The 288,358-nt window shown below is 48.1% G+C and overlaps 3 protein-coding genes and 1 long non-coding RNA gene across 7 annotated transcripts; 2 read left to right on the forward strand and 2 right to left on the reverse strand.

Annotated features, from left to right (window-relative positions):
• Positions 1 to 10,166: 10,166 nt before the first annotated feature.
• On the reverse strand, positions 10,167 to 14,021 carry LOC147917267 (uncharacterized). Its single transcript, XM_087430325.1, has 3 exons — positions 14,010 to 14,021; positions 11,226 to 11,681; positions 10,167 to 10,453 (listed from the first exon to the last, which is right to left on the reverse strand). Exons 1-3 carry the CDS (start codon positions 14,019 to 14,021, stop codon positions 10,172 to 10,174), a joined length of 750 nt encoding a protein of 249 aa, XP_087286451.1. The 3' UTR covers positions 10,167 to 10,171.
• Positions 14,022 to 59,020: 44,999 nt separating this feature from the next.
• LOC106803349 (uncharacterized) lies at positions 59,021 to 220,518 on the reverse strand. Of its 3 annotated transcripts, XR_015551962.1 has the most exons (9): positions 220,265 to 220,518; positions 173,529 to 173,629; positions 96,276 to 96,373; positions 79,165 to 79,221; positions 78,832 to 78,917; positions 77,800 to 77,980; positions 75,579 to 75,801; positions 68,859 to 70,264; positions 61,815 to 63,882 (listed from the first exon to the last, which is right to left on the reverse strand). It is a non-coding gene; the product is annotated as an uncharacterized LOC106803349 (long non-coding RNA). The 3 variants fall into 3 exon arrangements; XR_015551963.1 differs by lacking the exons at positions 61,815 to 63,882; positions 96,276 to 96,373 and adding an exon at positions 59,021 to 59,198; XR_015551964.1 differs by lacking the exons at positions 61,815 to 63,882; positions 75,579 to 75,801 and adding an exon at positions 59,021 to 59,198 and having other exon boundaries at positions 68,859 to 69,011; positions 220,265 to 220,514.
• CXCL14 (C-X-C motif chemokine ligand 14) lies at positions 156,117 to 164,164 on the forward strand. Of its 2 annotated transcripts, none has more exons than XM_087429769.1 (4): positions 156,117 to 156,381; positions 156,550 to 156,655; positions 160,393 to 160,506; positions 162,764 to 162,997. In XM_087429769.1, exons 1-4 carry the CDS (start codon positions 156,318 to 156,320, stop codon positions 162,780 to 162,782), a joined length of 303 nt encoding a protein of 100 aa, XP_087285895.1. In that variant the 5' UTR covers positions 156,117 to 156,317; the 3' UTR covers positions 162,783 to 162,997. The 2 variants fall into 2 exon arrangements, with proteins under 2 accessions (XP_087285895.1, XP_004420231.2); XM_004420174.3 differs by lacking the exon at positions 162,764 to 162,997 and adding an exon at positions 163,004 to 164,164 and having other exon boundaries at positions 156,184 to 156,381.
• NEUROG1 (neurogenin 1) lies at positions 196,919 to 198,704 on the forward strand. The gene has a single exon (XM_004420175.3). It carries the CDS (start codon positions 197,269 to 197,271, stop codon positions 198,001 to 198,003), a length of 735 nt encoding a protein of 244 aa, XP_004420232.1. The 5' UTR covers positions 196,919 to 197,268; the 3' UTR covers positions 198,004 to 198,704.
• Positions 220,519 to 288,358: the final 67,840 nt, after the last annotated feature.

A 288,358-nucleotide genomic window follows, 5' to 3' on the forward strand; every position in this document is an offset into this window, starting at 1 on the left:
GGGCTCCATCCAATCAGTTGAAAGACTGTAAGAGCAAAATGGAGGTGTTCCTGAGGAAGAAGAAATTCCTCCTGTGGACTGCGTTGTCACCTCCCGCCTAAGCATTTCCAGCCTGCCAGCCTGCCCTCCAGATTTCAGACTTGCCCAGCCAGACCCACAATTATGAAGAATATATATATCTCCTACTCATTCTGTTTCTCTGGTGGGACCCTGTGTGTGCTCACCTGTGAAACAGAGATGAGGAGACCGAGGTTCTCAGAGGGTAGATGAGATCCTATCCGCTCAGGGATTACCATCCCCACAGCCATGAGGGGTAGAGTGCTTCTAGGGCCAACCTCAAGCTTGCTCTTGTCCTCTCTGACCTCTCCCCACACACCTCTCATCCCTCCCTGCCCCCCGTGCTTTCCCATCCAGTCCCTGTCCTGAAATGGTGCTCACGTCTCCCTGGGCCTGTGCTGATGGTGCTGATCCCAATTAGCCGTGGGCTCTCTCTTCTGCATCCCAACCCTGGGCAGTGATGCTTATCGCCATTCCAGCCATGTCCCCCTCAGCATTCTGGGCCCAGAGCAAGCACCTGGTGGTCTGGGGTCATGTTTAACTTTCAGGTACAGCTCTCCAGGGCCCTGGCTCCCTCTAGGCCCTGGCCCAGCCTACACTGTCCACCCTGGGCCAGCCTGGAAGGCAGAGGGGTGGTTCTCTCTCCATCAAACTCTCTCTCTGTAGGCAGCCACTGCACCCAGCCAGGCCCATCTAGAGGTCCATGCTCACTGGGCAATGTGGCCTGGCATGTGGAGGTGCTGTTGTTCCAGTGGGAGCTCCCTGGCCCCCCTCTGGGAAGGAAGACAACTTGATATACTCTGGTGTACTGCTAGTTTCCAGCAGGGACCTGGCCACGGAAGCCAGGATTGAAGAGAATCGATGGTCTGGAGGAAGGGCCTCTGCTGGGCCTGCTCTTCTCCGGCTGGCACGTCCATGTTGCATCACCCAGGCCAATGTGCAGTGGCAGCCAGCCAGGCCTCCTTCTTCCAAGCAAGACAGAGTCTGACCACTGAGGCTTGATCCTAAAAGGGCCGAGAGGTCCCCTGAGGACCCGGGGGTCTGAGATGGGAGGGACCCTCCTCAGAGAGCGGACCTGTGTCTGGGCGTGAGAGCCAGCACCAGCCCTCTGAGGAAAATGCGGGGGATGGAGCCACAGGCCTGACTGGGGTGGAGTCTTGCAGAGTCCCGAGGAAGGATGGAAATGTCACACACCATCCCTGAGCCTTGGCTTCCTGCCACACATGTGACTCACTCAGTCTTGACGTTTCAGGGTCACCATCAGCACCAACCCCTGAGCTGTGCCCTGCCATGCCCAGGATTTGTGCTGGGACAGTTATGAGAAATGAAAGGACTCTGAAGATGGCCCTTTTATGAGTTCTTCGTGGGAGCAAGTCCACAGGTGGAAGGCCCACCAGTTCCCCAAAGCCCACCCTTTGGAGGACCACCCAAGGGGTGCCAGGCAGATTGTCATTCCCTCAGTCCTGTGTCAGCACCAATTGGGAAGGTCCTGAGTTGGCAGGCAGTGTCCCTGGCAGCCGCAGATGGCCTCCTGAGCCCAGAAATCTGCTGCTTGAACTACTAATGAACAGGAGCAGAGCAAAAGGAGTGGGCTTCTTTCCAGAGTGAACCACTGTTCTCCCTTCCCAAATGTGTGCCAAGAATCTGCCCACGAGGCGCATCACCCGAGGGAGGCAGGGGGCAGACCCAGGTCTAGTGGCAGCCAAGGGCCAGCCTCAAGAATCCCAGACCACCGGGCCGTGGGGCCCAGCGAATGCTGACTCCGGGGAGGCAGTCAGGCCCTTCCTTATTCCTGGCTTCCCCACTTAGGAGCAGACATTTGTAGTACTGCCATGCACATTTGTATTCTACCCTCGGGAGAGCAGGTAAAAACACTGAGGCACTGAGAGATCAACTCCCTGCGTTGCTAGGGCCAGAGAGAAACCCCATTTCCTTTCTCCCTCAGCTCCTGCCCAGAAGGTAACCTCCCAGAGCATTTTCTACTGCAGATGGATATGCTGGTATCATTTGACAAGAGTGGCCTGCTTCCCAGTTCTCATCTGCCCTGTCAGGTAACGAGTTTTCTGAGCACCTTGTATTTGCCAATATCTGCTCTTGGGAAGGTATCTGTCAGAGAGGAGACCGTTTGTCTGAGATGCCGTGTGGAGATAGCTGTGAGAGCACTGGAGAGGGAGTCGTTGTGCCAGGAGTGGTCAGGGAGGTCTCCCGGCTGCACCCTGAGTCTGTCCAGCCCCCTGGCTCCACCTCCTCAACACTGTCTTGGCCAAGCCCACGGTCCCCTACTTGTGCCAACTGCTACACCTGAGCAGCAAAGCCCCGGCCCTGATGTCCGGTGGCAAAGACCCCACCTGCCTCCTGCTCTCCTCTTGTCTCCTGGAGGCCTGCCCTCACCCAGCCTTCCTCCCTTCTCTGCTGCTCTGGTCTCGCTCCTCAGAGCCTCGTCTCCTGCCCCTCCTTCCATATGGGGTCCCTCAGGGCCCTCATCTCGACCATCTCCCATCCACACCCACAATCTCTCAGCTCACAACCCCCACACTTCATCTCCTACTCAGACCTCACTTCTGAGCCCAGAATCCTTTCTCTACTCAACACCTCCACCTGGAGGCCTCACAACATCTCTAACTCGACATCCCTTGATGAGCTCTCTGTCTAACTCCCCAAGGTATTCCTCCGTCAGGGCCCCTCAACTCAGAGAATGGTGCCTCCACCCAGCCGGCCACCCAAACCAGATCCTGGATGTCATTCTCGATTCCTCTCTCCCCACAAGGCCTCATCCCATCTGCCACGAAGTCCTGAGGGTCCATCTCCTCAATGGCCCTGATATCCAGCCCTCTTTGACATCTCCTGGATGTGGTTCAGCCCAGGCCTGTGCTACCACCTGCCTGGATCATGGTGGACAGAGGCCCGTGGGTCCCTCTGCTCGGTCCCCTGTCCACCCTCCAGCTGCTGCCACAGTGAGCTTCTGAAACCTTGCATCTGCTCCAGCCCTCCTCTGCTGAGGGGCCTCCAATGACTCCCCATGGCCTTGAGTGGCATTCCAATTCCTCAGCTTGGCATGCAAGGGTCTGTGGGCCTGGGTCTGGCTGCCTTTCCCCTTCTCACCTCCTACCACCCCAGCCCTCCCCTCAGGTGGGGCACCAACAGGGCAGTGTGTGCTCCACGCCCCACGTGCTTTCCATGCATGTGACCGTGTACTCGTGTTCCCTGGGAATGCCCTCTCCCCCTTCTCTCCTGGCTAACCCCTACACCTTACCGCTTTGAGACTCAGCTCAGCTGTCACCTTCTCCTGACAGGCCTTCTTTGAAGCACTTACCACGCCTCTCCACACTAGATCTGCTATCTCACAACTGGGTTTCCAGAATATTCCAGGCGTATCCATATTGCTGCTGCTGCACCCTATAGGTTATATCCTGTCTTCCCATCAGGACTGTGGGCTCACTAAGAACAGGGCAATGCCTTATTCCCCCTTGGACCTGCAGAGCCTGGCACAGGCCTGGTGGACAGTCACTGCTCAGCAGGCCTTAAACGAGGGAGGCTATGGAGCAGAAGCCTGAAGGGCCTGCTGACTGCTGGCAGCCAAAGAGAGAGTCCACACACAAGGCAGAAAAAAAGAGGCCCTGGTCTCAGAGCTGGCTTCTTTCAGGCCCTCAAAGGTACCAGACACTTTTCCACCTCAGAGCTTTTGCATAATCACTCCCTCTGCTGGCAACTCCCTCCTCCTGCCCTCCTCAAGGCTAACTTCTACCTCCTTTAGGTCTAAGCTGAAACATCCTCTGCATCTCCAGACCCCTTGGTCCAGGTCAAGACCTCATTGTGCCTCTCGAGGCGTCCTGCTTCTCCTTCCTGCCCTCACCATGTTGGTCAGTCCTTGTGCCATGCACAGGAGGTCCAGGGGGGCAGGACCTGTCTGCCTGTCCACCACCGCTGCGTTCTTAGGCTCTGCCACAGAGCAGGTGGATGGTGATTACTGATGACTGAGTGGGACTGAATGAATGGAGTGGGACACGTGCGTGTGCTGTCTTTCTTCTTTGGGCATCTGTACCCGGGGTATCACTCCTGCGCTGGCCTCAGATGGTGGGAGCTATGAGGTCCCTTCCCTGACTCTGATGGGAAGGAAAGGAGCATACGGTGATTTTCAACGTGGTATTTGAGCTTCTCATTTGGGGCAGGATCCTTCCTTTATTGACAGTTCCCTGAGAACGTCTATTCAGAGCGTGTTCAGACCATATTTGGTCCCGCACCTACTCAATTTGACATTCCAAGTCAAGAAACAGAAAGAGGCCAGTGGCTGTGAAATGAGGGAGAAAAGCCACCTGGGCTCAGCTTCTGGTGCGGCTGCTGACTCACTGGGCACCTTGGGTAGGTCCAGGCCTCAATTTCCCCCTCTGTTTTTTGGAGGATTGGGATGGGTCCCCTCTAATGCAGTGTCAGAAGCAGCTTGAAATTCTGGGTGGTGGAGAAAGGAGCTGTGGGTGTCTTGTCAAGATGTGCCAGCAGAGGGCGCTGCTGCACAGCACTTGGGGCTCTCAGAGGGAAAGACCAGCTTGGCTGCCCCAGGCGGAGAGTTTCCTGGCCCAGTTTCCCGACACTGGGCTGGCAGAGTCAGATCCAGTATATACTGGGGCAGTGCAAGAGGCTAACCTGGGGGCTGAGGAGGGGTCTGAGGGTACCAGAGTGGACCTCTGAGGGCTTAATGAGGACCCGTCTGTGGCTTCTTGGGAGCTGTATACTAGGACTGTGTGCTTGGACTGTGTGCTCGCACCCCAGTAAAGAGAGGTAACACCCCCCATCTCTTCACCTGTCTTGATTCATCAAGGCCTCAATTGTACCAGGCTCTTTCCATCTCAGGGCTCTAAGCTGGCCCAGTGCTGTATGCTCCACCTACACCATCTCATTGAATCCTATGAGGCACTTCCCCATTTTATAGATACAAAGAATGAGGCACAGGGAGGTTAAACAATTTCTCCAAAGCCACACAGCCAGTAAGTGGAGGACTACAGACTTGCACATGATGTTGACTCCAGGGCCCAGCTCTTAACCAAGATGCTGCTTCCTGGCCAAGACTCGGAAAGTAGAAGTGACTTTCCCAAAAGCTCTTGCCCCCACCCCCACCTCTCTGCATAAATGTCCTGACTTCTCTGTCTCAGTTTCTCTACCATCAGCGAGATGGTATTAACGTTTGCCACCTACACTCATATTCTTACGGCTCCTGGAGCAGATGGCTCAGTAATCAAAGGGAGTGCCCTGGGATGCACGCTGACCTTACCCCTGACGGGCTCCTGTGGGCAGAGCTGGCTCTGTGCACATCTGAGAACAAGGAAAGCCTGGCCTCCTTGGCCTCTCCTTCCCAGCTGACGGGCATAAGTGGGCTGGTGCTGAGGACAAGTGGAGGCTGGGCAGCAGGGGACCAGGGAGATCTGGAATGGAGGGGTTTCTGTAGAAGAGGGGCGTGGGGGGTGGGCGGTGGAAGTGGCCATTGCAGCTGTTGAGGGCACATCCAGAAGCCCCTGCTGAGCACCTGCTGTATGCTGAACTGCCTGGGCTGCGGAGAGCTTGAGCTGCTGATAGCTAGAGAGGAGTTCGTGCTGGGAACATCCGCCCCAGCTCTGCCATGTGGCGGGTCTCCAGCATCATGCGCTCATCAGGCATCAGCTGCAGGGCTCTGGGGGCGACCAGGAAACCTCATACCACTCCCGACCTGAAAAGAATAGAGGCCAGAAGGGACAGTAGAGAGAAAGTCTCGAGGGCAGACTCAGAAGCCTTGGGAAGGAGGTGGCATGTGGGCCGGTCCTAAAAAAACAAGCTGGATTTTGACCTGCGGAGGTAGTGGAGAAGGGCCTGCCGGGCAAGGGAACAGCGTGAGCAACGCCAGGCGGAGAAAGCAAGGGAGCCTGAGGAGTTGCACTTGTCCAGAGCCCGCTGCTGTGGGAGAGGGGGCTGAGGCTTGGAGTCTGATCGAGGAGGACCTTGGCTGGCAAGGTCAGGGCTAGGATGTGACTCCGTGGGCAGTGGCATCTGCTGATTATCAGTGGTCCTCAGTCCTCCTGCTGCTCCTCGAGGGTGGATAAAGGACCCGTCTCGGGGCCAGCTGCATCCCACCTGGACATATCTCCCTGGCCCATGATGAGGCGGGCCCCGGCTCCTTGCAAACCAGCCTTTGCTCCCTGTGGGGACCTCAGGGGAAGCTGAGGCCTGTGCTGGTCCCACCTCTCAGAAGGGCTGTGGTCTCCCTCCCCACACCTGCCCAAGGATGGGCAGTCTACCTTCACCCTAGCACCTGCACACTCAGTGGTCTCCAAATGCCCTCTGGGTGAGGGTGGGGGATGGGACTGGGGACCTGCGGGTGGGAGGCGGGAACTAGAATTATCGGTCCATTCTGTTCCAAGGGAAAGCCCAGGTCTTCCCACTTGCTGTGAGTCTTTGGGTAAACTGTTCCTTCCTTCTGGGCCCCAGTTTCTCCATCTATTAAAAGAAAGGCCAGCCTTAAGACCTCACACCTTGAGGAAAGAGACAGGGTGTGACAAAACCCTCAGCTCTGAACCCGCTCAAACCTGCTGCTCTCTGCTACAGGGTCAGTGTGAGCACAGCAAAGAGCAAGCTTCCTGTTTTCAAGAGAGACGAGATTTTCAAGGATATCAAAGACATCTTATTTTTGATGTAAGTACAAAGAAAAAAATTTAAAAGAACGAAATCCCCAAGCCATATGGATTAGATTTTCTCCAAAATAGACAGAGATTTCCTAAATGACAAAAGCTGTGCTTGGGGAGAAGGGTCAGGGGAACTAGCCTTAAATCAAGCACAAGTCCGGCTAGGGCGGGGGGCAGAAGGGAAGTCGCCCATGGCCCCACGCCTTGCATGGTTCTGCTGCAGCCAGAGTTCCTGGCAAAGCAGCCGGGCTTCGGCTCTGCGCCTGCCTGTCGATCCAGGCCCTCTCCATCGCAGGGCTGCTGCCGGAGACAGCCCCACCTTCTCCCTCCTGCCTGCCAGCCTTGCCCCTTCCATTCAGGCTCCCCACAATGACCAAGGTGGCCTCACTGTCCTGCCATCCCCCTTCTCCACTCCTCCCCTAACTTCAGTCTCCGTAGAACCAGAATGTGCCCCCTTCTCTGCCTTTAATGATGCCTCATCCATTTATCTAATTAACGCTTGAGGACCTACTGTGGACTAGGCACAGTGCTGGGTGCTGGGGACACAGCCCTTCCTCTTAGCACATCCTTCCCTAGTATAGTGTTAACACTGCTCCCCTAGACTCCCACCCCAACTCCAGAGCCTGCCTCGGTGAATGAGCTCCCTCTCCCCGTGAATCAGCAGAATTGGGCTCTATATCTTGTATTAGATCATGTGGTAGCCAGTCTCCATGGTGGCCCCCAATGCTTCTCATCATTCATGCCCTGTGAGGTGTCTTTCCACATTGAATTGGAGCTAATCTGTGTGACCAACAGAGCATGGCAGAGGTGACAATATGTGACTTTTGAGGCTCAGTTGTAATAGGCATGACAGCTTCTGTCTTGGCCTCTGGGATCACTTGCTCTGGGGGAAGCCAGTCACCATGTTGTGAGGCTGCTCAAACAGCCTTGTGGAGAAGCCCACAGGTGAGGATCTGAGGCTCTTTACCGACAACCAGCACCAATTTGCCAGCCATGTGAGTGAGGAAGCAGACCCTCCAGCCCCATTCGAGCCTTCAGATGACTGCAGCCCTGTCCAATACCTTGACCACAACCTCACGAGAGACCCCAAGCCAGAACCACCCAGCTAAGCTGCTCCTGGATTCCTGACTCTTGATGCTGTGAGAAAATAAGTGTATATTGTTATTTTAAGCCACTAAGTTTTGAGATAATTTATTACACAGAAATAGAGATCTAATATAAGCATAAGTTAAGAGCATGGACTCTAGAGCTAGATAGTGTTCAAATCCTGGCTCCACTGCTTTCCAGCTCTGTATCCTTGATGCAGCCACTTAAGCTGTGCCTGGGCCTTCTCATTTGTAAAGTGGGCTGCTAACTGTACCTAACTGAAGTCGTACTTAACTCAAAATCAGTGCGTTAATGCATGTCAAGTGCTCAGCCCCGTGGCTGGCATGCAGTAAACACTCAACAAAAGTCTCTTACCATTGCTGTGGCCTCTGCGTCCACACCTGTGTTCACGTCTGTGTCAGCACAGAGCAGCTCCCAGCCAGTGCCGCCTGGGTGGAGAGAAGCAATCTGCTCTTCCAGATCAGACCAGCCCCTCACCCAGGATCTCTCCTGCTCCACATCCTTCCTGCCAACTGCTCCCTCAGAAGAGCTCTCAGTCTTGAGAACCTCGAGGGTCTCTCCAGCCCCACGAGCAAGTGCGGTTCCTCCAGCTCCCTCAGGCACTGCGGGCAGGTGGCTGCAGTGCTCCCAGCCCTGCGTAGGCTCTGGAAGCCACGCACATGGGAAGAGGGAGCGGTACCTCTGACCCAGCTTGGACTGCACAAGGACAGAGCGGCCTCTGTATCTAACACACCCAGACACCCCCCAACCGTAGTCTGTTTTTTTGAGGGCAGGGAGGGCCCAAGGACGGCAGCTCCCACACCAGCTCAGACCCAGCCCTGTGGAACAGAAGAGGGACCAGGCCAACCCCCACCCCCCTAAGAACAAAGCCAAGGAGTCTTCCGGCTAAGTCACCTCTATTTCTTCCACCACACGTGAGACCAGCTGCTCTCTCTCCCCTCCTCCTCAACTTCCCCATCCTCAGGAAGGGTAGGGAGCAGGTGAGGGTGTTCCCCTAGGTGGAGGAACAGGAATCCAGCCATCAGGAGTGTGTGGGCCAGAGGAAGTGGGGGGACGTGGACCCAGTGCCACAGGCGAGAGTGGCTGTGAACGTGGGATGCACGCGTGTGACTGGGCACTAAACGACTACTTCAAACAAGAGCCCACATTCACGTGCTCCGTCCCAGGAGTGGGTGGGATGGGTGAGCCCACACTGTCATCATCCCATGTGCTTCAGCCTCAGGGCCGTCTGTGTGGTGTGGGGTGAGCCTGGAGCTGGGAGTCGGGCTGGGGCACCAGAAAACATGTCCACAGAGCCTGAGAAGGCAGGGCCTTGGCAGATGTGTGCTGTGTCACCCGCCTGCTGCTCCAAAGGGCAAGGAGCTGGGGAAGGAAAGACAGAGGGGCACTGAGGTGGGCTGGGGCCAGGGGAGGCTGGTGGGCAGCAGCTGGCTCTTTCCTTCTGTGTGAAGACTCACTGAGGAGGGGTGTATGGGGAAGTGTACGCAGGCCCTGAGGTCAGGCAGACCTGGGTGTGAATCCCAGCTCCACTGTTTGTGAGCTGTGTGAGCTCGGGCATGCTACTTAACCTCTCTGAGCCTGTTTCTTCACCTGTAGAATGGAGATGACACCAGTGTCTACCCCTAAAGATTATGGAGATGGTCTCTGTAAGGTGCCTAGTACATAGTAAACGCTCAGTAAATGGCAGCTGCAAGTATTACTCCAAGCATCAAATTAGTGCACCAACTCCAACCCTTGCAGTGAAGTGATTTATTTACACAACCAGTCTCTGCTCTCTGCATCCCTCAGTCATTCAGTGGACGTGCTCCCTCTCTCTGAGCTTGGGACAGGCTACAGCAGGACCGGTGGGAAGGTCTGAGGGCTGGATCAGGCAGACATCCCCTTGGTGGAACCACTTTGGGCTGCTGCCCTCCATGTCTCATCGGGCAGGTTTTCAAGCTAGGGGAGCCAAGTGGGAGCAGCCCGGGGCAGTGGGGTCACTTCTTGGGAGGGTGTGACTGAATACAGGGCACAGGCTGAGTTGCTCTCCTCTATTTTTCGCCAGGCCTGCTGAGCTGGACGCCGGGATGGAGCCTCAAGCTAGCAGGGCACAGGGTCTTGCCTGCTTGGCTCAGTGGACTGAGAGAGGACGGGAGAGTCTGCCAGGGGTGGGGCCCCCTGCCAGCTCCACTGGGCAGGGAGGGGGGATGGTCCTCAGCAGTGGTGGTGGGCACTGAGGCAGGGGCAATAAAGGCCTGAGGACTGTGGTCAGGGCAAGCCGAGCTCTGGGAACCTCCCCCAACCACCTTCACCCCTCGCTGATCAGCGGGTACTGGGTGCCCGTGCTCTGGTGGCCCCTGCTGCCGCCAGCTCCTGCTCCCTCACAGCGTGGCTGCACCAGGCCTGGGCGGCTCCCCTGTGAGCTCCTGGCCCCCAGCCAGAGCGGCAGGTGGCCCAGGGCTAGTGTGCAGCCCCTCCTCGGGGGTCCTGTAGTAAGGCACGAATCCTGAGGCACAAAAGGCATGGCCCCTGAAGGCGGCATCGCTGGAGAGAGGGGTGTCCAGGCCGCTGTCACGGGCAGGCCCTGCCGAGACCAGCAAGAGGGAGCAGCAGGGCGCCGAGTGTGAGGACCCAGGGATGAGGTCTGGGCCTGCCGAGGCAGCCTGGGTTGGAAGGGGACAAGACGGTGAGTCAGGCTCTCAGCTTTGTGCCCAGACACCCAGGAGTGGCCTGTGCCTCAACACCACAGTGGCAGTAGGGGCGTGTCTGGGACTAGAACCCACTCATCCCGCCACCTCCATCTTTACAGTCGCGGGGCACGTGCCCAGCTTCGTGCGCTGGAGGGGCCTTTTAGTAACTCTGCAGGGCACGGGCTTTGGGTCAGACCCAGGTTTCCTCTTGCTAGTGAAGTGTCCTTGGCCAAGTCACTTAATTTCTCTGAGACTCATTTTTCTCATCCATTAAATGGGAATAATAATTAGACCCATCTCATAGGACTATCATTAGGATACATGAGAGATGCACATGAAGCATTTGCCTGGGTGCTCAGCAAGTCAGAAGGATAAAGTTGCACCCCAACCTCCCCGGCCCCTCCTTTCTGTAGGGGAGCACTAGGCTAAGCCTGGTGGAATAGTCACATTATTGTATGTAATTCTCACAGCAGCTCTAAGAGTAGCTACTATTATTATCTCTCTTTATAAGGAAACTGAGGCTCACGGAGGCTTAACCACGTTCCCCAGGCCACTCTCCCAGCAAGTGGCTGAGCTGGGACTGAGGCCTCTGGGCTTTTAACCAACAACACACCATTCTGGGAGCCCCACTGGACCTCCCAGGGACTGGCCAGTCCTACTAGGGTCTGGGGCCCTGGGACAGAGGTCTGAAGGATACCAGGGGCCTGGGGCTGCTCCCGGCACCCTTCCTTGGTGCCCCCACTCACAGAGCATCCTCACTCACTGTCATCCTGCAGAAGCAGCCCGCCTGCGCCTCCCTCCTGGAGGGTGGGTCTTGGGAGCCCCCACACGACCTGCCAGGAAGGGCCAGGCTGGGAAAGTGCTCCTCCTCGGAGCGGTAGTGAGGAAAGAACCCTCCAGGCAGTTCTGAGTCCTCCGGGAATGGCGCTTCTCTGATACTCCAGTCTGCTCCTTGGTCCCTGCAAACCTCGGGCTGTGGAGCCAGCTCTTCCTCTGCCAGGAGCTGCCCGTAGGTGCGGTAGAAGGGCAGGTACTCCAGGGCCTCCAGGGACGCATGGGAGAGGCCGAGGTTGTTGAGGGGCACCCCGCCCTTTGAACAGGTGGCCTGTAGTTCCTGGGACAGGGGCCCTGGGTCTTCCTCCTCCAGGAGGCCCTGACAGGACAAGACTCTGGGCTTAGCCTCGCAGCTCTTTTGGGGCGTCTGGGAAGAGAAGGGTGTTCCGTTGGTTACTGCACCCCAACCTCCCCGGCCCCTCCAGCTCCCTCCCCAGTTCCTGCCTACACTGGAGGCCAGAGGGGTCCTTCCAAAGCACAAACCTGAGGTGGCTCTCCTCTGATAAACCCCACAGTGGCTCCCAACTGTGGCTAGGTCACTCTGGGGGGACCCAGCCCTGCCAGCACCTGCAACCTCAGCGTGCATACTTCTCCCCCTGCTCGCTCCGCTCCATACATGCTGGCTGCTTGCCGTCCCTCAGTCACGCCAAGCTGGTCCTGCCTAGAGCCTGTGCCTGGATCTTCTCGTCCACTCTCAGCTCAGAGGAGCCTTCCCAGCCCCTGTATCCCCCCGGGGTGACTCCGGATCACTTCGCCCTTCACTCCTCCCTCACTGCCATGTTCTCCGTGGTCGGTGGTCTGCCTGCTCTGCATGGGCAGTGGTCTTGTCTGTCTGGTGCTCCTGGCTCATTGTACAGGCACTCAATTGATACTTTTTCACCAAATGATCAGTCTAATCTGCTGACTCTCAGCCCATCTCATATTCCCTTCACTGTCCAGTCTGGCCACACAGACCTTTTCTCAGCCTTCTCGCCCACCAAGCATCCTCCTACCACAGGACCTTTGCACATGCTAATTCTCCTGCATGGAATCTCTTCCCCCTCCTGTTTCCTAGTTGACAACTTCTTCAGCTCTTTGGCTCAAGCTCACTTCCCTCACTTCCCTGGTTTAGTTGCATCACTCTGTTATTGATTCCTACCACCCTGATACCTCTCATCCAGAGCACTCATTCCTCTGCTGTGAAACATTCATATGCATGGTTACTTGATTAACGTCTCTCACCCCACTAGTTATAAATTCCAACAAGCCCAACTGTCTCCTGTATCTTCAGGGCCTAGAACAGCCCTGGCATACAGTAGATATCAAATACTGGAAGAAATGAAAGGAAAGTGGAAGGTAGGAAAAGAGGAAGATAGAAAGAGAATATCAAAGTGGGTTTGGCCAGGAACAAAGTCCTTGCCAGACTCAAGGTCGACAGGAGGCAGAAGCCATGCCTTGGGGGAAGGGTGGGGGAGGGGAATAAGCAATTACTTCCCAGGCCCAGAGGAGACATAGAGGCCCAGAGCACCTCTTAGTGAAAAGCCAGCCCATTCTCCACCTTTGCCTGCCTCCACTTTGCCTGCCTCTGGGTCACCTCTGGGACCCAGAGCCCATGGGTACATGGTGGGGCACATGGGGTACACTGTGGACTCTGGGTTCCACGGGAAGGACCTATTGCGGTCTGGCCCCTGGCCTTCTCCATCCTCCCTGGGGCCTCTGGGCCTTGAGTGCTCCTCCCCCTCCCACAGGCCCGTGTGGTCGGTGCTCATCATAACTCCTCAAGTGCAGATTGATCACTGCAGTCCCCATCGTAAGTCCTAACCCTCGGTGTGCCTGCTGTCCCACAGACTACGAGATCCTGGAGAACAGGGACCTGGCCCCCTCCTCTGAGTCTTGTGTCCAGCTCAGGGCCATCTTTGCTGAGTTTCTGCCACTCCCTGGATCCTCCATGGGCTCTTCCTCTCCCTCAGGTAACCCTCATGGAGCCCCATGAGAACAGGATCACCTTTCCCACTTTGCTGTGTGGAGGAAATAGAACAGGCTAGTGGCTATGCCAGGGTTTGAGCCCAAGTCTTCTTGGCTCAAAGCCTGTGCTCTTTTCACCGTGACTTGTATGGAATTGCGGGTTGAATTGTGTCCTCCATAAAATGTGTTGAGGTTCTAACCCCTGGCATCTGTGAATGTGACCTTATTTGGAAATAGGGTCTTTGTAGATGTAATCAAGTTAAGATGAGCTCATACTGGATTAGGGTGGACCCTAATTCAATGACTTGTCATAAGACCAGGGAAATTGGACACAGACACAGTGAGAACGTCATGTGACAGTGGAGGCAGAGACTGGAGTGATGTGGCCACAAGCCAAGAAATGTCAAGGATTGTTGGCAACCACCAGAAGTTGGGAGAGCGGCAAGGAACAGATTCTCCCTCTGAGCCCCCAAGAAGGAACCCTGCCCATGCCTTGATTTTGGACTTCTGGCCTCCAGAACTGTGAGAGAATAAATTTGTGTTGTGTTAAGCCACCGGTTTGTAATGATTTGTTCCTGCAGCCCTAGGACACTAACTCTCACAGGTTGGTTGCGTGGCTGGTTGTGTGGATGAAGGGACTCGGCACAAGGCTTTTGGGCTCTCCAGTGCCCCCTGGTAAGCAGCTTGTGGAGAGAGGCCCCTCGCCATGACCACAGTGCCCCTCCATGGGCTGGGCTCACCTAGGCCTTACCCTTCCTGCCATCCGCTGGTGCTGATCCAGGGCGGATCTCCCTGTGGTGGGCCAGCAGCTCTCCCACACCTCAGCCTTTCATGCCTGGACCCTGGCTCCACTTCACCAAGGAGTCCCAGATTGAAGGAGGCTGGGTGTGCCTCCACCAACTCCCCACAGGGGCTCAGCAAAATGGCAGGTGCACAATCCCGCTCACGCTCTCCCACTAACTCTGCCGCCAGCATCCATCCTCAAGTCAGCAGGAGCCCCGCATCATGACATGATTAAGCCTAATCTTCAAACTCTGGCTGAAGACAAAGCCTCCCTGGCAGGTTGCTTCCTCCTGGCCTCCTCTTCCCCCTGGCAAATCCCCCGTTGCCTGTCAGAGAAGATTCCATCATGAAGTCATAAGGCCTGGTGCCAGGCAAGAAAGCCAGATGGCTCCGTTTCCATGGAGACTCCTGCCCAAGCACCAAACACCTGTGATCATCACCTGCCTCTTAACTGAGCTTAATCCAGATCGCTCCACGAGACTCGGGGGAAACAAAGCGAAGGCAGACATCTTCTGGAGTCAGATCAGCTCTCCACGGCAGGGCCAGTGAGCTGCCCTGGGGACTTCTGCCCGGAGACTCTTAGAGCGCCCCAACATCTCCCATGGAAGGTGAGGAGGGGTCCCGGGGATCCGCTTTGCTGCCCAGGGCTGTTTCTCCTTACCTGGGTGCCTCAGCCCCCAGGATGCACCAATTTCAGCCGTCTCTCCTTCGTGGTTTTTCCCATGACTCATGAGCACGAAATGAGGTAGTCATGGAAGGACCGGCTGTGCCGCATGCCTGCTTTCTCCTGCAGAGCCACTAGCCCCAGCTTCTCCCAGGTCTGATGCTCCTGCTCAGAAGGAAGAGACCAGCATTTGTTGTTATCTCCCAAGTGTCAACTACCGCACTGGCAATTCCCACGTGGCATCCCATGCAGCCCTCACCACAGACTTTCAAGGCAGGAAGTCTACCATTGTTAGACCATTTGTACAGGTTGGAGAGTTGAGCCTCAGCTCTACCAAGGCCTGGAGAAGAGGGCTTCAGGGTTAGTCTTTAGCCTTAGGGCTTGAGATGGGAGAGGTCCAGCACACGGCCCAGGGCCACAAGGCCTGGGCATCTCCAGGACCCAGAGCCAGATTCCAAGCAAAATGTGACCCAGTAGGGTTCCTTGGGCCCAGGCAGGGCTCCCCATCTCTCCACCCTGGAGCCTATCTACTGCTGGGCCACTTAAGCTTGCTTTTCTTTTTTATAGACTTAACTCTAATCAGTGTGGGTTTTATTTTTTGTAAGTGGTAATAGGCAAGGCTCTAATTTTATTTTATATTTTGAATGGTTACTCAGTTGACTCAACATCATTTATGAATAATTCATTTCTCCCCCAATCTGATTTGAAATACCAAAGTAACCACATTCTAAATTCTTAGCTATTTCAAACTCAAGTCAGTTTCTTGAATTTATTTTTTGTTCTGTCCCTCCCTTTGTCTCTCTTGGTACCAATACCATCGTTTTGATCTCTTTAGTTTTATCATAATTTTAATTCATGTTTATAGTCATTTTTTTAAAAAATCAAATTTGTCAAGGTCTAATTTACATATACCATAACGTGTACGTTCACCAATGTACACACCCATGTAACAACCCAAAAATTAATACCTAGAAATACCTCTTTTCAGGTGGTCCCCCTCCCCTGCTTCGCAACCTCAAGCAACCACTGATTCACTTTTTGACACTATAAATTCGTTTTGCCTGTTCTAGAATAAATAGAACCACATAAGTATTTTTTTGTGGGTAGCTTCTTTTATGCAGCATTATGTTTCAAGATTCATCCTTGTTGTGGCATACTGTTTGCTCCTTTTTATTGATGAGTAGTATTCCATGTGTGTTTATCCATTCATCTGTGTATTTCAGTGGTTTTCATTATAAACAAAGCTGCTATGAACAGTTATGTACAAGACATTGTGAGGGCATCGTTTCCATCTCTCTTAGGTAAATACCTAGGATGTGAATAGCTTGATCATATGGTAAGTGTATGTTTAAATAAAAAACTGCAGAAGTGTTTCCAAAGAGGTTGTACTATTTTTACACTCCCAACAGCAATGTATGAAAGTTGTAGTTGCTTCACATTCTTGCCATCATTTTTTAATTTTTGCTGTTCTAGTGGGTATGTGGTGGTATATCATTATGATTTTATTTTGCATTAACGAGTAATGATGTTGAGCATCTGAGCATCTTTTCATGTGTATATTGTCAGTTTATATATCTTCATTTGTTAAGTGTCCAAATCTTTTGCCAATTTTAACTACATTGTTAAAGTACAATAAACTGCATATATTCAAAGTATAAAATTTGATAAGTTTTCAGATATGTCCACACCTGACAAACTATCACCACAATCCGGATAACAAATATTTCTATCAACCCCCAAATTTCCTCCTGTACTTTGTTATCTGTCCCTCCCGCCAGTCCCAACCCCAGGCAACCACTGATCAGCTCTCTGTCACTATAGATTTTATATTTTCTAGAATTTTATATGAATGGACTCATACAGGATGTACTTTTGTTTGCTTCTGTTATGCAGTGTAATGCCTTTGAGATTCCTCCACGATGTTGTACATATCAATAGTTCATTCCTTTTCATTGCCGAGTAGTGTTCCGTTGCATGGACGTACAATCATTATTCCACCATGCGTAGTACCATGTAGTGTACGCATGGTACGTTTTTCTCTAGCTGTTTTGAAGATCTTTTCCTTTATCTTCGGTTTTCAGCCGTTTATGACATGTCCAGGCGTGGTTTTCATTGACCTTATCCTTTTGGGGTTTTCTAGAGCCTCTTGAATATGTCAATTTATGTTTTTCTCCAAATTTGGGAAGCTTTAGGCCTTTATTTCTTCAAATATTTTTTCCCAGTCTATTTCCCCCTCCATCTGAGACTTCAGTGACACATATGTTAATCTTTTTAAATATATTTTCCCACAGGTCCCTGGTGCTCTGCTCATTTTTTTCTCATTTTCCTTTCTCTCTGTTCTTCAGATTGTGTCATTTCTATCAATCTGTCTTCAGGTTTACAGGTTTTTTTCCTCTCATCAGCCCCAATCTGCTATTGAAATCATCCAGCGAATTTTTAAATTTCAGATTTTGTATTTTTCAGTCCTGACATTTCCATCTGGCTCTTTTTTATAGTTTCTATTTCTCTGCTGAGAACATCTAACTTTTTATTCATTCCAAATGTGCTTTTCTTGACCTGATGGAGCATAGTTCCTTAACTATGGAACTTCTTTGAAGTCTTTGATAATTCCAACACATGCATCACCTTGGGGTTGGCATCTAGTGTCTTTTCCCTGGAGAATTGTCCACGTTTTTGTGGTTCTTCATATGTTGGGTAATTTTGAACTGTCCCGGACATTGTGAATGTTATGTTATGTAGATTTGGGTCCTGAATATAATCCTCTGGAGAAAGCTAATGTTTTTATTTTAGCAGGCAATCAACTCAGCTTCAAGCTATAAGTTCTGTCTTGCCTTCTGCATGCAGTGGTTCAAATCTAAGTTCAGTTCTCTAGGCCTTTGCTGTATTGCTTTGGGTCTGTCCTGAGCACGCATTATTTAGTGATTAGGCTAAAAAGATGTGTTCCTGAAACCATAAAACTCCTTAAAAAAAAAAAAAAGATGTGTGCACATGGTTTAAATCTCTCATTCTCAAAGCTTTGCTGTGCTGGTTTGGGCCTGTCCCACTTGTGTGTGGCTCAGGGGTTACGCTGAGATGTGTGTGCACTGATTCAAAGAATTTAGGGGACCGCTTTTCTGGCTGTCTCTCCTCCTGCATTTGCCCCACACTCTGTCCTCCCAGGATCCCCCTTCTGCCACTGCAGCCTTGCTCCTGTGCAAGTGGAGCCTGCCTTCTGGGCAAAGCCGAGAGAGAGACGGAGAGAACAACTGGCAAGACGCCCCCTAGATAGATCACTTGTTCAAGTTTTGACTCTCCTCCACAATCTGTTTTGTTTACTTTTTAGAGTTCTCAGGCAGTTGGTTTTTGTATTTTGTTCAGAGTTTCATGCGGGCACCGGAACCTCCTTTTTAAATATTTTCTGTAGGGTTGTTTGTCTTCTTCTTGTTGTGTTGTAAGAGCTTTTATATATGCTGGATACAAGTCCTTTTGTCAGAAATATGTCTTGTAAATATTTTCTACCAAGCTGTGCCTTGCCTTTTCATTTTCTTAACAATGTCTTTTTAGGGAACAGAAGTTTTTAATTTTGATGAAATCCAATTTGTTTTTTTCATTTGTGCTTTTGTATCCTGTCTGAGAAATATTTGCCTATCCCAAGATTGTGAAGATTTATTCCTATGTTTTCTTCTAGAAGTTCTGTAGCTTTAGCTTTTATATTTAAGTCTATGATTTTTTTGAGTTAATTGATATGATTTGAGATGAGGATCAAGATTTATTCTTCTGCTTGGATATCCGCTATGCCAACACCATTGGTTGAAAAGACTTTCCTTTCCCCCATTGAAATACCTTGGCACCTTTGTCAAAGATCAATCATATGTGTAGGTCCGTACAACCTGGACTCTGTTTTGTCTGATTGATGTAGACCACACTGCCTTGATTACCATCATCAGAGTTTCTCAATCTTGGCACTATTGACATTTTGAGCCAGATAATTCTTAGTTGTGGGGGGCTGTTCTGGGCATTGTACGATATTTAACAGCATCCCTGGCCTCTACCAACTAGATGCCAGTAGCACCCCTTCCCCACAGTGGTGACAACCAAAAACGTCTCCAGGCATTGCCAAATGTCCCCTGGGGAAAAAGTTGTCTCCATTGAGAACCATTGCTGTAAATTTACTATATGCCTTGAAATTAGCTAGGTTAGTCTACCAATTTTTTTCTTTTTAAAAAAATACTTTTACATTTTTTAAATAAAAATATAAACTATAGCCTAGATGCTTTGCATTTTCACATAAATTTATCTCTAAATATTTCAAGCTTTTTATACATCTCTCTTTTGTAGTTAGTAAAATTCACCCTTTTAAGTAAAGATCTATGAATTTTGATAAATGCATACCATCATGTAACCACCACCTTAATCAAGCTATAGAACAGTTCGATTATCCCCAAAAATTCCCTCTTGCCCAGTGGTGTGCTATAAACTAGCTCTCAAAAACAAACAAACCACACAACTAAGCCCTGACGGTAGGCTTTGCTAATTTCCCTGGTGTAAATACTCCTACCCTGGCCAATTTCAAGCTGCTAACATGGCAGCTAAACATGGAACTGGGAAGAGATGTGCAGACTGGGCTCTTGTGAGCTGGTATGAGCTGCCTCCAGGACACCACACGTTGTGCCCCTGGGTAGAAAACCCTCCTCACCCCCGCTTAACCACTGATCTGTTTTCTGTCCCTGTGATTTTTGCCTTTCCCCAAAAAATCACATAATGGAATAATTTGCAAGTTCTAGTTACCTTGTCCTCCTTGAATATCGATCTCTGCACCAGTGTCCCCTCCCTGCTGCGTTCTAAAAAGTGTCTTCAGCCGCAAAAGCGAGTGATCGTAGGGCTCCCCTCATTTGTTCCCTTCCTCTCCTGGATCATTGTCCTATTTTCTATTTTCCATTGTCTTAAAATAGTAGTTTCCTATTTTATCCGGTTTTCTAGTTGTTCACAGTGGGAGGGCAAATCTAGTCCTAGTTACTTCAACATGACTAGAAGCAAAAGTCCCTGTAACCAATTTTTAATAATCACATTTATCTGAGTGGTTACTCTATGCCAGGAACCGTTCTCATCACTTCTCATTGACTATTTCCTCTTAATAATCCTACCAGGGAGGAACAGTTATTATCCCTACGTAACATAAAGAGAAGGAAATGAGGTTTAAAGAAGAGAAGAACTTATTGAGTAATAAGTGGTCAGTAGTAAATGGCAGAGCAGGAATTCAAATTTACACAGTTAGACTCTGAAGCTGAAGTATTTAATCACTTTGCCATTGAAAAATGATCTTAGTTGACATACAGGTGAACAGTTTTTATTTTAACAGCACATATATTTAATCTAATGTATATTAGAAAAAATTATCACATCAAAGCCCTGATTTTACAGACAGTTTTTGCTTGGGACAAGAGTAGAATAGATTTTTTTCAACAAAAAGCTGAGTCTACCTGAGCATCGATCACAAGCTGTCATCAGATATGGTGGAAACTGTGGGTGATGTGGGATCACCTGCACTCCAGGACGCATGCCCCACACCTGGTCCCTCTGGTTGGCGAGTGTGGTTCCAGGCTGGCCCGTGTCCGTGTGCATCCACAGATGTGCAAGATGATGACTAATTTTACGTAAAAGGAATCACACATCACAACTTGCTCTCTTCCTTCCACAACATGTGCCAGACTTTGCTCTTCCCCTTAAATACAGACAGTTTAAAGCCAGCCCCTCAGGCCCTTCTGTAGGGTTGATGCTCTTCTTTACCTGCTAGAAGTTTCAGGTGACTTTTGAGAGCCACTTCCTCATGGCTGCTGTGCAAGTCCAGGGTTCCAGGGTTCCCACAGCAAGCCTTGAGTGACCCCAGCCAGCAAGAGCCCTGGGGAAGATGCACCTGATTCATTGTGTAAGCTGGAGTTGACTGAAGCTGGAGCTCAAGCGTTTGGTCCAGGAGAACCCCTACCCTGGAGGCTGCTGCCAGTTCATTAGGCATTGGCTTTCCATGGCCTCATTGAATCCTCACAGGATCCTCATACTCATGGACCAGCCAGGTCTGATCAGGCCCAGAGATGGGGACTGACTTGTCCAGGGTCGTAGAATGTGGACCCAGGACTTGGCACCAAGGAAGCACTTTTAATGTATCCTCGCATGTAACCCTCACGGTCCCAGGGACGGGGATTCAGATTGCCTTTCTGAAGATGTGGCACTTCGAGGTCAGTGTGGCTAAGTGTCTTGTCTCAGGTCCCTCTGACCCTCGAGCCTGTGCTTTTAGCTCCTGCTCTGCCAGAGGAGCGTGGTCTCTGCCCTGACAGACCACAGTCTTAAATGGGGAGGGACGCCAGCCCTGACTATGCCTCACACCTTATCTGCCTAACAGGGACCATCTGTCTGTCCGGGCAGGAGCAGGTGGGGACAGCGCAGGCAGGATATTTGAAATTTGCACTGTCCGGGACTTCCAGCGGTGCACCCCGCGCTGCTGAGTACAGTTGGCATCTGGAGAAAGCAGAGATTCGTGACGGCCGGAGTGGTCGGTGAAGGCTGTCTGCAGGAGGCAGAAGGGCCCAGACTGCAGCCAGAGTGACTCTGCACCTCCAGGGAATGTATCTGAGGGACAGATGCCCTCGCAAAGGCAGCGGAGGAAACAGCACGGACAAGGCCCATGGCGCAGAGGCCTACACGGGGACCCACACTCAGTGAGAATTCAGACTAAAGCCTGAAGCTTCAACTGCAGCCCAGGTGCCGTGTCAGCTGCCAACTTGGTTTTCTTTGTTGGAAAAAAACCCTCCACTACATTTGTGCTTCTGGTGTCAAAGTGGCCCTTTGTGTTTCCTCCTTCTGCCAGGAGTAACAACACATTTATCACCTGGAAGGAGCTGCTCTTGGGGTTTGCTCTCAGGAGAAACGGATACCTTTGGTCACATGTCGCTCACTCAGGGTCCATCCAGAGGCAGAACCTTCCTCTTACCTTCGGGGAAGTTCTCCACTCTCCCCCATGCTCCTGGTGCCTCCTTCCCTCCTTTCCTCAGGATATTCTCATTTCCTATTGTTTTCTAGGGAAAAGTTCAATCAAGTTCCTATTCTAAACCATCTCAGAGCAGGAGCATGCCAAGGTTCCTGCAGCTTTGTGAGGATGTAAAAATCGCCCAGTCCTTTTTATGTCTTTTATTTCCTCCTGAAAGGACTGATGATGTGTTTCATTTTCCCTTTCTGCCTGGGCCCCAGGTGAGCTGCTCTCCTGCCCCCCCCCCCCAATTCAGATAAGAAGTTTGCAGTGTCAGAAGGATGCTTTTTCACTCAAAAGGACAGTCCGCTTTTCAACACTGGCAAATCAAAGACGTCGTTTTAGATTCCAGTCACAGAAAAGGATGGGTGCCACTTGAGGGTTTTACAGCTCTTACTGGAGTCCTCCCCGCCTACTCTGGTCCTGACGTCTTGTGCCTATCAGACGGTGTCATCTGGATCCCTATGTGGGGCCTCTATGTCACCTGTTTCCTCTTCCTTCTCAGGGATCTACTTTCTGACCCTGTCCCCCACCCATGCTCATTCCGACCTTTAGGACTCTGATCCTGGACAACCGTAGCCTCTTTCAGCTGGTGCTGACCTTCAGACACTCCACCCCAACCCGACCTGCTGCCAGACCTCCCCTTCTGACATTCTAATTTTCTCCTATCACTTCCTTGTTCAAAAACCTTTGGTGGCTCCCTCTTGCTAAGGAAGCCAAATCCAAACTCTTTGGTCTGGCATTCCAGGCCTTTCACAATCTAGCTGCCTCTCTACTATGGAAAGCAAGTGCCTCCCTTGGGCACCCTGGACTTGCCATGCCCCAACAGACCTGGCACATTCCCCTCTGTGCCTTCTCTCACATGGTGGCCCCACTTCCACCCAAGCAAGCCAGCAGCCTTCCTCCAAGAAACCTCCCAGGGGGCCACAGGTGCTGTATTAGTCTGCTAGGGCTGCCATGATACAATACTACAGACCAGGTGGCTTAAACACTTAAATTTCTTTTCTTGCAGTCCTGGAGGCTGAAAGTCTGAGATCAGGGTGTTGGCAGGGCTGGTTTCTTTTGAGGTCTCTCTCCTTGGCTTGTAGATGGCCACTGCCCCCCTGTGTTTTCATACGGTCTTCTCTCCATGTGTGTCTGTGTCCTAACCTTCTTATAAGGACAACAGTTAGATTAGGGCCCATCCTAACGACCTCATTTTGTGTTAATGACCACTTTAAAGACCTTATCTCCAAATCGGGTTACATTCTGAGGTACTAGGGGTTAGGCCTCCAACAGACGAATTTTGGGGGACACAATTCAGCTCATGACATGTGCTCAAGACTTCCTCTGCCCGTCTTTCTCAGACTCTGTACTAGAGAGAATGCTGTGATCTCCCGGGGGCAGGAACAAGGCCTCCCACTTACCCGAGTGCCCAGCGCTTCGCTGGGCCTCCCCTGACCCCCTCACAGGGGGTGTGCCTCTAGCCCTCTGGGTGCATCGAGGCGCAGGGCTTTTATATCCCAGCTCTACCACTTACCAGCTGTGTGACTTTGAGGAAGATACTTGGCCTCTCTGAGTCTCTGATTCCTCAGTGTAAAATGAGGATAACAGCATGAGCTTGTTATGAGGGCTAATGCTGAGAACAGTCATAAAGGGTAAGAATAGCACCTGGAATATAGTAGCCTTCCCCAAATGACATGATCATCATTGTTACCTCTCCACAGTTCCCCAGGCTCCTTGCCCACGACCTCCCAGTGTACCCCAAACCTCTCAGTTTATAAGATCTAGACAGGGACATGAAGATGGACTTATACAACAAGGTTGCCATTGCTCTGGGGACATGGGACAGGAAACCCTAAAATTTTATTTATATATATATAAAAATATATATCTAAAAACATTTTATTATATATACAAATGTATGTATCTCACATTACCCCTTGTACTTATTTTTTCTGTTTTATTTTAAAATACCAGTCATAAAGCCAATGAGCTATTTCAGAGATATTTTGTTACTTTAACACAGATTTTACATAAAATGTACTTACTATTACTTTTAAATGAGAAGGAAAAAATCATACACTGTACAGTTCCCTCAGAACTCTTACATGTAACTCTTAGTGAGGAAATAGGTACTTTCCTAGTTATCCACAAGGGGGAAGACTGATTCCATCTCTTCTGGAAGGTACCCAGTGGGTCATCATTAAAGATCATTTAAAACTGATATTTCTTTTTTGTGTGTGTGTGACTATTTCCTCCAAAGAAATGAAATATCTTTTTGCAAGGAAGATACTCTTTTTTTTAAGCTGACAACTTACAGATGGCTGTTGGTTTGAAAACATATTTCAAAATCATTTGCACGCACATTCTCCCTGAAGTCAATCATGGAGGATTCTAACAAATGCCACGTCCAGAACATAAGAACACTGTGATCTTTCCACTAGAAAGTCAAGCGAATTATTTAAATTCACAGGAAGGAAAAAAAATTGTTTTTTCAACATCAAACAGAAAACATTCTCTCTTTGAAAATGTAAATCCCTTAAACGTATTCAAGAATTTTAACAAGCATCCTAGAAAACGATCCTGTTACTCTTTGAAGCCCTTAAAGAGTTTTCTTAAAATAGTCACACGCTACTTGGGGTGGGGGAGAGGTTCTTTTAAGTGACAATGGGAGTGGAAGCCCTGTAGCAGGGCCCCATGATTCCCCACATATCTTCTTCCAGAAAGGAAAACAGCCTTCAGAGAATCACCAGGCAAATGTGGGGGTGCAGGGAAATCTAAGAGTAAAGCACAGGATCCGTTTTCCATCTGTTTTACATCTGGGGTTAGAAATAGGACACAGAGCTCTGAACTACAGGGAGAGCCTCAAAGACATGTAAGAGCCGAGTTGTGGAGAGCTTGAATCTCTCATCTGCTGTCTCTTCCATCCAAGCTTTGGTCAAGGTCGGGTAGGGGGCATTCCAAGAGGATGGAACCGAGGTGGTAGGAAAGCCAGGGATAGAAAGCGGTTTGATGCTTAATCCTTTTTTGAGCTAATAAGCAAACATTAGCTTCAGTTCAGGGAAGGGAATCTCCATCTGAGGTCAGAAAAACAGAAGAATCTAGAAAATAGCAGCTATTTTACTCAAAGAAGTTTTTCCTAAAGAAATAATTGAAGATATTTTCAGAGACGTGGCTTTAAGATATTTATCACAGTGTTGTCTATAACAGGAAAAAGTAAAAAAACTAAAAAAAAGTTTTAAAAAGGAAAACCCCTAAATATCCAACAATGAGAGATTGCTCAGATAAATCATGCTGTATTCACACAAGTAAACATTATGAAACAATTTAAAATTATAAAAGAGAAATGTGTTTATTACCAGAGGAAAATCAGTCTTAATATATTAAGTGAAAGACAGCTTGTTATGAAACAGTCTATACGGGATGTATATATTATGTCAGACTTTCAGATGCTTTCGGTTCTTTTTTTGCTAACTTTCAATCTATTAAAAATAATATACAAAATATATGCTAGCTATAGAAAGTTATATTTTTAAAAAGTCAGAACCCAAAATTCCTATCAAAATCCCAGCAAGATAGTTTGTAGATATAGGTAAGATTATTCTAAAATTTATATGGAAAGGCAAAGGAATGAGAATAGCAAAAATAATTTTTGAAGAAGAGTAAAATGGGAAGAATCATGTTGCCTGATTTCGAGATTTACTATGCAGCTATAGCAACCAAGCTTGTGAAGCATTGGCGGAGGCTCACACAGATCAATGAAACAGAAGAGAAAACCCAGAAACAGACCCGCACAAATAAGCCCAACTGATTTTTGACAAAAGTGCAAAAGCAAACCCATAGAGGGAAGATGGTCTTTTCAACAAATGATGCCTGGAGCAATTGGACATCTGTGGGCAAAAACAGTGAACCTGGACCTAAGTCTCACACCTTATATGAGAACTAACTCAAAATGGATCACAAACTTAAATGGAAAATGGAAAACTATAAAACTATTGGGGAACAAATAGGAGAAAATCTTCAGGGCCAGGCAAGAGTCCTTAGCCATAACATCGAAAGCACAATCCATCAAGGGAAAAATTGGTGAATTGGACTTCGTTAAAAACAAAAACTTTTGCTCTGAAAAAACGCTGCTTAGAGAATGAAAAACAAGCTACAGAGTGGGAGAAAATATTGCAAACCACAGATCTGACAAAGGACTAGTATCTAGACTATGTAAATAACTTGCAAAACCACACAGTGAAAAACCAAACAGTCCAAGTAGAAAATGGACAAAAGACCTGAACAGACATTTTACCAAACAGGATATAAGATGACCCATAAGCACATGAAATGATGTTCAACATCATAGCCATTAGGGAAATGTAAATTAAAATCATAATGAGTTATCACTACATACTTACCAGAATGGCTGAAATAAAAAATAGTGACAACACCAAATTCTAGGGAAGATGTACAGAAACTAGATCATTCATACATTGCTGGTGAGGATATAAAACAGTACAGCCACTCTGGAAGACAGTTTCTTAAAAAACTGAACATGCAACTACCATAAAACCCAGCAATGGCACTCTTGGGCATTTATCCCAGAGAAATGAAGACTTATGTTCACACTAAAATCTGTACATGAATGTCCATAGCAGCCAAAAGCTGGAAACAACCCAGACGTCCTTCAGTGGGTGAAAGGTTTAGCAGACTGTGGAACATCCGTTCCATGGAATACTACTCAAAAGTAAAAAAGAATGAAGTATTGATACACGCAACAACTTGGGTCAATCTCCAGAGAATTATGCTGCGTGGAAAAAGCCAATCACAAAAAGTTACATTCTGTGTGATTTCATTTATATAACATTCTTGAAATGACAAAATTATAGAACTGGAGAACAGATCTATGGTTGCGAATGGTTAGGAGGGGTGGAGGTGAGAGGGAGGTGGGTGTGGCTGTAGAGGGGCAACGTGAGGGATCCTTATGGTGACGGAAATGTCTATATTTTGACCATCAAGGTCAGTATCCTGGTTGTGATATGATACTATAGTTTTTCAAGACGTTACCATCAGGGGAAGCTGGGTAAAGTGTATGTGGGGACCTCTCTGTATTATTTCTTACAACTGTATGTGAATCTATAATCTCAAAATAAAAAGTTTAACTGGACTAAAAAGGACAGAGTGTGAGACTGTCCCCAGAAAACTGGCAGACATGGGCCTGTGTACTGTGCTGCTCGGGGCTTCGTCAAAGGCCTCACATCTCGCAGGGGACCTAGATGGGGCACATTGTGTATGCCTGGGGGTGCCTCACCATCAAGGTGGCACCTGGGTGGCAACAGCCAGGGCCATGGTAGGGTCCCCAACAGCCTGTGAGTCCCCTGTGAGCCCCTGCAGCCCTCAGTGCAGTGCACACCTGGATCCACCCTGCCCACAGGCAGGAGGAAACAGTGACACTGTCTCATCCCAGGTGAGATCTGGGAGTCAGTCAGTGTCCATCAGCAACCAGCACATGAGTAGGCGCGGCCTGTTCAGGGCAGTCTCTCCCAGAGCTAATGGTGTGTTTAGCTAAGTGTCCTTAACAAGAGCAGCTTTCCCCAATTAACTAACCACAGGCAGGATTTTTTGCAAACCCTAGCACTCCACCTAGTAACCAAAAGGTAAACATAACATGATTTACTACTTTACAAGGTCCAGGAAATCCTATTTGGATCTGTTAACGGCCTCTAATGAGGACATAGCTATCAGAGATGTACACAAGCCATCAGATTGAGGGTTCTGAGAGAGCACTGCATTCAGAAGAGCTACTGTTTGCACTAGAGCACCAGCCACACGCTGCTCCCTGTGGCATAAATGCACAAGTGTCGACGAGAGGAAAATGGTAACGGCTTACAGAGACACAGGAGGAATACAGCTCAAGTGGGTGACTCGAGGAAGGGGAGGCAGGCTATCTGAGTGATGCAGGCCAGGAATCCAAGTGGGCTCTCTCTTTGCTAGAAACAGCACTAATGCTGAACCTGAAATAAAATATGTTCCCACTGGTCTTCTTTCTGTTCCTGCAAGTCACCCAGCTGTTTCCCATCTCAGGACCTTTGCACTTGCTCTTTCCCCTGAGTGCTCTGCCCCAGATCTGGGCAGGTTCCTAGGTATCCGCTGGCTCTTAGCATATACCTGCCTTTTCGTCCGAAGAACGTCCCTGGCAACTCCCTCCAAGCTGGTTTCCTGCTCCCACCTCTACCCACAGTCCCTACCGCGTCTCCCATTGTCTCCTTCATAGCTCTTATGTTCAGGAAGTATCTTGTTCGCTAGTTTATTATCCCCATGGAAGCGGAAGTTCCGTAAAGACAGGAATCTTGTCTGTCTTATTCCCCCAGTTATGTGCTTCATCTGACATAGAAAGTTTCAATAAATACCTGTGGACAGCATCAGTGAATGAAGCTGTCTCTCTTCCTGCAGAGCTTTAATTCTGCCCAGGGAAGGCTGTGCTCACAACGTGGTCCCTCTCAGGGGTTGCTGCCTATGGGAGACTCGGTAGGACAAAGAGCCCCCACCTTTTTGGAAGCCCCTTTGGTAGGAGCTCTTGTGATAAGTCTGACAAGTCAAGCTGGCAGGCTGAGGCCGGGCCCAGGGCCCCTGGACTGTGTTTCTTACATCTCTGAGTTGAGGCTGTTTGCTCCCATCTCTACCCACCAGGCTGGGCTGTCACTGTCTCCTCCCCTGTTCCTTCTCTCTTGTCTGACTATGTGACAGCACTAGCATTTTCTAAGAACACAGCAGTTGGATAATTCTAAAGTCTCCCCTTTAATCTCAGATGCATCCGTTGAAATCACTTCCTAGTGAGGAGGACAGAGTGATGGTCACAAGTCAGGAGACCCAGATTCTAGCCTGACTGTATCAATGACTCACCCATGACCTTGGGGGAGGCCCATCCTGTCTCTGGGCCCCAGTCTCTATAAAGGACACATCGCCTCTCGGCTCCCATCTTAGCCAGGCATGCTCCATCCTGCCGAGTGTTCCTGTGTGTGGGGAGTGAGGGGTGGAAGGCCTCCTTTCCCCACTAGAGAGAGATCTATTGTGGTAAGTCCTACGGACTGAATGTGTGTCCCCCACATGTTGAAACCTAACCCCCAATGTGATGGTGTTAGGAGGTGGGGCATTTGGGAGGTGATTAGCTCGTGAGGGTGGAGCCCTCATGAATGGGATTAGTGCTCTTATAAAAGAGACACCAGAGAGCTCCCTTGCCCTTACACTATGTGAGGTTACAGCAAAGCAGGCCCTCACCAGACACCAAATCTGCCAGCACCTTGGTCTTGGACTTCCAGCTTTGAGAACTCTGAGCATAAATTTCTGTTGTTATAAGCCGCCTGGTCTATGGTATTTTATTGTAGCAGCCTGAATGGACTAAGACAGTAAGGTTCCCTGGGCCCAGCAGCCCACCTTAGGAGCACTAGACCAAACTCTGTCCTGGAGGAGAGGCCCTCGGGTGAGGAGCAGATGGTACAAAGGTCACCCACTCTGGACAGGTGGCTCCCAGGGGGTATGGGACCAGATGAAGCAGGCAGCCTCTGACACTTGAGACTAGAGACTTCAGACAAGCCACTTCAGCATCCTGAGCCTCAGTTTCCTGATCTGTAACTGAGGATAACAATAGTAGCAACTGATGGGGTTAAACAAAATAATGATGTAAAAATACAGTGCCTGGCACAGGGTAAATGCTCAATAAATGGCAGCTGTTAGTAAGATGATGATGATGGCGATGGTGATGGTGGAGGAGGAGGAGAAGTCGAAGAAAAGTCACATCAAAAAAAGACACAAAAGGAATGATCTCTGGTTGTGCTGTTGATAAGACAAAAATGTGTGCGCCAGGGGTCTGGGCTTGAGCCTCTTTCGAAAATGCAGGCATTTATTGACACGTGAAGCGTGGACAAGAGCCCCAGTCTGGAACAGTGTACCCGTCCCAAGGAAGCATTTTAAGGCCAGATATTTCTAGAGTTCAATAACATTGAGAAATTATAGAAATAACCTAAATGCTTGTCTCCTAGCCAATTTGGGCTCTTATAAGTAATGATGTGATGGCCATTTAGGGGTTGGTAAGTAAATCCAGAAGCCACAATTGAGTGCGCCATTAAAAATGATACCCATGAAGACTGTGCAGCCATGTGAGGCAGGCTCAGGAAATAAGGGGGAAGCACAGGAGGCAAAATTGTGTTCCAATTACAGCTGTTTAGAAAAATGTCCACTTACAGACAGGCTCTAGAAGGAAAGATTAAAAACGGCTGATTTGCTTGAGTGATGGGATTAGGAGTAATTAAAGCAACATTTCTGTTATGGTTGTTACACTGTGGTTTGTGCCTTTTTTAAGTAAAAACAGAGAGAGAGGATTGCAAGGGAGTGTGTGTTCCTCAGGGGGCCCTGGTGCGGCCCCCTCCCATTCTGTCTCTGTCTCCCTCTCATACTCAGTCTCTTCCACTTGCTGCCATTCAAGTGGCAGGGATCGCAGGGAGCCTAGAGATCAGGAAACCTTGAGCCCTCAGGCAGAGGCCCACAGGGGCCGGCCACATCATCAGCCAGAAGACAGCTAGCCATGCAGTCCTCTCTGAGAGGAGCCGATGTTGTGTAGTGAGCTAAGCAGTCACTTAGGGACATCATGTCCCTGTGCTCTGGCCCTGTCTGGGGGTGACCCCCTTGTGGGCAGCAGGCTGGAGAGATGCATAACCTGTAATAATCACTCATGTTTGAAACAACAGCAATGACCCCCATCACTGTCCCCACAGTCAGGAGTCTTAGAGGCTGCCCTGGAATGCCAGCCTTGTCCTCCCGCCCGGGACCCACCAGGCCTCTCTCAGCTTAGCCGTGATGGGGCTCAGGCTCCCCACTCCTCTGGCCTCTCCCAGCAGAGTCCATAAATAGTAGTGCTTCTCTCCAGGGGGGAAACTGAGTCTCCGAAGAAACAAGTAACTTGCCCGAGGTCCAAGGGCACGCGTGCCTGTAAATGATGGAGTGTGAGTCAAACCTCCACCATGTTCCTGCCTGTTTGCCATAGTGAAAAATGTGGAGGAGCGGCCAAGTGCCTGCAAAGAGGAAGGAAATAAAAACTGTGTGCTTACACATCCGCCCCGGGTCCCTCAGGCTGCCAATTTACATGTTTACAAACTGCCCAGAAGGTCCCAGCCACTGCTAATAGTGTGAGAAGCTCTAGCACAGGTCGCATGGAACTTCAGGTGGACAGACCAACAGACAGACAGACCCGACAGCCTGACAGAGGGCTGTTTTCAAGTAGAGCAGACACAAATGAGAAATGTTAGAGATTTAGAAGAGAAAACAGATTCCTGATTTCTGGCTGCACAATTAGCATGCTTGCACACAGATTCAAAAGGAGAAGATACTCGGTTTTAAACTTTTGTGCTTCTCTGGGCCTTCTGAAATTGTTGACAACAAAGGCAAACCCACACGACACCATTTCACTCCAGGGAGATGTCTAGAGCCCTGGGGACCACATTCTGCTCAGGGCTGCTTGGAGAAGCCCCACATACCTGGGCCGAAGGCCCTCTCTGCTAGTCATTTCTGGTTTTCAGCAACACAGTGTCACCAGAGCACATCTTAGAATAATCGAAGAGGAATTGCAGGGCACCACAACGGCAGCTTCCTTGGGCTGTGTCCAGGTTCATCTTCCCAGAGCTTTGCCGCCATCCCAGTCCGTGAGTCAGGCTGTCAGTGGCCTGTGGTGGACACACGGGTCTTCTTTACGGCCTTCTCTCCCTTTCCCTGGCCCACACCCCCTTTAGCAGTCTCTTCCTCCTGCAGGAACTGACCCCTTCTTATCCCATCCCTCCCAGCTCTCACACTCGGTGCTGGAGAGCAGAGATCTGCTCTGATTGGGCAGTGCTCACGCCATCTAGCTGGTAGCTTTCAACCAGCTTCAGCTGTGGAATCCTTTTGATGAACAATCTTAGGTGGGCCTCAATGAATAATCAGATGGAAGTGGAACAGCGCTGGTTAAAATGGGGAGGGGAGCTCAGAGCCCTCTAGCCAGGTGCCCCTCTGCTACCTGCCCCTAAGAACACCCCTTCCTCAGAGCAGCATTTGCACCCTGCCATGCCCAAGAATGCGAAGATAACACGCAGGTCAGTGTCAGAGGTAGGGACAGAACTCTGGCTTCCTGACTCCATCCAGAGACTTCCACCACATCCACTCCTTCCACCACCAGGAGAACCCCAAAAAGTAGTCCTCTCCCTCACCTTCACCACGCTTCTCCACTCCCCATTTTTGTTGGTGAGCCCAATGGTTTCTAGGCCTGGATTGTTTTCCTCTTTCTCTTTCTTGTCCCACCCTGGCAGCTCTGTGCAATGGATTGTGGGGACAATCACGTGAGCAGGTTCCCCCAGGATTGTGCCCAGGCTGGGCTGTGTAGGGGGCAGACACCTGTTGATGCAGGGGTTATGGAACTTTCTCTGGCATCAAACCATTCTGAGGAACCCACTGTCATTGAGTACTAGCAACAGCAAATATTGGGCTCACAAGGACCATTGATCCCTGAAGAGCCACCTTCCTCCTCTGTAAATGTGTCTGTCCTCAGCCACACAAGGCCCCCAGGTCACTGGGGGACACTGAAGTGGGCATCAGGGGAGCAGACTGCTTCTAACTGTGGGTGTCTCTGGACATGTCACCTTCTCTGGGATCTGGGCTCCCATCTATTGAGGGGATCATAATCCCTACCTCCCTCACCTCACTGGGTACAGAGAGGGGTATGAAAAGACCCTGTGGAGTGTGACATGTGAATAGAAAGTAAACGGCCAGGTTGTGTAGAGCTCGGCTCTGGAGTTGGACAGACCTGGGTTTCAGTGTGAACATGGCCAACTGTGGGACCGTAGGCAAGTTCCTTCCTCTCTGTGGGTCTCGTCTGTGTCATGAGACTAGAGGACCCACGTCAGAGTGTGGGGCAGCTGTGTAAGCTCTGTGTGTGTGTGTTCTGTGAAGCACCCAGCGTAGGGCCTGGCACCCACCCCCAAATCCACATCCTCCTTTCACAGAGGGCACAGGCCCAGCCAGCGCTTCTAGGCCACCCGAGCCCTTCAGGCTGCTTAAAAAGCCCCCCAGAGGAACCCTGGCAACAGAAGAGCAGAGAGGCAACATAGATCCCTTCTGTGGGTCCAGGCCGCCGCCGCCTCAGCCCACCGGGACCTCAGAAATGGTGCCTGTCTCTAAGGCCCGAGGGGAGGATCTGGGTCAACTGAATCAACCCCAGGTGGGGGAAGGACCTCTGGGATAGTGCTCACGCCCCACATCAAGGAGTTCAGCTGCTAAAATGAGCAGGGGCTGGAGTGACTTTGGGCTGCTGCATATTTCAACCTTCAGCCAACTAAAAGAACAAAATGGATTACATGCAGTTTTCAAAACAAATGCTTTTGGAGGGGACTGTTGATCCAGCTAATCTATGAGCCCCTTCAGAATCTGGTTCAAAGGAAGCCTTTCTGGATGGACTGCAGCCAAGCTCTGCCACTGGCCAGATAGAGCCTCTGCCCTCCTGGCCTCCAGTTGAGTCGGTGCAGAAGTTGGTGCATGTCTCTGCCATGTGAGAGGGCAGGGGGCGGGTGGGGGCAGTTGGTGCCTCCCTATAGGGCTGGATATGCAGGAGGCACTGGGGCAAGGCAGGTGCAATCCACAGAGACCCTGGCTCTGGCGCTGCCTCCCAAGCGCCGCCCCCGCCCCCCAGGCCCCTGCCCCATTCTTGAGCAGGTCTAGGCATTTCCCTGACTGAAGGTTCTTCTTGCTCTCAGCACTGCCCAGATCCTTCTTCATGTAACAGCATGAGCATCTTCCCTTCCTGCCCCTGCTGCTCCTTTGCAGGCACATCCCCAGGGGGAATGTGGGAGCATCCTCTCCTGTCCCCCATTGCCTCTCCCCATCCCTTCCCTCGGGGCTCCACGGGGAGGGATGGAAGCCAGGTTTCCATTCTTCCTGCTTCTCCGACATGCCTGCTCAGCAACCCCACAGCCCACCCCACTAAGACACTGGGACATGCACACACTTGCTGCCTTTGGTACACAAACGAGTTCATTTACCCATCTCTTAAGTCAATTTGACTGAATTGACAATGAGACAGTGGGCCCTAAGAAAATCCAAAGGGAAAAATAAATCCTAGATTTCTAAAATCTAGGCTCTTTTTTTAACATAAGCTCTGTGTTTCATAGGCTCTTTATTTTGTTTAATTTCTATTTTCAAAGTTAGCTATTTTTTAAATTAAATGTCATATTTTGAGACAATTGTAGATTCACATGCAGTTGTAAGAAATATAGAGAGCCTGTGTGCCCTTCACCCAGTTTCCCTCAATGGTAACATCTCGTAAAATTATTGCGCAATGTCACAGCCAGGATCCTGACATGATACAGTCCATGGATCGTGGATTTCCCTCATTGTGCTCATGCTCGTGTGTGAGCGTTTAGTTCAATGCAGTTTTATCATATGTGTAGATTCGTGTATCCACAACCACAATAGAGAACAGGTCCAAAGGCACAGCATCCCTCTTGTTGCCCGTTTATGACCACTCCCACTCCCTCTGCCCCTCACCCTTGGCCACTACGAATCTGTTCTCCGTTTCTAACGTTTTATCATTCTGTTATATAAATGGAATCATACAGTATGTAACCTTTGAGACTGGCTTTTTTCACGTGGCATAATTCTCTGCAGATTCATTCAAGTTGTTGTGTGTATCAATAGTTTCTTCTCCTTTTTTGCTAAGTAGTATTGCAAGGCCGCCCCGAGAAGGAGACAGGTAGTGAGCTCTGTGATACTTGTGACATCCAAGTAGAAGCTGGATAGCTGCTGCTCAGGGATCTGCCATAGAGCAAGCTTTCTCAACGAGTGATACACACGCAACAGGACAAAAATTGGTTCTTGGGGACAAATGGTCTTAGTTGTTATAATGGCTGTGGCCCCCAAAGGGCCATAGTACATAAACAGATGTATATTATCTGTGGTATTGAGATTTCACTGCAGGAGGCGATTAGGAGAAAAGAATGTCTAACTAACTAGGTTGAGAAACACCACGACTGAGGGGATGCTATGCTGGCAGGAGCTTGGGGTAAATGGTCTCAAAGGCCATCTTTTCTAGTCCAGAGCTTTCACAACCCAAATCCCATGTTTGTAATTTAAGGTTTCAGATCTGTGGACCTGTCCCTTACTAACATTTTACACAGAATCAAGGACTGCCTTTCTATCACAAAATCAAGAAAGACTCCTTGTTGGACGAGATTCCTCTCACAGATGCCTGAAACCTCTTGAAGAGGAAACACAGCCGCTCATCTACCATGAGAGAGGTTTACTATGCAAAAACTCCGGAGGAAGTAGCAAACTCGTTCACATTAAGGTGTAAAGAAATGATAACCAATGAGATCAGAGAATGGTCCCTTTGGGGAATTTCATCTACCCTCAGATCACCACCTACCTGCTGGCCCGTATAACGGTGCTCGTAAAAACCCCAACTGTCTGAGCTGATACACCAACCACGTGCATGATGGATGGGCTGTGGGGCTGAGCAGCTCTCACCCAGTTTTCTTAATGATTGCGCTCAGTCCTGCTTCTCTCTCTGATGAGGATCCTGATGGATGTCCTGGAGCTGGGGACCAGGTAAGATTGAGGGTCACTTTTCCCTGTAGGAAGCAGCCTCCATCTTGAGGAGAGGAGGAATATTCAGCCAAAATTCTTGTCAGTGGTGAGAGTTCTTTTTTAAGGTGGAAACACAACACCAGGTGACAAGGGGTCCAAGCTACACGTACTACAAAGCCTTGGAACTGACTCTTGGAAACAGACACTTAGAAACTGTGTTTCTGGGTAACTGGCACAGTTATTATTGCCAGGAATTAAAGAATAAATCTCGACAGGAATTTACCTGTTCCAGGTAAAAGCCAGGAAATACAAAGTGGGAGCCTCGCAGCCCAGAAATGGGACTGCACCACGGCAAGGGCATGTGAACCTGATTTTAGCCCCAGAAAGCCATGCCCTGGTCCAGCCAGGCCTTCCAGCTTCATAATCCAGGGCCGCGGCTTTAAAGAGACACAGCTTCCTAACTACAGGTACGAGTGGTTCCAAGAGAGAAAAGGCTGCATTATCCAAGTTGAAAGTTTTCTTTCAGGAGGCATTAGCACAAAACGGATGGATTAGTAATTTAAGAAATTTGTTTTTTCCTACAAGTGCACTCTTATGCCAACACACCCGTGTCCAAACCTTTCATCCATTACCTGGGGCTTTGGAGAGAGTCCTGAGAGGTGAAGTCACCTCTGGCCAGTCACAGCCTCCTAACAGTCTCCTGGGCAGCAGCCCACCCAGTAGCTACGAGTGTCTCTAACAGCCCGTGAAAGGACAATGACTCAGGCCATGCTGGGCGGGGGGTGGTATTGAAAAAGCCACTGAAGTCAATGGGAGCCACCCGGATGCACACCCACCAACTTGCTGGGCTCTAGGGCAGAGCTGTGCCACCCTGGCTGGGGTGGGGGCCACTGGGCCAAACTCCAGGAACCTGAACACAACCCCGACCCACTTCATCCCTGCCATAATGACTCACATACTCACACAGAGACCAGACAGTCAGAGAAGTGCCCATTCTGGGCTGGAAACCCCAGTTTGAAAGAGGAACCATTGCAAACATTGGATTAGCAGCCACATTCTAGCAAGTGCACCTCTGCTATTTCTTTCAGGTGTGACCCATCTGCTCAGCCCCACCATCTCTGTCCCATTTCAGCCTTCACCTCCTCGTATCTGCCCTGCTACAATAGCCTCCTCGGAGCCTCCAGGCCTCCTGTCTTGCCACACCAGTGGGGCCCCCAGGATACCACCTCTTCCCTTCCTGAACCATGAGTCCGATCCTCTCTTTAGTGACTCCTTTGTCTACAAGGTGAAGCTCAGACTCTGCCTGCTCCTCAGTGTCATCTCTCCAGGGTCATCGCCCCACACACCCCAGGCCTGAGCCCAGAGCACTGAGCAGAGTGTGGTCTGCATGTCACCTTTGCACAGGTCCTCTCACTGCACTATAAAGGCCCCAGGGACACCTCCTTCCTCCAAGCCATGCTGTCTTCCCCTAATTAACCCCAAGAGGTGGTTAAAAGGGCTCTTCCACTCAGCAGTGTGTGACCTTGAGCAATCGTGTGACCATTTTGTGCTTCTTTTGCTTCATCTGTAAAATGAAGATAATAACAGGGCCTTCCTATCTCCTAGGGTTGGGGTGGGGATCAAATGATTTAACGCAGGTAAAGCATTTAGAAGAGTGCCTGGTATAGGTGTTCAAAGAGTACTAACTACCACTAGTGTTATTACCTTTGCCCGGGTGTTTTTTGCAGCCAGGACACCTAAGCCAAAGAGTGCAGGGAAGATGATACCCCAACCCCATTGGGGTTGGCCTCCATTGCAAGCCAGAGTTGGTGGTGGAGCTTCCAGTCTGTGGAAAAGCTGAAGGGATTGCAGCAAGGCACGAGATGATGGGCCTCCACTGTGGGAAATGGTGGAGAGAGACGACTGCCTCCCTGCTCCTTCCCCACCCATGCATCCGTTTTTTGAGACCCAGACTGGGCCTGGAGGAATGTTGGAGCAGCAAAGGCCTCATCGGCTTCTATCCTTTGCAGTGATCCTCGAGGGAGGCTTGGCACATTCCTGTGGTCCTGGGTTTCAGCACTTAGATCCCCCAGTCCTCCTGATTACTTGCTCTGCCCACTGGTCTCACAGCGAGTCCTGCAGATCTTCTGTGAACATGTGCCTCTCTGCACTCAGCCACACCTAATCTAACCAGCTCCAGGTGGACAGACAGAGCCCAGCGCCCTCAGGGAAGGGGCGCCTGGGGGAAATGAGTCCAACTTAACAAGCTTCACAACTGAAAACTATCTTTCATAAGCCTCACCATCACTCCTGTCTGAGCCTTCATGGCCACTTCCTCTCGCTCAGTCCTGGGGAGGTGGGGGCATGGAGGTGAGCAGCAGGTGTTCCATCTCTGAGAAGAGCTCCTGGCATGGTTTTCCACTGCAGGCCACCGGGGCTCCGAGGGGGGTGCCCTGGGGACAGAGGCCTGTGGGAGCTTGCCAGGATGGAGGCTCCAGTGGGCTGTGCAGAATGTCATGGAGTTCTCTGCCCCCCTCCCCACCCCGAGCAGGCAGGTCCTTGCACAGAGGGCCTCGTTTTAGAATTTGCCATCAGACTCCATAGTTATGATAGAGGGCACCAAACAAATCTCCCTGCAACAGAGCAACAAAAAGCCTGCAGTCATTTGGGGATGGGAGGTTAGGAGCCTGGTGATGGAATTTCAGTTCTGACACTTACGAACCAAACTAGAGCAAGTCTCGACCTATTTGAGCCTTAGTTTCATCATGTGCAGCATGGAAACAATGTCCGCTGTCCTGTCTCCCTCAGGGGCCTCTACACTGATGGATATGTTCAGCTGTTAATTAACCTGCAGTCAAATGCCAGGCCTGAGCTGGGGCTGCCAGGAGAAACCCGCCAGGGCCCTGGGGCCTCCAGGAACTCAATCTAGCTGCTCTGATAACCACACAAGTTCAATTTGTGAGAAAGCTTTGTAAAAGCATGAAATGCCAAACCACTGCCATCATTAACATGAAATGTCTGGCCTTGAAAGTAGTTATCTGCTGAAAAGGGCAAAATGTATATTAGGTTAGTGCCTCTCAGGCTTGCATATGCATTAGAATCACCTGGGGATCTTGTTAAACTGCTATTCCGATGCAGATGGTCTGGAGTGGGCCTGAGATTCTGCATTTCTAATGAGCTCTCGGTGGTGCTGCTGCTACTGGTTTGTGGACCACATTTTGAATAGCAAGGTATTAGGTTAATGCTGAGTGATTACTGTTCATTAAACATAAAATGTAACTCCGTTTATCCAGTCAGATGATTGCAGGATTTGGTAGGAGGGAAACATAGGATGGATAAATTTTGATGGGGCTGCCTGACAGTGGGCAGGTTCTAGAATGTGGGGCCTCCCTGAATGGTGGCCACTGAGGGTGGTCTATGCATCTGCAGGGCAGAGTGAGACGCAGGGCATCTGAGGGAGGTGGCATCTGGAGGAGGTGACAGGTGAATACAGTTCGCGTGCTCCTCAGAGGCGTGCAGAATGCTTTGCAGAAAGGCAGCTTGCCCCAGGTGCAAGGAGACGGCATGGTGTGAGCACAGATCTTGGGCAGCTTCTTCTGGGGTGCCCTCTTCTCCCCACAAGTGTTCAAGGGGAGGAAGCTGGTCTTTTGGTGGGTCTCAGTTGAGACTGTTTGGATTCAGGGAACAACCTGACTCAAGCCAGAAAATATCCTCAGGACACAGCATCAACTCACTGAGCCTGCAGCAGGGAGCACAGTCAGACCTCAGGAGGAGCAGGATGGAGGCTGGCCTCTCCGAAGGCCCTCTCTCTCGTGTCTAGTCTTTGTTCCTCTCCCCGTGCTCCCCAAAGTGTCTACTGGAAGGCTGCAGAAGGGGCCCAAGGAAGTCAACAGAAAGGGGGTGAAAGAAGAAGCCCACTCAGACATATGCTTTACAATAAGAATGGAGTTGGGGCACCCAGAATTCAAGAGTTCATCACTTGAACTCTTTGCTCCAAAAATAAAGCCCCTAAACTCGTTCAACAGCTGGAATTTTCCATCTGAAGAGAGTACCTCGTCTGGCAGTTGACTTAAGCAGTTATTTGCAGCCTATAATTTTCACAAAAACAGTAGGGTGTGCCTGGCGGGAGATGTTTTTTACAATCCCATGGAGAGAAAACAATGAGAAAAGTTTGGAACAAAGGACGCTCTGATTCCATCAGAAAATCATCGACAATTCGGGGTCAAGGCCAACAAAAACGTGGAAAGTTTTCAAGCAGACTTGTGAAGAGTTGGGAGCATTATGCTTCAGGGGGATTATAAAGAACGTGGTCTGCAGGATCCTGGGGTGGGAGGAGACAGGAGGGGGATGCTAGAGGCAGAGGGCCAGTGAGGATGTGGCTGCAGCAGTCCGGGTGAGAAAGCTCAAGGCCTCGGGAGGTGGCAGCAGGGGAAATTGGGAAGAGGGCTCCGGGTGGAAATCTGAGTAGAGAGAACCAACAGAGCTTGGCCCTGAATACTCTGTCAAGAAGGAGCAGCGTCCAGGAGACAACGGCAATCTTGAGGTGCCAACTCCAAGCAACTGAAGAATACGGCCCAGGCACTGAGGAGAGGGCGCACAAGGATGGACAGATTTTAACCTACTGGGAAGAGCTTGTGGGGTTAGGAGCAATTTGAAAACAGGCCTCTGTTTTTCTTGTTTAAGCAGGTCCTATATCGCCCTGGGCCTACAGGAAGGGAGAGAGTGGACATGAAGGAAGAGGATTGGTGAGAGAAATGAGACGGTGGGGACACGGCTTCTTAGCGACACGCTTGCTAGTGGCCCTTAGCCCTGAAGCTTTCCTTCCCCTCAAATAACATGAAATAGCAGAACACAAGGCACTCTGAGGACCCACGAGCACAGTTAGTTCACGCCCACACATGAGGCCAAAAGTAACTTGTGAGGCAGACCCTGGAGAGGTTTTCAGTTCTCCCACAGGCTGGTGGTACTAATTAATGCACATAGAGCTGAATATCATCAACTTTGTGTGAGCCTCATGTCTGCCACCTTAGTTCCCTCGGAGTGAAGAGTGGGAGGGCCACAGGACAATGAACAGGAGTGAAGAGCAGGAGGGCACACAGGATAACGAATAGATCTTTGCTCTTTATCCTAAACTAGCTGACCTGCCTGGTGTGGCTTGGGAGAAACTTTAATCGGATTCAAATAAATACATTTCTGGACGTTGACACGCGGAGTTGTCCATGTGAAAAGCACACGGCAAGCCATCTGCAGTGCAGAACTTGTGCCTTTCAAGGTGAGGTTTGGAATCCACTAGTTCTTTTCTCCGTCCGGGTCTTCTCACTGCTGCAGTACGTCTAGGACAATGGCAGTAACGTGGGAGCTCTTCTGGCACCTCGGTTTACCTGCCCTGGAATATAACTGACCATGTCTTTGAATGGTTCCCTGGGCTTCTCAAAACATGTTTTGCTTATTCAACTATGTTAGTCAGGGTTAGCTAACGCTAGCTGCTGTAATGATCTATTTCAAATCTCAATGGCTTAACACAGAGAACGTTTATTTCTCACTCACAGAAAGTCCACAACGGATATTCCTGGTTGGGCAGCTCTCCTGGAGAGCTCTCCTCAAGCGGGAACTCAGGCATTCAGGGTCCTTCCATTGTGGGGCTCTGCCATCTTTGAGCTTTTCTTATTTTACGGCCAGGTCTCTAAGTGGCATGTAACCTTTTAACTTATATTTTAAATCAAAGCATCCCAAATATATCCTCCAAATTTGGCAAAAGAAATCCATGCAGCTTCTTTCACATGATGGGTTCATAGGAAAGAACTTAATATTTCTTTGTGTAGAAAAGATCACTTTGAGAAGGAAATGAAACGTTTGAAACTTGCCATTATGAAAACTGTCTACCCTTCTCACCTACACGAGTGAAGCTGGGTTCTTGGTGAGCTTCTAAGCTCCTGGATAACAGATAGCTTCAGAAAAGCCACTTGGGCAGCACCTTCCTCCCAGGAAGACTCATAACTTAGCTCCCATTCACTGAGCTTCTTTTCTCCACCAGGCCCTATCTTAGGCACATGACATATGTCACATCTACTTCTCACAACAGTCTGCAATGTATTCATGAATACACCCACTTTACAGAGGAGCAAACTGAGCACCAGAGAGGTTGGCTGACTTGCCTGAGGCCACACAATTGTTACATGGCAGCACGGGGATTTGATCCCAGACAGTCAGGCTCCAAGACTCACACTTGTTTCATGACAAGCCTGTCCTCCTCAGTGATCAAAATAAAACAAACCAGAACCAGCAAAGGAGACAGCAGTGGCTTCAGAGGCCTCATACCCTTTCATGAGGTCCATGGCAAATGGTAAATATTAGTGTGTTGAAGCCATCTCTGCCCTTTGATAATCACTTCTGCTCTGGATTCCCAATGACAGTAATTTGAGGCTACAGCTCTCATTTCCTGCATTAGCTATGAGTACAAACAGATAGCAAAACTGCAAAAACCAGCTGCCCCTTGCAGCAGGAGGTAGCAATTACCTAAGACCCCGCTCGCAGCCCTTTGCGTTTACCAGCTCCAGCTGAGCAACCACAGCATACCCAGATCTCACCATGAAGAGGGGCTCATGGGTGATGCACTGGAACCCGCTTGTACCCGCACATCCCAACCAATTGAACACATCTCTTTCCAACTCCACGTTCAATGTCACCACATTATGAGCTTTAAGTTGGCCATGGTGGGAGTATTCACACCACAGGAATTGGTAAATCCTTCAATCAGCACTTTTTGCCCCCCAGAGATCCAGTGGTACTGTTTTTGGGGAAGGTGTGTGTTGGGGGAGGGAGCAGATGTGCAGTTGAGGAATGGCGGGAAATATTAGTAATAACAATAGCAGTCAACATGAACTAAGCACTTATAATGTGCCTCACACTGTGCTGAGCTCTTAAGGCATGATCTTATAGAACCCATAAGAAGCATATGATGTAGGTGTAATCATTATCTCCCTTTAAAAATGCAGTTCTAAAGTGCAAAATGGTTAAGTTACAGAGTCAGTAAGACAAGATTCAAACTCAGGATTTCCAACTCCAACAACCCTGCCCTTTAACCACCACACTGTACCTCTGAGCATAGTGGTGCCTTTGGAATATGGTCCAGGGCCCCCTGCTTCAAGAGCACCTGGGCTGGCTTATTAAAATGCAGATTCCAGGGCCCTGTCTCTTCTGTAAGGAGTCAACCTTTGGGGTGGGGCCCAGGACTCTGGATTTATTTCAAGCTCTCTGGCAATTCTTCTGCTCACGAAAGGTTGCAAATGAGAACCTACAGGTTCAGAACTGGCCTCCAGCTGGGGTCTTCCCACAGCTTCCAACAAAATTCAGTGGGAAAACTGGCCAGAGAGTTGGTCTCAGACTTGGGTGGGGCTGGAGGAATTGGGCTGAGAGCCCACGGCCAGGGAGTCCAGACTCTGAGTCTAGCTCCTTCCCCAGAAGACGGCGAATTCTCAGGCTCGGCAGGCTCAGCAGGCAGCCTGGCAAGGGCAGTGCTGGCAGCCGGTGTGGCCTGGGGGTTGGGGCACCAAGGAGGTGGCAGGGATCTTTATTCTACTGTTATGAAAAGAGTTCTTGGTTGCGATCTCAAGTTCACAATAATTTTCAGTATGTGGAGCAAAATCTGCTTTGTATTATTTTCTCCAAAATGGAGTTTTCCACGTTTTGTAATAATATCACCTTGGCAGGACAGTCATGCAACCTCAATGAAAACACTACTTAATGAAACGGCATCTTACGAACTTTAAGCAAAGCAAATGTCACATTCTAGAAGGAAAGGGAAGGGGAGGTCGGTGTATGGGCCCATCTAGCCGTGGCTGTTACTAAGGCCAGCCCAGTTCTCAAAAGCAATGCTTGCCCACCCCACCACACTGGGATTCGCAGCCCACTTGCTCTCTTTTTTAAATTTATTTATTTATTTATTTATTTATTTTTCCTCCAATGCCCCAGTAGATAGCTGTATGTCATAGTTGCACATCCTTCTAGTTGCTGTATGTGGGCCGCGGCCTAAGCATGGCCAGAGAGGCGTGCGCACCCGGGATCCGAGCCCAGGCCGCCAGCAGCGGAGCGTGCGCACTTAACTGCTAAGCCATGGGGCCGGCCCCCCACTTGCTCTCTTATTCTCTCACTCCTTCATTCTCTCTCTCTGTCTGAAATGTGTTTTTCCACCAGAAGTCATTAAGAATGATTCTGGAGACACGTGAGCTCTCCCCAGCCCCAGCTCAGGTCTGGACCGGCTCTCAGCAAGCGTCCCTTCCATTGCCCTTAGCCCACTGCCCGCAGGTGACCCACCTGGGAGATTGGAAGCAGCAGTGTTACAGCCTCTAAACCAGCCGTGGTCCGTGGTCGTCCTGGGATGGCTGGGTCATCTCTGCCTGGCTGGGGGTGGGGGTAGGGTGCCGACACCCCACCATTAAAATATAGAATTTGGATGAAAACATCATCCCCGTGACCATGCAAATCTCAGTCGTTCACACCTTCCTGGGAATATATTTAGCAGATCCCTTACCGAGAGCTAGTCTGACTGCAGAGAACACAGCACCAAGGACTCGGGATACTTGGGGGAGGGAGAGACGGAGAACACTGGCCAGGAAGTACTTCTAAGCTCTCCACACAAAAGAAGCACCCACGGATTTACATCAGAATAACCCTTGGGAGTGGGGTGGGGGGTGGAATAGATGAAACAAGGTTGCCAGGTGTTGATCATTGTTGAAGCTGCGTGATGAGTACACGGTATGGATTATACTCTTCTCTCTACTTTTGATATTCGAAAGTTTCTAAAATAAAAAGTTAAAAAACAAAAAGAGGCCCAAACAAAAACAAAAAAAGAGTATAGAATCTATACTCCTACCCCCAGTCCTTGCGCCTGGGAAGCTGGAGGGTCCATGTCCCCGTGGCATGGAAACAACAGGGAAAGGATGTCCCAGACCGAGTCCCAACTGTGCAGTCCTCACCCCTTTCCTCATGCTCAGCCCCAAGCCCTGAGGCCCCAACAGCCTGCACCCATCCATCCCTCACTCAACACATATTTACTGTCCTCCTACCATGAAGCCTGCTGCGCGCCGGGCACCAGAGTCCAGCAATCAACAAGAGAGACATGGTCCCTGCCCTCATAAGCTCACAGGCTAGCTGGGGGAAACAGACAGTAAACACGTGAACAAATACTGGAGATCATTTCAGACTGATCAGAGCTATAAGACAATAAAACAGGATGATAGGAAAGAGAGGCTGCTTTAGCTAAGGAAGTCATGGGAGGCCTCTCCGAAGAGGCAATATTGGAGCAGGGACCTGAGTGAAAGGAAGCAGTGAACCGTGAGGGCATCTCAGGGAAGTGTTCCAGGTGGCGGGAAGAGCAAGTGCAAAGGCCCTGAGGCAGGGGTGTGCATAAGAGTATATGAGAAATAACAAGGAGGCCAAAGTGGCTAACGTGCAGTGAGCAGGAGAGAGGAGTAGGAACTGAGATCAGGGAGGTCAGCCAGGTGGGGAAGATCATGCAGGTCCTTGCATGCCTCATAGGGAGCTTGGATTTTACTCTGAGTAGAGACAGAGGAATGCCACAAACACTCCAGTTTGCAGTGAGAGAAGAGACATTAGGGAGCAAGAGTGGTGGCTGGGGATAAGATCGCAGACCACTGTAGTTTCTGAGCTAGGAGATGAGGACAGCTTGGACGAGCGTGGCAGCAGAGGACAGAAGAGAAGGGGTGAGACTTGGGATGCTTTTGGAGGCAGAGGACTTGCTGACACATTGGATGGAGGGGTAGCAGGGGGAGGAGAATCAAGGACAACTCCTGGGTCGAGGTCTGAGCAATCATGTGAAGAGAGATGCTAAGTGCTGAGAAGGGAAAACCTGGGTAAGAAGCCACCGAGGGAAAGCAGAGACCTGGTGATTGGAGAGTAAGAGCACCCAAAGCGAGCAGCAGGGGTGAGAGATGGCACCAGAGAGACAAGCCAAGCCCACCTCCTCACCTGGGGCCTCCTCTTTGGGCTGCAGAGCTGCCAAGTCAGACAGGGTCAGGCCCCAGGGACCTCCCCTCCTCAAGAGCCCCAAACACAGGGCTGTACCCGACACACCATGAATAAAGGACCCCAGAGCCTCCCTAGCCAGACTCCCCCCCCCCCCCCCACTGCTCCGAGGGCATCTGGGACCCTTGCCTCCCAGCCTTCAGCCCTGGCCCCTGGCTGCCACTGGAAGGACCACACCCATACACCCAGACTCATACCTGCTGCCTTCTCCATATTTTCTTTGGGCTTTCCTCTACCTGGTCTACATGTTCAAAAGTAGCTATTGTAGAATCTATCACACATTTCACTTCTCCCATGAAGTCTTTCCTGATCACTGGGGCCAAAAGGGGCTGCTGCCCTCGCCCACCACTGCCCTGCAGTGTCCCCTCAGCTCTTTCCTGACACTCGTCATGGCCTGCCTGTCGTATATGGGGAGATGAGACATGGCTGCACATCAGCAGCCTGAGGGAAGGGACTGAGCCCCTTACCCCTCTCATCCTCCCGGGGAGCTCCTCCTCCTTCAAGTTGCATCCTGGGCAGCAACTTCCGGGTGTCCAGGCAGCTCCAGGGCCCCTTCTCCAGTGCTCCCACTGCATCCAGCACTTGCTTGCCCTAGAGCACTGGTCTCACTGCCCTGGGATTGTCTGTGCTTGTCCATCTCCTTACAAGCCAGGAGCCTCTCAGCACAGAAGAGCAACGCACTGATGATGGCTGATAAACATTGAGTATGACTATGTCCTAGGCCCTATGCTACATGCGTGTGACACCCCCATCAATCCTTTGAGGTGGGTAATATTGTTAACCCAGCTCACGGATGGGGAACCGAGGCTGGGAGAATGCAAGTGTCTTATCCAACCTCACACACTAGTGTAGCAGATCCAGGACTTGCATCGAGGTTTGTCTGAATACAGAGATCCTGCTCTTGCTCTGTTGTCCTCCCACCCTCAATTCTAGGGAAAGAAGGTCTGAACCACCTTTGGACCCCCAGTACTGAGCAGAAGTCACCAGGGGCCCAGGGGGCCCATGGCGCAAGTCTCCCTCCTGGCTGCCCAGCCCGGAGCCAGGCCCTGTCCTGGGCAAGCAACCAGCAGAAAGGCCATATTTACCCAGGTGCCAGGTGTAGCGGGCAGGGAGATCTGGCCTCAGGGCTGGGCACTCTCTCACAGACAGGAGGTTCTCTTTGAAAAGAAAGGGCTGGACTGGTGGCCGATGAGCAGCTGGGAAGAGATAGCTGAGTTCAAAGAAAGCGGTTACAGGGAGAATGAGTCCTGAGAACAAAGGTGGGGCGGTGGCCACACAAACCCATCTGTGCTCCAGCCAGGCCAGCTCAGCCTTGAGACCAGCCTCTGTCACCCTGTCCATACAGCTGGGATGGGAGACTTTGCCGTGGGGACCAGCCACCCATCAGGAGCTGCTGACATCCCCGTGCCCTGGGAAGCTCCATCTCCAGGGAATGAAGGCCCAGTCCTCGTGCTGCAGAAGAACTTCTTCTGAGTGGTTAGGCTCAGAGAAGCTAAGGAACTTGCTCAAACTCACACAGTTTGTAGGAGCCAGAGCCCAGATACAAACTGTAAGGATGACTGCAGCCCACTTCACATCTAGGCAGTTTTGTCTTGTCTTCTGTTCTTCTGAGCACTAAGTGATGTCTGTGCATGGCCTAGCACAGATTGGGACCTGCTGGGTACACACCCCATGCCTTGCCATCGTTGCCATCATCATTGCCTTCATATCGTTTTCAAAGCTAATAGGTGTGGAATAATTACCATGTGCTAATTGCCTTACATATACTACCTCACTGACACCTCACAATGACTCATGAGATAAATGTCAATATTCCCACTTTATGAATGAAGAAATCAAAGCTCTAAGAAGCTGCAGAACATGCCCAAGGTCCCCACAGCTGGGCGGTAGAGTCAGCTTCTCAGTGAGCAACAGCAGCGGTGACGTCGGGACTGTCACAAAGGCAGCCCCCGGCCCTGCGGGGGCTGCTGCTCTCTGTGTCAGACCTAGAAAATGCAGGCCCCACACTGGATGCAGGAGCTCTGAATGAGGGGGTCTAGGCCCACGGCCTGAGCACAGGCCTGCAGGGAGGGCTGTGGTCATGTGTCAACAGGAAGGGACTCCAGAGCATGGCCAGGGGCAGTCAGGGCCCAAGAGACACTGGCCAATTTCTCCCAGGTCCAGCTCATCTGTACTCGGCCAAGAGTGTTCCCGGCAGCCCCCAGTTCCCCATTATCCATCCCAGCCATGCCCACCTGTATCAGAGGCCACCCTCAGCAGTCCTCCCAGCCCCCAACACCTGATGGCAGTCCTGGACACCGGCGTGTTTCTGTCATCAACCCAGACCACACACTGCAGTCTGCCTGACACCAGGGAACTGTCGAGATATTGGAAAGCTGCCAGAAAACTCAGGTAAGAGCATGGCTTTGCCATCAGCAAGAAGTGGGTTTGAATCCTGGCTCTGCCATTTGTTAGCCTTGTTATCCTGGGCAAGTTATTTAACCTCTCTGTTCCTCAGTTTTCTTGTCTACAAAATGGGGATAATAACAATACCTGAAAGGGTTAACAGAGGGATTAAATGAGATAATGTACATAAAGCTCTTAACATACTTCCTGGAACACAGTAAATACCAAATAAACAAAGAATAAAAAACTAGCTAATTTTGATCCAACTTGACACTTACATGTGTCCCCTCAAATAACTGGCCAAAGAGCACTAGTCTACATGTCAGAAGTCCTGAGTTTGTGAATTTAGCCAAATGACCACACATCTCTGGGCCTCAGTTTTCTTTAAAATGAAGATGTTGCCGCTGTCCTTCTCTATATTCGACAAATGTTGCCACTGTGTGAGGATCTTTGGAAAGCCCAGAGCCTGGGGAAGATTAGTTATAAATTGCCTCGTCCTTTAGATAGCTAATCCAGAACCTACCTGTGCTAGTTAGAGGCATGGGGATCTGATATCACTGAGAAGCTGAGCTGGTTGAGAAAACAGCTTTGTTTTTCCCCCTGATTTGCCACCAATACGCACGTTCAGAGAATGTCTCCACAGCAAGGAGAACTCCCGCTGGACCTCTGTGCCTGCAGCAGAGGCTGCCCTCTCTCCCCGAGCTTCCTCAGCCCAGAGCAGTGCACAAACCCATCCCTGAACCCTTGACCTTCTGCAGGACGTCAAGCCAGGTCAAAAATGGATGTGACAGCGGATCACTAAATGAACGGCGCAAGCTGACACAGATATTTGCCGCATCTCAGGATGGAAATCTGCAAGAGAGTGAGGCTGCTGCGAACACCAGACACTGAGCCTGGCATGGTGTACCCATCACCAGAAGGGCCCTCGCTCATGGTGCAGGTGACTCTGCAGCCATTTCTCTCCACATCTGGGGGCCTGGCACCCAGAGAGAGGATGCTCATGGATGTGGCAGTGGAGATAGAGGAGGCGCCCAGAGAAGAGTGCAGACATTCATTCATCAGCTATGTCCTGGGTGCCCTCTCGGGCCAGACACTGTGCTGGGTGCTAGGGACACAGCGGTGACTATGACCATTCCATCCTTATGGAGCCCATGGTCTGGCAGAGACAGTCACTGAGCTGGTCACAGTGCTGTGTCAGCTCCCCGAAGGAGGATGTTCAGGTGCTTGGGGAGAGTAAAGCAGGGAGACTCAGTAGGCTGGAGAGTCACGGATGGCTTCCTGGAAGAAGGGACATTCTAGCCAGGCAGGGATGGGTGGTGGGGAAGACTGTGGGCAGCAGGATGTCAGCTGTATTACTTGACCTTGTTTCAAAACGCCCCCTGGTTAGAACACAGTGGGATCGGGGGTGGAAACAGCTCCTCGTGGACTAAGCTAGTGTATAGCTCATCCATCCCTCAGCCTTGGTATCTGCAGCCTTAGAGGGTGAGAAACTGCTGCTTCTCACCCTGTGTCTGCTGGGCAGCCCTGTGCGGTTATCTCCGAGGCATTCTTGGCTCAGAGACAGGGGCACGCTGAAGCATCTCTGAGCAGTGATTGACGTTTTCAGGTTTGCCTTTGGGGGAGTTCCTCGGCAGAAGCTAATGCATAGTTCCCACAGAGCTGCTCCAGATTTCAGACTTCTTGTCTTTTCACACTTTAGATGAAACAACACAAGCCTGCACATCTGCCTCTGCTATTTTTGCCTGTGGGTCCCTGTCCAATATGAAATATTACGATCTTGTTCATTGCTCACTGTGAATGGCATTTTCATAGCCATTTCTATAATAATTAAATTTCTCAAAGTCTTTTTTTCTAGTGCTGACGAGAGGGGCCAGAAGTGATGAAAAAGCTCAGGCAGGTTCAATCCAGAAGGCATTTTCCTGAAGACGGCCCCGCATGTGGCTCTGTTTACGGCCCTGAGTTAGCTAGAAAGGCAGCCTGTTTGGCATTTAACAGTGTTTCTCAAAGTGTGCTCCTTGGAGCCCCGGCTTCACAGTATGCTAAAAGGTGTTTTGTGAGAAAGGGGTCCCAAGGTCAAGTTTGTTTGGGAAATACTTGATTAAAAAAAAAACATTGAACAGCTTTCCTGGCTTTGGGACTTCTCAGAGCCTTTCATACGCAGAAGCACATTGAAAATCTCCAGGAGAAGAAGACAGCACCCAGCATGGCCCAGACTCACTCCACTGTAATAATAAGGTGACGTGTTGGTTTCCTAGGGATGCGTAACAAAGTACCACAGACTACAGCTTAAAACAACAGAAATTTGTTCTCTCACGGTTCTGGAGGCCAGAGGTCCAAAATCAAGGTGTTGGCAGGAGCATGCTCCCTCTGAAGATTCTAGGGGAAGAATCCTTTCTTGCCTCCTCCTAGCTTCTGGTGGTTGCCAGTAATCCTTGACATTCCTTGGTTTATAGACATGTCACTCCAATCTCTGCCTCCATCATCACATGGCATTCTCCCTATGTGTCTCTCCGTGCTCATCTGACCTTCTCACGAGGACCCCAGACATGGGACTTAGGACCCACCCTAATCCAGCGTGACCTCATCTTAACTTGGTTACATCTACAAGGACCTTGTTTCCAAATAAGGTCACATTCACAGATGCCAAGGGTTGGGATTTGGGCATATCTTTTAGGGGACACTAATTAACCCACTACAGATGGGATAGAGAGAAAAAAATTTAAAAAGCAGGAAGCAGTGCGCAGGGTGGCTCAGTGCACAGACTTTGTAGCCAGATCTAGAATCAGATTCCAAGCCCTGCAATTGCTGACTGTGAACTGAACCAAGTTAGCAAATGCGGTATCTCCAGGCTCATCTTTCTCATCTGTGTGTAAAAGTCCTGACACCTGTCTCATAGGACAGGTGAGGATTAAAGAGATAAATACTTAAAGCGTGGAGCCCAGTGATTAGTACACAGTAAGGGCTTTAAGCAGGAGGTGACATGGTCTGATTAGTTTTTTGGAAGAAAACAATCACCCTGGTTTCTGTGTGGAGGACACGCTGGCAGGGGCCACACTTCTGTCTTGATCATGCCGAGCCTCATCTTGGGTGCATCCGAGGAAACACCCCATACAGCCTATCTGGCCACAATAAAAAATGTGTATGAGGAATGGCCAGATCTGGACCATGTGAGGCTCTGCCCAAGGAGCATGGAGTCAGTGCTGTCTGTCTGTCCCGCTGTCTATCAGCTCAGACACCACCACACGACATAGACTTACCTACCAAAAGTTTAGGGGCCCGTTTCCTCCTCTAAATGTGAGTGTGATAGTCCCTTGCTGTGTCCCTTACAGGATGACACAGGGATTGAATGACAAAATGCACAGCAAAGAGCTTTGTAATATGCAAGTTAGTGCTCAAGATGTATGTGTGTATGGTGGTGGTGGCAGGGGTTATGCCCCTCGAAATCCTGCTCCCAGCCGGTCACCAAGTATCCCCTCAGGCAGTCTGTCTTGCTTTGGTCCCAAGGTGGGTGAGAACAGGGTGGAGGCAATTATCAGAAAAAAATCCCCTAAGAAGCGAAGTTGTTGAACCTCAGCGTGTGACCCCAGATGAAGCCATTCTCAGCCATGTTGCTGAGGCCTTTGATTGCCAGTGACCAGAGACAGTGCAGGGAAAGCAGGGAAAGCCTGGGCCGAGTGGACCAGGACAGGCAGCAGGGGATCGGTTACTGGAGCATCTTGACAGGGGGCTCCACAGCCCAAACTCTGAGGCAGGTGGGCATGACTCTGCCCACCACTGCTGCAGCTGGTGGCTGGGAATGTGCTGGGAATGGGGAGAGCTGTGGGTCTCCAGGTGACTCTGTGCACATGACAGAGAAGAATGCCCGTTGCCAGAGCTGCAGGCAGGCCAGGGCCCAGCAGAGCTGCCTGTCGATTCCAAGGCAGGAAAGCAAGCTCCCTAAGGCCCAGGTGCCCTGTGATTTATGGGGCCGTGATGTCTCAGCCTGCACCAAACCTGTCTTTAGAAACTGGAAGCGGGGGCAAGCCTGGCCCCGGGCCTCAGTGCACCTGCACAAGCAGCATCCACTGTGTTGCTTCTGGCAGGAGCATTCTCCAGAGCCCCCGAGATGGGCAGGACACGCAGAGGCCCAGGTGTGCACCTGGAGCCCGAGGGGCCTGCAGAACTCTTTCTCTGACAGAGCGCCTGTGCTTTGACCTGCTTCTGGAACCAGCGCCTGGTTAGATAAAAGGCACTTGTCACCTTTATGAAGATATAAGGGCACCTGCACCATCAAAGGAAGCATTTCCCCCTCTGGACTCAGGGTGGAGCCTTTGAGGCAAAGAAAATAAAACCTAAGGCTGGACCCAGAGACTGTCAGGAAGGAGCACTGGGGCAGCAAACACCCAGGGAGACCAGGTCTCCAGGCTGAGGGCTCCTGAGGAGGCACCCCTTTTGTTCACTGCCTCTCCTCAGCCCCAGTACAGTGCCTGACGTTCAGCACGCATTCACTCGATATTTGACAATGTCTGGAATTCACATTTTCAGTCCAACACTATTTTCTAAGTGCCCGCAAGGCCATGTGATAAATGCTATTGGGGACCTAAACAAAATGGGAACCAGAGAGATAATTAGAGTACATAAGGCCTCGGGCCACGAAATTTAGGTTCTGTCTCCACACTTAATGGCACTGCAACCACTTGGATAAAAAGGGTGGTCATAGTGGGTCCTACCCCTCTGGGTGGTTGTGAGGATTGCTGAGACCATTGATAGGCAGTCTGTCACAATGTTGCACAGAGTACGTGTTCAATAAATGCTGGCTTTTGATATTATTTTTTTAGTCTAGACATAAAATAAATAAAATTTTATATAAAATAGAATACATAGATCTTAAGTGTTCCATTTGATGAGTTTGGGAGACCATATATATGGTGTAACCATCATCTAAGACAAGCTATAGATATTAAACATTTCCAACCACCAGGAAAGTTCCCTCATACCCTTTTCCCGTCAATCTCTGCCTCACTGCTCACAGAGGCAACCGTTTTCTGATTTCCATCATTACAGATGAGCTTTGGCCATTCTAGAACTTCATATAAATGGAATCATAAAGTATATCTGCTGGCCTCATTCTCCTATGTCTGGCTTTTAATTTTTCTTTGCTGAGGAAGATTTGCCCTGAGCTAACATCTGCTGCCAATCTTCCTTTTTTTGTATGTGAGCCACCACCACAGCATGGCCACTGACAGACGAGTGGTGTAGGTCTGTGCCTGGGGAACCACACCCTGGCTGCCAAAGCAGAGCATGCCAAACTTAATCACTAGACCACCGGGGCTTTCCCACATATCTGGTATTTTTTGCTCAGTATAATGTTTTTGAGGTTCATCCATGTTGTTGCAGGTGTTAGTAGTTTGTTATTTTTTATTGGTGCATAGTATTCCATGGTATGAATATACCACCTTTTAAAATATCTATTCTCCTGTTGATGAATATTTGATTTGTTTATAGCTTGGGGCTACTGTAAATAAGTCCGTGATAAACATTCCTGTACAAATCTCTGAATAACATAGTTTCCATTTCTCTTGTAAATAATTAAGAATAGAATCACTGGGTCATGGAATAAATGTATGTTTATAAGAAATTGCTAAAGCATTTTCCAAAGTGGTTGACCCATTTTCCATTCTCACCAGTAACGGATGAGAGGTCCAGTTGCTCCATAACCTCACTAGGGCTTTATATTTTATTTTTTTATTTTAGCAATTCTATTGGGTGAGAAATAATATCTCACTGTGGTTTTAATTTACATTTGCTTGATGACTAATGATGTCGAGCATCTTTCATGTGTTTATTGGCTATTTGTATATCTTATTTTGTAAGATCTCTGTTCTCATTTTTTAAATTGGCTTGTTTGTCTTTTTGTTTTGATGTGTAGCAGTTCCTTATATATTCTAAATATAATTACTTGATCAGATATGTGTATTTCACATATTTTCCCTTCTATGGCCTATCCATTCATTTTCTTAGTGGTGTCTTTTGATGACGAAAAGCAGAAGCTTTTACTTTTGACAAACAATTCATTATTCTTTCCTGTTATGGTTAGCACTTTTTGTATCCTGTCTAAGAAATCTTTGCTTACCCCAAGGCTGTGAAGATCTTCTCCTAGGTTTTTGATCCATCTCAAATTATTATTTTTTTGAAGTGTAGTAGTTGATTAGAGCCATAAACACGCAGATTCTTTAGAAGATCAGACTTTACTTAAGCCTCAGGCTGAAGAGATAATATCAGTTCTAAGAAAGGGCCGTTGTTGGAGTCCCGGTTGACTGACACACAGAGTCACCACCTACTGACCACAGGCCACAAAAGGCTGGCTTAAGAACTACCATCCAGAGAAAAAGGTATGTTGACCTTCCCATGCCCAGCTAGGGAATATTGCTAATTACTAATTCTAATTACTCACTCAGACACCCAGAGTGTGACCTTACAGCAGCCCTGGGAACCGTAGCAGGTCCCAGCCCAGGGACTCAGGATGACCACCAGGAGATGGCGCTAAGGTTGCCAGGGGAGCCTCCCCCCTTTGGGGCCCAGTTGGTTCTCAGAGGCCTCCCTGCACTGACACCTTGGAAGATGTCATGATTTAGGCAGCTCCTTGTAGCTGGAGGCAGACAGTCCTAAAGGTGGCAAGGCCTGCTGGCAGCAGACATCAGAGGCCTCCATGTGGCCCAGTTGGGGCAGCAGGTCCAGCGGCACAGTGATACGGGAGCCTGGGTCAGAGGCAGTAGGAGGTCCCGAGGGGATGGGCGCCTCATGCAGCAAGGAGGAGAGGCCCTCAAAGGTTGTGAACTGAGGAACAAATGCCCGCAGCCCAGCCTTTGAGGGCCTGCCCCTGGAAGCTCCCTTGGCAGCTAGGGCCTGTGAGATGTGTTCTTATCACTCTGGGGATACAGCGGGGATGGCCATCTCTTGGGCCCTGGGAGAAGGCTACTGGGGCGTTCTGTCTCTCCTGGAGATGCCTGCCGCAGCCTCAGTGCCCTGCCGGCCCTGCTGGCACACCCGTAGTACATCTTGTCTACCCTCCCATTATGTGGGACCTGGCACTCTTATCATGGTGCTGACACACGGGATGAGAAGGGGCAGCCAGGACTCACAGAAGAGTAGGGTCCAGCCCCCGGCAAAGGAGGTTTCCCAGTTGCCCACAGTCCACTGGTCCAGCCTCTCCAGAGAGAGGAAGAAATGTGCCAAGGTCACACAGCTGGTGAGTGACGGCACAGGGATTTGAGTCTGGCAATCTGACTCGAGTCATGTCTTGTCTCGAGGAAACCAGCGGACCAGTGGTTTCTGATTGCTCCTCGGTCTCCTGAGCAGCCCAGGGCAGGGCAGGTGCCTCAGCAAAACACAGCCAGCAGGGCTCTTGGTGACCACTGTTTGTGGGGACCCCCCACCCATCAAGCCCAACAAGCCTGGACCTTGGTGGCCAAGCTGAGCCAGCACTGCTAAGAGGGTAGCCTGTGTGTCACCTCCTTCCCGAAGAGAGAAGCATTACCTGAGGTGACCTGTGACACTGTGGGTTAATCCAGAACTTAGAGTTTTTAAAAAGCAAAGTTCTTTTCCTCTGGGTCTCTTAAAAGAGACTCATTCCAGCACCACTTCTAACTCAAATAATTTTGGATGTCAATTGTATATCTTTAATGAGCCCAGAAATTTTCATAATTATCCTTTTTTTTTTCAAAGTCATAATTATAGGTTCGAGTATATGCTACAGAAGAGAAATTCAAATAGCGCTTTTTACACGCTTAGGCATTCTGCTTCTTTCTCCTTTCAAAAAAAAAATGTAAAGAAGGCTTCCAATTATCCTTCTGTTACCTTTCTTTTCTTGTTGAGGTAAATGCTGGGAGATGACATTCTAAGTGTCCAGTGCCCTGCCTCCAGGTGGCACGTCCCAGCCCCATCTATCTGCTCCTCCAAGGCATCGTTGCTTCTCCCATGCTGGCTCAGAGGGGACGTCAACTGTGAACTGGGTCCAGCTCCCCATCTCTCGGTGGGAAGGGTTGGCTAGTGCTACTAGCCCTGAGCAAACCTGGAGACCTCCCACAGGTATGCAGGGAGCTGCAGTCCAATAGGAATTGGGACAGAGTAGCAGAATTCTGCTGATCAGTCTCCTTCTGTGTACAAACCTGCTCCCACTGGTATTCCAGGGCCCGCCCCAGTTCCATGGCATGGGTTTGAACTGGCACGAAGGTAGAGGGGCCCAGTGGTGACAGGGGGCCAGGGAGACTATGATTCTCGGTTTAATCATTCATTCATTCAGCATTCATTGAGCGTCCCTGTCCTCCTAGAATTCACTGCCAAGTACTTCTCTCTCTTCGTTCACACCTACTATATGCGTGGCACAGAATTTGGCACAGGGGGATCCAAGAAAAGAGAGACTCTGATCCTCGTCACTCAGAGCTCCTGTACTTCCTGACAGCACCACCACGTTTGGCATGACTCGTGGCCCCACCTTGTACTTGGCTGGAAGTGGAGAGGAGGGCTCTGTACCGTACACCTCTTTGGCTCATCCCCGGTGAGCCAAGTCCATTTGGTCCCTATCTAGGCGCCTTGCTGCTCTGCATTCCCCTAATCCTCTTGGCATTTCCAACTATTTCTGTGCTGAGCTCGTGCCAGGCACTTCCCATGCATGTGTTACATTCTTCACTCTTCAAAATGGCCCTGGGGCATAGATGTTACTGCTACACCCATCTTCTAGTGATGAAACTGAGGCGCAGAGAGAGCATCCTTGCAGCAGGCCTCTGGGCTCTCATCCACACATCTCTTCCCTGGATTTGCTCCATGTCACAGCAGGTTAGAGAGCAAAGACCTGTGTCCTCTTGGGTTAGGATAGGCTGTCTCGGCTAGGAAGGGACAGAGATCCTGCTCTTGGTGAGACTTCAGCATTTTCTCTCTTTCCAAATGTCTAAGGCCAGCCTTGCTCACATCCCAGAGCTGCTGGGAATTTGTTTACTTCTGAACCCAAGAGCCTGTGTCCTGGGAAGAAGGTTGGGGAAGGAGCAAAAACATGTGGCCAGCATCAGAGGAGAGACTCCCAGGAGTGTCTGTCCTGCGGCCGGGGTCCAAGAGGAAACACAGCCGCCTCTAGCACAGGCGGCGGGAGGAAGGTGCCAGCACAGCTGCCCCGAGCTAGGCGGCCAGCCAGAGAGAGGCCCCTGTGGGTGGAAGGCAGCTCTTTGTCAGCATCCAGCAGAGGCCGAAGGGAAAGAGGTCACCCAGGCATACCAGCTTCAAAGGGTCAGGCTGCTTCCATTCCAGCTTACCATCCTGCAAAGCCAGCTGGGAAAATCCAGGAAAAATACGATCCACTGGTCCTAGGAGACCATTCATTGTCAAATACTTATTGAGAACACACTTTGTGCTGAGTGCCAGGTCTTGCTCTCACAGATCCTATATTCTTGGAGGGAGAGCCTGATCATAAGCAAGAAAAAAAGTAAGTAAACTGATAATTTGAGAGAGTGGTGAGTGCTGTGAAGAAGACAGAGCAGGATGATGAGCTGGAGAGTGACTCTGTGGGAAGGGAAGGTTACTACTTTGGACTGGGTGGTCAGGGAAAGCCTCTCTGTGGAGGGGACCATTGAGTTTACCCACAAGTGACATGAAGCAGCCAGCCCTGAAAGTTCGAGGAAGAGAGGTCCATGCAGAGGGACCAGCTATTGTAACCTCCCTGAGGCCCAGACAGGCCTGGTGCTTTTTGAGAAGCAGGAAGATGCAAGTGCAGAAGCTGAAGGGCTGTAAGGAGGAGAGTGGGAGGTGGTGGGGCCCGGGTGGTCAGCTCGTTCCGGCTGCAGGGTGGATAATGAATTTCTGGAGAACAAGAGTCACAGCAGGGAGACAGGAGCTGATAGAGTTCTAATTTTAATATAATTATTCACAGCCATTTCCTGGAGCCATTTCACATTCCTAAATACCTAAGTAGTGTCCTCCTAATAGGGGAGCTGGTTTCATCTTCATATACCTCAAGGTGAAGACTCTTCAGATTGTTTTACCCTCTGCAGCCCTCCCGTAGTGGAGCCTGCAGCCAGGACTGGGCCTCTGGAAGCCTGTGTGGGCGGGACACATCTGTGTTGCTGGTGGTTCAATAAAAATAGTGAATGTAGCACACCGGCCACCCATGGGACTGGTGTGTTTCATCTAGGGGCCAAGAGTCTTCTTCAAAGTCTCCCCCCACCTCCCAGCCGACCCACTGTGGTCCTGCCCACTGCTGTGGCTGCCTGGCTTCCTGTGAGATTCTCTGCCCGGGAACAGACACCCTGGTAGGGCCGCCAAGATGAGCGGGTGGCCTGGAGCTCCGCAGCCACACCCTCGTCATGGCCTTTCAAGTGTGTCTCCTAAAGCATTTGGTGAGGAAATGCTCTTTCTCCGGAACGTTCCATCCTGCCGACCCCAGAAGCCTGCAGGACAAAAGGTCCAGGCAGCTTATCTGGGATCTGGGGACGCTCGTCTCCGCACATGCAGTCCACACGCTGTGTGTTAGAGCAAGGCATGGGGAGAGGGAAGGGGGCATTGCCGGCTTCATTCAGGCTGTGGATGGAGTTGCACGCTGATGGCCTTCCCTCTTTTCCTTTTCTCTCAGATGTCTACTGTCTCACATGCAGGTGCTCAGAGAGGATGCCGCACAGACACGATGGTGGCTGTGTTTCACTTGCGCCTCCATTCCATCCGATTGGCAGTCGCTGCTTTGGGAATGGTGTTAACAGGGCTTCAGATCATGTCTTGGTTCAAGAGGAAAGAGTGAAGTGATAGATTAGTGATGTCTGCCCCGAGCAAAGGAGAAGACGGTGGAGGCACATGTGCCTTTTATTTGTCAATCCTATCACAGGCTGGCAAGTTGGGAAATATCAGAAAGAGACCTAGCATACAACTGCATCTTCCTCTTCTCTAAGGCTGAGTGTCTGAAAGGCTATTGCATCACTCCGCAGAACCAGTCCCAAGATTCCAATCAGCTCACATCAACATGGGGCTCACAGGACAGTCCCTACCAAGGAGAAATGCCCAGCCCTACTCAGGCCTGATCCATTCCTTTCCTTTCCTTGACTCAAAATTCCCTAATTATATGGCAGCTAAAACAGATTTCAAACCCAGAATCCTCTTGGGCAGGCATTCCCCAGAGTAGACTATGCAGCCTTCAGATCCCTGCTAATATATCAAGCTAAATGGTAGGAGTTTTAATTAAATATAAATTTAAAGAAATTTTAATATTAAAAAAAGCTATGAACATTTCAAATTCTTAAAATTCTATTCACAAATCAAATGAGAAAAAAGTACATTGAGTGAAGGAACCAATGAAAACACATCCCAAAGACAAATACTTTTGAAATTTAAGATGATTTATTCAGTTTGAGCTTTTAACTTGATCTTAGCTGGTATTAAGGTCCATTTTCAAAAGAAGAAAATTTACAGGTATTTAGAGGCACTTTCCTCTTTGGGCCTTATGTTCTAATCCAAGTCTTCAGTCTTTAGCTTCAGTTGAAGGCAGGCTGGATCACATCTAGCTACATTTGAAAACAAATACGCATCTCTTAGTTGAGTGGCAGGTTTAATTAGCAGTCACATTCCATTTTAATTGCCAGATTATTAGCAAGGACAGCATCTCTGGGGATGACTGCATTGCATGTAAATTTGGACCAAGATACTCTGCTATGTAACTTTTTCCAAAGAAATTACACCATGCAGACGAGGCTGGCTCCTCTCAGCTCTCAGAGGTGGTGGTGGCGGCGGCAGTCGCTCTTTCCCCACAGTTCCCCTCAGGGGCACTTTTTAATAGCAAAGAACCCTCTGAAAGGACAAAGTAGGATAGAATTCTTTTTTTGTGTGTGTGTGAGGAAGATCAGCCCTGAGCTAACATCTGATGCCAATCCTCCTCTTTTTTTTCTGAGGAAGACTGGCCCTGAGCTAACATCCATGCCCATCTTCCTCTACTTTATATGGGACACCGCCACAGCACGGCTTGACAAGCGGTGCATCAGTGCACGCCCGGGATCCAAACCCGTGAACCCCGGGCCACCGCAGCAGAGCGTGTGCACCCAACCGCTTGCGCCACCAGGCCGGCCCCAAGGATAGAATTCTTGAACACTAAAAAGCCTCCTTAATTAATCCATCCGAGGTTGTCTGTTTCTCCACCTGCATGACACAGACTATTCAAAATAAGTTGAATCAGAAAACTGCTAAAACCATTCTCAGGGCAGCATGTGTGACTCTCCGTGGAGCACTGGCGCTCTGCACTGGCTGCTCTGGAATGGGGCCCACTTTCAGACAAAGAACTAATATGAGCTGCTGTCTGCCTGTTTTCCAAAGATACGTTAGCTTAAATAGCACGATTTGAGTAGATCTTAGGTAGGACTCAGGATTTCTCTGAGCCCTCCGGGCTGCTGCCAGGTGAAATGGAAGAGCCCCCTAAAGCAGCCACATTGAGCAACGGGCCAGATGATAAGTGGGTACCACAGCTGGGCAGCAACCTTGTCCAGGCTCCTGCACTCTGCTCAGCACTCACCTGCCTATTCTCAGCCAATCCTCACAGCACCCCAGTGGTGGGAATATGGTGATTCCCATTTTACAGCTCTGGAGGTGGAGCATGAAGTCTATATCCAACACCTTGGGTGTTATAATTTTGCAAAATGGTTGGGCAGGAAATAAGGACTCTTGCAAAAAGATCAGGGTCATTTACAGGGTGACCAACTTGGTCACCAAGTTTACTTGGGATTTTTCTAGTTTTAGTGCTGACCAAAGTCCTGCATCCCAGGACACCCCTCAGTCCTGGGCAAACCAGGATGGCTGGTCAGCATATTTCTAAATGCCCAAGGAGCCCATACAAGATGCCTCCAGCGGTGCCTTGCACCTGCAGAGAAGCAACTGGAACACCACCAAGCTTCCCTGGAGACCCCAAATCGCTCCCACCTCCCCTCTCCTGCAGCAGCAGGACAGAGCACAGGAGGGCCCCCTGGGCAGGCCGACATCCATTCCGTTTATTGCCCTGCCCTGAGCGAGGAGCTCTCCTCCCCCTACACTGCCCTGCTTGAGAGCCACAGCCTCTGAAGAGCAAGAATATCTGTGAGTAAAATTTATGATTTGTGTTTCCACTGGAGCCAACCTTTTAACCCTGGGAGTGCTTAATTGCCTCTTCCAGGTTTTGCTTTCATAACCAGCTTGACTCTTGCCAACTTTGACTGAATTGAGAAGCACTGCAAGTGTGACTGGAAATGGAAAGCACATTACTTCATACTTGATACAGCTTGTGCCAAATTCTTAATTCATTAAATTCACTCATTGTGGCATCTTTTCCTAAATGATAGTCAGAAATTTCCTTCATGTGTAAAACTTCCAAACTCAGGGGGTATCCTCAAAGCTGAATTTTTATAAAAATGCCTTCTCCTAAGACACTCTTAAGGGGAACTCCTGATCATAAATTACAAGACGGCTTTAGAATTCCTGGTCTCTCCCAGAGGAGCTCAGTCTTTATATATTGGGGCCTCCTGGACCCCACACTCCACCTTCCAAAGTAAGCACGGAGAGAGGTGCAGACATCTGGTTCCTGTTTCTGGATTCAAAATTGATCTGCTGGGTGATTCTTGGCAAGTCACTTAACCTCTCTGAGCTTAAGTTTCCCTAATCCTGGCTCACTGGACACCTCTCATGGGGAGGGGCGGGTGGCCAGTTAATGAGCAGGTGTTTTAAGGAGGGGGCACTCAGCCTATGGCACAGCAGAAGCAAATCCCAAGGAAAAGAGTAGACGGGTAGGGGGCAGGGGATAGAGGGGGTTGAGAATCATAGCAGAGCAGTAGCTAAGTCCTGCAAAACACAAGTGGCTTGAAGCAAAGAAGTTATTTCTAGAAACCCTTGTATTTTATTCCAAGACAATCAAATCTCCTTGTACAATTTCAGACCAAGTCTCACTGGTTCTCTAAGGCCCCTCTGGAGCACACTTGCCTCCATATAGTCTTCCCCAATTCACTTCGGTTCAAGCTGGCTTTGTCCTTTCCCGAATGTTCCATAGCTCCGTGTGATTCTTGTCCCTCCTTCATGTCTTAAAGCATCCACATACTGCTGATCCCACATGCCACATGCTTTATGAATCTTATCACATTCAATTCTCTCTTCTTTTTTTTTTTTTTTGTGAGGAAGATCAGCCCTGAGCTAACATCCCAGCCAATCCTCCTCTTTTTACTGAGGAAGACTGGCCCTGAGCTAACTTCTATTGCCAATCCTCCTCTTTTCTTTCACCCATTTTTCTCCCCAAAGCCCCAGTAGATAGTTGTATGTCACAGTTTCACATCCTTCTAGTTGCTGTATGTGGGATGCGGCCTCAGCATGGCCAGAGAAGTGGTGCATCGGTGCGAGCCCGGGATCCAAACTAGGGCCGCCAGTAGCGGAGCGCGCGCACTTAACCGCTAAGCCACAGGGCCGGCCCCTCAATTCTCTCTTGCATCAACTTTGAGAGTTGGGTGTTATTATCTCCATTTTACAGATAAGGAAACTGAGGCACAAAGAGATTTAACAACTTTTAGGGTGACCAGTTCGTCCTGGTTTTGCCAGGTCTTTCCTGGCTGTAGCACTGAATGTTCCTTATCCTGAGAAACCCCTCAGTCCCAGGCAAACAGAGACAGGTCACTCTCATTTGAATGCAAATGCCTGGCTGGCCCAAATGAGACCTCTTTCTGCAGTGCTCCTTCTTCTCTCCCTCCCCCATTCTCAGCCCCATGTCCCCAAGCAGACACAAACTCCCTAAGGACAGTGGCCAGGTCCTAAACCTTCATTGTTTAAGAGAAACCAGAATAGAGTGGGACTCAGTTAATATATACTGATCTGAATGAAATCATGCCTTCACTTCCATGCAGGAAGATCAATTTTCCTTTACTGGTGCAACTCTTATACACTGCTTTAGGGGAATGCCTTGCACTATTCAGCATTACAGAGAGCAGGTACTTTGGAGCTCATCTCTCCTCTGTTCTATCTACAGGGAGACGAGTCAGCATGACGGAGTCTTAGGACCTTCAGATTTTTAAGTAAGAACCACTTGCTATCCTTGGTCTGCGTAGATGCAAATATGCTAATGCACACAACAGAACTTTGAAAAGGCACCTCTATTACCATAGGACTCCGGGATAGAAGGTGTAAGCTTGCCAACTTAGCTCTCAAGGCCCTTCCTTTTAGTTTAGACAATTGTTCAACAATGTAGGTACGTTATCACCAGGTGCTAGTACTGCCTCTCTTGGGACAATCCATATGAGCACAAACCTTAGTGACAATTTCTCTGATTCCCTCCCATAACCATGGGCAGCAGAGGAGGGTCTATCATATAGGGAGGCACAATGGCTGCCCTAGGTTTCAGGGGTTACAGTTAAGAAGGTGCCTGTAGATTCCCTCCCGAGACTTGAGTGGGGCAAGAGGGGGCTGATGGCAGACCCAGGAGGCTCTGGAGCACCCAGATCCTTGCAGTCTGAGGCCAGAAGACTAGCCTTTGGTTCATCCCATAGACCCAATGCAAACCACTGATGAGAGCCAGCAAAGCATGGTGGGTTAGTGCACAGACTCTGGAGTTGGACGAACTCACTAGTGTGTGACCTTGGTCTTATGTATTAATGCCTCTGAGTCTCTGTTTCCTCATCTGTAAGGTAGAGTTAATAATAGATCTTCAAAGACTGTTGTAAGGATGCATTGAGAAATGTGTGCAAAGTGTTGAAACATAGTAAGCATTCAAAGAATGATAGCTATTATTATTATTTGATCATATGGGTAGCCATGGTCCCATTGGCTCCCGTTGACATTGACCCCCAGTGAGGGCTCAGCCAGGCTAGGGTGGGGGTGGCTGGGGGTGAGAACATCAACCCACAGTCCCACCTACTGCTCGCCTTGCTGCACCGGTGACAGACACGATTGTTTCACGATGGACTCACGCCACCGACAGAGAGACTACTTTCCCAATGAAGCTCGGTGTGTGGGATGAGTGTTTGCTTTCCATGTAGAGCGCTGGCATTTCAGCCTCTGTTTTCAGCATGTTTACAATAAATCTGAATGTTAGAATCAATATTCCCTGGATAACAATCTCCATGTTCCCTCATGGAATCAGTTCTTGAGCAATTTCTTTCCATTGTGTTTTTTTTTTTCTTCAAGCTGCAACAGATTGTTCCACGACAGGCTTCTTTGGTGTTGCTGAACCTCTTCACAGACCTCCCTGCAGCCCTAAGGAAACACAAGAACACTTTGGTCCCCAGTCTCCTACAGGAAGGTCTGTGTTACCTAGAGACCAGACCCCAGTAAGGTCAACCTTTCAACTATATCCACAAAGCTACAAAAAAGGCCTCAGAGAAGCAAGTAGGTATCAGGAGGCCCATGCCCAACAAGAGACACATTCAGAACAAAGGGAGACACAAGAAGGGGCAGGTAATAAAAAGGGAGAGGGGGAGAACTGTTAGTAAAAGCAGAACAGTTAGAGTAATGAAAACATCATTGAATACAAGAACCCAGGAAAATAATGTCTATTCATAATGATAATCCCGAGTCTTCATGAAATTGGTAACTTGTGTCTAAAGTGCTCTGTTTACTAAATAGGGAAGGGAATATATCTTCATAAAAATAGCAACGTAAAAAAAAAAACAAGACTTGTCCTAAAGTGACTTGAAGGCAATTACAAAAGAAAGATTTCAAAAATGCTTTGAAATAAGAGTTGTGTTGGAAAAATAAAATGAGTATTTAAAGACCAAGCCTCAGTTATACAGAAATCTCACTCATCTGGAACACCACGTTCCTCATCTCGGCAATAAATGAAGCATTTTCCATGTATAAATACTGCAGTTCTAAGTGCTACTGTAGAATCTTTGAGGATTAATCTTTGATAGGTAATGACCAGCTTTTACAGAAAAACATACCTAATGATTTTTGAAGCATGCAGGTGGTAAAGTGCTGACCTTCTCACTCAATCTGTAGGTAATTTTTCAGAAGAGTAAATAAGATTCTTTAATGTCAGTCATTCTCCCTAGTTCCCTGAGGGATCTCTACTGACAGAGTAAGGACACTGAAACTCAAAATAGCACACAGCTTCACACGCTTTGGGTATGGAGAGCCTGGGAAAGCCAAGCCAATCAGCCATGCTTTCTTAGTGGATTAAAAAAGGTTCAGGGTCTGGCTTCTGCTGAAAAGAGGTTGTTCTTGTCAGGCTTATACTGCTCTGTGGAAAATCCTTTTTCTTTCTTTGAAATTAGCAAGTTAGAGCCTTCAGAAATAAATGAAGCCCTTACCAGAGTGTCATATGACACCCCTGGCAGCTCATCTATCCATCCACCTATCCATCCATCCATCCAGCTACCCATCATGCATCGATCCATCATCCATCATCCATCCATCCACCACCCATCTATCCATCTACCCATCCATCCACCCACTTACCCACCCACCTACTCACCCATCATTCATCCATCCCTCCACCCAACCACTCATCCACCCATCATCCATCCATCTACCCACCCACCCACTCATCTACCCATCCATCCATCCATCCATCCATCCATCCATCCATCCATCTGTCCTCCCATCCATCCATTCTTCCATTCAACTGTCCATCTAACCATCCACCTGTCCTCCAGGTAACCTTTACTGAGTGCCTGCTGGACATATACGGGCCCAGGGGAGAGATCCAGTGGCCCTACCCTCACGGTGCTTTCAGTCTAACAAGGGAAGACAGGTGGACAGGAAATGAGAAGCATGAGAAGTGCTATAATCCAGCATGCCAGGGTTGAATATGGAAGGGAAAACTATATCATACAGGGGAGCAGGGGAGCCAGAGAAGCCTTCCCTAAAGAGGAGACTGCTATGAAACTTACAGGATAGGTTGGCATTAGCCCAAGCATGGCTATCCAAGGAAGTGAAAGATGCTCAGTGTGGCTGGAGTGCAAGCAGCAAGGAGGGACCGGGCAGAGGGGAGGCTGAAAGGGTAGAGAGGAGCAGCCTGCATGCCAAATAGAGTAGTTTAGACATCATCACATTTAATCTTCTCAGTGACCCATAGAGACACCTATTATTTTCTCCACTGTACAGGTGAGAAATTGTACCTTAGAGAGGCTAATAACAAGAAACATGGTTAAGTGACAAAGGGAAGATTTGAACCCAGGTCTGTACAACTCCAATGCCAATGAAAATAAAGAGTACTCTACACCCAAGTTCAGCTCACTCTGTCCTCATATGGACCAAGTCACAGTATGTGTTACAGCTCCAGGGGCAGTCACCTGAGAGACAGAAAGATGAGACACAGGAGGGACCAATCCCCAACAGGGATTCTGGAGCCCACAGAGCAACTCAGCTTGGTTTCAACCAAACCCAGGTTGAAAATTCTCAGGGAAACTGCAGGACCTACTGTGTTGCCGAAGTAGGGCACACCCCACTGAGGGCCGAAGAGCTGGGACTGGCTTCATCCCCAGGACATAGATTCAGTGGTGGATGGAAAAACATAGGTCAAGCACAGGAACCAGAGATGCAACAGAACCTACTCCTTAAAAAGTCCTTAAACATAGAACAATGTCTTCTGTCTGCCTAAGTTAGTTAAAGGGTGAACTTGTCAATTTATATTACAAAGGTCTAATTTTCATAGAAGATAAAGAGTTTCTACAAATCAACAAGAAAACGGCCAACAACTAAAAATAAATCAGACGAAGGCTACAATCAAAAAAGGATATGCAAATTGCTTTTAAACATAATAAAAAGATACTTGATCTCACTCATAAAAAGAGAAATGCAAACTGAAACTACCAGGAGATACCATTTTTAACCTTTCAGATTAGGAAAAATAAAAAAGTTTACTAACATAGTGTTGGCAAGAGTGGGGAAAACCGACAAGCTCATACTTTGCTGGTGGGAGTGTAAACTCATATAGCCTCACTGAATGGCACTAGATAGCATCTTCCAAAATTAAAAGTGCACATATTCTTGGACCCTGCGATTTGACTAGAGGATATACTTGCAGGTGTGTGAAGAGACAGATCTACACTGCAGAATTGGATGTAATTGCAAAAGACTGCTAACAAACTAAATATCCATCCATAGTGAACTAAGTAAATTAAGCTGTACCCACACAATGGAACCCTCTGCGGTCATTAAAAATTGAATGAGGAAGTTATTTATGTACTGATGTGAAACAATCTTCAAGATCCACTGTAAAGTGAAAAAAAGCAATGTATAGAGCAATGCGCATCAGATGCTGCTGGAGCGGATGCTGTGCTGGGTCCACCCAGATCCCCCAGCTGCCAAGAGTGTTGGAGGGACCCCAAGTCCCTCTCCAGGGGCTGCCCAAGGCTGAAGAGAGCTGCCTCACCAAAGATTATGCCCATATACAGTGACAGATCAGAGGCCTGCTCCCCTTACCCCAAATTGAGGCAACTCTGAAGGGCCATTCCGGCTCCAGAGCTCCCCGTGGGGCTGGCTGAGGCCACGGTTGTGATTGCATCACAGTTTAATCCCTCCCTCTGGTCAGTCCTGCTTCCCTCTCTCCCTCACAGATGTCATCGGCCCCAGTGCACTCCCAGTTAACTTCCTGCCCTGCAAATCTCCATCTCAGAGTCTGTTTCTATAGAACCATCCTGCTACTGCTACCATTTGGGGGGGTGGGAGGGGAAGGATTACCCATTTACATACTTGCTTAATTGTGCAAACAATATCTCTAGAAGGACACGCAAGAATCTGAAATACTAGTTGAAATACTAGTTAACTCTGGGGAGGAGAACTGGGGGGCGGAGGGTGGAAGGGTCAGGAGAAGAAGGAAGACTTTCTATGGTTTTCCCTTTTAGTGTTTTTGAAATTTGTATCATGAGCATATGTTACCTATTGAGAAAATAAATAAAGTAACAACGCCTTTAAAAAGCGAAGGCAGAGGATGTTTAATAAAACCTAACAGGAGGCCTCTTCCAGCCATTAGATAATCGCCAGTATTCAGCATGAAGCCTCTGCCAGGCTGACAACCTAGGTCATGGTACTAAAACCAGAGAGTTCAAGGTCACCCTCTGGCCTGCTGACATTGCAGGAAGGGTGTTACTTCTTGTCCATTTCAAACCCATCGAGATATCCTGGATCCAAGCCGGGCTGTGAAGAAGTGATTCTTGCAGGGCACCCTGCTTGTGTGCTCCATGTTGTTTCCAAAGTGCAGAAATCACTGAGGAACCACGGGCCTTCTGTGCCAACCCAAATTCAGTCCAGAGGCCTGCAAAGTGCAGGGTAGTATTTGTCCTCTGGTCAGGAGCAGTTGATGAGGACAGGGCTGACCTTCCCACCAGGCCATTTCTGGGAAGACATCGGAAAGCCTGGCCTCGCCCTGCCTTGGCGTTGCCGACCACCCAGCGATTCAACACATACTTGGGGGGTGCTGTTCCAGATGCTCCCTCCAAATAGAACTTCTGCCTCCACAATGAGCCAAGCCCTTGCTTTTAGATATTTCTTCCTCGTCCCAATTATGAATATAGAACTGAAACATTCCAAGTGAGATCAGAGGTGAATTTTTCAAGAACTGCTAAGTCAGCAAGAATGCAGTTGGCAAAAGGGGAGATTGGAAGTGGAGGCACTTCCCAGCTCTTGCAGATCCTGGGGGACCAGTAAACACATGATGCCAACAATTCTGGTCCTGGCCACACCATAAAATGCCTTTATGAGGCTTGACTCTTCTCCATATACTAGATCTCTCCCGGCTCCCAGACCTTTCTGCACCCTTGCCCTCCTCCCACCCCATTCCTTGGCTGATACTGATTAAGCACACAATATTTTCTCCATTTTCACTCTGTTGGCAGCCATGTGCATTATCTAGAGGCACAGTCTGGGCAGCAGAGAGTTGAGACTGATGCTGTGAGTGGAGGTAGTGTTAACAGTGGAAAGTCATCTGGTCAACACTTCAGAGGCTTCCCCAGCGGGACTTCAGATCTTAGAAGCAGCCAAAGCCCTCCAGTGACATGAACCCCTTCTACCTCCTCCCATTTTGCCATAGAATGATGTCTAGAAAGCAGAACTGGTAAATGATGATTCGCAATAATCGTAAAAACAATCCAGACATGTTGTACCCCCCCCAATGAAATCCTGGTCATGTAACTTTTTAAAAATTATAAGACTGCACCAGTGTAAAGTATTGTTTTGACTTCCTAGATTGGATTATTTCCTGCTGTTCATTTTTAGAAAGAGACATTTACCTGGTCATCTGGGGAACTTGGGTTATATTTGCAATTGGTCCCACCTCTTGTCTCTCAAGGATTGATAGCTGGAAGCCCGTCTCAGCAGACTTTCCTCCTCTTGATTTTGTTACTCCAAAGGAGTGTGATTGGTGGACATCCCACAAGAATGCCCTGCACACAGACAAAACATCGAATAGATTAGCTGATTCTCTAGTCCTTCAAGTAAAGGCACATATGTATATGCACACGTCTATACACATATACATGTATATATAAAGTGTCCAAGCTGCACACTTTAAATATGTGCAATTTATTGCATATCAATTCTACCTCAATAAAGCTGTAAATAATAATAACTTTTGCAGGAACTACGAAATAAAAATGGTGAGATTAGGTGTCCATTCCCCGAACACCTGGCCGGGCTCTCGCTGCCCAACCTCACTGTCATGTGTACCTCCACTCCAACTTGGCCGTGGCTGGTCTGACTGGTTAGCAGCTGGAGCTGAGGCCTTGACACCCGAGAACCTGACACCTGAGAAGGACCGCAGGTTTGAGCAGCAGCAGTCACAGTCCCACACTCTGATGGGGAGACTCTCTTCCTGCCATTTAACCTGCTCAGTGATGGACTAATCGTAAGAAATAAATACAAGGAAAGTCTCGTGGGGTGTCTCAGGCACCGATGACAGCTGCACGAAAACCTGCTGTGGTTATGAGAAGTTCAACGTGGTCAGCTCCTCGCTCACTCATTTCAGGCCCAAAGCCCACATTACCTCCTTTTATAAGCTTTAATATCCCTCGGAAATGTTCTCCCCTTACATTCTCCATCTCTTCCCTGGAACATCTCCAGAGGGGTCTGTGATTGGGTTGCATACAAGTTTCTGAGCTTGCAACTTCCCTTTGGTCATAAATCACCTCTTACACACTCACTTTTTCCTTCTCATTGTTCTTCGGTATTAATAGCCCCAAATCCCGGGAGCATTTGAGAACTGTTCCAATTTTGGTTTGAAAATCAATTTGGAAGCTAGTGGTTGGCTTTGCTCAGACTTCCAATCCTTCTAAGAAGGTCAGTTCCTACAAATTAGCCAAATCAGGGATGGGGGCCTGGCCTGGTGAACTTTCCCATTTTAAAGTCTCACTGTTTCATCTTGAAATGCTAGATACCTTGGTCTCAGTGTTTTTCTTTAACTGTGTCTCTAAAATTAAAATGTTAACTCTGGGGAGAAAAAACCTAATGCCTTCTGTTGTGTGATCTGGTGGATAATTTAAAAAAATAGTTCATTTCAGGATAGGTCAAATTCTATTACGAAAGCAGAATAAATACGAAATCCATCTGTGTTTGTTAAAAGGCTCCGATATTCTTCTCAATTTTTTGGAAACATCTTTCTTCTAAATAAGTTCTGCTTCCTCCATAGGCTGCTGACCTCCTGCAGGGAAAGTGAGAAAGTGTCAGATCTCATCAAATGCTGACAGGGCAGGGCTCCCCCTGAGATGGGAGCAGGGATCCTCTGCCAGCTAACGGGTCTGCCCCCTACATCAGACAGCTGGAATATGCATTCAGGGATAAAGGAAACAGATCGTTGGTTGGGATTCCTTGGGAAGACAAAAGAGGAGCCCCTCACATATAGCACATTGACTTAAGTGGCCTGCACCCCAAACCAGAGCAGGAAATGGAACTGATGATGCTCAAGCCTAGAGGCTGACACCAAGCCAGGAGGGACTCAGCCAAGGTCACCGAGGTTGGCAAGCAGGCCTTCTACAGAGGGAAGATGAGGGCACAGTGTCCACCAGCTCCTCAGTGACCACCAGCCTCCCAACTCCAGAGGTGGCCTGCCTGGCATCCTCTGGCCTGATCCAAGGCCTGTCTGAGCACACCTGTGAGTGTTAAGCTAGAGCCCAAGTTTGAAAGACATGACTTTTCCTTTCTCTACCTCCTTCAGCCCTATTCCAGCCTCTGATGCTGGAGTCAGGTTTTTCATCTTTCCTCGCACAGTTAGTTAGGGGCCAGCTGGTGGGCACCCACAGCATGTGCCCCCTGACTGACCTCCAAGCCAGCCCTCTGTGCCACGGCCACAGGCTCCCACCCCTCAGCCAAAGGTGGGGCTCAGGTATGGCAGAATGAATGATTTATTTAGGAGTGGCTCCCTAACGCTCTCTCTCTGAGACATCATCAACATTTTAAGAGGCTGATAAAGTCTCCTGCATCTGGGGATGGAGGCTATTAATCTATTCATTAGGGTGAGACAATGTGTCTTTTGAACCCGATACATCCAACTGCGGAAGAGAACAAAGCCTGACAATTACAGACAGAGACAGGCAAAGAGCATCTGCTCCCATGACGTCAGGACTTCTTCCAGGCGGCTCACAAAGCACCGGAGTGCTCCCTCCTGCCCCCACGGAGTGGGAGCCCTGTTGGAGCAAAGTGTTAATAAGAAGCTAATATTTCCTCAGTCCTCGCTTTGTACAGCGCACCATGCAAAGCATTGTGAATGCGCTATCTGACTGACTGCTCACAACAACACTAAGAAGGACTGAGTATTTTTATCTCCATCCTACGAATGGGGGAACTGAGGCTCAGAACGACTAAGTGATCTGCCTAGAGGAATACAGCCAGTAAACAGCAGAGCAGGACTCCATCCCGGCCCTGGCTCCCAAGCCCAAGCTCCTCTGCACCGCTCTGCATCCATCCCTGGAGAGGACTGCAGGGGGACACCTGGGACACAGCTCAGGGAGGCCTCCTGGCAGCAGTTCTATTCACGAACTTCGGAAGAGCTCACACACTGGGTCGTTTGCCCCGTGTCCCCCAGACAGCATCCCAGGTCTGCGCTGGGTGAGATGGGATGCTGCAGGTTAGCCAATCAAGACTCCAGAAAGGCGGGCCCTGTTGATATGACCAAAGCCGACACTCAGATCCAGGCCCACTGCCCTGAAATCCAGCACCGCTTGTAAAGCTTGTCTACAAAGGCTTCTACACTGGTTACTAACAAACTCCCAGATCATTGATCTCTGAATTGCTGGGATATCATGCTGGTCATCAAGGGAAAGTTTGCAGAGTACCCATGCCTATTTACGGATTGGAAGTTCCTCTCTGCTGGACTTGAACTCGCCCCTGTGAAGCCCCAGGACCTCTAATTCTGAAGAGGAGTTAGTGGTGTGGGTCTCCAGGCTCAAGCACAACATGCTGCCTCCCCAGCATAGGTGAGGGTGAGGACTTATGTTGCCCTCCTTCCTCCCTGGGCCTCCAGGGGCCACAGCCAGAGACAGGCCTAGAGCCATGCACGCACCTCCATGCAGGAGGCTGTTCACTGAGAACTCCCAGGCTCCCTGCTGGCTGCCTTTTCTGCTAGCAGCCAGAGTACCTGAGAGTTCAGGCCCCTACAAGCAGCCCTCAACTAATGACAGGCGGTGGCATGGGAATCAATATCCCTACTTCACCACTCAGGGAGGACAACTCTGAGGCGTGGTCTGCATCAGCTCACTGAGTGCCCCAATGGGACTGACATCCAGTTGCCCAAGGGGGAACTTCTCCATTATGTCCCCTTATTTGGTGTCCTTCCCTTCCTTTCTCTGTCTTGCATTCCTACTCTCTGTCAGTGTTCCTAGGATCACCTCCCCACAAACTACTTGTGCTTAAATCCCCGTCTTAGGGTCTGCCCCTAGGAGAACCCAATCCAGCTCCTATCCAGAAGTGTCCTTTCCCCCCTTCAGCCCCCAGAGAATCTGCTTTATGCCCCTCTTCTTAGGATGCACGGCAGCAGTTGAGTGGCCAGGCTGCGGAGAAGGTAGACCTGGATTTGGATCTCAGGAAGGTTCCATACAGGTTGTGTGATCCTGTCACAGCCTCAGTTTTCTCAAAGGTAAAATGACAATGACAGTGCATGGACATCACAGAATGGGTGTGATATGTGTGTATGACAAGAATTTAGCACTGTGCCTGGCCCACAGCGAGCGGTCACCAAAGGGTAGCTGCCATTATTATTACTGTTACTATATTGAATTAGAATTATATTGAATTATTATTATTGTATTAGGATAACCCAAGCACTTGTCTTCCCTCCGTCACCGAGCTGCGACTTCCTTGAGGCCACAGACCACGCGTGTTTCCTCTCTGCCTCCCCTCTCACAGAGCTGATGCTCATTATGTACCTGTTGCATTAAATTGCTTTGTGTAGGAAACAACATGTGTTGGAGAGGATGTGGAGAGAAGGGAACTCTCATACACTGCTGGTGGGAGTGCAAACTGGTGCAGCCACTATGGAAAACAGTATGGAGATTCCTCAAAAAATCAACGATAGAACTACCATATGATCCAGCTGTTCCACCGTTGGGTATTTATCCAAAGAACTTGAAAACACCAATTTGCAAAGGTACATGCACCCCTGTGTTCATTGCAGCATTATTCACAATAGCCAAGACTTGGAAGCAACCTAAGTGCCCATCAAGGGACGAATGGATAAAGAAGCTGTGGTATATATACACAATGGAATACTACTCAGCCATAAGAAACGATGAAATCCAGCCATTTGTGACAACATGGATGGACATTGAGGGTATAATGCAAAGTGAAATAAGTCAGAGGGAGAAGGCCAAATACCGTATGATTTCCTTCATTAAGTAGTAGATAATAACAACAATAAACAAACACATAGGGACAGAGATTGGATTGGTGGTTACCAGAGGGGAAGGGGGGAGGGAGGAGGGTGAAAGGGATAATTCGGTACATGTGTGTGGTGATGGGTTGTAATTAGTATTTTGGTGGTGAACATGATGTAGTCCATGCAGAAATAGAAGTACAATGATGTACACCTGAAATTTTTGCAATGTTATAAACCAATGTTACTGCAATAAACAAATAAGTACATTGTTGGCAATGAAAAAAAAAAAAAAAAAGAAGGAATAAGTGATAAATGGCTGTCAGATAATATAGACAAGTGTTCAAGAATTACCAAGTCTCACATATCTGGGTCATCTGAGACCACTTAATGTAAGGGACATGGCACTATTTTAATATTTCCTATGAGAATGAAAATAGTAAAATAAAGTAAATAATATTAAAAAAAAATAAAAAAAAAAATAAAAATGTATGGAGTAAAAAAACCAAATTACATATGTACAGTATGCTACCATTCATGCAAAATTTAAAAATATGCAAAATGATTCTTTATGTTGTCTAGGAAAATTTACATATGTATAAAAGTATAAAGATATGCTTCAGGGTGATAACCTTTCACTTCAGAATCAGGGTTCCTTCTGGGAGGGGTTGGAGAGAAGTGCATTTGGGAGGGGTACACAAGAAACTACAACTATGCTTGTAATAGTTAATTTTTTAAGCTAGGTGGCAGCCCCAAAGGCATTCTATATTGTTAGTCATACAATTTTGTATATTTAAAAACATTTAATAGTAAATGAATAAAAATTAAGTGTTACAATAAAAAAAAAAAAATTGCTTTGTGTAATCTTCGCATTTCCCATTCCTGGTGAAAGCAAGAGCGGCGTGCCAATCACCCTGTGTTTCCGGTGTAGGGAGCAGAGCCCTAAAGCGCTTCCTGCCTCGTTGACTTCTTCAGCTCTTGTTTGCTGCTCTGTGAGCCCATGGGCTGGACCAGGCAGCTGTGAGTTACCTCCCGGGTCATGATTTCACTCTTCGTACATGAGAAAATGCATTTGTACAGCAAATGCCTCAAGAACAACATCTGTGTTTATCCAAGTCTGTGTTCCTGTATGCCAGGCCCATAGTAGGTGCTCGATAAATGTTTGCCAAGTGACTGACATAATCTGATATGATGGTGCCAAATAGCACCAGGCAGCTGCTCTGGGGACTCCCATCACTGACAACTGGATGTGGCCAGAGTCTGACTAGGCTGATTTTCCAGAGAAGACATTTCAGAAATCAGAAGGTAAAGATCATCACTACTTTGGTAACTTTGCCCTCCTAGATAGATTTTACAGATGTCGGGTTACGTTTAATGTTTCTGGGTGTATAAAAAGCTCATATTCAGTTTCCAAACCATAAGTCTTGAAGCTTCTCTCCCCGAGTTTTGATGATTTGGCCATTATGATAAAATCTCTGGCCCCTTGTTAACATCAATATTGATTAGCTGAGATTTTAAACACCTGACTAGGAATTACCTCCACCCCCATCATGACTGCTCACGAGGTGTTAAGACATCTTGGAGTGTGGACGGGGCCACTTCTTGGCCCTTCTTGGCCACTTCGGGCCGTTCCACCGTTTGACTCTTCCACTGGCTGCTACAACCTGCAGAGGGGCCAGGACTGTGTCTTCACACCCCAGAGATTTAAAAATAGGTTCTGTGCTTAGGAAGGAGCTGTCACCAAGTCCATGCACTCAATTCCACAAGTGAGACTAGGGCCATCCTCAAGCCTTGTCAGAATCTATAGATTTAGATTGCCCATAAAACAGTTCTAAACTCCAGCTGCGTATCAGCATCAGCTGGAAGTCTTGGACCTCCTCTGACTAATTAGTTCAGAATATCGGAGCTTGGGAGGCAGCATGGGGATTAAGTAGATGCCCGGGTGCCTGTAATGCACATCCAGGCAGAGTTGAAACCCACTGCTGTAAAGAAAGGCTGAAAGTTCAACCACTTCCTAGAAAAGAGTAGATTAGAAACAGCAGCTTAGAAGATGGAAGGAGAAATGGTAAGAAGTAGGTGTACCAAGTATATCAAGAAGTGACAGGAAAGAGAGAAGAATGATGGAAATCAAAGAGAATTTTAAAAATACCTTTGTCTTAGGCCATTAAATATAGGGGAGCCACCCTCTTCTCCATGCTCCATGGCATGTCGGACAGGCCTCAGCAGAGCACTTGCCACATTGAATCGTGTCCACTTTCTTTATCTTAATTTTAGATCGTGAGCTCCTGGTGGGAAGGGACAAGGTTTGACTCGTCTTTCCTCTTTCTTCTGCCTGGCATCGCATTAGGACAAAGAAGGAGGTGATGCAATGTCTGTAGAGTGAGGGAAACAATGAACAGGACTTCCCCTCATGGATGCCCCTGAGGACATTACTGTTTCAAAAAAGACAATAAATGTGCTTTGCCAACTGGACAGAACTTTAAAATGACAGGGCTTTTTATGGCCCTCAGTCACTCATTCTAAGATGTTTACTTGGCACTTACTCTGAGTGCTAGACGCCAAACAGTGCTTTTAGGAGGATACAGAGCTGAAGACACATAGGATGCAGACACGTGGAGACAAGGCCACTGAGGCTCCGAGATGGAAAAGCATGGGGCATGTTTCAGAACCAAGGAGACGAACTAAAGGTCAGGGTGCAGGTGATGGGCACAAAGCTGAAATACGGAAGAAGCAAAATGCTGCTCCATGTACTCCTTTGAAGGAGGCAGACAAGGTGCAACAACCAATAGAAAGATTTCCTTCCCTAATGATTACACTTTTTCAAAATCTGCTCTCAGGGCTGATATTCTACATTCTGGGAATTGCATTCATGGTAAATCTTATTCCCATAATTCTGGATAAGCGAGACATTGTTAGAGCTATTCTTCCCACCAAACTCCTTCCTCCCTTCCCCTCAGTCCTCCAAATTCAGCAAGGTGGGGCAAGCGGAAGAGCTTTCCTTTTCCTAATAAGCAGCACCTACAATCCCCAGATCCCTCACCACTCTCAGCTGGGCTCCTGAACCATGAAGGCTCCTGCCCCCAAACTCGCTCTGATTTCCTAAACAACAGGCTTCTACTAGAAATCAAAGCTTTTCCTAAATCTTCCCAGAGCCTTCATGTCCCAAAGTAAGGACCCCAGTTTTCGGCCGTGGCTGTAAGTTGGTCCCCACTTCCAGAAGTTCTCCAAGACTACAGGAAAACATCTGGGGAGCAGAGGGATCTAGGCCAGGAGTGACTGGAATTGGATTTCAATCCTCACTTTCAACCTGCTGAGTTCTTCCTGAACATAAGCTCTTTATGTGAAAGATATCTGAAGACAGGCGATCACTGGGGTATTTTACTGAAAAACCACACCACTATTTCCTGGTCTAAAATGCACAGATTACTGAAAATAGCCCTCTAATAAATGGAGAAGTTTTGCTCTCCATGGTTCAGTGCACTTAAATATAGAGTCTCGCCAGATCCCCAGAGTAGGGGCTGTTTCCCCCATTTTATAGATGGGACACTGAGATGGAGGAGTCATAAGAGCTGGCGAGGGTCCCAATGAAATGATGACAAAGCAAGTCCAAGATCCCAGAGTCAGGGCCGGCCTGGTGGCGTAGCAGTTAAGTTCGCGCCCTCCGCTTCAGCGGCCCGGAGTTCGTCGGCTCTGATCCTGGGCGTGGACCTACTCACAGCCCATTAAGCCATGCTGAGGCGGTGTCCCACATAGAGCAACTAGCAGGACCTACAATTAGGATATACAGCTATGTACTGGGAATTTGGGGAGAAAAAAGAGAAAGGGGAAGATTGGCAACAGATGTTAGCTCAGGGCCAATCTTCCTCAGGGGGAAAAAAAAACAAGATCCCAGTGTCCTAGATGTTCCACGGAAGAACCTTGTGTCACCTACAGTTCACCTCTGTCGCCAGTTCATGGCACATGAGTAACGTTATGTACTTATGGAGTCCAGACACACAGCTGGAGTTTCACTGAGCAGTGACGGCACCCACAGTGGGTTTAAAGCACTCTGTGTCTTCAAAGAATATACACATTAGAGGGGGAGAGAAAAGTACCCAAATAACCATCCTATAGAGCAGAACCTATTAAAGGTTCCATGAGACCTCAAAGTGTAGGCCCCTGAGGAGAGTGAGAGCCCACATTCCATCACATGGAGCAGAGAGGGCTAACGAAAGCTCAGAAGTCTTGGAAGCAGGACTTGAGGATGGATCTGATACTTATTTAAAAAAGAATAACAAGAGTGTTTAAGAAAATTTGATATCGAAAAAAGTCATTCATAATCCCACTTCCCATTGCAGTGGAGTATCCATTCCAGATTGGTCCAAACTCACCACTGGGACTCAGACATATTCGGGCATGTCTGGAGAGATGTAGGCAGGCCACCAGGGGGCTTCTTGCAGAGCATCAGACATGACATGCTGGATCAATAACAAAGCCAGGGTGGTCAGAATGATGAGTCTGCCATGGCACCCTTCCTTTGGATTGAGTCCCAGTCCAGCCTGCCATGGATACCTATTTAAGCAGCAAAGAGCAGTTTCATTAAAATCACATGTCCATAGCTCTGCAGAGAACACAAAGTTTCTAGCAACAGAGATGGAGGACCCAAGGGCTGACTCTTGAGGTCTTTGGCTCAAGTGACTAGTCAACACCACTTACTAAGACCCAGCACTCAGGAGGAGAAGCTCTGGGGAGAAACACATTCAGGTGTGGACATCATGGGAGTTCCTGGGAACAAAGCATCAGGTGGCATTCTGCAAGGGCAGAGGGATGTGAGCTGGGGCCCAGGCAAAAGCTCCTGCCTCTCCTGGGAGCCAACATTGAAGCTGCACAGTGGGTGCTGGTGGAAGGAACTAGAATGTGTAGAGAGGGAACTGGAGGACACCCAGACGAGTTCCCTTCAAGGGCAGAGGAGAAGAGACTTCACAGCGTTTGGGAGAGGAGCTGGTAAGACAGAGACCAAGGGTGCAGTGAGGCCTAAGGACGAGGTGAGGCAGGTTGAAAGCAGCAAGATGGCAAAGAGGAGGAGGGGCAGGAGAGCCAGGGGAAGGTCACCCATGCCCTCCACAGGAAGAGCCAGGATTCGAACTTGGGTCTGCTGGCCCCAGACCCAGGGCTCTCCCACTGGCCTCATCACACTGGACCATGCGGATCCATGAATGGCCCTCTTGTCGGATGCAGGCGGGCTGGCTGGAGCTGCATCATCCCAGACACAGAATGACGATTAACAGTTACCAGAACAGAAAGAGTCTGGTGTCATACGGAAGCTTTCTTCCTTCTTCCAACAGGAGCTGCAGGCCCTCTGGGGGCTTCAGCGACTGCTTCTGCAGCAGAGTCTTTACATTAAACAAATAAATACTGCTTACCTCCTCTGGCGGAGTTCTTGGTGGTGCCTCCTCGGCGGTGAGCTGAGCTGGTGGCCAGGGGGCTGCTGGAAACCTCATTTCATGAGCTGCAGATGGCAAATAAACATTAGAAGGGATGCTCAGCCTTTCTAGTGATTATAGAAATGCAACTTAAAACCAGCACGAGACATTGTGTTTTCCCTAGCAGATTGACAAAAATGAAGAAGCTTGATGAAACCCCACAATAGCAGGGACGTGTCACGTGGACACGTACACACTCTAAGTGGAAGATAACTAGTGGAGGGTACGATCTTTTGGGAGGGCACCATCTATCAGAAATGTAAACGCACTTACCCTTTGCTCTAGCAATTCCACCTTCAGGCATCTGTCCTAGAGAATGTTCATTGCAACCTGTAAAGTTAAAAATTCAGAGAGCAACTACACGTTCATCAGCAGAGCACGGTTTAAACGTACTGTAGTATATCCCTACTGTTGTATGTGGCTGTTGAGGAGAATGAGGCAGGTCTCCATGCTGACATGAAACAAAGTGCCAGGATTTATGTTGAAGTGGAAAGGGCTAGGTGAAGTTGTGAGACAATGTGTGTGATATGACTCATTATTGTTTCTATAACGAAATATATTTGTGTGCCTATAGAAACAGTACCGGGAAGAGACACGCCAATCACCAACCAGTTGATACTGGTTACTCCTTGAGAGGAGCATGAGAGAAGGGAAGGAAAGGAGGGTGACTCTTTAACTTCACGTACTTTCGTGCTGTTGGCATTTTTACAACCAGGCTGTGGGATTTAATGTCTAGAAGACGGCATTCCACTTTCCTTGGACAGAAAAATCCCAGCCTGCTCATCTTCCCCAAGGCTGCCAGCTCAGGACTGGTAACCATGGTCACCTGAGGCCTGGAGACTCCAGGAGGACACATAGTAGGGCCATTCCTAGGCAACAGCTATCATCCCCATTATTATCCCTGATGTATTAAGGGCAAGTCAACCTTTGGCAGTTTAGAGCTGCTCACAGCTACCTGGGCAAAGGTAGTCTTGCTTCTCTCACACCCTGTCCGCCTGCCCAGGTGAAGAAGGGAGGCAGCCTGCAGGAGCTGCATTTCTGGAGGCATGAGATGCTAGTGAGGGAGCAAAGTGACTCCTGGGGTGTGCCTCTTCCTATAGGAAACAGCATGGGGACAGGCATTCGGGACCAGGGGCACATGCACACTCTCTCACACATTTCAGTCAAGGCTGACCATCAGCTTCATTCTTGTGGTCCAGTCCAGCCCTGGGACTGGCAAAGCTAGGGGCATTCCAGGCTCTGAACCTTGAAGCTCAGGCTTCCTGCTCCGGGTTCTATCCAACATAGCTCAGACTCACACTGAAAAAACATGGCCAACAATTCTTGAGTGCTTTTTCTGTATCAAGCACACTTCTGAGTCCTTGCTACAAACCATGGGCAGTGGACCAGCAGCATCAGCATCACCCAGGAGCTTATTAGGGATGTAGCCTCTCAGTTCCCACCAGCTGAATCAGAAGCTGCATTTTAACAGGACACAAGCAATTCATGTGACATTGAAGCACTGTCCTGAGCAGCTGAATCTATTCATTCACTGTCCTGTCCTGACTTGAGAAGCACTGTCCTTAGTAGCTGAATCTATTCATTCAGTTAATTCCTCAACAACTCTCTGAATCCCATCATTATCATCCTCATTTTGCATCTGAAGGTTAAGTAACTTGTCTTAGGTCACACGGCTAGTAATTCCTATAGGTGGGGTTCTGCCTGTAGGACCAGCACTATCAGCCACCGCAGCACAATGCTGACTGCGAAGATCCTGGAGAACAGCTTAACTTTATATCTGTCCAAATGGCAGAGGGCTTAGGACACTAGTGAGGAATAAAGTCAACTTTGCCAAGACTGGACTGATCCCCAAATTACAGAACTGGAGAACAAAGTAGCAGTTGCCAGGGGCTAGGGAGGGAGCTGGGTCAGGGTGGGGTCATTGTGGTGACGGAACTGTTCCCTATCTCGATTGTACCATCATCAATATCCTGGTTATGATAATTTTCTATGGTTTTGCAAGATGTTATCATTGTGGGAAACTGGGTTAACCAGGCAGAGGATCTCTCTGTTTTATTTCTTACAACAGCATTTGAATCTCAAAAAGTTTTTAATTAAAAAAAACCAAACGCCTTCTCCAGAGCTAAAATTTCCCCAGCTTAGGACCTCGCTAAATGAGCCAAAGTTAAATTTTATGCATATGGACCAGAAGTGCTGTTCTGATTAAAATATGCACAATTAAAGGCCTGGGGAGTAGGGGGGAGGTGACCAATACCAAGTGCAGCTATGTAACGAAACCATTTGTGCCTCAATACTTAATTCTCCTTAGTTCCAGAATGCCAGCTTACAACACACACACACACACACACACACACACACACACACACGTGCCTCCCAAAAACACAGCCTGTCTGTGGGTCATTTACAAGGAAATAATCTCATAAGGCAGTATTGATGGAAAAGAACAAAACATGAGGGCTCCAAAGTGGGAAAACATTCTTGGCTTGCAGCAGGACGAGAAGAGCATCCTCTTGGCTGGAGTTGACTTTTAAGAGCAAAGAGCCAAACCAGAATCCTGCTCTTCACAGAATGTCTTAGGAAGGGAATTATCTGGTTGTTAGATGGGTGCAGATATGGTAATGTCAATTAACAGTCTGCAAAAATACGTGGCCAACGATGAACCCCAAAGCTCTGTCTGTGTGTGTGTGTGATTGTGTGTATTACATACTTCTTTTCTTTTTTTTTTGGTGAGGAAGATCAGCCCTGAGCTAACATCCTGCTGAATCCTCCTCTTTTTTGCTGAGGAAGGCGGCTCTGAGCTAACATCTATTATCAATCCTCCTCTTTTTTTTTTTTCCCCCCCAAAGCCCCCAGTAGATAGTTGTATGTCATAGTTGCACATCCTTTTAGTTGCTGTATGTGGGATGCGGCCTCAGCATGGCCGGATAAGCGGTGCGTTGGTGCGCGCCCGGGATCCGAACCCGGGCCGCTAGTAGCAGAGCGCGCGCACTTAACCGCTAAGCCACGGGGCCAGCCCTATCGCATACTTCTGATTGAAGCTAATGGTTGGTTCAGGTAACCTGAATTAGGCGTTTTTGTAAAAGGCTAGAAGGTTCTACAGGGAGGAGAGGGCTTCCCTGGAGATTGGTTCATCAGGCTAACGCATCCAGCTGGCTGTTGCCTACGGCAGCCTGCTTGTGGCTGCAGCCGGCTGGTAGGTGTTGCTAACACTCCTTCCTAGGGAGTCCAGACCAGACACACAGGCAGCAGCTCTTCGTTCAGAGCACAGTAGGGGCTGCTGGGCTGCAGGGAGCTCTGTAAAATGACGATCAAGAGAGCCCACTTGGGGACTCCCTCCTCCCAGTCACTCTGCACGCCAATCTGTGATGGACGCTTCCCATGCTGACCACTGCCAGAAGCCAGCACCTGGAGTGTCACAGACACCCCAACACAGACACCCACATGTGAGGCCCCAGGAAGCCACACGTGGCTCTCATGCCGGGTGGCAACTGAGAGGACAGTCCTTTGTGTGGGTGGTCATTCCCCAGGCACCCAGGGAGAGGCCCTGCTCAGCCACGCCTGGGGACACTGGTCTTTGTGCACTGGTGGCCAGGAGGCCAGTATCAGCCTTTCTTTCCACCTCTTCTCTTTCTATTTATATGTCTCCTTTTTCTTCATATCTCATGGGAAGATGTTGTTTAGGTGAAGATTTTATTAATTCCATCTCCACTGGATTTGCTCAAGATTTTATTAATTCCATCCCCTTCACTGGAAGCATACAGAAGACTGGTTGATATGCTCCCATTGAGATCTTCCATAGCCACCATCTAGTCTTCACAGGGGACTTAAACTCCACCCCAATGGCCTGATGCTGGTCCTCCATGGAAACATGCCCACAGCACGAGGCACTGCTCAGCCTCTGTCTTGAATCATTTGTCCTGTCCCAGAGCAGAGCAGTCCACTTCCCAATTCATTTTTTTTAAATTTAATTTTATTTATTTTTTTTCCCCCAAAGCCCCAGTAGATAGTTGTATATCATAGTTGCACATCCTTCTAGTTGCTGTATGTGGGACGTGGCCTCAGCATGGCCGGAGAAGCCGTGTGTCGGGCGCGCCTGGGATCCGAACCCAAGTCGCCAGTAGCAGAGCGCACGCACTTAACCGCTAAGCCATGGGGCCGGCCCCCAATTCATTTCTAATCCTTCCAGCACAGGACCTCCTGCCTTCCCTTCCTGCTCACTCTCTTGTTGCAGTCCACTTGAACGTAAACCAGAGGGCAGGGATGTCAATCTGGTTTGCTCATCACTCTTCTCAGCACATGGCCCCTGGTACAGAGCATCTACTCAATAAACATTTCTTATAAAACTAACAGTCTAAGACTGAATCTCAGAGCTGAGGCTTGGTCCTGCTTCTCTGGCTTGTAGCTTCTTTGATCATAACTTGTATGACCCACTGGCCATTCTGGAGAAATTCCTCTCTTTCTCCAGAGCCCTAGGACCTCATCTCTTCTCAGCCTATGCCCTCCCACGTTCACCCCAGATCATGGAGCAGGAACAGCCCAGGGCTAAGTACACACAAGCTGAAGCTTGTCTGAAAGCTGTCTGTCTCCAAGGCCTGGGTAAGAACCAAGGCCTTTGATCAAGTTGCTAAAGACCAGGAGGGGCAGACATGGAGCCCTAATGCTGAGGGCGGTTGAGAGATGGTGGGTGAGAAATTCAAGGCTGAGACTTTCTGGAATAAGCACCAAGGAGAGAAAGACCAGAACTCAGAGCTACACCCCCAGTACCCACAGAGCCCAAGGCTAGGTGAAACAATATCCCAACACTATCCTCTGTATACACAAAGGACAAGGAGCTGATGGGTGGTTTTCTTTACCCCATAGCTCATGCTCTGATTTTGGCAGCCATGTGCCATAAAAATGTGAGCGAGTTTGCATTTCACAAACATTTGACTTTCACAAGTCTTACATTTCCCACAGAGAGCCCTGCTCCATCAGCATTCCAAGAAATATCTTTCATCGAATCTGGGTCTCAGCTTGGTCTCCACAGTAGAAGAGCAAACTGAAAGGAAAAGTCACGCGTTTGCATGTTGGCTTCCAAACTTTACCTAGCCCTGGTCACATGCTCATATGACATAGTTTTGCTTAGAACTAAACAGTGAGAGAACTAAATAACAGAATTGGTCAATGGAAGAAAAGTGGCTAGTCTCAGCATCACCTTTGCAACACTCATGCTCTAAAAAGGGCATCCACCACCAAAATTAGTCCAGATGCCCACTGAGGAGGAGTTACACTGGACCCTCCTGGAGGGGGGAGTGCGGACAGATGTTTGAGGGACAGGAAAGTTGCTGGCCCTGAAATGCAGGGTGTATTACTTTCGTAAGGCTGCTGTAACAAAGTGGCACAAACTGGGTGGCTTAAAACAACAGAAATTTATTGTCTCACTATTCTGGAGGCTAGAAGTCTGAAATCAAGGTGTCAGCAGGACCATGCTCCCTCTGAAATCTGTAGGGAAATCCTTCCTTGCCTCTTCCTTGGTGATTTGCTGGTAATGGCAATCTTGGGCATTCTTCAGCTAGCAGCTGCATAACTCCAGTCTCTGTCTTTGTCGTCACATGGTTTTCTCCCTGTGTGTCTCCGTATCTCTTCTTCTCTTCATATAAGGACATCAGGATTAGGGACCCACCCTACTTCAGTATAACTTCACCTTAATTTAACTAATTACATCCGCAATGACCCTATTTCCAAATAAGGTCATATTCTGAGGTACTGGATTTCAATATATCTATTTCGGGGGGGAGACAATACAACCCATAACAGAGAGGGGACAGTCCTCAGAAATAGAAGAAGATGGTGGCCCAGGGGTTCCATGACTGGCAAGGTCCCGAGCATGGCAGGAAGACAGCAGATCTCCGAGCTATGTGGGGAGGAAGGACACAGGACTCAGCGGTCTCAGCCTTAGCAACAATCTAATGCCCAAGTGGGACGCAGAAGTAGCAACACCACCCAAGCCAGACCTCGTGAACTTCGACAAGGAGGCCAGTGTAGGTTGTGGACCAGCACACCTGGCCGGTGTGGTCCTGAGAGCTCTCACAGCCCAGGGGAGGGGGCAGTTAGGGCAGGAGCCCTAGTGTGACCGAGATCAAATCCCACAACACCAGGCTCTGGCCTTGATGTCAAGATTATTTTGATTTAGAAAAAAATTAATGTAAACATAGTTCTTAAACCCAACTAATGTGGTGGTTGCAAATTTATAGTAAATTTGCCAATTTATAGACTATAAACATATTCCTTCGCCTTTGGTCACACTCTTATTTCCATGCACTGCACAAAGAGCAGCCCTCAAGATACAGAAGACATGAGTCAACGTGGCAAAGGGGGTGAAAAATAACAGAAAGAGGCCAAACATGGATGTTAGCGGGGAGGAACAATGGACCTGGAAACCAGTGTTGGTCCAGATCACCCCCCACCTCCAATCCTTACAGAAAAGAATATTAATAAAATAAAACTCCAAAATCCAATCCTGGAGCAATATCCATTGGAACATCCATGCCAAACTTCACAGCCGTGGGAAGGATGTATGGAGCTGAGTGATCTGTGGACGGCATTTCTCAGCTGAAATTCTTGAAAGCTTATAGAGCTCAAGCCAAAATGCTCTGGAAACCAAGCCCTGTGGAAAATGCAAATTTTATGAATTGCACATGTGGCCACAAAGCCAGTTCTGCAGTCTGAATGAAAAGATTTGCTCAGAAATCTGTCCCCACACTGAAGACCACCAGGGCTGATGCAGAGCATATCACCGGTCCCAGAGGGGATAGGAAACTCACTCAGCCTTGTGGGATTTTCTTGGCAAACTTGGGAAAATACAAGTGGAGGTCTGGGCTGGAATTAGATAAAATGGACAGAGGAGCAACTTCCCTTTGCCTGAGGGGACGGCCTGGAGATGGAGCACCCAGGGGATGAAATGAATCCTTTTCCAGCTACTTACTCTCTTTGTTCCTCCCTCCTCCCATCTGTGAGACGGGATCATAACAGCCCTGATCTCACAGGGTAGCTGAAGGTGATCATCTATGTGACACTCTCACAAACCACCTGACCCATCAGGACAGCCAACTCCCATCCTCACCTGCAGCAAGCACTCCAGCAAAGCTGAGCGGCAGAATCTCTCGCATATGTTGCATCTCTTCAGCAGTCCCCCTAAATTTTCATTTTTACTTTATAGATCTCAGATTCCCTTCCCACTTTGTCTCCCAACAACCTAGTCTCAATCTGGAGAGCTGCCCGCTCACTGTCATAGGATCTAAGGACAGGAAGGGCCCTCCTCGGTCCCTCAGCTTCCGCCCCTGCCCCAAAGCAGAGCTCTGTTCACACCAACTCCGACAGATGGTTGTCGTTTCCAGACAGGAAATATTTATCGAGCATCCACTCTGGGCCAAGCCCTGTGCTCAGCGCTGCTAGGAATATATGCAGGAGTGGGGCAGGCTGAGTTCCCACAGCCTGTTGGGAGAACTGGAAACTCAGACAGGATTGGATGCTGCACCTTGAGGCAGAATTTCTTCCTCTCTGGAAAACCTCCGTTTTGGCTCTTATGGCCTTCAACTGATTGGACGTGGCCCACCCACATTATCAAGGGTAATCTCCTTTACTTAAAATCAACTGATTGTAGATGTTAACCACATCTAGATTAGTGACTGATTAAATGACTGGCTACTGTAGCATAGCCAAGTTGACACATAAAATTAACCATCACACGCAGGTTCATTTGTCCTTGCTTTCCCCACTTCATATCCAGCTTTTCTTCCTGACTGCCAGCTCTGTGACCTATAGCAACTTCAGGCCCACCATGAGATGCAGAGAAAATAGCTTTCCATTGACTTCTTCACCAGGTCCCAAATTGCATTAGCTCTTCATCCCGATAATAAATCTTTTATTCCATTTCATTCATAATGGTTCTGTTTCCCTGACTGAACCCCAATTGATACATACCCTATGACTTAGAATTCTCTGGCCTTATAGAATATCAGAACAGCCTGCTGAACCCTCAGTTATAGCCTGTTGAGAGAGCACGCCCTGAGGTTAGGAGCTCTCCTATAGGATGCAGTTTAGGTTATAAACCACAACCAAGACATGATGCTATTTTTCCCATAGCCATAACATATGTGTCCAGAAATCATGGGGTGTGAGTGACTCCCTGCCTTACTACACCTAATAACCCAGCCTCACAACTGTGGGCTCTCCTTGTCCCTGGAGGGTTGTCCATGCTTGTCTTCCCTGCTGACAATGCCACAATTAGGTCCCATCAGTGGCCATGCCCTAACAGGCTATAGCTCTTTGGCTGCCACTGCCATTAAGAAACTAAGGCTCCATGTGGCAGATCCCAGCTTAGCACTACCCCCACCACCACCCCAGGTATCACCAAGCCTCTCAGCTCCAGAGAGAAGAAAGTTCCCTCTGAGAATCTTGAGTACATACTTGCCCTACAGCCACGTATGGCTGCAGAATTCCTGGAACAAACCTAGTCCTGGAGCCTGGACTCTTCTAAGAAAAGACACCTTGGCAATGAGACATTCCTTCTTTAGCACCCACCATGGGCAGCTTGCCTACTGATTTGGGCCTTACTGCCTTCGGCTCCTTTATCTTCTAAGGAAAACTGTGGGGAGTGGAGGCTGCTCAGTCTTATGGGGCAACTCTCCTCCCTCCCTCTGGCTCTTCACACTTTACCCAACATGCAATCTCTGACTTCTCTAGGAAGCCTCCCCTAAGAACTCCTGCTCATACTGACCCTCTCCTTCTCCAGGATTTTTAAAGCTATCATTGTCCACATCATTCATTTGACATTTAACCAGATACTGCTTCATAATGTTATTTAGCTTTATTTTTTCCCAACAACCAAGCAAGATATGGTGTGTATTGAGAGTCCTCCCAAGAGAAAACACTCCTTCCCTCGTGCCGCTTACTGTCTGGTTCCCATTTGCACCTCATCTCCCACCCAGTGCATTCAATTTATTGAATAGTATCTACTGAGTACCTACTATGTACGTGCCAGTCACTGTTCTAGAATCTGGGGATATAGCAATGACCAGGATAGACAAAGCACCAGCCTTCATGGCACCTATATTCCAGTTGGAGGAGACAGATGAAAAGCACATAAACAAATAGAAAGATTCCAAATCATGATAAGTCTATGGAAAAAAACAGGGTAATGGATACTGAGTGATGGTGAGATGAGCTGTTTAAATTGAGTGGTAAGGGAAGATAGCTCTGGATGACCTGGATGGCCGAAACTAGCCAGCTGTGCAAAGATTTGATGGAATAGTACTCCAAGCACAGAAAATAGCAAGTGCAAAGCCCCTAAGGCAGAAATAAGCTTGGTCTGTTGAAGGAATGGAAAGGAAACTAATGTGGATGGATTATAGTGAGTGAGGAGTGAGGAGTGGGTGGTGAATCAGTCAGTGTCCAATCAGATGGAAACCACATAGAACTTTGAATACAGAAAGTTTAATATAGGGCCGGCCCCGTGGCTTAGCGGTTAAGTGTGCGTGCTCCACTACTGGCGGCCCAGGTTCGGATCCCGGGCGCGCACCGTTGCACCGATTCTCCGGCCATGATGAGGCCGCGTCCCACATCCAGCAACTAGAAGGATGTGCAACTAGGACATACAACTATCTACTGGGGCTTTGGGGGGAAAAAAAAAAAGGAGGAGGATTGGCAATAGATGTTAGCTCAGAGCCGGTCTTCCTCAGCAAAAAGAGGAGGATTAGCATGTATGTTAGCTCAGGGCTGATCTTCCTCACACACAAAAAAAGAAAGTTTAATATAAAGAATTATTAACAGGGGAGTGAAGTAACAAGGAATTGGCTATTAAGAGTTAAAGAGAACTCTAAAGAATACAGAAATAGCAGATATAGAGAGCAGCCATTACCCTTGGGGCTGAGATAGAGTGCCTGAGGAAGAGCTGTTTCCCCCCCAACCAAAGGCTGGGATTCAGACCTCAGAGAGAGCACAGTCCTGACTCACTGGATGGCAGAAAAGCCACTGAGCTGCCTCACTGGTGGGACTTGCCAGGAATCTGCTCCCTGGGATGTCAGGAGAAGGTGTCCACAGGGAGGTCCCATAGCTCAGAACTCACCGTAAAGTCACCCAAAGGAGTGTAGGGGAGGCCATTCACAAGGAGCTGCCTTGCTGGTGGCATTCCACTAGGAAACTGCCAGAGAAGCTGCCGGGGGAAGCTGCTAGCCACCAGGCACTGCAGGAGCTCACAAAGCCACCTCTGCAGGAGCCACGCACTAGAGAAAGGCATCTCCTGCAGGAGCCCAGCACAGCAGAAACCACATGCTCTCAGGGCCAGAACACTGGAGAAAGCCCACACAGGCTCTGCGGGAGCCTGGTCAGCAAGGCTCAGGAACCAGGAAGAGAAAAACTCTTCCTTCTCCTGTGTCCCTCCAATGTCCTCTATTGAGAAGGCTCAGCATCATGCCAGCTGGCAACAGAGAAATATTTACAAAGCTCATCTCCACTACCCCAGAGGAGGCAGATAAGAGTGGGTGCTAGGAGATGGGGTCAGAGAGGAAGGCAAGGGGCAGACCAACATATGACAGTTCATTATTCTAGGTATAAACTGAGCCAATGTAGCTCTTCATCAGGAGACAGGGCTAGAGTAATCAGGAAAGGCTGCCTGGGGGAGGCAGAACGTGAGCTTACCCCAACTCGCATAAGATGACAAGCTCAACCCAAGGGTAGGGGCTAGGTGTTCTCAGCTCTTTTCATCTCTAAGCAAACCACCCTTACAAAGCAACTCCTATGGGTCTGACCCTGAACTGAGCACCTTCTCTCATTTCCCCAGAACCTGGCCAGGGCAGGCTAACAGTAGGTGCTTAATAACAATGAGTTTCTTTGAAAGAAAGAGTTTTTCAGCTCCACTCCATCAGCATGTGACTGCGATTTACCCCCAGGGTCATCCTTTGCCCTGGGTCCTCCTTCTCTGAGGCAGCACCCTCCTGATGACCCCCGCTGGTCCCTGAGAACTCTCTGTGCATCTGGAGGCTCTTTCCACCCCGTGTGAAGGAAGCATCACCCTCAATCACTCTCTCCACAGCTCTGACCTCTTGGATGCCGGCGAAGTCCCTCTATCCTCATGACTAAGCGAGCTTGGAGAACTGGTGATGGAAAAGGCGGGGAGCAGTCCTTGACATATCTTGGTGCTGGTTCACAATTTTGGTCTCTCTGACCTTTGCCCTTTGTAAGCCAGGCTTTGAGAAAGAGAATTGGAGAAGCAAACTGATCTCTGGGACTTTGGACAAAGGAAAAGATTGGTCACATCTGGTGACTGCACTCTCAATCTTGCAATATCTCCAAGTTGGGGCCTTGATTTCATAAACATCTCAGTTCAGGGCTCACTAAGTGAAAAATGTCTTGGACAGAGAACATGCCAACAGATCCACAGGCTTCTCCAAGGTTCCTGAGACCCTGGATGAACTGCTCATAAATGCTCTCGCTCTTCTTCCCCCTTGCTTCTCTGTTTGGTTCAGCCCTCACCTCCTCCAAATAAGGCCAATCAAACAGGTACCAAGTCTCCGCCTACATGGCCATTATTCTTCTCAGCTTGGCTTCAAGGAGGGGTGCTGGGGCTCTGCCCCTAGGAGCTCACTGTCCGTCTCGGAGAGCAGAGTCCCACCCCTGGAAGAGTGGACTGGGGCAGCAGCTGATGAAGGTCTATGGCCCTGCTTCTCAAACTCTAATGAGCATAGAAATCACCTTGGGATCTTCTTAAAATGCAGATTCTGATTCAGAAGGTTTAGGGAAGGCCCAGAGACTCTGCATTTCTAACAGTTCCAAGCAATGCTAAAGCTGCCAAACCATGGACCACACTTTGAGTAGCAAGGGGCTACAGTGTGTGGCTTAGACAACCAAGCGGACACAGGAACTCACACGTCCAGAAGACATGGGCCTCAGGAAGGTCTATCAAGCTGGACAAAGCTTCACAGAGTTGTTGGCACTGGAGCTGGGTCTCAAAGACCAGGAGGTTCTGGAGAATGGGAGGTGACCGTGCAGGAGGCCCCCAGCAGTCTGCAGAGGAGAGCAGCATCTCATTTCCTCCTGCCACAGCCACGCTCTCTCAGGCCTGCCTTCTGACCCATCTGCAGGACCTACTTCCAGGAGTTGGATCAAGTACATGCTGTGAGTCATGGTCCAGTTCCTCTTCCCACTCTGGTTCCTTCTCTGACTCCTAAGGGCAGAAGGACACTTCAGGAGGACCTCCTGCCCACTCTCTCCTCAAGCAATTATGGGCCATCTGGAACAATGGGACTCCAGAAAACATAAACAAGCAAATTTGGAGAAAATATGAGTAATTGCAAGAAAGGAACAAAAGATGAGAACGGCCTCTGACAATGACTGGCAGGGGAAGTGGGTGGAGGTGGGAAAGGCTCCATGAATTCACTCCGTCTTTGAATGAGTCCCTGGAGAGCTGTGATTTTCAGCTTCTTAGTCAAGAGTCTGGCATTTAGCTGCATGGATGTCGTGCTTAGTCCAGTGAGCAAGGCTGGTCGACTCCTAGAATGCTGAGGGGTACACACAAACAGTCCTCTTTTCATCCTGCCCACACAACCATCCTACTCCAAAGCCACCCCTACTCAGGGCGCACAGCCAAGCAAACCCTGCACATACATCTTCAATGCCCTCATTCCCCACTCATTCGAACCCCTCTCTCGGCCCAGCCCTTTCTGGCTTTAGAGCCTTAGCCCGACCTGTCATGTCTGCTGGGGATTCCCTCCCCCCACCCTCGGCACAATGGCTCCTCCTAACCCTTCAAGTCTCAGAGCAAAGTCACTTCCACACAGAAGTCTTCCTGGACCACCATGTCTGTCAGCCCTCCATTCTCATCAGGGCCCCCTGTCTGCCACTTGTCACCACTTCTTCATCTGTGGTTAACCTGTTTACGTTCTTTCTCTCCTACCAGGCTCCAGCCACCATCAAGTCAGGCACCAGCACTGCACCTGGTACATACTGAACACTCAACAAACACGCGATGAAGGGAAGAATGAAGCGCTATAAATTCATGTCACCCTCACAAGGGGTTCCCCAGCCAATTGACACCAGGTTGATCATTCACAGCAATTTTTTTTGTAATTTGTGTTGTTCACCACAGAACTCTTTCTCCATCTTAAAGCAATCTTACCATAGAAACCTGAATCTTATCAAAGAGCCCCCACATCCAGTGGCTCCTGGGGATGCTATGGTTGCCAGCCACCCCAGGTGAGGGCCAGTCACAGGCCAGAGTTCGGCCCCCATTGCCTCTGCTCCATCTTCTCATGATTCAGTTAGCAGGGGACCTCATCACCTAGGCATTTGGCTCCAACCAGAATTCAAAGCTGGCAACAGGGAGCCCTCATGACTCTCCCCGAGGGGAGCTAGGAGGTTGGGGCTGCAGGCTTCAGGCCCTTGGTCCTGGGAGAGAGATGAACTGTGACCACAGCAGGCAGAGAAGGAGGGTCCAGGCTGCTGGTTCACGCCCACTCTGGGCAGCCGAGGAGGAGTGCCCGGGCCCCCAGTGAAGCAGTCCCTGCAGACCAGCTTGCGCCTTTGCCTTTTCCCACCTCCCTATGTTCTTACTGCCGTCCCCATCCACAGGCACCAGCAGAAAGAGCCTTTCTAAGCACTGTTTACATTCTTGCCATTTTTGCCTGTGTTTAGACTTACTAAAAAACGCATCTTAAACATTTACAAGCAATCATAGGCCCTCCTGGATCTCAAATAAACTTTCCGATAAACCAGTCAACTTCAGAGTCGCCATCCCCCAAGAATCATAAAACTTCAGAGCTGGTAGGCCCTTAAAGATCCCAATGTCCTCATCCTAGGGCTGGAGAAACTGAGGCCCCAGGAGGGGCAGGGACCTGCCCCAACTCACAGGGCACTTAGTGGCGCAGCCAGGGCTGGAGCAGGACTCCTGCCTCCACAGCCCTGCATTCCATCTCACGTGTGAAAAATCTGAGCCCATCAACACGCTGCCTCCGCGGGCATGTGGTTCTAGTTTTTAAGAGAACAAACTGATTTGAGGTTTCAAAATATTAATGCACTTAGGGTTTGGAGAAGGAATGTGTGTTAAGTGAACATTCTTGGTCGTCAGCCATCCCCCAGCGCCAGGCAGGCTGGCTGCCTGATGTGAGGGCCCTGGGACTCCGTGTTGAGCGTCTGCTGTGCAATTTTAAGTCACAGGCCCCAAACCACTCGGATTGCAGCGTTGCTCAGTGTAAAAGTGCCAGGTCTGAGAGGCAGCCCTGAGAGCAGGTCCTGAAAGAGGATGACAAGAACGTGTCCTCTCCAGCCAGAGCAAGGCTGAGGGTTTCATGTCAAACTCTCCACCAGGGTCTACACTAATGGGGGTGGGGACTACCTACCCTTCATAAGCACTCAATAGACCCAGGAATGGAGAACCCTGCTGAGGCTCCTCATCTCAGGCCCATAACCAGCTCTCACACCCTCAGAAATCTCCACAAGGCCTGAAACCGGGAGAACAAGGGTCTAGCATGAATCCGGAAGACACCATACAGGCCCTAAGCCCTCTGGGCCACCACCTCCCTCTCTCCACCACCACAGGCCCTAACAGGAAATTGAGGAAAGCTTTCTAAACCTCTACAGTGGGATTTCCAAGCAGGGCTCCAAGGGCTGAGGCCTATGCTCCAAGGAGTCAGGTTTCAACAAAAGCTGTGGGCCGGGGGTTTCCGTCGCAGGGCCTGTTCAGCAGAGTACGCTGGACCCTGTGCTGGCTTGGGATGGGAGGGAGGCCGAGGCTGGCTCAGGAGCCTCAGGAAGCCAGAAGGTGACCCCTTCCCAGCCACAGGCTTAATGCAGACTTCATTGCACCTCCCCCTGCCCCTGTGCCCCAAAGCCCAGAAGTCCCCCTCTGCACATGCCCTAGGCTGCATCCTTCATAAGGCTGGGAGACTTAGGCTTGGTGGAGCTCCAAGGACTGCCACCTTGGGCCCTAATGGTCTCCCCAAAGCACAGAGACTTTAGGCAAGATGTTTTTAGAGCAAAGTCATTGATTGCATACCCAAACTCTGGTTGTGCCTGGCCCCATGCAGGACTGTGCTGTGTTGGAGACAAGAGAGGAAGCTGCCGCTGCTGGTCTCAGTGGTCTACAGACCAACAGGAGAAGTCTAATAAAAATAAGTCTAAATGCAATATACGGCCCTGGATTGGATCATGGAACAGGAAAAGGATGCTGGTAGAAAAACTAGTAAAATCCAAATGAAGTCTGAGTTTAGTTCATAGTAATGTATCCAAGTTTGTTTGTTAGTCTTGACAAATGTACCAGTTATGTAAGATGTTAACATTAGGGGAAACTGGGCGAGGAGTATATGAGAACTCTCCTGTACTATCTTTGCAACTTCTCTGTTAATCTAAAACGATTCCAAAATAAAACATTTGTATAAAAAAGTAACCACTGATTGTGCAATCACTACGTGTCAGTCATGGAACTGAGTACTTCCCATGCATTATCTCATTTAATCCTCCCCAAAACTTCATGGAGGCTGCAATCATAATCTCCATATGACAGCCAAGGAAACTGAGACCGGAGGTGCAGACATCCTGAGTCTAAGCAGGCAGCAGGTGGTGGCTCAAAGGTCACCAGCAGTTGGAGGAGCAGAGACCAGGCAGCCACCTATACAACCCCATGTATAGAAGCGCTGCTGGATTAACTCACTAAAACGGAAATCCGAGGCCAAGTAAAAGTGAGTGATTCGCCATAAGGCCCCTGAAACACTTGCTGGGTCTTCTGAACCCCCTCAAGAGCCCGCCTGAGAGGGCTTTTCCTCCCTGTGCAGTGTCAGCGATGAGAGCCACCACCCCTCCCCGCAGTGTGCAAATCCTTCCAGCGGGAAATTAAATTCCTTCCTATTCCCTCCTCAAGGACCTTGGAACATAGTCCTCAGAAGGTTACCAAGGGAAAATTCTTTCCTCCTTCTATTTATAAGATTTTTTTTCAAGACTCAAAACAATTCCCAGGGCTCTTTTTCACACAGACAGAAAACTTGCAACTATTCCCAAGTCTCTGGTTAAGCACAAGGCCTGCTGTCGATCCTGCTGCCTGACCGTGCCCATCATCACACTCGACGGCCCTTGCCCTCCTCATCTCTCCCTCGGCCCTGAACTTCACTGCCAGGAATTGCTGTTCAAGTCTTGAGATGAAGGGGAAAGAAAAGTTCTAGCACTCTCCCCAACCAGCCTGTTAGCCGACATGGGCAGAGAGCAGGTCATAGTCTCAGGGTTTTCTCTTTTTAGTATCTATGCTCTACTAGGTGCTGGAAATATGACTTCTTAGCACCTACTGGTCAAAGAGGAGCTACTGAAGAACAGACGAACCCATGGTAGGATGAAGGGTGCTCAATGGTCTCTGCTGTGCCCTCAATTTCAATCATGAGCAAGGGAGACTGGGCCGGCCTGTCTTTCCTGAAAACACTTCTCTAAGAAAAGGTACAATCACAGACAGACCTGGCAGAACTCAGGGAATATGGGACAACCATGTCATGGCACATGGCTGAGTTGGGGTGAGTTGGAACTCAACGTCTGTGTCAGACTTTGCTCTTAGGGCTGAAGTCAACCTCACTAGGAAAAGTTCCCCTTATTGTCCTCAAGGTTTTTTAGCCACTTCCTAGGGTGACTCCAGTAAGCAAGGCCACAGCTGAGATGCTGATGGTCGCTTGGGGGTATTTCAGGCTCAGTGAATAATTATGTGAACAAAATAACACAAAGTGGTTGCCAACAGCTATTAGACCTGTGAAAAAAAACAATGGAAAACTCAGTTGACTGGCTATCAAAGGGCCCTTACGGAAAGAAGGAAACCAGCTGTGGCTTAACATCTGTAAGCTCAAAACACAATGCAAAACAAGTGAACAACCAAAGGAAAAACTGTCCACAAGTCTTTACCTGCGGAATTCTATCAAGGCTCCCGTACACCATTTAATTGGCCGAGAGTTGGTTTCATTCCAAACTGGTATGCACCTAAGCAGTGCAGAGGAGGCCTTGCAGAGACTTTGGCTGTTTTAGACTGATGATAGACGGAGCAGGAGACAGGAAACTTACCCTCATTGCCTGTGTTTAGACTTACTAAAAAATGCATCTGAAACATTTACAAGCAATCATAGGCCCTCCTGGTGAGCGAGTGCCTCCCCCTGTGTGTATTCCCAGCCCCTTCTGTCAACAGTGATGGCAATGGAAGGCCCTTGTGGAAGGTACTTCCCTGCAGGTGAAATCAGTGCTAGGTGACAGCCTCATCATCAACTCATACCTGGGAAGGTGGCCTCCCAGAAGGGAGGATGGACAGAAAAATGGTCATTTCATCTTCTGATCTACTGGGAAATGGCCCACAGATTGTGCAAAGAGCACAGCTTTGGAATCACACAGACCTGGGTCTGACTTGTAGCTCCATCATGCATTAGCTGGGTGGCCTTGACGATGCATCAGCTTTAGTTTCCTCATCTGCTTTGCAGGGTCACGGTAAAGACTAGAGATAAATGAATATAAAGACACCAGCATGGTAAGACATGCAGAACAAATGCTGACTTTTTCATGCATGTTAGCAGCTGGCACTGCCCCAGGGAGGCTAGCCACCTGTGCACCCGGAGTTCATCAGACATCTCCATCAACCCAAACCTGCTCTTGCATCAGATAGAGCACTGCCTCAAATCCTCATGGCTCTCATCATCTTCTTCATAAAGTCAGACCTCTAGAATCTTAGCTATCCGTGTCATCTTCCAGCATCTTCTCTCACAAATGCCAGGTTCCCACCACATCAGACTTCTCCTGATCACGCCCTGCCTAGCCCTGACACTGTGACACCTTTGCTAAGGCTGGTCCACTGCTTGGGAATTTTTATCCCCATGTGCACTTGTTGAAATTCCATTTGTCTTCCAAAGTCTGTCTCACACGTGATCTCTGAAGAGCCTTCCTTAATCTCTTTATCAGAACAACCATCTTGGCCCTCCATAGCACAGTTTTATGTGCACTATCAACTGTTTATCATAAGAGCCAGATTAGAACATCTGTTTTCTCAGTCCTCTGGCTCTAGTAAAGAGTGCTGACTCGTCTATTGACTGGTGGGTGGCCTGAGACAAGTTTCCTAACTTTCTAAGCCTCATTCTCCTCATCTGTAAAACAGGATGATAATCATTGTGGCAAACACATAGAGCTGTTGGGAGCATTAAATGCAACTACGTGGGTGATGGTGCCTGGCACACGTTAGTCCAGTAAATGTTGGTTGCTGCTCTGAGAACTTGTGTGAGTAAATGGAGTTGCTGGCTCACTAGCCTGGAAGATTCCCAAGGCCAAGAACTAGATCACTTCCACAGAAAGAACATGGTTCCTGGCATGAGAAGATGCTCCATAAATGCTGGCTGAATAGGATTGGACTTTTCCTTTGGGAGAGTTAACTTTTTGAAGGCCGAGACCATGTCTGTCCTGACCTCTCTTAACAGTGCTGAGTTGGGACAGAGGAGAAGTCAGCCTTCATCAGCACTGCAGGAGAGAGGCCCACGGGAGACAGGTCATGATGGGAGGTGACCTTCTCTGCAGTAATGGAGTCACCTCAGCCCCACCACAGCCCTGAAGGGTCTCTCCAGTCTCACTCTCTGCCTTCCTCCGCCAGGAAGAATCCATTCTCATCCCACGCCCACTCCCAACTTGCAGGTTCTTCATGTAGGAGCTGCTGAATGATATTCTGAAGTGGTCACCATAGAAGGGACCAGAAACTCAGCTTGGTCACCTCTTCAAGGGCCTCTGTATTTAGCCCCACAAATGCACAAGGAACTGGGCTTCATTCTCATGGAGGCTGCAGCTGTTCTCAGCTTTTCCCCACCGCCCATCGGGAAACAACGCAGAAACATAATTGAACAGCTGTGGCTGTAAAAAGAACCTGCTTCAGAACAATAATTCGTGTCCAACAAGTATGTGCCGCAGGCTGGGTGATGGGACAGCTATTCACATGATGGGAGATGAGTCTGCTCAGCTCACCCTCAGACTGTTGTCTGTCTGCTTCCCTGCCTGCATGTTGTGGGTTCAGGACTTGCTGTGCTGCCCCCTCTAGCTCCCACTGACCTGGGTCCCCTCCCTTGGAACCTGAATGTGAGACAGTCTCTCAGTACCATTGCAGAGGTCGTAAGTGATGTGCTCAGTTCTGTGGATGCCATCTGGGCCCCCTATTCTTTTCTCTCTGCTCTTGAGAAAGTGCCCATCAGATGCCACATTTGAAACTTTAGGATCTGCCAACAGAGTTTTCATCCCATCCTGAGTCTCCCTCATGTCCGGATCTACTTGCTATGGGTTTCTATGAGATTGTAGCCAGGTTTGGCCAAACTACTCTTGTACACGTGTTGTTTTGAAAGATTAGCACAGAATCCAACACAATATTTCTCTTGGGTTCCTCTTCCAAGCCAACAGAGAAAGAGCTGTTTCCAAAAAAATAACACATTATTAACCAATGAATAAGAGCCAAGAAAACAACGTAGCCAGCATATTTATTCCAAACAGCTTGTTTAGAATGCAAATTGCAAATATATCTAATTCCACCAGGCTCTTTGGGGAAACATACGAAAGACCTCTTACAGCCAGTGGAGCCAAGGGGCTTGTCAGGGGCTGCCTAACACTGGGCACTCTTGGTTTCTCCCAGATCAGAACTTGCTCCACGCCAAAGAGCTCACTCGCAGAGCCCTGCTACCTCTCACACCTCCCACTTGAGAGCAACATTCTTTCATCCCACGCCTTTGCCTTGAGAGTAGCCATCTGACCATAGTCAGTAGCACCATTCAAGAAACTTCCCTCTAAATGAAGGCAACATCCCCACGAGAAGAAAAAACAAAAGCCACTGTAACTGCTTCCATTAACGGATGTCAGAACTGGGCCCCAAGTGTGTGAAGGTTTGAATCAATTTGATTTATGAAAACTAAGGAAACTTTCCAGTAAGTTTGGTACATCCACAGCTCTGGAGAAAGGCCTTAATTATACTGCCTCTGCTCATTAAATAGATAAGATCTTAGCAAAGGCAAGCTATGTTTTGTCTTCAGAAAAAAAATGTAAATCCATCTGGCTCCATATACTATAGTTGTCAATAGCCCGAGGCCATGTGAAATGCCCAAAGTTTTCATCTTCCCAGATCTGGGGTGGAACAGAAGCGAGACATCAACATCAGAGCTCTGAGGCTGGCAGCGAGATGATGTATTGGAGTATTCCTGTCTCTACAGAGCCCCAGAGCCAAACACTGCACGTAGACTAGATGAGACGCCAAAGCATAAAAAGCCAAAGGAAGAAATAGCCCTATAATTTATCACAGAAATGTCTCCTCTTGGGAAATCAATGTAAAGAAGATTCATACTTTTAATGGTTCAGCTGACCCCTCTTCCAGGCCAGAAAGGACCAATGCTCTCTGGTCACCAGCCTTTGAGTGCCCCTTGGCTTCTCAATGAGGTCATCACAAATACCAACTAGAGAGTCAGTTAGTATTAATGAAAACCTACTGTTCCATCAGCCATGGGGAGCCTATCATTGTTCAAATGAATCCCTTGGAGGAAATATTGTTTTCTATTGAATGTCCCCATGGCAGAAGCCCCAGAAGCCCCTCACATCAAAATCAGGACTCAGAGGAAGAGCAACTGTGTGAAACTTAGAAGAGTTTCTTTATGAAAGTACCCTCAGTCCTCAGACCTCTTTTATTCCCTCTCTAGCCTTATTTCTTAGGGTATTTCATTCCTCCAAATGTTTTAAATATCTTATAAAATCTATTTCTACATTTATATCTCTGCAACAGGCCTCTTCCTTGAACCCTAGATTTTAAATCCCACTGCCAACTTGGCATCTCAAACTTAACATGCCCCAAACCAAGCTTTTGTGTAATGACCTTGTACCCTATGATGTTGCTAGATTCATTTATTGATTCTCATATATTTTTCTGTAGGTTCTTCAGGATTTTCTACATACAAGATCATGTTGCCTGCAAATAAAGATAGTTCATTTCTTTCTTTCTAATTTATATGTCTTTAATTTCTTTTTCTTGCCTTATCTCACTGGCTAGGACTTCCACTACAATGTTAAATAGAGGTGGTGAAAATTGACATCTTTGTCTTGTTCCTGATCTTAAGTGAAAAATATTCAGTCTTTAATGATCAAATATGATGTTAGCTGTAGGTTTTTCATAGATGCCCTTTATCAGGTTGAGAAAGTTCCGTTCTATTCTTAATTTTTCAAGAATTTTGATTAAAAATGGGTGTTGAATTTTTGTCAAATGCTTTTGCTACATTTATTGAAAAGATCATTTGGTTTTTCTCCTTTGTTCTTTTAATATAGTGAGTTACAATGATTAATTTTTAAATGTTAGACCAAGCTTGTATTCCTGAAATAAATCTAATTGGTCATAATGTATAATACTTTTTATATATTTCTGGATTCAATATCCTTATATTTTGTTGAGAATTTTTTCTGTTTGTCTATTTTCAGAGGGATATTGGTCTTTAGTTTCCTCTTTTATAATATTTTTGTCAGATTTTAGTATCAAAGGTATGTTGGCCTAATAAAACCAGTTGGGAATGTTTTCTCCTCCATTTTCTGAAAGAGTTAGTGTTAGATTTGTATCATTTCTTTGTTGAATGTTTCATTAAATTCACTTGTGAGGCTATCTGGACCTGGAGTTTTCTTAGTAGAAAGGTTTTTTTATTATGGATTTAATTTCTTTAATGGATAAAAACTATTCAGATTTTCTATTTCTTTTTGAGTTCATTTTAGTAAGTTGGCGTTTTCCAAGGAATTATAACATTATATCTAAGTTGTCAAATTTCATTGGCATAAAGTTGTTCACTATGTTCACCTGTTATCCTTTTAATAGACTTATTAAATAGACAGATAGTGGGACCTCCTCTTTCATTCCTGATAGTGGCAATTTATGTGTTCTCTTTTTTTCTTATTCGATCTTGCTAGGAGTTTATCATATTTAAAAATCTTTTTAGGGGCCGGCCCAGTGGCATAGTGGTTAAGTTTGCGTGCTCCACTTTGGCAGCCCAGGGTTCACGGGTTTGGATCCTGAGCGCAGACCTACACACCACTCATCAAGTCATTCTGTTGTGGCATCCCACATGTAAAACAGAGGAAGATTGGCACAGATGTTAGCTCAGGGACAATATTCCTCAAACAAAAAGAGGAAGATTGTCAGCCCAGGGCCAATCTTCCTCACAAAAAAAAGAATCTTTTTATAGTGCCAACTTTTGGCTTTGTTAATTTTCTATTGTTATGTTAATGTTTTCTGTTTCATTGATTTCTACTCTTATCTTTATTATTTCATTCCTTTTATTTACTTTGTGTTTAAATTGCTCATCTTTTCCCAGCTTCTTGAGGTGGAAATTTAAATCACTGATTTTAAATTTTTCTTTTCTAATATAAACATTTAAAGCTATAATTTCCTCTCTACTGCATCAACTGAATCCCAACAAATTTTAATATGTTGTGTTTTCATTATCATTTAGTTTGAAATATTTCTAATTTTCCATGAGATTTCATTTTTGAACCATGGGTTCAAAAAAGTGTTTTAGAACACACTTCTAAAAGTGTGTTGTTTAGGGTGTCCTAGATATTTTATTACTATTGATTTCTACTTTAATGTTTCTATGGTCAGAGAACATACTCTAAAAATTTCAGTACTTTGAATTTCAACATTTTCAAATTATTATGTGGTTCTGCAAATGGTCTAACCTTGTAAACATTCCACGTGCACTTGAAAAGAATGTGTATTCTGCAACTATTGAGTGTTCTTCTCTATAAGTGTCAATTAGGTTAAGTTGATTGATAGTGTGGTTCAAGTCTTCCATATCCCTACTGACTGTGGATTTGTCTATTTTTTCGTATTAGTTCTGTCAGTTTTGCCTCAAATATTTTGAAATTTGATTATAAGAGGGATATACACTTAGGATTGTGAATTAATACTCCTATTGTTTTGAAATGTCCCTATCATCCCTAGTAACACTCCTTATCAGGAAGCCTATTTTGCCCGAAATTGGTAGAGCTACATCAGCTTTCTTCTGCTTCTGGTTTGCATGGCGTCTGTTTCCATCCTTTACTTTCATTTTATCTGTGCTTTTATATTTAAAATGCATCTCTTATACATAGCATATAGTTTCGTCTTGCCCTTATATCCAATCTGGTAATCTCTGCCGTTTAGTCCACTTTCATTTAGTGCAATTATTTATATGCTTAGGTTTAAATCTACCATTTTCCTATTTGTTTTCAATTTTTCATCTTTTGTCAAGTTTGTCATCATTGTTTTATTGTGCCTCTGTTCTTCCTTTTCTGCCTTCTTTTGGGTTAATCAAATTTTTCTTAGCTTTCAGTTTTATTTACTTTATTAGACTTTTACCTATTTTTTGTTTTATATTTTAATGATTGCTTTAGAGATTACAATATGCATCGTATCTATATGAGATGATGGATATTAACTAAACCTACTATGTAGGTTTATATCTACTATATGTAGATCAAACCATCATGCTGTACACCTTAAACTTATACAGTGATGTATGTCAATTATATCTGAATAAAACTGGAAAAAAATAATGCATCTTTACTCATCACAGTTTACTTATAATTAATATTTTACCACTTTACAAAATATGTAAAAACCCCACAAAATATAATTTCATTTTGTGCTACTTTTGTCATATATTTTACTTCAACATACATTATAAAACCCCACAATGAATGTTATTATTTTTCCTTTAAATAAACAAGTATCATTTAGATTTTAAGAGGAAAAAAAGGAAAGAAAGCCTTTTATACTTCTCCACATATCAACCTTTTTAGTGCTCTTTATTTCTTCCTATGAAATCCAGGTTTTCATCTGACATCATATTCTTTTAGCCTAAAGAACTTTCCCTACCATTGCTTGTAGGGCAGATTTTCTGGTAACAAATTCTCTCGGCTTTTCTTTCTCTGGAAGTTTCTTTATTTCACCCTCATTTTTAAAGGATATCTTTGCTGGATACTGGGTATAGAATTCTGGCTTAAAACTGTTCCATTATCTTCTGGATTTTATTCTTTCTGATAATGTCAGCTGTTATTTATATTACTGTTCTTCTGTTATGTATTGTGGTTTTTCTCCCGGGCTGAAGATGTTTTTTTTCTTTTTCATTTGTTTTCAGCAGTTTGACTATGATGTGCCTTGGTGTGGGGTTTTTAAAAATGAATCCTGTTTGGGGTTTGCTAAGCTTCTTGGATCTAAGGTTGATGTTTTCCAACAAATTTGGGAACATTCTGGTCATTATTTCCTGAAGTATTTTTCTGTCCCATTCTTTATCTCTTACTCTTCTAGGCCCCCAATTACCCATATATTAAAATGCTTCCTATTATCCCATAGGTCAGTGAGTCTCTGTTCAATTTTCATAATCTTTCTTCTCTCTATTCTTCAGATTGAATCATCTTTATTGCTCTCTTTTCCAGTTCATTGACCCTTTCTTCTGAAGTCTCTAATCTCATGTTAATCCAGTTCAGGGAATTTTTCATTTTAGATATTGTACTTTTCAGTTTAAAATTTCCACTTGATTTGTTTTTATAGTTTTCATCTCTTTCCTCACTATGTCCGTCTTTTCCTTTAAGTTCTTGGACATATTTGTAGTGGCAATTTTAAAATCCTTGTCTACTAATTACAACATCTGGGTAATCTTGTGGTCTTAACTTTTTTTCTTGACTAGCAGTCACACTTTACTACTTCTTAGTACATCTAGTAATTTTTTATTGTACTTCTGACACTGTCATTGCTACCATATAGGAGTCTGGATTATAGAAGATAGTTATATCCTTGATCTTAACCCTGTTGAGTTTGGTTTCATTCTTTGTTAGGGCTAGTCTAGTTTTGTTTTTCCCTAATCCCAGGGTATAATCCTTACTGTAGGGCATGGTCCTTATTTTAAGACATGATCTTTGCAGGTTATTATCTGAATGCTTGAAGTGCTTATTGTGTTCTCTCCATTCTGACTTGACCATACTTTGACATCTCCCAGCTCTTAAGACCTCTGGTACTTCCATTCAGCTCTCAGATCTAGAGAAGCCACTCTCTGCTAGGCTTTGTAGAGTAGCACCCTATACTTTAACACCCCAGCCCTCAGTCAAGGATCCACTAGGACTCCCATTTAAATTTCTGCAGTTTCATCTTCTCCATTACCCTTCCCCACAGCATCTCAAATCTCTGATTTTTGCTTCATCTATCAATTTTGATTTGCTATTTTTTATTCAGGAAAAAAAAGCTGGTGATGGGTGTCTGTGTAATATAAAACTTTCTGAACCACACATGAGAGCTGGAAATTCTCATTATCTGGTAGCTCCCTGACTGTACTGTAGCCCTTGCTACACAAAAGTAACTTTCTTCTGATGCTATTAGGACCATTATAAAGACAAAGTTGGTAGTTAACAGCGCTGGCCTTGCCTAATAACTTTTGCCTAAATGAGTATGTTAAATGGGCTTTTCACACCTGTTGGTACCTGAATATCATTTTTTGGCCCCATATTTTCCCTATTCTAGCTAGTTTTTATCAGACAGCTTGGCTATGAGACTGTATGCTACTTAAGATCCTTGACCCTCTGCCTATCCAGTTTAAGTTGCAGTATCTTATCCTTTTTGTTAAAAGAAGAGGGTAATTGAGAAGAGAGTGAGAACAGAAATTTGAAAGAAATTGAAGTTATTTACGTTTGAGATTGTGTTTTTTTTTTTTAGAACATGATACCATGTCATTGGCTCTCTTGACAAGATACAGAGTCCATATAGTGCTTTGAGTTGAAACAAGGTGCTTCATGATTTATATAAGGATAATGCTGTGTGTACATGACTGTATTTCATTAAATCTAAGACCATTTGATTGTAAGACTTTTTATTTTAGGTACCTCAATTACACTATGACATGATACCTCATCAATAGCCTCGTGAGACACATGAAATCAGTCACATGATTATGGCTCTAAAATTTCTTTCATCCTATTCCTGGGGATTTGGTATTTATCCTGCCTGTTGTAGCATGACTTAACAAGTGACACACAATCTGTTGCACACAACTCAGTAACACAATGAGCACAGCTTCACGTACTTGTGGCTAACTTCCTTTGTTGGGTCTGGTAAAGCCTTGTTACTCATTGTGGTCTGGACCTGCAGCAGTGACATCACCTGGGTGGTAATTACATAGGAAGAGGCTTAAGCCCCGCCCCAGAGCTACCAAATAATTTTAACAAGATTCTCAGGTGATTTGTTTGTGCATTCAAGTTGGAGAAGTATTTCCATAAAAACACTTGGTTGTTGTTTTGCAAGAAAGAATAGAATTTTGTCCATTTCTCCAATGACAAATATTTGCTTCACTAATATCAGTTTTACATACCTCTGCTCCTTTTTTGTTTCAATGCCAAAGCATAGTGTAATCTTTTTTAAAACATTCTAAATGTCAATGAAACCTAACATGTGTAGTACCGAAATGCATATAAGTTCATAGCCCATTGAAGTGAAAATACAAACAGCTAAGACCAAGTTTTCACATGCACAGATGATGACATGTCATGACTGCTTCTTGGCTAACAATCAGTACACAATGTCATTAATTTCAGAAATGTTAAAATACGGAAAATCTGCATCCTATAGAGTGAGTGATGAAAAATATACTCATTCTTGATCTAGATTTGGGCTTTTCTGGCACTAGGAATCAAGGTACTTAGTGACAATGAATACAGTCCAAACATCCAGTGCAGTCCCTGTCATTGTGGCCGACCTGTTCAGTAGAGAGTCTCCAACTGATTTCCCTAAAAATGACAGGAGGCTGAGGATGCTGCTTCAACTAAGAACAGGGTCGAGACCTCTAACCCACTTTGTAACCAGTCAAAGTTTCTGTTGCTTGCGAAAAAAATGTGCTTTGCTTTGCTGCACACCAGTTTTCAGCACGCTCACACTTCTCTCCTGTGGAGAAAAAATGTGATGGAAAAACACATTTGCCAAAGAAGACTCCTCCTGGATTACATAAAATTGCTCCACTCCTCACTCTGATCTTTAACATGAAAAAACTAATGAGTTAGGGGCCATGAATAAACAAACCCCTCAACAATTTTTCATCCAATTTTCCCTAACTGATTTCAGAGACTGGAGCTCCTTGACGTTGGTCACATCTTGCTGTCCTTTGTGTCCCTGTGTGCTTGATAAGAGTTAGTTGAACACTCCTTTCCAAGAAGTGACAAGAGAGGGAGAGAAAAAGAGAGAGTTAATGAATGTGGAAATCCTGGGAATCCTGCAGCATCCTCCTCTTTAGATAGCTTTCTTCCCCAGTTCATCTCTAGCAGGAGGACATGATTTAACACGGGCAGAATTAAGCCAAACACCTGGCATGCTGTATTGGTTATTTTACCATTTTCAAAACCAGCATGTGATAGAAAGTTTACTTGTTGGTTATTTGTGTTGACCACATTGATGATAAATTATAGATTCTGAAGGTCAGAGATGGGATCAGTTTAACTCACCCTGTAACAACTCCAAATCCAATAGCTATTAAACAAATGCCAGTCGACATGTGTGCCATGAGTAACTGTGTTGGTTAATAGGAGCAGTCTTTAAAGGTCATCTTTTATATTTTTCACTCTAGTCCTAATGGATGCTCACTCTTCCTCTCCCTCCCTCTGCACTCAGGCAGTGTAGAACTTGGAAAATTCTTCTGAGTCCTGTGGGAAGCAGACCACACTTCAACAGAGATGTACAACATGGTCTGCGTTGGCTAGCGCAGCCCACGTGTTTCCTGGTGTGTGAAGATGGTACTGCTCAACCTCAGGGGTAATGGAAGTTGAAAAGTGGTGCCAAAGTCCAACATCTAAGGACTTTGGCTACTGTGCATGCAGTTGCTGCAGACGATGTTTCTAATATAAGAACTATGGGCTTGTTCCACTCCACATGCTGGGCAACTGATCAGATTAACAATGGTGCTGTTAAATCTCCTGTCTGTCCCTGAAACGTGGGGAGGTTCCTGCACACATGTGTGTGACAGAAGCTGCCCAGAGCTTCATGGGGGAAGTGCTCTCTGCTCTAACAAGTCAGCCATGCTAATTGGTCCCCTTTCACAGCATGGACCCCAGAAACAGAAAACCACCAACATTGCAGCGATTTATAGATGACTGTCATTGAGGATTAAAATTTCATGTCATCTTCTTTGACCATCCAGTCAGAAGTTACCTTTCCGCAATTGGAAACCCCCAGAGTACATTCTCCACCCCCTCTCTCAGAAAACAGAGCACTTGAGAGTATTGACTGACTCGTCACTCTCCCTCACTAAACAGTAAGCCCCTTAAGAGCTGAGACTATGTCTTGGTCATTTCCCCACAGTGCCCAGCACAGGGCCTGGCACCAAGTAGATTTTCTATTGTATTTTTTGAATAAAATTAACTAGAAACATAATGTGCTAGGTGTGAGGTGACTTATAATAAGTGGACAATTAAGAGGTCAATAGAAGGTCATTACCTAAGACCAATAAGTAATAATTTCTCTTTTTTACTAGAATCATTCCCCTCTAATCCTAGCGTCCCTCCTGTTTCTTAAATATCTGTAGACATAGGAACCAGAAATGAGAATTGGGGGAAAAAGTACCAATTAATATGAAAAAATGATAGATTCTGGTTTGATACAATTTTCTAACATTTGCTTAGGGATGAACTTGTTTTTGCCCTCAAAAGGGGATGAAATCTGACAGGACCAAGATAGAAGAAAGTATGAGCGGAATGGGCCACACCAAGAGGTAGTGAGTTTCCTGTCACTAGAGGTATTCCATTAAAGGCAGTGCTATGCAGGATCTGGCTCGTACTTTTTCCTGAGAGCTAGCTGTGAGTATTTCTTCCCAACTCTGCGTTCAGGGATATTGTACTGATGGCTTGAAATTAGCCATGGTGGAAGTATTTACACCATGGAAACTGGCAAACACCAAATCAAGACTTTTTTATTTTCCCCAGAAAGCCAATTGTTAAACATTTACCAGTACATCACTGATTAAAGTTTAAATGACTAGTATTGAGGAAATTTGTACATGAGATTCTGCACTGAAACATTGGTTGGCAAGATGACCTTTCAGGTCTCCTCCCATGTCAAGTTATTAGAAGCATCTTTTGTCCCACCTAGAGAGAGAGGCCCCACGCCTATGGTGGTTGTTGTTGTTGGCTCTACCCCCAAGTTCCCAGGCCTGGTTACCCTACCCACTTAAACTCTTTTATGGACTCAGCTACAAGTCTGAGTCCCAAAACCAACACCACAATTACCACCAGACCCCAGCTCCATACATGCAGCTTCAGCACCTGGCAGGCAGTCCTGCTCATAGCCCAGAGTTAGTGGCCTTCTCCGGATTATTTCCTGCTCTGAGGCATGAGAGTTTTCCCCAAGCTCCATTGCAGATGTAGAGCAGTCCTGGGCTCCACATGCTTGCGCACCAGCAGAGGCCAGAGGGCCGAGTCACAACCACTAGAGTTTTCCTGCAGACAGCGAGTGCTTTCTGAGGTCCGCCCTAGGGATCCTATTCCCATGAGGTGCAGAGGCACAGGGTGCCACAGGGAGGGAAGGATGGGTACTGGAATCAGAGGAGACACAGACGGCGGCAATTAGCAGTTGTCACAAAACAAAGCTGCAACACAGCAGCACTCACTGCTTGGGGGACACTTGGTTTCCCCCCATTAATAAGGAATGCATCTGGCTCCAGTTCCCTTGGTACTCAGAGCCCAACAGGCCTGGAGACATGAATCCCTCCATGCAGCCATGGCTACTTGCTTTTTCCTTTCCAGGGTGCACAGCCCGGCCTGGCATGCAGGAGGTACTCAAAAAGTCTTTGCTGAGTGATCAAACAAACTAGGCAACCATTAGAGCCCTGTCTTGGGCCTCTCAGATTTCATCCCCTTTTGAGGACCCAAACAAACCCACCTCCTCCAGAAAATCTTCCCAAACCCAGGCAGTAAGCATGCCATCAACCAAGGGCATCGCTGAACCCCAAATTGCTCCTTTCCTTTCTCAAAAATCCTCCAATGGAAGTCAGCCTATAATGACCCTCTGCTTGGACTTGTCTCAGCTTCCTGCTTGTGGGTCTTCTGTCTTCAGGGAGATCATGAGCTCCTGAGGGAAGGACCCAAGCTTCCTCTTTCTCTAGTGTCTTTCTATGGTGTCTAGCTCAAGGTTAGGAGCCCCACAGTCCCATGATGATTGGTCATTGGCCAGGTCCTCCATTCACTAAATCACAGCTCAGCTCTAGAAAATATTTTGCCCCTCTCTCCTAAATTGCTTATCCTGGGTGATTTTGGAAGAGGTGTCTGTTCTTTGCCTTTGGCAGGGTACACTGGGTTGCAGAATGGACTCCATGCCAGCACTGTCTCCCCAGAAGGTAAGAGAAACGGCAGCCACATCCCCAATGAGGAAGCAGCACAGCCCACAGGCCAAGCACACAAAGCACCCCCTCATCACCCAGGTGACACAGAATTGGCCCTGCCTTCTTACCTTATTCTTGGAGAGAAAATTGGATTGTATGAAAGACAGAGTCCTAGGCAATATACCCCCACAGAACAGCAATGAAAGTAGTATAAAGCACTTGGCCTTCCCCAATTTTAACTTAGTCTCAGAAAACAGCTCAAACTTGGGGAAGAATGAATGTGCTCTCCCTCACTGAGAAAATTCAGAAGTCACATGAGGAATATGTCAGCCATTTGCCAACTTCAGATTTAAATTAAGTTTTAAATTCCTTTTAGAGCTCATAATGTTTATGCAGATTCTAACACTGAGCAAACAAGACATTTGCTACATCATTGTATAAAAATCTGAATCCAGGGAATTAGTTTTTATTGCTGATTCCAAACTTAGTACCATGAAAGCCGATTTGTTTTGTTCAAATGAACACTATGTTTAGATCATCCTCACATCTACGCTATCTATCTTAGTCTGCTCAGGCTGCCATAACAAAACCCACAGACTGGGGGGCTTAAACAACAGAAATTTATTTTCTCACACTTCTCTAGGCTGGAAGTCCAAGATTAGGGTGCCAGCATGGTTGGGTTCTGGTGAGCGCCCTCTTCCTGCCTTGTAGATGGGCAGCTTCTTGCTGGGTGCTCACGTGGCCTTTCTTCAGTGCATGTGCATGCAAGGAGAATAAGGGATCTCGCGCTATTCCTCTTCTTACAAGGCCACCAATCCTATCAGACTAGGACCCCATCCTTATGCCCTCATGTAACCTTAATTACCTCCTAAAAGCCCTATTTCCAAGTACAGTCACATTGGGGGTTAGGGCTTTGACATATGAATTTGGGGGGCGCACAATTCAGTCCACAGCAATGTCTGTGATGTGTTTCACAATTCCTCAAGTACAAAGTTCTTCCAGACCAGGTATCTCTCTCATGGGAGGCATGTCTGTGATTAATGCAGTCCATTTGCTTACAAGAAACCTATAAAAATAGTCTTTGTCCACGTTCTGTCGTCTTCCCATCCCAGATTAGCTCTCCCTCCCCTTGCAATCACCATTAAACCACAGAGACAATTAGCCGTCTGAGGGCTGCAGTCCTCCCACATAACCTGAAGCCATTGCCATTTGTCACAACAGATCATTTCCAGAACTCTGACAGCCAGCCCTGAAGGCAGGAAGAATGCTCATTTTCCTCACCCTGCCAGAGCTTCAGAAAGAACTCGGCTCAAAATAGACGCTATTGAAGCAGGAGACACATGAGGAGGTACACAGCCTATCAATACCTCAACACAGGCCTCTCTTCACCCTCCATCCTATTGACTACATGAGAGCCACTGCTGGAAGCTTTGTAATCCAAAACCATTCAGTATTCATGGGGCTGGCAACCACAAATAGAAAACGAATTGGATTGCTCTCTTTCAAATTAGTATAATGACATTGTCTGCGAAATTATGATAAAAAATAGTTCAAAATATTGGTTTGAATTCTCTTCCCATTATTCTGCTCAGGATCTTCTCTCTGTTTTTCACAAGATTTTCCTCCTGTAGTTTGGAGACCCCTGTGTTTAGTAACATGTTCCCAAGAATGAGAGGCCAAAGTCAGCCTTGACTTTGTACACCCACTTAATTTCCAGGCCAGAAACTAGACTTTTCCTTCTTCTGCACCTGATAATCAACCCTTGAGTTCTCTGAAGTGTACTTCCTAGATATTTCTTGAATGTTCCTCTCTTCTGCACTCCATTCACCCCTTCTTTAGTCCCAGCCATCATGTCTCCTCTCACCTGGGTACATGCAACTGCCTCCTAGCAAGTCTCGGTGCCCCCAGTTTCTCTTCTATAATCCATTGTCCACATGGAAGCCTGAGTCATCTTCTAAGACACCAAGCTTCCTTGCCACTTTCCTGCATGAAACATTTTAGTGGCTCCCCGCTGCCCTCAGGACAAAGCCTACACATTGCAGTATGGCATACAAGGTCTTCCAGGACCTGGCCACCCTGCAAACTCATGATGTCCACACAGACCAGGCCTCCAGAGGATGCTGGAAAAGGTGATCTAGCCACACTCAGGTGAGTCTTATACACTTTTTTAATCTTAACTTTTGAGAGGTCAAGAATCACACAGGCAGAGGGGATCTTAAGAAACGCAACATGTAGGCCCTTGTTTCTAGGCTGAAGGCATCTACATCATAGCAGGGAGAGGGCTGACATAGTCTCAAAGACCTCCGCCCTCCCTGGGTCTGACTTCAAAGGAGTTCCTCTGCCAAACAGTGTTTTAGATAAAGAGCAAAAATACCCTACAGGAAGTTACACCCATTTAAAATTGACACTAATGATGGGATTAAGGAACTCTTTAAATCATGTGGCTGTTCTTCATATAGGGATAAAGTGCAAAGCAACCTCACAGAACAACATTTTAAATGAATCATCCTCCAAACCGATTCTCCTCTCCAGAGTAGCCCCATTCCATTCATCTGCAATTACAGTTGTCATGTTGCACAACATGAGAATGACTTTGACTGCTATGCTGATCCGTGGAGCGGAGAGGGGATAAGTCGAGCAGGACAGATTAGTTCTGGAAAATTAGGCATTTGCTGGGTCACCCTGGAGTTTTCAGCTTTAAATTTCGTCTTCCAGAGCATTAAGTCGGCCTGAAATCTTTCTAAAACGAGAACCATTAAAGTTCTCTGCCAGTTGCACAGAGCAATTCTTGAGCTGCCAAACAGATGAGCCTTTTATCTCTGTGTGGAGATAAAAGGCTGCGAGCATGACAAAGGCACAAGCAGTGGCTCCATCTCCATATCTTGAACATGAAAGTCACGGCATAACCTGAACCTACTTCCCGGGAAACTCATCAGTCCTTTAAAGGAAACCCTACCATGAGAAAGCTGAGACTCTCCATGCAGACCCAAGAACGCTTTAAATGAGGAGGCTCCACTTCCAGTCTATCTTCCTCCCTCATTTTCCATTTTCCACTCTCCTAACCAAACCATGCCCAAAATTTCACCCCTGGAGAACCCCACACTCAGCACAGAAGGCCTCTGATCATCCAGCCACCAAACTGTCCGTTTCTCCAGATGAAAAATGCACGTGCTTCTAACTGGAGGCTTCATGCTGAAGCTCGGGCTCAGTACAGGAAGGGAAGGGCTCAGACCCTCCCACATGTCATATCTTCTACCCTGGCCTGCCTTTTGTGGGTAGACTGTGCAACAGTGCAGAGATGGTGCTGCCACCTTCAGTCCAGGCCCAGCTCCCAGCATTGTCGCATGAGAACGGGGCTCAGCCTAACAGCAGTCCTTCCCCCACCCCACCCCCCAACCTTCCACTCTCAGCCCCTGAAAGGACAGAGGGGTTTAACTTCTAAAACTCCATCAGTTGGCTCCACCCTGAGGCCCTTAGCCCTGGATACTCAAGACAGGCTCTGCCCAATTTTCCCTAGAGTCTTGGTTTCATCATCCCCATGATAATGAGCATGGCTGCAGTAGTATCCTCCAAGCTTCCCTCATGGGGCTGGATGTCTAGTTCTCAAGGCTGAGGAAGAGTTTTTTCATTAAAAAGAGCCACAGAAGAAACCTTTGTAGGAGACCTCCTGGGACTACAGCAGAGACAAGAGGAAGCCAGCAAGCCTGTGTGTCCAAGTGAGTTGGCTGGGCATAAGAGCACCGTCCAGTCCAGGCAGGCTCCAGACTGGCAGGAAGATCTCCGCAGAAAGGTGACTATAGCCTGCCTGCCCAAAACTCTCAGCAACCTGCCACATCCTACCTAAGTCATTCATTCCTTGGCATAAGCATGATCCTTTCCCAAGTCCCACATAAGAACAAATCCCCCTGGTGGAGAGGGTCACCCACTGGGTTCCCAGTAGGTTCATGTGGATAAGTTGACCAGATCATGAGTCTCTAGGGTCTTGGTACCCATGGCAGTCACTGTTGGTGCCTTGCCCATACCCCCTCGACACTCACCATTCTCCTGTCAACCCCATGGCTTCCAACTGCAAGCTCCTGAAAGTCTTTGTCCTAGGGCTTTCTCTGGCCAGTGGAGCCTGCTCACCCCATGCACAGGGCAGGCCAGAGTGCTGGGGAGTTAGCACTTCCACCACTGGCAGCAGCCCTCAACCCCTGATGGATGGGAGTTGGAGGACCAATACCCCAGCTCCCTCACCCCCTGGCTATGACAACTCTGGGCACATTCTACACTGTCCCCCAAAGCTCTCAAGTATGATGCATCCTCAGTCACCCACAGAACTCGCTGGATAGTGCACCCTCTATTGTCCTCTTTCCTTTCCCTCTCTTACTTCCTCACTCCACACCCCCCACTGCCCAGTGTCTCTTGGGATTAGAGCCAGATCTATGTGACTCCAGAGCCCAAAATCTTTCCACAACACCAAGCTGACAATCATCCCCAGCCCTTCTGCACCTGTCCATCCCTCAGAGGCAGACACTGGAGCGGGACACTGTGGAGTCCTGTCTTCGGAACCCATGCTGGCCTCTGAGTCGCTAGCTTACCCAGAGGTGCTGCATTTTTGGCATTCCATGCCTGTTTTCAGCGCTCAGATTCCAACCCAGGTGTTTGGCTATATCCAAAGTCCAGGAGGGTTTTTTTTCTTTAAGCCAGGCTACTCAAAAGAGGCTGGGATGTTACAGATTCTGGCACTGGATACCCCTTCAGGTTCATTCCAACCTTGAATTTCTGCGAAACAGTCCATAGCAGCCCAAGGCAGAACTGGAAATATCATGAAATTTCCCCCCCTTAAAAAGTCATAGCTTAAATGTTGTTCTAATTCTTGGGGACTTTATGAAAAGAGACCACAGCATAATTCTGGAAATTAACGTAACACCAGCTGCAGCTTCCTGGCCCCAGCGCCATGGACATATATCCTTGTCTTCACACATATGCTCATCTGGACATGGGGTGGCCTCAGGGGGCTGAGGCATGCAAGATGAAATCCCACAAATCTCCATTATTAAATCCATGATATATTTCAAATCCCACCCTCTATCTTGGTAATGATGCCTCTGACATCCCTCCAAAGTAGGAGAGAGGGAGGGCGAGTGAAAGCAAAAGAGAGAGAGAGGTTCTCTTTTTGTCTGTCCGCATCCACCAGCCTTTTCCCTGCCATATTCCTGGGAACAGTGAAAAGATGTCCATCCTCTGAGACTGGTCTCCTCATGCAACCCTCCCAGCCCAGAGAAGGGACTGTCAACCACTGACTGATGTAAATCTGCCCAACATCACCTCCCTTTGGTCCCAGTATCCTCAGGCTGCCTTAAGCTAGTCCAGGCCCACTGGGATGCTCTCTCCAGGCCACCCCTGGGGCCCAAACCTGGTCTTACTCTTCTGCTCTCCTCCCCTCCAACAACTTACCTTTGTTCTCTCCCCAAGCAGATATATAGAAAGCAAACTAAATCCCAGGTAGGCTTCTCCATCAGAAGATAACCCAGCCCCAAACAGGCACCTCAAGAAATTCTGCACTTGCCTAAAACCTCTTAGGGATTATCCCCAGGTTCTTTGAGGTATGAGTTGACCCCTTCTGTGGCTGTAGTACCTCCATGGAAAGGGCTAGGGAGTCTTCACTAAGGCACAGATGGGCAATTGGGGGATTTGTAGTTATTCAGAGGAACTGGAAGCCTTAGACTCCACCTCTAACCTCTGAATGTCTTTCATGAGTAACATCCTTACAATCATCTCCCCACAACCTACCATCCTTCCCAACCCAGCCAAATGCCACCTTCTCTAGAAAGCCCTCCCTGATTCCCTGTGCCAAAGGAGGCCTCTCATCCTTCAACTTCTCTGTGCCTTTCTCCTTGGGTAGTGCCTCATGTCACCCTCACATGTGTGCATGCCCCAGCATTCTTAGTGTGTGGTGGGCTCAGGACAGCCAGTGCCTGTCTCCTCATCTCAAGCCCCAGTCCCCACTCCCAACATGAGTACAGAGTCACCTTGCTGTGAAGAGGTACTCAGTAAATGTTAAAGGAGGAACAAGGGTAAAGGAATAACTTTTCAGATCCCACCACCACAAGAGTGGCAATAGACACTCCTCTACCCCAACATAAACACCAAAGTATACTGTATATACACAATATAGTACTAAAAAAACAAACAGGCCACCACTCTCTGCCTATACCACAACCAGCTCACTTCTCCAGATGTTGACTCCTCAGTAAAAAGGAGGTGGGAGGAGAAAGGAGGGAAGAGCAATGAGACAGAGGGAGGGGAGTCCTCGATCAGCCAGGGCGCCATCTAAAGAACATGCAGTACTCTAATAGAAGGGTTTTAGTACAAGGAACAAGTTACAGAGGTGTTGGAAGAGCAGAAGGGTCAAATAGGGAAAGATGAGGCAACTGAGAGATTAGCAATAGCAGGAATTTTCTGGAAGGCCAAAGGTAAGAGGTGGCATTACCAGAGCCCTGGAGCCAAGGCTGGGGGCCAGAACTAGGACCAGAGGGTGAGGCTGCCTGTGGGAAATGGAACCACAAGGGAAATGCAGCCATTGCCCTAGCTACTGCCCTAAACAGAGAGAGGCAGACATACCCTGGCTTCTTCCAGTCTCCCACTGGTGTCTCCCACTGACCAAACATAGCCAGAAGCCAGAAGGCAAGGGAGCCTGAGGAATGCAGTCTGAGCAGTCAGCCATCCCTGTGACGCCAACCAGAGCAGGCACTGCAAAGGATCTGAGAGCAATAGTCCCAGGACCAACACTCTGATTTTGTTTCTTCCACAACAAGCATCTGCCTTCCCCTGCCCTGGTCCTGGGTTCTCCTTTCTCCCCATGCTCCTCCCATGCCCCATGCCAAACCAGGCCATGAGTGGGGGCTACTTCTGTGAGTCTATTCCAAGAGGACAACTAGCCAAGCCAGGGAGGATGGCTGGTTGGACCTTGGACGATCAGTACCTGATCAAGGAGCCCTGGCAGAGCAGGTCTGGCCTGGCCAGTCTGGGAACGAGGCAGTGCAGGTGAAGGGAATCACCCAAGCTTGGCAACTGGCCCAGGAGAACTCAGAACTGCCCAGGTCCCTCACCCCACCCCCAGGTAGTGCCCACCCCACACATTTCAGTGGGCCACAACGTCAGCTCTCTCAGGGTCACATGGTCAACCTTGACTCTGAGGGCTTGTTAGGATGCCTCTAATGCATAGATCTAGGAACCATCCTCTAGTTCATTCTGATGAGAGCCACCAGAGTGGTTTGGTCCACAAGAGGGAGGTATCAGGAAGCCCACTTGGCAGAAACACACATACACACAAACATGTGCACACACGCACACACACACATGCTGGAATTCTCTGGACATTTTCCCAAAGTTCTCCTTAAAACTGAAACTATTTTTCCCCTTGATAAGCCAAGGCTTTGGCTTGAGGCCCCAATGTTCTAACATTAAAGCCACTGTTCACCAGAAACACACGTCAAAATCTGGAAGCTAGTGACCAGTAATGCTGAGAAAACCAACTCTGACATTTAAGCAGCGCTCACATGCCCATGAATGTTTATAGGAAGACATGGAAGAAATCCCACTTTGCAGAGAAACAGCTGGGTGTTTAAAAGCTTTGTTTATCCTTCAGCATCTGCCTCAAGAATTTGACATGTTAAATAAATTCATTGCCACCCACCTTGTCCAAACTTTGATCAGAGAAATGGAAAAGGATTGATGAGGGCAGGTAGACCCTGGCTCCTGAAGTCTCAGACTCACGACTTTGAGTAGTCTTGTCCCCACCCCACCCTCAACGTTTTTGAAGTTTTCTGCATCAAGGTTCAGCCTTACTTTTAGGGTCTGCCATTGACCCTTGGAGAGTTCAAGGCTGTGTCCAAACCCACAGAAGATCAGGCAGTTGGAAACTCACAGGCCAGTGGTGGCAGCTCAGCTCATATAGAGGAAGTGATTTTGGGGGCCTGGACAGATCCATCCTCCCGGTGACCAGGGGAGTGATTTACTGAACCAGCCACATGCCCAAAGTTTGCCAGCCCTTGCCCCTCACCAGGATGTGAAGGCTGACCCCAGGAGACTCTGAGGGTCCCCTACCAGGCAGTTGTCACTGCCACCATGGGCAGGACAGAGAGTCTGGTTTGTTTCCCACATTCCTGCCTCCCCATCAATGATCGTTTTCCCTCATTCTAGCTGGGGGAACCCCAAAAGGCCTTAAAATGCCCTAAACCATCATATCCCATCAAGCCTGCCACCAAGCGTCTTGGATCAGATGCACATCGACATGGAACTAAACCCTAAACCCGAGAGCAGAAGAGCCCAGTTGAGACTGCAGGGGTGGGCGATACATGTTAGGATCCCCATTCTGCCTGGAGGGGCTCATCGCATCCCTCAGAGTCTGCAGGAGAACAGCCATCTAAGGGTGGGCGAGAAGGGTTCTGACCAATCAGAATCTGGGTAACGCCCTAGAAACAAGTTCACCTCTCAGTCGGGAATCGTGGCCTCCTCAGTCCAGTCCCAACAGCCCTGCCAGCCTCATCTCCTGCTGTCCCCACCACACTCCCCTTGTCTGGCTCTCAGTGTCCCTCAGTCTTCACGACACACAGCTTGGGTTTCTTGCTCTGGCAGCCTCTGCGCCTATGCCCATGCCTCCTCCTCCTATAAGGCTCTTCCTCACCTGGAAAACACTTACCTTCAAGGACCAGTCAACTCTCACTTCTTCTGGTCTCTCTCTCACCTACGCGGACCCCTCCCTTGCCCAAATTGAGGGGACTCCTCCTTCCTCTGATGCCACACGGCTGCTACAGCCCTTGTCTTGAATAAAAGACAGTGAGAATCTTTGAGCACATGGCTCATCTCCCCACAGCAGACAGAGAGCCCCACAGAGACAGGGATCAGGGATGTGTCACCAGCCTGGGGCCAGGCACACTTGGATTCCACAACTCAGTTCACACAAAAAGAAGCCACGTCGCTTAATCATATCAGCAACGCTTCGCCTCCTGATTTGGGTGGACAATTCTCTTCCACATATCTGTCCTGTTGGCCACAGACATAAAAAGGGCAGAAACCTCCATCATCTCATCCAGCCAAGAAAATGCCAAGTCAGCCATACCAGACAAAAATCATTCTGTCTTTTCCATGTATCTACAGACTCAAACAAGCTTCAAACAAGTGCCAGGTTGGAAACTTTGACAAAGCCTCTTCCAGGTTTGGACAAATTTAAAGGATCCTCTACCTTGCCACCAGTTATTTAAGAAAACCCACAGAAATGGACAAATCAGAAGGGCTTATTCACTTTACAAAAGGCGGCATGGAATTCCAGTTCCCCTGGAATAGCATTTCCCAGTCATCCCCACACCATTGTCACGATTTTTGCCATCATCCATTTACCGTCTGTGCTATCATTAATTTTATATTTTTCTTCATATTAACATTAAAATAACTCTCTTTTATTTAAACTTATCTTTACTCTTTCAATGCATTTTATTTTTTCTAATATCCACTAAACCAAACTAAAATGAGTGGCATTTCTAAAAGTCTGTGTACAACCTAAAATCTTTTTGTCTCCCACTCAGGTCGTGCATGGCCTGCTTGGGGTGGCCGCGGTTTGCTCTGCCTGCCTTTCCACGCTGTAGACCGAAATGTGGATTTCGGTCTGCTTCTGCTCCACTTGATCAGGGCCTGGGCACAGTGGGTACAGCGCCTGGCTCCCGGGCTCTCCAGGTGACTCACCGACCCTGCCCAGCAGCTCTCAGGGGCCTAACTAAGGAGGTTACTGTGAGCAGAGTTTGCAAACACTGGAAGGACGAAGACGGAAGGGCAAAGCCAGGCTTTGTGCTCATTTCAGGGAATAACCACACCTACCCCGGGCTCCTGCCAGTGGCTTTCCATCCTTTGAGCCACTCACGCAGACAAGACAACCAGCGCAGGAAGCCTTTTCTCGTAAAGATCCAAGAGCTGCAGGCCCTGTTGAAGGTGGGGCCGGAGAGCCTTGCCATCACCTCATGGGATGCCCAAGGGCAGAGGCCATAGCAACAACAGCAACATCAGTAATAATATTGACAACCTGACGTCTTGCTGCACAGGTGCCAGGCGCATTGTATCAGCACCCAGCACAATACACCACACTCCGCAAGGCTGGAGGAGAATAGCAAGGCTGTAATAATTATAACTGTGCCTCCTCTGTGGCCGGCTGGGATAAACACTTTGCATACCTTTGCTTATTTAAGCTTTACGTGGCCTCTCAAGGTACTTATACCGATAGGGAACTTGTTTACAGAAGAGGAGCCTGAGGCTGACTGCTGAAGTGAAAGGACAAGCCCAAGGTCACATGGCTCCTTAGTGTTCCAATAGCAGGACGAGTCCACACTCAGTCTATAGGGCTCCAACACCCACGAGCCTGCTGCTGCTCCTCCAAACGTAAGATCAACCTTCCGTCAGGCAGACACTATCATCCATTTGGGGTTGGGCAGCAGAGACTGAACTCTCCCAGGACGTGAGTACCATGTCAATGGGGAAACACCCGTCTTCAGAATTCCCCACCTAGGGCCGGCCCCATGGCTTAGTGGTTGAGTGCGCACGCTTCCGCTACTGGCGGCCCGGGTTCCGATCCTGGGCGCCTACCGATGCACAGCTTGTCCGGCCATGCTGAGGTGGCGTCCCACATACAGCAACTAGAAGGATGTGCAACTATGACATGCAACTATCTACTGGGGCTTTGGGGAGAAAAAGGGGAAAAAAGGAGGAGGATTGGCAATAGATGTTAGCTCAAGGCTGGTCTTCCTCAGCAAAAAGAGGAGGATCGGCATGGATATTAGCTCAGGGCTGATCTTCCTCACACAAAAAATAAATAAATAAAAAGAATCACAGAATTCCCCACCTGCTATTCTGGGCCAGCAAGCAGCCGGAATCCTGGGGTTAGGCTAGCTGAGATGGGAGTGAGAGGAGAGAACGTTCAGCCAGGGAATCATATGGGCAATCTCAAGGCTTCCTAAAACCAAACTCCTTATACGCAAGATCTTTTCCTTTCAAAGCAGCAGAGTTAGGGAGTGTTGGCCACGCACCATACGCCTTTGCCCAAGTGGCATTTCGATGCTGCTAATACACCGCAGCAGGTGCCTCGGGGGCTCAGGTCTCATCTGTGCCTGGTCAGGGGAGTCTGCAGTGAGGGTTACATAGAAGGGGGTTCGGCCTCTCTGAGAGGCCCTGGTGTGCTGCAAGGCCCCCACACTCTTCACCCCTGTCTGCCTGTCCATCCTCATGCCCACTGCTCCTCCACACCATTAGGTCCTGATGTATCTATTCTGCTTCATCAATCTTTCTATTAAATGCAGGACCACAGTCTTTTTATTATTACCATTTTTAAATATAACTTATTTTCAAAATCTCTTGGCCAGTCTCATCTGTTTTATTATCTTTCAACTAACATTTTTCTCATTATAAATACAATACAAGCACATTATACAAAATTAGAAAATCTGAAAAGTATAAAGAACACAAAAAATTGCTCAGATCCAACCACCCAGATGTAAGCACCATTAACAAGTCGGCATATTTTCTTTCCTTCTTTCCATTTTTTTTCTCTGTCTGATTATTTTTAATAAAAAAAAGGAATCACGCTATATATAACTTTTATCCTGGTGTTTTCTTTTAATACACTGTGAGCATTTTCTCATGTCATTTAATGACAGGATTCTTCAAAAATATGATTTCTAATGACCACAGAGTATTCATCATATGGATGGGCCATGATTTAGTTAACTGTTACCATATTGTTGGACATTGCGGCTGTTTCCAATTTTTTCTATTAAAATAATGCTACAACAAATACCTGTATACATAAGTCTGTATATGAATCTCTGATTCTTCTCCAGGATAAATTCATAGAAGATGAATAGCTTGACCCCTACGTATGGATATTTTTCTGGCATTCGATACAAAGCATCTCAGAAAGCTGGTTCAGCATCCCCACCCCTCATCTGAATATCAGAGTGCCCATTTCACTGTATCCTCAGTATCACTGGATCTTATCATTTTAAAAGTGCTTTCCCTCTTGAAATATGAGATATCATTTTAATGAGCATTTTTCGAGTGATAGTGACATTTGGCATTTTTCCATATGCTTATTGGCCTTTTTCTTCCTTCTTTGTTGGTTTGGTTATCCATGTCCTCTGCCCTTTTCACTATGCACATTCATTTTTTTGTTAATGAACTGGAAAAGATCTTATATTAAAAATATGGAAGATAAAGTAAATATTCCTTCATATTGTCTTCTGGCTTTAAGATGGCAGTTTTGATGTTTATCTCTTTAATTCCTCTGGAATGTATTTTAATATACAGTGTATGACAGCATTCCTACACTGTAATGTGAATTAGGTACCTGAAGTCCTACCTGGGCTGGAGCTCAGGAACCTGCTTCCTAAGAAGTGCTCCAAGGAGTTCTAATGCCTGTGGCCACACTTTGATAAACACTGACAGAGAGTAAGAAGCTAACTTTCTTTTGAAATGTGTCGATTGCCACAGCATTTTATTAAATAAGCCTTCCTTACCAGTTGCTGTGAGATGCTAAATGGTAAACTACATTCCTAGATCCACTTGGGTCTATTCTTAAGCTTTATTCTATTCTGCTGATTTGTCTTTCTATTCTTATGTCAAAACCATCATTCTATGATTAAAATCTTGGAATACACATAAATATCTGGACATACAAATCCCCCTACAATTCTTATTTTTCAAAATTTCCTTGGCCATTCTTGCCAACTTGTTAACTACCAGATAACCTTTGTAAAGTTTCTCCCAAAATTCCTTTTAGGATTTTGTTTGACATTCCCATAAAATGAAAACTTAATTTAAAGAAATTAGTATAAAAATAATAGCTAGTATTTATTGAGCCATTCCTGTGGCAGGCGCTGCTCTAAGCACTTTCCGCTATCAATTCACAACAGGTTTATGAAGCAATTATTATTATTGTCTCCATTTTATAGATGAGAAAATTGAGGCCCAGAGGTGTTCAGTAACTTGACCAGGATTAGACATTCAGCAGATAGTAAAGCTGGCACTTGTATCCAGGTAATTCAACTATAGCACTCATCCTCTTAATCTTCATGCAGTTCTTTCTCACATACCTTCAAAACATGCAGTCTTTCAGTTCATGAACATGGTACACTTTTCCATTGATTCAAACCATCTTTAATGACTTTCAGGAATGCTTTGTAGTTTGTATAACGTGTCCAGCATATTTCTTATTTAGTTTATTCCTAGGTATTTTATATGTGTAGACAATTAAAATGAGATCTTTTGTATGACTTTTCCAACTGGCTATTGTTAATACATACAAAAGCTATAGCATATAAACCATTTACACAAATGCCTGGCCACTTTACTGAACTCTCCTATTAATGCTAATCATATTTCCTATTGACGCTCTTAAGTTTTCGTGGAAGGTAACTATACAATTTTAAAATCATGATAATGTTGTTTCTTCTTTTCAACAGCTATATCTTTCGTTTTCTGGGTCCATGTCTTATTGCATGGGGTGACATTAAATAGTAGAGGTGGGAGGGAACTTTCTTACCATATTGCTGGTTTAAATAGGAATGTCTCTATTGCTTCTCTGTTTTCCATAATGTTGGCTGTTGGTTTAGACAAATATTCTTTATCATGTTAAAGAAACATTCCTTGTACCACAGCATTTTTAATTTTAACTGTTTCTGATAAAAAATCTTTCTAAAATATATTGACTTTTGTCTTCTGTAAACAGATTTAGAATATAATTTTCCTTGAAAATTCAGCATCATTGATAGCCCATCCATTACTGTAAGTTTTTGAGACCCATGGAAATCTCTAGCCTCCATATTAATACACCCCCCAACACTATGTTTCTTGAAATCCAGTCTCTGCTTTTTATGTTTTTTTTCTGTGCTGTTAGGTTGTCATTTCTTGCTGATGTCAAAGTATCTGTCTAACTATTCCCCTTTCCCTTCTAAATTTTTGTAGACATATAAATTAGAAAATTCTACATCTTCAAGTTATGTATGAAGTGAGAACAATCTCTGAGAAAGCAGTGCCTTTATGAGTTAGAGTGAAAGAGTTATTAGATAATAAACTTCGGGCCATTTTGGCTGTTCATGACACTTCTCTCTGTGTTCAGTGGTTGTCAGCTCTGCTCTGGAGAGGATTCCAGGTAGCTGAAGCATTATTATCTCCATAGGAAGGAAAGTAAGCATAAACAAGCCTTCAGAACTTCAATAACACAACAGGAGTAAAGCAGACAGTAAAACAGAAAATTAAATTAACGTAAACACCTCATTCTACAATCATTCATAGTCTTTCTATAAACTTATTGGAAGTTTTCATCCTAATATACAATGAAAGCTATTGTTATCAATGGCCTCACTACCCTGGAAAGGGCATGGAAAGGGAATGATACATAATTTATTGGTGCAGGTGAATCTTCTTTGTTATATATATTCCATACTTCTTGAAGTACTGATGTAGCATGAGGCTATATGCTAGGAACTCGGGGTATATAATCCTGTAAGAAAATTGAACGTGCACACAAGTAATTATAATAAAAGTCAGTACATGATCCAGGGTTGGGGCTGGGATTTTCAGACCCAAAGAAACACATTCTGTCAGTTTAGGTGGGAATGTCAGAGAGGGGAAAGGGGCTCCCCCATCACACACAGTGACAAAAAAGGCCGTGGAAATATGTCTGGGCCTGTGGGAATGGATACTTGGGGTCACTGCACCCCCCTTTCCTGGGCTCTCCAGGATGGAGCTGGCTGCAGGCCCATCCTCAGTTCCAGACTTGGCTTGTTTTCCCGGCACCTGAAAGATTCCACATATCCCTCCTCGTATACCTGTCTTTTGTTACAAAACGGCCTATAGACGTTTACTTTAAATGAGTGTCCATACTTTTAAATAACTGAGTATTTCATTGAAAAGTAATATATGCACATGGTAAAAAAAAAAAAAAAATCAAATAGTACAAATAGATACTCAGTTAAAAGCGAGTCCCTCTTTTACCCCAGCCACTCACACTCCCTGCTCAGGTACAACTACCAGTTTCTGGTATATTCTTCTAGAGATGTCTGCAAATGTATAAATATATATGAATATATACACATCACTTTTATTCAGATGATATTAAGTTAGACACCTTGTTCTGCACCCTGCTTTTTCCACCTAATAATCTGTCTTGCAGATGGGGTTAATCCTTAACCCAATGGGCTGAGACTACCTCCCATGATCCTTGCAAAGAGGGGTGATCTGTAAACCAGGTGTGGTAAGGAGCCTCACTGTGTGTCCCTCTGCCTGGAACATGTTTCTGCAACTCTGCACAGCTGTCTCCTTATGATCAGGTCTCAGTGTAAAGGCCCCTCCAGAGACAAGTCTTCTTGGACCACCTTCTCTAAGAAATACCTGCTTCCCTCACTCAAGTATGTTCTTCTCTCTCTCAGACCTTGCACGTTTTCTTCATACCACTCAGGGCACCCAACTACTTTATTTGCCCATTTATTTACCGGCTCACTATCAGTCTCTTCCTGTGAAACAGCAGTTCCACAAGAGCCAAGGCTATGACTGTCTCGGTCACTGATGTATTCCTGGCACCCAGCACATGCTGCCACGTGACAGGTGCTCAGTGCACACTCAGTGAGTAGATAAAGTAATGTTATGACTTTGCAAAGCTCCTTTACTTCCTGAGTGAGGGATAGATGAGGCTGTTTGAGATCATCAGGGTAAGAATTAACCCCAATTTACCGATGGAAAAACAGGTTCGAAGAAGAAGCACAACTTGTTCAAAGCCACATAGTGGGTCATTGGTGGAGCCAAAATTACAACTCAGACATTGTGATTCAAGACCCATGCCCCTTCCACCTCCAAAAAACACCAAGTTGTACTGATTGACTCTCAGCTTCCAAAACGCCAGCCCTTGTTTCCAAGTAGGATCCCAACTCTACAGATATCCACAGATAAGAGGCCAAGACCCACTCAAACTCCTTCCTCCAATTAAGAGCTAAGGTCTCAGGCCACCCCAGGAAGCAGCAAGTCCCTCAAGGGACACAAACCGTCCTCTTCGCATTTGACAGATGTCAGGGGCCTTGGGCACCAGGGAGAATCCAGGAATTTCCTCTCACACTTGCTTGGCTAGCCTGGGAGAAGAGTGCAGGGATGGAAGAGGGCACCTTCCACTTCCCAGCCAGCCCACCCACTTCCATCAATGAGTCTGTTAGATGTTGTGGAACAACCTCATCGTGTTACTGTGCCTCCAGCCGTTACGGACCTGCAAGCTTCGGCACATGCCGTGTAACTGCATAGCCATGGTTGCAGCAGTGAGAAGAAGGGTGTGGCCCCAGTGGAAAACGCTCTTCCTCAAATGGGCCAGGTTTTCTGGGAACCACTTCACTAGCTGGCCCATTTGGAGACAGTCCAGGCCAACTGCAGAGGCCTCCCTCTTGGTGATAAAAGGACCACTGTCCTAGACAGTAGCTGCCCACCTCTGACTACAGCCATGCAGAATCAAGCACTGATCCTCATGGCTGGTCCTGGTCCAACTCTGACCACCACCATTGGTCAGATGGTGAACCTAAATGGTCATTGGTCATTGATGAACCTAAAACATAATGACAGAACTCACTCCCTCTTAGGTGTAGGTTAGTGTTCTGCTTAGCTCACATCCCCTACAGATAAGGGGACCATATGATGTAGCTTCCAAACCAAGACAGTCACAAAAATAAAAAGGGGCACTCTTAATACTTATGCCAGGATTTTATGCATCAATCATGACTGTCTTGGGGAAACCCAGCTGTATGTCACCCTAACTAAGGCAACAAGCCTGCTGGTCCTAATGGCCTTACACATATCTCCGAGCTTGGCCCCTCTGCCAAAAGACTCACCCAACTGCACATCCCCCAATGCCTTGCATTTATAGAAGATATTCCCAAGCATTTTCAAACCCATATAATATTCCTGTAAACTACGAAAACACGTATAATCTCCACTTTGTTAAAACAAAGACACAGAGGCAGGGTAAGGTAAGGAGATTGCCCAAGATCCCATAGAAGTTAGTGGCAAAGATGGGACTAGAATTCAAGTCTTCTGACTGCAGTCTAGTAAATAAACCAATTCCACCTCCTTCCTCCACTGTCCATGAGTGCTGATTTACATAACTGTCAAAGTAAAAAACAGGCCCCTTTTGAAGTCACAAAATGAGCTTCTACTAGGAACTAACAAATCACTATTCAGTAAAAAATACTGAGCTAAAGAAATTGCTCTCTCTTTACCTAATACAATTTCCAGTGGGTTTGACTTATTTCATGTAGAAGTGGGAAAACATACACTCAGAGATGCATGCATACTTCTCTTTCAAAGGTAATCACCAACAGAATGCATACTCTATACTTCTCTGATCATAGCGTGTCTCATTCTGCAGTGTGGTTTTGCGGGGGTCTCTCCTCCTAGAGGTGAGAATCGGGGCTGTCTTCATCACTGTTATACTCCACCTCTTAACACAGTGCCTGGCACAAGCAGGTGCTCAAATTCCATGACTGGGTGGATGGTGGACAGATGGGTGCATGGATGGTTGGATGCATGGATGGAAGAGTGCATACATGGATAGGAGCATGAACACATGCATGCATGCATGAAAATGAGTTAGTCTCTTTGGGGATCAGCTATATTTACAGATCTATTCAGAACTTGATAAGTAGGTCACTGTTAAGTTTGACCTTTGATGTCCACTTTTTCCCCATTGATAATTCAAGTACTACAGTGCAAGAAGATAGAGGAAGGAAAGGAGCTGGAGAACATCCTAACCCAAACCAGTGAGTGTGTTGAATGCAGGAACCTGAGCTTCTGAGAAGTAGCACCTTTGAAGGCTGCCAAGGACAGGAGAAGGAGAAGGAGACAAGCTGACACAGTGGACACTTAGAGGTTTTGGGGTCTAGGCCAAGTCCAGAAGTGGTCAAAGCAAGATATAGGGTGAAGGGGGGAAACACGGAGAACAAAAAAGAATTACAGGCTTCACCAGCCAGGAATTCTACTTCACTCTCTCATGAGCCATGGTGGTAATATCATCTGTTTTATTGTTTTTCTGAACTATAAAAGCAAACCAAATACACATTAAAGGCAGCTTCTCCAGGCCTGGAAAACCTCTCCTGTATGGTTGGGGAGGTTTGTTCAGAGGCGACAAAAACAAAGGCACCTCAGGAAGTGATGCTATTTTTCCAAGGCTATCTTTTGTCAAGTACACACCCCAGCAAATTTCACTTGCCCTGGGAGGGAGCATGACCTGTGTACCAGGGAAGACAGTGGAATCCTGGGTGTTTTGGAGTCAGAAGAGCTGGGTTCCAATTCAAGGTCTGCCACTTATTAGACAGGGACCCTCAGCCAAGCCACGTAACTTCTCCAAGCCTTGGTTTCTCACCTGTTACACAAATGTGACGATGCTGCCAGCTCACGGGCAGTGGTGAGGATGAAAAGAACCTGCCAGGAGCACAGATGGCCACCTGGTGACCTTAAACTACTCTGTAGATGTACAGTGGTGTCATTTGTCTATTTAGAGGATTAAAAATTAGATATGGCTTGTCTACAGACAAATGCTTCTCAAATATTTTATATGAAAAGTTGAAAAGCCAGGTCAGATCCTAGCAAATTATCATTTCTGGGGTCTCACATTTTTGAGTTTAACCCAAAATAACATATTCTCCTGATTTGTCAAGAAAGACCTACAACTCAGACCACCTCCCTCAGTCCTGAAAACACGGACATTTTATGTGGAAGAAAAATGTAAGGCTGGTAGATAGGAGCCGGTGCTAACAACTGGGTCTCTGTCCAGACACAGACCCGGGCCTGATTTAATTGCATGTCAATACAATTCCAGTCTAAAGATTTTTGAGCCAGTCCACGCTTGCTAAAAAGCCAGATTGTTTTCTTTCCTGTAGGGCTAAAATTGTTCTCATAGCCTTCTGCGGTGGCATTGCTTAGAAGAGAATCTAGCCCATTCTAGGTACTCAATATACATTTCTTGAACTAAATCTTAAATCTGAAAATAATATGGTGACTTGTAAGGTGCTGGCTTCAATCAGCAAACTTCTCTTTGTCAACATCCTCCCAAGCCAGGTGTTCACCTCCCAAAACTTGCATTTTCTATGGCAACACAGATATTTCTCTACCTGTCTCTGTGCTGTGGTAAAATCAGCATTTTCCCAAAAAGCAGTTATGACAATGCAGAATAGTCTCACCCAGCTCAGGACTTTCCATTGGCCCCAAATGTAGGACAATTATCAAGTTCAAGTCCACTACCACCAGATGTGTGTTTCAGGATGGTGAGATTTCAAGCAAGAAAGTCAGGCAATGGCAGTGAAGATGTTAAATACTCACGTTTCTGGAAAGCAAATATCCAAAGTAAGCTCAACCAAGAGTACCCACTGTTTACATGAACACCATCAGCAGTTCTGCCAGGGATGGGGGCCATCCAAGTGGGATGAGACCCTGGAGAAGGCGGTCCATGACTAGTGCTTCTCTCTGGGCATGCTGACCATGGGCAAGGCCATCAACCAGGCAATTCCCAAACCCTCCCAGCAAGATCCTGACACTCAGAAAGTAAGAAGGCTTTGGATGTTTCCAAACAAGAACTCCCAACGTTTCATAGGCACACACTACTCATGGTTTAGAACCAGTCTTCTCATGGGAGTGGAACTGTGAGGGCTTGAGCCAGGCAGGGAGGATCAGTCTTTGTTTTGTCTTTTTAAATAGCATTTTTTTTTAATTGTAAAGTAATTCTCATTCATTGGAGAAAATATAGAATGTTATAAAGAAGATAATAAAAACCATCCAAATTTCCATAACATAGAGATAATCATTAACATTTATATAAATGCAGACATATAAATGAAATTAGAGGCACAATGTGTAGAATTTTGCATCCCACAGTTCTCATCGAAAATTACTTAAAAGCATTTTCCAATGGCATTCAATGTTTATATTTCATAAACACCCACGTAGCACTTACTCTGTACCAGAGACTGTTCTAAGTGCTTCCCAAGCACTAATTCCTCACAGCAGGCCTTTGAGGTGAGTATTATTATTATCCCTATTTGCGGGTGGGGACACTGAGGGATCACAGAGCAGGCAAGTGGCAGAGCTAGAGCTCACATCCAGCTCTCTGGCTCCAAAGGTCGTGCCCTTGACCAGCGTGCTGGGCTGCCTCTGTGGTCTTTGCAAATCTGACCTTTTATGACTCCATAATATCCTGTTTGGTCTCCTATGATTGGGGCAATGCCCCGTTAAAGACCTCAAAGTCCCTTCCAGCCAAGGTCCCTTCAGCTCTCTGAGTTACTCTCTTATCGATTGTAGGCAAAGGCAGGGATCCTGAAGATCAGTTGCCTCCACTGGTGACTACAAGGTGGGGGTGGGACCCACTGGGACAGGCTATTTCCAGCAAACTGGGGGAAACACCCACTGTAAGAGCATTAGCTGTGTGACCCCTGGCCCCCGTGCCTCGGCGCGCCAGGGGACGCCTGCTTCCCCACTACTTGCTCGGGCAAGTCGCTTGATTTGCCTGAGCTTCATTTCTCACTGCTAAAATGCGGGCACTTATACCTGCCTGACAGGTATAAGAAGACAGATAAATGAACCTGAAGTACCCGGCCCAAGCTGGCCCAGGGCTGGGTAAAGTACAAGGTTGTTTTGTTTTTGTTTTTAATTTACCTGTTGATTCAGCTGAATATTCACCCACGCCTTATCCACTGGGATGGGAAGGTCAGACTCTGGAGTCAGACAGATTGGGATTGACTCCCGGCCCTGCCACTTCTTATCTGTGGGATTTGGGGGCAACTTTTTAACCCTCTCTGAACCTGTTTCCTCATCTGGGTAACGGGCATAATAATGGAACCCAGCACACAGGGCTACTGTGAGGATTAAATGAAATAATGCATGTCAGAGAACTTAGTTTGCATCTAGCAAGGACTTAATAAGTCATGACTGTTTGTATCATTTCATTACTCATTTTCCATATTCTCTGTTTTCCCCTGCACTCATTTCATTTGCCTCTCCATCAAGGTAGAGCCTGGGAAGGGAGCAAGGGAACAGCCGACCAGGCCTGAGTCTGTGACACAAGAACCCTCAAGGAACCAGGAGTCCCCAGGAGAGGTTAGAGACCTCACTGGTCACCCTCCACTTCCCTCTCCCACTTCACAGATGAGGTGACCTGACCAGGTGTGCCCAGCCACCATCATAGAGCACTATTGGGCCCAGAGAGCCATTAGCATCTTATTTCTAAAGGAACCACCTTCTTCTGCTTTCAGTAAGCACTTCTGGGGAGCGCTGTCCTGCCTTGGAGCCTGGACCGCCTGTTTCTGAAGCCTTCCTTGGGTCCTAAGGGAGGTCCGCAAGAAACTGGCTGTCACCACCCAAGCCTACCAGCTTCAAGTGACAAGGCTCCCTGGGACTCTGAGCTGGTGTGTCCCACAAACACACCTCACCACCACCACCCCCTGCTCCAGGGAGGGGCAATCTGAAGTGATGTGTCAGGAGGCAGGGCCAGGCCTGCTGGGAGGCGGGCCTGCCTCATCAGTATTTCCACTCAGCCCTCAGGCTGAAAGGGAGGAATGGGACACTCCCCAAAGCCACCATGGTAATTGAGGAGGCATTAAGCTTAATTAGGCTAGTCATCTGCCTGAAGTCATTCACCTTCAACCTCAAAAAAGCATCTTCAGAAAAAAATTCCATAGCAGCTGTGCGGTTGCAGGGTGCAGGTGGAGGATTAAGGAGCTGGTGTCTGGAATTCCTAAGAGGACTTCAGCATGGTCTCAGGAGTCTTGGGGTGCAGAGCCAACCAACTAAATCTACGCCCAAGGCGGGCCAAAAGGGAAACTTCTCAGCTGTTAGTTCCAAGCCAGGATCTGGGCTTGGCTGAGGCCAGGGGTCTTTTCTGGTTTCCCTCTGAGCCTGTTTGACTTGGTCAGTGGAGGCTTGACCAAGGGAGCCAATGTGCCCATGCATGTTCCCACAGGTTCTCACAGGTTTGCTTTCTCCAGCTGTTTCGCTCCCCATAGCAACGGCCTCCTGACTGCCAGGGCTGAACGACAGACAGCGGTGTTTAATTTTGTGTAACTGACCAACTGACAGACAGAAAGACTTCTCCATCTGGATGGAATGGCTCTTTACTCAGAAAACTGCATACAAGGGTTGACAGCGGCAAAGCCCAGCTGAGAATGAGCGATGCTTTGCAACAAGGAACAAACAAACAAATAATCTATTTAGCAACTAAATGGAATCCCAAACCCCATAACTCCACAGCTCCAGGGAGAAGAGGTGCGAGAAGCCAAACCATGATGCATAAAACCCTTCCCCATGACTGGGGTGTGGGGAAAGAACCTGGAAGCTGGTTCCACTCCAGGTCTGCAGAAGTCCATCCACGTATGGTAAAAATCTCATTGACTCAGAACCCACTCATCCAGAATTCTCAAGAGTTTAGACATGGAATGCCTGGATACTTCCTCTGTAATGGTCTAGAGGAGACACACTGGTGAGCACAATTGTGGGGGAAATGTTGGCCTCACTGACTCTTTCCAATCCCCTTAGCAGCACCTAGTAGCATACAAGAGCTAGACATCAGTAATCATATTTTGTCCATCAGAGCTGATTCTCGCGTTAGAGGCTCACTTCATGGGCTGTGGCCGCGGGCTTTGTATACACCCTTTACAAAAAGTAAGAGACAGGAAGTTGATGGGTTGATGCCTGCCATGCGCTGGAGAGGAGCACTAATCCTCCGCCCTCCTGCTAAGTGGCAGGCATGGGGCAAGGTGATTGACACTGAAGTCACTCCTCACAATAAACCCTGTGGGGTAGACACTGTTAACTCAGATTTACAAAAAGAAGAAACCAAGGCCCAGAAACATTACATAACCACCTGTGGTCACTGAGCAAGTGAGCACGCTGCTGGATTCAAACTCAGGTCAAAGCCTGCACACAGGGCATCCCCAGGAATTCAATAACAGAGCTGCCTTTGGCCCAGCTGGCCTTCGTTCTGGCAGCTGTGAGGGAAATGAGTAGATTGGAAAGGGCAGTGCAGCTGAGCAGCCTGTTGTCCCCACAGTCCAGCAGGAGATGGCAAGGGCCTAACAGAGGCAGCAAGGGGTGGGAGCTTGCCGGAGGGAGCTGTGAGCAGGCTAAAACCTTAGGGAGGGAGGGTGGTTTCTTCAAAGACTGTATAACCCATGGGTTCCAGTCAAGAAGCGGAGAGAGAAGAACCCCACTCGCCCCTAGGAGTGTAGACAAGGTAAAGACCAACAATTCGATCACGCATGACCAGCTCAAGGATAGAGGAATGTTTCCCTGGAAGGTTCCCAGGCATGTCCAGGAAGGCGCAGAATTGAGGAAAAGCCGGACACCCCAGGCACAGCAGCAGGAGGGGCCTGTGGGAGGAGCCAGCCCGCAGCAGTGACAGCCTCTCACCTGTGCATAAAGCATTACACAGAGAGTTTTAAGTGGCCCCCACCAGAGCCCTGCAAGGACAGCAGGCAGCCAGAGGTGATGATTACAGACGAAGACCTCAGTGCCCAAAGCCATTAAATGACTTACTCCTCCCATGGAGTGGGGACGCCAGCCAGTGGTCAGAACTTCCCCAGGTCACTCCCTCCCCCAGTGGTCAGCACTTTGCTCTCCGGTGTTTCTTCTGTGGTTGGTTTTTTGACTTCCCACCTATGTGACCAACTCTGTGAAGCCAGGGAAGGGGTAATATGTTCAATCATCCATTCAGTCAGTCAGTCAACAAACACTTGAGTGCCTACTATGTGCCAGGCACTACGCTTGGTGCTGGGAATACAATCATGAGAAAATAGACACAGTCCTTCCAGGGGAAGGTTCCAGGCAGGGGGAACAAGAAGTACAGAAGTGGGGGGCTACAAAGGGGTAGGGGTGAGTGGAAGGTTAGAAGGGGAGACAGCATGGGTGCATGACTCTGTGCAGCTATCTGGCTGTCAAGAAGAGGTGCTCCTACCTAATCCAGCCTCTCCATCTGGGGGAGTCCAGCCACTCCCACGGCACATCTCCTCAGGGGACTCTAGCTGTCCCTGAGCTGGGGATCCTCAAATTGACAAACCGACATCCTCAGAGCCTGGGCATTGGGCAGCAGGGAACACAAGGATGGGGACCCTGCCCACGTGGAGAAGGAAAGCCACATTATTCATTTAGTCCCCAAGCTGTTCCATTTGGAATGTCCCAGCCATCAGCAACTTGGCATCAGAGCTTAAAGGCCCTGGAAGTGCCTCATCTACCTTATTACTTTAACCTACTTTTAATCAATCAAAAACCACACCTAAAGACACAGTTCCCAGCGTAGAAGCTGTAGTGAGGCCAGCAGAGGTACCCTTGACAACGCCAACACAGCAAGAGTGCTGAGTGGTATACTGAGCCCAGAGGGGGCTGGCCAAGGGAGAGAGGAGTATGTAGAAATACAAATGGATATTTTTTCTTAGATATGTTATGGCAGGGACAGACAGGAAAAGACTCCTCTTCCCAAGGTCATTGCCATGTGACTGACTGACTTCCCCAAAGTTTCTGAAGTTCCACAAGTTTCCTGGAGAGGCAGCCCCATCCTGGGCAAGCTTGTGAGAGCTGGAGGCCAGGACTGAGGCTGCGCCCTCTAATTTCCAGCTCCTTGCCCAGAGTCAGGCCAATAGTGGCACCAAGGAACATTTGCTGGGTGAAGGGAACAAAGGAATGAATGCAGGAAGGAAGGAATGACAAGCAACTTATTGGGCTGGTCTGTGGTCACAAATGGGAAGTGGGCAGGGGAACACGTGGTTGAAGTGGCGAGGGCACCATTAATACTGGCTGTGCTGCCTGTGTCTTGTAACTTCCAGCCTCACTTTCCCCAGCAGCCTATCTGCCTCCAGCTGTTCTGAGCCCCATGAGTGATAAACAGCAAGGGTACCTACAGACCCCAGCATAGCACAACAGCCTCCGCATGTGCATGGTGAGGGAGAAGAAGAAAGGGGAGCAATAGGTGACCTGATTACAGCAAACCCCCAAGTGCTCCCCACCAGAATCTGGCGGGAAGGGGGGACACCCCTAAGAACCATCCAGTCTAGGAAGCCAAACTCGGTCAAACAGCCCAGGAGGGACATGCACAGCCATATAATCAGACAGTGGTTCCCCAGATAAGAAGTAAGCATGATTGCCCAGATGTAAGCCCTTCTGGCCATCCCTGTGCAAGAGCGGCCCTTCCCACACTGTCTGGACTTGGTCTCCACATCCCAATCTTTACACAGGGCCTCTGGAACCATGGTTCTAGGAGCTAATTAATAACAGTTATAGCAACTCCACCATGCCTTCTCCCCCTCTCTGCCCTGGGCCTCATCACTAGCTCTCCCCTGAGAGCACCGCTTCCCTCTGCTCCTTCTTTCTGGGAAGGCAGGTGGTTCTGAGCCATCTTCACTCCCCGGAACTGCTTCCAGCTCAGACTCCTCCATCAGCATCCGAAGCTCCTGTCCATCTGAGGCTTCTGCTATCAATCCCCTCTTTTTACGGAGGTCATCTACCCACTTCCTTCCTACCCCTCACTCACTGGATCCTTGGATGTGGCCCTACTCTCCTCCCCCTATGCCATCCAGGGTGACCTCAGCCTCCGTGGATGCTGTCAGGTCCCTGACCTACTCATTGCCATTGGCCTTCACCCACACCCTACTCCAGCCACCCAGGCCCACGGTCATCCCCTGCACCCTGTCACCACCTAGACTCACTCCATCTTCCAAAACACCCCCTCAGATACCCCACCTGTTGACCACATGCCCCCAGCCCTCTGGCCCTCAGTGTCCCTCACCTTCCTGGGAGAATCCTGACTCTGGAGCCATTCCTGACCTGGACCCTGCCACAGAGCCCCACTGGTGAACTCCATGGCCTCGCAGTGAGGTGCCTGTGGTCCTCCCACGGTCCCCTAAGTCAACGCTCCCACTGTCTACAGAAGCTCTTCCAACCCTCCACTCTCAAACCTCCCCACACCACTGCCTCCTTCCCGCCAGCTACCAACCTACCCCAACTTCACTGAGAAAGTAACCAATTTTTCATTCCACAACTATTGATTCAATATTCAAAATATGTACAAGTCACTGTCGGAGGCACTGAGGATATAGCAGCAAAGACAACAGACAAAAGTCCCTTTCTCTTGGAGCTTACTGCCAAGTGAGAGAATCAAACAGTAAAAAGATAAACAAATAAATAGTACGTTAGATGGTGGCAATTCTCATAGACAGGGATTCCCTTCATGCCTGCCACCTGGGAAGGCACCTGCATGGTGCACATGGTCTCCTCATGGCCTCCTGCCACCAAAACTCTGCAGCCCTCTCCAGCCGAGGCCAGTTCCACCCCTGGGCTCTGGGTCCCCTCTCCCCGCCTCTGGGGGAGTCTCTCTGCCTATCAGCCCCTCTTTCTTGCAACTCTTCCAACTCTCCATCCTTCCTCTGCCTCCTTCCCTTAAACATGCTCAAGTCCTGCTCACTCACCAAGAAACAAAAGATGACCCAACTCTCCATCTACCTCATTTCCCCACCTCCCCCGAACCTGCTGTCCCCCCTCCTCCCATCAAAGCCAAGTTACTTCAGAGAGTTGCTTACAATCCCTCACTGCCTCCCTCCACTCCCTCAATCCACTGCAGTCTGGCTCTGCCCCCTCCACTGCCCTGAAACTGCTCTTTCCAAGGGCAGTGATAGCTCCTTGTGGCCACATCTGACCTCATCCTGCTGACCTCTCAGCAGCATTGGCCCTGGAGTGTCCAGCTGCATCATGGGAGCGCCATCATGAGAAAGCTGTGTGTGCCATAATGAGGAGCCCATGCTCTTGAGTCAGACCATCCAGAGCTGGCAGTCCTGCCCCCACCACTCACTAGCTATTGTTTTAACGTCCTCGCCTGCAGAATGGGGCTAACACCGGCGCTGGCCTCACCGGGTTGCCATTAGGGTAAAAGCTTGTATGGGGCGCCCAGTGCCTCCTGGCACGTAGTGACAGGCTGTCACTCAATGGCTGTCCTAAGACCACCAAAACCTGGGCACCACAAAGGGGAAGCTGAGAAACAAACGGAAAGGAAGACTGTCCGTGAGGTTTGTCAAAGGAGCAACCGTTTCATCAATAATCAGAGAAATTGTTTCATTGCTTACAGAGAGCCATTGGGAAGATGCAGAGGGGGTGGAGCCTGTACTCAGTGCAGGCCATGGGCCAGCAGGAAGAATAGAAAGGAAAGAGCCCCACATTGGGAGGACCAGCTCTGAAGAGGCCCCTCACAGTCACCTTCACTGTGTGCCTTCCCTACTCACCCACCCATCGTGGACCCTGTGGCACCTTCCAGTCCTCGCTTGCAGTACTGAACTCACCCCTTTTTTCTCTTATTGTCACGTGGCTTTGTCTTCCCTCGCAGGCTGTACACCCCCAGGGGAGAGGCCTCAACTTTACCTAAAGGTACACTATCTGCAGCCCCGCCAGAGCCTGGCGCTCAGGGAGAGCAAGTGCTCAAGGGCCATTGCTGAACTGGTCAGGGGACAATTGCAGAAGAAACCCAGATGGAGCAAAGGTCAGGAAAGAGGTTTCTTAACTGGCAGAGTGGCTGAGACAGCAATAGGCCTGGGGAGACAGAGATGGCAGATAAAGATGAGAAAGTTCTCATCTCTCACCCAGGGAACCCCCGTTCATGGTGTGGGAGCCATCATATTTGATGTTAAAGGGCAGAGTTGCAAAGGGGTAGGAGCAGGGAACACACACGGGAGGTCAGGGAGGACTCTGCCATGAGGCAGCCTCCGGGAGTCCTGAGGGAGGGCCCAGAGATCCCAGGGGCAGAGGCAGGAGAGGCAAGGGGAGCACGGAGTACAGAGGCTTGGGCATATGGGAGTGCACACAGTGTTTGGGGAACCACAGGGGCTAGAAGGTTGAACAGAGTGTGGCAGGGGCAGATGAGGCCAGGAGGCCATGAGACTAGAGGTATCAGGCAAAAGGGCCCTGAGCACGGGCCACCTGAATGCCAGGGAGCCACGCAAGAGCTCAAAGAAGGTGAGGGAGTGAGAAGATTTGTGTTTAAGGAAGATTGCAGGCTGTCAGGTGGACAATGGCCTAAGGGCCAAGCTCAGAAGCTAGGAGAAGGCAGTCACACTGTCTAGCTCAGAGACAATGATCAAGACTTGACCTAGGACTGTGTCAGGGGGGTGAAGGGAAGGTATGATACTGTGTCAAACAAGACTTGGTGGTTGGTTAGAGTGAGCACGCTGGTAGTCAGGGAGAAGACTGAGTCAGAGTGAACGAAGTTCCTGGCACGGGCAATATGGCAGAGGGAGACATGACGACACCATTAAATGAGATGGTACATCAGGGAGAACCACTGGGCAAGGGGGTCCCCCAAGAGAAAGGCAAACCTTAATACTGTTGCATAGGGCTCATCAAATCAGTGATCCTGAAGCCAGGCTGCCCAGGAAGACCAGGATAATAACACTAATGATGATAATAACATCAAATACTTTGAGCACTTGCAATATTACTAACGGGTAACGCTTTGTATTGGATTCTGTGGATTGGTTCTCTCAACCTCCATTCCACTCTCCTCGTAGCTGGGGAGGTTGGTAAAGCTAAACCTTTCCCAGATCCGGCAGCTAGGGTTTAGGACACAAACCAGGCTTCACCAGTTGGATGCACTCACACCCGGTTTGGAAAGCAGAAAGCAAGGCGGAGGCCATCCTCCCACCCCTTTTGGCTGTTTCTATCAGCAAGCAAGGTCCTGGAAATGTGATTTCTTTGCAGCTGGTTCCAGCATTCATTCGGCAGCCTCCTGGCTGTTGAGAGCCATTGTGGCCGCGGCAGCAGCAGTGGTTTCTTGATTCCGGCTTCCTGGTACCTGGATCCCAGCTACGAGAATGAGTCCTGAGCTCTTCACTCCACTGTCAGAGGCAGGACAGAAGCAGGTAGCCCCACCCCAGAGAGTCAGTTCTGAGTTCTCCTGGGAATCCTTCCAGAGGCCCACAAGTGACCTGCTCCTTCAGCCCTCCCAACAACGTTGCAGGACCTCGTTCCTTGTATCAAATCTCCTCTTGCTCAAAGTCAGTAACTTGGTTTCTGTTTCCCACACCGAATCCAGACTGGTCTATATGCGCCTGGCAGTACTCTAAGAGCTTTGAACACATTAGCTCATTTAACCCTCAAAACAACCCTATAAGGTTAAGTATGACCTCGGGCAAGTCGCTCACCCTCTGTGTGCTCCAGTTTCCCCAACTACAAACAGGGTTAATAAGAGCCCTGCACCATTGTCTAGGCCCTGTGCTCGGGCTTTTATGTGCATTATCGCCTCACAATAGACCTACAATTAGCTCTGTTTTCAAAAGAGGACTGGGTCATAGAGATGCTCAGTAATTCACCATGGAAAGTCACACAGCTAGAAAGCGGCAGAGCCGGATTTCAGCCCACTGCCAAGTGCACCCCCACCACTACACTGCACTGCACTGACGGGGAGCAGACCGTTGCACTGTCTCCAGAGGCTGTCATGTGGACCCGTCTTTTCAGAGCTTCCAGTGGGCAGGGGGAGGAGTGGGACAGAAGGAGAGGGAAGGGGGAGCCTGCTGGGATGGGCACTCTTTCAGACCGATGGTGCAATAGACATAAGGAGGACACTCAGGTGAAGCAATCCAGCTAAAAGTGGGGCATGGAGCTCTGCTTGCTTAACAGCTGACACAGAAGAGAAAATCCCCCTTGTCCTTCTTAGAGAGTGGTCTGAGTGGTGCACAGAGATTATGGGCAAGAGAAGCTGCTGACCACTCACTCCTCGTCAACTCCACAGACAACTGAGCAGGTTAGGCCATTTCATCCCCACACCCGTGAGCTCTGGTCTGGTGGGCCAGGAAAGAGACAGTTGGATGGCGAAGTGAGGGGAAGAGAGTCAAGGTCCACTTGACTTTGAGGGCTACAGAGGCTAAGCCCCTGGGCCAAACTTAAGGCTCCTCAAAGGTCCTCCCTCCGGATGGGGACAGGGGGACATGGCTTTGCTAATGAGCCCTGGCTATTCTTTTTCCTCCCCCCAGGGATTTTTCCTTGGCTGCTTAGCCCATGAGTGAAGTCATGAGTCTTTGTGTACAAGTTCAACAACTATAATTTGCAGGGAGTTAATTACCTTCATACTTTTATCTGGTGGAGTTTCATCTCTATGGTTACCAGCTGAGTATAAACAGTTATCACTTGTCTCTTTTACACAAAATATTCTTGAAAAATACCCCTAGGGCTCCAATCAGGGAAATCAAATATACAGTGTGTTCACAGAACCTTTTAAAATTTTTTATATGAACTGTCTCTACATACAAAAATAGATAAAATTGGGTATCCATTTGGATATAAATAATAACTCAGAGATTGTTGCAGCTTGCTTTCTCAGCCCTAACCTCTAATGGGTGCATCAGATCTCCTTAGTGCGACAGGTCTCGCGAGGGTAAGGGCTTGGCTGAGTGACAGGTGAGGGGTGCCCCAGAAAGGTGTCCAGCATTTGACAACGTTCACTCTGGGGGCACCAGAGTGGGGGGACTGACGCTCAGAGGGACTATTCAGGTAAAAGATCAATTAGTCCTTGTGTTTACTGATTGTGCCTGCCAGGGGCCTTATGCTGATGCCTGTGTAACAGATGCAACCATGTTGAATGAATGAATCGCTGATGATGAAAGCTGACATTTAGGGAGAGTGGACTGTGTGCCAGTCACTATGTCATGCGTTTTACAAGTATTTCCTCATGTAATCCTCGCAATTCCACTATGAGGTAGATATAATTATTATCATGCCAAATTTACAGATGAGGAAACAGAGGCTCAGGAGGTTACACAGATAAGAAGAGGTATGTATAGCCAGGACTTATGCCCAAGTCCGTCTCAATCCAAAGCCCCTCCTCTGCTGCCACTACACCACACAACAGGTCCACAAACCTGTGTGTCATGACTGCCCAGCAAAACTCTGAAGTTTTCACCATGAGGGACACGACAGCTTTTCTAATTTGCCAGGAGGGAGGGATGGGTGACCCTGATGGGAAAATGCTCCTGGCCACTAGAAGCATTCAACCATTGGAATCCCTGATCAGCAGGGCCCATCCATTGGTATCTCTATGTCCCTGTCAGTAGTGTTCATCCATTGGTAGCTCTATGTCCCTGGTGAGTGGTATCTGTCCCTTGGTGGCTCTATGTCCCTGGTCAGTAGTGTCCCTCCATTGATAGCTCTATGTTCCTGGTCAGAGGGCCCTGTCCATTATGAGCCTTCCCATCTAGTGTGGGACCCTCAGCAGCTCTGATCTCCAGGAACCCCTGAGGTTGAGCAAGGTCACCATGTCACACAACTCCAGAGGGCATTCAATGGGAATGGTGCCCCATAGACTTACGCAACGCCCAGCCCTGCCCATAAAATCTTGTCTCCAAATGAAGCAGGTGACAGGGACTAGAACCAGTGGAGCTGGGTGGGGGAATGACAGGCTTCACCAGAAAGACACTGCCTAACGATGGAGGGCTCCACTTTAGGGATTCCACCAGGGACTGCTTGGAAGTGGGGCCTAAGGCACTGCAGACCCTCGAGGCCACGGCCTGTGCCTCAGACTGGCAGTTGATAGACCAAGGTTCTGACTCCCTCTTAACTGAGGTCCCAACGCCCTTCCCCTTTCTGCACCGCAATTTCCTTATCTATAAAATGGGTATAATAATCCCTGGGCCTCCTGCCTAACAGGAGGGCAAAGAGGCCATCTGAGACCATGCGTGAATGTGCTCCTCACACTGTAGAGTGCTACCCACATGAGGGATGTGGGCACCCTCTGAGCAGCGGTGCCACTAAGAGATTAGCTGAGGTACTGCCAGGCTTGGCATCCACTCACTCTGTTTCACTAATTCTTCCAGCGATGAACCATCTTCACTGCCTACCTGCTCTGCTTTTACCCTTCCCCTTGTGGGCCAGCCTGTGGAAAGAGGGATTGGGTTTAGTTCAACCACGACCTCCCCATACACAGAGTCCAGACCCCTACCACGTGCCCTGCACTGGGGTAAGTGCTAACAACAGTGTCTCATACAATCCTCACAGCCATCCTATGAGGGTTCTGAATGGTCCCCATTTTACAGATTAGGAAACTGAGACCAAAGAGGTTAAGTGACCTGCCCAAAGTCACACAACTAGCCAGTGAGAGAGCAGAATTTGAACCCAGTGCTGTCTGGCTCCAAAGCCCCAGACTTCCTCACTGCATCATGCCACCTCTTGCTGCACTCTGGACTGTAACAGGGTTTAGGGGTCCAGGATGCATCAGGTTTCACAAACCTCTTGTTCTATCCAAGTCTCCCCAGCTGAAGCCACTTTCTCCCAAGGGAAATTTAAATAAAGAGCAATTCTGCAACTAAACAGATGTCTATCCCAGCAAAGCATAAAAAGAGCTGGATTTTTTAAACACAGGTCCTCAGAAACCAGTATGAAGTCATTGCAGCCACCCCACCACTTCCCCGCCCACTGAAGCCACAGTGTTTGAGAGATTCTCTTCTGCTCGAGACTGAGCCTTGTGGTCCTCACTGGGGCCATTCCTCCAGGGAAGTGTTCATTCACGCGATAATTATTTATTAAGCCCCTACTGGATATCAGACACTGTGCCAGAGAAACAACAAGAGGCTGGTCCCTGCAGTCACAAAGCTCGCAGTCTGGTCCAGCCCGAGGGGGAGCTGGTCCCAGAGCTATAAAGTCATGATTCCAGCATTTCTCCCAGGTCCCAATTCCAAAAACAATGCCAAATTCCCCATTAAGTATTCCTCCCATCTTCAGAACAGTTGTCTGTCATTTAGTTTGTTAATTATTATAACCAAAGCTATGATCAGACTTCAAAGGGACATTGATCACATCTCCAAGATCCAAAACCTGGGTACAGTGTCTGACCGATATTTAATGCAGGGGTAGAATATTCGGAGTGAGGACACCCCTCAAAGCCCTGGGTGTCACGTTCCCACAGAAACGGGCCACTGTGATGGTTTTAGCTCATCAGTCAGTGCCTCAAGATGCTGTCCTCCAACTGCCTCTTGGGGGAAACCCTTAGAACTTTGTCCATCGTGCCAGAAATTGGTGCCAGATGCTGCTTCATCAGCTGCAAATGCAGCTAATCAAATAGAATTGCTTCCGCAGATCCATCAAAGCCCCCCTTTTCATTTTCTATTCTGGATGGGATCTGCCAGAGGTTAGAAATAATACATACTGTTGAGTGCTGACCTGAGGTTAGGACTCGTGGGTTATAACTGAGGTTGACACTGGGTCACAGCACAGAGAATCGGCTGATGGTAAGCCTCTCCAGGAACAAAGCAACCAGGCCTACTGGTCAACCAGCATCTTGCTGAGTGCCCGCTGTGCACTTTACCCTATGGATCCCAAGATGGAGAAGCCCTGGCTTCTGCCCCAGGAAAGGAGGACATTGAGGACTACATCAGCTGTAACCAGAAAAGGAGGGAACTAGTCCATCAGAAAAGAGAAGGAGGGAGGAGGGGCCAGCAGACGTGGATGAAGTAGCTCTTCTTGTAGTGCAACCTTGAGAGCCCTTGGCCCTGAGCCCCTGACCATTCACCAGGAGTCCTGCTGGGTTCTCATGGGGCATCCCCCTGGGCTGCTGCTAGAGCTCCAGGACCTTGGATGATGGGCAGGTGGTCATGGCCATTCCTGTCGGTAAGAGAATATTTACACCAGCCTTTTCTCCCTCCCACCTCCCGACCCCGCCATGCTCTCTCAGAGTTCTGCTGAAAGGCACTGGCACTTTGATGGTTTCAGAGTTTCTGGAAGCCCCATATGTCTGTTCTCCACTCTCCAGTCCTGCTGGGAACTGGCCCCTCCGCAATACCCAGTGCCTCCATTCTACCTTCCCACTCCCCAGGGCCATGTCTACACCATGTGGGGCACACGTGTGTTCTCTCTCTCTTTCACACACACACACTCATTCACTCCATCACTCTGGCTTGCCTTCCTCTTCCTCTCACAGTACCTCATACCCTGAAGCTTTCCTTTCCCATGAGACCTGCCCCTCCCATGTCCCATTCCCCCTCTCACTGCCCGCTGAGCCCTTAACACACCCTTTTCCAGGATGGTCTGCATTTAGCAGTGGACACCTGTTACACGTGCATTCTAGAGCTACAATGCCCAGGCACTAATTTGACGAGCACTTACTACATACAAAGGTGTGACCATCTAACAAGGGACAGGACAAAGTCAAAGACACTTAGGAGCAGAAGAGCATTCCTGGAGCTACAGACGACATTTGTTCCTGGTCACCTAGGCTTAGTTACACACCCCTTAATGAGACCACACCAAAGGGGTGCAGGGCTGGGCCTCAGTTTCCCACTCTGACACAAGCAGGACCGGGTGGTTTCCAAGGGTCCTTCATATTGTAAGCCTCTGGTCCCAGGAGTTCACCACTGGCCCTGAAGAGATGGGGAACAAGGTCAGCCAAGGGAGGGTCATAGTGTAGGTTCTCCCCTCACAGAGCCTGAGACCGGGACTTGGGTAGGAGTGGTTTATTTGGAAGGAATCCCAGGAAGCAGGAGTGAGGGAGCAGGGAGAGTGAGACTGGGGGAGAAAAGGTCACTGTAAGGTGTGTTATCAAGGTTGCAGATACTGGCAATGGGGGCCCATTTTGCCAGGGTCTCTGATAGTGTAGAGTGTACCCCCCCCAGAACCAGTCCTTGAAAGGCAGAGCTAAGCATTTATCCACCAACTCCCACTCCCCATTGGCTGGGATTTGCCCCCAAAGGCATAAACTGGTCGCCCACCCACCCTTCCATGCTTCCAGAATGTACTGGTGTAAGGGGAATGGGAACTCCCATAGGCTTGGAGAAGGTTCTGGGGGAGAAAGCAGCAGAATGCATGGAACACTTGAGGTGGAGTGAGGCAGGGAGAGGTGAGTTGGAATGGCCCAACACAGCTGCCGCTGAAATCAGAGGTGGGCCAAGGGAGGCAGCTGTGAGAGCAAGTGTGGGCCTCAGTCACCTCCATCCCACAGAGGGACCATCTCATGAACATCTAAGTGACACCCCAGGTACTATAATGGAATCAAGCAAACATCTAAGAACAAGCTGTCCCCACTCCTGTGACCTGAGCAAGTGCCATCTCTGCTCTGGGCCTCAGTTTCTCCATCCCCTAAAGGGGGATCAGAATGCCTACCCGGCACGGTGGCAGAAAAATGGCTGTAAGGGCGTTGTAGGACTCTCCAACGCTTTGCACTTGCATCATTGCCAGGGGAGGCTAGGCCTTCACCCAGAGAGATGCAGTGGAATAGTGGAATCGCAGGCACCTTGTGGGCAGGGGAGAGCTTTGGAGACAAGGCAGCCCTTGTCACCTGGACACCTGGAAGCTCCCGCCCAAGCGTCAGGTGGTGCTGGGGGGGGCGGGGAGCAGTATACTGCCTGTGGCAGCACATGGGCCTGGGAGCCAAGGAGATGTGAGCTCACAGCCCAGCTCTGCCCAGATGCTGGGTGACTTCAGAAAGGTCATTTACTCTCTCTGCCAATGGGGAGTGTGCTGCACAGTGGGCTTGATTGAGAATTCAAAGAGACGGTGTCTGTGAAGCACCACCACACAAGGCCTGGCACATAGGAGGCCTGCAGCAAACACCCTCTGCGGGCTGCCCCACCGTGGAATGTCTGAATCTGAGGTCCCACAAAGCCAGGCTATTGTCTTTCCTGCAAAGCCTCCCACCCTCCTCCGGGGTGGGGAGCAGCGCAGCCCCAGCCCAGGTGTTGGGGTGGAGGGGGGTGGGCAGCAGCCCTGGAAATGCTCAAGCTTTACAGTCCCCCAGCAGGGCCTGTGTTCTCCTCCACTAGCTCAGGCCCTCAGCCCTCTGAGAAGCCCTGAGCTTAAGGGAACCAGGTGCCTTCATTAAAAGAAAGTCTACAAATAAAGGGCGACTTTGTGAGGGGAGTGTGGTGCATTCTTGGGGGCTCCAAGCAGTTTTATAGACCCAGACATGGAGCAAAGGCATTCAGGGACTAAGGAGCAGCTCCCAGACCCCAGCAGGCTGGCCGGGGCCCAGGGCCATGGGCAGGGGTGGGATGGGAAAGAACCTCCCCTCCCACCCCGCTCCTCACCCCTCTCCAATGGCAGACCACCTGCTGGCCCTGGCTGCCTGTGGATGAGGAGGAAGGAGGGTGAGAGGTCCAGCACAGTGAGAGTCAGGTTCATGGAGCTCCTCCAAGTTAGAGGCCTTATATCCCGAGGACAGCCTTTCCCCTAAAAGCGTTTATCTTGCCGTGGATGTGGGATAGGTACATGCGAGCCCTGGGTGAGAACACCCCAAATCTCTACCCTCCAGGCCCTCCTAGAAACGCAGTCCCTTTCTCTGCCTCTCACAAAGAAAATCTGGGAATTTATAGAGTCAGAACGGCCAACAGACTGGACTGAAAATCCACCTATAAAATCTCCCTTTTTGTAACACACAAGACATCCAAAATTCAAAATACATAAGAATGTGTCAACCACCAAATACACTGAGGACGGGCAGCCTCGGTAAGACCCAAATGCCCATAAATGTCACTAGCAGTGAATGGAAACCAGGTATTGATAAACTGATATTTCAGGGCCTTGGCCCTTCAGTGTATTGACTTTCAGAGAAGTAACCTGGGGCACCCATAGGACTGGGCCCAATGCCTGGTGTGTGGCAGGAGTCATCCCTGAGCCCCATTGTCAATCCCTGTCCTGCCACTCGGCCTTTGTCAGCCCAGCACCTGCGGGGACCTGGGCAGGCAGTGACACAAGCTCACTCCTGACATCAGCTCACTCCTGGCACTACGGGAACATGTAGTTGAATGAAATGGAGGAGTGAGGCCTCAAGGGCTCCCTAACCCACTGCAGATATGAACTAAGAAACTTTTTGAGAACCCTAAACTAAAACTACTAAGCTGGGAATTGTTCATATTTCAGAAAGACTGTATTTTTCCCCAGGGTCCTTTTAAGTCTCCCTAGTCCATTTACAGTGGAGATTAAATAGGGCGGGGGCGGGGGAGAGTGATGAAATAACGTGTACCACAGAAAGACGAATGCACACGATTGTACAGCATGATTGCAATTATGGGAAAGACTCTGTGTGAGCACACCTGGACTGGCTGTTGGTAGGGTGGAAGGTTCCATGGTACCTTTCTTCTCTTCAGTGCTGCTGTACTGTCTTCAGAATAGTATAGCTGTTTCATTTAGGGGTTTTGCTTATGTTTCTTCTTTTTGTCTTTTTTTTTTAAGACATAGGAGTTGAAATGGCCTCCAACAGACCTAAGCACCAAATTCAATTTTCCAAATTAATTACAAGTCCCTGACACTAGCATTCAAGGCTCTCCCCAAAGCCCCCTGTTGCCTACAACCCCATGCTCCATCATTGGATGGAACCAGCTACTCCCTGACTCAGGCCTCCAGGCCTTCACATCTGCTGTTCCGTGCCTGTGGCTCACCCTTCCCTCACCCCTTCTCTACCTGGGTAAATCTCTCTCACTCTTCAAGGTCCATTTCAAGCCTACCAGCTCCATGAAAGCTCCCTGACCCCTACCTGACTGGGATTGCCCCACGCCACCCTTTGAAATCCCAGAACTCGTGTCCAACCCATTTAAAGGATTCTTCCCAGCCGGCCACCTTTGGTCCCCTCCATCGCATACATCCTGGGGAGCTGCCGGCATCCTTGCAGCCCCTGCAGCCCCAGCTCAGAGCAGGTGCTCAGCAAGTGTTTACCTTGATGTTTTCAAAGGACTCTGCACATCAGAATAAAATACATCCCCCACCTCAGCCCAAGGAGGGCCACTTGGGCAAACATACTTTTTACCCCAATCCAAAGGGATTTCCATATGTGCTAGTTACTCTTCTCCTCTATGGGATAAACAAAGTTAGTCTTTTTGTGATATTTCAAATACATTGTTAAAGAACTGCTCCAAATGTTGTGTCTTCAAAGACACAAATTCAGGACAAGCTTGTAAAATCCTTGTGTTGGTCCAGCTGAAGCAGCAACAACAAGCACTGTAAGCCTCAGCCACTGCCTTTTCCCTTTGATGCTGGACCTCCCAGCCACTGCACACAGGGGCAAACCTGCCCTCTTTCCTGGCCAGAGCCTTGACTGGGTCTCTGCCAGCTCACAGTGGGAGGCATCTCCCTGTGCAGAGGGCCCTTTCCTCCGCATCTCCGGCCCCAAGAGCCCCGAGAGAGCCCCATCGCTGCCTCTCTCCCCCGGCCCCCTCTCCCTCCGCATCCACATCTGGTTTCCCTTCAGCACAAGTTTCACAATAGACAGATTTTGCACTTCGAGGATTTATGGTTCCTGCTGCCCCTCCTTGCTTTTGATATGATTCCATTATGTGCTTAAAATCTGGGCCGTGCTCTTGGCTCCGGGGAGCTGTTTATGACAATTCTTTTACTGCCTTAAATCGCTCACCATTAAGAACCTGGTCATGTTCAGAAGCAATGACTAGTTGCTAAGACGGAAAGTTGCAACATATCTCAGACAGTTCCTTGAAAAGTATTCTTCATACAAGATTAATTAAGGCTAATGTTCACCTGGCAGGTAAACCCTCTGAGCAACACCTTTGACCCTGTTCTCTTACATCTGCCTGGGACATTGATTTAGAAGCAAATTAGGAACAACCCGCCCAACCTACCCCAACCCCAATCACTTCCTTCTTTCTACTGTGCTCCTTCCTCCAGGGGCTAGAGACCCCACTGACAGAAGGGTTGGTAGAAATAAAAACACCAACATCACAAACACCTCCCTCTCGGTAACAAACAGGACTGAGAACCATCATTTGTTTTCCATCTCTGCATTATGTTTTTTAGGAGAAGACAAAGAATTCCAGGAATAAGGAGATTGAGTGTTTATCCCCTTCCATTGGGTTGAGGACTTCCCTGACCAAGTTTTCCTTTGCCTCCCAACTCCCTCTCTGTCATCCCTCCTTCACCTGACAGCCAAAGAGATCTTCCTGAGAGGCACAACCTATCCACCTAACCCTCGCGCTTGAGGTTCTTGGGTGGGTCCTTACCATCCGGGTAATGAAGCCTAAGGTCCTGCACAATTTGGCCCTCATCTACATACTCAGCCTTCTGCCCCTCCCCCACCACATGCCTGCCCTGCACTCACTGTGCTCTTGGTCAGCGCGCCCTTGACGGTTCCCTTCCCTGAGCAGTTGCTTAAGCTGTTGTCTCCGCCTGGAATGTGACGCCTGTCGGTTCAGGTCTCCCTCCTCTTCTCTGAGAGAGCCTGAATGCCCACTCTGCCCTCCAAGAGAGTTCCCAAGTGTGCATATCCTTCCCCTCCCCACCCCTGCCCAGGGCAGACTGCCCGGGGGCTGCACAGCACGTGTCTGAGACCACCACTTGAAGGAGGGTGGCCCAAAACCACGTTGCCGCCGCCCTCTGGTGCTGGATGGAGGGTGGCCAGTTAAAATACAGGAACCTCAGTTAAATTTGAATTTCAAGTAAACAATGAAAGGCATTTTGGTATAAGTGTGCCCCCAAATAGTGCGTGTGCATCCCGTATTTGTATTTGCTAAATCTGATGACCCTAGCTGGATGGGATCTCTGGGACACCCTCCAAGGAGCGGAGCTGAGCACTAGACACCAGCAGCACAGACAGAGGAAAGCAGGGGTGAGGCCTGGACAAGAGCTGGGGGCACGTCCCCGTTCCCTCCCAGGAAGCAGCATATGGCTGTTCTCAGCAGGACTCTAGAGCCAGGCTGCCTGGAGCTGAAGATCAGCTCTGCCATCAGTTATCTTAGGCAAGTTACTCACCTTCTCTGTGCCTTGGTTTCCCCATCTTTAAAATGGGGAAACTTCTTCATGTGGTTGCCATGAGGATTAAATAAATTAGTATTTGTATAGCATTTAGAACAGTCCTTGACACAGAGTACGCACTATATAAGCATTTCATAAATATAAAGCAAAAGGAATTAGCCAAGCAAACCCACAGATGAAGGAGTGAGTCTAAGAGATTTAATAATAGTAAAATAAAACAAGAATGGACATTTATGGAGCACTTATGATGTGACAAGACACTGTGCTACATACTTGTCCTGTATTAGTTCATTTAACCCTCACTACGATTCTATTACTATTATTGTTATTACTATCCTCCTTTTACAGATTAGGAAGCAGAGGCACAGAGTGTAGACTAGGATTCTAAGCCAGGAAGTCAGACTCCATAACTCCCTGGACTGTGTAAACTGTGCTCCACATTAATTCACTCATCATTCATTCATTCATTCATCATACCAGGTCCCGTGCTCACGCTGAGGCACTAGAGTAAACAAGAAAGCCTTTGCAGCTCATAGACTGATGGGAAAGACCTTGAATGAGCCTTAGCAGGTTTGAGGAGTGGTACTAAAGAGAAAACGGGGCTATGGACCATGCAGACGCCCCAGACTGGGACGGGGTACGGGAGGCGGAGGGGCCAATGTGCTGGTCAGGGAAGGTTTCCCTCTGAAATGACATCTTTGCAGATTCAGAAGGTAAAGCAGCGACCAGCCTCACCAAGGGTCAGGGGAGGAGCCTGCGGACAGAACAGGCAGCCAGCAAAGGCCAGGAGTTGGAGCTTTCACGGAACTGAAGAATAGAGGCTGTGGCTGGAGGGGCGTGGGGAGTCAGCTGCTGTGCATGCCAGAAGGGGCAGCACCTGGGACCCACATCAGGAGACAGCGCTTGGTGGGGCCTCCACAGAGGCCTCTGGGACAGGCCAGGACCCTGCTATGAACATGAAACAGGTCTGGCAAGAGAGGGAGAAGGCCAGGCAGGACAACACAGGGTGAGGCCTGCTGGGATAGGCCAGTGAGCTGTGCCAAGCAAAGTAGGGATGGCTCTGAAGACGAGGCCTGGGCCCTCACCATGGGGCTCACCTGCACCACCCAGGACTCTACGTGCCTCTTCTGCAGTGCCAGCCAAGAGCAGACGTGCCTATCGCTCATCACAGGGATCCGCCAAGTGGAGTTAAGGCTGCCCCAGGCCTCACTGTCTCCGTTGAATGCCCCTGAATTCCTTTTGTAATAACAGTCAGATAAATAGGTAAGCAAGGACAGATGGTTTTAAAAGATGCCCAAAGTCCTACCACTCAGAGAAAATGGTGTTTGTATCCCTTTCTTCGCCACCCTTTACACAGCGGTTGCTGTTTTCCATGCTTGTAATCACAGTGTTTACTCAACCTCATGTTGTCTGTACTTACTGCATAGGCATTTATGTGGAATTCCACAGATTCTGTAATCATGAGTCTTCATACTAGTATAATATTTCATTCAGAGCTTTCACTGTTTACTTAACCAATCCCCCACGGTGGGGCATTTAGGTTAACTCTTGGTTTTTAACAAGGAATATCTTTGCATGTAGCATTCCCTCCTTATCAACTATTTAAATATATTTTCTGAAGTGGATTAATGGGGTGAAATGGTTTATTTCAAACACTCTGGATACATGTTATAAATAGGATTTCCCAAAATCTTGTACCAATTTCTAGTCCCCCAGTGACGGTTAAGTGGCCCTTCCACACGTTACCATCGTCAGCCTCGGATATAACTATTTAAAATAAATATTCCATTCGTGGGTAGGACCAAAACAAAAATGCCATGAAACCGCAGCATTAAGTGCTTTTCCTTGACTGCTAATGAGGATGCACATTCTTTCACGCAGTCGTTAATAATTGCTTTTCTTTCTTTTTCCCCCTGAATTGTCCTTTGACGTTCTTTGCTCATTTATACCTTAGGGCCTTCTTTGAAAATATCTTTGCTTGCAGTTTTAACATAGTAAAAATGCTTGTTTGTAGTGAGGTGGTGTTGAATGAATAAATGGCAGAATAAATGCTAATTGTTGGTCTGTCATATTTGCTGAAGCATTTTCTCCCATATTGGGGGAATCCCACAGCACCCTCAGTCACCCATCTGAGTGGCAGACCCCTTCTTCTGCCAGGGGGCTGCCTGGAGCCTAATTCAACACTGCCTGGCTACCCCCAGCGCCATTTCCTCTGGGTTTAGTTACTCAGGCCCCCTAAACATTCCAAATGTAAAGAACAAAACCAGGAGTTATTCTCAGGGAACCTTGGCCCTGCTTCCCCCTCCACCTCAGAGCAAAGCCCTGGGAAGGAGTCACTATGCAGGACTGTGCTAAAGGAGAACCAGCTAAGAGGAGGCAGCTGACTGCCCAGGGCTCCCCAGGTTGGGGGTGACAATCAGAGAGAAGCACACAGACCTCCAGCCGAGGGAGGGGCTGGAGAGGGAGGGGCGCCCACCAGGCTTGGACTCAGAGCTAGTGGCTGCACCACCCAATGGAAGCAGGTATCTGGGGGCAGCCCACATATCATGTGGTGACAGGGCCAGACAGGTCTCTGGAGCCCAGGATCTCACCGTGGTCTAAGTAGTTGCGTAGAGGACCAGGCTGACATTCATGCACCGGGTGGGCTTGTATGAAGACCACCCCATTTCTGGGCCTCAGCTTCCTCATCTGTACAATGAGGGCTAGATGTGGCCTCAGTCCCTTCCAGTTCTGGATTCTAGGATGGCCTTGTCCCATCAGGTAAGTAAAAAGGGACTCCCCTTCTGAGATGGTCAGACCTGGGAAAACAGGGCAGGTGGGAAGAGGAACAGGCATGTCTCCCAGCTCCCAAGGCAGGAAACCAGTCAAGATCCACCTTCTCAGCAGACCTAGGAGGTGGTACCTGGGGTATCTGGGGTTTCCTGGAAAGTCACACTCTGGCTCATTCACCTCCTCTTCCTCCGCTTCTTCCCAGCGACCTCTTTTCTAAAGCCAATGCCCTGGGTGGGGAACTGGCTTTCCTGGGAACATGACCTCACCAATGGCCACTCTTACCCACCCCACACACACATTCTCCCACACAACCTCGTAGTCTACACAGCCTGAATTTGGCAGTGCTCTCTCACACCCCTAGGCTTTTGCCTGAAACACACTTTTATTTACTCAAAAGAGATGGAATGGGGGCCGGCCCCGTGGCTTAGCGGTTAAGTGCACGAGCTCCACTACTGGCGGCCCGGGTTCGGATCCCGGGCGCGCACCAATGCACCGCTTGTCCCGCCATGCTGAGGCGGCGTCCCACATACAGCAACTAGAAGGATGTGCAACTATGACATACAACTATCTACTGGGGCTTTGGGGAGGAAAAAAAAAAGGGAAAAAATAAAGGGGGGGAGGATTGGCAATAGATGTTAGCTCAGGGCCAGTCTTCCTCAGCACAAAGAGGAGGATTGGCGTGGATGTTAGCTCAGGGCTGATCTTCCTCACACACACACAAAAAAAGATATGGAATGAGCCCTACTATGTGCCAAGCACTGCTGTGGACACTGGAGATGAGCAAGACAGACACAGACCCGACTTTCATAGGACTAGCTCAGCAGAGGATGACCCACAATACACTCCAAAATAAATATGAAAACAGTACAACGTGAGGTTGTTGTACGTACAATATAGAAAGTAAAGCACAGAGAGTGACTGCTGGCAAGGGGAGGAGGGGGTGCCAGTGTGATTGGGTCTGAAGAGTGAATATTCGAGCTGAGGCTTCAGTAAGAAGAGGGCCACCTGCCAACATGTGGGGAAGATCAGATTGGGCAGAGGGGCCAGTAAGCACAAGACCCTGAGATGGGGACATGTTCTGCACATCTGAGGGAGAAGACAAGGCAGTGTCGTGGAGCACAGCCATAGGGAGAGCAGGAGATGCTGGTCACAAGGGGGCAGGGCCCTACGGGCACTGCTGGGGACTTGATCTGGGTGAGATCAGGAGCCAGCTGGGCTCTAAGCATGGGGGTTATCCCCAAGAAATCATTGTGTGAGGAGCAAGGACTGTAAATGGGCAAGAGTCGCCTCCCTCCATTGTCACCTCGTTAACTCCTTCTCATCCTTCAGATTACAACCCAGTGGGCACTTCCTCTGGGAAGCCATCCCCACCTCCCTGCCCAGTCAGATCCCCTGGTCAGTCTCAGAGCATCAGTTTCCCTGCATCACACCCAGCTCCAGGGTCATTTCATGTGTATCTCTAGTTATTTGATTAATGCCTGTCTTCCCCACTAGACTCTGCGCTCCCTGCAGACAAGCGCACATCGGCCTCTGTTCACCTTATATCCCCAGCACCTTGCACAGACCCTGGCATACAGTGGGTGCTCAATCAATTCTTTCAGGACGAACTACTTTTTCCTATAAAAGGTCAGTGCCCATGACCCCCAGTGCTGTTAGAGCCCACTTAACTAATCAGCATATTCTTGAAACAAATATGATAGAAATAGAATTTTGTTAACAAAAAATCATATTCCACATGGTCTGCAAAAACTTGGTAGTTATGATATTTCTTTTGCAGGATAAAAATGTGTTATATTTTTTGGAAGCAACTTGTATTAAAAGCCTTAATGATTCTATTTCTGAGACGTGATCCAATTTTTGAAGGGGTACCCCAAAATTGAGCAATGAGAATATTTGTCACACAGCACTGCTTGTAAGAGCATATGGTTGAAAACAACTCAAATGTCCATCAGGGAGTAATGAGTTAAAGTAATTGTGGTACATTTGTACAACGGAATACACTGCATCCAAAATAACAATAACAATAGTCAGTACCTATCGAGCACTTACTCTGTGCTAGGGATGATATTACACGCTTTACATGCACCACCTCATTTAATTCTCCCTATGCTACAGGAACCATTACCATCCCCACTTCATAGATAAGAAAATCAATACCTAAAAGAATGAAGTCATTTGCCCAAGGTCACACAGCTAGTAGCTAGGATTCACACCCAGGCAATCTGACTCCAAACACCAAGCTCTTAGCCATTATATTACATGGCCTCAAATGACGCCATTAAAAGAGATACTGTAGAAGCAAGACCAATCACATGGGAAGATGTTGATGATATAGTGACAGGTAAAACAAGCAGGTCATTAAACAGGACACGCACGATGATCCCATTTGTGCACATGCGTGTGAGCAAAGACAGAAGGGTTTGGGAAAATAACACTGTTAGCATCTTGGTGTAGATCTCTGAGTGGGTGGAATTGTGTGTGTGTGTGTGTTTTATGTTTTCTTCTGCTTGTGTTTTCTGATTTTTCTGTAACAAACTGTGCTGTTTCTGTATTAAGAAAAAATAATTTTAAATTTAAAAAATTTAACATAAATCCCAAACATCACTCCCTTGCACTCATCTTCTGCATAAACCCAAATGTCTAACTGTTGGCCTTGCAGTAACTATAGATATAAATACAAGTGTGTGCATAGGACTCAGTACGTGGCCTGAAGCCAGCTCACGGGCTCTGCTGGCTCTTCATGGCTCTGCTTCCCCTCAAGGCAGCCAAGGCTCTCCAACTGGGAAGAGACAGCACACATTCTTCCCACTCTGCCCCTCAGCAGCCTGCCCGCCCCATCCCCCAGGATCCACTCTGGGCACTTGCACCCCCAGGGAGCTGCTGGCTGATGGCACAGAGCTGTGAGCTGGAAAAGCCTGGCAGCTTCTGCCCTGGCTCCAGCTCTGGCCTGGGAGCCAAGCCCAGGGACCCTCGGAGCCATCCCCTGTTGCCAGGTCTACCAGGGAAGCACCCTACCAAGAAGTGAAGGTCAGACAGGCCGGAGCGAGGCCGGGTGGCTCAGGGACAGGAGCCCCAGTTCTGTAGCCACACATACCAGGACACCTCCTGGCCTAGTCACCTGCTTCCCGGCTATGTGATCTTGGGCAAGTTATTTCTTCTCTCTGAGCCTGTTTCCATGCCTGTCAAATAAAGAAATTAAAATACCAACTTGGAAGGAGACTTGTATGAATCAAAGTAATATATATAAAATATAAATATATATCATAATGATGCCAATAAGTAACATTTCCTGGGCACCGACTATGGGCCAGGCACACTGTTAAACACTTGACGTGCAGGATCCTATGTAGTTCTCACAGCCGCCCTATGACAGGCACTGTGATACTCCCATTTTACAGATGAGGAAATGAAGCCTTAGAGTGGTACAGTCACTTGCACTGGTAAGTAATGGAGCAGGAATTTCTGTTACCAAGCCTGGGCCCACACCACTATACCACACAGCCTGGCACAGTGCCTGGAACATGGACTTCATCCAGATGGTTATCACTGTCATGTCTCCCTACTGGGCCCCTGCCTAGCTCTGGAGAATGGTGTGGCAGTGAGGACCCCCCATCTGGTTCTCCCTGCCCCCATAGACAGCTCCAACAGCCATGGAGCCCCATACACACTTTAGGAAGCCTTCCTCTTGGAGTGATCAAACCTCCCCCTAGACATAATCTTCCAGTTAGCTCCAGTGACCACAGGCCATGGCTTTCCTGCTGTACAACCTACGGCAACCTCCCTCCAGACCTGACTTGTGCTCTGGGCGCCAGAACTGCTGGCCCAACAGGGAGTGCTCACGCCCTAGGAGTCAGGCCTGCTGGCACTCACACCTGGCACCTGCCCCAAAACCCTTTCAGGTCTTCTCAGAGGATCTGGGCCGCAGGCTTGGGTCTCCCAGCAGCTCAGAACTCCAGCTGTCTGGAGGCCTGTCTGGCCAGAAGGAATCATGCGAATCAGAAAAGCAGTGCCCTTAAGCAGCTTCTGTACTGTCCAGTGGAGCTGGGGCACTGGACGTGGGCGAGTGCTGGAGTCTGGGTGTGCAAGTGCGTGAAGGAGAGCGTGTGCGGGAGCGAGAAGGTAGCGGATGTGAGTGTGTGTGCGTGTGCGCGCGTGGCTCCGAGTGCGCCGCTGCGATCTCTGTCCCGGGGCAGGCGGCAGGCGGGCGGGGAAGGTCTCCTCCTCCCATCGCGTTGAGAAATCTCAGTGAGTCACCGAGTGGTTCTGCATATTAATGAGCTCGCTTGCGGCTAGGGCAGGAGCGGATTTAAAAGAGGCCCGGGCGGGCGGAGGGAGGCTGTGGAGAGAGCTCGGAGCCGAACGCAGAGCGCAGCGCAGCGACAGCCCCGAGGCACCCACCGACGGGCGCAGCGAGAGCCAGTCGGGCCGGCAGGCGCGCTCCGGGCAGAGAGAGGCGAGCCGGGCGGCGTCTCCGGGCCGCCGCACGGACTGGCGGGCGCCCTCCCCGAGTCCCTGTTCCCGCGCCGCGCCCCGCCGGCCAGCATGAGGCTCCTGACGGCCGCGCTGCTCCTGCTGCTCCTGGCGCTGTGCGCCGCGCGCGTGGACGGTGAGTGCCCCGGAAGGTCCCTTGTCGCCGTCCTGCCCCGTCCTGGAGAACCCAAGCGCCAACTGCTAGGCTTCCTGGGCCCCCGGGGATTCTGGGTGGGCACCGAGGGCGGTCGCGGAGCAGGAGACCCCGCGTGCAACTGAGCGGCCCCCGCGCGCTCTCTCGCAGGGTCCAAATGCAAGTGCTCCCGGAAGGGGCCCAAGATCCGCTACAGCGACGTGAAGAAGCTGGAAATGAAGCCAAAGTACCCGCACTGCGAGGAGAAGATGGTTATGTGAGTTCTCGCTCCTCACCGCGAGCGTGTGCGCGCTGCTCTTAACCTGGTGCTGGGGCACAGCATGGGGCTGGGTCGCGCTAACAAACGTTTCTCTCTGCCTTTGGCAAGGCCTTGGCGAAGCCTTTGTAATTGCCCAGCGAGTCCTTGGGACGCTGGCACGACAGTCTGGAAGAGAGTTTGGAAAGAGGGTCACTGTCCCATGCTGCGGAAACAGCCTCTAGGAGGATCACCCTTGCTGGGATTCAAATGGGTAGCCTCGGTGTTTGCACTGCCCACCTTTCTAGGGCGATCAAGGGTTAATGGCTCCTGTGTGCCAATTTACAACACTCAGATTGAAATCACTCAAAACACACCCAGAACTGCTGAACTCGCATCCAAACTGTGAGGCGTGCTGCCTTCCTGTTACTGGAGAGAGGACTAAAGCAAATATTGTCTTAAGTCCTCAGACTCTCCGTTCAGATCCTTTTTCCATTCAGGGGACCATGGATGGCCAGTTTTTGGCTTCTAGAGATTTCATTTTGGGAATGATCCTGGCTCTTCCGTCACCAGCTGGACTCCTGTGGGTCCCGGAGCCTGAACAGTGCTGTGGAAAGTGCTCTGCTGGGGTTAATGAGCCACAGGGCTGGAGGGGATGAGGGGAATATTTTTAAAACTGGGGCAAAGCAAGAGAACACTGAGTTTCCTTGCTCCTCTGTCTTCCCAATTAACCACTTGAGGCCAGCACCACTGTTTCCCCATCAATACGCTCTTGGCCAGGCAGGGAGCCCTTGGCAAAGTAGCTACCAAATATCTGCCACGGACCATTGCCCCTCTTCCCCTCCCCCCAAAACAGAACACACTTTATTCACAGTCTGGGCAAGTGCCTTCCACCCCCTGGACCCGCTGGCCCAAAGGCCTCCACACAGTCTGCAAAGGCAGCCCCCACGCCCCACTGCCACCTGGGGGCTGCACAGTCGGGCTGAAGTTAGGATTAGGAAAGCCAGCGGCCTGAGCTGAACCCCACTGCCTCCCTTCCCCGGGCACCTAAATTAACCTCCTGTCCCTGCCCCTTTGCCTTGCAGACCAAGTCCAGAAAAAGTGCCAGAAAATCCTTTTTGATGGGGGCCAGGGGTCACATGAGCTGGGAGAGGAGCTACAAGCCCCTCCTGGCTCCCAGCCTGGGGGCCAAAAATGATAAGGACTTGCAAGTCAAGTCCTGCACTCCTCTAAGTGCTGAAAAATGCTCCACACACCCAGCTGGTTGCTGAGACCTTGCAGGAGAGAAGTCGGGTATGCAGTGCAGGCACATCTCCGAAGGACAGAATCCTCAGTAAACAGGCTTGCTCTTTTTCCTGGCTAAACTTTTCAGAATAGAGAGGAAACTGACAGCCGGGCAAGTATGTCAGAAGGCGTTATGTAGCCATGTGAAAACTTGCAGGGGCCTCATGAGATCCGCACACCCTCTCCAAAACCTCCACCCCATTCCGGGAGTCCCCACCCCATCCCTGAAGGGCTGGAGGGCGTCTCCCCTCTCGAGCTCCTGAGAGACTCTCGGGATCAGATGAGGGGCCAGCACTTTTTGCCAAAGCAGGTTTTCAGCCACAAAGGCTGAACAAAAGCAAGTTTTACAGCTCACCCTGAATCGCCCCAAAAATCTCTTGATGAGGCTGAGTGAGGCAGTCTGCTTTGCAAGTGGGAGTCCTTGCACCCAAGGGTCCAGGGGAGTCCAGCTTCTAAAAAGGGCAATTTGTGTCATATGTCTGCTGAGCTCTTGCCAGAACCCTCGGCACCCCAGAACTGCTGAGGAGAAGGGCACAGGACCCAGAATTTCTGCGTAATTGCTGGGGGCAGAAATCCTCATGTCTTCACCCCACAACCAATTTTCACAGTCCGAGTGTTGTGCCAGAGCACATGAGCACTGTGGTGCGAGGGCTGAGCATCCTCTCCTGCTGCCCCCACCTTCAGGATTTGAGATCCTCAGCCTGTACACTGACCTAACTGGGGAGGGGGGTTTTATCAGCCTTTGCACATCCTTTCATTGCAAGTGCAAAAGCAGCATTTCTGTAGACAGAAAGAGCAATGCATGCGCTGACTGCCTGCAGAGGAACTAGGTATTATGTGGAGGAGAACAACTAGACACCACTCTGAAGCCTGGCCCCATGCTCAAGACCTAGAGGGAGGTACAGGACATGGGGAGAACCAGGCCTCACACACAGGGCCAGTGAAGTCAGGGCCCAGTCACTTGGCATTAGCAGAAGACCTGTCCTTGCCCCGAGAAGCTGAGGCCATGCTGGGGGCCCTGGAAATTGAGAGCACAGGGAAGGGACGAGAACAGGTTGCCCTGAAACATTCTGCACCCGCTCTGGTGGCAAGAGTCGGTTTTCTCTCCTTGTCAGTCAGCTGGGAGACCCCGAGTTCATGGTGACCCTGCTCCCTTCTAGAATTTGGCCCATGCAACCTGACACTTTACCTTGGGAACCTGTGGGGGCTAGCTGACCTCTCTCTCTCCCTTCCTGCTCTTCCCGCTCCAACCTCCAACTGCCCCTCTTTGCCCTCCCCCATTCCCCAGCACCCCAGTCCTCCTCCATACCTTGCTCTTGCTGGGACCTCTCAGGAACTGACATCCTCACCTCTCACCTTCACTTTCCTTGTCTCCCAGATGGTCCTTTATTCTTGAACACCATCCTTCCTCCCCTATCCAGAAGCTTCCTCCTAAGTCTTGCCACCCTGGCGCAGCCCTGGCTGAGAAGGACATAGCAGTTCTGGACAGCAGTCCTGCCTCCCCCTCCAGGCTGGAGCTCACATTAAGGCTTCTCTTTCTCCTTGGCCATCCCATCTTCCATGACAACTACTAATAACAGTAACTATTCATTGTGCATCTACCAGGCGCTAGGCACTTTGCATAGATTATATCCTTTAATCATCCCAGAACTTTAAGAGGTAGGTCCTATTATTATACCCATTTTGCAGATGGGCAAACTAGATTCAGAGAGGTTACCCAAGGTCCCACAGACACACCTGGGATTCAAACCCAGGCCCTACACTCTGTACAATGCCACCTGCTTCTCTACTGCGTGGCAAGGCCTCCACTGGGTGTTGGAACATTGGCTGATAGAGGCCTGAAGGGAGATCTCATTTTCCTGCCCTTCATGCCCAGGAATCAAAATGGGCTTCAAGGCCACCAAGACTTAGCTTCAGGATCACAAATGCACAGCCCCCGGACAATCTGCAGAGGATCTGCGGGAACTGGGGTTTGAAGGGTCAGAGACCATAGCATGTGCAGAGTGTGTCCAAGCCCTGCCGTGGAGCTCCTCAAATCCAAGGAGAGAGGTCTTGGCATGTGCACCTTGCTGGTATTAGCTCTCTCCACCTCTCGAGCCCAGGTTCAGAGGAGCTGGAAGCATCCTCTGACCTTTGTTCCCCAAGGGAGGCATAGCCCTTAGACAACATTCTGCATGGGGGTGAGATGGGGGTGGGGAACTAGCCCAGACTCTGAGGGCTCCAGGGGGAAAAGTGAGACCTGATCACTCCATACAGGGTTATACCCTAATGGGGAGTCAGAGATTAAAGGGACACCCAGAACCTTCCAAAGAGCCAGCCAGGGAGTGAGCACCTGGGTAGGCTCCCTTGAAAGGAGGGAGGAGGCCACAGTCTCTCACTGCCCTGATTGGGACAGACCAGGGCCACCCACAGGCCACACTGAGGGGCTGCCATTCAGGGTCCTCAATCCTCCTCCCCATCTCGTTCCATTTCAGCATCACCACCAAGAGCGTGTCCCGGTACCGGGGTCAGGAGCACTGCCTGCACCCCAAGCTGCAGAGCACCAAGCGGTTCATCAAGTGGTACAACGCCTGGAACGAGAAGCGCAGGTATGCCCCACCTCCTCTCTCCTTCTTTCCTACCTTCTCACCAGATCCAGATCCCAGACCCCTTCTAGGCCATCTAGCCCTGTCCAATGCGTGAACACCCACCATAGTAGCCGCAGCAAGCAAATACCGAGACACTGCTTATATAACCCCAGGGACGAGGAACTCACCACTTAACAAAGCAGGCTATTGCTCTGTTGGACAGCTGTAAGCATTGAAAATTTATCCTCTTGTGAACTAAAGTTTGTCTCATTCTAACTTTTATGTTATGGTCTTAATTCCTCTTCTTATTTAAGTAACTTAAGTTCTTTGACCCTCAGTTTCCCTCTGTCAAATGGCTGGGCAAGCACCTGGCATGGCTCTCTCTCTGATTCTTGTGGGGTGAAACATGACCACTTAAGTGACTGGGTTTATTAACTATAAAACTGTAGGTACAACCACAAGGTGAACAACATATTCTCCCCTCGAGGTGCCCCATGCCCCCTGCTGCCCAGAAACCTGATAAACTCCTTCCCATGCAGATGCAGGGAGGGACCTTCGATTTGAGAGAAATTTAAAATCAGAGCCACTCTTAACCACAGGGAGCAGCAGTAGCCAGATGACGAGAGCCCGGAACCAGATCCTTGCCCTCTCTGGGCTCTGTTTCCCCATTATCAGAAGATGGCTTCCCAGCTCTGATCTCCTGGGGTCCGTGTCTGGCCTCAGAGGGGAGGCAACTCCCTGGCTCCCCCATACCACATCAAGGTGAGCCTGTCCTGGAACAGGCCCAGTCCTGGCACACTCAGAGCCTGTTTACATCTGTACCTGCTTAGCACGGCCAGGGAAACGTATACATATACAAGCACACACACGCGGGTGACCTCCTGCAGAGGGAGAACCCAAGGCTAAGGGTGTGGGGGGGAGTGACTTGCCTGGGAGCCTCTCAGTGTCACCTTCCCCTCCCTACAGCGGGTGCCTGCACCACCCCTCCCATCGCCCCGCCCAGCAGGCCCTTCCACCGTAAGCTCAGCTGGGACCAGCTCTCCCACAGCTGACACTTGGGCCCAACCCCGCTACCTGAGCTTTTTGTGCTGTCTCCAGAACTGCCTTGTCTGCAGTTGCTTGAAATAGAAAGTGATGAGAGCGTGAGATTATTTTCTGTAAATGTGATAGGAATGAAGCCCTCTCTCTGGTCTGGTCAGGCAGCTTACACGGCAAAAGCAGGACCTGTCCCGTCCACTGTCCGTCACCCTCCAGGCCCTGTGTCATCAAAAGTGGGACGAGGCTAACCCTGGGGCAGTTCATGGGGGTGGTGAGAACACCTTCATCCAACTGCTGGGAGAGACTCAGGCCTTTGGCGCACGTTGCCCCTCCCCCTCCACCCGGAGCGCAGCTTCCATGAAGAGGAGGCAGGCGTGGGCCCACGCAGCCACTCTTTTTACTTCTGCAAATGCCAATGATGAGGGCAGTGGGGGCACCTCCTGTACCTCCCGTCGTCACTTCATTACAAAATGAGCATATCCCTCTTTCTTGGAATGCTGAGGTGTCCCCGGGAGAGAAGGGAGCAGTCCCTTGCCCTCCCCACCTCTCCTCTCCCTGTAAAAGGTTGCAAGTGTCTTCGTGAATGTGGAAGGGAGACAAAGGATCTATCTTGAAGTCCTCTTTGCAGAGAGGGAGAGAATGCTGAACCTCGGGTAGAGGAAGGAGAAGGCAGTGGGCCAGCCCATGGGGGCAGACTGGAGACTCCGAGCATCTCAGAGCCCAGAGCTTCCAGCTGCCACTGGAAGCAGCAGCATCAGGCATTTGATTTCAATGCATAATTAGGTGTCTTACTCAGAAATCAGGAAGGAGGCAGAGGGAGCAATGGGGAGTCTCAGTGTGATGTGTGGCCCTGGGGCAGCCATAGGGCAGGAGAAAAGGGACTGCAGTACCTAAATCGAGATGGTTTGGGAGGTGAGGGGACCGGTAAGCTTGTGAATGCATACAGGCCTGACAATGACCAGAGGAAGTAACCCCGGGCACAGCCTCTGTGACAGCCCCAGCCCCACTAACCACCCTTTAGTCTTCAAGCAGCGGCTTCTAGACTGGTGTTTTTCTGGAGGACATGCATTCTTTAGGCAAAATACATAGACAGAGTCAAGCCGAAGTTGAGGGAAGGGACGCTCTCCTGCCCCGCCCCCTCCCTGCCCATGCTGAAGACAGGACATTCACTGTTCATTGGGCAAATCTTAAGTCTCTTGTGCCTCAGTTTCCACACCTACAAAGAGGGTTTGTTTCATAGGACTTCGAGGATAAAATGAGATGGCAGAGATGGAAGCTGTTTAGAAAGTACAAATCCAGATTCGGGTGGGCTTTTGTGGTCCATGTGACGGCATCCTCTGAGATATCCCCCTACTTCTCTGGGCTCCTGCAGTCCTGGGAGGGGGCACTCCTGCAGACAAGCATGAAGCAGCTCAGCCACCAGCCTGCGCACCACCTGAGTCATGTGCTGACCACTTACACGAGTGTTTCCTCTTCCCAGAGTCTACGAAGAGTAGGGTGAAAAGTTCCCGCTGGGAAGACTTTGCACCCGTTGGGAGACAAGCAAAGGACTCTGCAGATAAAAAAAACCAACCCTTTCTTTCTCACAGTATGCATAAGACACAAATTATATATTGTTACAAAGCACTTTTTACCAAGGGTCAGTTTTTACATTTTATAGCTGTGTGCAAAAGGCTTCCAGATGTGAGACCCGTCTCTCTTGCGCTCCAGACTTCATCACAGGCTGCTTTGTACCGAAAAGGGGGAAACTCATGCCTTTTCTTTGTTAAAAAAATGCTTTTTGTATTCGTCCAGACATCACTGCACATCTGAGCTTTATAAGCGCCTGGGAGGAACAGCAGCTTGGTTGAGACATTTCATAGCAGCGTTGCTCCGTTCCTAGCGCGGGAAGCTTCCGCCCTGAGGTCTTGGCGCCTCGGCACAGCTGCCACAGGCTTTCCTGGGCCCAGGGTCGCCACAGGCTCGGGGGAACTCTGCAGCCGCCCCGGTCATTGGGCAAGGAGGAACAGATCTCTCTGCATCTGTTCAAGGACCTGGAGTTTGGCTGCTAGAGAAAAGTGCTTCATCCCCCCCGGTTAATTTTTACACACTCTAGGAAACATTTCCAAGGTCCTGGGATGGCAAAGCACACAGTCTTTTTAAGGAAGGGGCTAGGTCTTCTCTCCAACCTGAGGGTTTGTGAACGGTTCACGGCTTCAATCTTGAACGCTTCGGAAGCACGTGAAGTTCCCGACACTGTTAGCAAAAACCTTAGAAGAAAACTTAAAAATGTATGAATCCATGCACAATATACAGCTACGGACACACATCCTGTTGACGAGGGAGAACTGTCACCTATGTTTCTCTCCCTCATCGCAGCAGAAGAAGCAGTACTAAAGCGATCTGTCTGTGGTTCCCACGTCCTTCTTCAGTGATAAACAGTGCAGTCCCCCTCTGAAAGCTGAGATGACCACGAGCCCCCTCCTTTGTAAATATACTCTTACGACGCCCCCTCCACACGCTGCCCCTTCAGTATACGCCGCCCTGCACTGCTGTGTCATATGCTATGTAAATGTCAGACACCATTAGCGCTGCATGCAGGTTTCATATTCTTTCTAAGACAAAAAGAAAAGTAATAAAATATATTTGAAATGTACCAAAATTCTAGACTACTGACCTTTTCTTCTATTTAATTAAGCTAAGGTGACAAGTGAATGTTTACCAAGTCCTGGATAAACGGCGACAAATGTACTGGGAAGGAAAACTGGTGTTTCCCAAATACCTGTCAACGCTGTTACCTCTATAGAATGTTGTTACAGTCCCGAAGACAGGAAGCCAGGCCTCCAGGCTAATGCCTCTTCCCCAACTCCCACACCTGGGGCAGGTTCACCAGAATAGCCAGGTTGATGCACACTTCCGTCCCCATTTAGAGAAGTTAGTAGATGGGGGACCAGTCAAAATACCCTGCAGTGCAGGGCCCCAGGATTCCAGTGGGACTCAGAGAGGGGCGGGAAGTGCCCACGGAGAGGCTGTGAGGCTCTGGAGCCAGGCTGTCTGGGAGCCACAGCCGGGGAGATGCTGAGGCTCCGTTTCTGCTTCTGCAAGATGGCAATGATGAGTGAATACCTCCGGGCACTTCTGGGGACTGAAGGAGGCAAGCCACATAAAGCACTCAGGATACCAGGGCGTGGGAAGCACTTGGTAAACGTGAGCGCCTTTCATAGTAACAAAAGCAGGCCACTTTGCACAAACTGAACCCCGCATCTCACTGGATCCAAGTCAGCCAGGCCCTGAAACAGGCCGCCCTGTGCCCGCCTGGATCCCCCACACTCTGCAGGTCTACCCAAGGAGACATGTCTCCACATGGTTTCCTGACGTCACAGCTGGCTCTGCCAACGCTTATGGGGCCACCGAGCAAGTACCCTGCCCTAGCATGTCCTCAGCAGGGTGCTGCTGCAGACCCTTTCCAGCACAGCCTCATCTCCTGGCAGTGCCGAGTTACACCAAATGTATTCCCGAGGAGACTGAGAACCAGAGAGGTCGAGAAAGTTGCCTGAGGTCACTCATCACACCGCTCCAGTGGCTGAGCCTGACAGCCTTTCTGCTGAGGGAAGCAGGGGGTGGCGGGCTGAGGCCACACTGGGCCGGGGCGACCGTGAATGCCCAGAACGCCCAGAGTTGGTCCCGCCTTCCCCTTTATTATGGAGGAAGAAGGGAGTCTGGACAGGACAGCCCAGACACCAACAGACAGAACAGAGCAGGAGGAGAGCTTCAGGAGGAGGGTGCAAACCAGGGCAGGGGAGAGCAGAGGCCAGGCCCCTCCGCCAGGAGCCCTGAACCTGCTTGGCCCCAGATCAGCACCAGTGGGAGGGGCCGCTGTAAGGAAGTTAGCTGAAAGAGCCTCACCATGACCACTCCAGTCCCCAAACCCTCCACCCCCTCCACACCCCCAGTCCCGCCCACGCAAGACAGCTCCATCGGCTCGCTTCACCTTCACCTTCCACTCACTCTAAACTCACCACACCGGGGCCGGCCCGGTGGCCTAGTGGCTAAGTGCTCATGCTCCGCTGCTGGCGGCCAGGGTTCGGATCCCCGTGCGCACTGATGCACTGCTTGTCAGGCCATGCTGTGGCAGCGTCCCACATAAAAAAAAAAGTGGAGGAAGATAGGCACAGATGTTAGCCCCAGGGCCAGTCTTCCTCAGCAAAAAAAAAAAAAAAAAAAAAAAAAAGAGGAAGATTGGCATGGATGTTAGCTCAGGGCTGATCTTCCTCACAAAAAAACACATAAATAAAAAAAAAAAACACACCCCTCCTCACCCTGGCTTGGGGCTCTGCTCGAGCACTGCTGGCCCACGTATCCCCTCCATTTTCTGACCTCCCAAACCACAGACTGGATTCTTAATAACAGAAACAACGTCCCCGTACAGCACTGACCTGGGCACTTGCCCTGCATGCTCCCTCTCCACCCTCCCAACACTGCTTTGCTGTAGGTGCCCAGACAAGCTAAGCAACGCATTGAGGAGGCACAGACGGAAAGTGGAGGGAGAGCTGGACGTCACATCCCTGTCCGTCAGAGAGCCGGAGGAGTGGAGATTTTGTGTGTAAATGTCTCGACTCTACAGAAACCGTGTGTCCCTGGAGAACAAAGCCTGGGCTATGCTTCTGTGGATGACTTGGACTCTGTCCTCCACCAGACAGGTATTAGCTGGACCACTAAGAATGGGCTCTCAGCCCCAACACGTCACCAGACACCAAATGAGGGCCCTCCAGTGCCAGGAACTGTGCTCAGCGCCCGGGAAGAACGCCCTCTTTCCCGCCTACAGAGCTGTTTCCTGTCCTTTTTCTCCTCTGGGCTTCCCAGCAGCCCTATGAGACGTCCACCCACCACATTCCAGAAAGGACAGTAACTCGTGCAGCAAACCAAGGCCAGGCCGCCTTTCCGAGTGGCTCTCCGGCCTCTCCAGGGGGTGAGCACACTCCTCTGCACAAGGGGGAGACCATGCCATGCAGTCCCCACCTCTGGAACCACCACTTCCTCACAGACAGGCATGCCTCAGGATCCAAATGCCACACCCCTGACCTCCCGCTCTTCACAAGCACGTCCTGAGCAGGTATGCACTGCTGCACCAGGCCTGACACCAGGACAGCCCCAGCCTGGGGAGCTCCAGCTCAGCTCTGCAGCTATCATTTCCACCCAGCCAAACCCTCCTCAGATCCCCCCTCTACCAAGGAGCTTTTCCTGGTCTCCTCAGACCTGGGGTCAGGACCAGCTACATAGTTGCAAGGCCTGGTGCAAAACAGATGCAAAGCCCCCACCCAAAATTATTAAGAATTTCAAGATGGCAACAGCAGAGTATTAAACCCCAGCATAGAGCCCTTCCTGGCACACGGTTCTGTGCAACTCATATGTCACAAGCCCATGGAGCCTGCCCTGTACCTCGGGTACCAACTCTAACACCCATCTGGACGGCTCATTTTGGCCCTGAGTCATTACATGACTTGTACTACAACTTAATAGCTTTATTTTAACTTGAACTTCTAACAAGATATGTTCTTAGAAGACAGGGACTTTGTTTTATGCTTCTTTGTAAAAACCTCCCAGAACCTATGCTAGCATTTACAACATACTCAAACACTATGAATTAATCTTCGTCTTAAGGAGCTCCCTGAGAACATCCTTTCTGCACTCATTCACTCAGCTACTATGACATGCAAAGCCCTATGCTGAGCACCATGGGGAACGGTGCTTGAGGTGCTGGCCTTATCCTCAAGGGCAGAGTTCAGTCGCTCATCCACCAGCCACTGTTTCATTATGAAGCATATGCTACGTGTCACACACCGCGCTGGATGCTGGGGACGGCCCCTCCATAAACTCAGGCTACAAGGGAGACAAAGACACTGCCTGAAATTGCCTGGTGCTCTAAGCACCATGCTAGAGGGCCACACGCAGGCTCTAGAAGCACCCTGAACGGGCGCCTCACCCGGTCTTGGAGCAGGTGACCCCTGACCAAGACCTCTGCCGGAACTGGGAGGACTCACGGCAAATCGCACGTTGTTCTCAGGCAACAATAGGAAGTGCTGATTCCATGCTGGCTCTGAAGTGGCCCATGGCTCCAGTGTCCATGTGCCACGAGACAGGCCAACAAGGACAGAGAGCGCTGAGGGCGGAAAAGTGAAGGGTGCTGAGGGAATTCAGAGGGGCCTCAGGAACACCAGCCACGCCCCAGCAGAACGTCCAGCCAAATCAGCCACAGCTCCAGCCTGCACTCCCATTTCATCCCTCTCTCTTGCTCTCCTTCATCATCACCTCCCGTCTGTCCTGCCAGGGAACCGTGGCTGGGGCCTCCCCAGCCTCACGGGCAAGGAAGCCCACTACAGCTTTTCTGCTTACTCTCCCACACAAGGAAGATGTACTGCTTGTAGAGCCCTTAGGATATTTTCCTGTCCTTCCTTTTTTGAACAATTGAATAGATATTCTTGGAGGTTATCAAGAAAGCAATAAAACCCAAAGCAATTTTCTTACTTTTAAGGTAACACCTCCCAGCTTCCCCCACGCCAGACCGCTCTAATCTGCGCCACCAGAGGGCGGCAAAGAGCCTGGTGCGCCTCAGCCAAGCGCTCTCCAAGTTCCCTGAGGCCGTGTGAGAACAGTGACAACAGTGACTGGTACAGTGACTGCTTACTGTGGGCCAGCCCGGTGCTGAGGACCTTACATGCCTCATCCCATTGAATCCTGGTAACAGGTGGGTACTATTATCAGCTCCACTTTACAGATGAGGAAACCGAGGCTCAGGGAGGTGAATACACTGCCGATATTTACAAAGCTAGTAGGTGGTAGACACAGGATTCAAACCCACATGAGTCTGGCCCCAGAGCAGGGCTTCTGCTCCCTGAAGAACACATTGTCTTACAGTTCCTGTTGACCCCGGGCCACAGGAGATTGTGCTGTGCCCTCACCTGGGGCTGACCTCCTGTTACTGAAAGAGATTCATCATCCATTTACCTTGGGCTGCAGGACCACCAGCCTTAGCCAGGTTTGTTTTGTGTGGGCCTCGTTTTGTCTCTCAGATGCAGAAGAATGCAACAACCACATGCCCTAGAGCTTCTCCCACTGACCCAACAAAGTGAGCCCTACCACTGTGAAATCGCGGCTCTGGCCCACCTTTGGCAGACAAATTCTGCTTGAGTAGAAGCAGCCAGAGATTTTTTCCCCCAACTCCAAATAAGTTGAATAAGCAAAATGACTATGCTATCATCAAATTCAACTCAACATTTTAGTTAGAAACAAGTTGAAACCATCAAGACGTTGGTTAAAAAAAAATTAATTCAAAACCAGAGTTAAAATAATCAGCCCTGTCTCACAGTGAGGAGAGTTGATATTCCAGGATGAGTGGTGGGATGTGTAATCAGATGCAGATGAGACTCTCATTAAATATTCAAAGTTATTCTCCAGAGCAAGCAGGAAGGTGAGGCAATGGACTCTTTCTTTCCACCCAGTGCTTCCTTAAAGACAGCCCTCACACAGGAATCACTCCTAAATTTCAAAGGCTTTTGTCCCCCTGAAATAATGGCCTGCAAAGACAGACTGGAGTTAAGAATTTGCATTGGTACAGCCAAAAAAATATTATAAACCAAGAAAATTATGAGAGAAAGAATATACTTCAATTTCTTTAAAGCCGCTAAGATACCGACCCTGCTGATTCCCTGTACTTGGAGGGGCAGCAAAGTTTAATAGAAACAATAGCAAGAACCACAACCAATACATATTGAGTACTTTCTCACCAAACTCTATTATTAGTCCTGTTTTACAGATGAAGAACTTACAGCTTAGAGAAGCTAAGTAACTTGTCCAAGGTCACACAGTGGCCAAGCGGTCTTGGGCAGTGTTAAAATCTTCATTTGGACACTAGTAGGGTGACCATATGTCCTGGTTTGCCTGGGACAGTCTTGGTCTATGACAGTTGTCCCACTATAATTATGAAGAGTTTTCCCTTTCACTCTCAAAAGAGTTCTAGTGTGGTTGATAAATTATATGATCACCCCACTCCCAGAGCCTAGCAGGAGAGAACATAGGGTGTGGGATTGTGTGGTGTTTAAGAAATGATTAATCGACTTCTCCCTTGGACAATCTACTCCTGAGTGAGTGCGGGCCCTTTGGAAGTAATGGTAACTCTTGAACCCCACAGAGCACCCTAGAGCATCTTCCCAGGCAACCTCCTGGTTTTCCCTGTCCCACCCCGCCTGCCTCCCCTGCTGGACACAGACTGGAGCTGACGCCCATGGCTGTTCACTGGGGGCACGTGGCACTTTGGAGACCCACCTGCTGAACGAAGACCCAAAAGAATCCACGGCCCTCTCTCTGTGTGTCTGTCCATATGAGATTCCCCCAACAATTAAAGTATCAGATTCTGGTTTCAGGAGAACAAAAGTCAGCCAAGCAGCTGCAGGTCCCAGAGGACTGAGGCCTTGACAGTTTGGTTGGCAAGTGCTGTATACATAGAGGAGGAGTGGTAATGGGATATGGGCCTTTGACATCCTATTCTGATTCAGGGAGGCTGGGGAGGGCTGGTGCACATCAGGAAGCTTGGGGAAATCCATGGAGATCCAAAGGTGCAACTCCCTCGGGACCGACAGCTTTTGTCAAAGTTGGAGCGTTTTCCTACAACAAGGATGCCGACTTGCTCCCTTCCCTGAGCCTAGAAGGAACTAGGGTGAGAGAGAGGGCAGGGACCCAAGATGCAGGCCATGCTGGAGCCTCCACCTTGCTGAGCCGCCTGGAGCTGGGGCAGCTCTGGGGGCTCACTGACTCTGCTGTCCTCTCCGTCCTTAGCCCTCAGGCTGGCACCTTATTCCTGAGGCTTCAGGATATGCCCAGCTGCCGCTCTGTCTGACCTGACCCACCACAGATGCCAAGAAGTTTTCTGCACTTTCCCCAAGTCTATTCAAACAGCTCCTCGTGGGACAGATCCACAGAAGGGGCCCGGGCCCACAGCTCAATGTCCCAGCCCCACGTGTCTGCAGAGCTGAGAATGCAGGCTGTGAGCCAGATGGACACATTCAAATCCTGGTTCCTCTCTCCAAAAGCCGAGTGACCAAGGGCAAGTTACTTAATTTCTCCCAGCCCCAATTTCATAGGGCTATAGTGAGTATTAAATGAGAGAAATATCTCAACACAGAAAGTAAGCAGTCAATATGTAGTAGTTGCTTATTATTATTATCATCCTACCTTTAAAAATTTCCAAGAGAAAACTGTAGTTTTTCCTGTGTTGACCTACCTGGATTAACATCACATTTATTAGGCATAAAAAGGCCAAACATGGGACACATATATATCAAGAGAAGAAGTCGGAACTTTCTGTGAACTTGGGCAAACTTCCGTGCCTCAGTTTCATCGTTTGTAAAATAGGAATAAAAATAGTGCTCAATCTCAAAGAATTTTTTAAAAAAATACTAAATGAAAAAACTCAAGTAGAATATGTAAAACTTTGTGTGGCACACAATAATCACACGGTAAATGATAGCTAATAATAGTAACAATAATTTCACGTTACTCACAAGGACATATTTAACAATCCAAAGACTTTTAAATCTGGGGGAAAAAACACCTTAGAATCTAATCCCACCTTGTATGCAAGAGCTAAATTTCTCTGAAGTTATGAGTTTTTAGCTGCTTTTGGACACTGGGCCCCCTTGAAAAGCTGATGAATGCTATGTTTCCTTTTCCCTGAAAAAAATTCACTGACTATTTTGCAAACAATTTCAGGAGATTCTTGGATTCCCCTGAAGTCATCCTTATGGTTCCTCGGACCCTGTGTGAGTAATTCCTGCCTTAGACCATCCCAGATAGGGCAACCAGATGAAGCTGCTTGAATGTTTCCAGTAACAGGAGCCTCGCAATTCAGAGAGCAGCTCACTCTGTGGTTGGAAAAGTTCAAGTGCTAAAAAGCTTTAAAATTCTTCCTTAAAACTGGACACTGAAAGACGCTTCCCGAGGTCCATCTCTGGAGCAACAGAAGTAGCAGAATACCTTCTTCCCGTGCCAGCCCTTGACGTTTTGGGAAGGCAGGGAGCACACTGTAACAGGTCTGATCCTCTCCAGGCTAAACGTGCCTGTCCACTCAGCATTCCAGGTGATGACTCCCAGGCCCTTTGTCACCCAGGTCACCCTCCCCAAACCACCCCCTGGTGGCTGTGGCACATTTCCTTTGTCCAGGACACTGTACTTTTATTAACTCCCCCTAAGTCTGTGCTGCAGTTCTTAGCCACCTCATCACATCCTTGAAGCAGGCATTTACCGGATCCCCAAGGCCTCATCACACAAGAGCAGAGTTTCACACCTCACACCCCCCACTCCAACCTTGTGTTTGGGCAATTGATCTTTTGAATCTAAGCCCACCACTCTACATTTGTCTCAATTAAATTTAGTCTCGCCAATTTCTTCCCTAACACTCCAAACCTTTGGGGAGTGTTTGGAATTCACGTTCTATCACCCAGGATTAATTCTGCCTCTCAGCTTTGAGACATCTGCAAATCCCATAAAAGATAAGGAAATCAATGAGACGTGAGCATCTCCCTGTGTTAAGCTCGGGGCAAAGTGCCTTATACACATTCTCATTCAATCTTCACACCAACTCTGTGAAATAGGTATTGACATCTACACTCTTATCCCCATTTCATAACCAAGGAAACTGAGTCTGACAGAGATTCAGTCACTTATATAAGGTCACCCAGGTACCAAATAGCCAAGCCAGCATTTCAACTCAGGCCTGTCTGAGACACACTATGTCACCAGACCCTCAGCATTTCCACATTGAATGGCCTTTTTCTAGATATGTCTGTCTCTCCAACAAGGCTGTGGGGTCTCTGACAATCGTGAATAGGTTTTGCCTCTGAATTCCCAGCCCCTGGCAAGTGCTTGGCACAGAGTAGGTGTTTCATGACTAGTGGAGGAGGGACAGTAAGGAAAGGAGTCACTGCGGGCTAGTGTGCGAGAGAATGCTTCTTGAGCTGAGCCCTGATGTTCAAATTCTTCTTTTAGAGCATTTATTATACCCTATAGAACATTAGGATATACTGTCATCCACATATGACCAGAAGGTTCTGTGTCCCCAGCACCCAGGACCATGCTGGCCCTATGATTATGATATTCATTCATTCGAGTCATTGGAAGCTGACCCAGAAGAGTGACCCTGCATCCTCCCACACCCCTGTCCACCCCTGAGCCCAGCAGTGGGTCTCCCAGTGTGCCTCCCACCCCAAGCTGGCCTCCTCAGCACAGGGGGCTGCATGTTGGGAGGAAGAGGGTTCAGTGAGCCTCTGGCTGAGATTTCTCAAATGCTCTTGAGAGGATACCCAAATTTCTGACTAACTCAAACGCTCTGTCTCATAAAACAGATTCTTGAGCGAACTCACAGAACTTTTACACTGAGGAATCAGGGTAAGAAGAACATGCTTAATATAAAATGACCAAACACCACCACTGGTATCAAACTACCCTCTGAGTGTCCACCCAGTTCTGTCCACACAGCATCACTTTTCCATGCACACCCCCCTCATGGCATACAAAGCCTACTATGGCTTGTCCCTTCTCTACAGGCTGCAGGACTTAATTCTTCTGAAAACCATCAAGTAGGAGTTCCACTAAACATATCCCGAGGGGTTAATAAACTGAAAGACAGACCAAGGGAAGGCAGGCTAGGGCCAGCGCTCACATGAAAGCGAAAGATCGACAGCGCCATCCTGTGGTGATTTCACAATTTGCATGCTGCTTGACTTAACCGCTCCTCAGTAACAGCATCCCAGCATCCCACGCTTTCCTTTGGAAGCCTTCCCCAGCCTGGAAAGCCTGAGAGGGCTGTGTATCATGATGCCCACCGTCCCCTCTCCCACCCCCGACCCCAATAGTAGGGAATGGGAATATATGACCCAGGATGGCCAATCAGAGCCCAGCATCCTCCCCCCATGATTGGCTGAGACATGGGCACATTACCCAAGAAAGCCAATCAGGGACTTCACAAGATTTACCAGGTGGAAGCGAGAGAAAGAGGCTCCTCTTCTCTTTGATCACAAGCCATAGGATGTGGACTCCACACCAAAGGTCATCTTTGGGATCCTTTGAAGAAAACCTGCCCAAGAACAAAGCCAACACACAGAAGGAATCAGAGCAGAGAAATGGAGCGACGGGACTAAGACCACATGGGTTAGCCCCTGGATCTAGCTTTGCCTGAGGTTGTACCAGCTCTCTCTTCCCAGTTATACGAGCCAACTCATTCTGGTTTTGCTTGAGCTAGTTAGAATCAAGTATCTGTCACTTGTAATCAAAAGAAACTTAACACATCAATAAAGGAAAAGAAAAAGTAAGGTCCAGTTGCAGACAATAAATTATGCTTACATTAACTTTATAATTCATAAGGCTTTTTAAAAAACAACTGTGAATAACAGCTTTAGTGAATTAAAAACCGAAATAATTACATAATATAATAAATTTTAAAGCCGTGGATTTCAACCTAATAGATTAAAATAAAAAGCTAGCATGGAAGAAAGATCTCCATCAAAACGGTCAAAAAGAAGTGATTGTGGGGTATAATAGAACCCTTTCTGAGTATTTTATATTGTCAAATATCTCTTTGCAGCCTCTGTGGCAATATGGAGATATCCTCAGGACCTGCTGAATAAACCCTTTAAGCCAATAATCCCATTTCTAGAAGACTCTCTAATCCCTAAGAGAAGAACACCAATCAAGGAAATTAATAATTACATGGAGATGTTCACTGCAGCATTATTTACTACAGGTAAAAATAAATAAACAAAAATGAAAGCAACCTCAAAACATTGTATATGACATACTCATACAATTGAGTATGTTACGGTATGTCAATTTCATTAAATATACATAGCTAGGCAAACTATTCATATGCTGACTATAGAAATATTTAATCAAAAATTTGTTGAACACCAACAATAATTTACTGAGTTCTTATTATGGGCTATGTTTTTACATGCTTCGTGTCATTTAATCCTGAAACAATTTAAATGTTAGGTACTTTTTTACAAACTCTATTATAGGTGTAATCTAAGGCTTGGAGGAATTTAGAACTTTTCAGTGAAAATGACAGACGAAGAATTTGAACCTTGTAGTCCGAGTCCAAAGTCCACACACATGCCTGCTGTGCTGCACTCCAGGAACCAGGGGAGGCACAGAGAAAGTCACCTGAGTTACATGAATAGGCCTTTGTGGGAGCTGCTTTGCACGTTTAGCTGTCCTTTTCACGTTCCAGGAGGAGGTAAAGGAAAGAGCCTTTATTCAGCCTCTACCAGGGGTCAGGCACTGTGCTGGGTACTTTGTTTCCATTGTCTACCTTAACCCTTGCAATGATCCCTAGGGGAGATATCACAATCCTTTATGTCTCCAGAAGCTGCGTTCAGAGAGACTAAGAGGTTTGCTCCTGGTCAGGGGCAGAGCCCCTTAACCACGTGTGTAACAAGAAGATGAACAGAGAAATCAATGGAGACCTGCTTAGTCAAGCAGAGGATATGGATCTGGGAATGGTCTGGGGGCTTTGAAAGTCGGGCAGGATATCTGTGCTCTAAATCAGGGGGTGGGATATCTGTGCCATAGAGCCTGTAATAGGGAGAACAACATTATGATATAAATGGTTACCATTATTGCACTCTTACTACATGCCAACACTATCTATGATCATCTCACCTCATCCTAATAGTGGGCCTTCAACCCAGGCATTAATATCCCATTTTGCAGATTAGGACATCCAGCAAGTAAGTGGCACAACCAAGCTACAAAACTAAATAAAGATCCATTCTACACCGCAGCACACGGCCTCTCTGGGGCCCAGCACTCTCCACATCTGGATGGTTGAGTCTGTGGCACATTTCCAAACACCGGAGACAGAGAGGGGCTGGGGTGATGTACCCCACGTGGCTCCGGGGGAGGGCCGAGGTTCCGAATGGCAGCAGCACAGCTGGTGGGAGACAGCGGCCCAGCTCCCCACTAATTGTCCCCCTTTGTGGTGTTCGGTTAAGGACTCGGAAGAAACCAATCTTTGTGTCTTTTCATGGTTAAAATTCTACATGGAACAGAAACCTCAAAGCAGTCACCAAGCCAGTCTTTGTCGGGTTTCTAGGCAGTAAGGAGGCTGCATCTCAACACTCAGCGCTCAGAGAGAAGGGCTCGGTGATTCAAAGGGGAGCTCAACAAGAGCCTTTTCTCCTAAGTCCCTGCAATTTTGGACTCACTTTTAATCCCCGGAAGAAAAGTTGGATCCCTTTTCTCCTGCACATCGCAAGGCTGTTCCTGCAAGTTCAGAAACTGTCAGTGGAAGATTTCCACGAGTCGGGCGGTCCCCATTTTCTACCCCATTCTGGTAGAATCAGCTTGGTTTTCAGAACTTTGAAACCTTCATTTTTGAAAAAGCTCAATACACTCAGCAATATATATATATATTTTTTTTAACTCAAGTTCCTAAATACAAAGAAATAAATGCATTATAGTTTCACAAACAAGCTTCAACTGCATTCCTCCAGAATAAAGTACCAGGCAGGTTTCTGAAGAAGCCCCTTGGTGGAAGCTTTGGCTTAATGTGCTTGTCCTAAAAGAGCGTGTTTATCCTGAAAGAAAAACCAAAGGCAGATTTAGGTACCTGGGGTCTCCGAATCCCCTCTCCCAGGTAGGAAAGGAGCTGTTCCCAGCTTCGAGAAGAATAAACAGCTTCTAAAGGCAAAGACCTCTTGCCTTCTCTGGGCCAATCGTCACCATCATCATCAAACCTATCACTTATAGAGCAGCTAAAATGTGCAGGGCCCTGCCTGAGGCATGCGACATACTTTATTCCATCAAATCCTCAAACACTCTAGAGAAGAGGCCTGCTTATCCCCACTCTACAGGTGGGAAAGCTTGAAGACTCTGAAGAACATACAGCTAGCAAGGGGCAGAGCCAAGGTCAAGCGAAGCTGTCAGACTCCAGTCTGAGTTCTTTCTGCCCCAACCTCCTGCACCACTGCCCTTCTCCAAACCCTGTGCTGAACTGATCAGGACCCACAAACCTGGAGATGAGACTGTGATGCTGAGGCGGGAAATTTTCCTCCTTCTCTTCAAGAGGCTTTCCGTTGACCCACCCAACCAGGCTGTTCCCAAACAAATGTCCTCTGACCTGTCTCCCCAGACAAAGTGGTACTCCAGCCTCTGTCTTCTTTATTACTCTGGTCAGCCAACCAACTGCACACAAAAACCCTGCTCAAGGACCCTGGGATCCAAAGGCAGCAATGGTTCAGCCATTTTGGAGAGCACTTTGACAGAATATTATCATCAAAAATGCCCATTTCTGGCATCCTACAAAATACCTGACGAGTACTCCATAAATGGATGGCACACTCAAATGGGACAATTAAAGATAATTTAATAAAGGAAAGTCAGTAATGTGCTGAGGCCAGCTCTACCAGTCCATGAGAGACGATTGCTACATTTTCAGACTTTTTGTGAGTCAGTTATTAAATTGTTGATATCTTGAAATTAGCCATGGTGGGAGAATTTACACCACAGAAATCAGGAAATGCTACAAATCAGGGTTTGGTTTGGTTTTTCCCAGAGAGCCAGTTATTAAACATTTACCAGCATACCCCTGGAAGAATTTATAAAAATATGGGCAAAGTTAAGGGAAATTGAATGGGATAATGCAGTCCCCTGGGGTTAGCAACAGTGGGGAGCTGTTGGCAATCAAACCCTGAAGGAGCAAGAGTGAGGAATGGTTACCAAACCTAGAAAGTGTAGCTGGAGGGGAGGGCCCTCCCACAGCACCTTTGAGAGAGGCGACCCTGGAGGGCAGGAGACAGGGAAAGAAATACCCCAACTCACCCCCTTCCCACCTTACCATCTCCGCCTTGTGCCTGCCATTGACCGAGCCCACCTGAAAGCAGAGGGTGAGGGAGCCCCCTGGTGAAGTCCATAATGACCAGCCTCCGGGGGCACCATGCAGATGAATGAAAGGTAGAAAATGGATCTGGGGGCACCCTGTATCCGGAACAATATGCCACCAATTGTTTTAAAAAAAAAAAAAAGCCACATCTGGAAGAGCCACCAAGTACCTGGTAACAAAAGTTACCTCCAGGGAAGGAGGCTGGGCAACTGGGGTCATCAGAGAGAGACTTTTATCAGACTCCTTTCACATTGTTTGACTTTTATTCCTGTGCATATATTACCTTTTTAAAAAGCAGCGAGATTTTCTAAGCAGCAATGCTTTTCTCTCTTTACACATTTGAGGTGTCTACTAAGCGCAGAGCTCGCCATTTGGTGGGACAGTAACTGGCTGCTAGAGTGCAAGGTTTCAGGGAGCATCACTTGCTAAGGAGAGATGCCTCCTGGAATAATTCCATGCAGCAACCCACTGGGGAAAACATGGAAGTCCCCAGGATACAAGGTAGTATCCGCACTGGAGGAAAACGTGCGCTTGGGAGCTGGCCTCTGCCCCGGATTGGCTCTGGGAACTGGGCAACTGAGCTCCAGTTTCTCGGCTGATGGTAGAAGAAAACTGCTGCTAACGTGGTGGGGCAGGCGGGGGCTGGTTTAGATGCCAAGGAGAGGAGATTTCCTTCAAGGCCGAAACTCCGTGATCCCCATCAAGGGACTGAGGGGGCTGCCCTCTGAGCACTTCTCTTTCCAAGTCCTCTGCACCCACCGCCCAGCCTTGCCATCTGGAAAAGGCTTCCTGGAATCAGCAGTTGCCTTTGGGAGGTGGGGACGGAGCTCCACCTTGTGGCTGCTCAGATAGCTCCCTGGAGGTGGCAAAGGATTCCGGAAGTGAAGTCAGGGCTTGGAAATGCTCCAAATAAAGACTCCACCCACAAGTTCACCCAACACGTCTGCCTCCTCCTCCCTCACTCCCTGTCAACACTGTGCCTATGGAGGAAGATCACCCCTGCGAAGGTTAGCCCAGGTCCCCCTGGGACCATGGCTGCCTGTCAACTCCATGGAGGAGGGAGCCCCTCAGAGGCCCTTCAGACAATGGCCACATTCATCCGCTGAGGCCCCCAACAGCACAAAATACCCAAACAGAATGTGATAGCATTTCTGGTCTACATTTAATGAATGCTTTGAACCCCTGCCAAAATACTTAATGAAATTTTGTCACAGGACCCATAAGATTTTGGCAGACTCAAAAATATTAATTCGTAGTGTAATATGCTGTGATCTAGAAACAGAGGCAAAGTTGTACAATACAGGTCTTCTCTCCAGCCTGTCATTTTTAATTATAAACTCATTGGTGATAATGTTCAAATTTAAATGGCAGCCCCTCCCTGAATGGGAGGCAGGGCCAAGTGACTCTCCTGCCTAGTGGCTCTGTAGCCAGCCCACACACCCCCACACCCCCACCCCTGCTCACCTTACGGAGCACTTTCTAAGTGAGAGGCTTGCACAGGGTGCTTGCACACATACACAGCTCCAATTCACTCCCATGAGATGTTTCAGAAAGCACATTCGGGAGGCCGAGGGGAAGAGCTAGTCTAGAGGACCCGGTCCCCACACCTGCCACTGAGGGAACAGGGATGCTTCTGGTAAGGTTGGAAAGGGCCTTGTCCTTCGGCCTCTGGGTAACCCAGATGAAGGGATGAGGCCCAGAAAGGGGAAAGGTCTCAGCCTAGACTCAGCTCTGTCCCCAACTCCCTCTCGAATGTTCTTTCATGGAGCCACGCTGTCTCTGGTTGAGGCTCAGAGAAAGAGCATCTTTACTGTGGCAGAAAGGTGGAGGGAGGCTATGCCTGCCTGAATATACTGGACCCCTGGGAAACATTGTGAGCGTCCCCATGTGTTCAGCTTCCTGGTTGTGGGGGCTGAGTTCTGGAAGGCCTCCAGCTGGCCAGCAGGTCACCTTGTCCAATCCTTTTATTTCATAAATGGGTAAACTGAGGTCACAAAGGGAACACAGCCTAGTTATGAGACCTCGGCAGGGGGAACAATACCTAGGAGGGTCCCCCACCACAGGCCTGGGACATGGGTAGGGGCTGGAGGGCAGGTCCCGGGCAGGGAAGTCAGGGCTTTGCCAGCCGCATTGTGACCTCTCTCCCTATAAAACCAGAAGGAACAGCGGCCTCTTCGTGACCAGGGTGTAGAGAAAATGGTTTCTTACAATAATTTGAATGGAAACTAAGAGAAAGAAACAGAAGGCATGTCTTTCTTATTTGAAATGAACGTAGAGCACTTGAAAAATAAAACATATTTATTCTGAACAGTAAAAAACAAACTCAGCCATTTCTCCATGAGCCTTTGTGTTGCAGGAGCATTTGCTTACCACTCACGCTTTCAGTCTCCACTTACACGCTCCCTCCTCCCTCCCTGAAGCCTTCCTAGTTCTGCCAGGCGGACTTGAGTGATTCCCTCAAGTGGGGGACACCCACTGCCCATGCTCTCCTCCAGCGTGGTGCTGGTCACTTCCCATCTCCTCACTAGACAGCGAGACCCCCAAGGGCTGAACCTGGGGCCAAGGCCTCTCTGGGACACTCCCAGGGCTCAGCCTGGCACGCAAACCTAGCAGGTGCTCAGTAAATGCTTGAGACCAACTAAATGAAGAGCTACCTGGACTCATCATTAATTAAAGTACAAAAAGCATATGAATGCAACTTTGTGGATCCTGATATCGAGGAATCACAAAATACGGATGAACAAAGTCTAATGCAATCCTTTGAGAAACAAGTTGCCTTACACATAGGGTTTACCGGGTTTCCAATTCGGCGGGTGATCTTCCCATAAAAGGTCTCTTCTAGCTCTCAGGTTCTAGAACTCTGGGCGGCACATGGCCCACAAGGGTTTAATCAGCTCTAGATCCAAGAAAGCAAAGGCCCAGGGGAGGAGAAGCAGGGCCACACTGCAAGGGGGTCAGAATTCCATTTTATTTCTTGTTAGTTTATAATTTTCCATTTTTAAAACCACTAACTTGAATATAGAATATATACACTCAATTTAAAAAAATTTTAAATAATAAAAAGATATAAGCCAAACGGTCTCTCTCCCATTCCTGTGCCCCACCCACTCATTCAGGCAACAACCCCAGTGTTAACGGTGTCCTGCGCAGGTCCCAGAGTTTCTTCACACTTACACCAGCAAGAGGAGTATCTATTTTATATCCCCTCTTGTTTGTACATAAAGCACGGATACTATACTCACTGTTCTACACCTTAGTCTTTGCTGTCGCTTTGTTTCGCTCTCTTAATATACCTTGGAGACCTTTCCATAGCAGTACATAAAGAGCCTGCTCGTTATTTTCTTATAGCTACATAGCATTCTTCTATATGGATGTGACATACTGCATCTACCACTCCTCTCTGGATGGACACATGGGTGGTTTCCACCTTTTATATTTCAAACCATACTGCAGTGAATAGCTTACCTCATTTCAGTTATGTAAAAAAACTTGCTTGCTCAGATTTTGCCTCTTTTCTGGAGCCTCTCTGAGCCCTTCAAGCCAACCCAGTTCCCTCACTTCTTCCACATCCCCTTCGGTTTATTTTCTGAGATCTTCTGGCACCCGTGAGGAAGGACGGGAGTGGGCAGCCCAACCTCCCAACTCAGCCCTCTTCATTCTGGAGGCAGAGCTGTGCCTCCGAGTTCTCCAGCCCTCAGCCCACTCCTCTCCCCACACCTTAACTGCCAACCCCCCCCACCTGCCCAGGGCAGGCCTGCACACCTAGGGAGGACCAAGAAACACTTCATGGGTGACGGATCCACATGTCCGCCTGAGTTGTCGTACAACCATTACCCTCTCTCACCAACAGGTGGCAGTGCTTTCCACCTTTAGACAACTAAGATGCTCGACAGGCGGCCCTGCTCCTCAAAGACAACTAAGATGCTCGACAGGCGGCCCTGCTCCTCAAAGAACAAGACTCCTGAGGATGGGTGTAGCTTTAATGACTTCAGTCCTATGATCGTCCACACAGCTCTCTACATGATCCTCCCAACAGCCTAAGGCCATGCCTACAATTTTCTCCTGTTCCTTCCTCCTCTGTCCTTTTCCATGTAGCAGGTGTATGCAGCTTGTATTGTTTTCTTCTACACTAGGAGACAGAATCACCTAGTGGTTATGAACTTGGGCTCTTGAATCAGACTTATGTCCAAAACCCAATTCCTCCACTGACTTGCTGTGCAACCTCTGGCAACTGACTTCACCTGTCTGAGCTTCCACTGCCCTCTCTGCATGACAGGAGTGTAACAGAGCACACCTCATGGAGTTGGTGTCAGGATTAAATCAGGAGTAACACTAGCACGGTGCTGGGCACATGGTAAGTGCTCAGTGGATATTTGTTCTTATTTGTGTTCCGTTGATATGCATTGTCTGTCCGAAGTTTGCACCTCGATCCTGGAGGCTTTCTCAATATACTCTGGTCTTCCATCAGTTCTCCACACACTACAGGCTTGTTCCTGCCCCAGAGTCTGCACTTGCTGGGGCCTCTGCCTGGAACGCTCTCCCTCTAGCTCTCCCCATGGCTGGCTCCTTCTCATCTTTCAAGTCGCAGCTTCCATGTCATCTCCTCAGAGATCTTCCCTGCCACCTCACCAGAGTAGGTTTCTCCTACTCTGGTAGTTTTCCCCACAGTGGCACTCTGTTTATTTAGCACTCATTACCACCTGCTGTTATCTTACGTGTTCATTCATTTTTGTGGCTGTGATTTATTTACCTATTGGAATGTAAATTCCAGGAGGGCAGCTCCACGGGTTTCCTGAGGTTTCCAGCACTGCACACAGTGACCCCCGCACCCAAAAGGCACTTCATAAATAACTGGCAGGGGATTGGCTAAGTGAATGAGAGCATGTAGGCAGAGTTGTATTTGCATTCTGTCCACTGGCTGCTTTGTACGCTTGTGTTCGGATTCCCAGGCAGACTACCAACTCTTTGAGGCAGGAATGGAGTTTTCTCCCACACCCAGCCATCAACTGGACCCACTGCAGTGCTCAGTGGGTGGAGCCAGGACTTAGCGGAGGGTGGGGAGCAACTGAGAGGGCTGCTGAGGGCTTGATAGGAGGACAGGGCCCCTCACATTCCCCCCCTAAACATACCACCACGGGGCGATTCCTGGGAATGATGGAGATGCGCTTCTGGCCCCTGCTACTCCAAGTGGCTTTCCTTAGAACCAGTCCCAGGTCTCTTCCTGCTGATGGTCACCCACCCAGCTGTGCCTTGCCCTCAGCAACTACTCATCCTCCACTCAGCTCTGAGAAGTCCCTCCACTTCCCTGCCCCTCATGAGCATTCCAGGGATGTCCGTTCTCCGGAATGGACTGGAAAGCCTGCCCATGTCCATTCCTACACCGCTTAGAGAAACAAGGTTGCACGACTCTCTTTGATAAAGAGAAGGGACATCTCCTACTCCAGCAGGTGCAGAGGTCTCCTCGGGGCACAGTGTGATTCAGAGAGGCCCATGGGTTTGAGTGTGACACAAAATTGTCCTATGGGAGTCAGGCCCAAGTAAGAAAAGTGCTCTGTCCAGCCAAGTCAGAAAATGTCCACATGGCTAGAGAGAGACCCATCTTGGACACACTCCACTCAGAAGCACACAGCTTCCCACTGTGTAGAACTAAACCTCTCACACATGATCCATTCTCTCTCCAGCCCAGATTTTCCTGGAGCTGGGAAGTTGGAAATACACACAATAGTGGGGCACAAACACGTCACCATTTAACATACATTCAAATCAATGTCCACATTCAACCACAAAACATACTGAACACCTCTTATGTGGCGAACGCTGTTCTCGACACTGGGAAGACAGAGGTTAATAAGCTAGACAGGGTACTACCAGCACATGAAACTTTCAGTTTAGTGAGAGAGATGGACAAGGAACAGCAAACAAATAAATAGTATGTAAACCACCCACAGATTTATGTGCTGGTGGAGATAGAGTGATGTGATGAAGAGTGACCGCTGGGCCTGGGGAGGGTGGCTTTGGCCAGGACCATCAGGAGGGCCTCCTCTGAGAAGGAGCTGGCATGGCTAGAGTGCTCCAGGTAGAGGGCACAGCAAGTGCAAAGGCACTAGGTGGAGACCAGTGTTGCGGGAACACAGAGGGGAACGGAGGGAGGAACTGGAGATGAGGCTGAGAGACCCCCAGGTCAGTAGGGGCAGATGAGGTAGAACCTTGTTAACTAGGGTTAAAATGAAAAGAAGGGGCATTTTAACCTAAGTGCAATGCGAAACCTCTGCAGGGTTTTAGGCAGGGAAGTTAAGTGATCTTTTACTCAGGGAAAGTTGACTTAACATCATGGCGATGATGAACGAATGAATTGAATGAACAACTACTGAACGAATGAACATAAGTAACCTAAGGTTTCTCGGTGCCAAGTTCATGCTGAGTTCTTCAGGGACATGGGGACAAGAAGCTCAGGACAGTCCACAAACTCTGGGACTATGAACTGTAGCCCAAACAGAACGCGGAGAATAGCCCCTTCGCCACTCACAGAGGCTGCTGGCTTCAACTCTGCAGCACAGCTCAGCTCTCAGCCCCTCATAAGCTCTGCTCACAGTGCACATAGGGAGACCAGGGAGGAAAGAAGATCATTTAACGTCACACAGCCAGGTGACTCCCCAAGAAGTCAAGTGAGGGCAGCACTCATCAGTGAGCCTGGAGACTTCCTGCTCGTCTGCAAGCCCCTGAGGACACCTTATACACCTCCACTCCCACCCCATTATCCCTTTTTGAGATGCAGAAGGTGAGGCCTGAGAGGAGAAGGATTTTCTCAAGGTAGCAGAGGGAACCCAGACCTCTCGATTCTCACTAAGAAAACAACAACAGAGATCAACTTCATTATTTTTTTGTGGGTGTGAGGAAGATCAGCCCCGAGTTAACATCCATGCTAATCCTCCTCTTTTTGCTGAGGAAGACCGGCTCTGAGCTAACATCTGTTGCCAATCCTCCTCCTTTTTTTTTTACCTCCCAAAGCCCCAGTAGATAGTTGTACGTCATAGTTGCACATCCTTCTAGTTGCTGTATGTGGGACGCAGCCTCAGCATGGCCGGAAAAGCGGTGCCTCGCTGCGCGCCGGGGATCCGAACCCGGGCCGCCAGTAGTGGAGTGCGCACACTTAACTGCTAAGCCACGGGGCCAGCCCCAGAGATCAACTTCAAACACAACAAGGTCCCCTGCATGCCATGGTCACAGCCCTTCCCTACAAGAGCAAGCAACCAGCAGACACGCACGGACCTTCTCCCACAGGGCTTCACCCACCTCCACACCTGCGACAGCTGCCCTCCCCCACAGAGCTGGGCTGTGGTTTCCACCCCATGTTCCCAGCCCCTAGCTGGAGCTGACCAGAGTGGGTATTCACATAAAGGGCGAAAGGGACAGAAGGAGGCTGAGTGGTCAACATCACAGGGACTAAAGCCATATAGCCCTGCGTTCCAATTCTGGCTCTACTGCCTGCTGGCTCCATGACCCTGGACATGTATCTTAACCTCCTTGAGCCTCAGTCTTCTCATACTTAAAAGGCAGATAAAAATATACAACTCACAGGCTTGTGAGTTTAATAAAATCATGCATATTGAGGGTGTAGCTCAATGTCCCTCTCACAAAAATTGCTCACGAATAGTATTTATATCAATATGAATAACAATAATGATGATGGAGTCAAGTAAAGAGGGACCAGTACTGAGCATCTTGACCCTGGGCATTCCCAGTGCGCATGCAAACGGGCATATTTGTTAAAGCAAAAAAGAAGACTGGGATGTTTTAGAAAGATTCCCATTTTTCTAAATAAAGTTTTCTGCATAGCCCTCAAATGAGCAGAAAATCCAGTCCTGCTGCGTTCCCAGCACCCCCACCCCAGCCCATCCTGGACTCCAAGAGAGCCACCTCCCGGTTCCCACTCCAGGACACACCTCTCAGTGGTAACAGGTGCTGCGGTGAGCAGCCTGTGGCTCGGGCTTTGAGAGCTGGTGTTGTCACCGCGGTAACTCCCCCTCCTCTCTCCCTCAGTGCCCAGAGAGGAGGTGTCTGAGGGAGCAGAAAGAGTATCATGTGGCCAAGGTTTTGGCAGAGATTGCCTACGACTTACCTGTGGCCATGGGAGTGACTGGTAGCGAAGGCGTGACCAGGGTTTCTATCAGCCCTTGCCTGACCCCCACAGCCAGCAGGGTAATTAGGGACCTCTCCTCCTCGGATTATGACATCTCCATTTCCCACTCCACCCCATCTGATCTCCTAAAGTTACACCACCACAGAATGAGGGAACAGATACCCACCCAGCAAGCCCTCTGCCCACCAAGGGCTGAGCACCCAGCAGAGCCTGGTGCTGCGGTGCCAACTTGTGGGCCAATTCTCAGGTTACAGGAGATGGAGTAATCCCAGAGAAGTGGTACAACCCAGCTCCCTGCTCCTTTCTCCCCTAAAGGTGAGGAAGGGTGGTGTATGTGCACGCATGTATACATGCATGTGAGCCACACACGGGCAGACACACACATACGTGAACACCCGGTGCCCATGCACAAATCCATTCTCTCCACGAATATCCTTTGAGCATCAACTGTGCTGGGCCAGGCACTACGCCGGGTGCTGAGGGCACAGAAGAGGGAAGGGCATAAAAGAAAGGCCTCGCCTGTGGGCAGATGTGAATGTGTCATCTTTGCTTCTCCTGTTCCCTTTCTAGGGCAGACTCCATCCCACAGACCCTTCTCCTGGCACCTCCATTGTCATTGCTATCATTAGGGTCACGATGGGCCACTGGTGCTTCTCTATTGCGTTCAGCAAAAAAGGGCTCCTAGATCAATGCATTCCACGGCAGTCTGCTTTCCTTAGACTGACAGTGAGTAATACGTTTCTGTGCCCAGACTTGGGGGGACCCACAGTGCCGGAGCTGGGGTGCAATTAGGAGGCGTCTCCCTCCCTGTAAGGAGCAGCCACTACCTTCTCCCTCACATGCACACGGGGGGCTGCTTTTCACACTTTCCTGTTTGTCTTTCTCACTCTGCTTTGTGTCTTCCCCACCGGCCCCAGGCCCAGGATGCCTGTCGCCTAGTCCCTGCTTCTCTTTCACTATTTCTGCTTCAGAAATACTCCCTGAAAAATGTCCATCTTGGCCCCAATTAGCATCAGCTGGGGCACTCAGCACAGCGAAATCTAAACATTGCCATTAAGTGAGCATTCCGTCCAGAACAGCCCCTTCTCTATCCTCATGACGCAGCACGGGAAAAAAAGAATGAGGGGAGCCATGATCACCCCTCTTGGAATATCCAGATCCTCCACATCTTTTCCCAGCACACACTGCTACTCTCTCATTAGATACTGCTGCACCCACTTATAAGCCCCCTGGGATCAGGCAGCAGTGGACTCATGGCGATGGTGTCCTCCCGGCTGTCAGAACGCTGTCCTTCTGGGAAGTCGGTGTGGGCGGTGTCCTCCCTCCCGCTGCCCCCACCCCCACTTCAGATGCAAAGTGCACATATGGCTCATCTCCATCTTTGGGGGAGGTTCTGTCTAAAGTCCTCCCAAAGATTCAGATTGTATGACAAATCACGTTCTAGACTATCGTGGCGAGAAAGGCCGGGGACATCTGCATCATTACCCCCAGACAACAGCTTCATTAGGCTGAAAGAGAGGTTTGCAGCCGCATGAGCTCCGCCACTGACCTGGGCCTCTCACTTCCCCATTGTCTGTGGGCTCCAAGGCTCTCGCTCCAAACCATATGGTCTGTTTGGGCATCTCACACTGCCTTCCACGAAAAGCAGGCGTGTTGGGAAGCTCTTCGGGAAAGCCAGAAGCCTGCCCGTAGGATCCCAGGTGCAATCCTGCCCCAAAGTGGGGTCAAACTGGGCCAGGAGAGAGAAACCACCAGAGATCAGAGGAGGCTGAGCTCTAAAAAGCAGTGTGTGGGCCCGAGGGGAGGAGATGAGCTCCTTAGCCAGAGGGCAAAGGAGATGAGCACCCTGGCATTCATCCCCTCGGAGAGCAGGCAGCCTGCTGTCCCCATACTGTCTGACAGCACCTTGGTATGAACAGCGCCGGGGGAAGCAGTGCTCGAGCTAGGTCCACTCTTTCTTCTCCGTGGCCCCTTCTCAGTCCCCCAAGTATCTGGAGACCCCTTAAGGGCCCAATACTCCAGGCATTTCTCCCACAAAGACAATAAGCAGACCCACAATCTGGCAGACTGGAGTCTGAGGCAGCCAGTGCCCAGGCCCCAAGGCCCCAAAAACCTGAAAACCAGGCTGTCCCTTTCAAGAGGACACCCTTGGGTCTGGCTTAGAGAGGGCTGAGTGAGCCGCTCCAATCCCTAACTCTTCAAAACCCCATCTCTTTGAAACTCCACTTTGCTCCAAGCCTTTGCAAGATTCCAGATAGATGGAAAGAACCCCTGAGGGCGGCAGAGCCACCTGAGCCTGGTGTCCTGGGGGAGAGGGAAGTTGAGCACCCCTGCCCAGAGGATGCCCTGGCTGGTGCCTGGTGGCCCAGAGCCGGTGTGCCCTTATTGTCATCAAGAAACCGGCCAATGTGGGCGTCGCCTGATGTTTCTTTGCAGGTAGGAGAAGAAAACATAAACTCTCGTGCCCAGCACTTCCATTCTGCCAATGGGGCGGATTAGGGTCAGGATTAACATTTTAAACTCGACCAGACTTTCTGACTCAAAGATCTTGGCATGCTAATCGTATTACTATCCCTAGGATTATTGCTTTACTCGCTACAGAACAGCTTCTAAAATCAAACTGCGTCAAGTTCCCCCCTGTTTTCTCTTGGGTCCTTTTGGGGGGTTCGTAGCTTGTTAAGAGGAGTTTTCAAGTCGAACTTCACTTAATATCGCTCTCCTTCCTCGCAACAGGCGGCGGTAAGAAAACGGGCAACAGGGTCCCTTTATTCCCGCCCACGCCTGCTCCTAATTCCTGGTAATTTATCCCACATTAAAACTTCTTTAAGTAAGAATGGACAAGCATCAGCACCTGCTATGCAAATACGGCCAAATCCAGCCGGGCCGCGGGGCGTGTGCCCGCCCGACCGCGCGCGGCCATTCAGGCTCCCGAGGCGCCGGCGGCGCTTCATATGGAAACGGCGAGGGGCTGACAGATTGCGACGTGCTCCTCGGGCCAGGCGGGGCTGGGGGAGGGGACCGAGTGACAGCACGCCCTCAGCCTCGGAAAATGCCCCAGAGGCGAATATCTGGACCTCTCCCGAGGATTTTCTTCACCCGCATTTTTTCTTCCACCCATCTTTTATTGTGTTTCTTCATGAGACGCCTTATATTAAGGCCAACACCTATATTCCCCGATTTCCCCCGATTTCATCCCTATTCTCTAGGAGAGCGTCTGAAGTTTCCTAAGTGTTTGTAACAACGCCCCCCGTCTTCTGCAGGCGCGTGGTCACCGGGAATGACCCCACCTTGCCCGTGTCCCCAGGAGCAGGCTGGGCGGCCTGGGCCATTGTCTTGCGCCCGCGGAGCCAGCCCAGGACGCAAGCCCCATCCTGGCGTGGCGCAGTGTCCTGCCTTGTTGGATAACAAGGATTAGTTTGGTGGGGACCTTTGAAGCCATTGCCCTCCTCACGTGGCTGGAGGTGGCGGCGCGGTCGCCTCTCGTGCCGCCCTAATCGGCTCACGCGGCTGGGCGGCGCGCGGGCCTGGCGGGGAACTGCGGCCAGCGCCCCCGCGCGCTCCCGGGGCCGCGCAGGGGGAAGAGCCGCGGCGCGAGGGTCGTCTTGGCAGTGCTCGGAAGGCCCCCTTCTTCCAGCCAAGGAGGCTTTACTTGTGGCTCCGTAAAGACATGGAGAAACGCCGGCTCTCCAGGGCCGGAGCAAACCCGCGGCGGCGGCGAGGTGGGGGCGCGGGCGGCCGGCGGCCCAAAGAGATGCAAAGTGATAAATACATTGTTTAGCGGCCGCCCGCTCGCTCGGGCCCTGGGGGGCATAGAAAATGAGGCACTTTCTTCCCCCTTTAACTCGAGGGGAGTACCCATAATTCATGTATGTTATAATTCTTCATTGCCCCTAGGTAGTCTGGGAAAACTGGAAGAAAAGAAAATGCCAGAAAGTTACCGTAAAACTTAGGATGCGGCCGAAGTCACTTTCTTTGCCCCTGCTGCGAGTGTTTGAATAAGAAGAATGCTCCTGGACTGTAACAAGCAAAAAGAATGAAGACAAAAGATTTCCAGAAAAAGGTTTAGCTAGAAGACAAGGCAAGTGAAACTGAAAGGAGAAAAAAAGCACTTACAATGGAACAATAAGTGTACTAATCGCTTTGATATATTATACAAGCCCAAAGACCCCAAACATTGTGTAATTATTTATAAATGACTTCTCCACTCCTGTGTATAATGCAGAGGAAAGAATAAAACTGCAGGCTACTCTCTAAACTATTTCTAAATAGACCTGGTTCAAAAGAAGGCAGAAGTGTTTGAAATAAAATAATTAATGGTGGATTTTATGGTTGTCTCATTAAAACATTTTAATTACTACAAACAAAATGCATTTGTGTTCGAACCCTACGTGAATTTATGTCGCTGAGTGTTAAGGTAGAGAAAAGCAAAAGGAAAACTCTTCAGCTAGTTCTCCACTCTCTGTGTTTATTTCTGAATTCTCTTCATAAACCAATAGTTAAACTCCATTAGGATAAATTTCATGGCGACTTCTTTTGCCCACGAAGAAGAAAACACGCTGACGCAGCTTCCCCACACCTGATCCACAAGCATCTTGAGGCGGAAATGTTTTTCATCTCAACTGAAGACGTTCTTAAGAATTGAAAAACGCAGCAGACAAAATGAAACTCCTCAGCAAAATTAACTCTGGCTTTAGCACTATCCTGGGGCAGGTGCAGCCTGGATTTGAGGAGCTAAATCTAGAGACAGCAACAGCAGGGGCTGTATTTTGTTTTGTTTTGTTTTGTTTAATCTGAGCCCAGATTTAACTTGGAGAAATCTACAAAAGCAAAACTCAGAGGCTTTAAAGGAGGGTCTGGATTGCTTGGTAGCCTCAAGCAGCTGACATGAAAATGATTCCAGGCCTCACTGCTGGGGAGGGGCTGGGGGGAGCACCTTCTGCCTGCTCTCTCTTCATTTCAGGGCCTGCACCCTTGTAGGCCCTCCCTGCACAAGCATGCACACCCCCTTCGCCTCCCCCACTCTACTTGGGGTACAAAAAGGACATTGTTTCACTCTAGACTGGCCCATACCGCAAATGCACTTCAAACCTTGGGCCAGCTCAAGCACATACTGTCCCCCCACCACCACCAGGCTTGAGAACTCCAATCAAATCTGAAAAACTCTTGGGGAAATAATTCATTTGGCTGTAGAATTGCCCAGTGTGTTTTTGGAAAACATTCCTCACACAGCCCTAGAATAAAGTAGATTTGCACCAGGACTTCCCCTGGAGGCCAAGATTCATCCCACACGTATGCAGATTGTACACAACCAAACACATCGGTACACAATGCCACAGAATATTCAAGCAGACATCTCTGAGGTGGGAGATGTATACAGCCGTCACTGTATTTAGCAGGGCAGGGGCCGAGGGGGCCTCCACGGATTTCTGGAAACCATGGATAATTTGCCATTTTCCTTGCTCTGTCACTGAAAGACCCCTCTGTTTCCCCCCTCCTGCCTCGTCTCCCTCCTCCCTTTTCCCCCCCCTTCCACAACTGTCATGGGTCATCAGTAAAGAAAATAGGGAATTGTTTCTCCTTTCCATTCCCCCAACCCCACCCTGCTTCTCTTAGATGGAAACGCATATCTGCGGGTGTATTTAATGGACTGAAAGGAACACTGCCCGCCTCTGAGTCCGACATCATCCTTCATCCCTTCCTCTTGAGTAACTGCACCTTTTTCTTCCTTTTTTCTAAAAAGATTACAACTTTTTCTTTCCAAAATGCCACCCACAAAATCAATGCCATCTCTCCCCCCACCCAGGTAGCTGAAGAAAGAAAATGATGATGGAAGTTGAGCAGTCTTGTTTAGAAAGCGTGGCCCTCTCCACAGCTTTACCTTCTGCAAAACTGCCCATCAAGGCTGCCCCTGTGGATGTTGCCCAACAGCCTTATAAACTCAGTGCAGTGCGCTGCCCTGTGCCCAGTACCTGGATGGATGAGGGACTGAGTAAAGGGCCAGCACCATTCACCTCTCCTATCATAAGCTGCATACTTTGCCTGTAACCACACAAAACTCAGATCTATATGTAGCTGCCACAGCACTCTTGAACTTAATATTCTGTCTAACCAACTGGAGTGGATGGGGAATCACAAATGTCAGCAAAAACAATTTGGGGGGGAAAGTATGAAACGTGATGGTGTCCTCCCCACTCCAACACATTCAGATTATCATCCGAGCACTTGTAATTAGAGGACACTAACCCCTCAGCCTCACTCCTGTTACAGCATCTCTAAAAGATAGTTTACTCAATCTCAGGCTTCCCTGTTTCTGATAACTGAAAGAGAAGATGGCAAGGAGGTCGTTCGGCTCAGCCTCATGTCCACAAACAGGCTTGAAGGCTGTGGGTACCAATTCCAAATGAAGTCATACACATGGTCACTGAGACACCGACAGGGCTGGAGGAAGAAGATATGCACCACAAATTTAAATCTGGATCTATCCCTGGGTCTCCATGCCTACAGGCACTATAAGTTGATGTTCATTTTAAAATCCTGAAATTTTCTTGTGAACAGCACAGACTGCTTTGTATTTTTATGTGTACATCACATCAATTTATTACATGTAAACATTTATAATTTGCCACTATTTTCTCCTATATTGGCCTTTCTTTATTAAGAAAAATACATATACCAAGAATCTCAAAAGACCCTGAAAGCATCGGATGCCTTGCTCAACCCTGAGAGCTTCTCCCTCCCATCTCCCCAGAAAACTGCTTCCTTCATCAGTCTGTTGATGTCAGAAATGTCCTCTCAATAAAGAAATGAAATCACCTCCCCGCTAGTTCCACAGTGGTCTTGAGCCAGACCTCCAGAGCTGCCCGGAACAGGTGTGCACCCTCTGGCCCCTGCGTGCCTTTCAAGGATCCTCCCCTCACCTCACTCTCCCTATCATCAGACAGGCAGGCCAAGCCACAGGAGGAGCTCCAGTCTTGGCATCACTTGGAGCATCTCTGAGCTGTCACAGGACCATCCAAGATCTGCCTCAAGGGCTTAGGCAAGCACAGGATAGGAGGGTGGATGCTAAAGCAAGATATTTATCCCCGTATGAGGGGCAAACAGAGGATCTAGGTATCAGTCAATAGCGGCTTCAGCATGTGGTCCAGATTTCCAGAGATGCTGATTCTGGGTGTCTGGGGTGGGGACCTCCATCATCACTACCACCTCAGGTGACCACACTATGAGAAATTGGCTTAATCCAGTCCCTTGGAACATCTGCCCCACCCACCCACCTCCACCCCCCAGCAGATTGGCAGCTGGATGGCTCCCACATCAGGCAGCCAGAACACCTGGTGCAGCCCTCACCACCTTGGCGCCTGCTGTGGTTGGATTTATTACACACCCACATCGCATCCTATTGTGCTCTGGGAATGAGGGCTTCCACAGATGTGCTCTGTACTAGGCTTCAAGGGATTTGGGGGGGTGGAAATTTCATCTTCCCCAGCAAGGATACTTTCCCTCCTAGAAGGGGCCCAGCCTTTTTCCCTCGAGGAGAAATCTCTGAGTCGCAAAAGGAACAGGTCTGAGCCTAAGCTACCATCTCATCCTCATCCTCCCAGGGGTCAGCTCCATCCACAGTGGGTCACTTGTAGGAGGAACCCCCAAGCCTCAGATGCACTTATGAAAAGCACAGGGGCAGGCACTAACATCCAGGGAAGAGTAGCCACATGCACTGCCCAAGAGCCACAAGCAGGCAGGGCAAGGCTAAGATGCCTGCCTGGTCAGGCCACTAAGGCTCCAGCAGAGGAGGGGGACAAAGGCAGGAGAGAGCACAGAGCCACTACTAGCTCATAAGGTGCCTTTGTACACATTTGAAAAGCACACTTCTCTGGGCAGATGCAGTCCCACATCAGGGTGCGTGTCTTGGCGGGGGGTGGAGAGGCTATATTTTGGTTCCCATGTGCCCTGGATAGTCTTGTGCAGTAAACCACTGGAATAACTGTGACGGCCCTGCTCAGAGAGAGCAGCAAGAGGAGGAGACAGAAAGGAAGAAGAAAGGCCACCATGATCATTCAAGGCCCATCACAACTGCCCCCTACCCTCTTCCCACTGGCTCCACATTGCCGCCACAGTCATCCCCACCTCTCCCTTCTGTCTAGATTGTCTAGTCACATCCCAACCATCCTTCAAGGGCTTCTCGACTCCCCCTCTGCCAGGAAGCCTTCCCTTTGGGGGATGCACAATGCTCTTCAGATCTGCTCCCCTTAATGGGCCCTCAGTACTTCTCTTAGCCAGGAGCAGGTCACCTGTCTGTGGCCACGTGTCCCCTGCCCCAGGACTACAGGTCTGCCTGCTTCTCCACAGAGCACCTGGCACAGGGCAGCAGGTACTCACTGTGTCTTTATTGATTAATGGTGATGGGAAAACATGGAATGGGAGCTGAAAGGACTCCTGATCCTGGCCCTAATCTGACCACCAGTGATCCCTGGGGTAACCTGGAGAAAAGACGTCCCCATCTCCCGCCTCAGTTTCCCATGTATGAGGTGCAGTGGATGGATGAATAATCTCCAAGGGTTCTGCCGGCATTGAACCCTAGGCTTATGAGACTCAGAGCCCATGGCCCCCATCAGCCAGGTTTTCACCCTGTTCCCCACTCTCTAGCACAATGCTTGGTCCAAAACAGGCAAGCAATATGGTATATAGGTTGCCTCAGTCTCTACGCATTGGCAACCTGAGCATTTAACTTGGTGTCGTATTTAACAAACCACAGATGTCAAACCTGGCCAATTCAAGCAAAAAAGCCCTACTAGGAAAAGGCCTACTATGGGGTTTCTCCTGCAATCAGTGGGAAGGCTAGAGAACCAGGCTTGGAAAACAGGCCAGGGTGGGGGGTGGGCGGTGCAGAACCACAGCTGAAGGCAGGCCCAGAGAAGAGCTAGGTCAGGGCACCCACTGGCTCTAGGCCACCTCTTCCACCACTGGCCCTTCCAGGTTGCTGCCACGACACAGTGTACTCTGAACTGCCACTGGCTTAGAGTGTAAGTTCCAAGTGGGACATGCATTCGACCCCACTTAAGTCACTTGGCCATGCCCTAATTGCCAGGAATGGGGAGGAAGGTGCTCCTGTATTCAAATTCCTCAATAGGAAGGCTCTTCAGGTGCAAGGCAGCCAAGAAATGACAAATGGCCACTCCAATGACCCTGTTCCCCTGACCAAACAGATTCTCTCCTCCAGGAATTTGGAAAAGGAGCTGTAGTATACTAAATAGTGGCTCCCCAAAAGATATCTCCACCCAGAACCTCAGAATGTGAACTTATTTGGAATAAGGGTCTTGGCAGCTGCAATTAAGGTAAGGATTTCGAGATGAAAGCATCCTGGATTACGGTGAGCTCTAAATCCAATGACCAGTGTCCTTATAAGAGACAAAAAAGAAGACACAGGAAACACAGAGGAGAAAGAGGCAGAGATGGAAGTGGTGCAGCAACAAGCCAAGTAATGCCAAGGTTGCCAGGAGCCACCAGAAGCTAGGAGAAGCATGGAATGGATTCTCCCTGAGAGCCTCCAAAAACAGCCAACCCTTCTGATGCCTTGATTTCAGACTTCTAGCCTCCTGAACTAAGAATTGAGAGAATAAATTTCTGTTGTTTTAAGGCCCCTAGTTTGTGGTAATTTATTATGGCAGTCGCAGGAAAATAATCCAGGGGCCAAGCTCTGTCATCAAGTGGAGGCTGGTGGCAGTGTACTGGGACCGTGGGAAGCCAAAGCAGGAGGAGAAACAGAGGCAAGAAGCGGTGTGAGGACCCCGGGCTCCTGCAGACTCATATCAATGCCAGCAGCCCTTGGGCTCCTCGAGATGCCCAGGATCACCCAACAATTTCCCTTTCTTGCTTAGGCTGATTAAAGACACTTTTTGTGACTTCTAACAAACCTAGAGCCCTTATACATGGCCGAGTCCAGCCTTCCCTCTAGGTTGGGAGTACATGTGGGGTGCAGTGGGGGGAAGGGAGGGCTGGGTAGAGTCTACTGACCAGAAGACAAGCACTGGTCAGCCAGCCACAGAGGGCTCTGCCTCCAGACAGCACCCCTCCAGAAAGTGGACAGTGTCCCAGGCAGAGTCGGCACCGAGGACAGCAGGCCAGGCACCAGGCCTGAGGCCACCACCCAGATATCATGGGGAGGAGGCTGAAACTTTGCTGAAAGGTGTTCATTTTGATTTTTACCCCCCACCCCCATGATCTGGGGTTCCTTGGGGACTATTTTCCCCTAAGGACTAAGTTGGGGGGATCTGGGCTTCTATTGCTCCAGAGTGATCATTGGTGACCAGAGAAAAGTGACTCCTGACCGGCAGTGAAAACCTTCTGCTAGAATGGGCACCTTTACATCACTGAGGGGAAGAAGGGGACAGGTGCAGAGGGGCTCCGCTGAGTACCAGGAAAGCCCGGGCCCTCGCTGGCTCGCACTCGGAAGAAGCCTCAGAGGCTGCAAGCCCCGCTCCAAGGGATGCAGCGCAAAAGGCTCCTGAGTGGAGCGGATTCGCAGGCTTCTGTGACTTTTCAGAGTCTTCGGACAGGGTTGGGGGGGTTGGGAGGATTAGGAGGGTTCAGTGGAGACTCCATCCAATTGGGGAAATCATCCATTCGTTTACTTTCCGCACTGCCTCCCACACCCCCGCCCCCGGGTGAAGGTCCGCAGAGCCATTCTCCTATTTCTTCACCCACCCGGGCGAAGCAGGGGCGTTTATCTCTGCCCTCTGCTCTATGACCCTCACCTGGCCACTCTCTGGTCTATCTAGATAGGGTTTTCCCCGGGTTCTGAGGGCGCTGCATCTCGCAACCATTCATCGGGCACTGGGTTACAAAAGCGCCCTGCCCAGTGTCCCACGAACATGACCTCACATCATCCTCAACAGGGTAGACTTGTGCCCCATTTACGGATGGAGAAAGTGAAGTCAAATCACTTGCCCAAAGTCACCAGACAGCTCAGCAGCCGGAGAGAGGAAGAAAACCCAGGCTCGCAGCCGGCTCCAGGTTTCCGCAACTCGCTGAACCGCTCTCACTTTCCTGCCGGCGCCCCGCCTCCCCATCCCACCCCAGCGAGGGGCGCCCCGCCCGCCCCCGGAGGAGCGTGCCTCGGCAGCTAATCGCGGGACGCCCCCGCCTGGGTTTCACTGCTTGGAGACGCCCTGGCCGGCTGGGCCCAGAGACGGCTCCCGCGGCCGCGCGACGCCGCCGATTGGCCCGCGGTAATTACGGGCACGCTCCGGGAGGGGGAGGGGCGGGGGCGGCCCCCCGCGAGCATAAATTATGCAAATACCCGGGCGCTGCACGGGGCTGACCTGCCGCCTCGCTCCATTCACGGGAGCTGCCACGGGGGCGGCGGTGGCAAGAGAGGGGGGGCGCCCATTGTTGCGCCGGGTACTTAAGGGGTCCTGAGGCCGGTCGTGTGCCACACTCGGTACTCACACGAGCTGATCTGATAGCCGGCAAGATCACTCGGGAGACCAGCCGGGAGCGTGGCCTCTACAAGCGAGGCGAGAAAGCGAGGCTAAGTTCCCGGTGCGTCCCTGCGCCCTTCCAGGCCTTCGCGCCCGAAGCGGGCACAGAGTAGGCCCGGGCCGTTCGGAACGTAAGTGCGCCCCGGCGGCCCTACCCTCAGCCCAGGCTTCTGCCCTCTAAGCTCCATCTTATCCGTCCGTCGGTCCTGAACAAAGCAACGATGCCAGCCTCTCTGGACACACGCCTCTCGGACCTTGACTGCGCCAGCAGCAGCAGCAGCAGCGACCTCTCCGGCTTCCTCACCGACGAGGAAGACTGTGCCAGGCTCCAACCTCCAGGTTCCGCCTCGGGGCCGCCCGTGCCAGCCTGCAGGGGCGCTCCTGGGATTCCCGGGGCGTCTGATACTTCCCGGGCGCAGGACGACGAGCAGGAGAGGCGGCGGCGCAGGGGCCGCGCGCGGGTGCGTTCAGAGGCGCTGCTGCACTCGCTGCGCAGGAGCCGGCGCGTCAAGGCCAACGACCGCGAGCGCAACCGCATGCACAACTTGAACGCGGCGCTGGACGCGCTGCGCAGCGTGCTGCCCTCCTTCCCCGACGACACCAAGCTCACCAAGATCGAGACGCTGCGCTTTGCCTACAACTACATCTGGGCTCTGGCGGAGACCCTGCGCCTGGCAGACCAGGGACTGCCCGGGGGCGGTGCCCGGGAGCGCCTCCTGCCGCCGCAGTGTGCCCCCTGCCTGCCCGGGCCCCCAAGCCCCGCCAGCGACTCCGAGTCCTGGGGCTCCGGTGCTGCCTCCTCTCCCTGCACCGCCGCCGCCTCGCCACTCTCTGACCCCAGTAGCCCCGCAGCCTCCGAAGATTTCGCCTACGGCCCCGGCGACCCCCTTTTCTCCTTCCCTGGCCTGCCCAAGGATTTGCTCCACACGACACCCTGTTTCATCCCTTACCAGTAGGCCCTTTTTAGACACCGTTACCTTCTCCCGCCTCCAGGCAACAGGCAGTAGATGGGGCCCCAGCTGCGGCCTCCGGACCCCCAGTCCAGGCGGAGAGAGGAAGCAGGAGCATTCAAGGGGCGGGGGATACCTGAGCCGCTTACTACGTCGGTGCACCCTCGCCGTAGCTGCCCCTTGGTCTATTCCTCCAGCCCTCAGCCCCGGGCCCCTCCTGCCCGCCCCTAGACGGCCTTCCCTTTTGCACTATCTGAACTCCACAAAACCTCCTTTGTGGCTGGCTCAGAGCTGACCCCAGCCACCATTTCAGTGTGATTTAGAAAAGGGACAGATCAGCCCCTGAAGACGAGGTGAAAAGTCAATTTTACAATTTGTAGAACTCTAATGAAGAAAAACGAGCATGAAAATTCGGTTTGAGCCGGCTGACAATACAATGAAAAGGCTTAAAAAGGAGAGACAAGGAGTGGGCTTCATGCATTATGGATCCCGACCCCCACCACTGCAGGGTTGCTCGAGGAAGAACCCGAGACTCTTGCGTAGCTATTCAGGCACTGGGCTGGAGAGTACTTTAATTTATTCAAGATGCTTCATTCATATGAAAATGTATTTTTGTACATAAAGAGTTTATTCTATTATTATGAGCTATCAAAGTTTACATTTTTGTACTGCAGATGTTTCATGTAAATAAACTAAAAACAATGTCACCAAGTTTCTTGCCTAATGTTGATGACTCTCTGGGGCTTTTCTTCCCTCCTGCTGGCGGCTCAACCACGAAAGTGAAACGCTATCCCCAACCACCTCTGAACACTCCAGCCCCATTTCAAAAACAATTAACAAATAAAATGCACCTGATTTCCACCAAGAAACAGATAAAGACAGACAAGGGTGTTGGGGATCCATCATTTCCTTTCACCTTGTAAACACAAGGGAGATCTTTCAGGCTCCCCATAAGCCAATTAAGACTTTTTAGTGGGGAATTAGCCCCGGATATGCAGCTACCTGTAGAGGTGGTGGCAGTGGGCGAGTCTTTCTTTTGAGGAACTCCACATCAGCTGGCTCTGTGTTTCAAAGAGAGGGGATTAAAAAGATCAATACAGTGTGACCACTGGCTAGGAAGTCCCAGTGACAGGTGGTCCCAGGCTGGGCAAGCAGAAAGGTCCACTCTTATAACAGCCTATTTAAAGGGGGAAATTGATTTGTAAACAATGCCTCCAAATTGTTGTCCATTGAGCCTGAGATCACCCTGGCTGTGAGGTGTGGGATGAATTACTCTGGTGAGGTGTCCCTGGGCGGGGTGTGCAGCTGCTAAAATTGCGAGTTAGGATGTGCCTGCACCTCACGCTCACACCACACACACACACACACACAAACACACGCTGTGCCCACAGTGAAGGGAGAGAGGGACATGAGGTGAGCTCCGTCCTGGCTCGCTCAGCCAGTCCTCAGGGGCAACACTGAAAGCTTTCATTTGCTGCCAGGGAAACCAGCCGCCCAAACACAGTGGGGATTTTTCTGGCTGCAGCATGTTTGTTGTCTGACAATTAGCTAACAGCTCCGCCAGTGGTGGCTTTTGTTTTAAATTTCAGAATGCGGATCATTACAAGAGATAGTTCCTAAAATGCTCTTGCTGCCTCTTTTCCTAACTCACAAGTTACCCCACATTAAGACCAGTTTTTTTCTCACTCGCTTGCCCCTTTTCATGAATATAATTATTTAGCAGGAGGAAGTGGAAATGAGTTCAGGAAAACAGTATTCTGTAGTGTTAGAGAAACCGTATCCATTTAGGAGGTGATTAAAAGCAGAGGGCCAGAAGTACGACCACTCATAGCATGTTCCTCTTGTGGAAGTGTATTCCCTCCCCACACATGTGTCCTGACAAGCTGGATCCACAGTTTCATAAGCTGGGTCCCCAGCAGGCATCGCTAAGCCCAGCCATGGGCAAGGAGCCTCTTTCAGATAAAAAGGCTCCTTTTCTGAAGTTTCTGGAGCGTTGTATGCCTTATCTAACTGCCTTCAGAGCACAGAGTCCTCCAAGAAAAGCTTCAGAAGTTGCCAGGGCTCAGAAGGGAGTTGCTTCTGCTAAAAGCTCCAGGGAAAAAGTTGTGTCTCTTGAATGACCCTGCCCGGGCCCCGCTCCATTGTCTGTCTCAGAATTAATTCACTCTACTGGCTTTGCATTTTCCTACAGCAAAAGACGCAAATGGTCTGCATCAGATTTTCTGCTCTCTCGTACATAGGATGCTTGAAGTGACTCCCTCCAGCTTTCTGAGGGGCTCAGGCTGAGTCTGCAAGAAGGGCAGGTCCCCTGTGGAGACTCTGCTCAGACATGGTATGGGTGCACTTGTCTCACCCAGAGGAAGAGAGCAGCCAATTATGGTTATCATTGTCCAAAATCCTTGGGAAAACTACCAGCAAACAAACCCCCCCAATGCCCCAGCGCTCGTGGAGCTTCCGGAGCTCCTGGCTGCGGTAGGAGCTTTGCCTGGAGCAACTGCATGCAGCCGGCGCTGAAAACGAGAAACATCACCACCCCCAAGACGGAGGAAAAGCAAACCATATTCCCAACTCTGCTGCCAAAATAGGCTCACAACTCAAGGTGCAGGGCCCAGGGCATCTTCTGTCTAAAGAAACATCTTTAACAATGATTGCCAGGCGGCATCTCCACCCCTGCCAGTTAATACTGTTCTTCCAAAGAAGTAAGCATATATGTGATATGTGTGGCCTTGGAGCTCTCAAATGGGAGAAAAGAAGGAAGGTGATTGAAAATGCTTATCCCCAGAAAGAGGCTTCTTCCTCCCTGCAACACACTCTGGTTCATCCACTGGCGTCTGTGAAGGCAGGCTGAGGGTTACTAGAGTATTCTAATCAATTATAGGGCGTGGAACGTCCCACTGACAGCCATGTTCCACCGCCACAGAATCTGCCACTGAGGAATCGTCAGGCACTTAGGAAGCCTTGTTTATTCTCTCCCTTGATCTCTCCATTTGCTTCTGTCCTGGTGTAACATGTCTACTTTTACACACTGCCTCCAAGCCTTTGAGAAACCAGGCCAGGGAAGACTGAGATGGTGTAGTAAAAGGAAGCATTTCACTCGTTCTCTCATTTCTGTAATGACTCTTTATTCTGCTCCTGCTGTGTGCCGAGCACCTTCTAGGCACTGGGGTGACCAAGACAAAGTCCTTGTTCAAAAGGACCTTACATGCTAGTGAGAAAAGACAAAATAAACTTATGACAGATGGTGGTCAATGCTGAGGAGAAAAAAATAAAGTAAAATAAGGACTATGGAATGCCTGGGTGGGAGAGAGGGTGCTCTTTTAGAAAAGGTGGTCAGGGAAGGACAGTTAATGAGAGGATATTTGAGCAGAGGCTCAGAGGCGGAGAGGGATGGAGCAGCCATGGTAGTATCCGTGGGGAAGCAGCCCAGGGAGAAGGCACTGTGAGGGGACAGCCCTGGCCACGTACCGTGTATTAGAGGGACAGGGATGAGGCTGGTATGACTGGAGCATGGGGCATAAGGGGGGCAGGATGGAGACAGATGGGGGCAGTACAAATCATGATTTTTTTTTTCTGCAGGTAATTGAAGGGTTGAAAGCAGAGGAGTGATGTGAACTGACTTATATTTGTAAATCCACACTGGTTGTTATAGAGATGGCAGGCTTTATGGGCCAGGGCAGAAGCAGAGACCCAGCTAAGCATCTGCACGTTGGTCCTGAAGAAAGGCTTACATTGGTAGAAGGGGTGAAGAGTGGCCAGAACCAGGACAATTTTGAAGAAGGAAACAATAAGATTTGTTTTGGGTGTGAAACAGAGACATCAAGGAAGACTTCAGGGATTTGGGTCAGGAGCAGTGAGCACACAGAACCCATCCCCAAAACCCCTCTACAAATGGCTAATTTTGCCTGAAACTGCTCATTTTAGCACCCAAAGCAAAGACGGAAACATAAGTTGGAGTGTACAAAAGATAAAGACAGATTGCTACTCAAGAGAACTGTAACTTTTTCTGGGCATGGGGCCTACAAGAAATGCCTCAGAGAAAATTCCTAATGGGGGTAGAGAGAACGGGCTCATGATGTCACGGGCAACGTCCTCAATAACATCATCATCTTAACATCATCATCCTAGCTAACACTTATACAGCTCTTACTCTGTGTTCTATGCCCTGTTCTAAACACACTACACATATTAATTCATTTAATTCTCACAACCCATGAGGTTGATAATATCATTATCTCCATTGTATAGATGAGAGAACTGATGCATAGAGAAGTCAAATTACTTTCCTAAGACCACACAGCTAGTAAGTCATGAAGCTGGGATTTGAACCCAGACAATCTGGCTCCAGTGTTCCTGCTGCTTCTCAGATTGTCTCTCAAGGAATGAAAATGAAGTACAGCCAAGCAAAAAACATCATGGGCCACAAGCTTAGCTTTCTGAGGCCCAGCCTGACCCAGGAGTAAGCTTAATCGTAGCTACAGGCAGGGCCGCAGCTGCCATGTGGGGCTTTTGGCTGAATGAAGAAAAGACCTCCTTCCCCCAACTCCTCCTGGTGCACCAGCCCTGTGACCGGGTGCACAGAGGGTGCATGGAGTTTCCCCTCCGCACCCCGCCCCCACTCCTGTGGGAGCCATGGACGGGGCACAATCTGTACAAACTTATCTAGTCCTGCCTAGAGGCAAGGCTGAGTCACTCAATTGTGCCTGTTCCTCACTGAGGTGGACATAGCCTGCAGAGGGTTGGGGGTGAGTTTTCTGGCAAGGACTGGGGTGTCACTACTTCAGTTTGCAAGACCAGCAGGGCTAAGAGCCTGGTGGCATCCTCTTGTGAAAAATCAGTCTCTTCACCATTCATATCTGGCTACAAACGCCCCCACATCTTACCAAGGCCTAGACTCCCTTTAGAAAATATTTCCGGGGTTGCTCCAACCTCTACCAATCAGGGAATCGAGGCTCCAAAGTTCCATACCAAAGAGCCTAATGGTGAAGACTGGAGCCTAGAAGTGCTCCTGCCAACTTTCACCAATCGCCTGCATCCCCCACAAACCGAGAATAAGCCCAGGGTACCTCTAACTGTAGGAGCTGTCACTTCCTGAGATGGCTCAGGACAAACACTCGTCCCCAGCACTGACTGACCTTACCTTCTCCCCACTGGTCTGGTGGCCAGGAGCCAGGCAACCCTGGAGGCAAGATGCCAAAACTGGACGTTGGGGTTTCAGATGGCTGAGCTTACACCATCCTTTCTGACAGTGATTAGATGCCAGTACTGGTTGCCTGCCAAGGTCACTCTCTTGTTCAGGTGAAGCCCACTGTGCCATTGACCAATACGTCTTCTCCAGCCTTGAGAATTAGGGACAACGTGCGCCTGGCTTATGCCAAGTTGGTCTCAAGACATTGAGATACAAGCAAAAGATGGGAGTCAGAGGACACCATTGCTTTGTCAACTCAAATTTGATCTTTGCTCTATCTAAAGAACTATACTTGACCCCTAATAATATGCTGCTTGGTCTACTAGGTTAAACTCACCCTAACACAACCTGGGTACCAACTTTGTACCCAGAATGTGAGCTTGGTAGATTGTACTGTTTGTTCACAATTGTTGGTTCCCTCCCCATCTTCATCATGCTCTCCTGTAAGTCAATGGTTCTTCCATCCTATTGACTTTGGGCTTGGTCATGCAACAGGCTTTGGCCAACGGGATGTGAATAGACATAGGCTAAAGCACATCTAAGCAGAAGCTTTCATTGCACAAGCTTTTCATTGTCTCTGCTTTCTGCATGAGGACAGCATGACTGAGAAGGTGGCCACCTCTTCAGCTTGAGTCCCCAAATGAGAACTACCTGCACTCAAATCCTTATTTCAGGGTTTACTTCTGGGAAAACTCAAAACAAGACAGGCCAGATCTTGGATTCCTTCACAGCTTTCTATTCAAAGAAAACTGAAAAACACATTCTGTACCAAAAAACTGCAGCTGGCTCTTCCTAGAACTAAATCGAGATGCCTTGGCTTGTACACCACCCAACCCCTCCATATCACCTAGGCTCAGACCATAAGAACTTTCTCATCATTCCCCAAACACAGCAGGGCCCTTCATGGCTCTGTGTCTTTCTACCCACTTGTCTTCTATCTGGCTACCACCAACCTCACTCATCCTTCAAACTGCAGCTCCAACGTGACCTCCTCTGTGAGTCCTTCTCAGACATCCTAGGCCAACTTAGTCACTCCATCCTCCTCTGGGCTCCCACACACTAAAGTCACTATGCTGATCATTGTACACACTGTGAACATGTCAGTTGCTGAAGGACTTCGGACTACTTAAGCCCAAGATACATGCCTGAGTCTTCTACATGCCCCCAGAGCCTGCATCTCATCCTTTATCTGTGAGGTTCCTTTGGGGCAGTTTACAACTTCACTGGAAAATCACCAAAGTGGCCCTCAGCCTTCTTTCTAGGAGGGTTTGAAGGTGGTCCAGGCCAAAGAGGCATAAGTTGGTTTTGTTCAGTCTTTCACTTGATCATAGTCCATTTCCCTTAAGGAAGAAGGCCATAACCTGGAAGGCGTCCAAGAGAATCTGTCATCCTGCTTTCATTTCCACCGCAGACCGGCCCAGAGGTGCCCAAAGCTACGTACGAAAGAATCATCCAGGAAGCCTTTCCTTAAAGAATGTAGATGCCTGGGTCTCACCTCCAAAGATTTTCCTTCAGAACATCTAGAGTGAAGCCCTGGCATTTGTATTCTTTTAAAAACTGCACAGATGATTAATATGCATAGCCAGGATTAAGAAACCGTGGGCTTGCAAGTCCTTGTGCCTCCCACAAGAGCCAGTCTATTCCGCAGGGGACTGCAATGGAGTTGAAGCCCAGATGTGCATGGATCTGGAGAGACCCCTCTGCACACGTCCCTTATATGCTCACAGAACACACACAAGGGGATGGGCTTGAGCTTCTCTGCCTTCAGATTTCTTACTATCTTAATAAGACTAACACCAAGGATGGGGCCAGTAAACCTCACTGTTTTACAGTGTTACCCAATTGCTCCAAGCCCAGAATTATTTAAGATTTCACTTGTATGAAGCCTGGTGACAGAAACTGCTAGTTATTCACTAAAATCCATTCTCCTCTTCTTCCTGGGAACGTGACTAACTACATTTCCCAGGATTCTTTGCAGTTAAGCATGATGTTGTGACTGGGTTCTTTTTACTGGATTGTGAGTGGAAATGTTGCTAGCCGCCTCTGGGACTACACCTTTATGATAATGCTGGGAATTTGCACTTTTGTGTAAAATGTAGAAAGCTGCAAAGAACATCATTCCCAGTCTAAAAATGAGAAAAGGCCATATAACCTACAAAATCATAACTTTTCTTCAGCTAATCAAAGATGTGAGGTCATAAGGCAATTAAATAAAGTGAATTATAAGAAGAGAAAGCCCCTCCAAGGAGAGGCAGAGTATGTGAACTGTTTCATCTTGGGCAGAACATGGGGGAGAGAAGTGGCTTCTTCAAGTAAGAAGAAATTGGCTAAAACTGTAATAAAATGTAAAAGCTAAATGTGGGCTGGAGTGTCCATTTGGAATAGGAGAGCTCACACCCACTTGCAAGCTCTTATTCATGGGCCCCACTAGATGCTCACAAGAAAGATTAAGCCAGGGCAGAAGACCTGTTTGGGAATAGACACAAGTCCCACTCACTTTCCCAGACATGCTATCTTTAAAGCAAAAGCAGCAAACCACTGAAAAGGGGGCATTATCTTTCCTAGGATTCAGGCAAAGATCTATTGCTTCTGGGGAGATGCACGAGCAAAACCTACCTGTTTCTGTTAGAGCGGTAGGAAACTGCCTCAACCTAGGACAGCGGCAAAGATAATTGCTGGTGGAGGAGGAATAGAGAAAACACCCTCTCTCCTTGGGGAAAGGCCAGGATCCTACACTAATACTAAGCAAGAGTCTGTTACTGCAGGGTGAGGAACAGGAAACTCTGTCCTAAGAACAACCACAGATACAAGGCAGAGTTTGGCTTCCAGGGAGATGAAGAGCTGGAAATCCCCACCCATGAAGCCAAGATGTATAGGGCTTGCCAAAGACTGAGGCTGGACACCCTCCCCTGACCCCTTTTATGAACCCAGCATAGAGTAACGAGCAATATCAATCTAATGCTGGACAAGAGACAAGAGCATGGAGAGAGATGTGCCTCTGGGGCACAGGCAGGCAAGAATGGCTGACAGCTGGGCCACTGAGAAAAATCCTCTGGCACCCCCCTCCCCCAATAAAAGTACACGGTAACAACAACCCACTGCCAAAGAAATTGGAAGCCTATTGTGCACTGAAGGTAACAGTAACAATAAGAAAACACAAACCAAGCTCAACTCCTGACCAGATCGACTGAACACTCTCTCTCCATATTAACTGCATGACAAAAGAGGCAGGTCCAGTCAGAAAATTATTTACCTTCCTCTCTATTTCTGTGCACATGATGTCCAACATTAATAAGAAATTACAAGACACACAAAAAAAGAGTAAGAAAAACAACTCACTCCCAAGAGATAAAACAATCAATAGATCCAGACTGAAATATAACCCAGATACTGGAATTTTCAAATAGAAAATTTTAAATAACTATGATTAATATGTTAAAGAATCTAGTGGAAATTGTGGACAGCAGGCTTATGTTAGTCAGGATTCTCCAGAGAAACAAAATCAATAGAAGATATATATATATATACATATACATATATATATAAAGAGATTTATCATAGAAATTGGCTCACATGGTTGTGGAGGCCAAGAAGTCCCAGGATCTGCTATCTGCAAGCTGGAGAAGCAGGAAAGCCAGTGGTATAACTCAGTCCAAGTCTGAAAGCCTGAGAATTGGGGGCCAGTGATGTAAGTCCCAATCTGAGTCCAAAAGCCCAAGAACCAAGAGGGCTGATTCCTAGAGAAGGAGAAGATGGATGTCTCAGCTTAAGCAGAGAGACAAATTCCCCCTTCCTTCCCCTTTTGTTCTACTCAGGCCCTCAGTGGAGTAGATGCCACCCACCCAGATTGGTGAGGGTGATCTTCTTTATTCAATCTACTGATTCAAATGCTAATCTCTTCCAGAGACACCCTCACAGACACACCCAGAAATAATCTGTTACCAGCTATCTGGGCATCCCTTAGCCCAGTCAAGTTGATGCATAAAATTAAGCGTCACAATGCTTAAACAAATTGGGAATTTCAGCAGATAAATGACAACTATAAGAAGGAGTCAAATTGAAATGGTAGGAAATAAAACATGATATCAGAGATGAAGAATTCTTTTCATAGGCTCATCAATAGCCTGGACATAGCTAAGGGAAGACTCCATGACCTTGAAGATAGGTCAACGGGCCTTATCCAAACTGAAACACAAAGCAAAAAAGAATGGGAAAAACCACCACAGAACAGAGCATCCGAGAACTGATATCAAAAAAAGAAAACTTGAATTTATACAAAGAAATGAAAAAAGAAGGAAATGGTAAAAATAAAGGTAAAAGACGCTTTTCTTTTTCCCCTTATTTTAAAGAGGTTTAAAAGATAATTGTGTAGGACCGGCCCCATGGCTTAGCGGTTAAGTGTGTGCGCTCCGCTACTGGCGGCCCGGGGTTCGGATCCCGGGCGCGCACCAAGGCACTGCTTCTCCAGCCATGCTGAGGCCGCGTCCCATGTACAACAACTAGAAGGATGTGCAACTATGACATACAACTATCTACTGGGGCTTTGGGGAAAAAAAAAGAGGAGGATTGGCAAAAGATGTTAGCTCAGAGCCAGTCTTCCCCAACAAAAAGAGGAGGATTAGCATGGATGTTAGCTCAGGGCTGATCTTCCTCACACACACACAAAAAAAACAGATAATTGTGTAAAAACAAAATACTGTATTGTGGGGCTTATAACATATTGTAAAAGTAAAATGTACAGCAAAAATAGCCCAAAGAATGGAAGGGATGAATGGGAATTTACTCTCGTAAGATTCTTCCACTTTACGTGAAGTAGCATAATGTTCTTTAAATGTAGATTCAGAGAAGTTAACAATAAATATTGTAAATCCCAGGAGAAAAACTGCAAAAATTTAAAAAGAAGGATAACAGGGCAGCCCGCTTAACATGGTGTAGCAGTTAAGTGCACGCACTCCGCTGGCGGCCTGGGTTCGGATCCCGGGTGCACACCGATGCACCGCTTGCCAGGCCACACTGTGGCGGCGTCCCGTATAAAGTGGGGGAAGACGGGCACGGATGTTAGCCCAGGGCCAGTCTTCCTCAGCAAAAAGAGGAGGACTGGCATGGATGTTAGCTCAGGGCTGATCTTCCTCACAAAAATATAAAAATAAAAATAAATAAAAAGAGGGATAACTAATAAGCTAATAATGGAAATAAGATAAACTAACAAAAAATTTAATTAATCTAAAAGAAGTGGGAAAAAAGAACAAAGACCTGACAAGACAAATAGAAAACAATTAGGAATACAGTAAATTTAAATCTAGTCACATCAATAATTATATTAAATGCAAATTACATTAAAAGGCAAAGATTGTCACATGGGATAAAAAAGCAAGACCCAACTATACGTTATCCACAAGAAACTCCCTTCAAATATAAAGATAGATAGCTTAAAAGGAAGAAGGTATATCATACAAATACAGTGAAAAAGGAAGCTACAGTGACTGTATTACTATCAGACTAAATAGACTGCAGAACAAAAAATATCTCTAAGGATAAAGAGGGACATTGCATAATGATAAAGGGGTCAATTCACCAAGCAGATATAACAATCCTAAATGTGTAAGCACTCAACAATGAACCGTCAAAATACATGAAACAGTGATATAATTAAAAGAAGAAATAGACAAATTCGTAATTATAAAGACTTTAACAATCACCACTTAGCAATCTATAGAGAAAGTAGACAGAAAAATAGGAAGGATATAGAAGGTCTGAACAACACTATTAACCAGCTTGGTCTAATTTACATTTACAGAACACTCCATCCACACTGAAACAATATCAGAGTACATGTTCTTGTCAAGTACACATATAATATTCACCAAGATAGACATATTCTGGGCCAAAAACTCCCTCCATGATTTAAACAAATTCAAGTCATATAAAATATGTTCTGTAAAGCAGGAAATTCCCAAATAATTGGAAATTAAACAACACTCTCCTAAAAACCCATTGCTCAAAGAGGAAGTAAAAAAAAAACAAATTTGAAAATACTTTGAATTGAATGAGAATGAAGACACAACATATCAGATTCTGTGGGATGCTGCTAAAACAATACTTAGGGGGAAATTTATAGTATTAATTGCTTATACTAGAAAACAAGAAAGATTTTGAATCAATAATCTTAAGAAAATAGAAAAAGAAGAGAATGTTTGACTCAAAGTCAGCGTAAGGAAGGACATACAAAGGAAAAGAGCAAACTTCAATGAAATTGGAAACAGAAATCAATAGAGAAAATTCACAGAGCCAAAAGCTGGTTTTTAAAAAATAACCTACAAAATTTATAAACTTCTAACCAAACTGATCAATAAAACAGAAGACATAAATTACCAATCAAGAATAAAAGAAGGGGGGCCAGCCCAGTGGCATAGTGGTTAAGTTCGCGTGCTCTGCTTCGGTGGCCTGGGGTTCATAGGTTCAGATCCCAGGTGCAAGACCTACACACCACTTATCAAGCCATGCTGTGGCAGTGTCCACCATATAAAGTAGAGGAAGATGGGCACAGATGTTAGCCCAGGGCCAATCTTCCTCAGCAAAAAGAGGAGGATTGGCAACAGATGTTAGCACAGGGCTAACCTTCCTCACCAAAAAAGAAAAAAAAAAGAATGAAAGAAGGAACATTCTTATAGATCATAAGACCTTACAAAGATAAGGGAATATTATAAACTTTGTGCCAATATATTTGATTAATTAGAGGAAAAGAATAAATTCCTTAAAATACACAAACTATAAAAGCTTAATCAAAAGGAACCAGGTAACCTGAATAATCCTATATTTATTTTAAAAGTTGAATTTGTGCCTTCCTGCAAAGAACTCTCCAGACCCAGATGGCTTCACTAAAGTATTCTGTCAAATACTTAAGGGAGAAATAATATTAATTCTACAGAAATTCTTCCAGAAAAAGAAGAGGAGGGAACACTTCCCAATTCATTTTTTGAAGCCAGCACTACCCTGCTATAAAAACTATACAGGAGCTGGCCTGGTGGCGTAGCAGCTGAGTTCACGCGCTCCGCTTCCGCGCCCCAGGATTCACAGGTTCAGATCCCGGTGTGGACCGACATACCACTTGTCAAGCCATGCTGTGGCAGCGTCCCATATAAAGTAGAGGAACATGGGCATGGATATTAGCCCAGGGCCAATCTTCCTCAGCAAAAAGAGAAGGATTGGCAACAGATGTTAGCTCAGGGCTAATCTTCCTCACACACACACGATAAAACAGACATTACAAGTAAAGCAAGTTATAGACAATATTCCTCATGAACAAATATGTAAAAGTCCTATCAAAACATTAGTAAGTTGAATCTAACAGTATATAAGAATGGTAAGAGCCAGCCCTGATGGCCTAGGGTTCAAGTTTGGCACGCTCCACTTCTGTGGTCCAGGTTCCATTCCCAGGCGCAGAACCACACCACTAATCTGTCAGTAGCCATGCTGTGGTGGCAGCTGACACAGAAGAACTAGAAGGACCTACAACTAGAATATACAACTAGGTACTGGGGCTTTGGGGAGGGGGGAAAAAAAGAGGAAGATTGTCAATAGATGTTAGCTCAGGGAGGATCTTTAAAAAAAAAAAAAAGAATAGTCACTGTATCACTAAGTGGGTTTTATCCCAAGAATGCAAATTTGGTCCAACATTTGAAATTAATCAATGTAATTCATACCATATCAATAGACTAAAAGAGAAACAAACATATAGTCATTACAATAGATGCAGAAAATTCATATGAAAAAATTCGATATCCATTTCATGATAAAATATCTCAGCAAACTGGAAATAGTTATTAACCTGATAAAAGGCACCTATGAAAAAACTTCAGCTCATGTTATGTTTAAAGTAGAAAGATTGAATGTGTTCCCCCTATGATCAAGAACAAGACAATGAAGTCAGCTTTTACCACTCCTAGTCTACATTGTGCTTAAGGTCTAGCCAGTGGAGTACATCAAGAAAAACAAATAAAAGGCATATAGATTTGAAAAGAAGAAGTAAATCTGTCTTTATTTACAGACAACATAATCATCTACAATTTGAAAAACAAGAATAAAGTTGGAGGATGCACATCACCTGATTTCAAGACAGTATGGTATTTGTAAAGGTTAGACTCAGAGATTAATGAAACCAAATAAATAATCCCAAAATAAACCCACATGTATATGGTCAATTGATTTCAGACAAAGGTGCCAAGGTCCTTCAATGAAGAAAGGGTAGTGTTTTCAACAAATGGTACTGGAAATATTAGATATCCATATGCAATAAAAACGAAACTTGACCCATATCTCACACCATATACAAAAATTAGCTCAAACTGTAAGACTTAAAATTATAAAACTTTTAGAATAAAACGTAGGAAAAAATCATTGTGACTTTGGATCAGGCAGAAATTTCTTAAATAAAACTCAAAAAGTATTAACCATACAAGAAAAAAACTGATAAATTAGATTTTATCAGCAATTAAAAACTTCTGCTCTTCAAAAGACACTATAAAGAAATGAAAAAATAAGCCGTAGACTGGAAGAAAATACTTGCAAACACATTCTGATAAAGGAGTGGTATCCAGAATATATAAAGAACTCTCACAACTCAATCATCAGAAAACAATCAACCCAATTTAAAAACTGGCAAAAAAAAATTAGACACTCCACCAAAGAAAAGATAACGTTGACAAAGGAGCTCCTGAAAAGATGTTCAATACAATTAGTCGTTAGGGAAAAGCAAGTTAAAGCCATAATGAGATGCTGTGACACCACAATTCTTAGAATGGCTGATATAAAACAGCTGACAGTACCAAGTGCTGCTTGGGACACAGAGCAACTCAGATGTACATTCCTGGTGGGAGTACAAAATAATACAACCACTTGGAACAGTTTGGTAGTTCCTTATAGTTCATTATAAAGCTAAACATAGGGGCCAGCCTGGTGGCACAAGCAGTTAAGTGCTTGTGCTCTGCTGCGGTGGCCCGGGGTTCGCTGGTTTGGATCCCGGGCACACATCAATGAACCGCTTGTCAAGCCATGCTGTGGCGGCGTCCCATATAAAGTGGAGGACGAGGGGCAAGGATGTTAGCCCAGGGCCAGTCTTCCTCAGCAAAAAGAGGAGGATTGGCAGATGTTAGCTCAGGGCTGATCTTCCTCACAAAAAAAAAAAAAAAATTAAACATACATTTACTGTATGACTCAGCAATCCCACTCCTATGTATTGATCTAAGAGACATGAAACCACATGTTTACACAAAGACCTCTATGCAAATGTTTATGTTAACTTTATTCATACTCTCCAAAAACTAGAAAGAGCCTAGGTGCCCATCAACAGGAAAATGATAAAGAAACCATTGTATATCCAACTAAAAGCAGTTCTTCGATACGTGCAAAAAACATAAATGATTAATCTCAAAAGCATCATGCTAGGTGAAAAAAAGCCAGACTCAAAAGGCTAAATATTGTATGATTCCATTTATATGGCATTTGGAAAAAGCAAAACTATAGGGATAGAAATTAGATTATGATTTCCAGGAGTGAGTGGGGGAGAAGATTAATTAGAAGTGGAGCAAGAGCGATCTTTTGGGGATGATGGAAAAATATGGAAAAATTCTATATCTTGACTGTGATAGTGGTTATACAGTTTTTCAATATGCATACAACTGTACATCTTCAAAGAGTGAATTTCATTTTATGTAAATTATACTTCAATAAACTTGACTTAAAATATAAAAAATGATCATGGAATGTAGTGGGGTCCCTTCCCATGACTGTCACGTGGACATGATGCAACACAGCTTCAGCCATGAGGACGATGACAGTACCCAGGCCAGTGCCACTCAAAGAGTTTTCCAGCCCCAATCCCAGATGAGACAAGTATAGAAATTGAGTGTGTTTAATAACTTTTATACCAATTTAAGTGTGTTGTATCTAATCATAAAATACTTTAGGCCTGTATTTTGTATGTCTTTGGGGTGTTTTTTCCCTTCATTTTTCTAGTAATTCATTTTTATTATTTTTTTACAGAAGTTTTGTTCTGAAATGGATTGAAAATGTTTAAAAAAAAAAAAAACAGTCCTTCCCCACTACAATTTGAGAAGCACTGCCCCAGGGAATGGTGGAGCAACTTAGAGGAAACTGCATCCCTGAATGAGTGCATGAAGCAGAGCCACCTGGCTGTCCAGAATGCTCCTTTTGGACTGTTCTGTGAATGAGAAATAGACTTTGTTCTTTAAGCCACAGTATCATTGTATGTCTCTGTTATAGAAGCCAAACCTTACCCTAACCGTCTGGGATCGCCGCAAGGCTGTGCTATCTGCTGACTCTGAGCCAATGCTTTAGTCCCACAAAGAGCTAGGAGCAAGCTCCTTCCATTGGAGAGCACAGGCTCAAAATATATGGAAAAGCAAACAAAGTGAGCATTACTTTTCTCACCACAGAAAGTCCCCACAAAAGAGGAGGTCAGAGCCAAGTTTTCACTTCTTCAGCAGGTGCAGGCAGGCTGACAGCAAAGATGGAGTGTGGAGCCATTACAACAGCCTGCACGTCCCCAGCAGCACTTGGCTTTCCCTGGCTCATTGTGGGAGGAGAGGACTTCCATCAGCATGTATAGCAGCAGCAGTTTGACCAACTAAAGCTGCCCCAGAAAGATGGCTCTTGGGCCTCCCTCCTACAGGGCCAACTGGGAATGGACCGACTATTATCATGGGTCTGACTATTATTGAGAGTGCTCAGGCAATGTAACTCACCAGTCCAGCTCTGCCGGTTCCTAACTGTTAGCCTCTTTTTGCCTCAGTCTCCTCATCTGTAAATTGGAGAGTAATGATAGTACCTATCTATATCACAGAATTTTTCACAGTTTCAATGAGACATAATTCATGTAAAGAGCTAAAATTATGCCTTGCTCATGAAAAGAGCTTGATAAATGTTAGCTATCAACTGATTTAACTGCAAGCCAATTATCCTTTGTAATGAGATAGTCTTTCTTTGGTCACCAGATGGTCCCTACCGTGCTTGAAGGCTTTAGGCCTTGGATATAAACCTGACTATCACAACTTGATCTAATGCAGCAATTCGAGTTTAGGGGCCAATGCTGTAATTCAAATGTAAAACTGTGATTAGAAGACTTAGGAGGGATAATTAATTATACCTAGTGATGGTCTGGTTGAAGCCCAGACTCAAATCTCACTGCCTTTAAGAACTCTTCATATTAAGCATGAGTACAGGTGTACAGTGCCTTCCAGTTTACAAAGCAATTTCACATCCATCATCTGATATTAGCCTCACAATGTCCAGTGAAGTAGAAGAGATTATTGTATCTATAGCACAGATGAGGCAAGGGCCTCAGAGGTTAAGTGGTTCACCCAAGGTCACGGGGTTAATGAGAGGAGAAGGTGGGGCTCAGAGCCACATCTGGTTCCAGGCCCATTTCTCTTTCCCAGATACTTTTCTGCCTCTCCAGGCTTGCCTCACCTGACCCAGAGCACACCTCCACTGCACAGTCATTTATACACTATGATTTGTAACCAAGCCAAAGATTCATAATCATGAATATACAGTTAGGTTGAACCATATAAAATTGCTGATATTTGAATTATGGAAATGGTGATTTCATATAGTTCAACATAATAACACTTGTTTGGATACTTACCATGGGTTAGGCACTGAGACAAGCACTGTACAATTGCATCGTCTTATCTAATCACAATAATCCTATTATCCCCATTTGAGTGAGGAGAAATCTGAGGCCAGGGCTGCAAAACCAATAAGTGACGGGAGCAGGATTTAAATCCAGGCATCTGAGCTTAGAGCACAAGCACTTAACCACTGTACTGCCCTACCATTTATTACCCCAGAAGGAAGACATGAGCTCCTAATGACAGAAACCGTGTCTGATTCGGCTGTATGGTGCTGCATGCAATACCTAGTATTCACTCATTCATTCATTCATTCATTCATTCAACAAATTTGAGGGCCTACTAGGCTTCTTGTTGTGAGACAATTCTCCATAAGTCTCACACATTTCTACACATCTTGTGAGCAGAGGCATTGACTGTTCTTTGTTTCGGACTATCTTTTCAAAGGTATTTGTATATTGAACAGCCTTGGAAGATAGAGATAGTGTCTCTCTCAAGAGCAAAGGGCAGACAGACTGTCTGGTATAAAACAATCAGGTTCTCTAAACTCAGGGGTCGTGTCCTATAACTCATTAAGTCTGTAGGTGTCATCTGGCCCTCTTCATTTCACCCTATGGAAATCAGGGCTTGGAGAACCATCACAAAGATGCTAATACTCTGGTTACTGCTCTTGCTGTGAGTAATAAACTATCCTATGCCTCTGATCCCAGAGTCGCATATCCTTTACCAGCATGACACTTTGGCAGCCTAATTTGTTAACTTGCAAGTAGGATACAATCTCAGACTCAGAATTCTTGATGGTACTATGCAAGTGCTGGCCAAAGAATGAATACATATAATGAGTGCTCCTTGTGTACGGACATTGTCTCTCAGACATTCTTTTTTTTTTTTTTTTAATTTTATTTATTTATTTTTTCCCCCAAAGCCCCAGTAGATAGTTGTATGTCATAGTTGCACATCCTTCTAGTTGCTGTACGTGGGACACGGCCTCAGCATGGCTGGAGAAGCGGTGCGTCGGTGCGCGCCCAGGATCCAAACCCAGGCCGCCAGTAGCGGAGCGCGCGCACCTAACCACTAAGCCATGGGGCCGGCCCTCTCAGACATTCTAATGGCGTTTCTTGGGAGCCATGGCTGCCGCTCCCAGAGAGATAATGCAAAGAAATAGCCAAGAGAGTGGGTCTGGTCTCCCTAGGCTGACCACTGATCCACAATTAGCCATGCCAACACCAGCATTTATTAAGAACTCTGTGTCTGGCTCCAATTTTCTGAATTCCACAGTGTCTACCTAGGAGCACATTGTTAAGTGCTTGTTGAGCAAAGGACCCATTCAGCTATTCAACAAATATTTATTGAGTGCCTACAATGTGCCTGGCTCTGTTCTAGGATTTGGGAGAATGAGACAAACAGGATCTCGGCTGTCATGGGATTTGTCGACTAGTGGGAGAGACAATCAACACAAAAAATACCAGAAAGTGATAAAGAGCTCTGCAAAGATTTAGAGAGGAAAATGCACTAAAGAGTGAGTGGAAACCACTTTAGAAGCAGTGGTCAGGGGAGGCTTCTTTGAAGAGAGGACCTCTAGGCTCACACCACACGTGAGTGTGGCGAGTCAGCCTTGCTCAGATCAGGGGGATGAGCACTCCAAGCAGAGGGAATCAGATCAGTGTGTTCGAAGGACGAGGAGGCCGGCATGGATGGAGCCCAGCGAAGCGGGGAGGTGGTGGAGGCAACAACAGAAAGAGAGACAGGAGCCAGGTCATGTGGGGCTTAATGAAGTTCCAAAGACTTTTCCTGTCAGAAAGACAGTGGGCACAATCAAGCACTTTCAATCAGGACCCATCTGTAGAAGGTGCTCGATCCTGCGCCATGAAGTACATTTACCTCGGCAACTCTGTCATCTGTAAGGTTACTACTTGCTGGAAAAAAACAAATAACTTAGGTAGGCATGACTCTCCAGAGAATGAGTGTTTAACAAATTAAACATGTCATGGGATTTTATTTTTAAGAGTAGAGTTTCTGTGACACCAGCTGAATTCAGTCGACCTGGGCTTTTACAGAAAACCCCTTCCTGGAGATTGCTTGAAGACAAAGGTAGGAGTCTCCTCCTGATTACGGGCTGCACAAGGCCACTGACATGTGAGGGGCACTGCCAGACAGCAGAGCAGGGGCGAGGAAGACCTTGCAGCTGCGCCCGGAGCCTGAAGTTTTTAAAGGAAGGGTAAGGGGTAGGGGTACAAGCCTGGGGGCCCTTGCAAATATCAGTGTGCCTCCCAGAACCACCTGCTCTAATGTAACTAAAGGAATAGTTTTTAAAAGAAAAACTCAATGGCCAAAGATGTAAATAATCCATTTATAACAACTACCACCATCTTGAGTATTTAGAGGTTTAAAACAAACCCAGGAGAACAACTCAGTAAAGTAGAGCAGAATAGGATCACAGAAAATGTATTCTCTACTAAGAACAGTTATTAAGACTATGGAAGCACACAAACCTTGAATAAAATGTTAGGGGGAAATAAATTGCAAACTTTACAGACACTGATCAAAATGGTGCAAATACTAGCTATGCGTAAAAATCAAGGCTGGAGGAGTTAGAGAGAGAAGTCAACAGTAGCTCAGAAATGGCGAGAAGGCAAAGTTACAGATCTTATAAAATTGCTGACTCAAAAATTATAAGTGAAAACATTTCAAAATTGAAATACACCTGAAATTTATCTAATGTTATAAATCAATGTTACCTCAATTAAAAAAACTACCAGATTTCTTGCAATTTTTTCTTTTTTTAAATTATGACAGCCATAGAATGAGATGAAAATGTGCCATATCACCACTTACTATAATTTTCCCAGGATATTTACATACAATTCCTCAAATTAGATTTAGATATTGAAATAAAATGTTATTAAAGACAAAAAAATGGAATGCAAGTATTGAGGAAAACAGGTTTTCCAGAATCAGCAAGACCTAAACTAAGAGAGACATCATCTAGAAGCCTGTTACTCTGGCCAAGTGATTCGCTCACGAAGATACTACAAGAGTTAATAGAAATAAAAATGCACGCCATTAGCCCTTGAATGTCCTTAGGCATTTACAGCTCTCTCTCTGCTACAGGCAGCAGTTTTAATAAGTCGCCCTGTCCAGATTCCCCTAATGATATGCTTTCTACATAAAAAAGGGCTTGTGAAACCTAATTCCTCTGACAGAAGCAAGCTCGGGTCTCTGAAGCAGCGAAGATTTCAGATTTCCGCCGGGTTTCCTTGCACCTGCCCTTGCGAGGCATGAGGTTTTGTGTGCAGAAGCCTCCAGGGGTTGAAATTTAGCCCTGTCCATGTAGCAGGAAGGTCAGCCGAAGTCACTGGGTCCCAAGACACTGGACTTCAATCTCCGACAAAAAACAAAACATCAAAACACTTCTATTCACTGGGACGTGCTTAGCAGCGCGCTGGCATTTACAAATGTAACGCAGCACCGCGCAGCTCGGAGAAGGGGCTCTGCTTAGAAAGTCAATTGTTCTTCAGAGATCTGACAACCTCTATCAGATCTGTGTCAGCCCAGCTCCAGCAAACACTCTAGAGAAAGCCAGCCTCCTCCAGGCTGAGCCCCGGCTGCCACCTGATACCTGAATAAAGAGCAGAGCCAGCAAAATCCCAACTCCTTTCAGGACGTCTACTTCTGTGGGAAATGGTTTTGATTTTCTCAAAAACCATGAATGTGGAAGAAAATTAATTTTACATTGGCTTTTGAAGACTGATGTAACACATCCACTAATAGGAACAGCAGTCTTTTAACCAGGAAGAAAACCTTTGCTCCATTCACCCGTGTATTTCTTTAAGTATTTTCCCATCTGGGCAGTCCCCTTACTTTATATTATTATTATTTGTTGTAATGATGATAATTATAATAGCAGCCTGCTAACTGGACATTTACTGTGTACCAAGCACTGTACTGCTTAGGCTTCACCACAAACAGGGGGATATTACCCCCACTTTGCAGAAAGGGCAGGGAAGCTCAGAAGTTCAAGGGGTATGCCCAAGGAGGTTTCCTGACCAGTAATTGGCAGATCTTGGACTTGAAGCCAAGCTCTCAACTGCTCTGGGTTCTGCTTCAGTTTCCCCCACTTCATTGTGGATGCACATATACATGATAACAGCCCTTGAACTACATAAGGAACTTCCCACTAGTCTGACAAACCCCAATTTAATTTGGCAAACGTCGAACAGCTGCCCACCATGTTTGGGCTCCACTCTAGCACAACTCTCCTACCGCTGGGTGCCCAGAGGGCAAGGAACAAACACACAAATAGTAACATGAGCCCAGGGCAGAACGCAAATGGCTTAGCAGTGGCACCAACAAGGGCGATGAGGTTCTAGAAGAGGGGAAAATTAATTCCAACTGAGGCATCGGGTAAGGATTCCAAAAAGGAGAGCATCTGAGCTGAGGCTGCAAAGATGGAAAGAACATTTTTACAGTGACAGTGATTTTTTGAAAAGGAAAGTGATGAAATTACTGTAGAGAATTTAGAAACACAGAGAAGCATAAAGAATAAAATAAAAATTATCTTTAATTCCAGCACTTAAAAGTGACCACATTTCTCTTTTAATCAAAATACATTTATTGAGGTGTAATTTACAGGCAATACAATGTACAAGTGTACAATTTGTTGGGTATTGACAAAGGAATAATACATGTTTAACCACTATCTCAATCAAAATATAGAGCATTTCTATTGCCCCATAAAATTCCCTGATGTCCCCTTCCATTTAATTACCTTCCTTCTCTGGCCCCAGATAATCACTGATTCGCTTTCTGCCACTTTAGATCAGTTTTACTGGTTCTAGAACTCCATATAAATGGAATCATACAATATGTACTCTTGTGTTTCTTTCACTCAAAATAATGTCTTTAAGATTCAGTCATGTGGATAAGGGAGTCAAGATGGCGGCGTAGGCAGACTCTGAACTCACCTCCTCCCGTGGACACAGCCAATTTACAACTACTCGTGGAAAAATTACCCCTGAGACAGAACTGAAAACTGGATAAGAGGAACTCCTGCAACAACGGACAATCCTCTCTGAGGTGGAAGAGGCAGAGACTCCCTTCTGGAGAGAAAAAACGCCGCCTCCACAAGCCGCCAGCGTCACGGCCGCCGGGAGCAGCTCACAGGTACGCACCCTCCCTGGAGGCGCGGGGCCCTGAGCCGGGGAGCGCCCCCGCTGGGGGCATTTTGTGGACCCAGCACAATCGACACCAGCGGCATAATATCTGACTTTGCCTGCTACTAAAGCATTGGGTAGCACCCCCAGAAAACCCGGTTCACAAAGAAACTAAAACTGGCTCTTAAAGGGCCCGTGCACAAACTCACCCGTTCCAGAAAGCATCCTAAAATCACCAGAAAGAAAGGTACACAGTGCTTCGGTGACAAGAGACTCACCTAATAGGCCCTGAGTGCATCACGGTGAGGGGTGAGACCTCTCCAGGGACTGGGACATTGGCGGCGGCCATTGTTGTGGCCTGGTGTGAGCGTGCTGACACAGACGCCATTGGAGTTCTCCCTGAGACCTGCTAGCCCAGGGTCTGCTCCACCCACTAGAGCACCAATTTAATCCAGCTCAGCCAGGGCAGGCAGCCCACCCTAGAGACTGGCCCCACCCAACAACAAGCCCTCAGGCAACGTGTGGGCCTGCATAGATTGGTGACTGGATTCTCTGCAGCCTGGCAACTGAGCTGACTTGAGCGGGGCAGGGTGTGCACAAGGAGCGGGTGGAGAGTGTGGGGCAGTGGTGGAGTGTGTGGGGCTCCCGCTGTGGAGAGACTGGGTCCACTTGCAGAGGTTGGGGCACTCACACAGGGCAGGACTGTGTTGACTGTGTGTGTGGACCTGTGGGCAACAGGGCTTGTCAGCTGCAGAAGACTTGTGCTTCTCAAAGACCCACATGGGAGGTTTGCCCCACCTTCCAAAGCCTGAAACAATTGGGTGCTCCTGTGCCTGAGGGCAGCCCCACCCAGCTGCAATCCCCAGAGAGCTGACAAGAGACCTAATAGGCTAGAGGTTTACAGCAATTGTAAGGCCCTGAGCCTAACAACCTGCCACACTGGGGGCCTACTCACTTAAAAGAAATACTGCAACACAAATGTGGTATTAGAACTTACAGCCAACTGTACTGGGGCTCCCCACACCTGATAAAGAGACTGAAGGGCCCACAACAACTACAAGCAGCTGAGCATTACAACAGCTGGCCAGGAGCATAACTCAGCCTCCCTGGGCGCCTATAGGGAGAGCTAATAGGCCACAATAGAAGGACACACGTAGCCCACATAGGGGCCACCCCTGGAACATTGAGAACTGAGGGAAGCACACTGGAAGCATCCTAAGGCATCACTTACATAAGGTCACCTATCCAAGAGCAGGAGACGTAGGCTGACCTACCTAATACGTAGACACAAGCACAGGGAAAGAGGCAAAATGAGGAGGCAAAAGAATACATTCCAAGTAAGGGAACAGGACAAAACCCCAGAAAAGGAACTAAGTGAAACAGAAATGAGCAACCTACCTGACAGAGAGTTCAAACTAAGAGTGTTAAGGATGCTCACTGATCTGGGGAGAAGAATAGATGAACTCAGTGAGAATGTCAACAAAGAAATGGAAGATATAAAAAGAACCAATCAGAAATGAAGAATACAATACTGGAAATGAAAAATTCATTAGAGGGACTCAAAAGCAGAGTAGAGGATACAGAAGAACGGATCTGTGAGCTGGAAGAAAGACTAGAAGAAATTACCCAAGGTGAACAGGTAAAAGAGAAAAGAATTAAAAAGAGTGAGGACAGTCTAAGGGACCTCTGGGACAACATCAAAGCGCACTAACATCCGTGTTATAGGTGTCCCGGAAGGAGAAGAGCGAGACAAGGGGGCAGAGAATCTATTTCAAGAAATAATAGATGAAAACTTCCCTAACCTAAGGAAGGAAACAGACATCCAGGTACAGGAGGCACAGAGAGCCCCAAACAAGATAAACCCAAAGAGGCCCACACCAAGACACATCATCATCAAAATGTCCAGAATTAAAGATAAAGAGAGAATCCTAAAAGCCGCAAGAGAATGTCAAGTTACATACAAGGAAACCCCATAAGGCTATCAGCTGACTTCTCAGCAGAAACCTTACAGGCTAGAAGAGAATGGCACGATATATTTAAAGTGCTAAAAGGAAAAAACTTACAGCCAAGAATACTCTACCCAGCAAGGATATCGTTCAAAATGGAAGGAGAGATCAAAATTTTCCCAGATAAGCAAAAATTAAAGGAGTTTGTCACCAAGAAACCAGTGTTACAAGAAATGTTAAAGGGACTGATTTAAGAGGAAAAGAGAAGACCACAAATAGGAAAAATTATCTATTTCCACGATTAGAACGTAATGGATACAAATGCACAAAAAAGAGGTTAGATATGATATCAAAAACATAAAAGGAGGGAGGAGGGTAGTTAAAGAGTACAGCTTTCAGACAGAGGTCAAACTAAAGTGACCATCAATTCTGTATAGAAGAAGTAAGGAACAGAGAAGGACTACTTAAACATTGAGGAAAAAAAAAAAAAAAAGTTAAAAAATGGCAGTAAGTACATACTTATCAATAGCTACTTTAAATGTCAATGGACTAAATGCCCCAATTAAAAGGCATAGGGTGGCTGACTGGATAAAATTACAAGACCCATATATATGCTGCATACAAGAGACACACTTCAGACCTAAAGACACTCACAAACTGAAAGTGAAGGGATGGAAAAAGATACTCCACGCAAATGGCAATGAAAAGAAAGCTGGGGTAGCAATACTCATATCAGACAAAATAGACTTTAAAACAAAAACTGTAAAAAGAGACAAAGAAGGGCATTACATAATGATCAAGGGAACAATCCAACAAGAGGATATAACACTTGTAAATATCTACGCACTCCAATGTAGGTGCACCTAAATATATAAAGCAATTATTAACAGACATAAAAACAGAAATAGACAGTAACACAATAATAGTAGGGGACTTTAACACTCCACTTACACCAACAGATAGATCATCCAAACAGAAGATCAATAAGGAAACATTGGCCTTAAACGACACCTTAGAACAGATGGACCTAGTAGATATATACAGAGCATTCCATCCAAAAACCGAAGAATACACGTTCTTTTCAAATGCACATGGAACATTCTCCAAGATTGATCACATATTAGGCCACAAAACAAGTCTCCATAAATTTAAGAAGATTGAAATAATACCAAGCATCTTTTCTGACCACAACGGTATGAAACTAGAAATCAACTATAGGAAGAAAATCAGAAAAGCCACAAATACGTGGAGATTAAACAAAATGCTACTGAACAACGACTGGGTTAACGAAGAAATCAAAGAAGAAATCAAAAAATACCTGGAGACAAATGAAAATGAAAATACGACATGCCAGAATTTATGGGATACAGCAAAAGCAGTTCTAAGAGGGAAGTTTATAGTGATACAGGCCTATCTCAACAAACAAGAAAAATCTCAAATAAACAATCTAAAAATGCACCTAAAGGAACTGGAAAAAGAAGAACAAACAAAGCCCAAAATCAGTAGAAGAAGGGAAATAATAAAAATCAGAGCAGAAATTAATGAAATAGAGACCAAAAAACAATAGAAAAATTAATAAAACCAAGAGCTAGTTCTTTGAAAAGATCAACAAAATTGACAAACCTTTAGCTAGACTCACCAAGAAAAAAGAGAGAAGGCACAAATAAGTAAAATCAGAAATGAAAGAGGAGAGGTTACAACAGACACCTCAGAAATACAAAAGATTATAAGAGAATACTATGAAAAACTATATGCCAACCAATTCGACAATCTGGAAGAAATGGATAAATTCTTAGAATCATACAACCTTCCAAAACTGGATCAAGAAGAAGTGGAGAATTTGAATAGACCAATCACCAGTAAGGAGATCGAAACAGTAATCAAAAACCTCCCCAAAAATAAAAGTCCAGGACCAGACGGCTTCCCTGGTGAATTCTACCAAACATTCAAAGAAGACTTAATACCTATCCTTCTCAAACTCTTCCAAAAAATTGAGGAGGGGGGGAAGCTCCCTAACTCATTCTACGAAGCTGACATTACCCTGATACCAAAACCAGACAAGGACAACACAAAAAGAAAATTACAGGCCAATATCACTGATGAACATCGATGCGAAAATCCTCAACAAAATACTAGCAAATCGCATACAACAATACGTTAAAAAGATTATACACCATGATCAAGTGGGATTTATTCCAGGGATGCAGGGATGGTTTAACATTCGCAAATCAATCAACATAATACACCACATTAATAAAATGAAGAACAAAAATCACATGATCATCTCAATAGATGCAGAGAAAGCATTTGACAAGATCCAGCATCCATTTATGATAAAAACTCTGAATAAAATGGGTATAGAAGGAAAGTACCTCAACATAATAGAGACCATATATGAGAAACCCACAGCTAATATTATCCTCAATGGTGAAAAACTGAAAGCTATCCCTCTAAGAACAGGAACTAGACAAGGATGCCCACTGTCACCACTCCTATTTAACATAGTATTGGAAGTCCTAGCCAGAGCAATCAGGCAAGAGAAAGAAATAAAAGGGATCCAAATTGGAAAGGAAGAAGTGAAACTGTCACTATTTGCAGATGACATGATTTTATATATAGAAAACCCTAAAGAATCCACCAGAAAACTTTTAGAAGTAATAAACGAATATGGTAAAGTTGCAGGATACAAAATCAACATACAAAAATCAGTTGCATTTCTGTACACTAACAACGAAGTAGCAGAAAGAGAAATTAAGAATACCATCCCATTTACAATTGCAACAAAAAGAATTAAATACCTAGGAATAAACTTAACCAAAGAGGTGAAAGATCTGTACACGAAAACTATAAAACATTTCTGAAAGAAATTGAAGAAGACACAAAGAAATGGAAAGATATTCCGTGCTCTTGGATTGGAAGAATTAACATAGTTAAGATGTCCATACTTCCTAAAGCCATCTATAGATTCAATGCAATCCCTATCAAAGTTCCAACAACATTTTTCACAGAAATAGAACAAAGAATTCTAAAATTTATATGGAACAACAAAAGACCCCGAATAGCTAAAGGAATCCTGAGAAAAAAGAACAAAGCTGGAGGTATCACACTCCTGACTTCAAAATATACTACAAAGCTATAGTAACCAAAACAGCATGGTACTGGCACAAAAACAGACACACAGATCAGTGGAATAGAATCGAAAGCCCAGAAATAAACCCACACGTCTATGGACAGCTAATCTTTGACAAAGGAGCCAAGAACATACAATGGGGAAAAGAAAGTCTCTTCAACAAATGGTGTTGGGAAAACTGGATAGCCATATGCAAAAAAATGAAAGTAGATCCTTACCTTACACCATACACAAAAATTAACTCCAAATGGATTAAAGACTTGAATGTAAGACCTGAAACTGTGAAAGTTCTAGAAGAAAACATAGGCAGTACGCTCTTCGACATCAGTCTTAGCAACATCTTTTTCAAACACCACGTCTGACCGGGCAAGAGAAACAATAGAAAAAATAAACAAATGGGACTACATCAAACTAAAAGCTTCTGCACAGCAAAGGAAACCATCAACAAAACGAAAAGACAACCTAACAATTGGGAGAAGATATTTGCAAACCATACATCTGATAAGGGCTTAATCTCCAAAATATATAAAGAACTCATGCATCTCAACAACAAAATCTACCAACCCAATTAAAAAATGGGCAAAAGACCTGAACAGACATTTCTCCAAAGAAGATATACAGATGGCCAACAGACACATGAAAAGATGTTCAAAATCACTAATTATCAGGGAAATGCAAATCAAAACTACAATGAGATATCACCTCACGCCCGTCAGAATGGCTATAATTAACAAGACAGGAAACAACATGTGTTGGAGAGGTTGTGGAGAGAAGGGAACTCTCATACACTGCTGGTGGGAGTGCAAACTGGTGCAGCCACTATGGAAAACAGTATGGAGATTCCTCAAAAATCAACGATAGAACTACCATATGATCCAGCTATTCCACTGTTGGGTATTTATCCAAAGAACTTGAAAACACCAATTTGCAAAGGTACATGCACCCCTGTGTTCATTGCAGCCTTATTCACGATAGCCAAGACTTGGAAGCAACCTAAGTGCCCATCAAGGGACGAATGGATAAAGAAGCTGTGGTATATATACACAATGGAATACTACTCAGCCATAAGAAACGACGAAATCCAGCCATTTGTGACAACATGGATGGACATTGAGCGTATAATGCAAAGTGAAATAAGTCAGAGGGAGAAGGTCAAATACCGTATGATTTCCTTCATTAAGTAGTAGATAGTGACAACAATGGACGGATACATAGGGACAGAGATTGGATTGGTGGTTGCCAGAGGGGAGGGGGGAGGGAGGAGGATGAAAGGGATAATTCGGTGCATGTGTGTGGTGATGGGTTGTAATTAGTATTTTGGTGGTGAACATGATGTGGTCCATGCAGAAATAGAAGTACAATGATGTACACCTGAAATTTTTACAATGTTATAAACCAATGTTACTGCAATAAACAAAAATTAAAAGAAATGTTTATGTTTACCTGTGGGACCCCTTGTATTAAAGTCTGCTTTATCAGATATTAATATAGCCACTCCAACTTTCAAAAAAAAAAAAAAAAAAAAAAAAAAAAAGATTCAGTCATGTTAGCCCAGTGGCGTAGTGGTTAAGTGCCTGTGCTCCGCTGCGGCGGCCTGGGGTTCGGATCCCGGGCGTGCACCAACGCACCACTTGTCAAGCCATACTGTGGTGGCATCCCATATAATGTGGAGGAAGATGGGCACGGTTGTTAGCCCAGGGCCAGTCTTCCTCAGCAAAAAGAGGAGGATTGGCAAATGTTAGCTCAGGGCTGATCTTCCTCACAAAAAAAAAAAAAAAAAAAGATTCAGTCATGTTGTTATGTATATCAGTGATTCAAACTTTTATTTGCTGAGTGGTATTTGATAGTATGTGAGTATCACAATTTGTTTATACATTCACCTATTGATAGACATTTGGATTGTTTCTGGTTTGGGCCTACAATGAATAAGGCTGCTATAAACATTCATACACAAAACTTTGAGTGGACATATATTATCATTTCTCTTGGGAAAACACCTAAGAGTGGAATTTCTGAGCCATATAATAAGGATATATTTAACTTTATAAGAAACTGCCAAACTGTTTTCCAAAGTGGTTGTACCATTTTCTACTCCTGCCAGCAGTATATGAGAGTTACGATTGATCCAGATACTTGCGTTAGACTTGGTGTTCTTATTCTTTTTAATGTTAGCCATTCTACTGGATGTATAGCGACACCATATTACGGTTTTAATTTGTATTTCCCTCATGACTAATGATGTTGAGCATCTTTTCATGTTCTTGTTGGCCTTTCATGTATATCTTCTTTTGCAAAGTGTCTGTTCAAGTCCTTCACCCATTTTTATACTGTTATTTTTATTATAAGCACATATTTAATGTACAACCAGATTAATATATATTAGTCATTCCCAAACAACATTATGAGGGAGACAGCAAAAAGAATAAAGTCAAAGCAGTAGTAACAGATGTTTCTAAAACAAAATCCAGTTAGATTTTTAAATTTTAAATCAGAGTTGATTACTGCCACTTATTTTTTTCCTTTGCCAATTTTTTAATTGGATTGTTTGTTGTCTTCTTATTGAGTTATAAATGTTCCCTATGTATTCTGGATGCAGCTCGTTTCTCAGATATACACATTCCAACTATTTTCTTCCATTCTGTGGTTTCCCTTTTCATTTTAAGTGTCTTTTGAAGAGCAGAAGGTTTTCATTTTTATGAAGTCCCTTTATCTTTTTATTTTATCATTAATGCTTTTTGTTTCCTGTCTAGGATATATTTGCCTAGTCCAAAGTTGTAAAAATTTTCTCCCAGGTTTCTTCTAGAAACGTTATCATTTTAGCTTTTACATGTGGATCTACGATCTATTTTGACATAGATCTCTTTTGGCATATTATATCTTTCCCTTAAAAGATCTCATGCTCATTTTCAATGGGAGAAGACTAGGGGCCTGAGATTCCTACCCTAATGGAGCTGACATTGAGGATGTGATTTGGAGTTAGATGGAGACCAGGACAATTTGCACCCCATCCTCTGACTAGGAGCCATTCCCCAACCCAAGTAATAATCTCATCAGTTGCTGTTGAGTGTTGGCTGTTAACAGCTCACAGCTGCTTCCTTCAGAGAATTGCCCTCAGCTGATGGGAGCAAGGGACAGCCTAGGTGGCTAATCCCGCCCCTCAGGCAGCCTGCAGCCAATCACCAATCAGCGAAGGTACAAGGTGGGACAATCTTGAGGTACTGTTCATACTCCAGAGCTTCCTGCAGGATCAGGTTGAGGCTGGACTTCAGCTGAACTCATGTCTTGGCCTAACTTCTTCCCCTGCTCTATCCTGTTCTCCTCACCCCATACAGGTTTTACCTGAGAACACTCAGACGACAAACACTTGCTTAAGAATCCCTGAATTAGGCTCTGTTTCAGGGAAGGCAACCTAAAACAATTAGCTAGGCTTTCAGAAAAAGATGCAGCTACTTCTAAGGCCTACATTGAAAGCAGGAGCTGGTCATATCTCCTCCTTGAGCCTTAGTCTCCCCGTCAGTCAGGAGATTTATTCAGATCCTTTGCTGTGCTGATATTCTGAGGACTCTGTGATCTAACTGGGGCGAATGATGCTTTGTCCTCCTTCCTCTGCAAAAAAAGTTCCCCAGAATACACCATTATACATCAGCTCTTGTGGGTCATCAGCATGCCTTCCACTCTGCTTGTTTTAATATATATTATTTCGACCAGTTATTTGGGATGCCTACATCACTCACCTCTGAGTAAGTGGTCCCCTGAGCTTAAAAAAAAGGTAAGCATCTTTTTTTACTCATTATCCAAAATATCGTATGCAAACTTTCTGAGATGGATCATTCCACAATAGACTTGATTTGGGCGTCTAGAAAACACAGCCTTCAATTGTAAGCCCGTGAAATGCTATACCATAATTACAGTTTCTAGGCACCTCTAATGACCCATTAAGATGGATTTGTAGAGCAGGCAGAGACTATGCAGCCAGCAGCAGGTGAGACTGCAGGGTCTAGAGCTTTCTTTTGGAGGACAGAGACCCACCATAAATAATCTGCTATAAAGGAAAATCATAGGGGAAGATGAGATTTTTATCATCCAGTACTCACCACCACGGAGAAGACAAATCTTGAGACTTTTACGTTTCCTGGACTGAAAAATCACTTTGCAAATGGATAATATCTTGTACTCGGATTATGGGAATGCAAATTGGTATAATCACGTAGGAAAAAACTTTGACATTATCTTGTAAAATACTATTCACCCATTACCTTGGGCCCAGCAATTTAACTCCTACTCACATATTCTGGAGAAATTTTTGCACTTGAGCACAAAGAGAGAGGTAAAAGAAGCATTGTTTATAATAGCCCCAAAGTGGAAACAACTCAAGTATCCATTTTCAGGAGAATGGATCAATACCCTGGGGTACCAGCACACAACAGAATATTAAGCATGAATGAACTACAACTACAACTACAACTACATACATCAGCAGGAGTGGATCTTAGAAATATAATATTGAATGAAAAAAGCAGGTCACAAAGACTATATAAACCATATAATACCCTTTTTATAAAGCAAAAGACAAGAGAACGATAACCACTAACTTCAGGATGGAGGTCAGAGACAAGGCAGAGGGATAAGATACAAGAGGGGTGCACAGCTAGATATGCCAGTAATGGTGACTGTAGTGGGGTGAACAGAGGCCCCCCAAAACATATATCCAAGTCGTAACCCCTAATTCCTGTGAATATGACCTTATTTGGAAAAAGGGTCTTTGCAGATATAATTAAGTTAAGGATCTAGGACTAAGATCATTCTGGATTTAAGATGGGTGCTAAATCCAATGACTTGTGTCTTTATAAGAAAAAAGAGAGGGAGATTTGAGGCAGGGAAGAAGGCCATGGGAAGATGGAGGCGGAGATTGGAGTTATGGTACCATAAACCAAGGAATGCCAGGAACTACCAGAAGCTGGAAGAGGCAAGAAAGGATGCTTCCCTAGAGCCTTCAGAGGGAGCACGGCCCTGCTGACACCTTGATTTTGGACTTCTAGCTTCCAGAACTGTGAGAGAATAAATTTGTGTTTTAAGCAAGTCAGCTTGTGGTAATTTGTAAGGGCAGCCCAAGGAAACTAATACAGGGATGCTCTAGATCTTAAGTTGGGTGATAAATTTCTGAGTTCTCATTTTTAAGTTTTGTGTCATAACACATATCTTTCATGTGTTCCATTGCCTGAAGCAAATATTACAATACATGCTTAAGGGGAAATAAAGGTTAGAAAAGCGTGTACAGACGGTCCTCAACTTAGGATGGTTAGACTTAATGATTTTTCAACTTTAGGATAGTGCAAAAGAGATATGCATTCAGTAGAAACCCTACTTCGAATTTTGAATGTTGGTCTTTTCCCAGGCTAATGATATGCAGTACGATCCTCTCTCGTGACGCCAGGCAGCAGCAGCAGCCACAGCTCCCCATCAGCCACAGGATCACAAGGGTAAACACCTGATACACTTACAACCATTCTGCGCGCATACAACCATTCTGTTTTTCACTTTCAGTATAGTATTCAATAAATTACATGAGATATTCAACACTTTATTACAAAATAGGCTTTGTGTTAGATGATTTTGCCCACCTGTGGGCTAATGTAAGTGTTCTAAGCACATTTAGGTAGGCTAGGCTAAGCTATGATGTTCAGTAGGTTAGGTATATTAAATGCATTTTTGCCTTAACGCTATTTTCAATTTACGATGGGTTATTCGGGATGTAATCCCATTGTAAGTTGAGGAAGAGCTGTATAAGCAAAGCAAAAGTTCTTCAGACTACTTAAGGTCCCTGAGAGATTTGATGAATGTCATGGGTATCGAGTCCCTACTATGTGCCAAGGTTCATGCTAAGCACTTTACAGATGACGTGACATTTAATCCTCAAAGCAACCCTGTGGTAAATAAGTTATCCATTTGCAGATAAGAAAACTGAGGCTGGAGGCAGTGAAATGTTTGCCTGAAGTAACACAGTGAATAAGTTGCAGAGCAATGACTCAAATGAGGATCAATTTGCTAAGACCATGCTTTTCCACCATAACACCCCAGGTCACCTCTGCTTACCTCAAGCTTGTTAGCCCCCAAATACCAGATGTTACCAGTTCTAACTCCAGGCAAAAAAGGTAAACATATACCTGTTTTATCCCTTATTCTAGATTTCTCTTCAGACAGAGCTGGATGAAAATGGTTTGATCTCACCATTTTCACATGAATTATGCATTTAACAGGTCTTTGATCTTCCAACACCTCTCACCGAGAGCCATATAGATCACCTTAACTTAATCACAGGGTGTGATTTATCCATCACCCATTCCTTGACCGGGCTACACCAACCACAGTGCTGGAAATACAAACAGCTAAGATGAAATCAGGTTTCCTCCCTCTCCTCCTCCTGGGGCGGGAGTGGGGGTAACATTGCGTCTCCTGTATTAATATAAGACCAGCTGAGCAATCAACCCAAGAGGCATAAACTCTCAGGAGACACTTATCCTGGTTTGGCTGGGACTGTCCCTGTGTTAGCACCGAAAGTCCCACATCCTGGCAAGCCCCTCAGTCTTGGACAAGCCAAGATGGTTGGTCACCCTTCCTGGGAGAAACCTCCTTTTCTTCCAGGATCTGAAGTATTTACAAAGTGTGGGAAAGAGAAGCCGGGGTCATTTGATTCGACCATGTACCACCTTCTGCGGCCCGGCTTGAGGCCATGCCCGCTCCCCACATTTTCCTATGAGAAAAGATATTTGTCAGACCCTGAGCCCAAGCCGGGATGCTGGGGTCTAGGGGTGCCGAGGCATGCTCATGCCACTGGAGCAGGTGCTGGTTTCATTCCTTTCCTTCCCCACCCCCTTCAGCAATCAGTGGGTTTTAATTAATAACCAAAGGCCAGCTTCCAAAGCTGCATCCCAGCTCCCCTGCCATCAATACTCGGGAGAAAAAGCTGTGATGACACCTTGGACCAAAGTCCCAAAGCAGCAGGGCGCTGGCTCCTCAGGTCCTTGCTTCATCATCGTGGACAAACGGCAGGATCACTTTACTCTGCAGTTTATAAAACTTCTCACACACAATGGCTTGCTGGGTCTGCAGGTAAACAGCATGCATCTGTTGGTCTCCATTTAACAGATGGAAACAGACTAAAGGGCATGGGTCAAGAAAGTGGTAGACAGGGCCGGCCCCGTGGCTTAGCGGTTGAGTACGCGCGCTCAGCTACTGGCAGCCCGGGTTCGGATCCCGGGTGTGCACCCACGCACCCCTTGTCCCGCCATGCTGGGGCCGCGTCCCACATACAGCAACTAGGAGGATGTGCAACTATGACATACAACTATCTACTGGGCCTTTGGGGGAAAAAATAAATAAATAAAATTAAAAAAAAAAAAAAAAAAAGAAAGAAAGTGGCAGACCCAGACCTGACACTGGGTCTGACGCAAAGCCTCTCATGACCTCGTCATGCCAATTCCCTGTCTGAAGGGCTCCAAGAACTGCAGGGAAGAAGCCAAGAAGCAATCACCATTTTTTTTAACCCTCCCACCTTCCCCATCCTCTCAGAAAAATGTATCATAATCCTGGAAAACACATTCAGCAGATGGTTGATTCAGGAATAAATTCAGGGATGCCAGATTTTTTCCGCCACAAAAACCTGACACTTCTCCTCCCCTACTGCCTCACACAGGGGTCGGGGACGAGGATCCCTCAGTGAGATCCCAGCGCCAGCCAGGGGGCAGTGTAGCAGGGAGGGAAGAAGTACAGGAGACCACAAGGACCCCTGCCCTGCACGGTTGGTTGGAGGATTCTCTACCACCCTCAAAGGGAAAGAGCTGGTTCAAGACACTTGCAGGCTGTCCCCAGAGACCTGCCCCAAAGTCTCCAGGCTGGGCATGACAGATGTGTCTCCCTCTAACTGAGATCTGAGTCATTCGGCTCAAAAGAAAAAGCATGCTGCTCATCTTTCACTTCCCTGGCAGTGAACCCAGGGTGGGGAGGGTGTGGGGTGGAGATTGATCGGATAAATCCCATTCTGCAAGATGGTTCTGTGGAGGGGGGGAATGCACATGTGAGTCCCTATGTGTGCATGCGTACATGTGTGCACAAATAAGAACTCTCTACGAAAGAGTTTTAAAACAATGCTTGAATCCGTTTGCCAACGTTACTGGGCCCCTGCTAAAAGGGCTGGACCCTGTACTACAGGTTGTTGGGGAAGCAAAGATGGGTGGGTAGGCTCCGGTCTCCAGGGGAAATGAATCATGCAACCACTGTCTTTATTCTGCGTGTACACTGAGCCAGGCATAGAGTAAGCGCTGGGAGCACATGGAGGGTCATTGTAGAGGCTTTCATTTCATTTCCAGTGGGAGAGAAAGGGAAAGAGGGTGGTGGAGCTCTTTCAAAACGAGTCCCCTCCCTTCCAAGAGAAGAAAGCGGGGCAAAGTAAGGAGGGCAGTAGATCCAGCCCCGCACCTTGTTTTCTGCTATAACGTAGCAGTGTGGTCCCCCAAGGCCTCCTCCATTGGCAGTAACTGGAGCAGACCACAGGGAAGGGACCTCAGGAAGGCCCTTGGTCATGCCCAGTGGGATCCTGCAATCCATGACTCCTACCCTTGCCTTCAGGGTCCTTGCACCAGTCTCCTCTCTCATCTCCCTGCTCAGGTCTCACCCATTCTGGTCTGTCCTCCAGAAGGGCCACTAGTGGGTTTTAAAACACAGATCTGACAACCTCATTCTTTGTTTAAATCTTTGTCAGGCCACAAAATAAAAATCCTACGGGATAAAATTCCAGATTGTTCATCTCTTCTGCCTCTCTAGCCTCATCTTTCTTTGTGACCTCCACAGGTCCCCCACATCACGCTTTCTGTAACTTCAGGCTTTCACCCAGGCCATTTCTCTGGGGGGACCTTCTCTTCCTCTGTCTCACATCCTTCACACTCCCAATGCCTCCTCAATCCCCAAACTCAGGTTGTATCACCTCCTCTGTAAGGCCGTCTCTGAGCCCCTTTTCCCCCAGGCTCCAGGACTTGTCTCTACACTCACTGACCACACTGTACCAGGATTATTGGCCTACCTGTCTGTCCGTCCCTCTGGAGTGTGAGTCCCCTGAGGCCAGGGACTTCACTCATCATCTCTGTAAGCCCAGGACTTGCACCCAGTAAGATCTAACTGAAGGTGCAAATGGACCCACCACCTCCCCAACTTGCCCAGGAAGATTCCTGGGTGGTGTCTGGGTTGCTGGCAGGCATCCACTTTGGCGGGAACCTCCGCATGGGGGTCACGGCGTACTCCTAGCAAGAACACACACCTGCTGCATTATCCAGGCAGTCCTACAGGCGCCAGAGAGGGTTCCTCCACCTCTTTCACATCTGTTTCAGGATTCAGCAACCTCCTAAATTCAAATGATATTAACATATTTTTTGAGAGCTCACTGTATGAGATGTACTTCACATTCATTATCTCATTTAATCCTTAAAAACACCCAGCAATATTCCATTTTTCAGATGAAGAAACTGAGACAGAAAGAGATTAAGAAGCTTCCATTTATTTTGTTTCCTGTGGAGGGGAGGAACAGAGTCATGTTCCTATAACTCTTTCTCACTAGCTACCTTGAAATACAGGTGGGCCTTACTTTAAAAAAAAAAAAAGGCCAACATAGCCAACACTCAGCATATCTAATAAGTGACAGTGAGTGGCAGTGGACTTTTTGTTTTACAAACGTAAGTCAGAGGCACTGACTACCATCCCTCACATCACTTTCAGGCCCTGGGCAAATAGTTCAATTCAAATTAATACAATTTAATAAATATCTATTGAGTGCCCTCCACGTGGAAGGCACTATTCTGGGCACTTGGGAAATAAAAAGAACAAAGAGCCCTGCTCTCAAAGAGCTAGTGCAGAAAGAAAGGCAATGAACAATGCATATAATAAATAAGAAAGGATATACTATATTAGAAGGTGCAGCAGCCAGCCTCCAAGATGGCCTCCAGTCATCCCTCCTTCCTGTCACACAGGCCCTTGTGTAGTGTCCCCCACACTGAATAGGGCTGGCCAATAGGACATTGCAGAAATGACGGTGTATGACTTCCAAGGCTGAGTCAGAAAAGACAGTACAGCTTTCCTTGCTCTCTTGGAACACTCGCTGTAGGGGAAGCCAGCAGCACATCTCGAGCACACTCAAGCAGCCCAATGAAGAGACCAAGTGAGGAACTGAGGCTCTTGCCAAAAGCCAGCACTAACCTACGAGTGACCCATCTTGAAAGCATATCTTCTCACTCCAGTCATCCCTTCAGATGACTGCAGCCTGTTCACATCGTGACAGCTCGCACTGCTATGAGAAAATACCACTATTGGTTCAAAACCTTGGGAGTTCCCCTGGGGGAAATCTGAAACTGGTGCCTATACATGGGGGGCAAGGAAAGACTGAAGAAAGAGTCAGGCCACTCCAGATTGGTAGATGGCAGGTGGAAAAGCAAGGGAACTTACATACGAGGCTTGTCTTGGGTGGCTGCAAGATGAATGGATCTCTGCACCTGCCCACCAGAATCTTAAAAGTATATATAGAGCCTCACCTGGGTTCATTTACATATAACGTCTAAATGGTCTCAACAACCCCTTACTCTGTCAAGGCTGTGTCCTTGAAGTAGCTTCTAGTATGGGAACAGTGGGCAGAACATACATTCCAAGGATATGGGTTGGGGTAAGAAGGCTCCGATTGTCTGGGTCCAGCTCAACGGTCAACGAGTGGTCATGTCCTCTTGACGTCCTCCAACAACCACAGACTGGGTGGCTTAATAACAACAGACATTTATTTCTCACAGGTCAGGAAGCCAGAAGTCTGAGATAAGGGTGCCAGAACAGTCGGGTTCTGGTGAGGGCCTGCTTCCAGGGCTGCAATTCCCCACTGTGTCCTCACACGGTGGAAGGGGTGAGGGAGATCTCTAGTGTCTCTTTTATAAGGACACTAATCCATTCATGAGGGGTCCACCCTCATGACCTAATCACCTCCCAAAGGCCACTCAGATAAGGACTCTCACATCCCCTACCCAGTTTCTAGGTATCAAGGACAACTCCAAGGCTCCAATCACAACAATCTGATTGGCATACGGTTTTCCAGGAAAAAATCTACAGACACAAAAAGCTACAACCTGCCTAGGACCTGAGGTCAGAGCCCCAGGCAGTAGAACTCTGCGCAAAGGTCTCTTCTCCAACTGATTACTCACTCCCATGTCTGCTCCATGATTCTGCTTTTAATTTCTCAGCACCTACTGTGTGTTGGGCTTAGGCTGAGTGCTAAGTATGCTGAAAGGAAAGACCAGGCCCAGCACATATCATGTAATCAATAAATGTTTGTTGAAGGAATGTGAGCTGCCCTGGAATGAGTTCCTAAGATGCTTAGAGAACTTTCATCTCAATCCCCAGTTGAGGATTTTATATCCCTTGACCATATACAAAAGAAAGAAAATAGGGGCTGGCCCAGTGGCATAGCGGTTAAGTTCGCGTGCTCTGCTGTGGCCGGCCGGGGTTCGCAGGTTCAGATCCCGGGCGTGCACGGACGCACCACTTGTCAAGCCATGCTGTGGCGGCACCCCATATAAAGTAGAGGAAGATGGGCAAAGATGTTAGCCCAGGGCCAATCCTCTTCAGCAAAAAGAGGAGGATTGGCAACAGATGTTAGCTCAGGGCTAATCTTCCTCACAAAAAAGAAAGAAAGAAAGAGAGAGAGAGAAAGGGAGGGAGAGAGAGAGAGAGAAAGAGAGAGAGAGAGAGAAAGAGAGAAAGAGAGAGAGAAAGAAAGAAAGAAAGAGAGAGAGAGAGAGAGAGAAAGAGAGAGAGAGAGAGAAAGAGAGAAAGAGAGAGAGAGAGAAAGAAAGAGAGAGAGAGAGAGAGAGAGAGAGAAAGAAAGAAAGAAAGAAAGAAAGAAAGAAAGAAAGAAAGAAAGAAAGAAAGAAAGAAAGAAAGAAAGAAAGAAAGAAAGAAAGAAAGAAAGAAAGAAAGAAAGAAAGAAAGAAAGAAAGAAAGAAAGAAAATAAACCTCTGCTATCGGGGACCCCTCCCGAGCTCTCCCAGCCAGTGGCCTGCCCAGGCTTTCTGCAAGGAGAAGTCCCTGGCATCTCAGGTCAGCCAAGGAAAATGGCCTGCTGCTTCCCCAGCATCCATCCCCAAGTCTGAAGCAGGCCTCCTAGGTCTCTGTGCACGACAAAGGGGCTGCTCCAGCCCTGCCTTCTTGAGGGGTGAGGACTGGAGGCCTGAACCACTGGCCATGTCACGCACAGTGGGCTGGGGGTGAATGACTTGTGCCTGAGCAGCCTAGACAAAGGCAGTCTTAATGATTCATCAGGGCAGCAGGGTAAACATTTAGAGAAGCCTCTTCCTTAGAGGACCAGCCTTTGTCTTCTTGTTCCAACTGAAAGGACCTGGTCTGATGGGGGGGTCTGTTACAACAGGAAGAACAGGCAGTAGCAGCAGCCAAACCAACACCGCAGCCTAAATGATGCAGCTGACCCAGCAGCACAGGGAGAGCTGAACTAACAACCAGCTTGAGGGAGCCTCCGCGGGGATTCCCCAGGACACCCCAGGGGTCTTTGCACATGGCGCTGTAAGCCCTACCCTCAGCTCTCCCATAGGGCTGGGAATTGTGCCCAGGACAAGTTCCATGCATCTTTCTCTAAAAAGCAAATGTCCCCAAGGCTCCAGAGGGCAGAGAGGCCTCTGCACCCTCTCCTCAGTCCTTCCCCAGTCCCCTCTTTCCAGCCACATAGCTGCTCTCTTCTCTTTAGTTACGCCACCCAGGGAGTCTGTTTCCCAAACAAGGCTCCAGGGCCCTCCCCTGGTTGCTGGCCAGCAACTCTGGATAGTTAAATTCCTCCCATTCCTGATTCTTCACCTCAAGACATTCATGACCTGGCCCTTAGAGGGAAAACCTTTTAAGCCCCCTCATGGTAAGAGGCCATTAGGGTCTCTTCAGGGACTAAAGATTTGTTTCAGAAACAATGGATTAAGTCCCACCTGTCCAAGGTAATTGGGAAGACATGGCCATCCCAGTGCCTGGCGTGGCCTCTGTCTTGGTGGATGCCAACTTTAATGGCGACTGCAAACAGGAGCCACTCTAACTCACAAATGGGAAAGGGAATCCATATTTTGAAGCCTGAATCAGCCAAAACTAGTCATGTCTCAAAAGAGGCTTTGTTTTATAATAGCATGAACCTGACTCACTGGCAAGAAAAAGGGTGCTGGTAAGGCCTTCCCTGCCCCTCAGATCTCAAGGCAGAGCTCTGGGCTATGGAGAACCGAGTCTGAGTCTCAGGTGGCTTATGGAAAAGAGAGGTAAACGCTCAGTAGAAACACACTCCATAATCTTGGGCTATCTTGTCCCTCGTTGTATGAACCCTGGTTTTCTGTTTCTGGTGGCCCTCCAGGGAAGCTGTGGTTTCTGATTCAATAAAGGTTCAGAGGAGCCATACTCTGCTTCTATAGGGTAGTGTAGAAAGTGAGGAAACCAACACGGCCTCATTTGTGGACCATTCCCACCGCACCTGCCATTAGACAGTCTTTCTAGTGCAGGGCTAGAAGGACCCTTGAGGCTGCTCACAACAGTCCTATCTCTGCCTGTTGGCACTCCAGAACAACCCATTGGCCCTCCAGCCCAGTGCCCGTTCTGCCAAAGAAAGTGGACATTTGCCCCATATGGGGCCACCCAGGATCCATTTGCCCATCAGAATAACATTTCAGTTTATTTTGGGGTTATTGCCACTAGCCAGCTCGATGTAGTCTGGGTGAAATGATAAATCCAGGTGCCTGTATCTCATCACTGAAGATACAGGGCCACCCACACAGCCAGGCCAACAAGTGCATAAGACCAGCCAATGCTCTCTCTGCAGACTATGAGTCCTTAGCAAGTGGCATAGGTAGGGCATGCACTGCCCAGACTGTTCCTGAGTGTCCTATTTCCTGTCACTCAAGACTCCAGACCGCCACTGCAAGGGATGGGTATTGGCTGTGACAGAGGTACTAATCCTTCCCCAACATCAGGAGCACAAAGGGCACCCATAATCCCTCTCTGAAGGGGGCTGGAAAGTGAAAATGGGGAACTCAGTGGTGAGTGCAGAAATCGAGACGAAAGCTTTAGAGGGTCAAATCACATCTATTAGCCAGCCACGGGGACAAGGGGATTGAAGTCACCAACATATGCTGACATTCATGTAACAAGCCAGGCCACACAGGCACCAAGTAGGGGCCTGACACAAAAAAGGTCAAAATCCAAATGTCTTCTCTCATGGTCCCAGGTGCCTTTTATTATTTTTGTGTGTGTGTGAGGAGGACTAGCCCTGAGCTAACATCCTCCCCTTTTTTCTTGAGGAAGACTGGCCCTGGGCTAACAACCGTGCCCATCTTCCTCTACTTTATATGGGACGCCGCCACAGCATGGCTTAACAAGCGGTGCGTCGGTGCGCGCCCGGGATCCCAACCTGCGAACCCTGGGCGGCCACAGCGGAGCGCATGCACTTAACGGCTGCACTACCCGGCCAGCCCCCCAGATGTCTTTTAAACAATAGCCACAGCACCTTAGTGCAGCCAAGATCCTCAAGGGCTGGTAATCCGCTCATCAACAAGAGTTTCCTCAACACCTACTCCAAGCTGCTGACCCTGACCGTTGGAGGTGCCTCAGCACTGACCCCGCCCCTGCCATCAGGATTGAGGTTCATCAATCACACAACCACACCAAGAGTGTATATATGAGTACAAACCACAGTGACAGAAAAGAGCATGAGCAGGTGACCTGGTCTGGGTAAGGGATATGGCCAGGGAAGTAGGTAAACATTTAAATCTTAGTTTCCCCTGACCTATGCAGCCTCTTGAAGTGGCCCCACTTGGAAGTACTTGTGGCCTCACAGTCCCCTCTCCCCAAAAGGGCCCCCCCCTCTTAGCCCCAGGCATTCTTGGGAGCAGAGGGCACTTCCGAGGGCCTTCCCTCGGTTCCCAAGGCTGCCTCACTGACAGGTTAGGAAATGGACTCATTAGGATTTCATCCATCTTTTCACTGCCCACCTCCCCCCCTCCACCCTCTGCCTCCATCTGCAACACTAAATCAACGTTGTCGTCTCTCTGGCTTAGCTAAGTGGTCCCTAATGAGGAGGAAGCCTGGCCTGCGTGCTGGCGGACCAAGAAACCCGGAGGCACCCGGCCACAGGCACGCTCACCTGCAGCGCTCTCGGATCTGGGTGGGCGGTGGGCAGCCGAGCGGGCTGCACCCGGACGGAGCAGGGGCGGGAGGCCCAGCTCCTGATCTGTCAATCACGGCCAGGTCCGCAGCTGCGCTCTCGGCGGCCCCAGAGCACTGCTCCTCCGAGGGAGATAAACATCGAGAAATCCAATCCAGCGCGGCTTCAGAGATAAACAGATGTGCGGGCCGCCATCGGTCAGGAGATAACGCCCCCGCCCCGCCCACGCGCCCGCCTGGCCCTGCACCTGCCCGAGACGACCTGAACGCGCCTCTTGGGAGGCGGGCTGCGTCCCCCCAGCCTGGAAAAGTGGTCTCCAGCACCGCAGATGGGGGTGGAGTCAGAGAAGAAAGAAGCTCCGTTTGTAACAAACTCATAACAGAGCCTGGGCTTTGGAACCAACTGCCAAGGTTTGAACCCTGGCTCTGCTACTGTCTGACAAGCGGCAGCCACTCTGAACGTGGATGTTCTCGTTTGTAAGTTGGGGATAATCACCGGGACCACCTCATTGGCTTGGTACCACTGACACTAAAGAGGGGTCGCACGAAGTAACCCTCAGTAAACAGTGGTGGCCAACATTAGCCAGCCTATGATGCCAATAAGCAGTCGCTGCAGCCACTCTTTCTGGGCGTTAAAGGTGGCCCAAGGCGTTTGAGGTGGGGGAAAGCGCTGTGGCCACACACAAAACTCCCGCTCTAAGAGAGGAGCGGTTGGATCCCGGGAGCTGGGATCTACTACCTCCCTCAGTGCCATGGCCTGTGCTAGATAGCCCCGAAAATGATGGCCAGGAGCTCAGGTAGCAAATGATGACAAGTGAAAGTGACACCATGGTGGAGGAAGGGGAGCTGGGAGCAGAGAGCGCTGGGGGGGGGGGGGGCGCAGGGGCCATCAAGGGAAGGCTTCTCCTTCCCTGCACCCAAAGCTCCAATGTCCCTCACCCCTGGGCGCATGGAAGACTTCCCTGCCCAGAGACCCCACACAACTCATTCATTTATTCCACAGACACCTGGGGAACATCTCTCAAGGGCCACATCCTGTGAGGAGTGAAATATGGCCCCACCCTCATGGTAAAGTTTAGGGACTCAGCGAGATCAGAGACAACTGCAGACTACACACTTTTCGGCGAGCCCCTGAAGCCCAAACGTTCCCTGTCCTTCGGTGAGGAGGTCATTTCTTCCCTACTCTCAGCAACTGGATTAAACCGACTCTCGCTGAAGGGTGAAGGGTTGATGGATCTCTGGGGCTGTATCTAACGCATAGTTTGATTTCTCTCCCTGAAACCACCAGGCTGGAGGTTAGGTGAGAGTAGGAACACCCCCCTCCCCCAAGGGCCTTAGCAAATGTGGGTGGTATCGATGTAGCTCACACAGCGTGAGGAAGAGAGTGAAGGAAGAAGGAGCCCTTCTTGGCTCGCAGGTGTGCCTGCTCCGGCTCAGCCCTCCACCGCGCCCAGAGCACATTCTGCGTGCGGTGGATGGAAAAGAAGGGCCGACCCTGGACTGGAGGCGGTGGCGGCCTGGCCATGTGCTGGGGACCAGCGATTGAGTCCGCACCTACGCTGGCGTCTTTTGCTGGCGCTCCTTGCCTAGCCCGCCTCGAGTCTCGAGGTCCGGACACGGTGTTCCGAAGGGTCAGTAAGTGCCCGAGCCTCTAGGGTCGCGAGGCCCACGTGGGCGCGAAGGACGCAAGGGTTCAGGGCGAGCTGCCCCTGGATCTCCGAGGGACGCGGAAGGACACTCTTCGTACCCCCAGGGGCCGGCAGGGTGCACCTCTGCTCTCACCGCGGCGCGGAGCGCACAAAGGTCGATACGATGCCGTCGTGCGTCCTAGTTAAAAGCTTATTAGTCCCCTCGGAGGAGTGTGATCCCACTTTGTTCCCCAACGGCCCGAGCGCGCCCTTTCATGCTTTTGTGCGCGCCGCGATTTAGCGCGGCTTTTGTGCGCCTGAAAGGACCGGCGGCCTCTCGGGGCGCGCATTCTCGCGGCACCCGCTTAGGCGGCATCGTCGTCCCCACCAGGCCCGAGGCGCGGCGTCTCCAGAGCCACTGCACCCTCCAGCCCGTCTTCCGTGCGCGGCAGCTGGGGTCAATGGCACAAACCGCTGAACCAGAGCAGCCCTCAGCTCCTGCTCTCGAAGGCCCTCGCCTCCTCCGCCCCCTTTGCAGCCACAGTGAAAAAATGCCTGCGGACCCTTTACCTCTACTTGGGGGCAATTGGACTGGGTTTAAAGGGCTATTGAGGCCTGGAGAGGCCGCCTCCCTTTGAATAGCTTTGTGCAATGTTTGCAGAGACATTTGCATCTGTTTGCACTTCGGGAAACGGCCCTGAAGGCTCGGCGGCGAAAAAGCCCGAGGATTGTTTTGTATCGCCCTCTCCGTCCCCGCTCCGGTCCGCGCTGGCCAATTCCGTGCTCCGAGCAGAGGCATGCAAAACCTGCCCAGTTCAAAGATTGGGCGCCATCGCTCTCGGCCCACTTTTAAACAATTGCTGTTAACAATGCAATTTTAACCAGAAAATCGTCTAACTAGATTAAATCCACATGACATAAAAACCAGAGGAGAAAAAGTCCGCATTGGCATAGGAGTGCGGTCGCCTAACAGGATAGAAAGTGTGAAATGCATGCAGAGGTGGAGCGACCGGCAGGTGCCCCGGACTCGCTCTGGCCGGACAAGGGCTGGACCGCTCGCCTCCCTCCAGCCCCGATGCCGCTAGAGGAAGGGGCTCCCGGGGGCGCAGGCGTGAGAGGTTAGTCTCCCACCTTCGGCGACCCGGGGAGGGATGGTGTGTGCCCGAAATCATGTCCTCTGCTCCCAACATCTCCCGCCCCCCGCAGGTCGGGCGATCCGGCCCGGGCTGCTCCCTTCCCTCCCCAAGGGCAAGGGGCGCAGGGCAATGCTGGGGAAGCCAGAATGCTGTCTCCACTCGCGAGACTGAGCAGACAAGCTCTTAATGGAATCAAATCAAGTCAGGCCTTAGAAAACCCATTGCTACGGCAGCCGAGTTCCCTGAAAGCGACAAAGCCCAGAGCCCCTCCCTCCCTTCTCCGCCCTGCCCTCCGCTCCGCTCCTCCCGCGCTGCCTAGAGCCAGGCTCGGAGCGCGCTCGGACGGGTTAATCACTGTAAAAACAAAGACATGAAAGGCTCTCCAATTGGAGAGCTCTCGGGGGCCTCCTCCCTGGCCTAGGGGAGGGGAGGGGGCCACTGGGGCCGAGCTTCCCTGGCGAGTCAGGAAGGCGCTGCTGCCCTCAGCCGGGTGGGAGCCACATCCCACCATCCCCAGGCGACGCCGCCCACACAATCTGGCGCCTCCCGAAGGGCCTTCGTAGGCTGGCGGAGGGGAACAGCAGCCACAACCTCACAAAACATAAGCACAAAGCCCCGGGCTTTTTCATGGGCCCTTAAGGAAATGTTTGAGACTTGAAAAAAAAATTACTAGCTCTAAAAAACAAAACAATAACCAAACCTCAGCAAAATTTATATTAATGAACATTTAATGAAATGTCTGTAATGTGATAACCGTTGATTAGTCAAGTGTAAATACGCTCATGTAGGTCTATAAAAACTAAATTTACTGTGGGATCTGGAGGCATTTTTATCTTTTTTTTTTTTTTTAAGGAAGATCAGCCCTGAGCTAACATCCATGCTAATCCTCCTCTTTTTGCTGAGGAAGGCCGGCTCTGAGCTAACATCTATTGCCAATCCTCCTCCTTTTTTTTTCCCCAAAGCCCCAGTAGATAGTTGTATGTCATAGTTGCACATCCTTCTAGTTGCTGTATGTGGGACACGGCCTCAGCATGGCTGGAGAAGCGGTGCATGGGTGCACGCCGGGATTCGAACCGCGGCCAGCAGTAGGCAAGCGTGAGCACTTAACTGCTAAGCCGCGGGGTGGCCCTGGCATTTTTATCTTTATATGATGCGGGGTGGGACATAGGAAGAGTTTTTAAAGGTTTAAAAGTTTCCATGTAAACTCCACCTGGGAGCCAGGGGCATGAGGTCCAAAGCTGACAGGTCTCTGTTTATTCTGTGACTGGTCGATCCAGGTCCTTGGCCCTGCCTTGTACCTCCCCTCACCTCCACCCCCATCTTCTCAGGCACACTGACAGGGCCCCCTTGAGTGCAGCTGGAGAGCCTGAGATGGGAAGCAGGGCAAGGACTTGTCTGGTCACTCAGCCTGTCAAAAGCCAGGCAGGGATGGGCCTGTGGTCTCTGGCTGGTGGTCCTTCCTTCCTTCCACCCAATTCTAAGTGTCTGCCCTCAGAGAGGATGGGGCAGTGGGAGAGGGAGGGGCACAGAGAGACTAGTCCCAGAAGCCTGCAGGTCCAGGGCTGCAGGAGGAGGTGGACTTCCAGAGACTGTCTCTGAAGAATGAAGAGAAGGCCACTAGGCTCTTGGAGGTGTGGAGGAGACTGTGCTGGCCTTGGAGCACTGCCTCTCGGGACAGCTTTCGGTAACTCACTAAGACTAATTGGAGATTTTTTTTAGCCTGTGGGTCCAGAACCACCTCAGTGCTCAGCACCACCTAAGCCAAGGGTCATCCAATCCCCTCACTATGTTATCAAATCCCCCAAGGCAAAAAGAGTATTCCTCACCCCCTACACACATCACCCAACCTGATTCACTTCCTTAGAGCTCCTGATTTAGGGTCTAGAGCCCTCAGATATTCCCGTGGTCAAGAATAACAGTTAGAAAAATCTCTTCTTTCTGGGCCTCAGTATCCCCATAGTAATAGTAAGAGATTCTTGAAAAGGTCTGTGGGTAGTAAATGGGGGAGAGTCGGCAAGAAAGGCCCAGCCCTGGCCTGGGTGAAGCTGTTGAACGTCTCTGGGTCTGAGGATGCTGGGGGTGGGCAGTGACATTAGCTTCATTTCTCAGTTGGGACATTGTCTATCACCCAGGGTGAGACAGCTCTGCCACCCCAGCCCTTGCACACAACAATTTCTCCTCTCTGTCTCGGCAGGGCCACCCTCACTGGGGCCTCCAGGCTGTTCTAGGGGATCACAGGGGCGAGGCCTTCAATGATAGAAATACTGGGGACGGAAGTGTCCCTCTTAGTGAGCTTTGCTCCCAGCCTGACCCTCCTCCCTTTAATGAGAAAGCTCAGGGTTTCTCCTCTCTTCCTATTTGCCTCTCTAAGGACCTCTCTAAGGACTGCCATCTGTCCCTGATTGCCACATCCATCACTGATGAGCCCCACTGGGAGAGGGATCAGTTTGGGGCCGGCCCCTACCCACTCAGTCTCAAAAGCCCCCATCAGGGAGGCTGCTCAACCCAGCCATTGAATCCACTTTCTCTGGTTCATGCACTGGGCCTTGCTGAGTCCTAGGACCCTCTCTGTGTCCTGGCCTGAATGTAGCCAGAAATCAGACCATCAGAGCAACAGCTCCTTCTGCTTTTAAAATCTTCTATTTTCACATCTATTTCCTCTCCTGGGAACACAGGCTTCCTCACTCCCTCCCATCCTTCTTCATTGAAGAATATAATAAGGGGGTGGGGGTACAGTCTTCTGACTCTTGTGGAGCACGATGCCCTGGGCCCAAGGCCAGGGGAGCCTAGAGCATGGAGCAGCCACATCTCTCCCAGGCTCCTGTTCCAGGATCTGGAGAGCCTCAGCCCCCTCCTCTGGGGGAAGGCAGAGTGGGCGCCCCTTTCTATATCACTCCCCACAGGGCCAGGGGAATGCTAGGATCCCTCTTCTCTGCCTGACCCTAAATCGCTCTCTGAAAGGGCTCAAGACTGCAGGGGAGGCCTATCTTACAGTCGAGGGAGCTTTTGTTTAAAAGCTCAGGCTCTGAATCCAAGATCTGGCTCAAGCCCAGCCCCACCTCGAGCCTCAGTGGGCTCATGGGGAGAATAGCAGCCCCCCTCCATGGGGCTGTTGATAGGAGTAAATGCCATAAAAAGTATAAACAGCTGGCACCTGCGCTGGAGTAACCACTCCACAAATGTCAGCAGTTGTTACAATTCACCTTCAGGACTCTCATCCCCTCCCCCACCCTGGGCTGGAAAGAACTTCCCCGAGAACTTGAACATCACACTCAATGTCCCATCCCCAATTCTCCTTGTTATTTTTATAGCACTTGCCATTTATTGAGCTCTTATCATGTTGCAGACACTGCTCTAAGAGCTTTCACATGCTTACCTCATTGACACATCATTATTATCCCAGCGTATAGATGGAGAGCCCACAGAGAAGCACAGAAAGGTTGAGTAACCTGCCCACATTTCACAGCCAGTAATAGACCCTGGGGTGGATCATCATTCCTCCTGACTTCAGAGCCTTGCTCTGAAGCCCCAACAGGCCCCTGCTCATTCCCGTGTCCACATCCCGTGTCCTTTCCTCGGGCCAGCTGCCTCCCTCCAACACACCAAGATGGGAAAGTGCAGTCTGGAAGGAGCCTGTGGCCTTGACCCAAGCACCCTGGAGAGGAGGTATGAGCAGTCCTCTGAATGGGAGCAGAAAGCCCCTGAGGGGAAGGACCTGCTGAGTAACTTGTCTTCCTTCCATTTCCTTCTCCACTGTGTCTTTCTCCCTCGATGCTCATCACAGGTGCAGCCTCCATGGGGCTTACTACAGCTACCCACAACACTCTATGTGCCCCTTCTGTGTGAGGCCTGTGCCCTGGGTGGCACAGCCAGCAGGGATGCCACTATCCTGATAGTTATGCCTTGGCACTTCAGCTAACCGGTCAGAGGCAAGCAGGTGGGAGAGGATTCCACTCACCTTGCTGGAGGGACTCCACCAAGCTTCAGGACAAACCAACCCCCTCAAGCTTTGAACTTGCCCCACTGGTGGGGTCTGATGGACTCTGGCCCCTCTGAATCAAAGCCATCTGGATGGGTACATGAGAGGGCTTGCGGCTCAGCTTGAGGCTCATCCCCCTCACTGCTCCAACATAGACCAGCGGGGTCTGCTGTGATCACCAAGATCCCTGGGAGAACATGTTGCAGCCCCCGCAGGAATGCTGGTGAGGGCCAGCCATCTTCCTACCATCCGCCTTGTCTAGCCTAACTTCCTCTCACTGCCCAAGAGCAGAAATATATTTAAGGACTCAAATGGATCGAAACAATGGACCATCTGCCATTGACTGTCAGTCAATCAAGTCCAAGCTTCTTATTGGAAAGATGCGGAAACAGAGGCCCTGTGAGGCAGTGACTTGTCTCAAATCAGACAGTTAATAACAAAGACACTGGGGTATGGACCATCCACACCAGGAAGATGGTGTTTCCTTAGTAAATGAATGCACATTCCCTGCAGGCCTAATCTGCTCTAGGTTTCAGGAAAATACCTGTGAGATACTTGTCTCAGGGCTGTTGGGTGACCTTCTAGGGTGAAGGCTTAACCCCTCTTAACCTTTGATCTCTGGCCATCAGTCCCCTCTTGGCCCCAACTCCTTCTCCCAGGCTAAGTGAGTACAAATCCAGCATCAGTCTGCACAGAAGCCACCTGGGGGGACAGAGAGGCCAAGAGGCCCAGCAGGGACAGAGCCCCTTTAAGCCGATCAGCCCTGCCCCAGTGAAGGGAACCCCGGAGGGAGCGAGGTGGCGGTCCTATAGGGTAACTGCTGCAGGAGGGAAGAGCTGGGCCAGGCCCAAGCTCCCACGAGGGCCCCTCTGTCCACATTCCCCAGACCAAAGCCTACTGCTGGGATGTGCAAAATGCTCCCCCGGCTGGGGGAAAGCAGCTGGGTTTGAAAATCCCATAGCCCTGTCTAGATCAGACTCCTCCAGGAGAGAGGCTTGAGGCTGGCATGGCCTCGGCAAAGCTGGGGGCTTTTAGCCTACTTGAGAGAACAAACAGCTTTCAAGTGCTCTCTGGAGCACTGATTTCATTGCAAACTCTTGTTATGCTAATGAAAGATCCTTCTTCTCTATTCATGACAGCGCATCTCCAAAAGACCTCCTTGTAGCTACTGTGTGTCCCTGTGCCTTTGTGTCTGAGTCAAACAGGGGCTCCAGAAAACTGAGTTCGGGCTTCACAGGACACTTCACCTGAATTAGAAGTCACAGGAAAGGACACGTCACCAACAGCTCACCTATTTAGAAGTCGCTTCAAGGAAACCTGCCCCTCTGGGAGCACCACTGAGAAGCAGGCAGCCAGCTAGGGAAACAATGTTCAAGCTGTGCAGGGGATGTCGCCAAGCTGTGCCCGGGACCATGGTGGATCACAGCGCGAGCCTGAGTCAGACAGGCCCCTCGTTCCCGTCTTGGCTCTGCACGCACAAGACGGGATACCTAACCCTGCTCCAAGACCCCCCTTCCTCTCTGTCAAATTGTGAGGATTAGAGGCCAGGTGCTTTGGAAAGCATTTGGCAGGGGGCCTGCACACAGCAAGAAGCCCTCAAAGAGTATCTCACTGTGGTGGGTCTTGCCCTGGTCCCTGGCTCAGCGCTCAACACACAGTGAGATGACGAACTCAGGATGGGCAGTTTTGGATGAAGACTTTGGAAAGGAGGACCCTGGGTATTTATGGACACGTGGCTGGCTCTTGGTGACCGATCTGGTTAAGCACTCAGGCATGCTCCATAGATTTCCTTTTCTGAAAAGCCAAACTGGCGTTTTTCATCTGAACAGAAGGCCCAATGGGGAAACTTCCCAGAAAGCTTAAGAGTGCAGGGGAGATTCCTCACTTCCCTCTGAACCTCACGTCCCTCTGACACCTGTGGGTCAGTGACTTGCTGCTCTGGACTAAATTGTGTTCATTCATATGTTAAAGCTCTAACCCCAAGGAGACTGTATTTGCAGATAGGACTTTTAGGAGGTAATTAAGGTTAAATGAGGTCCTAAGGGTGGGGTTCTATTCAGATAGGATTGGTGGCCTTACAAGAAAAGGAAGAGAGAGGGATCTCTCTCTCTCTCTCTCTCTGCCAAGTGACGACACACAGAAAAGGCGGCCGTCTACAAGCCAGGAAGAGGGCTGTCACCAGAACCAGAAGGTGCCAATAGCCTGATCTTTGACCTCAAGCCTCCAGAACTGTGAGAAAATAAATTTCTGTTGTTTAAGCCCCCCAGTCTGTGGTATTTTGTTATGGCAGGCTGAGCTGACTAAGACACCTGGCCTCTCATCCCTCAGTATCCTCATCTGTAAAAAGGGGGTAACGATAATACTTTCCTCCTAGCGCTGTTAGACACATTAAGGGAGCTTAGCCCAGTGCCAGGCACCATAGTAAAGGCTCAATAAACATCATCCATCAGCATTGTGATGGTCCTTCCATAGTGATACACATCCCACCCACTATAATCCTGGTGGGAGGTGACAACCCAGATGCAGACCACAAATGATGCCCTACTCTAGAGAAGCAGGACCTCCTAGACATCTTCTGGGGTCAAAAATGGCTTCCTGGAGGAGGAGAACATTGAAAAAGATTTTTATAGTGGTTTTGTTGGGCCCACTCTTCTCCCTTGCTCTTAGGATTGGGGAGGGATCAGACTGGAATAAGGGATAAGTAGCCAGCAGGAGGAAACAGCTGTAAGATGGGGCTCACCTGGTCCCCTTCCCCAAACCCCCTTTACCTCAGCCCATTCTGGGACCACGCAGGGGCAGGATGCTCACACAGAGCGAGGAGAGGGCTGTTGCCTTGGGGAAGAGAAAGCCCTCAAGAGCAGGCCACTGATCTCAAAGGGAAATAATGGGATTTTCTGGGATTCACATTGATCCCCAAAGGAGAAAAGCTTCTGTTTGCCTTTTTTAAGCCGCCAAACAAGGAACTAAAGCCTCTTTCAGTCCCGAGTGAGGGCTGTCCTTTCTGAAGTCCTTATTATCCCTGGGGCACCGGGAGAATGGGCCCCAGTGCCTGGCCCTCCATGCAGGGAACTTTCCTCCAGGCAGAGGCCTGCCTGGTTTCCTAGCGACCCATACCCCACTGAACTGCAGGCACTGGCACCTTGACTGTGGCCTGGAGAGGGTCTGGCTCCTCTCCTTGATCTGCCTGAGGACATGTTTCCACATCCAGGAGCAAACACGTGAATCATTAGCTCTCCAACCCACCAGATGCTGCACACACGTCCCTCACCCCAGCTGACTGACAATGATTACAAGGATGCTAACGGTCACAGTAATCACAGAGCGGCTTGTTCTTGAGCAGTGGAATGCTCCAGGCACCGTCTTCCTCTCCACCGGGCCTCACCTCTGAAGATCTCAGCATCCGGTGGGACAATCAGCCCTCACCCCAAGTTGCTACTCACAGCTCCAGGCCCACCTAAGTGATGCCAGTGACCTTCACCTCTTGCCGTGTGAGCTGCCCCCCTCATAGCCACCCTCTAGATGTGGTAATCATCCACCACTGCTCCACCTCTGAAACCTCACTCATACGTTGAAACATACTTGCATGCACACTCATGCCCACATACACACACACATACTACCACAAACCACACATGCCCCCCAAACTCAGCATCCAGCCTTCTCTCTGTCCACCTCTTATACCGTCATTCCCTCAGATTGTCCTCTGCCCTAATTGCTCTCCCCACCCCAGCCAACTTCCTCCAACTCAACAAAGTGAACCTGTCCTCTCCTCCCCACTCCGTCCTGGTCCTCCTCCACCTCCTGCCACCCAGCCCAGGAACCTGAGAGACCTCCTCCTCTCCTCTCACTTTCTCTCCACCTCATCTTTTCTTAGAGATTTGACTTCCTAAACATTTCAATTTAGAAATTGAACTACATTTCAGTGCAGTTCAGACACTACACTGCACTTGGAGATAAAACCAAAATTCCCGTTTGAGGTACACAAGGCACCTTTCTTGCCCATCTTTCCAGCATCAGCTCTTGATAGTGCCTCTCACAAACATGGGTGCATAGACACACACACACACACACACACACACTGTGCACACACACATAGGCCTGCTGCTATATTTCAACCCTATGCTCTGCTCACACAGTCTCTTCTGTCTGGAATGTCATTTCCCCTCTTCTGTGAATGGCCATCTAGAATTCATCTTTTAAGGCACTTCAGGTGCCACCTTCTCCAAGAAACCTCCCCTATTTCCCACCACCACCAGCCGCTGGTGTCATGTGTCTGTGGCAGAGACTGCTGGTTGTCTTTTCTTCTTCCATGGTAATAGAATTTTTAGCTCCGTAAATGGTCAAGAGAAAAACTACATTTCTCAGCCTCCATTGCAGCTAGATATGTCATGTGACTAAGTTCTGGCCAACGGAATGTAAGCAAAAGTGGCATGTGGCAGCCTCCAGGAACCTTTCTTAAGAGAGAGCTGGAGGGTACCCACCTGGAACAGTGCTACCATCTTGGATAATGAGATGAAAGCCAGAGGCTAGGAATGGAGGGAACCTGGTTCCTGAGGGTTTAATGGACCAGAGCTGCCGTGTTAGCCATAAACAGAGAACCTGGAGAGAAAAATAAACTTTTACGTTGTTTAAGCAACTCTTGTTTGGGGCTTTGTGTCGCTCCAGATATTGTCTTTCCATGGTGCCTTTATACTTCTATCATTGTGTCCACAATGTGATACAGTCACTTCGTAGCTCTGTCCTCTGCACTAGACACTGAGCTGCCTGAGGCCAGGGGTTGTGTCTAAGTCAACACTGCATCCCGCAGCCTGGAGCATGGTAGGCACTCAGTAATGAATGGATGAATAAATGGATGCTTGGTGATTAGACAGGCAGATTTGGAATGAAAGACTTTTCTGGGGAAGGTAACTGTTAAGTGCAATAGCCCAGAGGAACTGTTCCTAGACTCAGTTTATGTGGCAGCTCAGATCTGCACACTGGCCTTGCTTCCTGGCTTGCATTGTTCTGATGGCTGTTTCTGGTCCCTCCTGTCATTTAACAGCATGACCAGACCTCACCCTTTGCCCAGCGACTTCCTACATAGGCACACCAACCAGTGCGTTCCACCAGGCCTGTGAGGCTGCAGGCTGCGGGTGGGCAGGCGGGGGAGCACTGCTGCTGTGTGCCCACTTGTCAGCTCACCTAGCGTGCCGGGGCACTGCTGTCTTGGGACCTGACTTCCCCGGTGACTGCCGGAGGGCCCGGTGGCACAGCCCAGAAGCACAGAAGAAGAGACACTCCGTGGGAGTGAACTTTGACAACTGAGAGACAGAGCCAGTGGATAACTTCTCCCTTCCTCTGGACTGTTTGGAGACGTGGTAGCCTCATCCAGCCCCTGAAGATGTATTTCAAGACAGAGCAGTCAGCTGTGCTGGTCACCATGCAGTGGCCAGCTCTCAGCGCCCTCGCTTACATCTGCTCTCCCTCCTCTCCCCTCTCACTCCCCTTCCCCTTATTCCTGCTTTCCTGCCATTGAACTCCCAATAAAATGTTAGCACTTGAGTTTCATGCTCTATTTTCTAAGGATCCTCAGGGGTGTCAGTTTGGAGGACAGTGAGGGATCTACTGTGGTCAGAAAGCAGGCAAGTGATATGATACGAAGCTGGTAAAGTCAGTTGTGCTGAGTGAGGCCCCCAGGAGTGGTTGTTTGCCGGGCCAGGAGTCTGCTTCTGCTTGAAGCCACTGGGCACCATGAGAACCATGAGAGCCATCACCGGGTAGATGCCTGCATTGTCCCTGCCACAGGCTAACCAGAGGCTTCCCTTACCTCCTACCCTGCCACGAAGCCAAGGGCTTCTGTGATGCACAAGTATTGGCAGAGAAGATTGGATATGCTACAAATGAGCACGCCCTTTGGCCCACCCTTTTACCTCTAGGAAAATATCCTATAGGTCTCCCCTCACACATGTGAGAACTTGAATGTATATTCAAGCCAGGCCAATTAGACTCCATCCCGAGACCTTTGCTGGAATTAATGAGAAATCCACACCCTCTTTTTGCTGGGGTTGTTTAGCTCATAGGATGTAAGCCCGGAATAGGAGGGTGGCTTGCTTGCTTTCACATGAGGGGAGCCTGTCTGAGAACAAAGCCAGACAGAGGAGCAAAGCTAAGAAATGGAAAGGGAGAGAGAAAAGGAGAGAGAGAGAGAAAGTGAGTTGAAGCCATTATATGAGCACCAGGATTCCACTGTCTTTGAAGCCAGACTCATGACTTTGCACCTACATGAAACAATCAATTCCCCATTTCAATAATGCCAGTTTGCATTAGGTCTCTAGCCTTTGCAAGTGAAAATGCATTCATCATCACAATGTACAAGGATGTTTATGGCCGTGTTGTTTTAATAGCAAAAATGTGGCACTATCTAAATGCCCATCATAGTAGCTTACCTAAATAAATTGAAGTATGTACATATAATGGAACTATGCAGCGAGACAAAGGAGCAGGAGAACCCCATTTACCCCCATGGAAAGACTCCCATGCTGTATGACCAAGTGAAAATGGTGAGGAGTAGAATAGTGTCCATGATATTCTCCAATAAGTGTTTGATTTTTAAAGGACAGACACACATTTACACACGTGGACACACTTGCACGCACATTTGCTTGGATTTGCATGAAATTTTCTGGAAGTCACACACAAGAGTTTGTTACTAAACATAGCTGTTATGTATGTGCATTTCAAGTGTCCTTAATAAGTGGACCATGCTGAGCACTCCATATGTATTATCTCACTTTAGTCTCACAACATCCCAATGAGATTGATATTATTGTTAGTCCCATTTTACAGCTGAGGAAACTGAGGCACCGAGAGCTTAAGCATAGACCAAAGTTACATAGATAGTAAATGGCCCTTAACTGGCGCAGGGTCGTCACCTCTGAGCAATGGGCCTACAGCTCAGGAGGGGTGTATGTTCCCTTCTACACTGCTTGTTTAGTCATAAAAGTCACACATGCACGGGGCAAAATGAACTAATGGAGGAAGAGCTTGGAGAGGACTTCTGGCAGTCCCTCTGTGCGGTGCAGCAGCCAGGGCAGCCAGAACAAGTTGGCTTGCCTGAGAGAACAGCTCTGTGGCTCAGACAGGACTCTGGGGGTAGTAGTAGGGGCTCCAAGTTCCCTTGGGCCTTGGATCTGCTTGTGGTGGGCCTGAGCTGACAGGCTGCCCAGTCCTCCCCTTGTCTAAGCAGGAAGGGCCTGCTGACCATCACTCAGTCTCAGGGAGGTCAGCTCCAGTCCCCAGGTTCAAGGAGTCAGAGGGCAGTTGAAACCCCCAGAGCGGGGTTGGCCCAGCTGGGAGTGAACAGCACCGCCCTTGCTGTGAGCGACGCTGCCTCAGATGTCCAGCGGTGTGTCTGCCACACTGGGCCTTCCCAGCAGGGGCGCTGCCCCTAGGCCTTGTCCCCAGGGCTATGCCCTTTGTTGGGGGATGAGAGGTTCCCTGGAGGCCATGACTGCCGCAATGACCTCACTGCTCCAGGAGGAAGACCTGGCAGTGCAGGGAGCAGCCACTCTCTTCACGCTGCATTTGGACCACAGGCTGCCTGCTGGGCGTTGTGAGCTGGCCAGCCCTGGGATTATCTCTGAGCCCAGAGCCTTCCAGTGTGCCAGGTGGGCGGTCAGCCCTGGGAGGGTATGGAGGTGGTGGTGGGGACTAGTGGGAAGTGCCCTGAAGGCCTCCATTAACCCTCTCTGTGCAGGATTAACCTGAGCTGGCCCCTCCCCAACTCATGGTTTCACCCACTCCCTCAGTGACACCGTCTGCTGCCAGCCCCCAGCCCACCTGCAGCCCAACTTGATGATGATCCCTGAATGCCTGAAAGCCCCAACCCTCTGCTCCCGGGATATACCTTCCTGGGAAGCCAGGAAGTAGGGCCAGGTTGAGAGCCCAGATTTGGCATCTGGGACCTGTGGGCTCAAGTGCTGGGTCCATCACTTTCTGTACATGCTCATTCAACAAGCGTTAATTGAGTGCTTACTCTGTGCCAGGCCCACGCTAAGCCCTGGAGATAAAGCAGTGATAGAGTAGTGAGAACAAACAGCAAAGGCCTTGCCTTCATGGAGCTCGGAGTCTAGTTGGGGGAGAGAAATTTTAACACATTGTTTATGTGGATCTTTTGGTGAATGTCTTGCTAATACAAGAGCCACAAAGGAGAGGTACAAGGGCCAAGACTGCTGTGCGTGGGGAAATTCTGACCTGGTCAAGGGGACAGATTACTTGGAGGAAAGATGTGTGGGAGCTCATTTTGGAAGAAGCGGGCAAAAGATGGAATGGCATCAGGAATGGCATGTGCAAAGGCCCTGTGGTTACAGGGAACATGTTATATACTAGGGGCTGAAAAGTAGGCCAATGTGTCTCTAGGGCAGAAAATAGGAGGGAGAGTGAGGTGAGAGATGAGGCTGGAAAGGTCAGCAGAGACCAGAGCCATGGAGAGCCACTGGGGGAGTGGAAGGTGAGGCAGGGGATCCCAGATCAGTTTCTGTTTTTCAAAGACCATCGTGGCTGTGGAAAACATGGGTATACAGCCTGAACAAGCCACATGGCTCTGAACCTCAGTTTTCTGCTTTGTTAAATAGTAACAGTACTCTTCCCGCCTTCAAGGTTGTTGAGGGGAACGCATGTGAAGCACTTAGCACAGTGCAGGGCCCACGGAACAGCCCAACCCATGAGAGCTGCCATCATCGGGGCCTGAGGCTGTCCGGGGCCTTGGGGTGGGTGGTTGGCAAAGATGAGAAGTGGGTCCTGCTCACGGGTCTCCAATTCCTCGTTTTATTGTGGGCCAAAAGGCTCCCCAGAGGGCAGAGGCTGCTGGATGGCTTCGCTGGGGAAAGAACTAGAGGCATTCACAAAAAAGCAAGTCCAAGAGATGACGACCTGGGCTTAAGCCCACGGCCCACAGGAAGGGCAGGGAGGAGGGGAAGGGGGAGAGCCTGGGAGCCAGAGTGTGGGTGAGGCCTTGGCCTCTCTGGGGAGGGCTGGCCTCCTGTGTAGGATGCACTCACGCAGGCCTCAACTCAGAAACAGGTAGGGCTGGGCCGTCACCATTCTGCAAACAGGGAAACTGAGCCTGGAAGGTGAGGTCCCTTACTCAGAATCACTCAGCTGGTGAGTGGCCAGGAAAGGCCGTGAACCCAGACTGCTTACTCCCAGAGCCCACAACCACTGAGCCAGATTCACACCGGCAAAGAGAGGCAGATGTCCAGGGAAGGGCAGAGAGGCCTAGAGGGAAAGGGGCAGGGGGCGGAAGGACCAGGCCCACCCCACAGCTGCCCATCCTGTCCTTCCCAAGGCCTGATTGCCCAGCTTCCCTGGGTGCCCAGGAAAATGTATCAATCCCATTCCTTCTCTCCCCAGCCCATCTTGTTCTGCAGTAAGTCCTGCTCCTGACAACCTGACAAAATAGAAGTCTTCCTGGAGGAGGTGTCAATGACTCTGAGCCTCAATGGGTGGGCAGGAGTCAGCAAGGGCATTCCAAGTGGAGGCATATCAGACCAAAGGGCTGGAGACTGAAATGGGAGCAGCGCAGCCTGATTGGAGATAGGGAGCAGTCTGGCCCAGCTGGGATGAGGGAGGACAAGAGAGGGGGTGCTAGGAGATGCTTTTGGAGCCGGCTCCTGGGGGGCCTTGAGCATCAAGCTAAGGAGCTGATTGTTGATCCTGTAGACAATGGTGTATAAGCAGAAGACTCACAGGATAGAGGTGGCTCTTTATCATCGAGATGGACTTGGGGGGAGTGGCCAGAAACCAGGTCAATGCCTTGGAGGTCCATGGGGGCAGGTGTTTGCCTGGCGGCTGGTGGGCAAGATGAGGCAGGTGCAGAAGGCTCTGGCCCTGGCCCGTCCCCTCCTCCGCAGAGGCAGCTCCAAGGCCTGATTCTGGCTCAGCTAGCTCCCCTGCTGATGGCTTGTGCCCCCCTCTCCCCCTCAAGGCTAATCAGCTTAGGAAGGCAGCAAATGAAGGCTCAGAACTGCAGGGCCCTCACTCTCTACAGCTACAAATTAACACTTCAATTAAAAGCCAGCCAAGCCAGACCTGATATCCACACTCTCCCTGGGTGAGGATTTAATTAGGACATGGTGGGGAGGTGGCACGGGAGGAGGTGACCTTGGAAGGCCCCACCTTGAGCTGACCATCTCAGTCCACCTATTGTTTCCAGCTTGAGACCACTGAGCACAGCGGAAGCAGCAGAGTTTCTCAAGGTGCAACATCATCCCCTTCAAAGGGGAGCGGGCCTTGTCAAAAATACCCATTCCTAGGGGTTGGCCCGGTGGAATAGTGGTTAAGTTTGTGCACTCTGCTTCCGCGGCCCCGGGGTTCGCAGGTTCAGATCCCAGGCGTTGACCTATGCACTGCTCATCAAGCCATGCTGTGGTGGTATCCCATATACAAAACAGAGGAAGATGGGCATAGATGTTAGCTCAGGGTCAATCTTCCTCAGCAAAAAGAGGAAGATTCGCAACGGATGTAAGCTCAGGGCTGATCTTCCTCACCAAAAAATAAAATAAAATAATACCCATTCCTGGGCCCCAACCCAGTGCTACTGAATCCAACTCTCAGAGGTGGGCCCAGGGGTCTGCATTTTTATACATTCCAAGGGGGGAATGGCTGATGTCTGTGAGTGTTTTAAAACTACTGCATTGGTAGCTTGTGAAAGCAATGTACTGGATCAAGATGATCATCATTTTTAACGATGAAATAAAATGGAATGGAATATATGAATAGAAAATATTAGGGGGTATCTCATGGAATGGGGGGAAGTATTATTTTGTGCAACTATTGCTTTAGTGATATATCTGTATGTGAATTGGGTTGCTATGAAAAAAACATATATATGTATTTTACTGTGGGTTTTAGTAAAAAAAGTTTGAAAACCCTGTACCCACAACTCTTTAGCAACGAAGAGCTACCAGCACGCTACATAAAGCTCCAGGCACCCAGTTCACGGACGTGCCCAGCAGTAAAACCTTGCCATAGCTCCTCCTGCAAGCCTACTGCTGTGAAACATGCCCACTGGCAGCCTGCCCTCCCCCGGAAGTCATCTACAGACAGGTGGGAGGGTGCAGCCGCCATCTGCTCCTGGGGGTAACGGCCTCACTCTTGGCCCAGGCTGGGCAGGTATTAGAAAGGGGACCCCCAAAAGAGACCAGAGCTAGGGCTTTTAGTGATGGCAAGCATTGAGCCCCCAGTCCAGCCTCCCAGCCAGCCTCTGAGCTGGGGCAACACTACCCAGTTGGCAGCCACATGCATACCTTCCGGAGCTCACTGCATGCTTGAGAGAAAGAGAAGGTGCGAGAAAGGGCCTGAGCAGGTCACAAGGCAGCAGAGCAGAGGGAGGAGAGGATGGAGGGAACGCCTGACCTTGCGGGAGGGTGGGGCGGTGGGCAGGCTGCCTGCCCCAGTGCCACATTCCCCAGCCCTGCGAGGCCACGCTGTCCCTGCCCTCTCTGCCTTGGAAATCCCGTTGAGCTCCAGAGGGCAGATGGGGGTCAGAGAGTGATGAGCCCTGGCCTCAGCCCTGTTTGAAATCGAAGCATCCTGGGCCAGGGGCGAGGCCTTCGAGGTGGGGTCGCCACCTCCAGGGCAGCAGCATCCTCTGGCCCGGGGCGGCCCGTTGCTAGGGCCCCTCTTCCGAGGCATCAGGTTATAGGGCCGCGTGGAGCAGCCCATCTGCCGGCTAACTTCTCACTTTTCCCCCTAAGGCTGCCTGTGACCTGGCTCCCCAGGCTCTGGCCCGTGTGTAAAGTGGCGGGGGGCCTTTATTCCCACCGCGCCCCTTCTCAGCAGCTCGGCAGCCAAACTGCTCTTGGATTACATTTTGATGAGTTTTCAATTTAGGCCCAGCAGACAAGGGAAGGGAGGGGATGGGGGTGAGGGGGTGGGGGCAGGGGGGGCGGGCAGGGGAGCGGAGGAATAAATGCAACAGATGGGTCCAATTGTGCTGCCTAGGCAAATGAAGGAAGACATCTGTAGCTCCCGAATACTGGTGGTCTGAAACGCAATTAGCCCTCTGTGAAAGGGGCCCCTCGCAGCCCCCTCGGCCAATCCCCTCCGAGGCACTGCTCACGTTACAATGGCCTTGACCACAATCCATTGAGCAGAAAAAGGAAAAAAAGAAAAGAAAGAAAGAAAGAAAGATTAATCCAGGAGTTGCTGGGCGGTGGGGCTGCAAGGAGAGTTGCCGTTCTGGAAAGGAAAGGTTACTTATGTTTCTGCTTTTCTCTTGTTTTCTTCTCAATCTATCTACTGTAGGTTCTTATTAAAGAGAAGGAGAGAAGAGAGTGTCTTAGTTTTTGGCATGGTGAGGCTATGTGGGCCCACATCTTGAGTGGTTATTAATCTGGAAATTGCTCAGGAACCTCAATTTTCTACTGACTTGTTTGGGAAATAATGAATGCAGGCCCAAGTCCCTGTGGTTGAGCGTGGGCCCCACCTCCTGCCCCCCAAAGGGTGAGAAAGTTGTTATGTGATAAGACCTCTTCTGTGCATGATAATTATAATGGCTGCTGTGAGTTCCAGGGAGTGGTCTTGCACGGCTGGAAACATGAGTTCTGCCTGCCTCCTCTGAGGACCTGCCTCTTCCCCACTATTGGGGAGCCCAACTGGAGAACTGGGAAAGGATTGGGGGCTCCTTTATCCACGCACATTTGTGCTCAGTGGTGCCTGGCAGGAAAGGGGGGAAGCCCAGTACAATGATGAGTACTGCCCCTAGGGGATCAAGGCACCCTTAAATTATCCTCCTGGCTTTGTTCCCTCCCAGCTCTTCTGTGCCTGATCCAGGAGCTGGCGGCTCTGCGCCAGGAGGTGAAAGAAAGCTCACATTCTGGAGACCACTTCTTGGCTTTCTGCTGCCCGTGCTTGTGAGAGCCATCCGGCAGCACACAAAGCTACAAAGCCCGGGTCACAGGGGCCCCTCCAGGACATGCATCAGTCTCACATTTATGGACAACAACTTACACAGACTAAGAGCTGAAGGACATGCTCCTGTTGTTTGTTTTATTGTGGTAAAATATTCATAACATAAAATTGACTTTTTTTTTTTCCTGTGAGGAAGATCAGCCCTGAGCTAACATCCAACGCCAATCTTCCTGTTTTTCTTTCTTTCTTTCTTTCTTTTTTTTTTTTGCTGAGGAAGATTGGCCCTGGGCTAACATCCATGCCCATCTTCCTCTACTTTATATGGGACGCCACCATAGCATGGCTTGACAAGCGGTGCATCTGCACACCCTGGATCCGAACCTGCGAACCCCAGGTTGCTACAGCAGAGCACGTACACTTAACCGCTGTGCCACCAGGCTGGCCCCTCAAAAATTTACCTTTTTTAAGTGTACAATTCAGCGGCATTAAGTATATTCACACTATTGTGCAACCATCACCACCATTCATCACCAGAACGTTTTCATCACCCCTAGCTGAAACTCTGTACCCATTAAATAATAACTCCTCTTTCCCCCTTCCCCCCAGGCCCTGGCAACCACCATTCTATTTTCTGTCTCTATGAATTTGCCTTTTCTAGGTACCTCATATAAGTGGAATCATACAATATTTGTCCTTTTTGACTGATTTATTTCATTTAACATAATGTCTTCAAGGTTCATCCATGTTGTAGCAAGTGTCAGAATTTCCTTCCTCTTTAAGGCTGAATAAAATTCTATTGTATGTATATACCACATTTTGTTTATCCATTTATTTGTTGATGGACATTTGTGTTGTTTCCACCTTTTGGCTATTCTGAATAACACTGCCTGAACACAGGTGTGCAAATATCCGTTCCAGTCCTTGCTTTCAACTCTTTTGGGTATATACCCAGAAGTAGAAATGCTGAGTCATATGGTAATTCTATGTTTAATTTTGTTTTTTTTTTTTTATTTTGTTTTTTTTTCCCTTTTTCCTCCAAAAAGGAACGAAATACCAGGTCCGTCCAGGAAGATGCAGTTTAAAGAGCTCGTTGGTGATGACTTCCAACAGCCTTAGGAAACTGATGCTTGGATTCATGTTGAATTCAGGCCTGGGTGTTTTGGTTTCTTTAATTCAGAATTACGTGTGACACAAGCCCCAGGGTTCTCCATAGGTTCGGCGGTTATTGGAACTGGTTTGGGGTTCACATTCTGTCCAGGTCTCCATCAAGGCCTGCTCATTCCAGCTCCTTTCTCTTCCCAGGTCAGGCCACAGGAGCCTTAGTGATTCACCATTGTTGTTTTTGTAATTATTCTCATGTGTGTTTAAAGTACAAATGCTTAGACTGTATTGTTTGGTGTTTCACTAACCAAGCGCTCCAAAATTCAGGATTTCCTAATTAGTCAGCACCTGATGCTATTTGCTTAGTCAAGGGATCCAGAACTGAAGTGAACTACCTGTGCTTGTGTGACTATCTTCCCGAGAACTCCCAGTGTTTCTCCCGTGGGCACATGTGTCTTCCCCTTTCCCAAATCTCTGTGATGGGCATAGAATCAGTTTGAAGAAATTGGCAACCGCTATCCCCGATTTCCTAGGATGATCCTGATTTCGAGTACTGTATTCTGTATGTCATTCCCATGAACCTTCTGCACAGTCCAGAAACCCCAGTGTTTCATCATCCGAGCTCTCTCTCCTGTCCTGAAAATAAGACAAAAATCTTGTGTCAGGCCACAGCCCCAGAGTTTGAATAAGGAAGTTACCTGTACCCTAAGAGTGTGGGAGTCATCAGAGCCTGAGGGTTGCGATTGAATGGCCCCCTCTCAGGAATCTTCTCCCAAGTCTGAGCCAGTTCCTCCAACAAGGGCATTAAAATCCTCAAACGAGCTCTGTCTCAGGGCCTCTTGGAATAGGTCAACCAACACCGTTGCCTATACTCTGGGCCTCGCACTGAGCTCTCTTCCAAGTGCCAACTCTCCTACCAAACTACCTGGATCCTCACCCCACCCCCCAATAAGACTAAGTTCTCTATTAGAAATGACACCCTGACCTGACCTGTGTCAGATGTAAGGATCCAGTGGGATTAGCATTCTGGAGGGATAAGGCAGAGCTGCACACCTAACAGACTTCACCTGAGGTCACACATGTGAGGCCACTTCTACAGGAACCCCCAGGGCTGGTTCTCAAATATCCTTCACAGAAGCTGCAGCCCAGGCCTTGCCCACAGCTAGGACAGGCTAGGAGAAGAGAGGCCCCGATCTGCCAAATGCAATCACGTTCTCCCCATGACTGGGCTGCACCCCAGGTTCTCATCGTGGGAATCTTTCACCCATTTACCTGGAACCAAGGCCCCACCTCCAGGCACAGACTGCACAGGTGTACATGGCTTTGCTCAGCACCAGCATCTAGAATTGCACACATCATGTTTGGATAAAAGGAACCCTATGTGCAGGCTCAACTAATACATATGCAGCACTTTAGGGCTCAGGAAGCACTGCGAGATGCAGCCCCTATTTGAAATTCCAACTACTCAGAGAGACTGGGAGGATAATCAGCACCCTTATCCCATTCATCCATTACTTCCATTTATTGAGGCCATACAATGTGCCAGACTCAGTTTTAGGCACTGAGGATACAGCAGTGACAAGACAAGGGACCTCCCCCAAAGAGCTTACCTACTAGAGGAGCAGACAGTCAATAAACAAACACATATCTAATATGACTGTCAGGTAGCAATATGTGATATAAAGAAACTAAAGCAGGAGGTGGTAGAGATTCCTGGTGTTCAGCCACTACCAGTTCTCTCTTTCAGGGCACTGGGAACATGAGAGGCTCATATTACCCCACCCCTTGCTGTTAGGCAGAACCATGAAACTAGTAATGGCCAATGAGCTCTGAGTGGAAGCGATACATGCCACTTCCAGGGTGCAGCATTTAATTGCTAGCGCAAGACCCTCTAGCCTTCTTTTTCTTCTGTCACAGTGACTCACAATGTTGCAGAAAGTGGATCTTCATTCAGCCCGTTCCCTTAGGGATAATGGGTTATTACCACCACACAGCCTCGCCCATTCTTGTTAAACACAGTCAGGGGCTAGAACAGCAGTTCTCAAATGTTTTGGTTTCTTAAAAATTATTGAGGACCCCAGAGAGTTCTTGTTTATGTGAATTACATCTGTTGATGTTTACCTTTTCAGAAATCAAAAGAGAAATATTTATTTAATTCATTCTAAAATAACAATAATAATAGGGGAGGGACCGAGATGGAAAGATAAGAGACTCCTGAACTTCCCTCCTCCCATGAATGCATTAAACGTAGAGCTACACATGGAGCAATTCCCACTGAAAGAAATCTAGAAACTAGCCGAGTGACTCCTACACATAAAGCAAATGAGAAAATACCCACATTGTAATGAGTAGGAAAGGATGAGACGCACTCTCACGGTAAAACCCACCCCAGCACAGTGCCAGACAATTGGCAGGGAACTCCCAACTCCCAGCTTCTCCCTCAGGAGCAGAGGGTTTGGAACCCACATTTAGTATCCCAACTTTTAAGACTCCCATCCAATGGACAGGTCCCCAAAACATCTAGCTCTGAAAGCCATGGGGCTTGTGTCCACCAGTCCCACAGGAATGTAGCAAACAAAGAAGCAGTACTTAATGGGTGCAGGAGCACTCACTGCAGCTGTCCTCCCCTGGGCTTAGCACAGGGGCGACAGGCAAAATCACTCATCTCCAACACTTTCCCTGAAAGGGGTTTGACTACATACATTACATGCTGCTGCCTGAGGATCTAGCTTCTAATTTAGCTTGTATCTAGGGGCTGACTGTAATCCTCCCCTTTGGGACGCTGGCAGGCCTTGGCACACCCTCAACTAGTGGGAGCCACTAAGAACAAAGTAGGCTGCTTGGACATTCGCAAAGGTTTGAGGGGACACCAGGAGCTCAGGCCAGGCTGATTGACAGGCTTTATCTCCTACATGAAACCAGTCTGTCAAGACTAGAAAAGGTGTCTGTTTTATCTAATGTGCAGAAACCAATAAAGAGAGCCAAGGAAAATGAAGAAACATAGGAATATGTTCCAAACAAAAAAACAAGATAAATCTCCAGGAACTAATTTTAATGAAACAGAGATAAATGATTTACCTAATTCCAGAAACTAATTTTAATGAAACAGAGATAAATGATTTACCTAATGGAGAGTTAGAAAAATGGTCATAAAGATTCTCAGTGAAGTCAGGAGAGCAATGCATGAAGAAAGTGACAATTTCAACAAAGAGAAAATATAGAAAAGTACCAAACAGAAATCATAGAGCTGAAGAATACAATAACTGAACTAAAAATTTCAATAGAGGGGCTTGACAGAAGACTAGATCAAGCAGAAGAAAGGATCAGCAAACTCAAAGACAGGTCAGTGGAATTCATCCAATCAGAGGAGCAAAAAGAAAAAAGAACGAAAAAGAGTGAAGGTAGCTTGAGGGACTTATGGGACACCATCAAGCAGACCAATTATGCATTATAGGGGTTCCAGAAGGAAAAGAGAGAGAAAGGGGGCAGAAAGCTTATTCAAAAAATAATGGCTGAAAACTTCACTAACCTGGGGAAAGAAACAGACATTTGGATCCAGGAATCCTGGTCAGTACCAAATAAGACAAATCTATAGAGACCCACACCAAGACACATTAAAATTAAACTGTCAAAACTTAAAGACAAATAGAGAGTTTTAAAAGCAGCAAGAGAAAAATAACTTGTTGTGTACAAGGGAACCCTCATATGACTATTAGCAGATTTTTTAGCAGAAACTTTGCAGGCCGGAAGGGAGTGACATGATATATTCAAAATTCTGAAAGAAAAAACTGCCGACCAAGAATACTCTATCTAGCAAAGTTGTCCTTCAGAATTGAAGGAGAGATCAAGAGTTTTCCAGACAAGCAAAAACTGAAGGAGTTCTTTACCACTAGATTGGCCTTACAAGAAATGCTAAACAGAATTTTTCAAGCTGAAAAGAAAGGAAACTAATTAGTAACATGAAAATGTAAAACTCATTGGTAAAGGTAAATATGTATATTTAGAATATACAGAATACAGAATAAATAGAATATTCTGTAAATTCAGAATATTCTAATATTGTAATGGTGGTGGGCAAATCACTTATAACTCTAGTATAAAGGTTAAAATAAAAAAGTATTAAAAATAAATATAACTACAATAATTTTTAATGGATATACAATATATAAAGATGCATATTGTGACATCAAAAACATAAAATGTAGGGGGGAGGGAGAATAAAAATGTAGCACTTTTGTATGTGTTTGAAGTTAAATTGTTATTAACTTAAAATAGACTATTATAAATATAAGATTTTTTTGTAAGCCTCAAGGTAACTACAAAGCAAAAGCCTATAGTAGATACACAAAAGGTAAAGAGAAAGGAATTAAAGCACATCACTACAGAAAATCATCAAATTACAAAGGAAGAGAGCAAGAGAAGAAGAAAGGAACAGAACTACAAAACAGCCAGAAATCATCTAAAAAAATGGCAATAAGTACTACCTATGAATAATTACTTTAAACATAAATGGACTAAATTCTCCAAACAAAAGACATAGAGTGGCTGAATGTATAAAAAATAAGACCCAACTATACACTGCCTCCAAGAAACTCACTTCAGCTTTAAAGACACATATAGACAGAAATTGAAGGGATGGAAAAAGATATTCCACACAAATATAAATCAAAAGAAAGCAGGGGTAGCTATACTTATATCAGACAAAACAGACTTTAAGCCAAAAACTGTAACCAGATACACAGAAAGTCACTATATAATGATAAAAGGGTCACTACATCAAGAGGATAGAACAATTGTAAATACTTATGCACCCACCGTAGGAGTATCTAAATGTATAAAGCAAATATTAATAGATCTGAAGGGAGAAATAGACAGCAATACAATAACAGTATGGGGCTTCCATATCCCACTTTCAACAATGGATAGATCATCCAGACAGAAAATCAATAAGGAAATATTGGACTTAACACACTAGACCAGATGGACCTAACAGACATATACAGAACATTCCATCTAATAGCAGCAGAATACACATTCTTCTCAAGCCCACATGGAATATTCTCCAGGAAAGATCATATGTTAGTCTACAAAACAATTCTTAATAAATTTAAGAAAATTGAAATCATATCAAGCATTTTTTCCACACACAATGGTATGAAACTAGAAATCAATCACAAAAAGAAAACTGAAAAATTCACAACTGTATGGAGACTAAACAACATGCTCCTGAACAAATGGATCAAAGAGAAATAAAAAAATATCTTGAGACAAATGAAAATGGAAACAAAACATATCAAAACTTATGGGATGCAGAAAAACCAGTTCTAAGAGGGAATTTTATAGCAATAAATGCTTACATTAAGATAAAAGAAAGATCTCAAATAAACAACCTAACTTTACACCTCAAGGAAAGAGATAAAGAAGAACACACTAAGTCCAAAGTTAGCAAAAGGAAGGAAACAACAAAGACCAGAGTAGAAATAAATGAAGTAGAGACTAAAAAGATAATACAGAAGATCAATGAAACTAAGAGCTTTTTTAAAGATAAACAAAATTGGCAAACCTTTAGATAAACTAGCTAAGAAAAAAAGAGAGAAGACTCAAATAAACAATATCAGAAATGAAAGAGGAAACATTACAACAGATAACACAGAAGTACTAAGGATCATAAGAAACTACTATGAACAATTACGCAACAATTAGATAACCTACAAGAAATGAATAAATTTCTGGAAACATATAACCTATCAAGATCGAATCACAAGAAATAGAAAATATGAACAGATCAATTACTAGTAAGGAGATTGAGTCAGTCATCGAAAACCTTCCAAAAAAGAGAAGTTCACGACTGGGATGGCCTCACTGGTGAATTCTACCAAACGTTTAAAGAAGAATTAATACCAACCCTTCTCAAACTCTTCCAAAAAAATAGAAGAGGAGGAAATACATCCGAATTCATTTTATAAGGCCAGCATTACTCTGATACCAAAGATACTACAAGAAAAAAAAATACAGACCAATATCTCTGATGAACATAGATGTAAAAATCCTCAGCAAAATATTAGCAAACTGAATTTAAGATGACATTAAAAGGATCACACATTATGACCAAGTGGGATTTATTCCTAGGATGCAAGGAGGGTTCAATATGTGCAAATCAATAAATGTGATACACATTAATAGAAAGAAGGATAAAAATCATACAATCATCTCAATAGATGCAGAAAAAGCATTTGACAAAATTCAACAAGGTTTCATGATAAAAACTCTCAACAAATTGGGTATATAAGGAATGTACCTCAACATAATAAACACCATATATGACAAGCCCACAGGTAACATCATACGCAATGGTGAAAAGCTGAATGCTTTCCCTCTAGGATCAGGAACAAGACAAGGATGCCCACTCTGGCTATTTTTATTCAATACAGTATTGGAAGTCTTAGCAAGGGCAATTTGGCAAAAAAAGAACGAAAAGGCATCCAAATCAGAAAGGAAGAAGTAAAATTGTCTCTGTTTGTGGATAACATAATATTATATATAGAAAACCCTACAGACTCCACAAAAAAAAACCTGTTAGAACTAATAAACAAATTCAGTAAAGTTGCAGGATACAAAATCAATATAGAAAATCAGTTGTGATTTTAACAACAAACTATCAGAAAGAGAAATTAAGAAAACAATCCCATTTAGGATAGCATCAAGAAGAACAAAATACTTAGGAATAAATTTAATCAAGGAGGTGAAAGATCTATATACTGAACACTATAAAAATTGATGAAAGTAATTGAAGACATACATAAGTATACAGATATTCTGTGTTCATGGATTAGAAGAATTAATATTGTTAAAATGTCCATTCTACCCAAAGCAATCTACAGATTCAATGCAATCTCTATCAAAATTCCAATGGCATTTTTCACAGAAATAGAAAAAACAATCCTAAAATTCATATGGAACCACAAAAGACCCTGAAAAGCCAAAACAATCTTGAGAAAGAAGAACAAAGCTGGAGGCATCACACTTCTTGATTTCAAACTATATTACAAAGCTATAGTAATCAAAATCGTATAGAATTGGCATAAAAACAGACACACAGATCAATGCAACAGAATGAAAGCCCAGAAATAAACCCGTGCACATATGCTCAATTAATTTTTGACAAAGGAGCTAAGAATATACAATAGAGAAAGGATAGTCTCTTCAATAAATGGTGTTGAGAAAACTGGATATCCGCATGCGAAAGAATGAAATTGGACCACTATCACCACTATCTTACACCATACCCAAAAATCAACTCAAAATGGATTAAAGACTTGAACGTAAGACATGAAACTGTAAAACTTTTAGAAGAAAATATAGAAGGTAAGCTCCTTGACATGGGTTTTGGTAATGGTTTTTTGGATTTGACATCAAAACCAAAGGCAACAAAAGCAAAAATAAACAAGAGGGACTACATCAAACTAAAAAGCTTCTGCACAGCAAAGGAAACCATCAACAAAATGAAAAGGCAACCTACGGAATGTAAGAAGATATTTGCAAACCACATATCTGATAAGGAGTTAATATCCAAAATACACAAGGCATTCATACAACTCAATAGCAAAAAAAACAAATAACCCAATTTAAAAATGGGCAAAGAACCCAAATAGACATTTTTCCAAAGAAGACATACAAATGGCCATGAGGTACATGAAAAGGTGCTCAACATCACTAATCATCAGGGAAATGCAAATCAAAACCACAGTGCGATATCACCTCACCTCTGTTAGGATATCTATTATCGAAAAGACAAGAGATAAATGCGGAATGTAGACAAAAGGGAACCCTCGTACATTGTTGGTAGAGAAATACAGCCACCGGAAAACGGTATGGAGGTTCCTCAAGAAATTAAAAATAGGACTGCCATATGATCCAGCATTCCCACTTCTGGGTATACATCCAAAGGAAATGAAGTCACTATTTCAAAGAGGTATCTGTACCCCATGTTCATTGCACATTATTCACAATAGCCAAAGAATGGGAAAAATCTAAATGTCCATCAATGGGTGAATGGATAAAGAAGATGTGGTATATTGTTTATATAATGGAATACTATTCAGCCATAAAAAGAAGGAAATCTCGCCATTTGTGAAAACATGAATGAAACTGGAGGTAATTAGGCTAAGTAAAATAAGCTAGACAGAGAAAGACAAATACTGCATGATATCACTCATATGTGGAATCTAAAAAAAAAAAACATTGAATTCATAGAAATAGAGAGTAGAACGGTAGAATGGTGGTTGCCGGGGACTGGGGGGTGGGAGAAATAGGGAAAGGCTGGTAAAAGGGTACAAACTTTCAGCTTTAAGACGAATGAGATCTGAGGATCTAATCCATAATATGATGACTATAGTTGGTAATATTGTATTGTATAACTGAAATTTGCTAAGAGAATAGAACTTAAGTGTTGTCACCAAAAAAAGTAAATATGTGAGGTGATGGATGTGTTAATTAACTTGATGTGCAAATCTTTTCACAACGTAATAATGTGTATGTATATCAAATCATCACATTGTACACTTTAAACACATTACAATTTATTTGTCAACTATACCTCAATAAAGCTGAAAAAATAAATTAAAAAAATGACAATAAACCCATTTCATGTTAACGTATAACATTTTTTATGAAAAACAACTATATTTTTCAAAACTAAAAATTAGTGAGAAGGGTAGCATTACTTTACATTTTTGCAAATCTCTTTAATGTCTGGCTTAATAAAAGACAACTAGATTCACTTATCTGCTTCTGCATTCAAACTGGTCTGATACGTTGTTGAAGTACGTGAAAATGCAGTCTCACACAGAGACGTGGCCGGAAAAGCAAAGACTTGCAGACCACGTGTGAGAGTCTCAGAGACCCTCAGAGGTTCTTGAAATACACTTTGAGAAACACCGGGCTAGAGCATGCTGAGAGTACTGGCAGCTGGAGGGGAGTTGCCCAGCCCAGAGGTTAGGGTGGGCTGAAAACTGGGATGAGGTGAGAGCAAATGGACTGGTGAGTTGGGGCCTGGGTCTCTGGAGGGTCTGCTGGGCATGAGGGTCAGAGCCTGAGTTTCTACAGCTGGCAACAGGTGGAGTGGAACGCAGGGCAATCTGGGCTTCTGACACCAGCCTCCTGCTCTATTTTCTTGTCTCTCACATTAAGCGCTAATAACTGGCATTTAAGATAATCTTCACCCTTTAAGCACACTCACATCACTCATTTGTAAAGCTGCTCATCACCTGAGTCTTAGCCATTTTGATACGTCCCCATCACTCTTTGAAGACTTCCTTACTTTTTATGCCAGCCCCATGGCATAGTGGTTAAGTTTGGCATGCTCTGCTTTGGTGGCCCAGGTTCACAGGTTCAGATCCTGGGCACAGACCTACACCACTCATCAGCCATGCTGTGGCAGCAACCCACATACAGAATAGAGGAAGATCGGAAACAGATGTTAGCTCAGAGTGAATCTTCCTCAGCAAAAAAATGTTCCAGGCTCACCTTGTATTTTTCCTGTGCCAGCCCTGGAATCAGCCACCCTCCAAGGAGCCCTGGTTCTTTTTTAGCAAGGAATGGTATTTAGAAACCAAGATCTGGATATTAAGTGTGCTCATTGAAGCTGGGCTGTTTTTGCTTCTAGACTCTTTCATTGTACAGAGCTAGGAAATGTATGTATGTATATATACATATTGGTTTATATATGTATATATTATGTGTATTTTATGTGCTGATACCTCCAGTCCTACAATTCCAGTCCAAATCACAGAATTCTTCCTAGCCTTCCTCTATTCCATATTTTTTACTCCCTTCTCCAACAGTGAGAATCTGACTCTCAACATTATCTATATATTCACTCATTTGCTTAATCCTACAACAGAAAATTGCTATACCCATACCATTGTGAAAAACACACCTTCTAAGTAGTGTTTAATATTTGCAGTTCTTTTTGTCTTAGACTAAAGGTATACAAGCATACCTTGGAGATATTGCAGATTCAGTTCCAGACCACCACAATAAAGTGAATATCACAATAAAGTGAGTCATATAAATTTTTTGGTTTCCCTGCTCCTGGCCTTTGTCTGTGCTGTTCCTCCTCTCAGCATCCCTTGTCTGTTCTCTCAGGCATCATGCCATTGAAGGCCCAGGCTAAAACCCACCCTCCAAGCTGGTTAGGATGATGGGCTGGGTCCAAGGAGGTCATCCCCAACCACTGAGTGTCACCAGGAATGGTCCCTGTGTTTTCAGATGCCCTTTTACTCTTACCTCAGCTTCTTGCAGGGACGACCTAGAGACAGAAAGCTTGTGTGAAATTTACACACCGAACCAAGTCTTCCTACTGTGTGAACGGAGCTGGAGGTTGAGCGTGTCCCTGGCGGAGCCCTGAGATCATGGTCTGGAGCAAAGCACCTGGGTTTCTCTGTGAAGAGTCCCTCCTGGAAGGGCAGAGGCAGTGGGCCTTAAGATGCAAGGAATGAAGGCTGAGGTCTGGGGCAGAACCCTCTCTTCCACAAGTCCAGATACCTCTGCTCTCACCAGTCCTTGGCAGCCCCCATCCAGAGACACATTCCCTTTGCTCCTCTCTGCCAGGCCCCACATGGGGAACTCAATCCAGAAGAGGGAAATTTAAAATCGGACGTCAAATATCATCACCCCATAGTTCAACAGATTAGCCCCATCATAGGGACCTCATCAAGCCCTCCTGTTCCTTAGCCATCGCCTTCAGCTCCAGCACTTGGTCAAGCTTTCAAGGATTCAGACCCTTCCTTTGCCTGGGCTATGAGGCATGCAGACCCCTGGGCTGCTAACCGCCCTCTGGGGCTCACGAGGGGTAAGCACAGTTTGGGTGTTTAACATCTTGCCACTGAGACATCCTGTCTGGACCACTTGCAGACCCCCTGAGTCCCTGGCAACACGCTGCCTCCTTGGCTCCATTGCCCATGGGATGGACTCTCTGACCTCCCTGTGTCGGGTCACCCCAGCCTGACACTGCTGCAGAGACCAGCAGATGCTGCCGAGGCCTGGCGTTCCAGGCAGTCTGTTTCCAATTGGGGACAGTGAGTGCAAATTTAGCTCCTGTTACCAGGACACACCTCACTCTGCATGCACTTCTAATGAGGTTGCTCACACGCACACACACAAGCTGTTAACTGTGGACACGCTGCCGCTTTCCAATGAGAGAGGATTTCAAGGGTGTATTTTTATAAGGAAGAAATGACATAAGCGTCCCTCTTTGTTATTTAAATTTCATGAAAATCAACTATAGATGGTGTGTAATTGAGCACAGAATAGGGCCCGAATATATTCTGAAATAACGGGAGCCCTTTTATCAGGTTATATATGAAGGAAAAAAAGTCAAAGAAAAGCGAAATCTCCATGCAAAATAATGAACTATTTGAAGGAAGAAAAAAGAGACAGGGGACCAAGCACAGCTGGGAGAGCATTCGAGGGGCTGGTCTGAGAAGTGCTTGGGAGTGGGGGTTAGAGACGGTGTGGGCTGTGGTCATCGTCATTTGACTTGGGCTCAGAATCAGGCCGTACACAGAACTGCAACCAGGAACCAGGGCCAGGCAAGTGAAAACACGGGAGGCCCCAGGGTGGGCCAGGTGACCCAGGTCCTGTCAGAGGTCTAGAGGGGCTACAGGTCCTAAGAGGATGCCTCCCTCAGACTCCCCACCCCACTCTCTGTGCTCTGTACACCGTGGCCCCCAGAAGCAATGTGCCTCAGCAGCCAGGACCCAGGGGATAAACCAGAGCCCTTTTGGGAGTGTGTGGTCAGGAGCTGGCCTGACCCAGGGAGAGGGGCTGCCGGCTCTGCACTCACATGCTCACTAACAGGCCCCCTCTCCAACACCGGCAAAGAGGGGGCCTGGCTCTAGTCTCTCCCAAGCACCCCACTCTGTGTGCCAACAGCACAGCTTCTCCTCATCTGCCACTCACCCTGTGTACACCTGGACCTGAGACTTTCCTTCCCTGAAACTCCAGGATCCCATCTGCCTAACAGGGAAGAGGATGCCTCTTGAAAGGGCTGCTGTGAGGATGCTATAGGATACAGGGCCTCGTCCAGCGTCGGCCACATGACTCGTATTGGATGCAGGCTAGTATCTCCTCTTTCTCTTAGCCCAATCTCCTCCCTTCCGCCCCTGCTTCTTCCTGCAGGCTGCTGCCCCGGGGGCCCTGCAGCTGGATCCCTCTTCAAGGCCAGGCGCAGCTCTGAGCCCTGGCTGTGTGGGCATCCTCAGACCTAGGGAGACAGCAGCTTCAGAGAGGGTGCTGAGTGCCATCATGAAACCACAGGAGCCGAGAAGTCCCCAGGGAATGACCACACTGCTGCTGTTGCTGCTGCTGCTGTGGCGGGGCCAGGGCCCCTGGCATCTGCTCTCCATGCAGCCTCCACAATGTCCTCAACTGCTCGCCTTCATTTCTTGAGCATCATCTGTGTGCCTGGCGGTGCCTGCTCCCAAACATCACCCTGGGCACAGCCCTATGAGAACCCTAACTCCAGCCTTCCACACGATGCAAGGCTACCCCAGTCCAGGAGGTCAGTGGTCCCCCAGCTCCCAAGATTCTGCCCAGGACCCTTCTGTCCAGTCGTGGTCACACTGAATTGCAATGGCTTTGTCTGTCCTCCCCACTGGATCATGAAAGCTGAACACTCAGCACACAGCACAGGCCCTAGTACTCAGTAGGTGTCATATAATTGTCAAAAGAAGGACAATGAAGAAGCAAGCAGCTGTAGCTCAGAAAGTGCGGTCTCTTCTCCATGAGTCTGGGCTGGGCGGGCGGACGGTGGGATCTGGAGCACCGAGCGCAGCAGCGCGGACCGCAGAGTGGGGAGCGGGGTCGGAGCGCCATCTAGGGGCAGCTTTGCAGACCGGCAGGGATGGGCTGACAGCGGCGGAATCCCCGGCACCTCCAGGACCGCCCCTGCGGCTGTGACGTCAACTGCGGTTTGCAACGCTGCTGCGGAGTCCACGCTCCAAACAGTCTACACGCTTGCTCGCAGTCACCAGCAAATGTGGCCACCCCATTGAGAAAACAAGGGTGGCGCCTGGGAGAGAGTAGGGAGTCCTGAACTGCGTTGAGAATGTCCAGGGAGGGGCTTCTCTTCCACGAGCTTCTCCAGGGCAGGAATTTCCCGGAAACTCTCCTCATTGGGAAACTTTGGGCGGGATGCCGTGCCTGCAGTTACTGCAGAGCTAAGGTAAAGGGCCTGCTCCCTGGGGAACCAGCAGGCTTTGGAGTCAGACAGACCCAGTGTGAATTCCAACTCTGCTACTTACTACCTGTGTGACTGAGGGCCTGTTACTTATCCTCTCTGTGCCTCAGTTTCCCCTCAAGATAGTACTTACCCTATTTGGTTACTATGAAGATGAAAAATCATACCTGTAACCCAGATGCCCAGATGCCCACTGTTTCCAAGGGTCAGGCTTCCCTTTCGTGCCCAAATAGCGCAAGAGACCCAGCCTTCACCCTACTCCGCCATAGTATGACTAGCTTTTTTTTTTTTTTTAAGATTTTCTTTGTTTTATAATTTTATTTATTTTTTCCCCCAAAGCCCCAGTAGATAGTTGTATGTCATAGCTGCACTTCCTTCTAGTTGCTGTAGGTGGGACACGGCCTCAGCATGGCTGGAGAAGCAGTGCGTCGGTGCGTGCCCGGGATCTGAACCCGGGCCACCAGCAGGGGAGCGTGTGCACTCAACCGCTAAGCCACGGGGCCGGCCCCAGCATGACTAGCTTTTACCAGGCTCCCTCCCAGTGTTTCTGGGAGCCCGCAGGTTGAGTTTGCCCTTCTCTCAAGTCTCGGCCGCTGCTGTTCTCTCACTCCACCTCCTGGCTCAAGCTTCCCGCTCTCCTGTTCTCAGGTGACCTCATGACAGGCTCTCCCAGGTCCTGTGGATCCCCAGACCTCCTCACCCCAAACATAGCCAGGGATGCTCCCCTAATACCCCTGAATCCAGTTAGAACCAGACTTGCCTGAAAGAATAATGGAACCACAGTGCATAATGGAAAACCCCACCCTGGCTCCTGGGTGTGACCAGGCTCAAAGCCCCCCGGCCCCAGGCTCCTCCTGACCCCCTCTCCCTGGGGTCCCCGGCTAGCACCCTCTCCGCAAGGGAGAGCCCCAGCGCTGTTGCCCTCCCCCAATTGCAACTTTCTGAGGCCCTGAAGGAAAATCACTTCCTTTTCATTTCTGCAAGCAAACTGGCAAGAGACACAGTTCTGCCCTGAATGAAGACAACCTTTCATGTGATTGTACAAAACTCTCAAGTGTTTTTCTTTTGTTGGCTGGAAGCTCTCCGTCCCAGAACATCATCTTGATTGTTTCTATATAAAATCAAACGTCACATCTTGGTGACCAGGAGGTTGCCTCACACATCACACAAAGGCTGCAGACTCAGAGGCTTACGGGAGACCAGAATGTGAACTAGGTGGTGAGACAGGCTAGAGGGGACTGGGGCAAACTAGGGCCTGAGCACCCAGGTCACCTCGAGGGTGCTGACCACATGGATGCCCTGTGGGTGCACGGGCCCCAGGTGGCCTCATTTTCTGACTTTTCAATAGAAGCTGCAAACAAGGTTTATATTTCCAGGCTCCTTATCTTAAAATGTTGACAATTTAGACAAAATGTTTAAAATACTTACTCTATGGCCCAAACTAGCTGCCAGTTTCCTCTTTGAGGACAGAAAATGCAAGAGGCAGAAGGTGCCAAGTCCTGGTGGCTCCCAGCTTAGACTGGGGTGCCCGAGAGTTAGGACAGCTTTCCCCAAGGGTCCTGGGGGAATTAGATCCCCCCTCGCGGTAAAGCACAGAACAGATTTGAATGGTGATGCAGCCATGTGTCTGCAACAAACCCTTAGAACAAATGAGTTGTGACATTAATCATTCCAGCAGTGACAGCAAATCCCAGAAATGAATGAAAAGTTGTGTTCTTGATTTTCTTAGATACTGGTGTTGGGGAAAAAAAATTCAGTTTATACCAAAAAAATCCTCCAGGCCCTCGCACTTGTGGAGACAGAATGAAGGAGGGGGTAGAGAAGACACGGTCCTGCTTATCCACATCTATCAGGGTCTCCCTCACCAGAGGCTGAGATGGAATGAGTCCATGCCACCAGGAGGGAATGGGGACTCTGAAGGAGTGAGGTGGGGGGGAGTTCTGGCCCTGAAGGAGGAGGGACTCTGCTGGGGTCCCAGCAAGCTGATGGAGTATGAGACTGCCTACCCCTCTGAGCATTCTGTCCTCTAAATACAGAGGCAAGAATCCAGCAATCATGCTTCTAGGTATTTACTCAAATGAGTTGAAAGTTATGTCCACACAAAAACCTGCTCGCAGATGTTTACAGCGGCTTTATTCATAATTGCCAAAACTTGGAAGCAACCAAGATGTCCCTCTGGAGGTGAATGGATAAATAAACTGTGGTACATCCAGATGATGGAATATTATTATTCGGTGCTAGAAGGAAATGAGCTGTCAAGCCGTGAACAGACATGTAGGAATCTTAAAAGCATATTACTAAGTGACAGAAGCCAATCTGAAAAGGCTACATACTATATGATTCCAACTATATAACGTTCTAGAAAAGGTAAAACTACAGAGACAATAAAAAGATTGGTGGTTGCCAGGAGTTGAGGAGAAGAAGGAATGAACAGGCAGAGCACAGAGGATTATTAGGGCAGTGAAACAACTCTATGTGATACTATAATGGTGACACCTGTCATTATACATTTGTCCAAACCCATAGACTGCACAACACCAAGAGTGAACCCTAAAGTAAACTATGGACTTTGGGTGATGATGATGCGTCAATGTAGGTTTATAGATGGTAACACATGTACCACTGTGGTGCAGGATGTTGATAGTGGGAGGCTGTGCATGTAGGGGCAGGGGGTATATGGGAACTCTCTGAACTTCCTGCTCAATTTTGCTGCAAACCTAAAACTGCTCTAAAAAATAAAGTCCATTAAAAAAAAAATACAGGCAAGACCTTTGAGCACCCAAGAGTTGCCCAACAGTGCCCCCTAGCACCAATATACTATAAACTTTCTTATAGAAAGTAGGGCATGGAGGGTTTTTTAAGTGTCTGAGAGCAAGAGACGAATGGAAATTTTGCTTCTCTGAGCCGCACTTACCAGCAACTTGTGCATGTTGGGGGTTAGAGGGAGGGAAGGAAAGGCAAGTTGAGGCTGGCATTTACCAGGCCCTGGCCCTGGTGTTTCAGCCAAGTTCTGGCTTCCAGGCAAGCCAGATCATGGCTTGTACCAAATACTTGCAAGGCCTGGCAAGAGTGAGCTGAGAGCCCTGGCTTTACGTAAAGGTGTTGGAGACATTCTACAGTCTGTGGCAAGCCCATCAGCAGTAGGGTTTGCCTTCAGATGGTTGAACCACAGAGGTCCTGGGCCTCAACTAGAAACACCACAGTTTTACAAGCCATGTCTTTGCTACAGATGGGCCCATGGTGGGGGATTGTGCCCATCCCAGTGCCAGGTCTGCTGACAGCAGGCAGATAGGTGGACAGGGAGATGACACCTATCCAGCAGGGATGCATTGTGTCAATGGCCACCAAACAGAAATAGCCATGCACTGGGTCACTGGGTGACAACTTCACCAGGCCTAGTTGATAATTTACACTTCATGAGGTGACACAGTCCCAGGAGCCTCTGGAAAACCACTTGGAGAGAGAGCTGTGTAGGCAGGATTTCTCATTTTCTCATCACTTTTCCATTTTCATGATATAGGTCCCCCCTGGGGCCGAGGGAAGGGGAAAATGCTTTTTATATTATATTAGTGGCCATGTGGAAAAGACATATTTCCCCTGACATTCGATTCGGAATGAAGACGCACATTTGTAAAGCATATGTGAAAAATGTCACGCGTGAAGGGTATGAAATGTCATGGCTGGGGCTAGTTTCATGAAATATCATAGGACAGGGAGAACAATTTTAAGATTGAGAAACCATTGGGAAGAAGGTGAGGTGCTGGTCTCAGGGACACCTTCACAAACAAGGCACTAGGCTGTGTTAGCAAAGAGGAGGGCGTGGCGAGACAAGGATGTGTGTTTGCTGTGGCTGCGTGAAGATCTCCTGGGGGGACGCACAGGACACTCACAGTGGTTACCTGTCGGGTGGGGTGAGAGAGACTTCTCACTCTGCTTCTTTCTGTTTTTCAAAAATTGTGAACCACATGAATAAATTACCTTTTCAAAACCTTACATAAAAATAAAACAAACCAAAAGCCTTTTACTCTGTGAGCCTGCATCTCAGAACAGAGCTAGAACATTCAGAGGAATACTGCATATTTGGACTGGAAAAAAAAATCTCAAAAACTCAACTTCTTCCCTTTAGCTACCTCTTTCTTTGTACCCAAAGGTTGGCCACCAGCCACCCTCCAATTCCAGAGGCCCGTACAGAGTTGTGGTGGCAGCACAAGTGCCTCTACAGGTAACAACCCCCTTTCTCGGGGGGTCTTCCCACGACTAAACCACAGTCCTCTTGCTGCTGTTTTAGGCTGTCCCCCTGCTCTGCACTCTAGAAAGGTGGAGGGCTAATCATGGTGCTTTTCAACACAGCAGTTTTGTGGTGCCAGGTTAGCAGACAGCCTCTCTCTGTGAATAAATCTGTAGTTGGGGGGCCCGGCTCTGAGCTGGCTGAGGTACAAGCTTGTGAAGTCTTTCACACCCTTGAGGAATATCTAGCAGGCTGATGAAAGAAGACTCGATTGTCCCCCAGTATCTGGTCTCCCTTTCTTCTGTAATAGTAGAACTCTCATTTTGTCACCGAGCACATGGCCACCCAGCCTCCCTCGAAGCTAGGTCTAGCCACCGGCCAAGGCCAGGCCAATAGGATGTGAGCAGAAGTGATGTGGGCAATTTCCAGGTCATGCCTTTAAAGGGAGAGGCTGTGTCCCGCATTTCTCCCTCTGCCCCGCTCCCACTAGTTGGAATGCAGACGTGGTGGGGGCCGACCATTGGGAGCCACATGGAGGAAGACAATACTCTGGGGTTGGCAGAGGGACAAGTTGGAAGGAGCTCAGGTTGCTGACACTGTGGAGCCGCCATTACAAGCCCTGGACTGCTTACACCTGGCTATTAGGTAAGAGAGACATACACTTGTCTCTTGTTTAAGCCACTGCTTTAAATCTGTGTTATACCAGCCAAACCTTCATTACAATGACTGAGAGAGAGAGAGAATATGGAGAGAAAAACTCGGTAAAACAAAATAACAGAAGGAGTCAGGAGAAGACAAGCTAGAAGAGCACTGCTGTGCCTCTCTTCATCCAGGTGCGGGCAGTCGACAATCACACTGGCTGATGTCTCCCTGCTCTATGCTTCACACACACAACCTCCCTCTCACTCAGTCCTCACTCTGTCACCATTTTGCAAACGGGAAACTGAAGCTCTGAGAGCTTAAATGACTTGCCCAAGTCCCCTGGCTCATTAGTGGTGGAGGTGGGATTGGTACTCCGTCTACCTAACCCCAGAGCCACACTGCCTTCCAAAGACCCGGGTTGCAGGTTCTCTGGGTATGGCATCATCCGGACTTTACAGCTGGATGCTGGACCTTCTTTTCCAATGGCCTTCCACATCCTGGGGGCAGTTATTGCATATTCTTTATGAGGGGCTGTGGCTGTACCCCAAGAGGTAGGACACTCAACAGGACAGCAGAGACAGGAAAGCAAGCTAAGTGATGAAGGCCAACATGCAGCAGCAACCAGCCTTTGGGACCCTGCCAGGGTCAAGGGAGAGACCAGAAGGGAAGAGCCAGGAGGACCTGGGGACCATGACGACAGCAGAACCCCACGTGCCTGTGCAGAGGGCTGAGGAAGCAGCAGCCTGCTCCTTCTCCCACAGTTCTCTGAAAGTCTGGCTCCCTCACTCTTCTGAGTGAGTCTTTATTCCTGCACATCCCCCTCTTGGGATGCCCGCTCGTCCATTATTAACTCAGCCAACTCCTACTGGTTCTTCAAGACCCAGCCTTGGCATCATCTCCTTGAGGAAGCCCTCCTTATCCCTCTGGCTGGTCTTGGACCTTGTTGGGACTCCCTTGGCCTCATGCTTCCCTCCTGGGTCCCACTGACTAGTTCTTGTCTGAAAGCCCGCACTGGCCTGGACCTCCTGGAGGATGTGGGTTGTCACATGTGTTCGGCCACTGCAGAGCCCACCCGGGGCTGGGTGCAGAGGAGGTCAGTTTTCCTTCTTGGGAAGAGGTCCAGGAGCCCCACTTGGGAACACAAATAAACAAGCTGGAACTGGGCTCTGGAGGCATGCCAGGGGTGGGTCCAGAAGCAGGGAAGCTGGCAAGCTTCTGTTCTGTTCTGTGTGTGGAGACAGCCTGTTAGTCCCCATGGGCTCAGAACACACGTACGCATGGGGATGGTCCAGCAGCTCCAAAGCCTAGGGATCCTACCACCGAAGCCCCCACTCCCTGGAAGTTTCCATTTCTTTGTCCCAGATTGAAAGGTAGGTCGTGTGGGATCTGTCATCCGCTCCAAAGTGAGGTTTCTGTCTTTCCCTGGCTTTGAAATTCCAATTTGTATTGAACTGGTAAAGGAGAATTAAAAGCAGACAATTTAATTTTGCAAAACAAATCCACAGAAATTGCTGGAGGGCTTTCCCTTTGTTTTGGCAAAATCAAGCCAGATTGCCCTACCAACGGGGACGGCAGCCCCATGGGGACAGCAGCTTCCTGAGGTGGCATTTGAGGCTCACAGCCTCAAAGCTGGGCCAGGCTATTTTTCTTGGTACCAGAAGCCTCCGTGATTGAGCACTCTTCCCAGGAAATTTCGGGTCCTCCTCCAGCTCACGATGACTATTCCAGATGCAAGAAGTGGCCTGAGGTGCTGGAGGCGGCAGGAGCGAGTGGACCCCCCCGTGTGGGCAGCACAGGCCCCTCAGACTCCCTCCTCTGGTGGCACTCCACACCGTGATTCATTTTCCTTGTGGGTACCATCCAGCAGTTTAAAAAATCAACCTTCTAGGAAGACTTGTATTTTGTTTTTGTTTTTGTTTTTTTGTGGTGAGGAAGATTAGCCCTGAGCTAACATCCATGCCAATCCTCCTCTTTTTGCTGAGGAAGATTGGCCCTGGGCTAACATCTGTGCCCATCTTCCTCTACTTTATATGTGGGACGCCTGCCGCAGCATGGCTTGATAAGTGGTGCGTAGGTCTGCCCCCGGGATCGGAACCTGAAAACCCCGGGCCACTGAAGTGGAGTGCTCAAACCTAACCACTATGCCAGCGGGCCAGCCCCTAGAAAGAGTTTTAAGTTATGAGCAAATTCAAAAGTTTGGAAATGCCTTGAACCTCTGGATTTTGTGTGTCTACCGTTTTGAGGGGTTCAGAACTCTGCTCATGGGCTCTGAGTCTGGGGCCTAAACTCACAAAAAACGGTGCTCGGTGGTGACTGTCTGGCCGCAGCTTTATTTAGCAGCCCATGGTAGAAAAAAATATAACAGTAACACCAACCCTTGCCCTTAAAATCTGTGACGTCAGGAACCCTGGGAAAGAGCAGCTAGTGAGTGACACAGGAGCCAGCTCACGGGCAGGAAACAGCAGAATTGGCGCCTGGCAGGTAACCCACAGCAGGCACGGATGATTCATTGATCCTCTCGCTAACGCTTCCCGAGATTTATATTGTTACAAAACAATCCACACTGCTGCGAGTGTGGAGTGTTATTTTAAACGAAGAGTATTTCTGTTAAATATAAAGGCGGGAACGTAAAATTAATGAAACCTACAAGGTGAATTTGAATGCTTTTTGTTTTGTATTGTAGCCAAAGTATGTAAAATATTTTATTCAACCAAATATGGTCAAATATGGTAAACTGTCACCATCGATCAGAAATTTTATCTTAAGATAACTATTTGTAGGACCACTGGATATCCAAGTGAAGTTAAACCATTACCCTAGACGGTATACAAAAATCAACTCAAAATGAGTTAAAGACATAAAGTTAAGACCTAAAACTATACAATTCTTAGAAGAAAAGCTTCATGACATTGGATTTGGCAATGATTTCTTGGATATGGCACTAAAAGCACGGGCAAGAAAAGTGAAAATAGGTACATAGGACTACAGCAAAAGTAAAAGCTTCTGTGCATCAAAGGACACTATCAATGGAGAGAAGAGGCAACCTATGGAATGGGAGAAAATATTTGTAAATCCTGTATCTGATGATAAGAGCTTCAAATCCAGACTACACAGAGAACTCCTGCAACTCAGCAACAGAAAAACAAACAACCCAATGAAAAAATGGGCAAAGGACTAGGTAGGTATTTCTCCAGAGAAGATCTACAAACAGCCAACAGCTTATGAAAAGATATTCGACGTCAGTAATCATTAAGGAAATGCAAATCAAAACCACAATGAGATACCACTTCACAGCCATTAGGACGGCCGCTATCAAAAAAGAAAAAAAAAACACCAGAAAATAACAAGAGTTGGGAAGGATGAATTGGAACCCTTGTGCACTCTTGTTGGGAATGTAAAGTGGTGCGGCCACTATGGAAAACAATGTGGCAGTTCCTCAAAAAATTAAACATAGAATTACCACGTGATCCAGCAATTCCACTTCTGGGTATATACCCCAAAGAATTGAAAGCAAGGAATTGAACAGATATTTGTACACCATATTCGTACATTTGCTTGTTGCACTTTCCCGGTGTTCCTGATGTCACATATTTTAAGGGTGAGGGTTAGTGTTATTGTTGTGTTTTTTTCTACCATGGGCTTCTAAATAAAGCTGCAGCCAGACAGTCACCACCAAGCACCATTTTTTGTGGGTTTAGGCCCTAGTATTATTATTAGTTATGCCCCATACAGCATTATGCACAATAGCCAAAACATGGACGCAACCCAAATGTCCATCGACAGATGAATGGATAAACAAAATGTGATATATACGTACAATGGAATATTATTCAGCCTTGAAAAGGAATGAAATTCTGACACATGCTACAATGTAGATTAACCTTAAAGACATTATGCTAAGTGAAATAAGCCAATCACAAAGGGACAAATACTGTGTGATTCCACTTATATGAAGTATCTAGAGTAGTCAAACTCATAGAAACAAAAATTAGAAGGGTGATTGCCAAGGGCTGGAGGGAAATGGAGAGTTTTTTAATGGGTATATAGTTCCAGTTTTGCAAGATGAAAAGTTTTACAGATGGTTGCACAACAACGTGAATTTACTTAACACTACCCAACTGTACACTTAAAATGGCTAAAATGGTAAATTTTATGTTATGTGCATTTTACCACAATTTAAAGAAAGATAACTATTTACAGAGGGACAGTTGTGTTTTTCCTCTTCCTCCTAGTATCAGATCTGTACGGAGTACTGATAGGCACCAGGAACCACCTAAATTCCCACACAAAGGTTTTTTCATGGTATGTTAAAAATCTGCCTTTGAAGACACTTTAATTTCAGAATATGCTTTATTCCTAAACTTGAGTTAAAAGTATTTATGCTAGGCTTTTACTTCGCTTAATTAAAAACAAAAAGCCCATGTTTTATTGTGTGTTGTGCTGTGTTGGAGGCCATCTTTCCTGGCCAGCTGAATTCTTTAAATAAGACCAAGCCGTGTTTCTTCAATACGGATTCTTGACTGAACAAGAAAGAAGTCCTTGGCAAATCCTTTTGACCAAGTGGAAGCTGACCCCTCTCAAAGTGTTCAATGCAGACACCAGCTACAGGGCAAGAGGGGCTGGGCAGGCATGATTGGCCCCATTCTACAGATGAGAACACTGAGGCCCAGAGAGGCAAAGTGACTTGCCGTGGAGTACGTCCGTAGCAGAGCCAAGGCTGGGCTCCCCATGAAGACTCCCTCCCTGCCCCCTGGTCCTCTGCTGCTCTGGAAGCTGTGAGTGAATGTGGAGGGGACAGCACATAGACCAAGATCCAGGATTCCTCCTCCTTCCCCAAGCCTCTGCTCCCCAGGGAGTCTAAGAATGGCCCTTTAGCTCAATGGATAAAAAAGAGGTCAAGAACATGAGCTTATTGCTGGGCTTATGGGTACTGGCTCTGTGTGGCCTGACCACCCCACCCCAAGGCAAGAGGCACGAAGGCCTGCAGAATTCCCAGGCACTCCCTCCCCAGACCTGCCCTAGGCATTGATCCAGGCATTACTGGATTGACATATATCAAGAATTTAGAACAATAATGACATAGGGCTTAGCCACAACCCCTGGAATAGGGAAGGAGCACAGGCCAGGATGGAGGCAACTCCAGAGGGGTCTTCCTCTTATTATCTCTGGCTCCTCAGCAGGTAGAGGCCACCCAGGTTATGCTGGCCAGCCCCACCTCTACAGGGAGGCCCAGCCAGCACTTGGGGAGGGAACACAGAGAAATAAGCAACCAGGGCCACCCACGATAGCCATTGGCTTCCCTCCAGAGCTCAGACCAGGAGACTATTTGAGCTGGTCAGACCCCGAGAGCCCAGCCCAGGCATCAGAAGAAGGTGTGACCCGATGCCCAGGGAGGGGAAAGAGCTTGCCCCTTGGGAGGCCATAGAGCACAAGAGCTCAGGGCAAGGATCTGAAGATCAGCCCTGGGTTTGAGACGCAGCTCTGCGACATACTATGTGGGGGGTCTTGAGTAAGTTACTTACTTAGTTGTTCCTCTGTTTTCTCATTCATAAAATAGGATTAGTACTAGAACCTATCTCAGAGTTGTAGTGAGGATTTAATAAGACGATTCATGTAAGGGCTTAGCACAGGACATAGACTATAGTAAGGACTCATTAAATGGTAACTTTATTGTTTAAAATTCAAACACACCATTACTGTTGTTATCATCCTTATTAGCCGAGGGCATAGAGCAAGGTGAGGCAGAGCCACTTCCAGAAGCTGGGTATCTGACTCCCGCCTCCCTCCACCAGGCACTACCCCACATAACATCAGTTCCACCTGGCCAACTCCTGGCCATCTTGCAGGATCTCCTCCTCGAAGAGGCCTTCCCTGGTGCCCCACTCCCACCCCCAGTGGGTAAGGTGCCCCTCCTGGAGTTCACAGTCCTGCGTGTCCCCCTCATAGCACCCTTCTCTACGAGTTACAGGCTCTTTTTCTTACCTGAGAGCTGAGGGCCGGCAGGGAGCATAGTAACAACAGCTCGGTCCGTATTCTGAGTGCTAACTATGCATGAGGCCCTGGCCTGGGCTGAGACCTCTGCATGCATTTCCTCACTTGGTGCCCCTCCCTGGAGAGGGTCATTGTTTCTCCATTTTACAGATAAGGGAGCAAACCTAGCTTCTCATCCTCACCGTGCTATACACTAAGTCTGTGTCCTTGGGCGGGTTACTTAACTTTTCTGCCCCTGCCTGTCCCAGAACCTGTGCTTGTACCGCAGCTCCTCATGGCCTCGTGCTCTGGCTTCCTGCTGTGTATCCACGCTCAGTGAGAAGGTGTCCCCAGGTGAGGATTGCTGTGGATTCACCTTAGGCCATTTCAGGGCATTTTGAGTCCAAGAGGCAAGGACCCTCTCCTCTCCCACCCAGAGCATTTGGCTTCCCTCATGCTTCCCTCCCCAGCAGTCTGATGAATGGCTCCCCCAGACTTTCCCTGTCCTCCCCTTCCACCTTGAAAAGCAGACCCCGGGGTTTAGGGATGCTGCCACCTGGTGGCCACAGGCCATCAGGACATGGCACAGGGGCAGCAGCACTGGCTTGGCAGGCTGGAAATGGGCCCCTCTCTGCTGAGTCTACTGCCAGCCAGACCACGGGAGCAGTTGTTTGGAAAAGGCAGGGTAGCCAGCCTCCAGAGAACACCACCAGACAGGCAGGATAGCTTCATGGTTAGGCCCAAGAGTCCCACAGACGGGGTTCAAATGCTGGTTCTGACACTTCCCAGATGTGTGACCTTGGGCAAGTGGACTAAACACTGTGAGCCCCAGCTTCCTCATCGGCAGAATGGATGGCCTTCTCCTCCTGTGTCAGGGCTGCATGCCCCAGCAGTGATCCGGGGGTTCTTCCCAGAGCATCCCTTTCACTTCGTTATCATTTAAAATGCAATCTATATCAAATTCATGGAAATTATGTCTTCAACTCCAAAATTAGGTTTGTTTTAGGCAAAACCTGGGGCCATCTGAGAATTTGGGGTTTGTGTAGGCTCTGTTAGACTGCTCTGCCAGTCCCTCTCCCCAGAATGCAGCTTCGCTTTCCTCTGCCGTTAAGGGTTCTTCCAAGAGCGGGTCTCATTTCCCAGCTTCTCACCACATACTTGGCACTTTGCACATATCTCCTTTTGCCCTCATACGACAACCAATTATCCTCATTTTACAGAGCAGAAATCAGGCTCAGAGAGGTTGAGCAACTTGTTTGAGGACACACAAGAACGAGCTCAGCCTCAGACCCCAGTCTGTCTGACACCAGAGTCCTCACCTGCCCACCATTGTAGAAAGCCCTGGAAGCTGTTGTTCTGCCCGAGTTCTCCAAGGAGCATCTGACGGGGGTCATTTGCTCACTGATGCGCACACCCCAGGGCCCCAACACCAACCGGAGGGGGCCATCCTAGCCAAGGGGGCCAAGCAGAGGGAAACCAGCACCTCCACCCACTCACTCCCCCTCAGAGGAGTGCCTGCGGATTATCAGCAGGACTTCCTGCTGGCCTCTGGAGGATGCAGCCTGGGCAGGACTTCCTCTTGCCAGATGAATTCCCTGGTCGTTTCAGTTCTCCTTCTTGCTGGGAATTGCTCTAAACGGAGTTACTGAAAATGCAGGGGCCATGAACGTGTCTCTTCTGCCCACCCGCTCTCCCACGCCAGGACTGGGGCTGTGGGCATAGCACTCCTCTCACTGAGGCATGGTTGCAAGGGGCAGTAGGGAGGGGGTGTCTCATCCCCAAGGGAGGAAAACTATGGCCCAGAGAGGGGCTATGACTCACCAAGGTCACATACCTGGGGGGTGTAATGCCCCCTGCCAGGCTTCTGCCTATTGCCCACTGCCCTTCTGTGCTGGTGGACAGGAATACCTGAGTATCCTCAAGACTGGAAAGCAGTATATGTGGGGAGCCCTGAGGAGGAGGTTTTTTTCCCATGGTTCAGAGACATGCAGGTGGCCGTCTGGGCTGGGGAGACTGATGGGCGGAGAAGAAAGGCTCTGGAACATGGCCAGCCACCTTCCACTCAGCAGGCTCAGCCCCAGGTGCATTTGCAACCCTTGAAACATCTCAGAGAGGCCATTTGGGCTTATGGTTATCCATCCATCCATCCGGGAGGTGCAACTGTCTGTACTGAGAGGAGGTCTGGTGCTGGCAAGCGCCCTGGGGTCTAACCTAGCTGCCCAGCCTGCACATGGCTTCTCTCTCTCCAGCCAATCAGCATGCCTGAAGTGCTACATTAGACCACTGCATACAGGGAGGACTCCATGTCAGGATGAAGGCAGAGATCAGGGTGATGCTCTACAAGCCAAGGAAGGCCAAAGATGGCCAGCAAATAGCCAGAAGCTAAGGGAGAGGCATGGAACAGATTCTCTCTACACAGCCCTCAGAAGGAACCAACCCTGTTGAAACGACCTTAGACTTCTAGCCTCCAGGACTGTGAGACAATAAATTTCTGTTGTTTAAGCTACCCAGTTTGTGGAACTTTATTACGGCAGCCCTAGGAAACTAAAACACCAGTCAATCCTGTCTGCAGAGATAATTCAATATTCTGACCTCTATTACCATAGGCTAGTTTGGCCTTGTCTTGTATTTCTTACAAATGGACTCAAACAGTCTATATCATTTGTGCCTGGTTTCTTTTGCTCTACATAATGGTTATGAGATTCGTCTACATTGTTGCATATCATTATTTCATTCTCCTTTTTATTGCTGTGAAGTGTTTCATTGTATACATATTATATAATTTGTTTATCCATTTTCCTGTTAATGGACATTTGGGCTGCTTCCAGTTTTTGGTTAATAGAACTGCCATAACATTCTTGTGCAGGTCTTTTTGTGGACATGCATTGTGACGTTTTCTGCTGTCCGTTGTTTCTCGTTTTTTTGACAGTTGGTCCTGTAGCTTAGCATGCACGGTAATTTTTTATTAATTGTGGAACATTGTTAATCAAAAATTGTAGAGGCTCTGTATGATATTAACTTTGTCTAGCAAGAGTTTCTTTTCCTTCTAGAAGGCAGTTAGAGACAAGAGACTGAGATCATCTGAGGCTGGGTTTCAGTCTTCTTAAGGACGGGTCTGATTTGGCTTGCCCTTAGTCTCCGTGGAGCCCGGCTGTCATCTGAAAGCCTGGAGTGATTGACAGGCCCCTCTTCCTGGCTGGCCTGACTTCCAGTTTCCATCTCCCCAGCACCCTGATAGCCAAGAGCTCAGCTAAGCTT

This window comes from Ceratotherium simum, chromosome 4, assembly GCF_057802395.1.
Source record: "Ceratotherium simum simum isolate JZ-2026a chromosome 4, ASM5780239v1, whole genome shotgun sequence".
NCBI lineage: Eukaryota > Metazoa > Chordata > Mammalia > Perissodactyla > Rhinocerotidae > Ceratotherium > Ceratotherium simum.

Coding starts and splice junctions, on each gene's coding strand:
- NEUROG1 (XM_004420175.3), top strand. CDS start 197,269: ATGCCAGCCTCTCTGGACACACGCCTCTCGGACCTTGACTGCGCCAGC.
- LOC147917267 (XM_087430325.1), bottom strand. Junction 10,454..11,225: donor CAGTGAGTGAGGATGCTCTG/TGAGTGGGGGCA, acceptor CTTCCAACCCAG/GCTGCCTCGGCAGGCCCAGA.
- CXCL14 (XM_087429769.1), top strand. CDS start 156,318: ATGAGGCTCCTGACGGCCGCGCTGCTCCTGCTGCTCCTGGCGCTGTGC. Junction 156,382..156,549: donor GTGCGCCGCGCGCGTGGACG/GTGAGTGCCCCG, acceptor GCTCTCTCGCAG/GGTCCAAATGCAAGTGCTCC. Junction 156,656..160,392: donor TGCGAGGAGAAGATGGTTAT/GTGAGTTCTCGC, acceptor GTTCCATTTCAG/CATCACCACCAAGAGCGTGT.